The 288358-nt window shown below is 45.2% G+C and overlaps 1 protein-coding gene across 1 annotated transcript; it reads right to left on the reverse strand.

The window, feature by feature from the left end:
* Positions 1–22086: 22086 nt before the first annotated feature.
* On the reverse strand, positions 22087–182105 carry Tspan5 (tetraspanin 5). The gene is made up of 8 exons (XM_051185411.1): positions 181956–182105; positions 55027–55077; positions 35607–35753; positions 32697–32867; positions 29853–29978; positions 28064–28111; positions 27842–27958; positions 22087–24154 (listed from the first exon to the last, which is right to left on the reverse strand). Exons 1-8 carry the CDS (start codon positions 182034–182036, stop codon positions 24089–24091), a joined length of 807 nt encoding a protein of 268 aa, XP_051041368.1. The 5' UTR covers positions 182037–182105; the 3' UTR covers positions 22087–24088.
* Between the last annotated feature and the right edge of the window lie 106253 nt (positions 182106–288358).

Below are 288358 nucleotides of genomic sequence, written 5' to 3' on the forward strand. Positions count from 1 at the left end.
GTTGGTGGAAGAATGAAGACCAGATAAAATTCATCTCCAGCTCATGAAGCTCAGCTTCAGGGGCTAACATTAAATTACTTTGCTACCCCGGAGCGCCTTTTAAAGGAGACAGAAGAAGAAACAGCATCACAAAGCCAAGAGTGTCCCTTCTTCCCCTGGGCCCCACCAGAAGCTTGAAGTCATCTGACCACCTTTTTATAATGTAATCTTGCATTCAAAGCAAACCCGATAAACACTATTCCAGAATCTATTGTTTTCCTGGGTATACTATCATGTGAATAGAGATGTGCTACAAAAGTTTGAGACAACCTGAGTTTGATCCCTGAAGCCCACAGTAGGAAAGGACCAACTCCTAAAAGTTGTCCTCTGACTTTCACATGCATGCCAAGGCATGCAGAACCTCCGCTCTTGCCCACAAAATAGTAATACAAAAGTTAAAATGCAAAGTACTTGGTCCTTAGATTTTTTTTTTTTTTTAAATATACTGGCTGTATGACCATGGTCAACTTACAAAACTCACCTTATTTTCTCTTCAGCGTGGGCATGGAAAACTTAATAGTCCTCAGAGTTTTGAGACAACTTATAGAGATTCAAGATATGAGACAACTTTTAGAGATTCAAGATAAAGATGGATAAAATTGTGATGTACTATGGACTAAACTATTCCATGTTTCCCAGCTAAAATAATTTTAAAACAAAGCCAGGAGCTAAGCATGGTGATGGTGATACATATCTTTAATCCCAACACTAAGAAGGCAGAGGCACGTAGATCTCTGTGAATTTGAGGCCAGCCTGGTCTATACAATGAGTTCCAGACCATAGAGGGCTACATAGTAAGACTGTCCTAAAATAAGTAAATAAATAAAATTTTAAAAAGCTTTTAATAAAGCCAGAACATAGAGATTTTAATCCAACACTCCAAATATAGATTTTATATATATATCATACTCTTCACAATTCCAAATAAGAATATATGTTGATAATTTATTTTGTATTCCAGATCAAGCCTTCAGTAGACCAAGCGGTTCTGGTCCCTGCACTCTCTGCCATTTACTCCCTCAATCACTACCTTCCCTTCTGACTTGTGTTGGCACACTTGCCCAAGAGACATTTAGAGCCTCCCACTTTGTAACCAAAGCAGAAACTCAAGCTGGCACACCTATCAGATCTATCGTACACTCTAGGCTTGGCCTGGTACAAGCACCTGTCCATTTGATTTCATACCACCTAAGCCATTTCCAACCTGTAAGCCCAACATATCCTTTCTTCTGCTCCAACTTGCTGTGTCAATATTAGCGCTAACAACAACAAAAAAAAGTCCACATGTGCAGATCTCATTACAAACGATATGAAACCCAGTATCTCCTCTCTACAAACTACCTATCCTGTAGAACTGTTTGTCAGTGAGAATTACCTAGATGAACCCAGGAAACAATTTAAAGGAACAACCATAAATTGCAAAGAATTCAAGTAATTTTAAGAAAATAACTCAATGAAATTAAGGAGACTAAACACCTGAGTGATGCCCAAGAAAATATAAACATAGGCTGATGAAAATGACAAGGGACATTCTAGGACTTGAGAACAGAATTCAGTCAGGAGGTAGAACCATTTAAAAGGATTCAACTGAAATGAAGGTGAAATTGAATAGCCCAACTAGAAAACCCAAAGGAAAGCCTCATGAGTAGAATGAATCAAAAGAAAATACAATATCAGGATTTAAAGAGAGTAAATGATGTAAACCAAATAAACAAGGAATGATTTTTAAATCATAAGAACATACAGGAAGTGTGGGGCACCATGAAAAAAACAGCCTTCGAGTTATAGGCATAAAAGAGAGGAGAATCCCAGGTCAAATGGCATAGACCTGATCTTCAAGATCATAGAAGAAAAACTTTCCAAATTATGGAAAATCATACCCTGAGAGATAAAAACTCATACTGAACACTAAATAGACAAGACCAGAAAAGAAATCCCCACAGCATATCATAATTAACACTTTGAGTATACACAACAAAGACAGCACTGAAAACTGCAGCCACAAAAACCTCAAGTCACATATAAATGAACCCTTACCAGAACAGCAGTGGAAACTGAAAGCCAGAAGAGCCTTGAATAGTGCATTCCAAATTCTAAAAGATGAAGATTGCCAGCCTAGGATAATATACCCAGCACAACTTTCTGGTGTGTGTGTGTGTGTGTGTGTGTGTGTGTGTGTGTGTGTGTAGAAGAAAAACGTTTCACAGTATAAACAGGGTAAAAAATATTACATACAATTTTATATACAGTTTTATATACAACAAACTAAACCTAAAGAAAATACAGGAAGCAGTATTTTCTGTTGAAGAGAGAGGGATAAATCTAGCTATCAAGACTGTGGAAAGAAATATGAAACCATAATTATTAAAATACAAAATACTAATCATAGGAAAAATCACAACATGATGAACACAATCAATGTATACATTTTAATATTTGTAAATATCAGTGGCTCAATTCTCCAAAAATACAGGCTAGCTGAATGGATCAAGAAACAAAATCAATCTATTGTTTATAAGTAATGTCTTAATAATAACAATAATAATAAAAGATTGACAAAGCACTCTAATCAAATGGTACTAGGAAGGAAGCAGGCATGACTATCCTAATAGCTATCAAAATATACATCACACTCAAACTAATCAGAAGACATAAAGAGGGATACTTCATTCTAAATGAAGAAATAGTTAACCAAGAATATATTCCAAACATACATGTACCAAATTCTAGGGTGCCCAATTTCATTTTTAAAAAAAAATCTACTGGGTATAAAGACAGATTAACATAAACCTATTAAAGCAGGTGATTTCAGTGCCTCACTTGCTTCAATAGACAGATCATCTGGACCAAAAACTCAAAAACACCAGAATGAATTAGTATCATACATTAAGTGGACTTATCTACAGAATACTCCACTCAAATACCAAACAATACATACTCTATTCATCAGTGCTCAGAAGCTTATCTAAAAACAGCCCAGATCCTGGGACACAAAACAACTCTTTACAAATTCAAAAAGGTTTAAATACTTCCCTGTATCTTATCTGACCACAATGCAATAAAACTGAAAGTTGACAACAAGCAAATCGTAGTAAATACACAAACTCATGGAGTTTAAGCAACTCATTGCTAAGTGCTGAATGGGTCAAAGAAGAAGTCAAGGAAAACAAAGTCTCTGGGATACATCAAAAATAGTCCTATCAGGGAATTTTTAGCTGTAAATGCCTATATTAAAAAATGAGAAAGAGCATGAATAATGACTGAATGGTACAACTCAGAAATCTGCAAGAACAAACCAAATCCAAAGCCAGTTGACTGCAAAAATAATAAAAATCAGAGAAATTGCCTTCAGGTTTCTAGTTCTGCAATGAAATCTCACCACTGCAACTTGGGTATATTTGGCTTCCACATCATAGTTTATCATCAGAGGAAGTCAGGACAGGAAATTGAATAGAGTAGGAACCTGGAGGCAGGAGCTGACGCAGAAGCCACAGAGGGGTGCTGCTTTCTGGCTTGATCCCCATCCTGCTTTCTTATAGGACTCAAGATCACCAGCCTAGGGATGGCACCTCCCACAATGGACTGTGTCCTCCATCAGTCACTAAGAAAATGTCCTACCAACTTGCCTACCACAGGCAAGTCTGTGGAGGCATTTTCTCAATTTAACTTGTGTCAAGTTCACATAAATTAATGTGAACAGAAATTAAGTACAGAACAGAATTAAGTATAGAAATTAATGAACTAGAAACATTGAAAACATTATGAAGAACCATGTAAGAGTCAGTTCTGTGAGAAGATAAAGATTGACAGATCTTTATTTCAAGTAACCAAAGGAGGGAGAAGACCCAAATTAACAGAATTAAAAATAGAGAAACATTACATCTATTGCGGTTAAATAAGGATCAGGATAAACAAATAGGCTGAATAGATGTTTATTCAGGGAGAAATAACTTACAACCTAGACAGATGAACACCAGGAAATTCCACCCGATGCTCTCCTGTCCAAGTCCCGCCAGCAAGAGAGCTTTTCCCGGATCTTCTTCCGACCTCCTTCTACTGGTCAGTGCCACAGAAGGACTATCTCACTACATACATCAGTCAAAGAATTTCAGAATATACAAAGAATGTTTTTAAGAATATATGTTCCAATTAGTTGAGAAACCTAAAAGAAATAGATGAATATCTAGATGTAGTCAAACACCATAATTAAACCAAGAAGTCAAATCCTAAACAAACCTATAACAAATGAGATTGAAAAAGCAATTTTAAAAAAGATAAAATTAAATCCAGGGCCTGATGTGTTTGCAGTAGAATTCTTTCAGATGTTCAGACATCTACAGCTAACTTAAAACTATTGAAAAAAGTAGAAGCAGATGGACCACTCCCACACTCCTATCATGCCAGTATCACTCTTAATACCATAACAGTAAACAGGCCAATATTTCTAATAAACATAGGCTCAAAAATGCTTAATAAAATAAACAGAATAGAAACATATGTCAAAAAGAGTATCCACCATGACCAAGTAACTTTATCCCTGACATGCAGGAATAGTTCAACATACGCAAGTCAATAAATGTAAATAAACACTTAGATGGACTTAAAGACAAAAAAACCACATGATCATCTTAATAGATAAAAAGCATTAACAAAATCTATTTTGCCTTCGTAATGAAAGTCATATAGCATGTAGGACTAGAGGGAATATACCTCCACATATAAAACCTATACAGGAGAAACTCACAGCCAACATCATCCTAAATGGAGGGAAATTCTGAAGCAATCCACTGGTTAGTCATGAAAAAGGAATGCTTACTATCCCCTCTCCATTTCAATACTGTGTTCAAAGCACTAAACAGGGCAGTAAAGTTAGAGAAGCTAATTAAAAGAATACAAACAGAAAATTAAAAGGATAAAAACCAAGAAAGAAGCCAAACATGACATTATACATTAATGACCCAACAATTCTTATCAGAAAACTTTCAGAAACAACTTATTAAAATTTAGCAATGTGGCAGGACACAGAATCAACTTACACAAATCAATAGATTTTCCTATATATCAACAGCAAACATACAGAGAATGGAGACAGAGATCATGGAGACACTTCCATTCACAAGACCCTCAAAGAAAATATCTAGAAATAAGCCTAACCAAGAAAGGGAGGGACCTCTACAATGAAAAATTTATACCTCTGAAGAAAGAAATAAAGACAGTAGACAATGGAAAGCCATCTTGTGCTCATAGGTTGGTAGGATTAACATTGTGAAGATAGCCATTTTGCCACTTACCATATACATATATGACACAACCCAGTCAAAATCCCCATCTTAAGCTTCAGCCACTTAATATTTAACAAGGTGCCAAAAATGTAAGCTGGGGAAAAGAAAGCATCTTCAACAAACAATGCTAGGAAAACTGGATGTCCACATGTAGAAGAATAAAAATAGATCCATATCTATCACCTTGCACCAAAACTATCACCTTGCACAAAAACTATCACCTTGCACAAAAACTATCACCTTGCATCAAAACGGATCAAAGACCTAAACATGAAGCCTGGAACTGCTATAAGGAAATGTGGACAATAGTGCCCTTACATTATGTAGCTGTAGAAAAGGACTTCCCAAATAGGACTTCATTCACTGAAGAATTAAGGTCACCAATTGACAAGTGGAACTTCATGAAATGAAGAGCTTCAGTGCAGCTAACGAAACAGCTGGGTGAGGGGGAAGCACACAGAATGGGAGAGTGCCTTTGCTGCTCATTCATCAGGATTAATACCCAGAATATATAAAGAACTCAAAGCACAGAGTCAAAACAAAGCAAACAAAAGACTCATTTGGAAAATGAGTATGAGACCCAAATAGGGAGTTCTCAAAAGAAAGAAAAAGAAAAGCCAAAAGGTATCTCAAGGAGTTAGGAGAAAGAGGGGAGGAGAGGAGAGCATGTGGGACTAGGAAGATTGAGTCGGGGGAGGAATAGATATAAGAGGGGGGGGGATAATAGAGTGAGCCATTATAGGTTTGAAGAGAAAAATGAACCTAGAGAAATGTCCACAGATCTACAAGACTGACCCCAACTAACAATCTGAGAAACAGTGGAAAGGCTACCTGAAATGCCCTTCCCTGATACTGAAATTGATGACTACCTTATCTGCCATCATAGAACCCTCATCTAGTAGCTGATGGAAACAGAAGCAGACATCCACAGCTAGACACTGAGCAGAACTGGAATCCAAATGCAGAGAGGGAGCACAAGACCAGGCTACAGAAACACACAGAGACAGCTGACCTGAACAAGGAGGAGCTCATGGATCGCCAGACTGATAGCTGGGAAACCAGCATTGGACTCACTCAGACCCCCTGAACGTGGGTCTCAGTTAGAAGGCCTGGGCAGTCTAAGGGACCTCCAACAGTAGAATCAGGATGTATTTGGGAGCACATTCCCCATGGAGGGATACTCCCTTAGCCTAAAGGCAGGAGGGAGAGCTAAGTCCCTACTCCAAATGACAGATTTTGTTGATCCCTCCTGAAAGGCATCACCCTCTCTGTGGAGTCAGGGGTGGGTAGGTGGGAATGGGATGGGAGGGTGGTCGGGAGGCATTTGAGGGAAGGAGGGAGGTAGGGAGGGAAGGTGGGAAAGGGAACGAGGATCAATATGTAAAATAATTAAAAAAGCTATCTCAAACAATGTTCATCATTTCTAGAAATTAAGGAGATGCAAATCAAAGTAACTGAGAGTTCATGTTACCCCAGTCTGAATGGCAAGGATTAACAAAACAACTGGTAACAAATGCTACAACTGGTAACAAATGCTACAACTGGTAACAAATGCTGGAGAGGATTCAGGGAAAAGGGAACCCTCATTCACTGTTGCTAGGTTACAAACTGGCACAGCCACTCTGGAAATCACTGAAGAATTCTCCCAAAGCTACAATTCAATCTACCACGTGAGGCATCTCTACCACCCCTTAGCATATAGCCAAAGGGCTTGCCAGCCTTCTCCACAGACACTTCATTAGCCATGTGCTATGTTCACAATAGCTAAGAAATGGAAACAACTTAAATCTCCTTCAACTGATAAACGGATAATAAAAATATGTTGCAGACACACTGTGAAATACTGCTCACCTGTATATTAAAAGTGAAGTCATAAACTTTGCGGGATAGAACTAGAAAAGGTCATACTGGGTGAGGTAACCCAGGCCCAGAGAGACAAATGTCACATGTTCTGTATTATTGGAGGCTCCAAATCTTCAGGTGTGAGTACACATCATGGAGTAACTACAAAAAACAGGAAAGTAAAGATACCATTGCTAGGGTGACAGATGGAGGAAGCAAGAGAGGGGAATTCAGGGCGCTCATGGTCTGATTGAGGAAATGGGAAAATGAGGGGCTCTAGTTATGGGGAGACAGAAGGAGAGGAAATATAAGTAAGGATGCCTGGAAAAGTCATAAGAAATCATACTGTGTTCATATGTATGTGAACATATACATACGTGTGTGTGTGTGTGTGGTGTGTGTGTGTGTATATATATACATATATATATATATATATATATATATATATATATGAATGAAATTTTCTTGTGTGTACTGGCAATGCTGTCTCTGAGATTCAAAAATCATCTAACACAACCCTACACCAGGCATGAGAAACACCCTTTTGAGTTGTTTGTCAGGAGACTCCCAAAACATTACAAGCTATTGCTATTGCCCTTTATTTCAACCACACCCAACCCTGAGAGAGGTTTGTTGCTCTGCCTTCCTTTCCTCCCTCAGTCCCCAGAATGCATAGCACTTCACTCTCTAATGGTCTCATTTCTGTGCAAGTAAGGTAAGCAGGAGAAAGGGGCTGGGGTGTGGCTCCATAGTAAAACCCGTGTCTGGCAGCCATAAGACTGTGGGTTTGACCCCCCAACACTATGAAAAAAAAAGAATAAAAAAAAGAAACAAAAATAGAGTCATTGATCATACTCTAGCACTGAAGAGATAGATGCCTTGGTGACTAAAGTGCTTGCCGTGAAAACATGAGGACCTAAGTTTGGATCACCCCAGTTCATATAAAGGTAGGCACAGCAACCACCATCTGACCTGGCCAGGTATGGTAGCACATGCCTTTAATCCCACCACTTGGAAGGCAGGGACACACAGAGCTCTGTGAGTTTGAGGCCAGCCTGGTCTACATAGTGAATTCTAGGACAGCCAGAGCTATGTAGTGAGACCGTGTCTCAAAAAATAAAAAATCTGACTTGTCAATACCCTCTGCTTTTGGTCACTAGTCTCAACAGCCCCACTGTTCTGAACCCTCCTAGATTCAACAGCTTCCAGCTAGCCTACTCCCATTAGCCCAGCCCTCCAGGAACCCCCATATCAGCACCTCCCTCCCCACTTATCACCATCCATCCTATCAGTGGTGAGGGCCTTCACACATGCTTGTTTTGTTCGCATAGCATTTTTTAAAAAAAGAAAAAATAAGTGGATGTGTCCCTTGAAATTTGGAATGACTTAACAGTTGTAGATTTCTGACTTTAAAAATAAACCTAAGGGGTGAGAGGATTGCTCAGTTGGAACATGCTTGTACACGGATCTGAATTCAGATCCCTAGCACCCACATAGAAGCCAAACACTGTGGTAAAGTCTGTAGTCCCAGCACTGGACAGACACTCGGGAGGCTCCCTGAAGTTCATCGGCCAGCCAGCCTAGCAGAACTAATGAACTTTGTGTTGTGAAGGATCCAGTTTCAAAAATAAAGTGGATAGTAACTGAGAAAGACAACTCATGTTGGCATCTGGCCTACACATGCATGCACATATGTACACACACACACACACACTAGGGAGATCTAAGGCTGAGCATGAACTTCAGTGGTAAATCATTTAAAGTCCCAGCAACCAAAGCCTGCATTTCAGGGGCAGCATGCAGCTCCGGGACTGCTGTTGGCCGGGCATGCCTGTCCCACCTGTGAGACACATTGCCTTAACTGAGCCCTGAAGGCTCACGTGAGGGTGACCCGTGGAGATATCACATGCATGCTGGAAGGAAGTCAGCTTTAGAGATGAAAAGCAGTACTACTGTCAGGTCTCATGCACAGGAGGTTGAAGTAACCGACCCAAGGACACTTCTAGCCATGTATGGAGTCTCACTGGCTTTGTTCCTTTAGATGTAATGAAGGCTGAATGACAGGAACACAAAAGCCGAGCAACAAGCCATCCCAAGCTTGTGTGCCACGCACCTTGCCAACAGGAGGAAGCTGGTGCTGACACCACTGTCCCCCCACAACACTGGCAGCACCCTGTGGTGACTGCAGGGATTGACCATGTCCCCTCCGGATTAGGTTAAGAATGCTGCCCCTTCTAGCCTGATTTCTCTGTACTGTGATAGACATTGTGACCACAAGACACATGAAGGGAAAGGGCATAGATATGCTTTCAGGCCAGCTGACGGGGTAAATTCCATAAATTTCTGTCTTCTAAGTGACTCTATAGTTATGTCAAGTTGACAAAACTAGCAGGGTCACAGTCCTTACCCCTGCCAAATACTGTGATTTAGAGGTCCTGATGCAGGCAGGATTCCACAAACCCAAGCTCACTGCTCTCCACTCCTTGAGGCTTCTCTTGGGAGGCTTCATCCCACTGGGCCCCTTGCCACACCCCCAGGATGACCCAAGCATCTACAATCCCACTGTATAGGCAGCTCCAGGAAAATAAGCCTCCGCATGTTACATGACTAACCAAACCAGAAGTTTTGTTCCACATGCAGCCAAGGCCCCAGTGAGGAGGACACCCTGGTGATAAACTGTTGGGGGGCATCGGGACATAGGAGGAAGTGCACTTAAGGAAAAGAGGCCTAACAGGCTCAGGAAATGGCATCATGCTCCAAGCCTGAAGCTACCAAAGGGCTCACAGACTGGAAGGTGGTCATCACACAGGGGCAATTGTCAAAGCCAGTTTCCTCTGCTTGACCAACCCAGGTTGGGAAAAGTGTCCAAGCTCCTCGTCCACTGTTCACTCTATGTAGAAGACACCTGGCATCAGCGAGCAGTCTGAAAGGGCAGTGATGGTGCATGTTATTTACTCAACATCCATCTCTGAAATCATTGTTTACAGGACTCCAGTTTTGTTCAGGAGACAATATGACAAGCTTGGGAAACTCCTCTCTTCCCAGTTTGCCAAACCCATGCTTGATTCCCAGAACTAGAAATCCACAGGAAGGGAACTAGCGCCTTTTTTAAAAAATCAACATCTTAAAGGTGCTGACATGAGCCCCACAAGTACAACAGCCCTCTCTTCTTGCCACCATTGAGTACCATGGAGATGAAGGGGTAGAGAATAAGAACCAGGAAGAGGAAGTTACAGAGAATCTAGATGTTAGGAGCATTCATGATCCAGATAGGACCCTGCCCTTGGAGGAGGATGCCACAGGCTAGTCATTAGCATCAAGATCACTGTAGGTCATCTTATTCTGCTGACAGTCACAGCCGTAGAACCTAGAACTCCCAGATTTCACTCCCAAGGGCAGAAAATGACCAAAGCCTGCCTTCCTGACCTGACATTGCAGAGTCACTGGCTGTTTACCACAGAAGATGGGAACCATTAAGTCTAACTGTTAATAAAGCATAGACAGTAACATGTTGTGACTCGGGGTGACTCTGGGCTCTTAGCATCCACACAGGGGAGGAGGTTGCGGGGGGGGGGGCGGGGATGGATGGAAGCAAATGAGTGGGCTTAGAAAGCATAGGTGGGATCTTAGATATGTCCTAATACTTTCTATATACTGGTGGGGAAAACCCAAGGCTTTTGAATAGATGACTGGTATTTTTCTTTTGTGTTTTCTTCCAGAACCAGAATTATTGCTAATGGGGAGGAGGGAGGAAGGAAGGGAGGGAGAGAGGGAGGCAGGCAGGCAGGGAGGGAGGGGTATCCCTCATCCCGGGAGACAGTTCTTCTGGGTGTCTTGTGCTTCTGTATTTCTGTGAAAAGACAGAAAAGCTTTTGTTTGAAGATCTTTTCAAAGCCATTCAGATACCAAGCAGCCCTGTGTAAGAGATACAGCCTGTCCCAGGGACCAAGAGCAGTTTTTTTGTTCTTGTTTTGTTTTTTAATGTACAGACAAATAACAAAGTCTCTTGTGGGCAAAACTGGGCCAATATTGTTTGCAGACTCTTGCATAGGACCAGACTTCCTAGGCTCACAATGCTCAGTGGTACAGATACACACCCACCTGGGCAGCTGTTCCAGGGGGCCTGGAGCTGGGGAGGATTGCAGAAACACCAAACACATTTCCCGAGAAGTGATCCGTTCTAGCCCAGGGGATCTTGTGTTTTCTCTCACCATCTACGACAGTGAGGCTTGCTGACTTGTGAGCTGGCATCAAGGGTAGACTCTGACTGCTTGTCAGCCCTTAATGCTTATCACAGACAGCCTGGCAAGAGCACACTGACGAGGAGGCTAGTGTGGACTCCAGGCAGAAGATGGTAGAGTCATTCCCGAGAGGGACATGGTAATAGCCGGCTTTCTAGGCAGACAGGAGCAGAGCAGCAGATCTGTAGGGGTGTAATCTAGGGGGCAGGGCCTTGGTTCAACCTTGGTTAGGCAAGTCTATAAACACAGCAAACTCTTGGGTACCTTTTAGCTCTGTCCCCAGGCTGCATTAGCGTTCCCTCAAAATGCCAACTGCAGACTTTAGGGAATCAAATTCCTGAAACAAGCTAGGACGCTGGATTACTTACAGATCTAAAGGTGAGTCTATCCATTTTCCGTGTAAGTGGGAAAGCGCTTGTGAAGTTTGAAAGAAAATGGCCACATAGGGAGGGGCACTATTAGGAAGTGTGGCCTCCCTGGAGGAAGTGTGTCACTGTGGAAGCAGGCCTTGAGGTCTCATACATGCTCAAGCCACACCCAGTGACACAGTTAACTTCCTGTTGCCTGAGGACTGTCAGTCCCTTTTCCACCACATCTGCCTGCATGCTACCAACCGTGACAGTGAACCAAACCTCTGAACTGTAAGCCAGCCCCAAAGAAATGTTTTCCTTTACAAGAGATGCCATGGCCATGGTGTCTCTTCACAGCAATGAAAACACTAAGACAACACTGACTTAAAAACCAAGAGCATTCCTGTGTACAGTAGTTCCTGTTTGTAACACCAGCCCATGGTAAGCGGAGGCAGAAAAATTATAAGTTTTAGGTTATCCTGGGGTTATATAGTGAGACTTCATGTCTCCAAAAAAAAAAAAAAAAAAAAAAAAAAAAAAACAAAAACAAAACAACAACAAAAAGCCCTAAAGTGAGATGGTCAACAGTCAGGTGACTATTTACTACTACAGTGTGCATGGACCACTGTTCAACTTCCATCCTTTTTGGGGTCATTGAGTTCTGACTCAGGAACCCATTATTACCTGCCAAGAAAACTGTTGCATCTTTGTGTGGGGAGACCAGCAGCTCCGAGCGTTGGTCTAAGGTAGAAAATGTTCCACAGGATCTATCAGAGATCTGCTGACTCTGATAGAAACTGCCCCCCAGCAACATAAGCAGGATGCCTCATGCCAGTTTTCCTGGGAATGGCTCCAGATAGGGCCACTGCTTATCTTCTCCTACCCCATCACTGCTGATGCAAAGCCAAGTGTCTTATCACGGCAGATGCAAAGGCAAGTACCCCATTACTGCAGATGCTCAGACATCAGAACCTCTCAGGATTCCTGTGGAGCCTGGAACATGGTTGTACCCCTGATCAGTGCCTAGCCTTCCTCCAGCTTGCCATGTGTCAGTACGTGATCCATAGCCTCCCTATGTGTGGCTGCTGCTTCCCTGTCTTGAAAAGCCAGGTCCCCCGAATTGGAAGCCACTAGTCTTATGAGTATCCATCCTTACTACCTGACCCAAGGAGACAAGATTCATGTGAGTTTTAGTTCTGCCCCTGCTTCCTGCAACACAGTAGTTCTAGTAAGAAGTTGATCAAGAAATCCAGTAAGCCTGGAGAAAATTATTAGCGAACTCATCTTTCAAAGGTGGAATCCCCACCCAGTTACCTCCCCAGTGTGATTGGATTAGTGGCATGGAGGGAGACAGAGAGATTCCAATGCCTAGGAGACTCAGACAGTTTCTGTTCCAGGAATCAGGCTTGGGCTATTCTAGGGTCAACTGACAGATACTATAATTGTATTATCGTTCTAAAAACACATTTAGAAGCAAGAGGAGACAGTTCTGGTACAGAGTAAAAGCCCATGCTTTAGGAAAACACAGGCTCTCTACACAAACCAAATCACCCTGAAGACTGCCTTGACATTCAGTCAGCCCAGCTGCGCTCTCAGATCACCACAGATGTGACTGATTGAGTGACACACGCAGAGGCTGGGAAGTCCAGTTCATGGTGCCAGCAAGGATGAATTCTTTTTGAGGCCTCTATTCCTAGATAGACTCTTGAGGGGAAGGAGGAGGTTCTTGTCTGCCCCCCACCTCTTTTTTTATAAAGACACTCAAGCCATTGTGGGAGTCAGCACTCATGTCTCAAACCTATTACCTATCAATGGTCATTAAAATGCCACCACAATAGAGATTACAGCTTCCACACGTGAACTTGGTGGAGTCGGGAGGACGGAGTTTTGAGTCCACAGTGCTGCAGTGCTACTGACACAAAGGTCAGTGACACAGCCAGGCCTACAGAGCCTTCATTCTGACAGAAAAGATGCCATTCATGTCAGGTCAAAGCGATGGAGTCTGGAAAAACAACAACAGAAAGGAGGAGGTCACGGGAGCCCATGTCGGGGCTCAGAGCTCAGAGGACTACCCTGAGAGGGCTCTTCAGGGCGAGCTGAGGCTCCAACCCGATTTAGAGAGTAAGAACATTTGAACTCATCTTTGCAGAAACCATACCAAAATGGCATTAGTAATGCCATACCTTATGAGGGCAGGCACTGAGGACAGGAGAAGTGGCCCGGCCATGACAGACCATTGTGAAATTAGTATGTTGAAGGCTCCCTTTGCAGCACAGCCTGAGGAGGAAGCCCTGTTGGACCCATTCTTACTTGAGCACCTTCCTGACCTCCTCATTTCCTAGAAATTACCAGAGTGTTTGACATACATGAACTTCAAAAGATGTACGTTGAGAGCTGGTATTAGCAATTACTCAAGAAAATAGCAGAAACTTAATTGGGACTTGAAATTAGAGCCCCAGACACTTTCCTAAAAGAGACATAATATACTCTTAAAGGTCACTTTCTTGTATGAAGGAGTGAGGGTCTCGGGTAGCCCAAGCCTTGAAGTTGCTCTCTAGCCAAAGATGACCTTGAACTCCTGAACTTCCCACCTCCACCTCCTGGGGGCTAGGATGGTAGGCATGTGTCACCATGCCGAGCATTATGGTTTTTTATTTCCTCAGTAATTGGAGAGAGCACTAACAGGAAGGGAGGGGTATGTCTGTGTGTATGAGGTGGGGAGGGATGGAGGGGTAGAGAGGGGAGGGAGGAAGAGAGGAGAGGGGGAAGGAAGGAAGGAAGGAAGGAAGGAAGGAAGGAAGGAAGGAAGGAAGGAGTGAGTGATGAGCATGTCTGTGTGTGAGACCCAGGGGATCAGGAAGAGAGACTGTGTGTGTGTGTGTGTGTGTGTGAGAGAGAGAGAGAGAGGCCCCATCTCTGTTGAGACAACTGGAAGTGCACAACATTACACGTGTAATAAACAAGCAGGCCCTGTCTTTTATTATTCCCCCAAAGAATATAATCTAACCATGTGCGTGATATTTACACTGTATTGCCCGTTATAAGCAGTTGAGAGAACACTCATGAAAAGGTATATCTACACGTGGGAGGGCCTAGGCCCTCCCCCAAAATGATGTGACAGACCCCATGCAAGGCCTCACCCTACCTGGGGAATGGATGGGATGGGGATGGGGGTCAGGTCAGGAGGAGGCATGGGAGGATGGGAGGGAGAGGAAACTGGATTGTTATGTAAAATAAAAATTTTTTTAAAATGTATCTAGTTTAAATACCAACATTGTACTGCTTTATTAAAAACTTGAACATCAGTAGATCTGGTATAGGTTGAGGGGGTAAATAAACACCAGTCCCTTAGAGATTCTCAGGGACCACTGTGCCTATCACACATAGATTTGTGGCTTCTGGGCATCCTAATATTTTATTAGGTTGACAGCAATGCTGATATGGTTTAAGTAAAATACAGTAAAATAATTTTTTCCTTAAATTTTTTTCACAATGCTTTGAACTGAATTCAAGAGTCTTGCACATCCTATGTACACTCCCAATCACTGACCTACACTCACAGTTGTCCCCTTTTAAGTACAAAGCCTTAAGAATTATTTGGGGGGGGGGAATAAAAATCACTCAGTGGGTTAAGAGCTCTTCCAAGGTCCTTAGTTCAGTTTCTAGTACCCACAGCTACCTGTAAATACAGCTACAGAAGATTCACTGGCCTCTACTGGGCTCCACAGGTACTTCATTCACACACATACACAGCACAATTAAAATGAAAATTTTAAATTAATTTTTGAGATATCAAAATGTCTCAGTTGGTAAAGACATTTGCCACCCATCCTGACAAATTTGATCCCCAGGACCTGCCTGGTAAAAGATAAGAACAAATTCCCCACAAGATGTTGCCATCACACACACACACACACACACACACACACACACACACAAAAAGTAAAAAAGTTAATTTTAAAACTTTACATGTTATGTAGCTGTTTTGCACAGCTTTAAGACATATCAGTAGTTATCACAAAAATTATTTTACCATAAATCCATAGGTGCACATAAAAGTATACCTACCATAAATCATAAATTATTTTATCATAAGTCAGGGGGCATAATATAAAAGTAAGTACCTACTTTTAATAATTTGACTCAATTATTCCACTATCAGAATCTATCGTGAGCTGTGTGCAAAGTGTAGGAAATGTAACAAAGGTCCCAGCAGCTGCCTTCTGTTGGGAAGAGCCCACATCTGTAACAGCTGGTGGATAGGCTAAGTGATAGCTAATCCGTATTGCCTCTCAAACGTCTCAGACAGTGGGCTCCTTTGCTCCTTTAAAGGTTGAGGGCCCCAAAGAGCCCTTGTTTGTGTGGGATTCCTGGGAATATCATGTTATAAACCTGAAAATCCAAGCACATACCCCTTCACCCTGAGACTGGACATCACCAGGCTACACCCTCCCTGGAGACCTCCATGTTCACAGACTGAGCAATAGTAAAGAGGGGACATATGGTTTAGGATTAGAAGACAGATTAAACCCCAGGAACTCTTGCACATTAAGAACTAGAAAAAGTCCATCCATGGACTGAATTTTGAGAACACAATCTATTTGAACACCATGCAACCCAAAGTACTATTACTGTATAAACTACTCACTGACATCAAAAAGAAATCCTGATTTAATGAAAGACAAAACATCTAAGAACGTGATGTACCTCATCTTTTTTGACACAGAATCTCACAGGTAACCTCGATCTTGCATTGATCCTCCTGCCTGTGAAATGCTGAAATTACAGGCAAGCACAGCCTCTTACTGCACAATTTAAAAGAGAATGCCTAAAAAGTCAACTTTCTCGGGTACTCTAGATGCTAGACACTCACTGTTTTGGTTTTCCACATAGAGACTGTTTTACTTTTGCAATCCAATTTCAGCTGAGTAATTAGAAGACATCAGGAGAAATGGCCAACAATAAAGTGCTTACACCTGTGTTTCTTTGTTCAACGCTGTGGATTTGAGCCCAGGGCCCTGTGCCCGCTAGGTACTCATTCTACTACTCAACCACTCCCTCGATGCCAGTGACCTGCCAATCCTTCCGAGTGCCCAGTGCAGACAACCAGTTTGTCTACACTCCACAGCACCAGTTTCACTTGGAGCTTGCTAGAACTGTGATTCTCCAGCCCCAGTCGGGAGGCAGAGGTAGGCGGATCTCTGTGAGTTCGAGGCCAGCCTGGTCTACAGAGCGAGTTCCAGGACAGGCTCCGAAGCTATACAGAGAAACGCTCTCTCAAAAAACAAGAACTGCTGAGTCAGAGCCTGCTGATCTCCGTGCACAGCAGAGCATTGCCTACACCTGGGCGCGCAGAGAGACGATGCCTGGGCAGGCTGCTGAGACGTTAATGCTTCCAGCTGGCTCTACCACACGTCCAGAAAATGATACTTTAGGATTTTGGTTTCAACCCTGAAAAAAGATAAAATTGAAACCTCCGATAACCACCTCTTAGAAGCTTGTGTCCCCGGCACCCACAACATGTGCTAACCCAGTTCCTGGGTCGCAGAAATCTCAGCAGGCCAGAGGAAGTGAGTGGCGAACATTAGTTTGGTTCACTCACACTACAAAAATAAGTGCTATAGGCCAGGCATTTTACAGACAAGAAAAGAGAATTACTTACAGTTCTGGAGGCAGCTGTGTCCCAAGGTCAGAGCAACCAAGTTTTGAAGTTTCCGTGTATTTGGTATAGACCCAATTCTCACAGTGCATTCTAGGCCTCTGCACTCGAGGAAGGGAGGCACACACACACCCAGGCCTCCTTCATTAAGGTACTCAGCCCAGTTAAGACGTGGCGTCCTCGTGCACCAATCACCTGAAGCTCCGCCCCCTCCTACTGTTTCACTAGAGATACCTTTCTTTGCTCTGTTTTATGAATATTTTGCCTACGTGTGCATCGTGTATGGATGTGTCTTGTGTGCCTAGTGTGTCTGGTGTCTGCAGAGATCAGAAGGGGCCACATTCCCTGGAACTGGAGTTATAGCTACAGATGGTTGTGACCTACTATGCTCTGAATTGAACCCTGACCTACTATGCTCTGAATTGAACCCCGGCTTTCTGCAAGACCAGTAAGAGCTCTTAGCCACTGAGCCATGGATCAAGCCTGGAATCACTTTTAATACCGAAAAATGTCAAGGATATAGTCCTCCAACCATAGCAGCTGGCTTCCCTCATCTCCTCCAAGACTAGAGAGAGCTTGCCCCCTGCCCGGCAGAGCCAGGAGCCCAGTTAATTGCAGGTGTATTGAGTAGCTTGGTGATGACTTGAGTGGGATGATGTTGAGACTTACTCTTTTTGCCAATAATGCTGTGATGGATGCAGTTTTTTGGAACTGTTTTTTAAAACATTCCAGTGATACAGTGAGTTTGTTCCCTCACTGCCATGTTGTATGGAAAACTACTTTCCAGGCTATCTTTACTGCAAATCAAATCACCACCAGCAGTCCACTGGTTCCAAAGGAAAGTAACTTTCCTTTGCTAAGTGCCCCACAAATCCCCCATGGTCCACCCCAGAGCCTGGAAATCATAGGTCTGCAATGATTCAGCATCCCTGCAGCCCAGGACATATCACTTCTACCTCTACCCTCTTGAATCTTTAGTCTATTCTTCCCTGGAAAGATAGCAGGTTAGCTCTGAACAAGTCTAGACGCTAGTCTATGGAGATTCCACTCTGGTTTCTACCTCTAAAACTTACCTGAGAGTTGTGGCAGTGCCTGGAGTAGAATATATTTTCACGACTGCACAACTGAGTGCTGTTGGTTCAAGGGACAGATAGATGAGTGGTTCACCCCAGCAGCTGCTTGCAAGAGAGTCAGTGACAGCATGAGGGACTACAAAAGGCACAGATCATTTGATTTATATTTTATTTATGTGCTTTTAATCATGGTAGCCGGTGGCATTTAAGAGATTTTGCTTCAGATAAATAAGAAATGCACCACCATAACCTTAAATATAATAACGCAGTCTTTAAAGTACCCCATAAAAGGTGGCATAGCGGTGCATAGCAGGAATTCCAGTACTTGGGAGGCCGTAGCAGGAGGAATGAGTTCCAAGCAGACCAAATTAACACAGCAAGCCTAAGGCTAGCCCCAGGCACATACTGAGACCCTATCCTAACAAACCCAGAAAGCACAAGACTTTACAGGCGCATAGAGCAGACGGATATTGTGCAGGCACCACAGTGTCCACTCGACAGATGAGAATAACAGGGCACTCCCGCTGCATCTAGCTTGCAGCAGGCGCCTTCAAGCCCAAAAGCGACGGGCAATGAAAAAAAAAAATAATGCACCAATGGGATGTCTTCAACAGGCCATTTGTTCCCTCAAAGCTCCAGTGGCTAGAACCATATGGTCCCAATTTCTGGTAGCTGCTGTCAAGTTTGATGCTCCTCAGATCATGGACATACTACCTGAATCTGCCTTCCTTCCGGTATTCCCTCATGGGCCAGTGTCTGAGTTCCTGCTTAGGTATGAAATATTGAAAGATGCAGTTTAATCCGTGATAAACTCCTAGCATGTAAGCATGGTTTCCACATTCTCTAAAATTAAGCTTGTAGCCATATAAGCATGGTTTCCTCATTCTCTAAAATCAAGCTGCATCATACTTTCGGAAGGTTGATGCAGGGAGATCGCTGCAAGTCTGAAGGCAGACTGAGACACAGAACAGGACGTATCAGGCTGGTTGAGGGTACTATTAAGACCTTCTTAAACCAAGACACAAAGTGAAAAGCTAGAAGTTCTCGAAACAAAGCCAACTCCATTAGCCCCACGGTCATGCTCATAAAGTCCAGCAAAGGCTGCTTCTTTGTTCTGGGTAGTTTGTGTTGAAGAACTGAGGCGTAGATTAGGACCTAGGACACCAACCTCTTAAGTTGGGGGGGGGGAGTTCTGAGCCCGGGAGAGAGAATGCAGCTTTGTCACCTTCCACCAGGAAGACAAGTGCCTGGAAGGCATAGCATCAGATAAACACCAGTGAACACTGGCTTCTAGAAACTTCATCTGAGACTGCACAGAACGCTGGGCCAGCTTCCAACAGGCACAACCCTGCTGCAAGGTAATAAAAGATCATGTACAGATATTGATGAGAACAAAATTCTCTGCTCCCTAGGTTCCCAGAGTGAGCCCCGCCCCGGGTCCCAGGAGGATGAAGGAGTGCCCCTGCCTTCTCTAAACACCTGCCATCCGCCTCGTACCGCCCTCTCCAGCTCCAGCCAGCTGTGGTTCCCCTCGGCCGACACTAGAGGGCAGGCCACTAAAACTTTTCAGCGCGCAGGTTCAGGGAGGTGACAACCACCGGGGCGATACCACATGCGGCTTGTATTGCTGGGCACTGGTTCTTTCCCGAATGCGTACCCACCGCGTAAAGCCACGAGTTCACCTGCTCTTCTGTCCCCTTTAGCGCTCGTTCCTTGAAGTGGAGGTGTAAGACTGACCGGGGATCTAGCTCAGGCTAACAGGGAGAGGACAGATCGACTTTCCCAGCAAGTTTACAAGGGAGCCGCAAGCCTCCGGAGGGAAGCCGCAAGTAATTCCTCAAATCAAGAATCTCCTAAAAATTACAGCATAAAGACTCTGCCTTTATAGCAAATCTCTCAAACAAACAACTGTCGAGGGTAAACTTAAGGTGGCTTTGGTACCTCCAGAGTTTAGTTTCTTCCCTACCTCCTGTGCCCAAACCCAGGAACTGTGCCCCTCATCATGTCTACACTAAAAGCCATAACTCGGCTCTGTCTGTTCTTGCTGTACACATGGTTCCCACCTGTTGAGTGTGGCAGTGTCTCACGGTCACTGTCCCGCCCCGCCCCCATGCCCCGTGCTGGCCTCAGTGGCCAGTGTTTATGGACAGATTCCCAGGCCTGCCTTGGAGGTCTGCACACATTTCCCTAGGGAAGGAGAGCGCTGATGTATAAGCGGCACAGCGTTCTGGGGAAGGTCTGCCGGGTCACAGGGCTCTGGCCCTCATTGTTTAGCCCACCCACTTCCCAGGGCTCCTCTCCAAGAGAGCCGGAAACAGGCCCTGCATTGATCCCATTCCTGCCCACACAAACACCAGCCCCTGGGACCAAATGCTTTCCCAAAGAGGCAAAAAACTTGGACAGGGTCCCTTCTAAGAGTCTCCTGGAGGGGAGTAGCCTGGGACCTGGGGTAGGAAGGGAGCCCAAAGAAATGCCAAGGGGTTAGACTCTGGGAAAAGAAATGGGAGTTCCAGTAGTCTCCGATGCATTGTTTTTTTTTTTTTTTTTTTTTACTGTTCTTTTTATGAATAGGACATTTTTTATATTACAGAAGCAACCTTTGTGAGAACCAGTAAACAATAGAAATTTGGTGACCTTCCCCTGAAGTCTAGGATCTACTCAGAACAAGGAAGAAACTTCTGCTAGTTTCGGGCCTTGTCAACAAGGCATTTTTTGTAGCTCTAATCTTTCCCTGCTGGCAGAGCATGGAGAGAATGGCCAGACCCCACAACATCAGATGATTAGGGACATCGTAGGGCTTGCCCATCTTCAGTCATGGACAAATTTCCTCCAAACCAAAGTCCTTTTGTTTTCTATATCCAGGGGAATGAGGCACACTTCTCACGTCTTGGAACACATTGTTCTGTCCGCTCTTAGAGTGGTACTACACGAAATGGGAGGTTTTGTTTCCATTTGTTCTTAAAAGTGTTTTTCAGTAATAATTCACAATAGAAAGACATGTAAGCTGGTGCTTTCCCATGAGTTAAGATGACAATTTCAAGGGACTACTGGCAATTACTTTCTTATTAAAAAAAAAAAAAAAAAAACTATAAATTTTATCTAGGTCCACTGTCTATGAAATATTCATAAATCTTAAAAAAAAAAAAAAAAGATACACAGCCCAGAGTGGCAGGGTCAAGGTCAGGAATGTGTTTTCCAAGGTTCCCAAGGTGTCTGTAACAAGTAGAGGACAACTATGGGGCAGAGAACGCCTACTGACAGGGTGTTCTGTCTGTCTGTCTGTCTGTCTATATTTAGCAATCCAAATACACTCGGCCCCGTCAACCACACTTCCACTCTCTCCCAGGAGTGATGTGTTACCTGTGATTTCCTCAGCATCTTTGCAACTCAGTAGTTCCGTGAGCCCCATTCCGACCTGCCTCCCGAGGCATTCTGGGAATGGTGGTAGTTGTTGGGGCAGGGAACTGACCCCAAAGTTTCAGGCACACACTACAAATGAGCCATCTTCCTGACCCAGGCCTTTTGTGTTTCAACCAGCCACTCCAGGATGTTTTACAATAGCATCCGAGAAGCAATGAGCAAAGACGACATCATCCCAGGTATGGTAGAACCAAGTTTATTAACGACAGCTTTTATTACAATCACTCTCGAGTGTAAAAAATAAAGGGTGATTAAAATTGAAAACTCACTTGGGCTTGTGGTTGGCTTCCACTGGGTGTGCCACAGGGTGGGGGGCCTTGCCTGATTCTGAATCACTGCCTGAGGCAGCTCACTGGAGAATGAGGTAATAAAGAAGACAGAAGTGCCGATCCAGAGCACAAGTATCCGTGTTGCAGGACATCACAAACGACGGATGGACAGAGGCGAAGTCTCGTGACCTCATGTCCACATATGGGATGACTATCTCTACCTACAACAGACACAAATACATACATGCAGAGCCACACACACCCAAACTGCGGAGATGGAACTTTAAAAGAGCGCCTGCCCTCTGAGCCAACTGTCCGCCAGCAATGCACGGCGGTGCACGTTGTGGAAATAGAAAGCCGTGCTAACCCTGTGCTCAGAAAGCTAGCTGGCGAGCGCTGAACTGCTATCACGGAGGCCGTAGTCTTCCCAGAAACCCACGGTCTAAAACCTGTCCCCATGCTAGCAACACCCAGGGGACATCATTAGCTGGGTGAAAAGCTGGGGCCAAAATCCACCCTCCCAGTGGGCACGAGGCAGAAGAAGGACCTGAAGGCGGCTTCCCACCTAGCGTCACAGAACCCTGGCTGGGCCTCAGTGCAGACCCTCAGTATTTGTGCTTTGTTACTGCCCCGAGGCCACCTCGTGAGGAGCAGAACTCTGGCCATGCACTAAGCTAGGTTTGCTTTGTTTTTACTTTTTTTTTTTTTTTTTTTTTAAATATATGACAAAACTAGAATTGCAAGAAGAAAACATTGTTAAATGCCTGTTGGCTGCGTCAGCCCTGCTTTGGAACGGGGCTTTATATCATTCAGGGAGGAAGACAGGGAATTTAAAAAGCTGAGCTGGATGCTGGGAGAGACAGTGAGCCAGCCTGTGGGGCATCTGAAGACATGACCTGGACAACATGCCACAACCACCCGAGGCTGGGACCTAGGACATCATCAACCAAATGCTCTCGTGTCTCACGGAAAAAAACATAGCGGACTCGGGGTCACAGCGCATGCAAGCGAGGGTCCTACACAAACTCACTATTAAGCTGAATAAGAAAACATTACGCAGGACTGTATCATAGCCTTTGCCTTTGGGAGACAAAAAAAGAAACAAAATAACAACCAATTAAAAAAAGATAAAGAAAGAAAGAAAACACAGAAACGCAGCCCAGAGTATTCCAGGGTATCGGAAGAACCCAGGCACTGGTTTGGTGAGGTGGGGTGAGGGGGTGTGTAATCGGTGCCTCTCGTTAACCTCATTTCTCCTTGGATATCATTGGTAAAGCTCAGGCTGGCTGCTCAGAGGAAAGATTGGTCCTACAGAAACTCGGACCACAGTCTCTGCTGCCCTCCCCTGCTCCACCCAAACACCTGGCTTTTTTATGGGACTCGCCAGGGTGTGTATCCTGGACATGACCCCTTCCACCCATCTCAAAATCTGAACACGGGGCACAGCTGTTTTCTTCTCCAGGGGGCAGTCCCCACGGTTTCTGGAAATGTGCACTGAGAGATTTCAAAACACTTGGCCCCGGGTGGGGGGTGGGGGAGGGATGAGGGCCTAAGTTGTTTTTTAGCCAAAATGTGGACAGCGCTGTCTTCTCCACAAATTCAAGTGCATGCAATGCCCATCCCACCCCCTTTCCCTTGCTAGTAGCATCCGTCCATCATCGATTCATGGCTACAGTAGAGTCATGGCACAGCCACAGCGAGGGCTTTTATTCACACTCTTCTGTTTTTCTTTTTACAAGTTCCAACTGTGAGCAGCATTTCCCAGCTTTACCCCCACAGAAAGTAAGTTCTCGGCAGCTCTGTGAGGCGGGGCACCAGGCCTGTGACCGGGTCCCTGCAGTCCGCCATCAGCCAGCACAGGAGGGTCAGCAAGGGGGGTCAGTCCAGTGTCTTGCAGCAGTGGCCACCGGGTTCTACCAGCTAGCCCTGACAGCTTCAATGTCACTCACCAAATTCTGGGCCAGGCAAATACCAAAAATCTAAAGGGGGAAAGAAAGCCAAGTGAGACAGTAGAATTCAAAAGCTGTTGGCCGCTGGCCTGCCCCCTCCCTTTTTGGGAATCTCATTCTGAAATTGGTACCCAGGGGATGGATATGTAGCTCTGTCAGTAGAGGGCTTGCCTAGAGTACATAAAACTGCACTCTACCCCCAGCTCCACCCGAAACCAGGCACGGTTGTAGACATCTGTAACCCCAGCACCGGAGAAGGCAGAGGCGGGCACATCAGAAGCCACCCTCAGCGCCATAGCAGGTTTGAGGCCAGCCTGGGATACACAAGACTTGACTCAAAAGCAAATGCTGAAAAAGAGAGTGTGGAAGAGAGAAAATAAAACCTGTCGGGCAATTAATATTCTATAAAATCCGTAATTTTAGGATGACGTTAGCCCTTCAGCACTACATGCAGAAGATGTTCATCGCCCTCAAGCTAACCCTGTACCAAGAGGCGTCATTCCCAAGCCTCCCTGTCACCCTATAGCTCCCTCCCATCTGTCTTCTCTCTCTACGGCTCTGCCTGTTCTGGACTTTGCATGAAAATGGCATCAGATATTAAGGATGTGGTTGGTGCCCGTGGCTTTTTTTCATGCAGCAAAATGTTCTCTAGGTTCACCCACTGGTCCGGTTTGAATGTGAAGTCGGTACAATCTTACGGGTTTGAACAGTTAGTCCCCAGCTAGAGGCACTGTTCTGGGAGGTACTAGGGCATCGGAGACTACAGCTTAGCAAATGGAAGTGGGCTACTAGGGACAGTGGCAAAGGTGTTCTCTCCCTCTGAGCTGTTTGGCCTCTATGCCTTCCCGGACATGCTGGACTCTGGCCTCTCAACCATGAGACCATGACAACTTGTTTCCTGTTCTGTAAGGGATTGATCACGGTGTTGTAAAACTACACGATCCATTTTCTGAATTGACACAAATTAAAGACCTTAAGTGAACGTTTTGACACAATGTACAGAAAGCTGAGGTAACCTCGACATGCTCGCCCTGCCTTCGTGACCGGGGAGGTCACACGTGTGTGTGGGGAAAGTCCGTCTGAAGCTCAGCTGGGTCCCCAGGCCACCCAACCCCTCCGTGGATTTCACCTGCTCTTTCAGGCAATAAACCGACGTCACACACAAAGGGAACACTTTTGTTGATGATTAGCCCGTCTGACCCATGCACCTGCCCAGCTCTCCCTGCTGAGGTCAGGTTTGTGACGTTCCCAAGACTCCACCACTCTCCTGGATCTGCAAGTGTCATGGGCTCCTCAGCTTCCTCCTCTCTCCCCACCAATGAGGGCACGGTGGAGGCGGGAAACACAGGAGCCAGAGCTCTGGGCTGACTGGGTGGGTGACAGTTCTGAGGCAGGGGCAGAGGTGGGCTGAGGAGACCTAGAGATGGGGATGGTGAGACCCCGGGGTACTCCCAGGGCACCGAGAAGATGTGGGGGGTGGCTAACTGGGACGAGAGAGAGAGAGCGAGAGAGAGAGAGAGAGCGAGCGAGCGAGCGCGAGTAGGGGAATGACAAGTGCTGGCTTCTATACAAAAGCATCTGCACAAAGAAACTGGTGACTCTGGCAAGGAAATCGCCCAGCCAGCTGTTCTATTTGTTTTGTTTTGCTCTGCTCTTGAGACAGGGTTGTCCTGTACAGTCTAAGTTGCTGCCCTTCTGTCTCTCTGGAGCCAAGCTAGCAGGCGTGCTTCACCAATCCTATTCAGTCCATTCCCTTTTGATGGCTGAGTACTACCCCAGTGTAAGGACACACCGAATCTTTAAATCCCACTGATGAATTCCTCCGTTTCCCGTGCTTGCTGCTATGAACGTGCGTGTGCAAGTGTTTTTGTAACTTTCCATCCCTTCTGCTTGCACTTGGGGAAAATTGTAGGATCGCACAGTAACTCTATCTCTATTTTCCAAAGAGCTGAGCCACCTCTGTTCCGCCTCCAGAAATGTGTGAGGCGTGCTCCGTCTTACAGTCTCATGAACACTCACTATCCATCCCTTCTTTATAGGCACCCTAGTGGGTGTGCAACGGCTTTCTCACTATAGTTTAGATTCGAAGTTTTCTAATGGCAAATGCTGTTGACCTCTTTTCGTATGCAACAGGCCAGTTCTATCTGTGCTGCAGAAATGGCTCCTGAAATACTCCAATTTTAAACTGCTAGGTAGTTCAGGCTGGCCTTTTTCTCTTGATGGTTGGTATAAGCCCCCTTTATATATTTTAGATATTAAGATTCCTTTCAAGTAAGGACTTGCAAATATTTTCTGCTATTTTGTGAGTAACTGCAAATGGCATCATTTTCTGTAGAAGTGTCGTATTTTGATGAAGTCCCATTATCTGTGCTTTACTTGGTGGTTATACTTTTGCCGTCATTGTTCTTATAAGGTAACTGTCCAGGGGAAAAAATAACCAATTTACACCTTGTTTTCTTCTAGAGTTTCACAGCTTTGGCTCTATATGGAGAGTTTTGTTCATTTGTTTTTTTTACACCAGGGTCTGACTAAGAAGGCCAGGCTGGTGGTGTGGTCTTAAGGGAACATCCTGCTTCAATCTTTTTAAAAATAACTTACATTATAGACTTGAAGTAGACCATACTTATATTTGAGTCTTTGATCTATTTTAAGTGAATGTTTAAGTAGGATATGAGATAGCTATCTTAAAAAAAAAAAAAAAAATAAGTGTTTTCCAGATACAAGATCAGCCCTCCTGCCCCATTTAGTGAAAAAAAAAAATTGTTTTAACTTGTATAGGTGTCTTGCTTGCATGCATGCCTATATACCACATTTATACAGTGTGTATGGAGGCTAGAAAAGAGCATCAGATCCCTTAGAACTATAGTGAAACCACTGTTAGCTATCATGGTGGGGGCAGGGAATTGAACCCTGGTCCTCTGGAAGAGCATCCAGTACTCTTAACCACTGAGCCATTTCTCCATCCCCATTAGTTTCAATTCCCTTATCAAGGCAAAGCTCACAGATGTGTCTGGACTTTAACCCTATTTGCCTATAATGGCGAATCTACAAGAACAGACTATCTTAAATCTTGCTACTTTGTCATAAGTTTTCATTAGAAAACATGCAACCTTCATCTTCTGTTCTTTTGCAAAGTTGTTGGGCTATTCTGGTTTCTTGTCTCTTCATGTGATTTCTGGTCCAGCTTGTCCATGACTGTGAATGAGGAGGTTGGACCTGAGATATGGACTACACAGAATCTTGAGATCATCATTAGGTAATGATGCCACTTGAATAATACTGAGCTTTATAAGCCGTGAACGCAGGGTGCCTGCTTACTCAAGACTTTTTTAATTTCCTTCCACTCTGTGGCTCTCTGAGAAGCTGGTCCAGAGAGACAGAAGACACAGCCATACTTCTGCAACTCCACAGAGCCTTAACCTTGCTCCTAAGAGCCACTATGAGCAGGCACGTCTATCCCAGCTGTCACAACACAGTCCTCTAAGCCCACGGAAACAAGTGATGGATGCCAGCGACCCTTATCAACCTCCTGATGGTGAAAAGAAAGCCTCGTAGCATGTTTCCTGATCTTGACCCCGACCTCCTTCAATAAACCAAACCTAATAGCTCCAGTCTGTCCCCAGGACCTCCAGTGTGTCTCAGAGGACATGACACTAAGCAGAGACCCTGTCCGGGTGAGGTGTGTCTGAGCTATACCACCAAGGACCCCCATCTTACCTGCAGCAATGCAATGCCTATGAAAATACCAGCCACGATGGTTAAATTATCCTGTAGCCACTTCTCAAACTGGGGCACACAGCCTTTTGTGTAGATTACAATCTGTTGGTCAACTTCCTTTACAAGGGAAGAGAGCAGAGTGTCACAGATAGAACCCTGTGCACGCACAAACGTTCCTCCAAACACACCGCGTGTGAAGCCGCAAGGGCAGGTTCCACTTACTGGTTTTTGCCTGGCATCATAGCCGCACTGAGTGTTGATGACATCTTCCTGGGGAAGAAAGGAAGAGAAAAGGGGAACTCATTCTTGTTCAACAGAAAGCCCATCTGATAATGAACAGGAGCCCCTGCGGTGTCCAGTGGTGAAACCCGATGAGGGCATTGGGTTCAACACGCCATGCGCATTAAATGCCATGCGCTTAGGAGAGCAGTTTCAGAAGTATGTAGTAAAAAATTCTCCACCTTAGAAATGAGGAAAACTGAGACTCTAGCAGGTGCATTATGCTGGGGGTAGGAGAACGACCAAGATTCAAAGCACTGCCGACCTCAGAGAGCTCCTGGGGTTGGGGCAGTGGACACATAGGCAAGAATCAACCGTAAAGGACAAAATGGCCATCTTCATGCTCTTTGGCAATTTCTACTTTAAAAAATGTGCTAGACAGTAGATCTAGGGTCTTACGCATGCTTGTCCCTTTCAATCCATAAAATTCGGTCACTTAAAATTTTTCTATTTTAATGGAAAAGCATTATGTTACTAATTACAAAGCAAAACGCTGCCTGGCCACGTGTCAAACATCTCCAGGATCTGGCTGGAAATACGCAGGCTAGCTGCTTCGTCCTCCCCTCTGGGGGTCAGAGATGGATCTCATCAGCTCAGAGTTCATGGCAGAAGACAGACCTAATGAAGTTGCCTAGTGACTCCTGGAGACTTCTGATTTTTCTCTGGGACAGCTGATGTAGGACAGAGATAGAGCATGCTGGCAGTGTGTGTCCCGCTGCCTGAGTGGGTACCACAGACTCCAAGCTGCTCATCCTCCTGACACCTGACCCTGCCTCAGAGGAGGAAGACCAGATGGCTGGAGCAGGATCACAGGTGGGTGGCCTGGTTCTTAGTGATGCTCAGCCCAGGTTGATCTGCCTTCCGACTCTAAAAAACGCGAGCAAGGGGAAGCCTGTGGAGTGTCTGTACCTGCTGTGCTGCACTGTGGGCTAGGGCAGGCTGTCCAAGAAGGGCAGTAGCTGCTCCTCACAGGGGTCACACTACCCTCAGTTTTGGCTTTTCACTTACAATACAGAAAGTTCCAGAAGGTTCTCATTCATTCTCTCTCTCTCTCTCTCTCTCTCTCTCTCTCTCTCTCTCTCTCTCTTTCTCCATTCTACAAACCATGCACACAGTGTAACATGGAGTAAAAAGGAGTGGCTTGTGAGTGGGTTATATGTTTTCTTTTTAAAGTAAAACACATGTGGCAGCCACTATCACCAACCTTATGCCGCCCTCTGGGCCTCTGTGGCTCCTAAGCAGCATTCCTACTTTGTCATGTTCCAATCTCCCTTCCCAGAAATCATAGGAGGGTAAAAGGCTTGATAAGCCCAAGCTACTGCAGAGGGATCACTGTGAGCCCCACGTTCTCATAAAGGAGGGACAGACCGGCAGGCTGCCTGTGTCTGGCACCCAACTGTCACCTGTCAGTACTGTGCTTTGGGAAAAGTCACTTGCACTCCACATGCCATGGTTTCTTTTCACCCGAGTAAGGGCTGACCTGCCATGAGCCAACATACACCAAGGCTCAGAACAGGAACCATCACTCACGCACGCACGCACGCGCGCACACACATGCACGTGAAATCAATACCAGCCATCCTGTCTTGTCTGGGAAGACTGGGGCACAGCACCCCCATGTAGGAGCTATAATCAGGCATGAGCTTGTGGAGGGAGTTTTAAGACAAAATCACCCCGACACACCCACACTGAGCACAGGGCACAGCAGCCAGCAGTGACCTGTCGCTCTTACCGCAGGGTCTTTAGTGCAGCAGGAGAATGGCACACCGCATCGCTCTCGGCTTGCGTTGGAATCTGTGCAATTGAAGTAAATATTTAGGTTCCAATCATCAGCTCCAAAAGCCCCACAGCACTGCCACTAGAGCAAACAGGAGAGAGTTAGAAGATCGTCTGGGCTCGGAGGTGACCAGCCCCCTGGGCTCCACCCACACGACACCCATCCCCTGCCAGGCCCAGCACCTCAAATTTTAAGTTGAATTTAACCTAAATGGCCTGATAAAGCCTTGCAAAGTAGTTAAGGCTAAAGGGTCTACAGATGGGTTGGCACTGGTCATTTGATGGGGAGGGGTGGTGCATGGTAGAGCAGGGCTGGAGATCTATTTGGCTTGGTCACATTCTAGAAGAACATTCTAGAACATTCTAGAAGGGAAAACAAAACACAACAACAGCAACGTCTAATGAGGCAACTGTGGCTGTGCTTGAGGAACTGATCTTATTTTAATGGTTCTTAAATGGCTTCACTGACTGCAAGTGGCATCAGATGAACAACAGACACTCTGGTAAGTTCTGACATGTGGGTAACACTGTAGAGCTGTCACCACTTCACAAGACAGTGAGCATCAGGGCTGATGGTCAGGACTACAGTGGTCAAACATGATGAGGCCCTGGACCCAATCCCCACAACCACAAAAAACAAACAAAAAACAAGAGTGAACAAAACCTACTTCGGTACAATCTTGTCAGATTACTTTTTCATTATCTTTGTTTGTATGCTGACTTCATTTTATTTTTAATAATTTAATTTTTATTATTTTTATTCACTGGTGTTTTGCCCACATGTATGTCTGTGTGAGGTGCCAGAAGCCCCGGAACTGGAATTACAGTCAGGAGTGAGCTACCATGTGTGTGCTGGGAATTGAACCTAGGTCCTCTGGAAGAGCACCCAATACTCTAAACCTCTGAGCCAAATCTCCAGATTCTGATTTTTTTTAAGAACATATTTCTTATATTTTCAACTTTACAAAGTCATTCAGATAATTAAAAAGCAAAAGGACCAAGATGTTCAATTCAGTGGCTCTGAAAGGGGACTGATCATGGCTGTCATACAAACTATCTACCACTTCCCTGTCCTGGTTTATCCTGGCTTTTTAAGGTAAATAAAACCAACCCTTGGCCATGTGACTTTCAGGACCAACAGCCACATCAAAACATTTAACTCCAGAACAGAAGACCAGAATCACATGAAACATCAATGTCGCCGAGCAGAGCAGGCAGCATGTCAGGAACACGCATGAACACATGTCTGAAGGTTTGGGCACCACAGGTTTCCCTGCAAAGCCCACCCAGCTCTGTCTTGCACACTACTCAGGGAGACTAGCTGAGAAGCTGTGAGCTCACAGCCCTTAGGACCTAACTTAGCAACACCGGAAGGGCTTCAGTGAAAAAAACGGCTTCATTTCACACCTGGGGGCAGCTTGTAGCTGCTCTGCAGCCATTGAGGAGAAACCCAAGCCCCCCAGGCAGACAAGTGCTGAGCACCCTGAGAAGGGTGGCCTTCCAACACCCACACAATGCTGATGCAGCATGGCCTTCTAGGTAAATGTTCTCCAGATCAACCTTCCCAACTCAAAGCAAGACCTTGGTGCACTGAGCTTCTCCATGGTCCCGATCTTACTATAAACATTAATGCAATGGCCACCACTAACCAAGATTGCCTGGCTTACTCCTACTTTTCCGGTGCAGGAGTGTGAGGGCCTGCTAATCTGCAGGCCAAGAGCATCTCGGGCCTATTATGAGACCACGAGCATCATTAGAGTGTCCGGATCCACAGGAATTAGACAATAGCTCATCTTCACTCTCTTTTTACTATCAGGGAAAGAGTTCAAGTTTCTGTTAGTTCCGAGTCAATGACACTGTGTGTCTCTCAGCTCCCTGCTGTGCCACTTTGCATTTTGAGTGGCATGGCATCTGCCTGTTCTGCTGGCAGAAAAGGAGTGGTCACACAGTCACATGGGGGGGGGGCGGCTTAGTCCATGTTAGAAGCCAGCAGGCTCACACGCCTCTAACTTTTGTTTTGGACTGTACACATGTGGTAGCAGGATCGGCACATTTAAGCAGCTTTTTCTTTTTTCTAAAGATTTACAGCGCCCCTTATCAGCAGGAAGTAGTTTGGAAAGAACGACGCCCAAATTCCCAAATATTGTGTATAAATGTTTGTTTTCATTTAATTGGACTTTGTTATATAAAATTAAATAAAAAATACTCTATATGCATTAAAAAAAAAAAAAAGATTTATTTATTTACTCGTGTACAGTGTTCTGCCTGCAGGCCGGAAGAGGGCACCAGATCTCATTACAAATGGTTGTGAGCCACCATGTGGTTGCTGGGAATTGAACTCAACCTCTAGAAGAGGAGGAGTCTGGGCTCTTAACCTCTGAGCCATCTGTCCAGCCCCAAAGTTGAGCAGCTTTATGAACAAATGCCCTGTTAATTATTGTGAGCTGTAGGGGAACATGGAAAATTCATATTTAATCAAACAGAGCTTTAAAAATACAGAAAAGCCGTTTTCTCCAAGGGCTGGCACAGGTGCAGCCATGGTGATCACCTTTTTGCTTAAGTTATGTCTTCCTTCCTCTAATTTGACACAAGCTGAAACCAGTGGAAGCAGAAATTTTCTGTTTGGGATACAAATGTAAACCGTGGAGCTAGGGAAACAATCAAGCAAACAATCATACAAACAACTGGAAGCTAGGCACAGCTGGCTGGACGTCTCCAGCTGACAGACACACAAGGCATTATGGGAGTCCCCCTTGTGAGAAGCTGTTTCCACTGGAGAGGACAGGAAGTTTGAACTTACATATTCCTGGGTGAAGTCTATGAGGTTCTGCAAATCAATGTCATCTCTGTAAGCCCTGATATTGTTGTTAATAAAGAAATACAGCTGGTCTTTGATCCAGTCTTTGAAAACAAACGCCAACACCCCAGCAGTGAGCTCCAGGAAGAAAATAATCCCCAGGAACACAGAAAACTAAAACGAAAGAAACATACAACAGAGAATGGTCACAAGGGTTAGCTAGGTCATGTGGAGGCAGGGGCCCCGCTCTGAAAAGGGCTGGAACTACGTTCAGCTGGGACACAGCTCCAAACTGGAGCCTTCTGTTTCTTAAGGTCTGTTAATGGAATATTATACTTCAAAAAAAGGACTTCTAAAAATTAAAGATTACTTCATAATCACATTTTGGAGCCTCTGGGGTTCCATTTGATAATTAACCAACAAAGCCCAAATCAAACATGAGTAATAGGAATTTCTCATTAGACCCACATTAAGGCCTAATGAATTGCCTGTGATTAATGTACTGCCAGACACATGAGCAATGTTCAGCCTGACCTCTAGGAAGGGTCTTTCCTAACTTGAAAGGTAGATTACCCCATGTTTTACAATCGCCTGTCATCTGCCACTGTGGCTTGATTCCATATGCACACAATTATGCCCTTCTGGATTCGCTGTGTTAATTCCTGCTTGGGCATCCCATACAGGGAGAAATAGATCTATTCATCTTAAAGAGGTCAGAGAGGAAGGAGGAGGCGGTGTGATTGACATGAAAACCATTTCTGAGGGAAAATGAAACCGTGGCTCAAGGGCTTTCTTGGGAACACTAGCTGTTCTTACCTCCAGTCTGGCAAGCAGCAACCCCTGGAAACTCTTTAAATAACACCACAATGCAATCAAAAGGAGAATTCTGGCTAAGGCTGATAACAAGGTATAAGGTTAGAAAGCATGAGGCCCTGGGGTAACCGCTCAGAACCCTGGGGAAATTTTCCTTCCGCCTATACTTCAGAGTCACGTCTTAGTCACCCTGACTGCCACTCCGCCCACAAGCCCTTCCTTTCCACACGCCTCCCTCCTCCTGCATCTTTACCCTCTGATCTTGAGGTGAAATGGGGGGGGGACAGGACGGAGGCATGTTGGGTGGACAGTGGGGTGTGGCCATTCTCTTCATGCATGGAGGGACAAGTGTGTCTTTGTGGGGGAGTGAGGGGAGGGGGCCAGAAGGACAAAGCCACTGCCTTGACAAAGTCTAGCATGCCAAGACACAGGCTTCACTTCCAGACCGTTCACCTCAGCCTTCCAGGCTGTCACTGTGAATTCACTGGGGAAAAAAAAAAAAAAACAACGTTCTTAAAATCAGTGATACCAAAAACTTCAAATTAAGAATATTTGTGCTCCCTGCCTTCTTCATATGAAACAACCCCCTTCCCTGTACACTGTACCACCGCAAACATGGACATATATAGGACTCACACCACGGAAGCTGAGTAAAGCCAGGTCAGCACTCAGAGATGCCTATACCAAGAAGACTGGCAGGTCATGAACCCTTGGAGGGGCTCCACAGGACCTTGACTCGGTGAAAAGAGCTGCAGGGGTCGGGGAGTGGGGGGGGGGTCTCCCAAGCCTCTGTATGTGCCCATGTAGAACAGGGTCAATCTGGAAGATAAGGCAGCTAGAACCATGGGAAACAAGTGACTCGCGCCGGGCACACGGAAAAGGGAGCCAGCTCCTCATGAACTATGTCTGAGACTCTTGGAGTGAGCCACATGAAAAGATTCAGGGAAACACCTTCCAAGACTCTCAGGGCTCAGGAGCTACCCCAATTCAACCCTAGGACTGGAATGTAGAGTCTCCTCTAAGAGACACTCAAGAAGACATGCCAGAGATCAATCCAGCAGACATGCTATGTGGCTGTGTCCTTCCAGGGCAAGCTCTGGTTTTAAGTAAAATGACCCTAGAAGATGTGTCAGTAGGGGTGCGAATGGCTGTAACAACACAAAGCTGTTTTCTGGAAATTTCTGACTCCCCCCTCATCACAGGAAGATGGGTCATTCTGACCTTTCCTCTTTCTTTGGAGAGGAGAGTGGACACTTTTCCTACAGAAATCACTAGAAAGCCAACCCCCTCACACACAACGAAGCCAAACTCAATCCATGCCAAATATTCGGCAGAAGCAGACATGCGGTGCGGTGGACCCTGGGGGCTAACTCCTCATTTCCCAAAGTGCAGAAAGCAACCTGAAGTTACGTTTGAGGGCATCGCACATAAGGAAGCTGTGGTTCCGTTTCACAGAGGTAGCCACGTTTGCCATTCTTACTTAAGATACAAATATGCTTTATATGGGCCATTGCTCTGCTTGGAGAAATTCCAAAGAGAGGGAAGGTCTTCGTCGTTCATTCTCTCCTTTGCCCCAAATACTTACGTCCCTCCTGCGAAGGTCCTTCCTCTACAGGTACAGTCACACACTGGACAGCAGCGAAAAAGCGCTGCTCATACAAAGGATTTCCACCTTGACTGTATCGCCGTGTTCATCCAAGCTATACAAGCTGGATAGGCTACAGATGCTGGGCCTGAGCCTCACTCCCCGAGACCATTGCCTGCACCAGCCACATGTGTGTGCGCTCACATATATAGCACACCCCTCCCCCACGTCTCATTCCTTCCTAAGGCTACTTCAGGGATTGGAGACAAGTCTGTTGCATATATACACAAAGCCTCCATGCATGGCAAGGCTGGGCGGTTCTTAGCCAGCCAAAGAGGCTTGTCTAGGGCAGGGGCAGGGAGGAGGGATGACACACGATTGGAGCGCCCTCTTGAAATGGGTCATTTTTTTGTTTTGTTTGTGTTGTTTTCCTAGTCCTTTGGTATGCTTAACATCTCTCGCCTGGAGTTAAGAGTGTCATCTCTCAAACAGAGAGTGGAGTCGGCAATACTCACGAACTTGAGCAGGAAGGTGTTTTCCCGGAGTGCGCCAATGCACCCTGCGAACCCCAGGATGAACATCACTCCTCCCACCACGAGGAAGAGCCACACAGGGTCAAAGCCACCGAGGTCAGTGATGGAGGAGATGTTGGAGAGGACACCCTGGGAGAGGAAGAGAACGCACGAGGAGTCAGAACCCGAGGCCAAACTGCCATCAAGTAAGCGTTATTAGCACACTTGTCTTTCCCCTCCCAAAGAAAACCTTCCGCAATCATCTGATTGGGCTGGGAGAGGCAGCACAGGGGGCAAGGAAGGGGAATGCCAGGGGAGGAAGGAATGGGACAGGAAGGGAGAGAAAGAAAGGTAAGGAGGGGCAATCAAAGGAAAGGGAGGGACAGAAACCGATGCCTTTGCAAGATCAACTCTGTTTCTATTTCTGGTAAACAATAAAGGACTAAACAATCATTAAAGCACAGTCCCCAGACTATGGATGCTGAAAACGTAGGCAGCACCTTTGCTTCAGTGCCCCCGAACGCAGAGGGTTTTGGGTAAAGGGTGGGTGTAACAAACTGCCTGACTAGCGCAGAAAGTGCAACCATTTTAGTCCCTCAGGGCCACTTGGAAACCCACGTGGCACGTCTCCAGAAATATGGGGGTGGGAGAAGCTAGGAGCTTGAAAATGAACTTTGCAGGTGTGGCTATTAATGCCCCAGGCTAGCCAAGGAAAAGGGATCCTCAGAATCCACCCTTGAGCCTCATGGGCGGCCTCGTCAGGGTCAGGTCGCAAAGGTCCACTTATGTGCCCTGTTCTCGTGTGCTCAAGGTGGAGATTAAAACACAACGAAACTCACTCCCTTACTTTCAATTCCTTTATTCTTCTACCCCAAGACTACACAGGAATCCAAACTAATGGTACTTCTCCACAAACCATACCATTATAAAAGAACTCCTTCCTGAAGTGTGAGAACACCACAAATTACGATACTATTTCTCTAAAATGTAATGTACACGCTCAGGTTCAGTATATGGAGACCCGTTGACAGTGTTTTTGGAGCCCAGAGTCTGAAATACCCAGAATCGCCAATGTTTTATTTTCCTAAGACACCTTTTTTGAACTCTCAATCAAAATACTCATAGACAATTGCAGTATTGTCTGTTATACAACCCAAAACAGGTATTGATATCTGTCCACACAGCACAGCCACCACCCTGGAAAAGGGCTGATGCATCTGATTTTGGATGAGGAAAATGTGAGTTGGAGCAGTGTGGTGACGAGCTGAGGTCATGGGTTATTTAAAATGGGAGCAGATGTTTGGCTCAGCACTTTCTGATAGAGCGGGCCGTGCATTTGCCTGCCCGCGCTTCCCAGGCAGTGCCTGTCAATCCCGAGTGTAGGAGGTTTAACTTTCAATCCACTTGAAAATAGCTGAAACATTTTGGGAACAGCATTTCAGGGTTTGGGGGGCTGTTTCTTTTTAGGAGTGTCAACTTGAGGACAACAAAATGTATTTGCAGAGAAGCTACCCTACAAGACTGTAAACCTTTCGCTTAGTGGAAATGGTGGAGGGCTTAAATAAAGTCACAAAGGGAACTGGGCAGTTTCAAAGCTGGGGGATGTGGGTGTGTGCACCACAATGTGGCATGGCAGCTTCACCCCTCAGGCAAATGCACGGACGCGTGGCTAGGGCTAGTGTTGTACATAAGCACAGAATGTGGGCAATGCACCCCAGGAGGGAAAACCCGGAGAGAAAACACAGAAACGCCAAAACAGACCCGCACTTACACCAATGATGCTGACAAGAAACTGCCGCTAGAGACATCAGACAGAGTGCAGGCGGTGGAGCAGAGGACCCACTGCTGGAAGGGCGCCAGCCAGCCACTGCGCCTGCCGTCTTCATGCCCAGTCAGTGGCCAAGCAGGCTTTGAGAGCGCATGATGCACTTTGGAAAGCTCATTGTGGGAGAAGGAGACCCGATTTGCTTGGAATGAAAGACAGAGTAGCAGTCGTGCAAGGGAGACAGAAGCATGTTGTTTTTCCCTTACAGTTCTGTTTTTAATTTGTAAGTTGACACGTAGCAATTGCACGTGTTACTCTGGGGTCACAATCCAGCATTTCCATAGGTGGCTATAGTGCGTGATGATCAGATGGGAGTAACAGATGATTACCTGGGATTGTTACCATTCCTTTTCAGCGGCTTTACACTCATTAAGTGTTTATAGTGTGTGACAAACGCACGCACACACTGTGGAGTGCAGTGCCACCCTGGGCATTATTCTTCAGGCACCGCCCTCCTGGTTTACTTTTGAATTTTATTTATCTCTTCGAGCCAGACTTCCTCACTGGAGCTCAGGGCTCTCTAATAAGCCTAGCTTGCCTGGGCGCAAAGCCGCCGGGGTCTGTCTGTCTGACTCTTCAGTCCTGGATTACATGCATGAGCCATCCCAACCAGCTTTTTATATGGATGCTGAGAATGGGAGTCAGGTCCTCGTGCAGATACACCAAGCATTCTAAAGACTAAGACATCTTCTCAGCAAAACTCCTTTTGTTTTTTAAAGTTGGTTATACAAGGCAAGTATGTACCCGAAACTGTATAATGTACTTTGAACAGAACACTACCCCCCGCATCTCACCAACCTCCCCTTTCTGGCACTCGCTGCTCTCTGGAGTCCTCTGAATTTCCCTAGACATCTATCCATACATGACTTTATGTACCTATAATGCCTAGTACCCACAAGGGAGAGGAAACATTGGAATCTGCCATTCCAAGGATGACTTCATTTGCTTAACTGCAATGATCTCCATCATTCGTTTCCATCAAATGATGTCATTCTTCGTGGCTGAAGACAAGTCATTTTGTGTAGACATTGCATCTCCTTTATCCATGCCTATGCTGACAGATACTTAGGTACCACAGCTTAGCTATGGAGAACAGTGCTGTAACAAACACTGATGTGTCATCGTCTCTCTCCTGTGCTGACTGGAGTCTTTTAAGGGAACATCCGGGAGCAGTATAGAGTTGGGTCATTCGGTGGCTCTATTTTTTTTTTCTTTTTCTTTTTGTCTTTTGAGGAAGCTCCACACTGACTTCCACAGCGGCTTGACTAGCTCACATCCCTTCAGTAGCACACATGGCTTCTCTTTTGTTCACATCCACACCACTGTGGGTTGCTGCTTAATGACTGCTCTTCTGACTGGGGTGAGACAGGGTCTCAATGTAGTTTTCATTTGCATTTCTCTGATGGCCAGCTAAACAACTTTTTGTGTTTATTGGCCATTTGTATTTCCTCTTCTGGCAACTTTCTGTTCATTAGCCCATTTATTATTTGGTTCATTTTGTATTTACTACTTCTTTGTACATTCTAGCTATTAATTCTGTCAGATGGCAAAGATTTTCTTCCATCTTGCCGTGCTTTCACTCCGTTGTTTCCTTTGCTGTGCAGATGGATTTTTTTGTTTGTTTGTTTTTCATTTCATGAAATCACATTTGTTAACTGCTTTAGGATTCCTATTCAGAAAGTTCTTGCCAGTGTCAGTGTAATTTCCAAAGATTTCTTTTTAAATTTACATGTGTGTGCAGGCACACCTGTGTGCAGGTACCTGAGGGGGCCCAAGAGGTGTTAGACCCAGAGCTGGAACCATACAGGCAGCTGTGAGCAGCCAAACACCAAGCACCAATCCAGCTCCAATGCCAACACCTGGGAATGGTTTCCCTACTGGTTCAGAGTTTTGTTTGGGGGGCTTATGCTAGGGTCTCGGGTCCATTGGAGTTGGTCTTTGTGTACAGCAAGAAATAAGGCTCTAGCTTCATCCTTCTACACGTGGACATCAGGTTTTGCACCATCATTTGCTGAGAAGACTCTTTTCTCCGTTGTGTATACTTAAAATCTTGTGGAATCCCAGGCAGCGGTAACTGCGTGCGTTTCCATCCAGACCCTCTGCTCTGCGGGACTGACCGGGGTGGCTCTCTAGACCAGTCCCTTGCTGTTTTGCTGGCTGCTTCAGCTCTGCATCCCTGGGATACGCTGTGATTCAACTTGCCATTGTTCTTTTTCTTCAGGACTGCCTTGTCTACCTGGGGTCTTTTGTGCTTCCATATGAGTTGAGGATTTTTCTTCTACTTCCATGAAAAACATCGGAATTCTGACAGGGATTGAACTGAATTTGTAGCTTGCTTCTGGCAGCGTAGTCATATTCACAACATTAAACTTTCCAATCCATGAGCACGGGAGGTTTTCCCATCTTTCTTTAGTGTTTTAACGTTTTCATCGTAGAGCTCTTTCACTTCCTCGGTTAGGTTTGTTCCAAGGTATTTCTTGAGGTAATTGTGAACGTGGCTGTTTACTTTCTCGGGACATTTGTTACTGGTATATAGGAAGGCTACCTTTTGCATGTGAATTTTGCATCCTGTTATTTTGATGGAAGCGACTATCAACTCTTGAGTTTTCCTGTGGAGTTCTCAGAGTCTACAAGTAAGGAAACTGATTTCTCATCCTGTCTGTATCTCGTTTATTTTCCATTCTTATCTTATTGCTCTGGCTAAGACTTCAAGTACCATATTTCCTCAGAGTGAGAAAAGTGTTGGGGGTAGATAGAGTATGAGGAGATGGCTCAGTGAAGAAATGGCTTGCTGTGCAAACACAAGCTCTGCAGCATACACATAAAAGCCATGTGCAGTGAGTCTCTGGCAATGGGCACGGAATGCTTTCCTTAGAAGTATAATGTGAGGGGGCTGAAGAGATGGCTCAGTGGTTAAGAGCACTTGCTGTTCTTGCAGAGGACCTGAGTTCAATTCCCAGCTCACAATCATCCATAATTTCAGGAATTCCTGACCTCTGAGGGAACCAGGCATGCATGTGGAACACAGATATACATGCTCACAAAACGCACATACATATTGCATAAACCTTTAAAAACACACAAACACACAAATGTATATTGTGAACCTCTGTTACTGAATTCTAGGAAGGATCCCCAAATGGATGAGAAGTCAGTACTTAATGACCTACAGGCTCTTTCCAACTTAGGATTCTTCTAAGGTTTCATCAACGTTTTAAAAGATGGGCTTTTTATTTGTGACTCATGTTCAAGTGTGTGCAAAGCTCAAATTGTTCCCAAACATTTCCGTGATCCATGATTGAAGGAAAAGAGCTCAGCAGATAACAGGACAATTATCTAGGTGGTTCTGCCAAAGCCAACAAACTTGGTGTTACTGAAATATCAAGATAAAATTCTTCCCTGGATGGTGGGAGTGGGGGGGAAGGAAATCCCAACTAGTGTATAGCAGATTCTTCACTCATGTGTTCTCTCTGGCTTTACTTTGAGGATAACTTGGCTTCTCAGAGAAACTCATTTTAATACTCTTCCTAGCCTGCAGGGACACTTTTAATTGAGAGGCTTTCAACTGTTTCCATGGAAACGATGATAATTTGGGGGCCCAGTTTCCTTATCTAATTCTAAATTCCAGCGAAAGCCAGCGTTGGAGACAGGTACCATTCAGCATAGGTAGCCCCCTGAGGACTTTACTTTGGATAGCTTAAGAACAGACCCAGGCTGTTATAAGTTGTAAATTAATTCACATTTCTTTCTTTCTTTTTCTTTTCCAGAGAGGAAAGAAAAAACTTAAATTAATGTAATTAACAGATGATCTTACATTTATTGCCATTGTGGTGGCACATACCTATAATTCCAGCACTCAGGGCAACAGCAGGGGGACTCAAGTTGGAGACCAGCCTGAACTAGAGATTCTGAAGCTAGCATGGGCCCCACACACACACACACACACACACACACACACGCACACGGGGTGGTGGTACTGGTGGACAACAGCACGATGCTTCCAAAACAAACATCAAGTATGTACAAGTATATATTTACACCGTACTATTATATATTACCTAATAAGCTGAATGCTTCTGAACTCTCTCTCTCTCTCTCTCTCTCTCTCTCTCTCTCTCTCTCTCTCTCTGTGTGTGTGTGTGTGTGTGTGTTGGAATGACTAAATCCCGATAATATGTATTACCTCACCTGGCTATAATTTTTTGTGGTAAAAATACAGTACATCCACTCCCAGTACTTTTCAAGAATGCAGTATATCATCTCTGCTCACTAAATTGCCTGGAATGAGGTTAGATGCCTGGACGTGGAGGTAAAACGGGAGGGTGCTCCCATGTGTGCAGGGTGCACTTGCTTCAGAGAACCAGTCTATTTCTGACTACACAGAACTTCAAAGCAGACTGGGAATAATGGTTCTGGATCAGAAAAATGACAGGGGAGCCAAGGCATCCCTTTCCTGGGGTCATAACATGAGGTCTCTCCCTGAACTTTTAATTCCACGAAGCTCGCCATATGACAAACTGGGAAGAAATACAGCCAAAGCTGGAAGAGCAAAACTCTAGGGTCACAGTTAAGTCAGCCAACCTACATCGCTGACCAGCAATCGCTAACATGGTTTAAGTCCTAATGCTGCATGAAGAGTTGAATGTTTGGCTTCTGGGTTTAAACAGTAACTTTTAAGTTTTCAAACTTATTTTTAAAACCTAGCATAAAGTACCGTACCTCTGGCAACTGTCCTCCGTGGCCAGAGCTGATACCACAAGCACATGGCTGGCTTAGCACGGGCTGTCAGGAGTTTTTATTCTTCTGCCTGCATCAGGCATCTGCGGGGTCGCGATGCCAAAGGTGCTGATCTTGGCAGACCGTCCGAAAACACCACCCTGGGACGCCAAGTCTAAGCAGAGTGAGAATTGGGGCACCTGGCCACATGCACTGATTTCCAGTAAGCGTGTCTTTTAGCTTACATGGAAGGGAAGATTCTGAACACTTGCGGCAGAGACAGATCGAGAGAGAGAATAAGCGACCAAAATCGTGGTCACAAGAAGAAAATGTATGAGGAGAGTAAGACTACTGGGGGTATTCCCAGACATGTATTTTAGTAAGACATTATTAAGATTATATTAATATGAGCTGATAAAAATGAGCACACATTCATAAGTATATCTCATATTTGTGATGCATTCTGGCCTAGATTACTTTTAGCATGGCTGCTAGGGCATGTAGGAGGGAAAAAACAAATCATTTATAACTTTAAAGTAATACTATAAACAGAAGGTACACACTAGTCAATTAAAAAGGTTGAAAGCTGGGCTGGAGAGATGGCTCTGTGGATAAGAGTACCAGCTACTCTTCCAGAGGACCAAAGTTCCATTCCCAGCACCCACATGGCAGCTCACAACTGTCTGTAACTCCAATTCCAGGGGATCTGACATCCTTACACAGACATACATGCAGGCAAAACACCAATGCACATAAAAATAAGCCAATTGTAGAAAAATAAAATCAACAAATCGACATTCCACAAACTGGACACCAAGCTTTTGGTGTAATAATTTGAAGCTGCAAAGAAACAGTTCTTCTCCTGTCAAAACGGACTTCTGTTATCCACACGGTACTGGATGTGTGCTCAGCAGAGACCAGTATGTACTCGAAAGGAAGACATGTTAAGGGAAAGTGTCTGAAGCAGTATCTATAGTAATAGGACCAGTCCACAAACAGGTGTCCATCACGGTACCAAACTGATATTCCAGCAGCTCAGAAAGTTGATACCACAGTGGGACAGAGAACATTCCAGAGCCACCCTCTCAGGCACACAGGACTCAATTTGCAATTTCCCTGTGGTGCTCAACACAAGCAGGATAGCCCAGACAATGGCTGGGTTACAGACTTTTCTTTCAGGGCTGAGTTATAGCTCAGCAGATAGAGGCCTTGCCTAGCACGCATGAAGGCCTGGATTCATCTGCAGCCCTCATAAACTGGGCATGGTGGACACAATTGTAATTCTAGCATTTGCGAGATGGAGACAGGAGTCTCAGAAGTTCAAGGTCATTCCCAGCTGCATAGTGAATTCAAAGCCAGCCTGGGCTACATGAGACTTTGTCTCAAAAAATACTAGACACTTGCTTTTAAGCTAAGACATTAAAAACATAGAATGTATGCACAGTATGGGTTGCCCATGGGATGTGTCAACAAATCTATACACCGTAGTGTTAAATTCAAACATTTCTTCATGATCCAAACATCTGAATGTTTCAAGTAGCTCTCTGAACTACACAGGGCTTTCTTTGCCACGACTGCTGGCACACCAGAACTTCTTACACACACCTGGACCTCATGGGGCAATTGATCCTCATCATTGCCTTCCCTACTCCTCCAATTAGCAACTGCCACATTCCACTGTCAGCTCTACAAATCAACTCTTTGTATCTCAAATATGACTGAGGTCACAGAGTTTTTGTTTTTTTTTTTTGTTTGTTTGTTTTGTTTTTTTTCCGTGTCTGGATTATTTCACTAACAAAATAATTGCCCAGATCCATCCTTGCTATGACAAATCACAGGAGGACTCCGTCCTGTTTATGGCTGTATAGTATTCCACTGTGCATATAGACATTTTCTTTATCCAGGCACCCGCTGATGGATAATGTGGGGGTGAGGGTTTCTCTTTACACGCCAATTGCACTTCCTTAGGATTTATACCCAGAAGTGTCATTGCTGGATCAAATGATAGGTGTGTGTGTTCCGTGTGTGTTATACATGGATACGCATCTATGTGTGCATGCCTGCTATGTGGGAAGCCAGACGGCAACACTAGATGTTTTTTTTTTTTTCTTCAACTGCTTCTCCATAACTTTGTTTGTTTAGAGAGAGTCCTTCACTGAACCTCAAGTTTGGTTATACTGTCCAGCAGGACCCTTTAATCTTCTTGTTGCTGTATGCCATCCTACCCCAGTGCTGGAGTTACAAGTATGTGTCACCTTGTCCTGATTTTACACGGATGCTTGGGGTCTGAACTGAGGTCCGTGTGCACATGCGGGAAGCACTTTATCCGCCTAGCCCCCTCCCCAGCCATGAGGGTTCTACTGTTAATTTTTCCTCTGAGTCAGTCTCAGTATGTGGCTCCGGTTGGTGTCAAACTCACTGTGCACTCTAGGCTGGCCTTGAACTCAGTGTGAGCCTCCTGCCTTAGCCTCCCAAGAGGTGGCATTATATGCAGATACCATTCCACCTGGCTCCTACCTTTAATTTTTTTGAGAAACCCCTACGCCCTTCTCCATAATGGCTGTCCTAATTTACATTCCTACCAACACTGTGCAAGTCTTCCCTTTGCCACATCCTCGTTAGCACCTGTTATTATCTTCCGTCTGACAAAACTGTTTTGCATCTTAGTTTCCCTACTCACTACCTATGTGATCACAGGTAAGATACCTCACCTGCCTAAGCCTCAATTTATACATCTGTGAAATTATACCTTATGCCACAAGGTTATTATGAAAATGAAATAAATCAAGTAAATGCAAACACTATGCTAAGTACCTGGCACAAAAAGATAATTCAACAGAAGTTCATCTCCGTCACCTACATCTCTATGATGTTAAAGCCAAGAGGAAGCTGCTGCATCCATAGGGGCATCTGAGATGCTAACCCTGCTACACTAGAGAAGAATTCCTCGGTCCAAGTACCTGACCTGCCTGATGCCTGTCTAAGGAAATCTGTGGCCACATCTGTTGATCATGCTTCATGAGGTAGCAGTATCTGGAGCATGCTAATTAGATCTTCCAGATGTGTGTGAAAATAATCTAAGATAGGTGCAGAAAGGCAGAAGGGAAACCATGAGTAGACAAAATCTCCTATAGGTACATGGAAATGGTACAGAAGGACAGGGAGCACAGAGAAGTCACATGATGCTGTACACTCAGCAGCTGGATACTTCTGCAGCCAGGGAGCTGACTGATCAGAACTCTGCAATGACCCTCCCTGTTGGTTGTTCAACCACATTCTGTCCCCATGAGCTCTGCCTGTCCCACGGCTTGATGAACATAGTATGTCTCAGGAAGAATGTGGAAACATCCACCAACCATCCAGCCCAGCCATCTATGCGATTCAAGCAGCTTCTCCCGCATGGTTCCGCAATAAAGGAGTCTGGGGAACAATGTCTTCTTCAAAAGAAGTTGCTCTGCAAGCGCCAGAAACAAAAAGGCAAACAAAGCTTTGGAGTATTCCAAGCCAATACACTTCAGGAGTGTCTGTGGTGTTCTTCAGCGCCAGCACAGAACAGCCTCTGTGTGCCACCTGGCAGGCTGCAGTCTCTGTCAACCCACACAGAGAAGAAGAAATGCAAAAATAGCACGAAAGCACCCCAGGGTCTTGGGCTCTCCTGCCTTTGCATACGCAAGCATATTCCTTCCAACTGCTGGACCAGAATCAGAGGGCCAGGCATATGAAATGTGTATGCAAACCCAGACCACATGAACCTCTCTGCGATATTTATGACACTCTGTCCCGATTCACCTAGCTCTCCACACACACCAGGCCCTACTGTAGTGGGTGGGCCTGAAAACTTCCCCAGAACATGAGGGAAACAGACATTTCCATGCTGACAAATAGTGACAGGTGCAACATTTCAAAGAAAATGCAGCTACTCGTAGAGTGGGTGGGTGGTCTTGGATAACTGGAAATGGGGTTTTAAACCATGTCCACAGAAGGACCAGGCAGGGTCCTGTATTATCAAAGCCCCTCCAAGCATGTTCCATTGGTAAAGCCACTTTGTAAGAACCCAAGTTTCCATCAACAGATGCACTGCTGCAGAGGCCAGAGTGGGGGAGGGGAGGCAGGCGGGCATGTCACACCTGAACAGTCTCAGGAGAGAGCAGCTTAGTCCACACCTGCTAGAGAAGCTCACCTGCAGGAAGCCGAGCTGCTTCAAATGCTGTGACCCTTTCCAATTCCCTTGTCAAGAAAGGCCACCAGAGTGACTCTAGTCAGCCTTTCTTGCATATTAAAAAAAAAAAAATGTTCATGGGGCATCTTTGAAAAGCTCATCTTTTTACACCTATAAGTGTTGCAGCCAATGAGCTGCAGGGGGGAGCAGCTGGGCTGAGTTCTACTGGGCTGGTATTGCTCACAGCTAGAGAACACAAAATCCCCACCCACACTAGTGAGCGGCTGCCCTGCGGACACAGAAACAGCCCTACACAGACGTGCCCCACGTTCCAAGGCCCCCATGCTGCTTGCCACTTGTCAGATACTTTCACATGCCTCTTCAGAATTCAGAAAGCATGCTTAGAACATTGTCAGCATAAGTAGCATGCTTGAACTGAAATAATAATGAATACAGACCCTGGTTAGGACTGAATGTCTCTCCACCCACTAAGATGCTGAAACATAATCACCACCGATGTGACAGCAGTTGGAGGTGGAGCCCCATGACTTGAGGGGTGTCACTGTGAGAAGAGGAAGACACCAGAGCCTGTCCTTTCTCACCCCGCCACATGCATATGACAGTGAGGAGTCACCCTCTGCAGGTGACCAGGATGACAGTGACGTGAGGAGTCACCCTCTGCAGAAGACCAGGACGACAGTGATGTGAGGAGTCACCCTCTGCAGGTGACCAGGACGACAGTGACGTGAGGAGTCACCCTCTGCAGGTGACCAGGATGACGTGAGGAGTCACCCTCTGCAGAAGACCAGGACTACAGTCTTCTCTTGGAACGGAACAGTTGGCCAGCACCTTCATCTAGAGTTCCCACCTTCAGAACTATGGGGAATGAAGGACCATCACTTAAGTCCATCATTAAATAGTCCACAGTATATTATTCTGTCTTAGTGTGCAGCCCACAGGTGAGATGCCAAGTTCTGTGTCAGTTGTGGGCATTTTCAATAAGATGCGGTGGTACCCCATAGCATGTCTACAGGGAAAGGTTAATGGGCAGGGACCCACAGTGGCGCCACACGGACAGAGAGGAGGCATCGAAGGCCATGTCAGCATGTGTGAAGGCAAGGGAACAGAACTTGGTCAACAGAGTGAGTGTGTGTGTGTGTGTGTGTGTGAGAGAGAGGGGGGGTGATAGAAGTAGGAAAGGGTGTCTGGGTGAGACTGGATCAATCCTTCAGCACTCAGATGAGGAGAGCCCAGGCATTTATTTCTGTGCTGAGAAACCCTGTGCAAGCACTGGCTGGCGCTCCGGAAACAGCTGGCGGGACATGTTGTGGAGAGGTCAACAAAAGCCCTATCCCAAGAGCCACCATGCTAGCACCGTCTATGTTGGGCCCTGGGATGCTTCGTTACTTCATCCTCATGCCCAACCTACCAGCTGGGTACTCGGGCGGAGAGACACAGGAAGTGTGTCCCAAATCACTGAAGGGAGAGAGGGGCTGAGCAGGGCCCTACAGCTTGGTCACCTGGCCACTGGGCTGTATGCCCTATCCTCTTGCTGAATGGCACCTGCGGGCAGCAGCAACAAAGTGTCTTCTTATCTCTAATGCAGCACAGTTAAATCAAGAAACATACAGTGTGTTGGACCATTCTTGTCTCAGATTTCACCAGAACAGAAAAGCAAAGTGAGTAGGCGCTAAGCCCTTCCGGTCTTCCACCCACCGCAGGACAGACACCGCTCCAGCCAAGTCAGGCATGCAAAAGGTGGCGGGCAAGAGAGAGCCTGGTGGGGGGACTTAACCGGCCCTAGAGGGAAGATGGCGCAGTCAATGACAATCTGAGGTCGGATCCCCAAACCCAAACCAAAAGAGTGATTCATGAATGAAACTGCTCCCTGGGGCGTGTGTGGGTGGTGAGACTCCTCTTTTTACTCACTGCTTATGTAGTGTGTCAAGGAGGCCATCAGGGAGCTTGCAGGTGGTGCAGACACTGGGCCTGCTGGCCAGGGAAAAGAGGTGGCCCTGGGAACTCATTCCTGCCCTGGGAACCTGGAGAGAGGGGGGCCGCCGACTCCTCTGGTGTCGCAGGCAGGCAAGGGCTGTTCTGGTTGGACTAGTCTCTTCTGCAGATGGTTGTCACCAAGTGGAAATAGAACAGCATGGAAAAGGCAGCTTGGGCCACAATGACCCCATCAGACAGAGCCGTCTACAGTGGTGAGATGAGGTATCAGCAGAATTCAGAGGGACAGGCAGAAGACAGAGAGGAGCTGGCAGGGGATAAGGTGGCCACTCAGATACAGCCCGGCTCAAAGCAGACAAGTGACAGAGGGGCTCAGCAGGGAAGCTTCAGTAAGACCCCAAAGGGTTCCCCTCCTCAGTCAGCAGTCACTAGACAGGGAGCAAAGTCTCATCCCTACTGTGAGATGACAGGAAGTAGACTAAGGAACTAGCCAAGGCTGCTACCCCAGTCCTCCCCTCAGGGCCCAAGCCAAGGCCCTATCCCTGTCCTCTCCTCGGGGCCCAAGCCAAGGCCCTATCCCTGTCCTCTCCTCAGGACCCAAGCCAAGGCCCTATCCCTGTCCTCTCCTCAGGACCCAAGACAAGGCCCTATCCCTGTCCTCTCCTCGGGGCCCAAGCCAAGGCCCTATCCCTGTCCTCTCCTCAGGGCCCAAAGCAGCTTGGCATGGGTAAAAGATAAAATCTTAGTGTCAGGTACAAGCCTGTCTCAGGATGGGCCAGGAATTTAGTAGGCAAACCATTGACCCTTCAACCAGTCTGAATTCTTGTACCTACGAAACCTGTCTGAGTAACATTTCAAGGGTTATGTATGAAGAGATTTTATTTGAGTTTTCAGCATGTCCTGTACTTGCTTCAGGGCTAAGAGATCACAGGGCCATCTTCCCGGCTCTGCCCAAAAGCTGCCTGTGTGCAGTGCCCAAGACATAACAGAGTAGCTGAGGGAAGGAGGCATATAAACTCACTACACTTCAGTCATTCAGGGAAATCTCTGAAGACGCCTTGCAGCAACTCACAGCTGTCCCTTCAAAGTGACCCCACAGCTGGGGTAGCCAAGTCCTCCTACCCACCGCTTTTAGTGATGGGAACTTGACATCTGCCTTAAACTGCCTGGCTGGCCAAGTCACAGCATTCCTGACTCACCTTCCTGGGAACACAGGGGGAGTTCCTTCCAGGATGAGTGGACTACAAGTTGGGGATGAAGAGACTTGCAGATTCAGACAACACCAGAGATGGGGAAAGACTCTGAGAAGACAGACTTGCCCCCAAACACAGGGAAGGCAGGGAAAAACACAATACGGGATTCACTACCCACTGTCCCTGCTGTTATCAGGGCTGTGTACCTGCTTTTCTCCCCACCTAGGGAAGGGGGGGTGAGATTATGAGGGAGGCTGACGGGATGGGGTGGGGTATGGGGAGAGAGAGAGCAGGAAACCCGGCCGCATAGCTCAGGGCCTCCCTACTTCTGAAACAGAGCCCCACCTTCCTCCTCAGACTGGACCCGCAGTAATGCACAGATCACAGGAATGAAAAGGAAAGCTCCTTAAGAGGATCCTTCTATCCCAATCAGCACTGCAAGCATGGAGTTCTTTGTGCACCTCATTTTGTGGGTTGTGGACATCTGGGTGTCTACAGGAGGAGACTGCGAGGCAGAGGCCACCATCCACTGCCCTCAAGGAGTTCGGTTTGCCAAGTGGCAGGGGCTGTGTCAGACAGAGAAGGCAGGGGAACACTGGAACCCCAAATCACACGAAGGATCGGGAAGGGCTTTTCCTGTTCTAGGAAGGGGAACCCCCTCCTCCACTGTCAACAACTTTCTGTAAAACTCTCCCTTACAACTATCAGTGATGCAAGCCCCTCTCCTGGCTCCGCCCAGAACTAAGTAATGAGCAGGAATGATGGACAGAGCAGGAGAAGGAAAGCACCTCATTTCTCCCAGGAAACAAACAAAGTAATCATATAGATTCCCGGTCTTAACAATAGAAATGGAAAATTCGGCAAACCGATTTCCCAGAACTCACAAAGGAGCTATTTTGAAGGCCATGTCACCCATATCAGACACTAGAAAGGGACCAGATTGTAATTTTATCTCCTCTCATGTAGTAGGAGATGTGAATTCAGTCAGCTCACTAGAGATCTTAGGCAACGATGACTTCTGCAGCACAGTGACAGAAGTCACGGAATGGCCAGAATTAAAACAACATGGCCACTGTTCGTCACTGTTTTTAACACGTGGTCTTACCACATAGCCCAAGCTGAGCGCAAGTTTGCAATCGTCCTGCCTACACTGCCCCCAAGTGCTGGAATTACAGGCATGCATCATCATGCCCTGTGAGTTCAAGGCCAGCTTGGTCAACAGAGTGAGTTCTAGGACAGGTTCCAAAGCTACACAAAGAAACCGGTCTCAAAACAAAACAAAACAAAACAAACAAAAATTTTTATTAATATTTTATGTTTGTGCATATTTTTCTCTGCATGTATGTGTTGTACCGCGTGCATCAAGCGGCTGCATATGCCAGAAAGGGTACTGGGTCCCCTGGAACTGGAGTTGCAGACAGTTGCGAGCTGCCAGGTAGGTGTTGGGAACTGAACCCAGGTCCTCTGCAAGAACAGCTAGTGCTCTTTAACTGCTGAGCCATCTCTCCAGCCCCTAGGCATACTGTCCATGGCTCTTCCTCTCAATGACAGAAAGGGCATCCTGTAAGGAGGCCAGAGGAACATGACTGAGGGTGGTGGTGGTACCACAGCATGTGAGGACCACCCTGAGAAAAGATACTTCTTCCGGCAACCCCCAAAGAAAGCAGAGCTCCATCCCGTGAAACCTCAAGAGCAAGCATGTGGAAGGATTAACTCTGTGGAACCCAACAGGATCTTGCAAAAACAAGAGTGAAAATCTACAGTGCACCATCCTCATCTGGTGGGGGCAAAAAAGTTTTTAACGTGCATATTCACTCCCAACCAGCATTTACTGCAATGTTATCATATTGATGCTGTTTATGAATGTATGCATTCCCTTCCTGTACCTAGGGTCTGAGGTTGAGGCTGGGGACTGAAAGTCTTTGTGTCATCTTCCTAAATCTAGCATTAGAGCTACCACCTGCTATGTGTTCAGTAATGTTTATTGGGACAAATGAGTTCACTACAGCTACATGTTGCCGAAGGGGTTAGAGAGAAGCATGTTCTGTAACTGTAATCTGAGGAGCAGATCCCGAGATCATGGAAAACTAAGTGTAGACCAGCTTCCCCTGGAGACATGGCCATTCTCTGTACCTTCAAGGCCATCTTGGAATTTAGATAAAATTATTTGACAATTATTCCTAGTATTTGCCTTCAATATTAACTCGGACTGGTAGATACTAAGTTTGAAGGGTAGTAATTTTTACTTCCGAAGCTTCTGTATTCCATATAAGTATGTTTACTGTTGTGTGTATTAAGGAAATCTGATCCATGCAGTGGCTTTAACATCATTGCAGGTTTGACTCGGTTCCAAACTTTGTACTTACCTCCCCTTTTAGAGTGAATGCCACAGCTCTGTCTAGGAGTTTACTGAATCAAACTGGTGTTGTTAGCTCAGCAGGTTCAAACTACACCCACCCCAACCTGACTGGGGCTCACCTTGAACTAGAGACCCCCCTGGCCTAGTGAGGGCTCAAAGGTCTTGGACAAGGGGCCTCTGCCGTTACAAAGGTGGCATCAGCAAAGCCCTTGCCATCCCTCTTCCTGCAATGTCCTCAGCCTGTTCTGAGGACAGGCTGGTTCTGAGTTCTAAAAGGGACATCTCAGGGTTAGGGTTATGGCTTGGTAACACAGCATTTGCCTGGCACACACAAAGCCCTGGGTTCAATCCATCCTGCTGCCACAATCAAACTGCAGAGTGGTAGACACCAGTCTCCTGTTACTTTCTAAGCAGCCGTGTTTAGTTAATGCTCCTTGCTAGCATTTGAATGCAGTTCCTGGCCAGTGACCTCCTTCCAGCCGGCGTCTCTCCTGGGCTGTAACTGCATGAGGCAGGGACTGTGATTTACCCTTGCTACAGCCTTGTGTGTGCAGTCGGACTGGAGAGCAGTGTGCCATGGCTGGGCCACTGTGTGGCCGGATACCCTTAGTCCTCTCACCGGGACCTTGCTCATCAAGTTCTGCTAGGTAGTAGCTAAGTGACTTGGGCCATGTCACTTCAGTTCTCAAGAAAAAGTTTCCACTTACTGGCAGCGGCCCTGACAAAGGACTACTACATCATCCTTTCCTGAACATGGTGGTGCTCTGTGTATTTGGAAGATGCTACCAATTTTGGGGGGAAAAAAATATGTCATCAGAAAAGAGATGTGAGGCTACCAACAAAATAAAAACATAATTGTATTTTATAAAGAGAGGAAAAAACTTCATCGTGACCAACTGCCTGTCTCTTGCTGGGATAGACAACTGGCTCATTGACTGCCTTCCGGTGTCTTTCTCAAAGCAGTCAGAAGCAGGCTCTTGTTAAACGGGTGATAAGAAGCCATGTTATCTGGCACTTAACCAAACACAGGGTTCTAAAGGGAGAATTTCTGAGATTCCACCCAGACAAATCCCAAGGCTTAACTGGGATGAACAAGCAGCTAACCACAATCCAAGAGGAGATTGGTATTCAACAGAGAAGTTTCGAGGGATGAACTTATCTGTTCGGGGAACTTAATTTGTCTTTGTATAAGGAAGGCTTTGTCTCAAAAGGTTACTGTTTGCTGGGCAGTGGTGCATATCTGGAACGTATTTTATATATTACAGATGCAGTCCATAAATATAAAGGGGGCGCTGCCTTTTTCTCTTTATCCTTTCTTTAAATTTTGTCACACGTATGCACTTACTGTGTGTCTCTGTGTATGTGTGCATGTGAGTGTCTGTGTGTTTGCCTGGGTGTATGCACGAGGCACACATGTCATGGAGGCTAGAGAATACCTCTCAGGGGGCACCTGTCCTCTCCATCCACAGATGGGTACTGTAGATGAAACTCCGGTGGCCAGGCAGGGCAGTAAATGCCTTAACACTCAAGGCCCGGTGGTTTCCAACCTCTGCGTGAATTACGACCCCTTTGGGGCCTGCATATCTGAATATCAGATATTTACATTACAGTTAGCAGCAATGAAGTAATTTTAATGTTGGGGTCAGCACAGAGTGAGGAACTGTATTAAAGGTCACAGCATTAGAAAGGTTGAGAACCACTGGTCTAGGTCTTTTCACCAGGAAAAATTGCAATTGTGTGTGTGCAAGCATGCATTCACATGTGTACACACGCATGTGGAGGCCAGAGGTTGCCCCCAGGCGTTGCCATCCATCTTGGAGTTTTGACACAGGGTCTCTGGCTGGGACCTGAAGCTCACTCACTGATTCACAGCCTGGCTCTGGGGTTCCCACTATCTCCACTGCCCCAGCACAGGATTAAGAAGTATGTGTGATGTGTGATGACGTGACACCATCTGGCTTTTTGCATCAGTGCAGGCATGAACTGAGGCCCTCATGTTTGTGTGGCAAGCTTTTTACCAACAGAATTTAGGTCTCCTCTCCTTTTATGGGTTGTTGGGGACTGACTCCAGACAATGCTCTGCCACTGAGTAACACCCTGCAGGCAATGATAAACTTGGGTTTTACTCTGACTCTGACTGACTCTGTCTGCAAGATGCTCCACAAAAATCTCACTGACATCTGAAAGTCTCTTGTCTGATGGGAGTTTTAGTTTGGGTCTCCTTTCTATTTACTGATAACTATTCTTAACACATTTAACACTTCAAAAGAACCTTTGCCTTCAAGCACAGCCAGACTCTGAGGACAAACACCCAGGAGATACGAGAAGACTAAGCTAAGCTCTAAGTTTGCCAGAACATTGTATACACTCTCTGTGTCTGTGTCTCTCTGTGTCTGTGTCTCTGTGTCTCTGTCTCTCTCTCTCTCTCTCTCTCTCTCTCTCTCTCTCTCTCTCTCTCTCTCTCTCACACACACACACACACACACACACACACACACAGGGTAGAAGGAGGTTGCTGTGTAGCCAAACATGCTGTGAGTGATTTCACTTCCAAACAAGGAAGAAAGAGGGGCGATTCTCATTTTTGAATTTCAGTGGTGGCCGGGGAATGGCCGAGAAAAATCAAAAGATGCAGTGAGCTCAGGGGGAGACAAGGTGTCACCAGCTTAGGACAGAAACTGCCCAGAACCCTAATCTTTACTGCAATTTGAACCACGCCCTTTAGTATTTCTGGATTTTCCTTTTTCTGCACTATATGTGACCATCAACTTAGAGTATTTCTTAATATCTATGACCAGCTGTTGCCTGCTCACACTCTTTAGCATTGGTGATGAGTATATCTGATATTTAAGCAGAAATTTATATTTGCCTTCCATCCTACCACATGGCACACTGGAAAACCATTTTTATTTATTTAGTTAGTTAGTTACCGTTTGAATCATCACACAGACGTGACATTTATAAGCATAAGGAGATCATCCTAGCTGGTCAGACCCCAGTCTCATCCCCTCTGCACAATGCTACATTGTGACTGTATCCATTATTTTGACATAGCCGCCACCTCGGACACCCAAACAGGACACCCAAACACTCTTGTGAGAGTGTCCTCTCAGTAGACAACTCTTTTCTTTTTGCCCTGTGGTGGTCAAAGACAAAAGGGAAACATTCAAGCTGCAACCTTCAACCAAACCTGTTCGTCTTCATGGCGGGCAACTTACTTTTTCATTCCACGCCCACAGTCCAATTCCAAGAAATGTTATTCCCAAAAACTGAAAGAGAAAAGAGGGGACCAGGGTAAGTGTCTGTCAGGGAAACCCCGCCTTTTTCCTCATGAAAGTAAGCTTCCTTTTTTTATGTTTTCAAGACAGGGTTTCTGCCTGTAGCCTTGGCTGTCTTTGAATGAGCTCTGTAGACCAGGTTGGCCTCAACTTACACAGGTCCACCTGCCTCTGCCTCCCAAGTGCTGGGATTAAAGGCATTCGCCGCCACCACCCAGCAAAAGCAAGTTTTCAATTAATTGCTTTATTACATTACTTGCTCATTAGAAAAAAAAAAGGTTTATTTAAAACTAAGTTAATTAGGAAAATACCGTCATCTCCTTGCTTAAAATTACTATAACAGTTCAAATCATGAATTATAATCTTTAGGTAGAATCTTGAATGAAACAGAAATTTAGAGTAGAGGGGTGAGTGTGTTGGAAAATACGGGCCACTGTTCATTAGACATGGACATAAAGGGCATGCATTTAGAGATGCGCTGATCTCACCCACTGAACCATTATGAGTGGACCATAAGAGAGGGGACACAGGAGCCCCATGCCCTCCTACAAGCCGTTTATTACACCTTCAAAGGCAATAAGAATCCTATTAAGTTCAATGTGATCCAGAGAAACCCCCAGATCTTTAAGGTTTGTTTTGTTTTATTTTTTAGGAACTAAAACTGTAGTTCCAAGGGCCTCATTACTCTTTCTGGTCTAAACTGAACCCATAACTCCATGGATAACTTGGCACACACATAACATGCGCAATGAACTGAGGCAGCCCTGAGGGTTAGCCACACTGGGGACAGGAGGGCCGTGGTAGAGCAAATACAAATGCAGGAAAGGGATTTCCCACTTTAATTGGTTCTCGTTTGTCCTGTCTGCTCTGAGATACGCATTTCCCCTCTACATTTTAACAGCCCTGGAATTGAAATGTGGTTTAAAATCATAGTATCAGCCCACACCCTGATAGTACGTCTCGCAATAGGGGCACCAAAGATGCCCACCCACGAGGAAGCCATGACTAGGACTGCACGTGACTGGCTGCTCCACCCACTCCTGGTCCCTATTCTCAAGGGAGATGTGCACTTTCCTTTCCAGAAGTAAGTAGTGGGGGTGGGGTGACAAGCAGCGGTTTCAGTCTGACAGCGGTATAAGAACACTGTTTATTTTACTAACATCTTGATTAAGTTAAATGTCAGAAAAGCTCTCCACTGAGACAGTGGGCAAAGAGCTCAACAGCGGGGGTTGGTTAATTCTCCAGTTTCGGGGAAGTCTGAGAATTATCAGAGCACAGCAAGACCTTGCTGTTCACAGCAGGGAGTTGCAGACACTCTGGAGGTAGGGATAGTAAATCCAAGTGGAGGGGTCATGTTTAAAGGGCAGAACTTCCCAGAGCCCCTCCCCTCCAAAAAAAAAAAAAAAAAAGAAAAGAAAAGAAAAAGAAAACCCCAAAAAACCAATATGACATTAAGTAAGATAGAGTGCAATATATTCTAAACGCCCACAGAAAAAACTCCAGTGCGTCTTTGGCAAAATAAAACAAAGTAAAAATTAGGCCGTGCTCCAAAGGGAGCTACTACTTGAAAAGCACTGCCATGTTAGCTTCCCATTCCTGTGGTAAAACACCAAGACCAAAAAAACAACTGGGAGCAACAGACTAAGTTCTCTCCCACTCCCACACGGAAGCCTGTCATTGAAGAGAGGAGCGTGCTTAGCCTGCTTTTTATACAATCCAGGACCACCTGCCGGCCCCCCACCCCCCACAGTGACCTGGGTCCTCCCACATTAACCGCCATGGTCAAGACAATGCCCCCCACAGACTTGCCTACAGGCATTTTCTTAGTTGAAAATTCCCGGCCCCAAATGACTCTGGCTTGTGTGATGATGTCAAGCCAGCCAGCACCAAGTGCACAGACGGGTTTCTTGCTTCCAACACCCCATGAAAAGGCTAGGGTCAGCCCTTCTGCCACGCTGGTCAATACGCTATTTATTTCATTTTATGTTTCTGATCTAAAACATGAGTGAAGTACAGGAACACAACAACTCAGCATGTGAACGTCATATTTATAGGCGATAGACAAAATAGTCACCACTGCCAGGTGCATAGGAGCACACAGGATTCTGTCCGACCAGGAACGCTCCAGAGGGCAGAGTACAGGCTTCATTCTATGCAAATGCGGGGGGGGGGGGTTCTGACTTCCTAAAGCTAAAGCTCTCTGTAGACTGCAGTCATTGCCCCAGATGAAGTGCTCAGCCACAATGTCACCACAGGCAGTGGGTGGGATGGTTAACTGTCCGTCTCGATGCCGAGCAGGGTGGGTGCCCGCTACATGTGCCAGCCACTCACACTTCCCTGCTTCCCATATCTGGGAGGCCCCTTCTTAGGAAAAGGGAAGAAGACACGTTTGGATACGTTGTGTAGACCGCAGAGGTTTGGCAAAGGGCAGGTGTTCTCACCAGTCCTAATGAATTCCCGTTCCCACCTGGGATGGAAACGGGATTGCATTCAGGCCAGAATTTTGAGACAAGATCAGGACATCACATGATGAGGCCGGCAAGCAGAGGCAGAACTGAAGTAGGATGGGGACGGCGGGCCTACCTACAATCTCAACACACAGAGGCGGGGGCAGGAGGACCAGGGGTTCCAGCCCAGCCTTGGCTAAAGATTCCATCTCAAGCAAGAAGAGATACAATGTTGCCTTCATGTAAAGACTGACTGTGGCCTTGAGAACCCAGGAAAGTGACAAGTTCAGCTTGGGGTAGGGTACAGACTTCTTCCCTTTACATACTTCTTCCTCTTCTTGTCACTTTTGGGAAGATATTTCTTTTCTTTCAAGAATCAGAATAAAAGAAGGAAAAAAAAAAACTTGGAAAGAAATGGTTTTCCAGAGAAAGAGAGAGAGACATAACCCTTACAATTTTACTTCAGCGTTTCCTGTCTTTCCAAATGAGGGTTTAAGAATTTGGAAAGGGTTCCTAATTTGAAATTAATGGGACATGTTCCGTACCTAAGTGAGCAAATGGCACTGGGCAGGGCCTCAGCGGGCTGCATACCTTCAACACTACATCTTAGCAACTGCTCTCGGCCCATATGTTTTGTTTTAAAATCAAGTTGTTCCAGCTCCAAATAGTTAAGAGACAAGAGCCAAACCCTAGAGACAGGCACGCAGCACATGAAGCTGTTTCCCCTTCCCACTTCCTGAAGGAAAGGTGCCCAGAAACCCCACACTGACCTCGCTCTGAAACCCGCAGAGACTGCTGCAAAGGGATGCTGGGAACCCTTAGTGGCAAAACCAAAACTGACACTCGTCCCACGCGGCAGAGCATGCAAATGCGTGGCGGAAACGTCTGTCCGTCAAACTGCTCAAGTCGTAAAGTGAGTAATGATACTTTTGTCAAAATTCGCTGAATGCAAATATGAGCTAAGATACTATTTTCATTTCTGTTTGTGGTGCTGGAGCCAACTTTGGCCTCTTACACAGCCAAGCAGGTGTCCTTCACTAAGCTATACTCTCAGCCCCAAGGTAGTAGATGTTTTAATTTCCATGCATGTATCCAAAGAATCTGTACCGTATCCCCCTCCAACTACCCCCCTCTTTCTCTCCCAAGGCGGACCCCACATGTGTCTCTTCCATCCCCATGTTCTCTCTTTTGCTTTCATTAATAACTCACTGAGTCCCGTTACAGCTGTGTGAATGAATGTGGATCATACTCCCAAAGAAAAATGACTCCTAACTAGCAGGCTTCAATTGCCAATAGCTCCTAGAGGGGCATGAGCCCCTCCCTCATCCATGCAGAAATTACTGGACCGCCATGATCTTGTGCAAGTCTTATGCAGGTAAGCGCAGCTGCTCTGAGTTCCTGAGTTCCAATGGCCATGTGTAGAGTACAGCATTTCACGTTACTCCACCCATCTTCAAGCTCGTGTAATCTCTCTGTTGCCTCTTGCATGGTGGTCCCTGAGTCTTCGGCAGATTGACAGAGATGCCCTGTTTAAAGCTGAGCATTTATTCTCAAACAGTCACGTAGTCTCAGCATTTGACCAGTTATAATACTTTACACTGACTATTGCCTGCTACAAAAAACGTAGCTTCCCGATGACCAAGGCTTCAAGTAACACTAACCTATGGGTACAAACATATATACTTAGAAGGAAGTTTAGTAACACATATCTGTCTGCCAGAACTACAGTAGCATGTTGCCTCCAAAGACCTACGACTGACCACCTCATCCACAGGCTTTTGTTCAGCCATGAATTCTCTCCATGGAGCAGGCCTCAAATCTAATCAGTAAGCAGTTGGTTACTTCTATAATAGTCATGTCACTATTGCACCTGTGGGCACATTTTTTCTGCAAGGTTGGAATTGTAGCATGCAGGACTCACCACTAGGAAAGGCCATTCATGACTCTTCTGTCCCAACAGCCCGCATAATACCCTTTGTCACTGTGAAAGCTATGCAGTAAGAAAGAGATTCCAGGCCAGTTCCAGCTTTTGATCTCTCTGTCCTGCAACCAACGCCATCCTGTGTCATCAGTAATGGGGTCTTACCACTAAAAAAAAAATGGGTTTTGTTTTATTGAGTTTACTTTTGTTTTGTTGTTTGTTTGTTTTGTTTTTCAGACAGACCTTGCCGTGTATACCTGGCTGACCTGGAACTTGTCTTGTAGACTATGCTGGCCTTGAACTCACAAAGATCTGACTGCCTCTGCCTCCAAAGTACTGAAATTAAGGGTATTTGCTACCATTTCTGGCCCCGAGATTCTGTTTCTAATGTAAATTCAAGAAAGCAATACTAACAAAGTGGTTGGTACTAACCAGGGATCACCTGAAAAGCAACTAGTTCAAACTGAGGTATGGAGGCCAGTGCTAAATGTACACCAGGTTTGAAGATATGATAGGAATAAAAAAAATATAAAATCCCACTAATGGCTGTTTTGTTATTTACTCTATGTGGAAATGTTATTATTTTAGATCTACTTGGCAAATATAAACTTACGATTAATTTTATCTCTTCTTTCAAATGTAATTCCTAGAAAATTTGTTACATGTGTAGCTTGCATTAAATTACATTTGTGCAAATAATGTTGGCCTAAAGTATCCCACATCAGTTTGATGCAGGAGATAACTGAGATTACTCATATTTAACTAATAACTAAATAGGTTTAGAAACATTAAGTGTTTCCCCCAGCATTGCACACATGGCTGTTTGAGCCAGGTCACTCAGGGAATAAGTACTACTGAATATTTCTTTATATTTTTTAGTTTTAAAAGTATTTTTATTTATTTTTACGTGGGTGGGTGTTTTGCTTGCAGCTCCCACAGAAGGCAGAAACCAGCTATCAGATCCTCTGGAACCAGAGTTACAGGTAGTTATAAATTGCCACAAGGGTGCTGGGAACTGAACCCAAATTTCCAGATTAGGTATATGCTTTCCTAATATGTGTAAAACGTCGCCTACAGCCCCAGCTCAGGGGTAGATGTATTGGGAAATGTGTGCACTATTCCTCTAAGTTGTTCCTCTGAAGTCTAGGCATCAAAGGCACATTCTTTTGACAGAACTGAGAATGGCCCCCAGTGGAAACAGAGTGGAAGCCTGCTAGACTTGGCTTCCCGGGCCAGCACAACTGATCCCTTGGCAAAGCTGGGAAGGAAAACAGTCTAATGGGGTGATTCCAGAAGGATGCATCTGCCGCTTGTCAAGTGGAAAACCTCTCCCATACCCAGTTATTTTCATCCTGGCAGGCTCCCCATTACCTTGGAATGGAGCAGTGTTTCAGCCTAAATGGCACTAAATGGATACTTCAAAAAGCCACTAATCCATTCCTTTACAGTATTCACGTGCCTTTGCATTCCAACTTTGTACTTGACCTTACATGCCTCAAGATAAACAGAGGTAAGAAAACAGACACTGTTCTTGTTTGTAATAGGAGTTCAGTTAGAGGAAGAATAAACTTGGGAGTTACCAGTCTGTAGGAACACAGCAAGGGGAGGGGCATGGCATGCAATCAGAAAAGCAATGTGGTACAGCCCGTTTGCTCCTTGTAAGGTGCCCATTCATCACCCCAGTGACAGGAAGCTTCTCAGGGACCATCTGTGTGGTGGGTGGGTGCAGGCTGGTACTGAGGAAAAGAATCACCATGTGGGTTGCAGGCGTCTGGAGTGAATCCGCAGGGATCCAAAGGAGGAGGCTTGGAAATGCAGACGGGAACTAGTTGTGTCCAGCATATGGAGGAGAAGTTGGTACAATCAAGAGCTACTGGGAAGTTAAAGCGACATTTTCAGGAACAACAGGACAGAGTTGTGAAGGCCACATCTATGGCCCTCCAACATTCCAAAGTGGGTCCCCTCTTCAGGTTCCAGTACAGGGAAAATGAAATCCACTGCTCTGCAGGCAGAATTAACTTCTGGGTGCTGTTTTAAAAGCTGGCTGGACCTAGTGGCAATTCTAAAGGCTGTTTTTCTTGAATGAGTACCTGGCTGCTATCTGAATTCTCTGTGAAGGAAATCTCATAGTCTGTATTTTTGAAAACTAAATTATTTTAAAATCACCAAATATTTCTACCACCCCTGCTATTTTTACTTAAAAATGGGGGGGGGGACAACTCCGTACAAGGGTGCAGCTCTTCCAAGTTTTCAGGAGGGTTCTAAACTGATACTCTTTACTCCTGTTTGCTTAAAGAGTAGCAGTTTTCATCCCCCCCCCCCATCTGCCCAAACTGAAACTGTTCAAGATCAGCACCACAGGAAACTAAAAAGCAGCAGGGCCTCAGTACCTGCCTAGGAACAATGAAAGAAGAATTAACGTTCTGTGGAAAGTTTAAAAGAAAAAGTCAGCGTCTCTGCCTGAATTAGCAGGACAGGTGCGCCTAAGGCTGTCTCCAGACACTGTGGAATGAGACAGTGGGAGTTACTGAGAGCTGCAACGCACCTTTTGACACTCTTAGTCGAAGCCACCACCACACTTCCTGCACATGGGTATCCAGTTTACACAGGTTTGCCAAGTGCATACACTAATACCTGCCTTCAGGGAGTACGGACTTAGTTCAGGAGTAAGAAGTCCCCGTGAAGAACGCCTGCCATGGCAAAGAAGAAAGTAGGGGCTGGTGGAAAATTCAATACACAAAAAGTCAATCCTACCCTTGCCACTGGGTTCTGGCGTCCCAGTTTATACAAACTGCCCAGAACTGTCTTGATGAGATGGCATGATGGATAAAGCTCAAATCTGTAAACAGGACATTCCCCACCGAGGCCCGGGTCAGTGTCTCTCACTTCACATTGCCACAAGGCCATTCTCTGCGTGCCCTGAGGGCGTACAGCCTATGGAGCTCTAGCATCAATGCTGCACAGCTGCATCCCACGGGAAAGGATTGTTTGCTGGGCACCTACAATCAGCAGTGCAGCCAGCGGAGGGCTTCGGACCAGTCAGGGAACTGAACGGCCAAGGGCCTGCTTTGTAATACTGGCATGCTAGCTGGGGTGTGCAGGGAGAGGCGAGCAACAACAGTCATAAACGAGCAGGGCTGCACGGGGCGGCAGAGGGTGAGGGGAGTGTGAGGGGCTGGAAGCACAGTGGGAAGCGGGTGTAGACACCACAGTGTGAATGCAGGTCAGACAAGGGGGCTCACGAAGAAGCCCCTGTGAGGGGCAGGGATTCATATGTGAAGACTCAGAAACTGGGTTTGCTGCTGCTGCAGAAGATTGGCGCTGAGGTCCTAACACCAACGTAGGGTAGCTCACAACCACTGGTAACTTCAACCCCAGGGGATTAGACATCGATTTCTGGGTGCATGCACATACACACACACACATGCACACAAATACACACACACACACACACACACACACACACACAAATAAAAACACAACAAATCTTAAATAAAAACACCCATGAGCAATGCAGCACCAGGAAGAGATGAAGGGGTTGACTGGCGGATGTCAGAACAGCATCCTAGCTGAAGCCAGACATCTGGGCCGAGGCCCTGAACAGAGGGGGACAATGTGTGACACAAAGTACCAGGGGCTGGGAAGCACAGCACAGTAGCCAGGCTGTGTCAGGCTTCCGAGGCCACAGTGAGGACTGGAGTGTGTCCCCTGAGGGAGCAAGACTCTCTGAAGGGTCTTTGGCTTCCCAGAGCCCTGCAGCCCCTGCCTGTGGAATGAAGGCCTAATATAACTAACTGCTTAAAGCTGTGGGGTCTGTGAGACCAAGTGAGAGAGTCAACAGGCAGATCTCACTGCCCGGGACAGCAAGTATTCCACACAGATTTCTCCCTGCCCAGATCTCTCCTCAGACATTTCCCCGTCTGATCCCAGATTCCGACCATCCACAGGGGCCATCCTAACATGAGGCTCCCCTCTCAGCATCAGAAAGATGAACACAGGCTTCTTAAACTCAGAGCTCCCTACCACACCAGGGACCACCCTGTCATGCCTGCAGGCGCACACAGGACTGGAAAAGAACGACACTACCCTCATGTCAGACAATAGGCAAGTCAGGCTAACCGTGGAGCACAGGACAAATGATGAAGCACCTGAGCTCTGTGACCAGTGAGGGTCCTTCTGGAAGGATGCCCCGAGTATATTTAAAACACACAAACTCTACAGTGAGAAACCCTTTCTACTCCTTTCATGGCAAGATGACTGAATGGCTTCAAAATACTTAACCACACAAATTCTGGGGATCTACATTGAAAGACATTTCTCGGGCTGGGGATGTCTGCTCAGAATGCTTACCTATCATACACAGGTGTGCTCCCCAACAGGACAAAATGAGTAAGTATGCAGATAGACAGATGCATGAATGAATAAATGAAAGAAACCCCCTCACTTGTGTGTGTGTGTCTGTGTATTTATGCATGTTTTCAAATATGTAGACAAAGCTGTGTGTGCACCCACATGCGGAGGCCAGAAGCAGATGTCTTCCTTACCCGCTCTCCACCTTATATACTCAAAGTTTCTTACTTGAACCCAGAGCTTGCCGGTCAGACTGGCCTGGCTCTCACTAGCCAGCTTGCTCTGGGAGACCCTTCTTTGCCTCTGCCTCCTGAGTGCTGGCATTGCAGGCCGGCTGCCACAGCCACCCTGTATCTACATGGTGCTTGGGATCTGAACTCACCCCCATCGTCAGGTTTATGTGGCAAGCAGTTTGCACTCTAAGGCACCTCACCAGCCCATCTGTGGGGCTTTCCCACGTCCTCTGGCCCTTCCTGCCCACCACCCCTTGTTTTAGTGTGATGGCCTACACTCATGGGCTGAATTCCACTAACCTTCCTCTGGACATGTGACTCCACCAAGCTGGTCACATGCCTTAAGAAATCATTCTGTGCGTTCTGGATAGGTTTTTGTTTTGTTTTGTTAACTTGACACAAGCTAGAGTTATCTGAGAAGAGGGAAACTTAAGTGAAAAAATGCTCCTACCAGACTGGCCTTCTTAATATGTTGTGGGATGGCTCAGCACACTATGGGTGGCACCATTCCTGGGCAGGTGGTCCTGGATCTATAAGAAAGAAGGCTGAACAGGACAGTAAGCAAAAGGCATCTGCATCAGCTACTGCTCCAGGTTTCTGCCCTGACTTCTCTCGATGATGGAGTGCGACCTGAATTGTAAGGTGAAATATAAACCCTTTCCTCCCCAAGCTGCTTATGGTCATCAGTGCTTTATCATAGTAGGAGAAACCTAAGACACACAACACTACACAAAGCCACACCATCATCTTTCCGGGATTCTGGTACTAAATCCAATGACTTCCATAGCCCCGGTCTCCTTACATTACAAACAACTTAGAGAGGTAGTCTGTGCTGTGGAGAATGGAGAGCAGACATTACTGTTTCTGGTGACTCATGTGGGGAGGCTAGTTATACTTCCTGAGGCTGACTTTCATATAGCAATCCTAGGCTTCTAATACAACAACCCTCTCGGCTCAAGCTGCATCAGAGGACTTTTTCACATGCAGCCACAGAGCCCTAAGACACGTATAATTCTCATATTGTAAGCAAAACATTCAGAGTGGCCTAGAACCATAGCACTCAAAGGCTTCCTTGGCCCTGTAGGAGGGTGCTATTCTTTCCCAGATAACTGAGTAGAAACCCTAAGTGTTCTGACCTGCTGGGCCAGCTGTCCTGACCTGGCATGGAAGGGAATATATACTTTAGTCTACACATCTACCTGAAGGCTACCCTCGGCTTGTTAATGGAATTGTAGACACGAACTGCCAGGGCTTGGATCCAAGGACTGGATCTGGAATGAGTACATCACACATCCTGGGAAAGGAACAGGGGGCCAGGAAGGGGGCCTCATTGGAATTGCCCAGCACAATGAGCCAGAAGTCTCTCCCCAGGGACAATAAAAGTGTGTTTGCCTTTGAATGCACACTATTCCAGGAGAAGGCCTTAAAGACATGCCCACAGTCTGGGAAGTCTGGTTTAGAAAGTTCTTTGTGAAGAGTTTGGACCTTGACATTTTAGCAAGAGCTAGTAATATGAGATGTGGTGGGGGAGGGCTATGTAAGCAATAAAATCCATATTCTTGGAAATTACCCAGGCAATGCATGCCTGTAAAAAGGAACGTGAGGGATTAGCTATCCACTTTTGGATAGAAACATGGAAGTTGCAAGCTTACAGCTCACTAATCTTTGCTAACCCTGACAGGGCTGCTCCATTTGTTACCCCTTCCCCCGCCAGGAGATAAAGCCAAGGCTGAGAACAGCAGAGGGATGCTCTGAAGGCTGAAATGGACTGGGAGTATGGCCCACTACAGGCCTGAGAAGTAAGTCTGCAACTGAGCATGAGCCTCTGTGACCAAGCTCCCACTGCCTGAGTCAAGCAGCAAGAGGTCCAGCACTCAGACTTTGTCTGGAAGCTCAATGTTCCTAGGTGCACAGCTTTGGTGCCGAAATACCTTGTAAACTTAAAAGCAAAACCCCAAGAGAACACAGCTAAATTTAAAACAAGATTCCTCTTTTTAAGGGTGCAGGAAAGATCTTACTGTTCATGTATTCAGTACCGAGCAGGCATCATGCTAGGAGCCAGGGGTAGGAAAAGGTGAATGGCAAAGCTGTGGTGACAGACATACACCTTTAATCTCAGTATTGGGAGGGAGACAGGGAGTTCGAGGTCAGGCTGGTCTACAGAGCAAGAGCAAGTTCCAGGACAGCCAGAACTACGAACAGAAACCCTGGCTCGCAAAGGAAAGGGAAAGGAAAAAGAGAAAGAAGAAAGAAAGAAAGAAAGAAAGAAAGAAAGAAAGGTAGGAAAGGGTGAAAGAGACAACAGACATTGCCTCTTGTTACAGAAATAATGGGGGTACACGTAAAATCACAACTCAGATTCAGGGAATGGAGCCTTCCCAGAGGCATAGACAAGTTGCCATAGAAACAGAGGTACTAGGGTTGGGGGGGGGGGAAGAGGTTGCTGTCAGAAGCTTCCTAGGAAGCAACACTTGTGCTGTCTTTGAAAGGGAAGGCAAATAGAGCCCTCTCCTGTGGAGGCAACAGCTTAGGCAGGATGATCAAAGTCTGACACAGTGAGTCCCTTCAGGAGTAGGCAAGTAGTGGACTACAAGGCTCCAGGCCAGCATGGGTCCCCACAGGGTGCTTCAGCCCCAGCAACAGCACCAGGGCACTTATTAGAAATGCAAGGGCCTAGGAGTCTCTTGTCCTGCTGCAGGGAAACTGGCAAAAGCCAGCAAGCTCTCTGGGTGACATGCCCACAAGATCACGGTGAAGCACGGCTTTAACGCAAAGATTTGTTTTTATTTAATGCGCACGTGTGTTTTGCCTGCATGTATGGAAGTGTGCCATGTGTGTGTGTGCCTGGTGCCCACAGAGGCCAGAAGGAGGCATTGGGACCCCCGGGACTGAGTGGCAGCGAGTTGTAAAGTATCATGTAGACACTAGAAAGCAAGCCTGAGTCCTCTGCAAGAACAGGAGGTGCTGCTTACAGCTGAACCATCTCCCCAACCCCCAGAGGATGACCTTTTCAACTCAAGAACCTTGACGCTAAGCGGGCTAATCTAGGGCATGGTCGGCACATGCGGTCTCCAAATATCTCCTCTCCTCGTCTTTCTATCTGACATGAGGTCTGAATCCCAAAACTGTGACCTTGGCCAAGTCATCCAGCCTCCCAGCTCCTCAGTTTCCCAGTACACAAAATGGGGCTATTTATGGAAATGTAAGCTCCAGAGAAGGAGAGATTTTTGTCTGTTTAGTTCACTCTGTGACGCTCAAATGCAAAGCCATGTCTGTCTCGAACACATACACAATCACACAAACACAGACCATACTCAGACAAAGCTACCTGGAGAAAACCACGGCGAACACAGTAATTTCTTGCTGGAGTTAGAATACCTCAGAAGTGAACACATACAGGTACCAGCAGTAACAAAGGCACCCCAGAAGGCCTGGAAGTGCTTTGGGCCCCTCCAGACAGGAACTGAACCACCCCACAGCGGGCCTTCTGAAATGCTGAGTCCTAAAAGAAGCATACTGCTTGCTAGAAACACTGCGGGGGGGGGGGGGTCATCTTGCTAACAGCCATCACAAGTTATAATTGTGACCAAATCATTTGCAAGGAAAAGCGGTGGCAGGTGCCTTCACCTCCAGCTCTTACATTCCCATGCCTGTGTGTAAAATTCCCTTAATACTTTCACCGGGTTGGTGTCATCTCTTTCATCCTTTGCATTCAATCAAACCGGGGCGGGGTGGGGGGGCATAACTTGGGGAGATGAATATAAGATCCAGGGAACACACTGAGGAGATCCAAATTCATTGATTATCATGTGAAAGAAGGCCCAGAAGCAATTAGCTCTTTGTTGTGGGTGACAAACAACCTCCATATAAAATGCTCTATACACTGCGTGTCTTTGATCCGCCTCACTGGCTCAGTGACTCACAAAGGAGGAGGGAGGAGGGTGTCTGAAAACAAAAGGGCAGCCTGCCGGCAGCATTTAGTTATTTATTCTGTATGTTCAGCTCAGTTTTTCCTCTTTCCAACTTTCCATGCCACTATAAAAAGAAACAGGGTGGATGTCTTTCAGCCAAGAACCTGGGCTCTGCATACTAAGGACTGGGAGACTCATGGGAAGCCACAATAGCCAAGGATGCACCTGCCCTCTGCCGTTAGGTAGAGGGGGGTGGCTTTTCACACATTTATAAGTCCTTCTACTTCAGAGTGAGTTTCCCAGACTCTTGGAAATTCATTTGCATAAGGGACAAGCTGTAGCCACACCATGTGCAGCTTGGAGAAGATGGAAGGCTGAGCTCTCAACAGGCGCTCGCTGCCTTGGAAGCTATCCAAGGGAACACACTCTGGAATTTTCCTTTTCTATTAGAATTTTTGTTTGGGGGGAGCGTGGTGAAGAACAGCATGTGGGATATGAATAAGTTATGTTTATTTTCCTGGTTCAAAGATGCCCGTCACTTCTTGTGGAGAAGTGAACTAAAGGGGAAATAATGAACCCAGGATCAACACGCTTCCAAAATGACCGATTCAAATGAATATAAAGAGGCAATATAGAAACAGAAACTTTATTATTAAAGATGAAGGCCACCGAACCTTTCTAAAGTAAAAGAAGTATAATGGGACTACACGAATTATAAACTGTAATGTGGCCCAATAAGCAAGACCTTGGAAAACAAACTCTGGTCAAAACTGGCCCCAGCATTTACCAGGTGTGACCCTGGGCAGGCTGGCAGACTTGGTTTCACAACGGTATGTGCAGGCAGTAACTACACCACAAAGGCAGATGTAAGAACTGATACTTAAGACATTTTGTGTGCCATAGGCACTTAATAAACGCACTGCTGCTGCAATTAAAGTGTAATGGAGGAAGTTTCCTAAGCATAATATAGGTCACTTCTCAGATAATGGGAAGAAACTAACACACCATCTGTGTCTTAGACAATTAATCCAGCAGATTCCTATCAGAACTGCAAGAGTATATATTGGGAGTGGAGAAGATTACAAAGAGGAATTTTTAATCCCCCTTTCGTCGTTTGAAAGAAACTTCCTTTCATACTTAATATAAAATTTCATTTAAAGCTGCTTAACCAGAGAAGATTGCCATGGGAGAATAAACCACTGACAGAATATATTAGGCTTGCATTAATTCATAGCAGTCGCATAATGCCTATGAAAAATCAGCTGGCAGGAAGCCCACGGTTTGCCCTTGAGCCCCCGCCGGCAGGGAAGTTTCGTGCAATATGATTAGTGAATGGGAGACCCTGGGTGATTAATTAGTGCCCTGTGTCAATCCTATCAGACCAGCTTTCTGCCGGTAATGTAAATAAGCCACCAATTTTAACTTCCTGGTCTCAGAACCAGCGTCCACCTGAACATGACTTTGTCAATCCCTTTAAATATTGAAGGAAGATTTCCTCCAAATCGCCTTTAAAGGGGGCCCAGCTTCCTCCGATATACATTTTAGATGGGGTAAGGGGCAGGCGGGACGGGAATGGATCCAGATAAGGCAACTTGTGTGCAAATTCGCTGAGTGCGGAATTAAACTAAACCTGTCCCAAAGTCTCCATAAGTGTTTGAGGCTCAAAAGAGATATTTGCCTAGGGATGAGCAGACTTGCTAATATGACGAGAAGTCCATCAAGCCTGGAAAAGAAGTCATTACAGGAAGCTTGTGTGCCAGTTTATTCACAGCTAATGGTTGTCAGGGAAGAGGGAGACATGAAAGTTACTGCGGGTCGGTTGGGAAGAGTAAAGGGGCTTGCTGGGGCGGAAGACACAAGAGAGAAAAACTGGGTGAACATGGAGAACATAAATTGTAGTCATGTATGAAAATGTCGTAATGGAATCCATTGTGGATAATTCAAATAAAAAGTGCACCCCCCCCCCAATGCAGTAGTGACTAAGCCTTGCTTTCCCACGCTTGACAATGCAGTCCTTGCTGGTTCCTATCTATTTTACTTCTTCACCTGTTTGATTCCTTGGCGCTTTGGTAATCTTTGTAAGTTATGAGTTCCTAGATGTTTCTGGCAGGTTGTTTTTTTTTTTTTTTTTTAAAGAAATTTATAAACAGCACATGTTTATTTCTCGAACTATAAAGTCTGGGAAATACAAAGATGGCATGTATTCTAATCAAAAGGTATTGCCCCAAGATTGATGGGACCAGGGCGACATCTGTTAGTGGAGATGGCATGGGGCAGGTCCCATCCCATCAGTCAAGCCTCTGAAATTAGATCAAAGGGGACTGAAACAACCTTCCTAAATTGAATCACTTCCTTTAAATAAGGTCAACCTTTGGGTAGATAATTTGTGTAAACATAAAATGGGCACTGCTCTTTTCTGAATGTCATCATTAGAAGCACAAAATTGCACTCTGAATGTGAGAGCCAGTGTATAATTAAGGTGTCTGTATTCCTTCTCCTCCATGTGATGTTCTTACAGTGTTGGTAAAAGGTCCCAATATGAATAAGTAAAATGCTGCATTACATACCCTCCTGTGAAGATCTACAGATCAACGCAGAAACACATGAGAAGTCACTTCTGCAGTAAAATGCATTCCTCTAGGCGGAAGCAATTACCTGTGACAGGCTGCAAAGGTCCAAGGTTTAAAAATCCGCAACCCCAACTTAATGGCATTCTTTTTCAGATATATAAGAAATCAAGGTGGCCCAGTAAATAAGCATTGCCAATGGAGCGGCAGCAATGGCAGTCTAACTGGGTGGCTTTCAAATGTCAGCACAAAGGTAGGGAAACATCTAGGGCACAGTGCAGTTTCCAAGGGCTTCAGTGGCCAGGACACTTGGTGGCATGGGTAGGCTGATGGATGAGGTGGGTTAGCACAGAGCTTGTGCCCTGACCGAACTCACCATCAAGCCACAGAGGTAAGTTGTAAATCAGTAATCAGCATAAGAGCCGATTTGCAGTCAGTGCTTCAAATGAGATTGAGAAAAGTGATAAAGGTCATAGAAGGCACCAGATGCCAAGATGAGGGAGGGGTTCAAAGGGGCACAAGACTCTAGGGAGGGCTGAGGATGTCAAGAAATGAGGATGGAGAGCCTTCCAGGCCGCAGTTTCTCAAACAGCAGGACACAACCACCCCACCCTCCGTCTAACAGGCCAGGCGGGGCCAGCATGCTCTTCCTTAATGAAAAGGAAGACTCCGTCACTGAGGGTGGCAAGAGGAAGGACTGCCTCAAGAACTTTCTGCTTCACCGCTAAAATGACACAGAGGGTCTTGGTTTAAAAGGTGCGTCCTGTTTTATAGGAAAGGAAGAGCGAACTATCTGCCTGGCTAGAAGAGGACCCGGTTATGAGGTCACTACCCATCATTATCCATAACACGGCACCAGAGCATCGAGACTGGGTAAGGGGTGAACAACCAGGTCCTAAAAAGCTTTTAGCGTTTCATTTCACCTTTTCTGCCTTAAATGGTTTATTGACCCCTGCAGTACTTACTACTACTTCTCCCGCCGCCCTCTGCTTAATTGCAAGAGCCACACTTTGAGGTGGTACCAACTACGGCCATTACAGCGAGACTTGACAGCCAGCCCACAGAATGGGGCCATGGCTCTGAACCCAAGGCTTGGAATAGCCAAAAGAGATACAAAACTGTGGAATGGTCAGAGCTGGGGCTTCAGGAATGTTAATCCTGTACCTTCAAAGGACTTGTGTGAACAGACATCACATGGCTGTACTACTTGTGGAGTTTCTTTTGATCACTCAATTTCAGAATATGAGATCAATTTAATACTCTCCAAATCTCAGGCCAAAAAAAAAAAAAAAATTACATAAAAACTCAGGAGTTCAGCTGTTCTTAACAACTCCCCCAAAAGGGTTTGAGCAAAGGCTCTCATTTCTCACTGGCTACATTAAATCCCTTTTACTTCACTTGGCAGCAAAGAACTTAATGACTGTTATCACTTGAAGAAACGCTTTGAAGAAAATATAAAAATAGGTGTGAATGCAAAAGGCAGCCGAAAGCAGGAATCCTGACATGAAAGACGGAACCCACTGCCTTCCCTGGACTCACTGGGTTCAGCCTCTGTTCTCCCCCCCAGGCATCCTCTGTGATGCTGCCTGCATCAGGAACACCTGAGGACTCAACAGTGTGAGCAATGCATAGCCCGGAAGAGCCAGGGCTACAGACAAACCAGATGCCAGCTCTCAGCATGGCTGAGAGTACACCAACTGCCCCAACAGGAAAAAACAATGTAAAAGAAAAATCGATAGACAGAACAACGGTGTGTCTGAAGAGAAGAAAGGAAATGGAAGTCATTCGTTCCAATAAACAGACTACAGGAGGAGAGGCTCCTGAGCAATGGAAGGGAATCAGTCTTCCCCTTTCTACTAAAAACTCAACCAGAAAGCATTGAAGCCATACTTCCACATGCCCAGAAAACCCCAAACGGCCCAGCGGGCAGCAGAGCCAGGCCACGAGCTGGAGGCCAGTTCTGCTGCCCATCACAGCTGTCTCTGTTCTTTTCCCACACTCTCAGTGATCTAGTCCAGGGCACCCATTTAGGTAGAAGAAAGAGACCCATGATGTGGACAGTTCCATAAAATAGCCCTTAAATGTGCAGATGCAGAGAGTGCTATCAAATCCCAGACGAGCTCATCAGTCAACAACAAGGAACACTATCACACCAACAGAGCTCACACTCGCCCCAAGAATGAAAGTAACAGACGATGTTTTCTCACTGCCGCTAAAACACTGATGTGGCATCCAGTCTGCTTCTATATTTAATCTGTTTTGGTATTTTGACTTCCACAAATGTTTACATAGAGAACACCTGTTTCTATAAGTACTGAACAAAACAGCCAAACTCAGAGGCCAGACTGGAGTAATTAGCCCTTGTACTTAGTCCAAGCCAGCCAATTATGACAGGGAGCACAGGGAGAGGCTTGATTCATTTGAAGACTTAAGATGGCATCACTGGTGAGATTCAGGCTGATAGGGATGTAATCCAGTCTGCTGAATGAGAAAGAGGCATTCCTGTCATTTATGTACCAGCAATGTGGCGAGTAATCCTTGTGAGGTGCACCTACAAGGGTGCCTACTGTTCTGCTGGAGATGGAAGCATGCTACTGACTTTAAATAAGCATAGTGTGAATCAATTTTCACTCCTCTCATCCAGTCTTCAGTTATCTTGGGGCAGAAACATATGAGTACCACATTTAACAGATGAGGGGACAGGTTAAGGAACTCACAGGGGTCACACGGTAGTAAAGCCTACACGAAAGACCCAGAAGCCTGACTCTAGAACCCAAGCTCCAAAGCACAGAAGCCTCTTGGACACTTCAGTTCTTTAATGGTATGGCATGCTATGACGTAATGGGATAGAATGCTATGATACAATGGTATAGCATGCTATGATGACATAGAATAGCATCCTATGATGTAATGGTATAGAATGCTATGATGTTACAACAACCCCTACACACACACACACACACACACACACACACACACACACACACACACACACACACACCACAGCTATGGGGCTTCCCTCTACCCAAATATTGACTTACAATGTTCATAAGCATAGATCCTAGAGAGCCTGCAACATTCCATTAACACCAGTACCCTCAAAGGTCAAAGAAATTGGAGACTTTCTCTTTCAATGGAGAGGGTCTGGCTCAAATTTGAAACCAACCACAGACATTCTAAAGTGTAAAATAACTGCCAGAATAGGTCAGGTAGTTCAAAAACAACATACTCCCTAGAAATAAAAATAAGCCGCTAATGTTCTTGTCTTTACCATGGACCTGGTCTACTTAAGCACCTAGTTTGATCATTTCATTGAACTATCAAAAATTGATGTAGGGCTATAGCTCTGTGGTACTTGCCTAGAAAGCACAGGGCTCTGGAATCTCAGCCCTGGAAAAAAAGGATAAAAGTAAAAAGAACTGGAATATAGCTCAATGTCAGAGTGCTTGTGTACCAGACCTCTGTGCCACAAGAAGAAAAAGAACAATTTTTTGGCTAAAATAAAAAACACCAACAACAGTTTATGCAAGAGAGGATGTGGAGAAAGGGGAACACTCCTCCACTGCTGGTAGCAGTGCAAACTCATACAGCCACTTTGGAAATCAGTATGGCAGTTCCTCGGGAAAATGAGAATCAGTCTATCTCAAGATCCAGCAATTCCACTCTTAGGCATATACCCAAAGGATGCACAATCATACAACAAGAACATCTGTTCAACTATGCTCATAGCAATATTATTTGTAGTATCTAGAACCTGGAAGCAACTTAAATGTCCCTCAACTGAAGAATGGATGGAGAAAATGTGTAAATACACAATGGAGTACTACTCAGTGTGTGGGGGAGGAAGAGGGAGACAATGGAATCTTGAAATTCGCAGGCAAATGGATGGAACTAGAAGAAACCATCTTGAGTGAGGTTAACCCGGTCACAAAAAGACAAACATGGTGTGTACTCGCTCATATGTGGATTTTAGACATAGAGCAAAGAATCACCAGCCTACAATTCATACCACCAGAAAAGCTAGGAATCAAGGAGGACCCTAAGAGAGACACATGGTTCCCCAGGGTACAGGACAAGATGACCTGAGCAAATTGGGAGCATGGGGGAGGGGAGAGGGAATGAAAAAAAGAAAAGGGGAGAAGAAGAGGAGGGGAGAGGTGGGCATGAGGGAGCAGGAAGATTGAGTCGGGGGAAGAATATAAGGAGAGCAAGAAAGAGACACCATAATAGAGGCAGCCATTATAGGTTTTAAAGAGAAATTTGGCACCAGGGAAATGTCCAGAAATCTACAGGGATGACCCCAACTAAGAATCTAAGCAACTGTGGAGAAGCTACCTTAAATGCCCTTGCCTGATAATGAGATTAATGACTACTTTATACATCATACTAGAGCCCTCATCTAGTAGCTGATGGAAACAGAAGCAGACATCCACAGCTAGACACTGAGCTCCTGAAATCCAGTTGCAGACAGGGAAGAGTGATGAGCAAAGGAGTCAAGACCAAGCTGGAGAAACCCCAGAAACAGCTGACCTGAATAAGGGGGAGCTCATGGACCCCAGCCTGATAGCTGGGAAACCAGCAGAAGACTGGCCCAGACCCCCTGAAAGTAGGTGTTAGTTAGGAGGACTGAGCAGTCTATGGGGCCTCTGGTAGTGGATCAGTGGATCCCTAGTGCACAAATGGACTTTGGGAACCCATTCCACATAGAGAGATACTCTCTCAGCCTAGACACAAGGAGGGCCTGGGCCCTGCTCCAAATGATTGACAGTCTTTGAAGATCCCCAATGGAAGGCATCACCCTCCCTGGGGGGCAGACAGTGGTGAGATGGGGGTCAATGGGGGCAGGGGAAGAAGGGAGGAAAAGGGAACTGGGATTGACGAGTAAAACAAGGTCATTTGTAATATAAATTTTTAAAAAAGACAAATAATGTTTCTTGAAAGTGAGGTAAACCCCATCTACTGCCCGATAGATGGAGTGCTTAAGAGACATGAGATGTCCTGGACTAGAGCAGTTGTCTATCTAGTGAGTAGGGAAATGAGACTCAATTCAGGTCCAAATCATCTAACTCTTCAATCTCATCCCCTCTACAGGAGGCTTGGAGAAGATTCATGAGGATCTGAAGGGACTGGCTCAGTGGTTACGAGCACTTGCTGGTCTTTCAGAGGAGCAGAGTCTGTTTCCAAGTGCCTAGTATAGGCAAATCATGATTAGCTTGAAGTCCAGCTTAAGGAACCCCAACATACTGTTCTGGCCTCTACAGTCACCCACATGCTCTTGTACACACCCATTCAGACTCCTGTGCCCTGGGCTGGGTTGTTTAGATCCCTGTGAACAATGAGACAGAAGGCCTCATGTGGCATTGCCTGCTACCCTGAGATATGGGGACCAGCACCCAAGATGCTAGTTTTTGTCACACCCTGGCATCCTCTCTCCCATCCCTACAAGAGGATTCTCCAGTTGTCCACTCATGTACAAAGAAGCTTCTAGATCCAGCATGGGACACAGACTGTGGGGAGCCACAGGGACCCAGTCCTCAAAGATGAGGTTTTCAACTGGCGGTTATAAAGCGGTTACACTTTGAATACTATGCCAGGGGCAAGGACCAGAGACTCTGTGGTCACTGCCTGCTCTTTGCCCTTGGTCACCCTTGGTCATCGGTAGAACTTTCCAAAGATGGAGAAATCTTTGGGTCACCAGTTTGCTACACTGCCTTAGTTTTAAAGAGTTCATGATAAAGGCAGGAGCAGAGGGCAGGGTTGGGATGTCTAGACTTCACATCAATATGGTCCAATAGAGACAAGATCATCAATATTGGGAGAGTCATCTAGTAAAAATTGGTTTTATTTCCCCCCCCATTGCCTGATATGTATGTGCTATATAGTGAAATATTAGTCTTCGTTGAATACAAAGCACAAAAATTCCTTCAAAGTTAATATTTTATGATATGCTTTATATCAGTTCAGGCAGAAATATTTATCAACATGTTCTATGGCTGCCTGCTCAGGAATTTATTCAAATTTATTCTGCTTTGCTATTTGCTTCATACCGATTGTTACTGATAAATTTCCTGACTGTATGTACTAAGAACGTGTTCATTCAAATTTATTTCATATTGAAATTTGCTTTTTATTACCATTATTCACCAAAGTATACGTTTGTTTTTAAAAGCTGAGTATGAATGACAAGATGCCCCCTACTTGTAAATTACATCAGCCACTGTTTGCCCCCAAGTTTGCTCTACCGTCTGTTACTTAGGAGCTGAGGGAGGGGCTGTAGAATAGTCACCTACCCAGAGCCTATGACATGGGAGGGGGGATCTCACTTTCAGTACTTTCACGTGTAAAGTACTTAAATCTCTTCCTATTGCGGTAAATAAGGGTCAGGATAAACAAATAGGCCGAATAGATGTTTATTCAGGGAGAAATAACTTACAACCTAGACAGATGAACACCAGGAAATTCAACCCGATCCTCTCCTGTCCGAGTCACGCCAGAAAGAGAGCGCCTTCCTCGCCCCCTCCGACCTCCTTCCTCAGGTCACCTCCGCCCATCGCTCCACCCCCCAATGGGCGTGGTCAGTGCTACAGAAGGACTACCTCACTACATCTTCCCTCACACAATTACTTTAAAATGTGAGTTGGGGGTTCAGCAGTAAGCGTGCTTGCTGCTCATGCAGAGACCAGAGTTTGGTTCCCAGCACCCACACCAGCTGGCTCACAGCTGCCTTGAACTTCAGCCCCCAGGGGATCTGATGCCCTTTTCTGGCTTCCACGGACACTGCACATACAGATGATGTAATAAAAATACTGACATAAATAAAAATTTAGAATGCATTTCATAAATCTGCAGTGTGTGTGTGTGTGTGTGTGTGTGTGTGTGTGTGTGTGTGTGCAGGCAGCCAGGCACATAGGTATATAATCTGAAGTGTTAGGGAACCTAATAGGGCCGTGTGCATGCTAAGCAAACTATCAAAACCATGCATACTTTTTCTCTAATTTATTTTTCATTGTTTGAAATTAAAACTTTGAAATAACTGAAAAATAGTAATTCAATCAAATCTACTTTCATTCTCTCACATGCATTTTTCCCTGTCCCTCTACATCTCCCTCCCAACGTCACATGCTGTTTGTTGTATATACACCCAGTCCACTTAGTGCTGTTTGTGCACAGGTGTGGGGCCATCTACTGGTGCAGAGGGCCAGATCCCTGAAAAGAACTGACTCTCCTCCCCACCTGTAGTCAATAGCTCCTCACGAGCCCATCTCCTATCTATGCTGGGATTTTGGCCAGCTTCTTCTTGTGCACGTCTTGTGCATGCAGTCATAGCTGCTGTGTGGTCATATATGCAGAGACACTGTCATATCTAGCAAACACTATTACACGGCAGATGCCCACTACTTCCCATTCTTCCAAGATGAATCCTGGGTCTTGGGAGCACAAGGTATAATATAAATTTCTCACGTAAAGTTAAACACTCCACGCTCTCTCAGCCTCTGCACACTGACCAGTTGTAAATCTCCGTATTAATCCCTTTGTAGTGCAAAGAGAAGCTTCTGTGATAGAGGTTGAGAGATGCACTAAACTAAACTATGGTTACAAAGAACAAAGGTGGAAGTTTAAAACTGTCTATTTAGCAGAATAACAATCTCAGGTCTCTCGATGTAGCGCAAATTCTAATTTGCTGCAATAATAAAAACGCAGAGTCAGATATAGACGTTAATGTTGAAAAATCAGAGAAGCAGAGCAGCCAGAAACTACTTCTTACCTCTACAGAGTCCTCAGACCAAAGGGGCGATCCTATCTCTACGAATCCTCAGACTGAGTGCAATGTGCTCCCTTCTCCTCCTGCGTTATGATCCTCTCCCCACCCAGCCTATCACTCCTATCTCCACCTCCATAGTGCTGGGATTAAAGGTGTGAGCTCTGCTTCTCTTTAAGATCTGATAAATCTAGTGTAGCCCAGGGTGGCCTTGAACTCACAGAGATCCACCTGCCTCTGCTTCCTGAGTGCTGGGATTAAAGATGTGTGTGACCATTGCCTGGCCTCTATGGCTAACTAGTAGATAGAGATAGTTCCACACTCTTGATCTTCAGGCAAGCTTTATTTGTTAAAGCACAAACGAAATATTAACACATTTCCCATTTTTGTCTAAAATAAAAAAGGTTATAACTATAAGAAAAACTATATACAATAAGTATAATAACTATATACTATATATATGCAATAAACATATCACCAATGTCTAGTCCATTTGCATTTGATAAATTCATAGAAGATATTCCATTATCTATACTATCTTGGTGAGTCCAAAGTCTTGTACCTAATTCACTTTCTATTCTAATTTGCATTATCAAAATTATCTTTTAATGTCTTTCAACCATATACCTTTTATACCTCTTTAATGAGTTTCTTTCCTGAGTCTGGTAAAGAAGGAAAACTATAACTATCTAGTCTTCAACTCCCTCAGAGACCTGAGAATGAAATAATATTAACTGTGTAAGCAGGAAGTGCAAGCGACTTCCAAAAATGTGAGGAATGACAGAAACAGCAGGCTGTTGGACAGTTACCCAAAGTTCCTCCATAACATTGGGGAATCCATCTTCGGCCTAAAGGCCTAGAATATGACAGACTCTTCTATGAAGTAGGATTTTTGAAGGAATGTCCCACCTTGTCTTGGCAAGGTTTGCAGTCACTCTTCTTTTCTGTCTTGCTTGTCCAATTTGGACAGCACGCTGTCAGCAGTTGAGGCAAGGACACTTTCTTGCCCAGTGGTTACTTTTGCCACAAAGAAAGTAAACTCCATGTGGAGTTTCTTAGATATCCCCATCTTCTCTGAAGTAGATCGGTGCTGCCAGGAAAAGACATGTCTCATTGTCATAAAAAAAGAACCATATGTTATTAAAACATCTTAAATGCTGTATTTTATAAATAGTAAACTGTTTAAAAATATATCTGTTTGACCCTTAAAACATACCTAATATTACTACAAGTTTGATTGTAATAGGTAACTAACTACTAACCTGTATTTATTATCCTAAATAGTTTGTAATAATAATTTTCAAGGACTAGAAGTTTGCATTACATTGTTAAATGAGCTATATCGGTACAATAGGTATGTGGTGATAAATTATTTATGATTTATAGTTTGCCTGAGATGCAGAAAGCAAAGCTAGCCACAATCCATAAAGCCATGCAATGGTGATACACACCTTTAATCTTAGCTAGCCATTGAGCTAGTCAGTAATGGTGCACACCTTTAATCCCAGGACTCAAGAGACAAGCAGATGGATCTCTGTTAGTTCAAGGCCACACTAAGCTACATGAAATTGATCCAGTCCTAAAGAGAAACAACTCACTCAAAGGTGATCTCAGCACTTGGGACCACATGCCTTTCTTTAATTCCAGGATTTGAGAGGTACAGAAACAAACTTAAATTTGTATCAATATACAAAGATCCATATCAATGTAAAATATTTAAAACTAGTAGTTTCTTTTAAAAGTAGATTCAGCAATATGCTTTTTTATCTTACATCTACAACATCCCTTTTTTCTTTTTAGAGTAGATTCAATAATCTACCCTTTATCCTATCATTTTTATCTTTTCTTCTAGACTATGACCTAGCCAGCCACAGTTTTTTGGCCAAATTAATGGTACAAGTCATGGGCTCCATCTTGTGTAGCCTTGAATCACATCAGAAAGTGGTTGGTTACACCCATACACTGGCATCACTATTATGCAGTGATACTATCTTGCCAAGCCAGTCATTACTGTAGGTCACAGGGTTCACAGTTGGGTGCCACTGTTAATTATTTTCTGCCCGAGTCATATGCATAGAACCTGCCTGCAGTATAAAAGGTAACTGGTAGGCATGATGCTTCCAGATGGGCACCAGCTTGATTTCCATCCCATGCCTCACCTGAAATGGAGTCTAATCATCAAGTTCTGGAAGTAAGCAAGGGTAACAGCACTTTAATGTTTGGGTGTGTGAAGAAGTAACCCATACCCAGCACTGGGCTTTTCATTTGCTACCCTATGGTACTGCGGAGAAACACTTGCTCCTATTATAGGGTAACTCCATTAAATCCCTTATGTATCACCAGGTGGTGGTGGTGGTGGCTCACGCCTTTAATCTCAGCACGTGGGATACAGAGGCAGGTGGATCTCTGTGAGTTGGAGGCCAGCACAGGCTCCACACAGAGAAACACTGTCTCAAACAAAACAAAATAAAAAATCCTTATGCATATGTAAATATGGAAACTTCTACAGTAGCGGTTTCCGCGTGCCTTTCCAACGGTTTGTTGTACGCATTTATCCCTCCCCTCACTTCCTCCTCTAACAAGCCCTCCCATACACCAAACTTTTACAAACTTTTAACCCTTCCTGCTCCATTATTCCTCTTTCCCTGTTCATACCACCTGTGTTTTATCTCCGTCCCCCTGAAATCTTTCCTCTTATGGTCCCTTACTAGTTTTCTGATATCTGTATGTATTCCCATGCAAACACACATATCTAAGGATTCAGTTGCTATTCACCTATGAGGAAGCAGCTTGCTTACCTCACTCAGATTGATTACTTTCAGCCCCATCCATTTACCCGTGAATTTCCTTACTTCATTTTTCTTAACTACATAATACTCCACTGTGGATATGTACTACATTTTTATTAGTCATCAGTTGATGGACAGCTAAGCCATTTCCGTTTCCTGGCTATTGTGAATAGAGCAGCATGAATTGATGAATAGGTATCTCTAAAGAAGGATGTAGAGTTCTTGGGGGAATATTCCAGGAGTGTTACAGCTGGTTCATAAGATAGATCTATTTCTAATGTTTTTAGGAACCTCCACACTGATGTCCATATTAGCTGAACCAGTTTGCACTGCCATCAACAATGAATAAATGATTCCTGCCCTTCACATCCACTACAATATTTGTTACACACACACACACACACACACACACACACACACACACACACTTACTTCTGATTAGGATGCAGTGAAATCTCAACACAGTTTTAATCTGCATTTCTTTAAAGCCTAAGGATGCTTTCAAAAATATTTCCCAGCCATTTGTATTTCTTCTTTTGAGAACTCTCGGTTTAGTTTCATGCCCCAGTTTGGAATGGATTGTGTTCCCAGTCAAAAAATATAACTTGGAAAAACACAAGAGTCTTCACCAAATGGTCCTGAAAAAACTGGATGGTTAGTTACATGCAGAAGAATGAAATTAGTTACTAGTTTGGCATTAAGACCAACGACTGACACATGGGACATCATAAAACTAAAAGGCTAAACTACATAGCAAAGGACACCATCATTACGGTGAAGAGAGAGCTTGCTGGAAGGGGAAAAAGTCTTTCCTAGCTCTGTCTCTAACAGGGCTGGTGTCCACGACACAGAAAGAACTCAACAAACACACACTAAGAAAGGTTTACGCATCTTGAACTGCATCCAAGAAATGAAGAGGTGGAAGGGTCATGAGCCTCTGAGAAGTTTCAACGGGACTGAATCCTAAATATTCCATCCCATCTCAGAGGCAGCAGAGCTTCGGGTCCTCAAAGGACAGATGAGGGTGAAACTGTGATGCATCCAGATCTGTTCATCTGCTCCATTGCCACTACTCTCCTTTTCCCCAAGCCACACACTTGGTGCACTGCAGACCGGAAGGCAAGCAGAAGGTTACCAGAGCATGAGAGAGCAGTCAACAGCTTGTTGGGGGTACCTACCATTTATCATTGCATTCCCATCACAATGGTCTACTGGTGATCTTTCATAATTTGCAATATGTTTGGAGGAAGGGAAGGGCCATGGGTACAAACTCAAGTTGCAAGAACAAGATTATAATTTTTACACTGCAGTTGGCAACCATTGCGAGAGGCACTGATGGTCCCTGAACTGTGGTCGTAACACTGCTCCTAAGATGTCATATTCAGAGCGGGTCCGGCAACAGAAAGAACACTTCATGTGTGATGGGCCATGTATTTGAAACAAGCTTGTGAAGGATGCTGGCTTCTGTTTTGGTCACTCTCTGACATGTGGCACTATGGGAATCATGTTGTAAGAACCCAAGTATACAGCCAGTGTCCCTGAGATCAACTCTGAAAGAGATCCTCCACACCCTATAACTAGAGCCTCATGGGATCAGCATGTAGGCCATTCCGTGTGAGAATCTAAGTTCGCTTTATGGTGCAAGGTTTTGGGTAATTTGGAAAGTAGTGATAGGTAATTGATGAAACATCAAGTTCCATATTCTTCTAGCTTTCTCCAGTAATGACAACGTGAGTTACCTTTGCAAAGGAGAAAATAAACCTAGTGGTTTTCTAAGTTTCTCTAACTTTGTTGTGCTACATTTTTCAACACCATAACAAACATCAACAGGAACCGACAGGAGGGTGGGGGATTCACCTTGGCTCCTTGTTTGAGGGAATGCTCTCCATTATGACCTTCCCTGGTAGGGGGAGTGCTGTCTGAAGATAACACCCAGCAATGTACTTCCTCCTGCTAGGTAGGCCCCACGCCTCCAAAGCAACAACACCAGCAGAGGACCAATCAAAGCATCATGCCAGCCAAGGAAGGGCTGAACTGTGGAAAGTGGTAAACTCCCTTTAATGTTGCTTACTTCCTGAGCTGAAAGCATTGTCACTGGTCCTGAGATACTACAGATGTGGGCACAGACAATGGGAAGCTGAACATCACTTTCTGGGGAATCCTTGATCACTACTGATGTCCAACACAGGCAGCCCATGGCTCCTTTTCCTACTCAAATAGCTGATCACTTGTTGATTGCAAAGTGTCCCATGAAAATACGCTACTGTGGAGTCAGGTGTGAGAGGTGACCAGAAAAACCTAGAGGAAGGTGCTAGAGAGATGGCTCACTGGTTAAGAGCACTGGCTGCTCTTCCAAAGGACCGGAGTTCAATTCCCAGCACCCACATAGCTGCTCACAACCATCTGTAATGGGATCTGATGCTTTCTCCTGGTGTGCAGCCATACCTGCTGACAGAGCACTAGTACAAAAGAAACTATTTTTAAAAATCTAGAGGAAAATCTTCAACTTGTTACAAATGTCACTAAGGTCTAGATCCACTTTATAGACTTAGAAGTGCAAACTGTGGTTGATAACTTATAGCTAAAGTTTACACAGGAAACATCTCAAGGAAAATGCCTCAGCCCTACATCTAAACAGCCCTGGTACTTATAATTTTATACCAAGTGACAGACCACTGGGAGAAAGGATATCCAGGTCTCCATTTACAGAGCAGTAACGGGGAAAACAAAAATGTTAATCAACATGGCACTTTAAAAATAAACATTTATCATATGGTTGACTTTAAATGTGGCCTCATCACTTTAATTCACCAATTTCCTGTCTTAATTGTATTGTAACAATAGTATTTGAACTCCAGCAGTATAAAATTACTACTATTAGGTTCTCAAGCTCCTAAAAAGAAAAACAAAACAAACAAACAAAAACACTATGATTGATATATCACCTGGCGTTTTGTTTGTTATTTTGAGACAGGGTTTTTCTGTGTAGTCCTGGCTGCCCTGGAACTCACTCTGCAGACCACACTGGCCTTGAACTCAGAGATTAGCCTGCCTCTGCCTCCCTAATGCTGGGATTAAAGGCGTGCACCAATATTACCCAGCTCACCTGGAATTTCTTACATGATATATGTATTTACATACATGGCCATGAACACAGAATAGTTCCAGGACTTAAGAATTTTAATGTCTCCAGAGAATTTCCTATTTCTCCCTAAAATAATACACCCTTTATCATTATCTCATTTCACAGTTTTGTTTATATGTGACTTTGAAATATTTGACTCATCAATTCTGTACAGTTTTAAATGATGCAACATAATATTGTCTTAGAAATAAAGGCATACTTGCCTTATTCCTAATTTAATTAGATATTCAACACACAGCAGATAAAAGGCTCTGGGGTGTGATAGAACTTTTCTGGCTCTAGACCCATAATTCTCTTAATTTCCTGGCAGCCACATTGCACCATCTGTTGTCCCCACTAAACCCAAAGCACTCACTGCCCTGGGGTGTGTGTGTGTGTGTGTGTGTGTGTGTGTGTATGCGTGCGCGCGCACTCACTGCCCAGGGGTGTGTGTGTGTGTGTGTGTGTGTGTGTGTGTGTGTGTGTGTGCGCTCACTGCCCAGGGGTGTGTGTGTGTGTGTGTGCGCGCGCGTGCGCGCGCGCGCTGTGTGAGTGTGTCTAACAACTGAGGGACTAGGCTCAGGCTCAGCCAGTGGGTCAAAGGGATTCTATATAATGCAGGGCTGACCCTGCAGTTGCATGGACCACAAAATAAAAAGGCGCGACCACTGAGGAGGTGGGTATCCCACGTCTGAGTTTTGTGGTTTATAGCGAAGGCAACGAGTATGGGAAGCTTGGAAAAGTAGATGGGAGAGGGAGGCAGTCCATGGGATCAAAGGAAGGGTAACTTCTCAGTCACAGCACACAGATGGGCTAGCTGTAAATGACCCTTATGTGAACTGATCTGAAAAGAAGGGATGTCATGTCTTCAGGACTGCCGGAGCATGTACATTAGGGGCTGAAATGAGGGAGACTTGCAGGAAGAAGTTCTCTGATGTCCATTGCCCATCTGGGGTCATTCAAAGCAGATATCCTATGTAGAGAGTCCAGAATAAAGGAAAGGGACTCTATGTGCAGGGGGTGATGCTGGGATGTCCCAGTAGAGCGGTTTGAGGCTGGATGAGCCTGGGGCGGGGGGGGGGGGTGACGATCAGTGCTATATGGCATCCAACAACTACTGTCTCTTTTAGCCAACTATCTAAAGTGGTCAACAGGAACAGCCTGCATCTCGCTGATCCCTCTGTGTTGGGGGGTGGGGTACCCTCACTTTTCTGCTTGGAGAATGTAAAACTAATGCAGCTGGCAGCTTTTTCTAACACTGCCTGGGGACAAGCTTGCCCACACAGCCAACACAGAAAGGCAAAGAAAGAAGCAAGGAGAAAGATTTATAACATCACCGGGGCAGGTGGGTATGGCCAATTCCAAGTGAAATGCTCACCGACTCTTCCATTAGGGGACCCAACAAATTCCTGTTAGTGCATGAGCCAGCTGGTCTGTGGATGTGATGGAGAGAGTTTCAACCAATTCAAACTGTAAATGTCTTGCTGCAGTCTACTGTTTTCATTTAATCACATTTGTTAGAGTTGACGCTCTGAGACCCGGGCTTATCCCTATACTTAAGCCACCTACTCTTAATGGGCTTCAAAGGCCACGCAACTGGGAATGTGTATAAATGTAAGAGACTGTGTTAATAATCCTAACAGCAAGTTGGAATTTTCCGCTAACCTAGAAAAGGTACATGTGATGTGAAATAAATGTTTGCTATTAGCATTGTAAATGCTGTTAATATTTGTGCATTAATATAGGATTCATATATCAACCCTCACAACATTTTATAGTAAAAAGTTTTACTGCCTTCATTGTAAGTGAGGAAAAAGTGACTCAGGGGGGCCACAAAACTTACCCAACACTACAGCAGCTGGAGAGGTCACAGCCCGATGGAGCAAAACACCGTAGCCAGCACATTTGCTCTTAGACACTCTATCCCACTCCTCTAGAACATTCTGCTGCTAGTGGCATGTTCTGCTGTGCTCGAACACTTAGAAGGGTCCTAAGCCAACCCTTACCACAGTCACCTAAAAGGTCACAGTGCACAGAGCATCTCTGGGGGAGCAGTTTTCCCACTGTAGGTCACAAACCATGAGCCAGTCATGGCACCGGTTTAATAAGTAGAAACTTGAAGAGTATTTCCCAAAATAGAAAATATATTCTCAGAATATAGTATGTCTATTTCTTACAAGAGTGCTTTGTGAAGTATACATACATCTATGTTTATACTGGGTGTCATGATACAAGACATATTGCGTTGTATATTGTGGTCAGAAACCATTTGAAGGCAATGACGGCAGAAAGGGAATCCATGTGAATGTTGGCTGTAAAACTGCCTAAACCATGATTCACAGGCTCAGGCAGCAGAAGTGGACGACCTAACAGGGTAGAGGGTGAGGGGAACATCAGAACTGAGCCACACTGCAGTCCATTGGCCAGAATCAATCCCCTGAACTCATGCATCCAACAATTCCCTCAATTTTTCCCTAACTGAACATTAGTGGCAAAGAGTCCTTTCGGGTCCTCCGTGCCCAACGTTCATGCAGATACTGAACGATGCTGCTTCATTCAAAACTTAAAAGAGCCATGATGGTGACAGACAGAATGGACTGAACACTAGCTAATGAGGTTCACGTGTCAGACTGCACAAGGGTGGGGCTCTCAGTAGCCATACCCCCTCATGATGCTGAGTTCAGAGTGTTGAGGGGGTGTCAAACTGGATAAGCATAATAGGGGCTTTGACTGAGTTAGAAGGTAGGGCCCACCGCCATGTTCCCTCCATCTTTTCATGTGTAGCCACGAAGGGGGTTGGGAAGGCTGGGAGACAGAGGACCTTCACACCCAACCTTAAACTTAAAGTTCCCCACACGGCTCCCTGGCTCTCCTTGGAGGGAAAGGAAACTCCTGAAACTTTTATTAAATGGCGGTCATAAATTGCTTATGAGAATAAAGCCACATTTTGTCACTTTCCTTTTCTTTTCCAAATGGCAAGAGGTGGGCCTGAGTCTGCTTCAAAGCTCTGAGCCAAGATCAGCTGGCAGCGAATTTGCAGCCATTAACTGTGAAACTGGAAGGGCCAAGGAGGCCCATTTTATTACAGGTTCATCCATAATGCATCATGTTCTAATCCTGTGTGGACCAAATTCGTTAACACAGCCAACAGTGCGTCCCCAGGCTCACAGTCTTCTGTGTTCTTCCTAACTGGCTTCACACTGCCCCCCCTACCCCTGACTTATTTAACTTCCGGAAGCCAAGAACCACTTCCTCTCTGTCAACAAAAGGCATTTTCCAGCAATGGTTGGAAGCCGTTCGTGGGTTGGGCATCCTTCTTTGTGCATGTAATAACAGTTATGGGTCCCTCTCTCAAGAAAAGTACTCACAGGTGTGGATATGTGACACTTCTGGCTAGGATTTCTTGCTAGGGACACTTGGCTGAAACCCTTCATAGGCCTTCCAAAAGCATGTGAACCTTGGTTCTAATCCATATCACATTTCAGTCTTAGTTGTGTATGTTTGTTAGATGGTGCAAAGGATGCAATCCAAAGCCTCATGCATAAAGACAGATGCTTCCTTACTGAGCTGCCTGCTCTGCTCCCTGTCATGTATGATAACACACTTATGGAAAATAGTAATAATAATAATAACAATAATAATCTGCCCATAAAATAACTTACGGAGTTATTTTATCTCAATGATACTAAAACAAAACAAGCAAAAATAAAAACAGCTACCAGTTAACAAACAAAAAAAACAACCATCCAAACAAAAGATGTTAGAATTTCCTATTTAAGATGGTGGTGGTGCATACCTTTAATCCCAATACTTGGGAGGCAGAGGCAAGCAGATATCTGTGAGTTTGAGGCCAGCTTGGTTTACAAAGCAACTTCCAGGACAACTAAAGCTATCTAGAGAAACCCTGTCTTGAAAATAACCAAAATCAAAAAAGCAGCAATAAAACAAGAACAAAGACTTACTATTTAAGGCTATTTATTACCCTTCAGAAATGACCAGATTACTTAGACTTTTGCATAGGATGATGCCAAGATAAAGCCATAGTATCTCATAGCAAAGCTAATACAGCCCCTCACACTAACGTAAGCTAAATTAAATGGCCCTGCTAATAGTTTAATGAATCAGCCTTCATTCCTCACTGATCCTCTCACCGGGGCTTGGTGGAAGGTGCAAGTCCTTTTCCCTTCTTCCCGTCTCATTAGGCAGCAGGGTGCTGACAGCTGCAGCATGAGACAGCAGACCTACCACCCAGTTCTGGCGATCAATGCATTTTACCTGCCTTGCTATGGGAACTGGCTTGGGAATACCAAGTCAATGAGATGCAAGCCTAACATCCTGTGTGCACATAGTTAAGTAAGTGTGCATGTATGAATGCTGTGTTGGGGATGCACATGCATGTGGGAATCAGGGGACAGAAGACAATCTCTGGAGTTCTCAGGAGGCATCTACCACGGCGTTTATTTGAGGCAAAATCTCACTGGCCTGGGGCTCTCCAATTAAGCCACACTGTGCCAAGGCTGCCTGACTCCACCTCCACACTGCTGGGATGACTTCTAGGAATCAAATGTCTGCCCCCCATGTCAACTCAACCATCCCCTGACCCTACAAACCAAACATTCTTACTCAAGTATTAAACCTGCTTATTAGAGTTGCTGAATTATCAGGATGCCAGGGGATGCTAAGAAGGAAGCCAATCAGGAGAAAGCAAAGCCAAGGAGCAGACATTGGGGACACAGGCATCTGACATCATGACAGCGTATGAGCCTGGGACCTCAGTCTCTCAGAACACACTGAGAATAGCACCGTGTCCTGTAACTCCTTCACCTCTGCAAGAGCACTGGGAACACATAAAGTCCTCACATATGTGGCTGACTTAAAATATGAGTGGCCCATCTACCACCACCTTGATGCGCCGACATGACGGCTAAGGAGCAATGGTGTCCATTTAATTAACAGTACCCATTTTCAGCCTCTTATGTAATAGGCATTTAAGTTAAGGCTGTATTTTATGAACTAACACCTTAAATGGAGCAATAAGTAACATATACTGCTAGGTAACACTGTGCAGATTAAATTACCTAATTTTCTATCTAAACGTACTAGAGTAAATTAAATAAAAGCTGAAACGATAAAATAGCATTTTAGCACCAACCTTAATCTCCAAGAAGCAGGAAAATTAAAGTTGAGGCCAAAACACTAAAATGCTTTTTAAATGTTAGCTTTAAAAAATGTTATCCCTAGGTGGCAGTATTTCAGAAAATTAGGGAAAAAAGGAAAAGTTGGGGGGGGGGAAGAGTCATTTCCAAATGGTCCATCTAAATCACACTATCTAGATAATGGGTAAAAATGAGCATTGAGAAATAAAAAAGACAAGGTAATGATTGAGATTGAAAATAATGATATGCCTCTCCCTTGAGAATGTTATAAGAATGGACTCACACTCTGTTAAAAATTGCTCACACGCTTTCATGGGAATTGCCTCCCAACAGCACAGACCCATCTTCATATTTGCAGACACGCCTCCAAGTTGCTTCTGAGGGTGACCAGTTCAAAGGTCAAAATGAACAGCAACAGCTTGGGCGCGAACACATCAAACCTGCTTTGGCAAAGAAAATGCCCAAGGCATTCCTGGTGAGATGTTAAATTCTAACAGGGGTTTGGAATCACAAGGTTTTTGTATGTTTTTTTTTTTCTTGATATTTTCTAATATGAAAATTTCCTTATGAAAAGAAGCATCTTGCCTCAACTCCCTAAAAAGATTTAATGTCTCTGGTTCCAAGACCAGCTTTTAACTTTTCAGCAGGGTTTTTTTTTTTTTTTTTTTGAAACCTGAAACTCATTTGATTTAAAATGTGAGCCTACTGATTCCAAAGTCTCACCACGATTTAGTGAGGCTCCAGGATGCACTCGCTGTGTTGACAGTGTGAAATACCAAGAAGCAAGCTGATAGGAAGGTGAGCGTTGTGTGCCACACCCTACGTTCCAACACACCCCACGTTCCAACCACCAGTTACCTCCTCCAGTCGTTGCTCATGTCACTTAGACAATCATCACCATCAAGGTTCTCTGTAGGGCTGGGGGGGGGGGTCAGCTAAGCTGGTAGGGTGCATGAAACCAGCCCCTATCATCCTTAAAACCCTGTGTTTGGTCCCCAGCACTGCAGGTCAAACACGGTAGTGTGCACTGCTAATCTCCAGTACTCAAGAGGTAGAGCAGGGGGATCGGAAGTTCAAGGCCAGACTGTCAAGATGGTTCAGTGCCAAGCTTGACAAACTGAGCATCGTCTCTGGGACGAAGAGAACAGATTCCCAAAAGTTATCCTGTGATCACCACACATACACTGTGCAGGCAGACACAGACACAGACAGAGATACATACACACACATGAATATATATACATACATACATATATATGCATATATTATATGCTTATGGTCAACTTCAGCTACACAGTGAGTTTGAGGATGGCCTAAGTTACATGAGTCCCTGTCTAGAAAAAGGAGGGTAAAAAGGTTCATTATGGACAAACTCAATGGTTCTCAACCGTCCTAATGCTGTGACCCTTTAAGACAGCTCCTCATGTCATGATGACCCCCGACCATAAAATCTTTCTATTGCTACTTTGTAGCTATAATTCTGCTACTGTTATGAATCATAATGTAAGGATCAACATGCCGCATATCTAGTTATGCCACCCCTGTGGGGGTCACGACCCATAGACTGAGAACCACTGCACTAACTGACAAGTCTCATCTCGAATACAAAGCTATCTGAAATTACTGTGTTAGCTCTAGTTTATTTACAGTTTAGATCTGGCCGGGTGCCTACAGGCTTCTTACATAAAATTCTGGATTTAGTGAACAACACACCAGGAAGTATTCTGTTATCAAAGAGTAAATAAGAACTGTATCAAAATAAGCATTAAATATGCATTAAATGTAATGAAGCAGAAGTTTTGGCTTAGACCTGAAGAATGGATATACAGATCTGAGAAAGAGCCTCCAATAGGGCAAGTCCTGCTGTCTAAGGAAGAGAAAATATATGACAAACGCAGTAGCGAATAAACAAACACTTAACAAGTACTTGCAGGCACAGGTCTGCGGCAGACACTGGGGACAGGCCAGGGAAACAGCCTGCATGCTGCACTGAGTTTTAGATCCTGGAGGGTGTAAGAGCAGACTGCAAACAACACCAGAACTTTCTGTGAGGTAAAGGCCTGGAGCATTAAGTGAACCTCCCTAAGAGAGACTACGATGGGAGTGACCACAGCATCCAGCAAGGCCCCCACAGTACTAGAGATGATGCCTCCTGACCTAGGCAGTGTGCGAAAACATGTCCACATGTGCCCTGTTCTAAGGGACCACACATGGGAGGTACCCTCAGCCAGACTACAGTTTAACACCCTACTCTCTGTAGCGGTACGTGTCCTCATTCCTTTACCATGACAACCAATTCCTCCCGCTCCGCCTTCTCACCCAGCGAAGCCACCCTTCTCTTAGAGGAATGCATTGCTCTTTCTTATCAGGGTTCATCTCGGATGGTGCCCTCAAATAAGCCTTTGCTGGCCACCTGTGCCACCTTACACACCTCTATCATAGCTGCCACTTTACAAACTGATCCATTTTAACTGTGTTTGCAATTGTTTTTCAGTTGAGTCCCTTACTAGGATGTAGGCCTCAGGAGAGCTTCCATTTCCGTCTCCCACGTGTGGCTCCCCAAACAGTGCCCTGCACTTAGGTTTTTAAAAAGGGCTAAACAAATACAGGAAACCGGCTGCCCCCGCCCACCAATTCAGGTATTTTGCTAAAAGGCAAATATGAAAACAAAGAAGTAAACAAGAGTTTTAAAAATAGCCTGAACTGATGCAAAACGCCAGTCTTCAGAAGGCTATCACATATCCACTGCCCAAAGCATAATCGCTTACAGTGCTCAGGGCAAAAAAATACATTAAGCCATGCTCTGTGTCACACACATCTTGTCCTGACTATTTGGGAACTGAGGTTGGAAAGCAATGGAGTGAGACCCTTGTCAAAACAAACACAAAACAGAAACCTAACAAAGTAACTTGGATATCCAGTCCTGCATTTTAAATAGAAAGGACCTACCACAGTGCTGGGTAGCAGAAATGCTATTAATTCATGCTTTCCATACAATAAGACTAGTAAGAAACTCTGGGCACACGCACTTGCACGTACACTCACATGCAAGTCCTGTACACAGGATTCATGCACACAGACGTTGCTGGGAATGCCCTGGGACTCCCAATTCTTGCATAGTGTTGGCCTGAGATGCAGAGGAACTGCATGCCAATGCTGTGGGTGGGAAAGTGAACTCCATCCTTCCTGCAGAAGGATGGGAGGATGTGGAGATGACTATTACATAGCTGGTGGACGACTGCCTTCCTGTCTCAGGAAACTCAGGAGGCCCTAGCTGCCTCCCAAACAGGCACAGTGGCTTTCAACCTTGCTCAGAGCACAAACGACTTGGATAGGAAGCCAACACGGAGGAAGACAAAGATACATTGCAACATGGTGTTCTTCCTATTAAATAGGAGTTTTTCTAATATAAATGATAGTATATGAAAAACATATACAGAGGGGGAAAAAAGCTTAAATTTGTGTTCTCAAGAAATAATAGTTACTGAATTATCTGTCGCCCCTGAATTTTTCTATTAAACATTTTTTTTTGGTTACTTATTCATTCATTTTAGTAACATTCACCAATAAGCATGAAGGATCAAATGCCACAGGTTTAAGAAATACTGACTGGAGGAAATCAACACTGGGAAACTTGGTCTATTAACCTCTTTTTTTTCTTTAGGCTCAGAGCAACCACTATACACCTTTAGCAGTGGACCATGGAGAGGGAGGCCCGTCTGTGAAACATTGCAGAAGACATATCCCTGACCTCACGGCTAATTCTCTCCAGAAGCCCAGGGAGGAAAGTATGTAAGCTTTGAAAACTGTCTAATTCTCACAGAGTATATAATCAATAAAACAAAAAATTTTAATAAATTTGTTGAAAGCGATCTGGAATGTTTTCAAAGAAACAGTAAGTCCCTAGAACCACACTGTAGCATAATGTGCATGGTGCTAAATGTGAAGTCATTCAAATTTGAGTCTATGGGAAAATCTTTAATGATATACTCTTATTAGGAGTTAGTTAAAGTCAAGGGCAATTAATTAATGGACATGAGAAGACATTGCTGACAGTTATGCTCTTACAATACTTAAAGACATTAAAATGATAAATGTTTTTCTAAATATATATATCAGGGCTGCAGACTTCAGAAATGTCAGGGAACTAACTGAAGCAGAAGAAAATACACAGACAGCATTGGGTCTTGACCCAGAACAGGAGTGGGCAGCATCTGGCATGTTTGGCACACTAAGACAAACTGTGGCAGATGCTCTGCGCCCACGGTCTCTGGTCAGGGCTGGATGGCTGCAATTCGGAAGGCAGTTTCTTCCCTTCAGTTAGGATAAAATGGCCACCACAGCAACTACAATGAACAGACGAGCACTCTACCATCAAAGTTATTTTTAAAGTCACAACCCCTCTTCCCAAAGTCAGCTAGGGGACAGTTCCCACTCATTAACTGTTTAAGTGCAGTGACTTCCCTCTGAGAATCCAGTGTAGAAAGAAAGGTAAGATCAAAAAGGGACTTGAAGCAGAGAATGGCAGGTTCTACTGAACAGGTAGTCATGTGCTGGTAACCCATGCCAACTGGATGCCCTAGAAATGACAAAAAGAGGCATTTTATCCAGGATCTTCTCTCCCACACAGTGTGTGTGCGTGCGTGCATGTGTGTGTGTGTGCGCGCGCGCGTGCGCGCACACGCACGTTCATATATGTACAGTGAATGTAAGTATGTCATGACGCAGGTCAGGTGAAAGCCTCGGCGCTGGGCTTCACCTTACCCTCTGAGGTGCCTCTCCTGCTAGTCACTGATACACATGCCGTGCTACGTGGCCTAGATCTTCCAGCCAGGGATTCTCCCTGCTTGGCCTCCCATCTAACAGCAAGAGCAGGGATTACAGACGCTCACTACTGCATCCTGCTTTATATGGGTGTTAGGGATCCGAACTCAGATCTCATGACTGCACTGCAAGCACTTTAGCCACTGAGCCGTCTCACCATCGACAAGTCTTAACTGGGGACACGCTGCAAATACTACACAGCATTCCTCAGGCCTGTCAAATACAGTCTGAGAGACTGAAAACCAAGAGGAGCCTAGGAGACCACGGTGTGGGATACAGTACTTGGAACCGAAAAGGGATAAGTGATCCAGCCCTAAGGGACTCAGAACCTGGTGCAACCCAGAGGTAGAAGGGGAATGCTGGCTAGTTTTACATTAGCTTGACACAAGCTAGAGTCATCTGAGAGAAGGGAGCCTCCATTAAGACTGGGCTTCAGGCAGGACTATAGGGCACTTTCTTAATTAGCGATTGATGGAGGAGGGCCCAGACCACTGTGAATGGCTCCATCTCTGGGTTCTATTGCAGGTTGTGCAAGGCACAACAAGCAAGCCATGAAGCAGCACTCTTCCATGGCCTCTGCATCAGCTCCTGCCTCCAGGTTCCTGCCCACTTCAAGTTCCTGCCTTGGTTCCCCTCAAGGGACTATGATTCAGTATTGCAAACCCTCTCCAAGTTGCTTCTGGTCATACCGCTCCAGCACAGGGGTGATGAACCTAGCTAGCTAAGACAAAGGCACCTGCAATACCATATACATACAAAAAAAGCTACAAAGGTCAACTTAGGAAAGCATGTACAGTACCTTAATTCCTTGACGGGAAATGTCATTCTGTAAATATGTTTCTCATACTGGTTAATGAATAAAGCACTGTTGGCCAATAGGAAAGCAAGACAGGAGGGACTAGGAGACAAGGAGGAAAGAGGAAGTAGTAAGGAGGAGTCAACATGGAGTGACAGGGGAGACCAGATGCTGGCCCCATTCCCTGGTAAGATGAAACCACGTGGAGATCCTTTTATTAACAGAAATGGGTTAATAATTAAGACAGAGCTAGCCGACAAGAAACTAGTACTTGGCCAACAGCATAATATCAAATACAAAGTCTCTGTGTGTTAATTGGGGCTGGCGCGGTGGCGGGACAAGACCAGTGGCGGGAGGAAAAACCTTACTCCTTACAATTCCTAATAATCAATTCTAGCTCACAGACTGCGAATACACCATATTAACATGAGACCTTAATAATAGGAAGCTGGGCACCGAGTAAATGGGAATTCTGCATTATCTTTGAAAATGTTTTCATTAATTTACAACTTCTAAAAATTAAACTTTAAAAATATATAATTGGTTATGTTGGTTTGAATAAAAATGCCCCCCCCACAGGCTCAAATATTTGAATACTTGTTCATGAGGGTGTGGCATTATTTGAAAGGATCAGGAGGTGTGGCCTTGTGTTGTGTCACTGGGGGGTGGGCTCTGAGGTTGCAAAAAGCCCATTCCAAGGCCAGAGGCTTCCTCTTCCTGTTGCTTGTGGATTCAGTCATAGAACTCTCAGATCCTTCTCCAGCACCGTAATCTGCCTGCACGCTGCCATGTCCCACCATGATAACGGACTAAACCTATGAAACTGCAAGCCACCCCAACTACATGTTTTCCATTGTAAGAGCTTCCTTAATTAACTAAGATACTGAGTTTGATGCTTTTGGTTTCCCCATACAGACAAGAGAGAAATACATCACTGGTCCATCTGTCCACCTTTAAATTTTATTTTCGGCTTTTGAGACAGTGGTTATTTTCTGTTGATTAAAACAAAAGGGATCTTAACCAAATGAACTCAGAAATGAAGGCTGTAAGGCCATCCACCTCCTCTCCCTTAGGGAGAGCAGTGAGGGTGATAGGTGGCAGGGAGCAGGCCCCATGTTTGGTCTCAGGAAGCTCCGTGAAGACCTCACAGTCTTTGAGGATCATGTGAACCTTGCAGCATTCTCTAAAGAACTGATTTTGAAGGGGTCTGCGGAGCTGAGGTCTCACAGTATAGTTGAGCAAATGCAGCTACTTTTGCATCCTGCGCAGTCAGGATGCTGGCTTTCTGCTCTGAAGGCCTGAAGAAGCCTACCTCCTCTTCCATACCATGGCTGTGCAGGTCTGTGATTCATGGTCAGCACACCATGTCTAATTACTGATGCTGGAAGCAGGGGACTCATGCCAGAGTTATTCAAGGTTCTACATGGAAAGTGGGGGTTGAAACCTGGGCAGTCAGTGAGGTCAAAGACTCACAGATATGATAGTTTGTCACCGCTCAGCACCACTGTGTGCTGATGGCTGACTTCAATGTGTGAGGAAGAGCTACAGTTCACTGGGGATACTTCAGAAACTCAGAGGACCCACAACAGTCTTCAGACCACCCTTCTTCATAATTTCATTTGTTTATCCAATATATATGGTGTTTCTTCTACACACATGCCTATGAACCACATAGGTGCCTGACATCCATGAAGGCCAAAAGAGAGTGACGGATTCCTTGGAACTGGAGTTACTTCTGATAACTCAATCAGAGCAGGTAAAGGGATTCAACAAGTTCATGGTGAAAATAAATCATTTTCTACTCATATCTCTCCAGTTTGGGGCTGGAGAGAAAACTCAGTAGCTAAAATGCTTGTTACACAAGAAAGAGGACTGGAACCCAGGTCCCCAACACCACACAATGTTGGGCAGACATGGTGACTCACTTGTAATTCCAGTGCAGAGACAGGGGCCCTGGGAACAAGCTGGCTAGCAAGACTAGTTATACTTGGTGAGCTGTGTGTTCAACTGAGGGACCCTACCTCAACAGATAAGACAGAAAGGAACTAAAGCAGACACCAATGCCCACCTTAGGACCCTGTATGCACGTGCACATAGGGGCATACATACACACACCTGTGACCACATACATGCAAACATGCATACATACTTATATGCACACATGAGAAAAAAATTAAATGTGTTCTTTGCTTAAATTCTATCATTAGACACTCAAGCTCCCTTATTTAAGTGTAACATGCACACGGTGGCTCAAAATTTAACTAGATTTTATATAAATGATAGTGAAAGAGGTCTTCCTGTCCTACCCATTCCAGCAACAGTTACTTTTGTTACAGTATAATATGTCAATCATCTAATGTAGTCAAAGAGGTGAGGATTTGATTTAATCAAAGCTCAGTTGGCTGAGACCCAGAAGAGGGCACAGAACCTTCCCTCAGAATCTTTTGGGTTTGGGCCATCTTGTCACTCACTCAGATCCTTACTTTAAACCACAGCAGTTGAAAGCAAGCTGACCAAAAAAAAAAAGAAAAAAGTCAAAGGTATTCGTATGCGTGCTACAAGAACTGCCCATTCCAAATGCAGACGAGCAAATGGGCTGTAGCTCATTGGAAGACCACTTGCCTACAATAGTCAAGGCCCTAGGCTCAACTCTAGAGCTGTAAAGAATAAAATATTTCTCTATAATTCATAGTTAGGTAGTATTCTAACCTTCTAGCACTTCAGGTGTTACTGGAATGTAAGGCTAGACAATAACAAAACTGTTTTGAAAAGTGAACAATTTCCTATACCTGGAAAGGTAGTTTAAAGAAATTAGCAATTACGAACTAAATCTCATGTTTTCCCTGGCCCTCAGGTTAACTCAGGTCAGAACTGAGATGTAGCAGCAGGAAGTAGGGAAAGGCTCTGAGCAATGTGGAGTGGCCTGTGCTGACACCGACCCCCTTTACTGGGGAGTTCGGTCTGCTGGCCCTCCAGAGGTGGGCTGCTTCTGTGACCCCCGTTTCACATGCTCAGAGCCTCCCACCAGCTCCATACTCCAGCTGCTGCTTCCTCTGGGATCTGACAACCCTCCCTGCTCTTCTAGGCCCGCTGTTAGCCTCCCATATCCACAGACACCTGTATATGCCAGAGAATTCCAGCAAAGCACAGCCACTTCTGACAGTGTGGCAAGCCCATCTGACTGTGAAAAGACCAGCAAGACCCTTCTGACCGACACCTAGACAACAAAGGCAAAATGTTCATTTCTTCCCTGTGGCATTGGGCACAAGAAGATGAATAGGTCAGTTAGGACCCTGACAATGTAGGCTCTGCAAATACTCTCACTTTACGAAGAATGGAGAAGGAACCCACCTCCACATTAGGATCCTGACCTAAGGCTCTGCCCTCTTTCTGGCTGATATGATCTGTTCCCAGAGTACATCCATGCTTCACACGCGCGCGCGACACACACACACACACACACACACACACACACACACACACACACACACACACACACCACACATCACAGATGGTGCAGAATCTCAGGTGATAGGAAGAAAATGTCTCTCTGTCAGTTTCTGCAGTAAAATGGTAGGGATGAGGCAAAGCCACCAGCCTAAACTCTCCCTTTCCAAACTTGGAAATCTTGAAGAGTAACTGTAAATATCTAAGTGGCTACATTGTACTTTATAATCAAAGCTGCATGTTTCAGCTAACCCCTCAGGGCTGTTTCCACTGGTAGAGTGTTGTCTAGTATGTATCAGGCCTGGACTTCCAACCAGAGCACCAGAAAAACAAAAACAAACAAACAAAAAGCCCACACACAATAGTCTAATGAGGTAATTTCATTATGAGGAGGGAAAGCTGGCGTCCAGCTTTATTCATCCACCTTTTTACAAGAAGGAACATTTTATCAATGAGTAAGAACAGGATAATAAACGAGTGACTAGGAGGCCCCGGAAGGTTTATAATCCTTTATGTATGCAAAAATATTAAGTATGCACTCTGTTTTCTGGAACACTATTTTAAAGCTGCTTCTCTCTCTCTCTCTCTCTCTCACACACACACACACACACACACACACACACACTAGTGTTGGGCTCTAGTTTTCACCTGAAACACTTTCACAAGCAGTAGATGAAAATGAACATGGGGAGATTCTGATGCTCTTCCACATCTGCAAACGCTGCGAACACCAAGTCCACACAGCATCCTCAGACCTGTGTGTCTTCAGGTCCACGCTCTCCTCACATTATGTCTCTCTACACTTGGTGGAAAGCAGAATTTGAGTCAGCCAGCCATCCCAGCCCACAGACAACCAACAAGCACTTCATATTCCCTCAGTGTAGCATGGCCTCTCCAAACCTGTGTTGTTCTGTTTCCCCTCCAGAGAGGCCACCTTCCTGGGGAATCTCCAACAGCATGCAACTGAATTTTTTCCCACAAAACAATCTTTCACTTCAAGCTAGTTTTTGCTATTTCCATCCACAGTGCCCTAACAGGAATGCGATTTTACTAAATGGAAGCATCTCTCCCTTTTCCCCAAGCAGACTTCCAGATTGAGCCCTATTGCCCCTCAATGACTAGCGTTCCACCCAAACAAGACAAGCCATTAGCTTAGCATCTGATGACAAATGTCTCTTTCTTCTAGTTCCCTCAGTGCTGTTATTATTAGCGATGGAGAGACTGTCTTTCAAAGTTTTTCAAAGGCTACAGTTGAGATTTTATTTTTTCAAATTTTTCCTCCATGATCTGCAAAACATTTCACTTACATTACCATAATTCCCTATAACCAAGTAGTACACTTACTTACAAGGGGACCTTGAAGTATGCTGTTAACTAGTTCTTGTGAGCCACAAACAAGCAGTGCAGAGAAATATCATTGAATGAGCTACTACACGGATATGCATTTGGGGATCACAAGGGTCTACCCACCAAACCCAGCAGGTGTCTGTGACCTTCCTATGACAAGGGCTGGGTAACAAGGATTTACTGACACAGAGGAGACAAATCTCTACCGTTGAAAAGTTCAAGAATCCTTGAAGATAAGTGTCAAACATGATCCTAGGCTCAGCGTCAAACAAACAAATCTTGTCTGTTTGCATCAAGCTCTAGCTAGGTGGATAAAATAAAACCATGTGATAGAATAAAGGCCATAGCGGATTTAGGAAAAGACAGTGTAATGGGGTAGGGGGCTCAGAAAACTCTCAGACGAGACAGGGTTTAGACCACGTGACTCTGCAAACTCCACAATGCCATAGTGTGCCGGGAATGTTCTACAAACAGAGGTTGTGGCTAGTTCCATGGGGTGTGTGGCTAAGCTGACTACCGAAACTGCTTCTTCTTTTGGAGGTATCCAGTAAGTCTACACCTCAGCTCCTCTTGAAGCCTGAGGCATGGTGTGGGAAGCAACTGGATCTGCCCCATAGTCTCCCCTTGCCCCTTCTACAGAACACAGACACAGTACAGCTAACAGGACTGTAAGAGAAGAGCCTGGGTTCCTCAAGCACTGCATGGAAGGCAGCCCTCCCACTAACCAAGGGGGCAGTGGGTAGCAAGGCAGGGACAAAATGGACTCCCTTGAGACAATAGTCAGATCTTCTCAACAGTCACAGCGCTGCAGTCTGCTAAACGCGATTACACTTGTCATTTACTCCATCATGCTACCGCAGTAGTAACAAGCAGACAGACCTGTCGATGGGAAACTGAGGAAAGGGGCAGGGACTGCAAGAATGCAGGAGAAGAACTTTCTCTTTTTTGAAGTCAGCAGTCTTACTGAAGACAAATGGACTAGCACTCACAACTTGAATGAAGATAAGCTATGCTGGCAGCTTGCTCAGGTCCTCAGTCAGCCTGGTGGAGGTCATGGCTCAGTAGCTTATAAAAAGAAATGGAGTCCAAGATGCCCCCCTGGTAAAGGTTTCTTATTGGAAGCCATGTGACAGTAACAGCCCAACACAGTGCCACTGTCACACAGTGCAAATGACACTAGACCAACACACAAGGGCATGCTGCCAGAGTGTGCCGCTTGTCACCACAGACAGGGGACACAGAAGAACACCACACTTCAGTAGAGCTAGGCCTAACAGCTGATCGCCTGTTTCCATCTGCACGCTATCCTCACAGGACCAGAGGTAAATGCTTGCTTCCAGTACACCAGCAATGGCAGGTCACACGACCAAATGACACTAGAACCTGTCTGAATAGTTTGATTTTTCCCTTTTTCATATAAATGCCTGCCTGAGCAGAATTTTCCAAGTACATGTATGAAAAGCTTGGCCGGATGACACGGCTCTTGCTCGGAATGGAATAAGCCACTCAGAAGCAACAGTGCTGGGGTATATAATCCTGGCAGGAGAGGAAGAAAACAAGACACTTTGAGGAATGTCAATCTCAAGACTCTTGCCTTGAAGCATTTATGCATGACCATTCATTACGCACCTCTGGGACTACTCTGGGTACCAGGGATTAAAAGGCAGCCTGAAGGCCAGGCTCACACTGAGGGCAGACCTAGATGACAAGCTGCAAATTCAAACCATGGAGCATTAGTTCTGTAGGGCCGGGACACCATCACCCAGGCCTGACACTGCATGGGCAGGTCCCCAGGGAAAACGGAGAGGAGCATTTGAGTTCAGGGAAAGAAGACAGTGCAGTCCCTGAAGGTGGCTCCATGAAGGACAAGGACTCTTGTTCACTACTGACTCTCTCAGCCTAGGCCAGCCCAAGCAGATAGGAGAAAGAATGGATGAAGTCAGACTGGACAGACAGAAAGACCACAGGGCAACAAAGAGCATCACATCCTCCACCAGGGGAGGCTAGATGTGCCTTCTCCTTTCTATTAATCATTGGTATTGGTGTGTGTGTGTGTGTGTGTGTGTGTGTGTGTGTGTGTGTCTGCCCAAACACACATGCATGTGAGCATATCTGTAAATAAGTCACAGGAGCTTCTAATTTTAAGGGAACTCAGGTTTAGAATAAACAACACACTTCAAGTGTGTTACAGTTGAGGTACTTACAAGGAGACGTTCAAGAGGTAGCAGACAGCCATGATGCTCCAGAGAAGGTCTTAGATGTAAATGAAACTGCCCACAGATATCCTTACTGCTATGAGAGTTGTGCACTGCACAGCTCCCAGGGCTCCAGCCTGCTGGGGTTGCTGGAATTGTGTTCGGTTACTACAGTGTATTTCTGGCCAGCAATCATACTATAAATATCTTGAGAAGTCTTAAGAGTCTGTGGGTCAGAAATAGCCCGAGTTCAGTGGCAAAAGCTTCCTCCTCTCTACAGGGATCCATAGTTCCACGTCTCATCCACAGGTACCCAACCCCTTTCACATTATGACATGGCATTGTCAGCTACAAATGTGTTGGGCTGTAGCCGCCCCTATGTTGGAATGCATACAGCCTGTGAATGGCAGGTTAGATGCTTCTGTGAGATGATGAGGCCTCTGAAAACATGTAAGACCAGAAGAAAAGCCATGCGGGACATTTTCTAGTGGCTTCTGTAAAACGGTACTATGCAGTAATTGAGCGCCTGTAATGACAGGACACTGGCCTGTTGCTACGTCATGGCACACCACATCAAACCAGATGTTTAGAAATGAACAGTGCAATTGCTTTTCCCCCCACGGACATATAACATTTGGTTACTGGGTGATGGGGGATGTCCTTCTATAGATGTGTCTCTTATTGGCTGAAGAATAAAACACTGATTGGCTAGTTGCCAGGCAGGAAGTGTGGGTGGGGCTACCAGACAAGGAGAATTCTGGGGAGAAGATGCAGAGAGAAGCCGCCAGGGAGAAGCCATGTAGCCACCAAAGGAGTAACAGGTCTGGGCATTCTTTTGGTAAGCCAAGACCACGTAGAAACACTTAGATCAAAGAAACGGGTTAATAATTAAGAGAGAGCTAGCCAATAATAAGCCCGAGCCATTGGCCAGACAGTTAAGAATTAATATGAGCCTCTGTGTGTTTATTTGGGACTGAAGAGCAGCGGGATCGGGTGGGAAAGAAACTCTGTTTACAACTGGGGCTGGGATGCCCCTGTCATCAGTAAGTGGAGGCCGATGATGTCACTGGGTGATGCACAGTGTACGAGACAGTCCCCACAACAAAGGCTGATGTGACCCATGATGCCATCAGTGACAAGGCTGAGAAAATGTGTTACGCTGAGTCTAGATCCACTGGAGCTCTTGTTGCATAACAATGTTGGATGGCACAAAATCCAATGGGAGATGGCTGCCACCATTTCATGAAGAAGCGGGCAACAATTTCATCAGTTTATTTTCCGCACGAAGGCTGCCTTCCGTCTGAGAACGCTTCCAAATGATGTTAAGATCATCACAGGTCATCAGAAATCTAAGGGGTGCATTCAGTTCGTGCTTTTTGAAAATGCTCTATAAGCATATGCTATTTCTAAGTAATAATGGGTCTTACTACGGCATTTTTATAATGTGTTTTGAACGTACTCATACACACCAATCACTTGCCCCACTAATCCCCTTCCTCTTCCCAACTAGCCCCTTCTACTTTCATGCTGTGTGTGTGTGCATGTGTGTGAGCATATCAACATGTGTGAGCATGTGTTAGTGTGTGTGTGAGAGAGAGACAAGACAGACACAGAGACCCCAATGAATTTCACTAAGATTGTTTACTAGAGTGTAGGTACCTTACCATTTGGAAAATGTCCCCTCCCTCATCAACCATTAAGCACTTATAAATCCTCCTCAGGGAGGGGTGGGGCCCGAGGTCCCCACCCACATTCCATGACTGAGTGCTAGTACAGCTTACACGGGTAATCACCACTTGGAGCTCAAGAGGACAATTTAAGTGCTTTTCTATGAAGCACATTCTGTCATTTCCATCAAATTCTTGCCCTAAAGACAGTCTTGAGGAAGAAGCCTATTATTTCCAAGGATCACGTAAATAATAGCAATGCTCATCGACTACCATGGAAGATAAACAGAGCCACTTTGATCATTGTTCTTCAGCATATTAATATATGCAGGTTAATGCTCTGCCAGTTAACTAAGACTAATGAGGAACTTCCACAGAATGACGCGAGATCAGAGGGGAACAGACGGGAGTCGACCTCCCCGGGTCCTCGCATCTTAGAACCAGTTCCTGCTTCCCATTCCTGACCCCAACTGCCATTCACACCCATTCTCAAAATCTTAATGAGGGCAAATGACTCTCACACATTTATTAATGAGGCATCTAGTTTAACTTTGTCATTTGCTCAGATCCTGGCATTAAATTAACAGTGTTTTAAAACTGAAACGTCCTTTAATTTGTATTGTCACCACCACGCTACGTAGAACAAAAATGTTTCTCCCACAAGCCTTAGCTCACCATGCTCTGCCCTCACCTTCCCTGGAAAACAGAGGCAGGCTATGTCTGCCGCAGACCATCACCCTCAATCCTGAAGCCTTTCCGACCTCACACTGAATGCGGAGATATTTGGCTATATCTGCTCTAAGTGTCAGCTGCCCTAGAAGCGTGACAATGGCCGAATGGATTTTCATGGGACATAAATCACTCGCTTACTATATGCCACCTTACAAAGCTGCTTCTCATGAACTCCACACCCTGCACAACATGGCTCGTCACATCTGACAGTTGTGAGCAAGGGGACCGTTTGCATGAGGAGATAAACGGCCTTTCCCTTTTAGAGACAGATTTTTCCCTTCTCCCTGCATGATGAAATTTACTTTATTAAAATCACAGTCACATCCAATTCCCACATGTCGGCTAAAATTTCAAATATACTCTCATGCTCCGTGTAACTGTTGAGTGTTTCGCCGAGACTCTTAAAATCATACTTAGCTGATCACTGCTTAATGTGGCTCCAAGTGCTTCAGAAATCCGCTGTCAGGGTTTATACACAAACTTCTGAGCAGCTTTTCAGCCTCTTTTGGGGGAGGGTGCCTATGAAGACTTAAGGTCAGACACAGTGGGTGGACAGGCCTATAATCCCAGTGCTCAGGACACTGAGGTAGGAGGATCACGGGTTCAAGGTTAACCTGGACTATATGGTGAGAATATACCTATCTGCTCACAGGGAAACTCCACTCTAATTCTGCAGCTCCCTCCCTAAGTCTGTCGCTTTAAAGTGGAGACTCGCCACTTCTTCTCTAAAGGTCAATAGAGTGAAACTTTTATCACACTCAGTTGAGTTCCCCGGCAGCTATGTGAAAAAATGACACACGCTCCAGTCCCAGCCAAGAAAACCCCTGAGATTGGTCAGACTGGGCCCCTCCCAACTGGCCCAGGGCAAGTACTCACCTGTGTGCCCTGTGGAGACAAAAACCAGTGTTGCCATGCAGCAGCCCCATCCCAGGATGCTCCGCTGTCTGCCTGCGAGCTCCATGCCCTAGGCTCTCTGGAAACTCACTAAGTATTTAAGACAGGCCTGGAGAGGAAGTTAGTGAGCTTCAGCAGCCAAGCACAAAGAAAGCACTTTGGTTTCAGTGAGAAGAGAAAGACATGGCAGAGCCTAGGTCAGATGGAAAAGATGGCGGAGCAGGGGCTGGTCTGCTCTGAGGAAATGGTGAGAGACCCTTAGGTCCAGGAGCTGGCTCACTGGGTCAGGGCCCTCGCTGCCAAGCCTGACGGGCAAGTTCAATCCCCAGTACCCACAAATGGAAAAGGAGTGCACTCTGTCCTCTGACCTTGCCATGGCATGCCACTGTCCTTCAGGTCAATGTAAGAGATGTCTTACCCTCACTCTGGCTCCTGGAATCCATGCTTGGAATTCTTGAACTCTTTCTAGGGTCAGGAGAAGCAGGAGACTCGTGGAATTGGAGCAGAGTGGGAGTTACAGGTACTAACTGGGCTCCGTGCATGGGCCCTGCGTTTTTCTTAAGTGGTTGGACATGGTGGTGAAGAAGGAATGGGGATCCACCAAAACGAGCCTGGGGGGAGAACCTTAGCAGGGGAGGCAGCAGTAGGGACACATGCCACAAACCCAAGGACGGACCATGGCAGATCACAGCTGCATGAGCCCTGTGAAAGAAAGATGCCACAGAGGAGGAGCTGTAGGCCAGAGCCAGCGAAGAGGGTGGCAAATTGGTGCTCTGGTGCCACAAGCTGCAGGCTTGTTTTCTCCTGGAAGCCGAGGATGGTAGAGGCTCTTACAGGGGAAGTCCAGCCGCTGGGAGGCAGGAGGGCAGCGTGTGTGCACGGCACCATTACCACCAGTCCAGCAGGGATACGGTGACTCACACTGAGATGCTGGTCTCAGGGACCCGTGGGAGACACTGCCTTGGACAGGGACAGGGCACCCTGGATGGGAGAGTCACACCCAAGGACTGCATTCCCTGCAAACCCATAATGTTGGCTTGGCTCCCAGCAGGGGCAGCTAACCCTGCAGAGACTGTTGTGCAAACAGCTCTCTGCAGCCTACGCAGCCTACACCAAATGCGGGGCACCTTGGACTTGGACTCCTGGTTGGGGCAGAAACAAAGTTGCCCCCAGGCCCCCACCACCACCACCACAGACCCTTGTAAAAGAGTGACTGGCAAATGATTTGTGTATAGCCTAAATCTCTTCCTCCTGAGTCTCTCCACTCCCTACCAGAAAATTCAACAGCAAGGATCAGATGAACTTCCAGTCACTTGCTCGCGAAGGGGCAGGAAAATAAAGTGATGCCCCCACTGCCCAGATGTCCATCAATCAATGAATGGAAAATGAAAATATGGTACATATAAACAACAGAATTTTACACAGTTGTTAAAAAAAAGGAATTTATGAAGATGAAAGAAAATAGAACTGGAAATTATTATATTAAATGTTGCAATCCAGATTCAGAAAGACAAAAACATGTTCTCACACAGATTTGCGCGTGTGCGTGTGTGTTAATGAGCATAGACAGAGGCCAGGAAACTAGGAGCCAGAAGAAAGGACAAGAGGTGGAGGAGGGTTACAAGGAGATGGAGAAAAGGGGAACATAATTAATTACATATGAAAATTCCATAAAGAATCCTGTTACTTTGTATGCTAATTTAACTAATGGCGACAGGCATTCCTGATCTTCAAGGGGCTTAGTGCCAGTCAGGCCGCTGTGTGTGGCCTCTGACACTGGACAGTCAGCCATCAATTGAACATCACACACTGTTTACAGCAAATACATGAAGAACAGAAGAAAATGTTCTAGAGAAACCAGGCCTGCTCGCGGTCACCAAAATCACAATATTAAGAAAGAGTCATGTATTGCACAAAAATGTTGCTGTCAGCTGTACAAACATACAAGAGTGGTCCCGAGGAGTCTACTGTTTGTGATAAAATGCAGCCATCTTGGTTTAAGTTAGTGTAGTATGTTCAAACAATAGTGAAATCACCTAACTCTACATTTCTCAGAGCATAGCCACGCTGACCTGACTACGTACCTTGTTACCACTGGGCCTAGCAAGAGGACTAAATGAAAAGTAGATGCAAAGGGCTTGGGCTTCAAGATGAAGTTGTGGCCTAGGGAGCATCCTGCACAGATATGGAAAGGGAACTAATGGCCCTCCCTTTGGAGATGGTCCAGATGGGAGTCAGGACTTAAACTGAGACACAATGGTAGACTATGACTGGACCACGGCTCAGGACCCTTATTTACATGGAGAAAGGCAGAAAAGCAGGCTGGCTGGCTGGCTCGGAAAGGCCAAGGGTCTTGGAAAGAGGCAAAGGAAAATGCCCTCTCTGGGCGGCTGCCTTAAAAGGCTTTTAAAGAAAGGAGATGGGGGCAGGGCACAGTGGGACTTCGAAATGAGGAAACAGTGCTCTCAGAGTTAAGCTCTAAGAACCAGATGTGCAACAACACACACAGACGCACACACCCCAAGGCACATAAACTAAAAGTTTGAAGTCTAGAAGTGGGAACATCCATCAGAAGGGGCCTGTCCTGACTCGAAACTGGATATGCAAAGCAAATATTCAAAGAGAACAGCAATGGCCTTGAGCTCAGAGCAGCATCCACAGCGAAAGGGTCATGAGCAATGTTAGGACCCACAGTGGACCAAGACATGGCCGTTAAAGCCAACCTACTCAGTGCCACCCTGGAGACCCCTGGACATGACAGAGACTCCGGTGACTTAACCCGATGCCATTTGACAGCAGACATCTCTGTTTTTATCCCATTACACACGTGACTATGATTTGTGTCCCCCTGGGGCCTGGCTAACAGGAGGAGAATGTGTACTGACCATGCCCACACCAAGAATCCCAGGCCACCAAAGGGAACTAGAAACAGCTTGAGCCTGGTTTTATGCAGCCACTTTGCGGGCAAGTTATCAAGATGGAGAAGTCAGCCTTTTTTTTTATGTTCAGGGAGGAGTGTAGGGGGCAGAGGGGCACGAGGCACCAGGGCATTTGCCGAAACACACTGCCTGAAGGGATGCCATAACGGCACGGATGACAGAGGTACAGGGCTGCAGGGAAGCCAGCATCAGCAACAGAGCTGGGCAGTCACAGACGAAACGTGTACACCAGGGCAGTGACATCTCAGATAGAGGGAAAGGAAGACAGTACACGCGGAGCCTTAGGGAGGTGCATTTGTCTCATTTCTTGTTGCTGTGACAAAATCCCTGGCAAAAGCCACTAAAAACAAGGGTTTCCTTGGGTTCACAGAGGGCACCACCCATGGCGGTGTGGGGATGGCAGTGGGAGAGAGGCAGCCAGCCGTCACCTCCAGGAAGCAGAGCCAGACGGCCATCGGTGCTCCTTTGTCTTCGGTCCAGGTCCCCAGCCCGTAAATAACATAGTTCTGTCTACGCTGACGGCAATTCTCCCCACTTCAAATCTAACCCAGAAAAACCCTTGTAGACATGCCATGAGATCCCAGCAAGTTGATGATCAGTGTTAGCCATCCTGGGGGGAAGGAGATGCAAAGGTAACTTTAAGGTTTCCTACCCAGGGGACTCAGGACAAATCCCTGTCTATGCAACAGAGGAAGGTTTGCTGACCCTGCATTTGGTTTGCAGAGCTTGTATGGGAGGCCAGCATGAAGCTGCCTAACCCAGGGGCTTGTGCAAACCAATTTCTACATCGGGCTTCACTGGGACCCTATCTTCGTGAACTCACGGCATATCAGGGTTCACAGCGTAACTCACCATGTTAGTAATCATAGCAAGTGCCATGACAGGCATCCACACAAAGCACAGCAAATGAACACTATGGGGGGGGGGGGGACAGAACCAAGTTGTCCAACCAAAAGAGTTAGCTTAATTTTAGGGAGAAGAATCAATGCCATTTTTTTTCCTTCATTTTGAGGTGTGTGTGTGTGTGTGTGTATGTGTGTGTGTGTGTTAGGTATAATTTATATCTGTGCTTATGTGTTTACGTGCATGAATAGGAGTATGTACATACTACAGAGCGTGTGAGGGGGCCAGAGGACAACCTCAGTTTCAGTCCCCACCTTTGACCTCATTTGAGACAGGGTCCTTTGTCCACCACAGAGCATGCCACATTGGCTGACCTGAGCGCTTCTGGGGACTCTGTCTCCCATCTCCCTGTAGAAATGACGGGATTAAAGACGCACGATGCCATTTCATGCTTTATGTAGGTTCTTGAGGAATCCAACTCAGGTCCTCATTATTTATTTATTTGTTTGTTTATTGTGTGTGTGTGTACTGGAGTGTATGTGTACCACATGTATGCATGAGCACGTAGATGTCAGAAGAGGGTGTTGGACTCTCTAAAACTGGTGTTAAGTTGGTTATGAGCACCATGTAGGTGCTGGGAATCAAACTCTAGTCCTCTGCAAGAACACCGAGTCCTCTTATCCACTGAGCCATCTCTCCAGCCTCTCCGTTTGAAGTTTTAAATCCACAGAATTTTCTACTAGATATCAGTAGCATCTTAACTTTATTTCCTTTCACATCATAAGGGTGATGACAAAGAAATACCAAGAAGTCTAGAAAATCTGATCTAATCTGCTCAACTGCGGGAGCTTGTGGACAGACTTCCAATGACAAAACACAGGCACATGCCAGACCAGTGACAGCACAAGGGAAGCCCAACAACTAGAGCTTGGGGCCAAAGTGCAAGCCCCGGGAGACGGCCACGCAGAGACCACACATCATTCAGCATCTGACACTAAATTTCCAAACCGCAACTGAAAACTTAAAACAATTTGGACATGGTTATCTCATGTCCGAATGACCCTTCCAGGGGTAAGAGCAGAATCTCCCTCAATCACTGGCTAGGATAAACGGTAGGGGAAATACAGCCGAGAACACCACATGGTGGGTATTGCAAATGCAGACAAACAGCAAGAGGAAGAAACAGCCTTGACTGGAAAGCTATGTCTAGCCTACATCTTCCCCGGCTTGCTCATTTTCCACTTGTCTCTGTGTAACTCCCCTGCTGTCTGCAGAGGAGCAAATATCTCTACTGTGCCCCTCGTACTCTTGGCCTCTGGTAGAGCGTGCTCGTTGAGCACATTCTTCCATGGCCCCACTGGTCCACACTGAGGGCTATCACGGGTCTGCCTTAAACATTTTCTTATTGTATTTACTATGGGGATTTTGCTAAAGATGGCTCTCGCTTTGTTGTATTACGTATTACATTAGATATACACGGCAAAGTATTCAGTTTACGTGGCCCTCTGACTTCTCTTAGCAGGATTATTTATTTTGTATATGAAGCTGACATGTGTCCCTTTTTAAAGTGAATAAGAAATCATTCTGCAATCTTACCTTCCCTTTATGAATTTGTCTAATTTACTAAATACAATGAAACAACAAAAGACCCTTAATAACAAGTATCTGATCAGTTCTCACTGGGCAATGCACTCCACCTATACTCACATCCCTATATGAGTATTATCCATACTTGTATCTATATCATACTCTAGCTATCCTCATATCCCCTATAGACTTTTGTGTCAGCGACTGAGAGAAATGTTTTTTTCATTGAGAGATTATCTTCAGTCTTATGTATTCTTTTTTAGTTAGTTAGTTAGTTTGTTTTTGAGATAGGGTTTCTCTGTGTAGCCTTGGCTGTCTTAGACCAGACTGGTCTCAAACTCATAGAGATCTTCCTGCCTCCGCCTCCTGAGTGCTGGGATTAAAGGTGTATTTGTAAATCAAGGATATATGAGACATACATTTATATTCAGTCACTTTTCATTATCCATTGGTTAAGAATCCTACTGATATCAAAGTGTGCAGATGGTGAGTGAGTCCCTTATATAAATGGCATAGTATCTACAGAGAGCCTACACACACATCCTCCTGGACACTTTCGACCACCTGAACTACTCACACAGTGTATGTGTCACATAAGTAAGTCGTAACTGCACTGCGCTGTTTAGGGATAATGGCAAGAAACACGTCTGTTGACATTCTATTCAGGGCCCCTTTTTTTCTCCTAGTAATTTCAATCTTTGATTATTTCGCTCTGCAGATAGGGAACCTTTAGGTCCAGGCTACACAAATTTTGTCTGAAAACATAGGCCAATGCATGGACGGGAGGAGAAAAACTTCACTTCCTCTGGTGGCTTTCCCATGCAATCACAGGGGAAGGGCATCCGCAGTGGAAAATGGGTGAAGACGCACTAGTGAGGACCTTGGTACACCCTGGGATGTGGGCTATAGATTCCTGCATCAACAGCAGTTTGGGGTCTGTGTAGAGAACCAGCAGGGCTACAAAACAAAGCTAAACAATATAACACAAGCAAACACCAGAAAGGCTGAAGACTTCACTTCCCTGTCCTAGAAAAACTGCAGTGTCCACAGTGCAAGCCTGCCTTGCTTGTGGGACGGACGGACACGGACACACACACACACACACACACACACACACACACGGACTGCAGACCTCAGCTGTTAGCGGAATGAAGAGAAAATTGAGCTGCAGGCAGGAAAAGACACAATGCAGCGCTCAAGCCATCTGGACACCAGGGTGGCTCAGGCAGAGAGGGGACAAAATCAGAGATGACGACTGGAGGGAACATCACCAAGGAGCCAACCTTTCCATGAGCTCTTGGTGGTACCACCTGTGTCCTCAGTCAGGGTTAAGACCTCTCACCGGGCCACCTCTGCTCTTGTACACACGCCCACCTGTCACAGTCATACCCTACCTAACAGCTGGGCCCAGCTTCCCTGTGAGTGACGCATACTATTCCTCATCGGATGCAAGACCTTGAAAACCCAAGCACCTGGCCTTCCAGAGTCTAAAACCAAACAAACAAACCTGGATAGAATAAATCCCTGCAGATCAGTCAGAAAGTATCTGGCCATGTCCCTTGTTCTGATGGGTTCCACCAGGCCGGATGACTACTTTCAAACCAGGGGCCTTTTACAAAGCAAGGAATCTGGAGGAAGAGGAAGAGGCTACCAGGAGCAATCCCGACCAAAACACAGTTAGCCAGCTAGCCAGGGAAGAAATTAAACGTCACACATAGCGTGAAGAAGGAAGCTACTCAGGGTGTGAGGTGTACAGTGTCTAGAGGTGGCCGTGGGGGATCTGAGTCCTCACAGGGCTGGCAAACGCTACTCCAGAGAAAAAAGTCTACTACCCGATGCCCTGGGCTACTTCTCAAATGTTTAATATTAGTAAAACTGAGAAAAACTATTAAAAAGCTCTACTAAGCTAAATACTGTTACAGAAAGTTTCTCAATCAGATAAGTAAGACATACACGTACTGTGGTTTTTGTGAGGTTTAAGAAACAACAGGAGTCGTGTGTGTGGAGCAGTCAGCTGCTCCTAGTGCAGCCAAAGAGGAGGCTGGATGCCAAACAGACCTGGATTCAAACCGTGGTCACCTCCCTTGGTTAACTTGTGAGATGGGATAGATGGGAAAACACCCATCACTCAGGCTGCTGGCTAGGAACAAGCCTGACTAGTGACCCCCTCCTCGGCTGTATTAGTCGGCTCATGCAGTCCAAAAAATACATGCACACCAGACAGTTGGACTGGACATGGCAAACATTGCAACGAGCCCCATAATTTGTTCTCAAGGACGGCATGGGACCAACAACCAGAGCCCATGATCAATGCACACACCAGGCCTGGGTGGCACGTCTACAAACTAGGGAGGCCAAAGGTTGTGTTGTAGAGTGTTAATGACTCTCTCCCTTACTTCTGCAAACACTGGGCCCTGTAATATGCAGCTCTGTCACAGCGGAGAACACTGAGTCCCTACCCTTGTGAAGCTCCACTATGGAAGGACGCACTCATTAATAAAACATTAAAAAAATAAATAAAAAGGAACACACAGTACCTTAGTTAAGAAGTGTGAGTGTGATGAAGAAAATTTAAGTGAGGAAAAGGAGATGCCAAGGAAAAGAAGGAGGGCATGACAGCAATCCTGGACATGCAGACACAGGCATGGGCAGGGAGGAGCCAGGGCAGAACTCTGTGGGGAAGGTGACCTGACCACCTTGCTCATCCAAGGCCAGCTGCCGCTCCAGATAGCCTGCCTTCAGATGGCAGGGACATTCAACATGTTCCATTCCAGGTGATTATAAAAATGCTGACACCGATAAAAAAAAAAAAAATCCCCCGAGGAAACAGTCCTAGCATGAGAGGAGGGTTTGGCTTTGTTGAATGCAAGGCCTTACACACACTGGCCCTCCGGATTGCCACTGAGCTCCACCTTACCCTCAGCTGACTGTATTCTCTTTAAGTTCTTGACTTCCTTTGTTCCTTTGGCCAGGAAGATCAATATGCAAATGGAAAGACACTATAAATATGTTCCCTCGGGTAGCACCTTTCCTCATTCACCTGGCACATGTTTACGTGGTGTGACAATCAACAGTCCAGATTGTCTACCTCCTGAGTTAAGAGCCATGTCACAATCACAGTGATTTGTTTAAAGAATGTTGCCCACTGCATAATTAGCCTCTAGGTTGCCATCTGTCTCCAAGTACTCATAAAACTAACCATATGTTGTTTTCATCAGTGCTATCCAGTCTCACACACACACACACACACACACACACACACACACACACACACACACACACACACACACGAAGATGCACATTTCTCCTGTGAGGTAAAGGGTCTTGAGGGTGTACACCAATGCTTTTCTACCCTGTCTCCTTCCAATTCAGAGACGCCTCCCTTTTTTCTGTCCATGCTTTGGCCATGGCTATCAACTCAAGCAACATCAAAAGTTTCTACAAAGTTCTGAAGGGACCTTAGAGACACTGAGTGTGCAGGCATTAAATTCACAATCTCATTTGTCCTCTGTGGCTTGACCTGGAGAGATGAGGAAAAATATACTCAAGCAAATACATCTCAGGGACACTTTTCCTCACTATCATCTACTGCATTTTAAAACACTGCATGGGGAAATAGCACGTTTCAAAGCACAGAAGGACAACTAGAAACCAATTTAAATCATCGTTTGAAATAGTTGGACACAGCCATGAGACACTGCTTTGATTGACATGACCAAGAACTCCCAAACTGCTAAATAACTGATTTCATACCACCCATCAACGACCAATAAGTGGCACCAATACCAAGTGTTCTGGATCTGGGGCTAGTTTGTCTTCCCTTTTAAGCAAAATGTGAGTGGCGATTATCTCCAAAGTACGCCTGCAATTTAAAACAGTACTGCAGGGAACACAAAGGCAGATTGGTACCTTAAGAACATGGGCTCTCGGGGCAGTGGTGAGCCATTAACACACCTGCCAGACGCTGAGACACCAGCTCTTCAACAACTGGGTCCCTTAGGGCAGCACTGAATTAATCTGACCCACTTTCTACAGACTCAAGCATAAATCATAGTTAACACAACCGGCCGCAATGTCATCATTTTATAAGGCCAAGGTTTCCACCAAGGCAAATGGTTCGGTTGGCCTGGGAAAATCTGTGCTGGACTGAACTGGATGGTGCAGAAGGAGGCTTTCAGCCCTCCAGCCCTCCTAATTCATTAATCCCTAAGGTAATCCTTATCACTGAAAGCAGCCAGCCTCGGGCCTTTAAAGTTAGCACATGACTCACCTACTCCATGAAGCTGAACTATATATATTCCCACTACCCCAACACATCAACAGCTAATGATGGGCAGATTCCTCCCTGTGGATCTGAGTTCTGCTAAGGGGCAACTCCCCTCTCTGCACAAGTGGCAATGACCTCTCTGTGTAACAAACGCGCCAGGCTCATTCCCGGCCAGTACTGACCAGTGACCCCCTCAGAGATCTTGAACATTCCCCCAGGGCCTTCCTAACTCCAGGCATTTCAGACCAGATCTCACTGGGAGCACTTTTGTCTGGCATATGCTCAATGGCCGTTCAAGTGGACCATCAAGACCTCCCTCCCCCAAACAAGAAGAGACCTGAGCCCCAGCACACACTCCTGAGGACTGAGAAAACCTTTCTGTATAGTTAGGCCTAAATTTTAAAAGCTGGTTTATACGGCCTTTGGCTACCCTACATGCTGTTTTATGTATCTGAATGGGAAATGGTACCACCAACACGGAAAGCTTGGGATGGCAGGAGAGAGGGCTCAGTGGATGAAGTACTTGCCATTTAAGTGTGAGGACTGGTGGGTATGGGAGCTGGTCTGTAATCCCAGTCGGTTTCTGGTGGTGGAGACACGCAGGTCCTGGGTCAAGCGGAATAGGCTAGCTGAGCTGGTGAGGCATGGGTGTAGAGCGAGAGCCTGCCCCAGTAAATGAAGTGGAGCGCAGTGAAGGAAGACACTCAGCCATCATCAACCGCAGGCTTCCTTACACAGGTGCACACACCCACACATGTACACATGGAGGAAAACGAAAAGATTAAAAGCTAACCATTCTAATGGGAAGGAAAGGGGGGGGGGAACTGAGGTCGGGATGTAAGATAAATGAGTAAGTTTAACTACTATTACTAATAAAAGCTAGCCATGTAAACAGGTGGGAGCCAGAATGGTCTAGACCTGAAGAGTACAGGATGCACCAAAGCTGGGTAGGTGCAAGTGTGGGAGAGGATGGAGCAGAGATCAGACACAGAGCCGCCGCGGACACACACAGCTCGCAGGCTGACAGAGCCAGGCTTGGACTTCTCAGATCTTCTCAGATGTAGACTCACAGTGTAATTTAAGCATGGAAGTGTGTGGGCACAGATACAAATGTACAGATAACAAAAATCACAGAAAATTACTCATATAAATCGTCAGGATAATAAAATCCTTCTTGTACATATATGCAACTTTTCTAAAGTTTCAGGGAAGAGTTGAGTATGTAATATATCCACAGTGGGGCGGGGGCATTGTTTTTAGAGAAGAAACAGCCAGTCTTCCCAAGGAGGCGCCATCACAGTTAATCCTCCACCCTGAGCCTACACACACACACACACACACACACACACACACACACCCGCCTGGGGAAGCAGCTGCCCAGGCTCCCCCTGCTTGACTCTTCTTCTGTTAAGATCCATTCCAGCCAGAGCCACCTGGGTTAATTCCAGAGCTTTGTTTCCTTACACTAGACAGGGGGACAAGGGACACGATCTCAGCAATTCACGGCAATAACAATCTCCTTTTAAGACCATCTCCTAATAATAAAAATCTCCCTGAAGGGTCCACCCGCCCCTAAATAATCAACACATTACACATTTACATAATATTCTCAGAACTTTTTCTGTCTCATCAGAAACTAAACTATCCTTATATTACACTCGATGCTATTTCGTATGTCTGCCTGCATTTCCTTTCTCTGTCTCTGAAGGGCTAGAGTGTCTTATCATATCCTAGGTGTTCACATAATTTCCAAGAGGATAAAAAGACCAAACGGTATTATTTTTTCTCTGTCTCACAATTTATATGTACAGCCTACTTTTCCAATGTTATTAAGACTTCAGTATTGAATCTATTTCATACACATGCTTACCACCAAAAAGATAAAATCCAAAACAGAATCAGAACCAGAAAAGCAATTAACTTTCTATCTTCTTTCATAATGCAGGCCAATTACCTGCATTCGGTTGCTCTTCACTCCCTCCCACTTAGCCTTTCTTACTCTTTTCCTTCACATTAAGAAGAGCTTCAGACATTTCAGTTAAGTCCAAATTAATCAGCAATATTATGGAACTTAAGCCCAAATATTCAAAAATTATGCTTTTTAATAAAAAAAAGAATCAGCATTACTACGATGGAACTTGAGTTCATATTTCCACAAATTTTGCTTTTTAATGAAAACAAGTAAATAACCTAGGTGTACATTAATGGAATCAGGACATCCATGATCACCATTCAGTGTAGACTGCGCTCCAAAAATTATCATAATGATTTTTAAACCTGTATTCAATTACATTTTATTGAGTCTCCTCATTCAGTATTCATGGATATAAAAAAATAACTGTTTTAAAGTCTATTTAAAAACAAAAAAGTTCTTATGCTATGCTTTGTATTCTAGGCCATTTATCTGGGACCTTTCCTACACCGGCATGCTTAAGATGGCAGGCACATCTGACAAGTCTTCACAATGGACCAGAGATAGAATGGAGCAGACCAAGTTTGGGCGGGGGATGTGGAGGAGCACTAGTTTGAGAGTCTGACCTTGTGGCTCAGATCCAGAGCTGCTGTAAGCTCCAGTGTCATCTAGGGGCAACTCAGAAATGGCGATTATCACAATGCTAATTCTTAGATTTGCATAATCCAGACTGGCTGAGGATAACCTTGAACTTCTACTTCCAGTCTTCCTGCTTCTACTCCTAGGTAGTGGGTTTACAGGCAGGTGCCACCACATCACCCAGTTCATGCATTTCTGGGGACTGACCCCAGCGTCCTGGCTTGTTGTTGCAAAGGTCCTACCACCCAAGCTACTCAGATGGGTGTTGAGTTGATACCCAAAGGGAGTGGCTGGGATGCCCTCAGCACAGTGCTCAGTGCTGGGCACATGGGAAGCCAGTAGCACTAATTCCTTCTAGAGACAGTTCATCAGTCCAGGACTAAACATCTTCACCAATGCAAAATTGTTCACTGCACCTTTTTCCCGGGAGCATGCACCACGTCTGATCATAAGATCCAAGACGCACATCTTTTTTTTTTTTTTTTTTTTTTTTTTTTTTTGCACTTATTAATTCCGGGGAGTTAATTAAAAAGTGGAATTCATTTTAGGAAAGGGATGCAAACAGAGACGCCAAGTTCATCAATTATGCAAAGCTATACGGTCAGGAGGCAGGCCAAGGCTCACAACGCCTCCCCCTGAGACAGGAACTTGCAACATGAGGAAACCCTGTCACCTTAATCGCTGACAGCTGTGAAGGGGTTCACTCAGGGATCCACCCCCAAATACTTATACTTCAATAAGAGAAAATCACCTTGAAGTAACTCTCGGCCCATGTATTCCAAGGCAAATTCTCCTCTCAGCTCTGCTCCAAGGACATATTTATATGAACATTATATGAACATGTATATATACAGACACATACATATACATATGCATACACATACACGGTTTGCCAGTCCCTGTGCTGGACTTTGGAGATGAGATGTAAAAAGGCAGTTACAAGCTCTTTCCAGTCTTGGAACCTGAGACTGATTCCTCTTTGGAAGGGTCTGTGAACATAATGTGGAGCAGTCTGTGGTTATTTCCACCAGAGGAAGAACAGAGTACCCTCCTGCCCCTCGGATGAATGCTCTTCCCAGTTTTCACCCTTGACCACAGAAGGAAGAGTAAACTGATTCTACCACTACTTCAATGGGTAGAGAGTGTCCACCTGCCTTCCTGCCAGACCCACGTGCTCACCTCCCGCCCAGCATCCAGCTCTGGAATGTCTTCTGCTGAGCCAAGGGTGATTTTTTTCTGAAAAAGCACCCTGCCCATCCATAGTTCAGATAAAAGCTGCAGGAGGACAGCAGTGGCTGCGTCTCAACTGTGGGTACCCAAAACAAGGAATTATCCTGTGCTCTTTAACACCCCCACAGCACTGATGTCACTAATCATGCATGGAAGTAAGGACAGGAAAGGCTGGGGCGGAAGGGGAGGCTCTGGGCACTGGGCACTGAAGGAGAGGACCTGCCACCCACCACTCCCAGACAGCAGCATCTCAGCATCCACAGCCCTCCTCCTTCCCTGAGGCCCCAAGCTGGCTGTGCCTTCTCCTATAATGTGGATAAATAAGAATCTGGAAAGACGATAGGCTGAGGGATGTTTGTTTATTCAGGGAGAAATCACTTACAGCAGAAACAGATGACCGCTGCAGTTTCCCGTTCCAAGGATGCCTCTGGATGCTCTCTGTCTCCAACCAGAAAGCAAGAGAGAGCTGGGGTCCAGGACCCCAGACCTAGTCCCCACAGGTCACACCAGCACCTGTTCCCATGCCCATTCCCTCAATGGGTGTGGTCAGTGCAACAGGTGTGTGGGGGGGGATATCTCACTACAATTCCTCTTTCAGTCTAAAGAAAAGATTTATGCTTGAAACAAAACTATATCCAAAGACAGTAAATATCAAGTATGCTCTAGGAAAAGGAAAGTTAAGAACATACAAACTTAAGACCCCTACTTCACCCTGGCCTCCACCAGCATCCTCCCAACCCCTCTTTCTTCCCTTGTTCCCCTCCTCCCATCTTCTGAACCCCGGTTTCAGAGCCAACACAAAAGAAAACCAGTTCCCAGCCTCCATTTTCACACCCAGACTGCCACTCCTGGACGTGAGCTATCAGATGGACGGGGTTAGCACCAACCGATCAGCTGAACAAAAGGACCTCTGGTTCTGTTTTCAGAGGACTGACAGACAGTGAGCCCAATAGATGAACGCTCAACAAAGGCCGGGCTCCATTTTCAGCTAAGTTTGATTAGTTTTTAACCAACAGCTTTTGAAAAATAACATTGTTATTAGTTTCCCCGATAAAACCATCAAGATAAGAAGGCGGATGAGAAAATTGTATTACATACACAGAGTCAGCATTAAGGCTCTTCCTCACAGCAGTCTCTCCCTGTTATGCTCTTCACCAGCTTCTCTTGTGAGTTCAGGCCTATCTGGAAGGCAAAGGCTGCCCAGGTGTGCTCAGTCAACTCAGAGTTTCATCAAACGGTGTAAAGGGCAGGCGATGACAAATGGAAAATAATTATGACGCTCTCCGTAGGTTGGTGTTACCTGCCAAACCCCAATCAGAAGGAATGCAAGTTCCCATCGACCTCTATGAGAAGAATTGGCATCTCCATACGATGTGATGGTTGGCTAGGACAGTGCCGTGAGATTTTAACAGTGCACACTGTTCTTTCATTAGCAATCTGTCTACAGAATATATGTTCACATTTCTAGCCATGGTGGAAAATATACCTGTAACCTCAGCATTTGGGAAGCAGAGGCAGAACAGTGTGTTCCAGACCAGTCTGGGTTATGTGACAAAAACCTGTCATCACTTTTTTAAGGGCTAGGGACAAAGCTCAGCTGGTAGAGTGCTTACCCAGTAGCTGTCCAATACCATATAAACTGGGTGTGCATGCACACACACACACACACACACACACACACCATATATACATCTATACTGTACACCTGTAATCTCATCACTCAGAAGGTAGACTCGGGAGAGTTAATATTCCTTAGCCTTCTCTGGTTACCTACTGAGTTCTGAACTCAAAATAGAATCCTAATAAGAAATCAGACACATGAGTAGAAACCAAGATTTCAATTACCTCCTTTAAGAAAAATAATCATCATAATTATAAACATTCATGTTTCCATGTAGGTTCACATAGCCGAGTCTCTGAAAGGTTGTGGTCATCCACTATCACCAAACTAGTGCCGACGGGCCTGGTGGTTCAAGCGGCATAGTCAACCTGGCCCCGACAAAAACTTCACAGAAACATCCACTCAGCTAGGCTGCCGATTCCAGCTGACCTCCATTACTCTGGAAAGCCAGAGAGAGGCTCTGAGGGTCAAGTTACCCTAAGCTCAAACTTGCCAGCAGACTGAAAACCCCATCCACAGCTGTTCCAGTTTACCTTCCAGCAGGCCAAGGAGGGCAGAGTAACCCAATGTTCTAAAGATGACCTGTAAGTACAGCTGCCAGCTGAACTCCAATGCCAAGATGGAGTGTCCTTGCTAGCAAAAAACTAACAGCCAAAAGGTACATCTGATTTATTTACACAGTTACTTGCCTTTAAATCGAAAACACACATTTTAAAAAATTCTTATATATGTATATCTATAAAGTTCCAAAATGAAACCCAACACCTAAGAATATTCCCAATGCCAGCAGATGGTCAATGGTATAGGAAGAAGGCCCTTTAGATGAGGGCTGGGAAGGGCAAAGCCCCCCAAACTTCCCCCCCCCCCTCTTTTTTTTTTAAGGAAACAAGATTCTGGCTAGCCCTGGATTTTCTCCTCTGTCCTTTTATCCTTTGGCTTTGCAAATCCCCTCCTGTTTTGGTCAAAGTTAATGACTTCAAGCACAAGCTGCAAGCACAAGCTGACACCCCAGAGCCAATAAAAACCAGGGCAAGAAAACCGGAACAATTTGTTGATACTTTGAGACCCACCCTCCAAGCTGTGGTACACAAACAGGAACTCGTGGCAGAGGGTTCCTACTCATCTGGCTTCCATCTTCTAGGACGTGCGTTAGCACAAATGATGACCAAAAGATCTTTCAAGAAAACAAAGCCTGGTGCAGTGGCGAAGCGAGAAGGCCTTTTGGAACACACGGTGTAGCAGAGATCAGTCCGGGGCTGTGACTCTGCCAGCAACCATGCTGCTTCCAGAGCAAGAGCAGACCCATGTCGGTCCGGGATCACTTCCAATTTGGGTCACCTGTGTAGCCCAGGTGCTTAGCCCTCACAGATGAGAAATGCTCCGCCAGGAAAGCTAAAAATCACCTCAGGGAACTGCATGCCTCAGCACCTTATAAACTCCCTTGTCTCTAAGGCAGCTCCCCTGCTGCTTTTATCTCCTTTTTTTGACTGCTAATCCCTCCGTAAAATACTATTCTGTCACAATCACAGGACCCCACAAACAAGAACAACACAATAAAGTCCAAAGTGGATTAACTTTTCATTTACTCTATTAAAATGTTGATATTTTGTAACTGCATCATTAAGACAAATTCTGCTATACATTAGACTGTTCCTTTGTCTTCTGTTCAACGTTCTCCCTTAAAAAGGGGGGGGTATTTGTAAGTAATCTGTGGAACCAGTAATTTGCCTCTACGAGGTGGGGCTCCAACAGAACAAAGACCCAGGATCACTTCTTTATCTGTGATTTGAGAATCCCCAACTAGGTCAGGCTCACAGGGAGCCTGGGAGAACACTGGTGAAACTATGTTAAGTGACTCCTAGGGAAGCTTGGGTCAGTCATGCACCTCCTGGGTCACTGCCCACCCCAAACCCCTTTCCACTCTGCAGCCAGTACCAGCATTTGAGGTATGTGTTCACACACTCATACCATGGCTCTGTTCTACCTGTCCCAGCCTACCCCCGCCACTGTCCAGCCTCAAATGGCCCCCATGCCAAAGTCCACAGGTCCCTACTATACCTTCAGACACAGCAGACAGACACTGTGGGCTATTCTTACTATAAGAATAGTAGAAGAAACTCATTCAAGCATTCCTAAATAAAATGTTCCTCTCAGAGGCTAGGGAGATAGTGTGCATGAACTTGAATCCAAGTTCAATTCCGAGCACTCATGTCAAAAGCCCAGCTGTGTTAGTGCAGTGCGGCTGTAATCTCAGCACTGGGAGGTGGAGAAAAGGACTCTGGGAGCTCACTGGCTGGTGAGTCTAACCAAGCAGTGAGCTGCCCCTGCCGTGAGAGACACTATCTGGAAAAATAAGGTGGATGGTAGAGGAAGAACTGGACATAGACACGCACGGGCAATTGCATCCACACCTACATCCATACCCCGCCCCACAAACACACAACTCTTCCTATCTGAAAATGTCCTGTAACCAAATCGCCCAAGTATTTCTGAAGCCAGAGGTTCTGGACAGGACTCGGCTCTGCTTTCCAGGCACTCAGAGTGCCCGGCACTTAAGGTCAGCTCGGCAACACTGCCTAGGCTTGAGCCAGGAGGTAAGAAGACGTGTTTGCCAAGGCAGCATGAATACAACAGACTGGCTCTACATAGTCCCTGCTCTGACATGAAGCCTTCTTTAAAAATGACTGCCTTCCTAAAAGTCTCTTTGCAAAGTTTCCGTACATCCCTTGGGCTAGCATGTTCTATACAAGTTTTCAAGAGGAAAACATCCAAAAGTCACTTCATGTCCTCCTGCTGTGGGTATACCGCTGCTGCACAGCACAGTGAGCAGGGCACCCAAGGGGGAAAACAGCCACAAAGAGAAAGGAGCCTGCTGAAAGACACACTGCTCACAACTTGTGCGCAGAGCATCCCAAATTCCAGACTCACTCCAACTCCTTCTATGGCCTGACATGAGGGACTTAGAATTTGAGGCTATGTCGCCGTCGCCTTTTCCTCCCCCCCCCCCCACCGCACCCCCACCCCCGGGGCCAAGCAGGCTGACTGATGTTTGGCTCCGAGACAATAGCATTCCCACACACCCCCAAGGCACTCTGAGTAAGTGATTCACTAAGTCAGGATGGACGAGAGGGGAAAACCCCAACCCACTAAACTTGGAGCTGACTTCAGGAACAGTCTGCCCTGAAGCAGGCATGAGCGCTGGGGGATTTACCTCAGCTGCGTGCCAGGTTCTTCACCATGGAGCAGAGGACCTGGAGAGCTCAAGGCTTCCACCCCACCAGGGCACCGAGGCAAAGTGCTCAGCTGAGGATACTGTTGCTCACTGGCTGACAAACAAATCTAATTCTTCAATAGTTTCAACTGAGTATTCTGAAAATGTTACCAGAAGAACACACCTCTCTCCTTCTCATCCCCCACCCTGTTCTCCTAACCCTGATGATGATGATGATGAAGGAGAAGAAGAAGAAGAAGAAGAAGAAGAAGAAGAAGAAGAAGAAGAAGAAGAAGAAGAAGAAGAAGAAGAAGAAACAGTAACCTTTCCCCCATTCGACTGCTTTTCCTATTTATACACACACACACACACACACACACACACACACACACAGAGCTGGGGCATGGTTTCCAAGGTAACAAGTTTTTCAAGAAAGCACCAATAGGTCTAGGACACTGAATATGTACATGAACAGGGTCAGCTACCAGTCATTTCATCAACAGGCAAGAAGGCAGACACACTTCCTTCTCCATTTACCCCAGGAGCAATCTGTGTGATGCTCTTACTTCTGTGATGATTCCCTTTGGGCGATGTGGTTTCTAAAGTATAAAACTCCAACGACGAAGCCATGGCAGTGAATCAGAAGAAAAGCGGCTTCTTCAGAAAGTCTACACGAAAGGGGGTCCCAGGGGCATGAGGTCTGACTGCAGACACTGTTTCTACAGCCCTCTCACAGCCACAACGGCGCAGCACACAATGAGCAGGAGCAATTCCCTTTCCCATCTTCCCACTGAGCCACTGCATGCACAATAAACATGAAGTGCCTTTGGGAGCGACTTTGGCTCCCAAAGGGAGATGGGGAGCCAAGGAGGTGTCCTGCCCCACAGACAGAGGCAAAGAACCGAATCCCCTGGCAGCTGGATGGTGGTGGGGCCACCAGCCAAGGGTGGGGGGCAGAGGGAGAGTAGCTCTTCCTGGAGCGGATGTCCCGCCATGGCCGGCACCCAGAGAATGTCACTGTGCAAAGGGCTGTTCCCAAGCCTTCCTCTAAGAAATGTGAAGGCGCCAAAGAAGGGAAATGGTGGTGCATTCATGACATGGCAGAAACAAAACCAAAGAGATGCCAGGATGCTGGGGGAAGAGGGGATACACTGCTGGGGGCACCAGGAATCCAATCATAGAGCTTGTTTGGCACAGTCAGGTCAAACCCACGGCTAAGAAGAAGCTGGGAACACCCAGCCTCTGTGATTTCTAGAGTCTGGGGTGCAAACAAAGACCCATTTGTGTTCTCTTGGACATCCGCACTGCCAATTTGTCTCTCACCTTCTAAATAAGCCTAATTAACAGTCTCTTCTTAGGCTGTCTGCCCTCTCCTTGGCCCCATGAAAGTAAGCATATATTGCTCTACTAAGGGGTTGAGTCCTGGCCAGGAACTCTACTACACCAGGCAGGCCAGGTACAATGCCAACTCCGTAAGATCTCATTGCTCCAACCTGGTCCATAAACACTTCCAAACTTTCCAATGACTGGTCCTTCCAGGGTTCTCCTGAAGGATCCTATGCTTACCCTGAGGGCATCCAATCCAGGCCTCAAGCAACATCCCCAGCCTTCACTGTCAATCCCTGTCCCGTGGCTCAGGCTGGGCCTGTCTACTCTGAAGACCAGGTGTTCTGCCTCCTTCTGAGAGTCCTTTCCAATTTCTTGTTTTGTAAAGCCAGTGTGTCTCAGAAAGTTAAAAGGGAATTAACTTCCTTGTGGCCTGCAGGACGAAAAAGTAAAAAAGCATTCCATCTCTAAGACTTTGCTGAGCCTTTTAAAAAGGAGCCAAATGTGCCAATGTCACACGAATGCAGAGAATCACAGAATCTGTTCCCTGCCGCATGTCTCACTGAGTAAAGAAAGGGCAGCGTGGGGTGTTAACTTCAATTTTCCAAAAAATGTCACAGTCCCGTTTCTCATCCTCCAAGCCTGTCATTTCTGAAGACAAAACTTAGCACTGCCATTGTCAACTTATACAGGCTTTCTTTTCCGGGCTCTTTGACTATGTTGAATATAATTTCTCTCTCCCCACAGGCCTCCCATTTATTTCTGTTTACTGTTATCAAAATATTACAGGTTTCCCACCTTTCCCAGGATTCAAAACCACAGGACAGAGAGTACTAAACAACGGAAGGGCAAATAAGATCCAGTTATGTCACTCAAACAGGCTCACTTCTCTGAGGCATCCTGATGTGGCCTAGAAGGCTTCAAAAAGGGAAGTCACAACTCTACTGAGGCATGTGGGCTTCTGGGAGATGCAAATAACATCTCTCTAATGCAAAGGCTCAGATAATGCCACTGAGTGTATAATTAATCACAGCTTACGCTTGTGGAAAACTTTGTTTTTTAAAGCTGTCTTCGTATATGCCATATGTCATTTTATTCTTTGGATGAGAGGCTAGATTACAAACTGAAGACATCGCCTAGAGTACTATGACATTGTTCAGGTGAGAGAGCAGATCCTGGACATGTTCCATGGTGTTGACACTAGAATCATCACTCCCCCAGACTCCAACTGCTAGGCTCACAGAGAGACACTTCCCTCTCAATGCTTCCCATAAAGGATGAGAATTCCCCAGGATCGATGCAGGCTGCAACCCAGACCCAAGTCATCTTGAACACCAGACAGCTGTACACCAGAACACCAAGTTCCCACACAGCAAGCACAGTCAGCAAACTGGGGTAAATGCATGCTTGCCTTGTAGTATTTTAGGGCCAACTAACTGAGTCCCCAAAGGTGGATCCTTACCAGCTGGATCCCCGCCTCAGCTTAGAGGCTGAAAATACTCCCAGGCCTTCACTTCTGGCCTCTGACAAAGGCAGAGGAAGCGGATTCCTAGGGAATCTAATTCCCTATAAACACCAATTTTCTGTAATGACGAGGGAGTGATGGGCATCTTTCTTGCTCCTTGGCAGGATTTCTTTGCATTAGCTGGATAATTGCTTCCTTTCTCCCATTGCTTAAATCTACAATCAGGGACCAGGCTGCCAGCCACATACAGCATACCAGAAATAAGTCCAAAACAGGAACAACAATAATATAATTAAGCTTTTTAAAAATACTTACCATGACCCCCAAAATTTCATTACCTTGTGCTAAGTATGGGGATTTGTTTGTTTGTTTGTTTTGCTTTCTGACAAAACTATAAAGCAGAACGAAAGACTGAATTTTCCATGTGGCGCTGCAATCCTGCTAGCAGTGTGTGGAGTGGATGTCACTGTGGAAAGTACCCCACCCTTTTGTACCAACCTGCCGAGTTACTTCTATCGCGCATCAAGCTCCATTTCCACAACCGCATCTCCTCCCTGGGTCTGCAATCACAGGTAATGAGCCTCCAGTGAGCAGACTTACTCTGAGCCTGGCGGCCATGGTCTGTGATTCTAGTCACGTCACTGTGTATTAGGGAACCGAAGTGCACAGAAAACCAGGAAATGAAGGCAAAAAGGCCACCATGTTAACAGAACAGCACCTGGAGTCGCAAACTCTGCTGGCCTGGTTCTCTCCTCAATCCCTGGGTTTGCAAAATGAGCAGGGCGGCACCCGACGTTAGAGGCAGCACCAGGCATTCAGCTCTATAGCCGCTGGTCCAGAGCCAGGTTCCCAGCTGAGAAGGGTTTACAAAGGCCTGCCACACTCACTCATTTCACCTCATCTAATTTTCTAGAAATCCCTGTGTATTCATCCCTTGCCATCAGGCGGTGACAAAACAGCTTGGCAAAGGCGACTGAAGGGAGGGAGGTCTTATTTTGGCTCTCAGATCCAGGGCGCAGTCCTTTCCATCAGGAAGGCCCGGTTCTCGGCTCAGTCTCCATTGTATTTGCTGTTCGGTGGGTCTTCCCACCTTAGTAACCTAACCCAGAAAATCCCTCACAGACACACCTGGAGACTGGTCTCCCAGGTGGCTGTCAACCCCATCGACGGTGGCAGGGCTAACTATCACACCCTATGAAATGGCATTCTCATCTTAAAGCTGAGTTCACCAAGCTCACAAAATGAGTCATCGGGGTCACCATGAGTGGTGCTCCGAGCCTCCTGACCTACCCGAGGCCCCCAGGAGTGCCATGTCCGGAGAGGCTGAAGTCAATCTCCAAGAAACCGAGACATAAGTGCCAGGGTTCTGGTCTGGTTTTTCCAGGAAAGGACAGGTGCAGGCCACCAACAGCGGGCCATGTAATTAAACTAACCCCTAGACTCCAACACACTATCAGACATCAGACCCCTCCCCTCAAAAACCCGATAACCCACGCTAATACACACTTTGTCCTCAGAAACACAATTTCCTTTCATTTGGATTCTATCACACTTAGGTTTGTCAGGACAAGAGATCACCATGAAATTTTGAGGTTTTAGACAAGTTCCTCAAGTGTCTGACTCTCCAATAAGCGCTCCACAGGACCCCAGGAAGAAGGTAGTGGCACCACAGGGGACACAGATGGGAGGTGCCACTGATTTCTAATGCTCATGTGCATATCAAGTAGCAATTCCCTTCCCCACTCTTCTGCCCTGGCTGGGGGACTCTCGGAAGCCAGCGCTGTGTCCCGCCTAGCTTCTGCCAGTCACTTCCCTGGGCACAAGGCAAGGGAGCTCATGTTCTAATTTCAAAGGCAGAAGGGCTGGGAACTGCGGGGTGATTTCACATAAAAGAGGCAGGACAACAGGAAAGGACAAAAGAGTGTGCCAGAAAGAACACTCTTCTGCTGTTATTTATGCTTCTGAAACAATGTAAGTATGAAGCTTGCCAAAGAGGTACAGGAAAATCCTGGGAAAACATGCACTTGAAATGGTCTCTAAAGCCCTATGAAAATAATAGAATCCAGAAGGCTGTTCAGAAAGAATTAAAATGGAATAATAGTCTCAGCATATGAATAATTCCCAAGTTTACAGACTATAATCTAAAACGCCACTTTCACATTTTTAAAATTTTGAACTTGTTCCTACCTATAGGAAAAAAAAAACAGCATAATTGATAACAAAATTTATAAGGAATAACACAGATGTTTTACAATTAAACATGAATCTTAAAAAACAAGAACAACTTTGATGCTGCAAGTACAGCTAAGCTTTGACAAGTGTATACACCCATTCAATCATCTACAAACCCGAGGAGAGCGTGACCACAGCTCAGCGTCCCCTTGCTAACGCTCACCCCCTACATGCCGAACAACCCCAGATCCTTCAGCTCCCTGCTCCACATAGCCACAGACTAGTTTTGTCTACACTGGAATCTCACCTAAATGGACTTGCGCTCCCGAATCCCCACGCATGTTGTTGTATACATCTATAATTCTATCCCTTTCCGTTGCTGAGTAGTATTCCATTGTATGGATGACCCACCCTATGTTAACCATTCACCGAGTGATGGCTATTATGTCCAGGTTTTTTGCTGTTATACATAATATTTTTAATTATAATCACAGTGTGTTTTGGTGGATACGTGTTTTAAATGATGTGAGGTAAGTCCTAAATGAGTTTCACAAGCAAATGCGCTATTTTATCCTGCAGTGAATGCTACAGACTTAAGGCTGGCCTACAAGTGTGTCTGATGTTGTTGCCCCTGGCAGGATAAGGGACTAAGATAAGGTACAGGAGATAAAAAGACAAGTTCTTCCCCATTTTGGGAAAAAAACTAGAAACATTTTGGCCATGTCAAGTTTCTTTTTGACCAAGTTCTATTCATGTAACTCTCCTCTCCCTGACCTCCGAAGATGCCTGCTACACAGAATGGCTGCTCACCCCAGCCTAGTCTTCCCCAGATGAAGCCACAGAATACGGCCACTTGATTGCCCCATCCCCAAAGCCACCTTCCTCTTTCCTATTTCTCCCCTGCTAAAACCAAAGTACCCTCGCCTGCTAACCAACCTACCTTACAGATCAGCAAGGCCGCCTCCACAAATGCAGTCCTGTGCAAAGAACTGGTGGGCCCTTAAACAACAGTGGTCCTGAGGTTAAAAGGCCTGCTAGCGTTCCACCTGGCTGCTCTGCTTCCAAACGAACCAACAGGCGACACACGTCAATGTGCCAGGTGACTTGCTGGAGAATAATTTACCTTATCATTTCAGGGTAGGAAGTTCACTGTTTACACACTGGACCTTCCTCATCATATTCTCCCCACCACACACACACACACACACACACACACACACACACACACACACACACACTATTTCTCCTTTGATTTCTTTTCTCCTTCCGTACTCCAGTACTCACAGATTCTCACTGTCTGATGGCCTCTCGTTTGCATCATGGCAGGGACACTAGGATGCTGTGCATAAACACACTACTGGCTGTCTTCTACCCCAGAACAGTTGTATCACTCACACTACCGTCCAGTTCCTTTGGTCTGCACCCTGCCAGGCATTCTGCAGCACACAATTCTCAATCCCAGAAACGAATGTGCATGCTTTCAGAGGGTACTCCTCCTCGGTGCCGGATCATCAACATCACAGACGTCCATGGAGGAGACTTGCCCTGGACCTTTTACAAAACCATATTTGAGAAGCTCAAGTAAAGGAGCAATTCCGAGAGGCTGGAGAGATGGCTCAGCAGTTAAGAGCACTGGCTGTTTTTTCTAGAGGGCCCAGGCTTGATTCCCCACATGGCAGTTCATAACAGTCTGTAACTGTGGGAATCTGGTATGTGGTATGTCTATCAGCACAGACATAGACAGGTGTGAAAACACATTGAGCCAGGATAAAAGGGAAGGGGAAAGAGAAAATACCTTAGTCAGTTCATCATTCAGCCTTGCACTGAGGCCTTGTCCTTTTTGGGAACAGCCGTGATGGAATGTCACTCCAAGAAGCTGAGAGTGGGCTACTGGGAACTCTCCCAGCCCCAACTCCCCAAGCTTTGGCTATGGCTCATCCTGGTTCCAAACAACAGCACAGGGCAGTTTTCATGAGTTCTTGGGCTTCCTGGAGGCTGCTTTCTAGAAAACGAATGTTTTGTAATGCTGGGCACACTCACACACAGATGGTGTGCTAACCCTTATCGACGTATCAGGGCTACTTACTAATCTCTGTCCCTGTGTTGCTCTGAGCCCAGGAGCTGAGATGAATCGGTGCCAGCCCTTCTTCTTACCAAACAGCTAGCCCTGCATGGACCCATTCATGAGAATGAGCCCAAAGCACTCCACAATACAATTCAAAGTATACCTTTAATACTATAGGCAGTCCACCTATGAAAATACAAACTGGCATAGGCTGGGGTACTGCTTACTTAAGAGATTTAAACAGAGCATGATATATTTTAATAAGGTAAAAGTGGAAACAAAAGTATCCATTAAAAGGGTTTCCAAAATAATAAATGTACTGAACACATATTCTCTGCCTTCTTGGGTGCTGGTGTTCTTACTGTTTGTGAGACAGTATCTATGTCATGTAGCCAAGGCTGGCCTTGAACTCCTCTTGATCCTCTTGCCATCATCTCCCAGTGGCCAGGGCTGAAGGTGGGCACCGCCACACTGTGTTAAGAATGCTACACTGCGGTTAGAACTCATGGCTTCCCAATATGAGGCAAGCATACTACCAAGTGGGCTACATTCCCAGAGTCTTTTTAATCCCTTACATTTTGCGAGTATTTTTAAAGGAAGAAAAAGAGAACTCTTCAGCTCGCAAAGCAATCCAATTTGAAGCTCAAAAGCTTTACTGTGTTCTTGTTCCAGTGTTAAAAATACATTTTCATCTTTCCAAGGCATTTCTGAATAATCATCAGGCGACTGTGATTTGGAAGAAGATGGAGGACCCAGGACTTTATGCAGAGGTGAGAAAGGCTGCCGGAGCAAAGACCTCCACCTTCCGCTCAGCTCCCTAAGGAAGAGAGGCTGGGACCCTGCTCTACCGCAAGACCCATCGAGTACTTCCGAGTGGCCACACCAGCGTGGCAGTCCAGGGACATCTGTGGAGACCCTCCAGCTCCTCGGAGCCCTGCAACTAAGTCTGCAAACTAAGCTCACTGAGGGCCAGAGGCAAGACCCAGGCTAGGGATCCCTCAACACTCCCATGAAAAACCAACCACGCAGGTAGAAAGCTGTCATGAAATGTGATACCTCAGATGTTTGATAAAAGTAGCCAAGATGGGGATACATACAGTGACAGACTATAAAATCTCAGAGAGGAACAACAGTGTTTCTCGCCTAATGACATTTTTTTTTTTTAATAAGGAAGATTTGTAATCAGCTTAGTGGTACGGGCCTCTATTGCACATAATTGGAAGCTTGGGATGGATGGACAGACAAAATGTTCAAAAAGCCAGTCTGGACTACAGAATAAATCCAAGGCCAGCCTAAGGAATATAGCAAGGTTCTGTGTCATTTTTATTTCTTTTTTTTTTTGGTAAAAACAAGGCTAATGTAGATGACATGCCCAGTATGGGTGAGGAACTAGGATCAATTCTTCCACCCCAATACTTCAAAAAAAATAAATAAAATAAATATAAAAAGAGGAAGATGAGGAAGGGGGCTGGAGGAGGAGAAAGGGATAGAGGAGGGAAGGAAGAGGAAGGAGAGAGAAATCGATCACCTACAATGTTTTTCTTTTTGCTTTGGTTTCTGGGAAGCTTACATATGGGCGCTGTATTCATCTGCAATGGGTGTGATAGTCTAATGAAGTATTTCCCCTTTCCCATATGCAGAGTTTACCATTTATTTGCAATTGTCTGTCTCATGTCTGTGTGTGTGTATGTGTCTGTGTGTATTTGTGTGTGTGTCTGTGTGTGTGTCTCTGTGTGTCTGTGTGTGTGTCTGTCTCTGTGTGTGTTTGTGTGTGTGTCTGTCTCTGTGTCTCTGTGTGTGTTTGTGTGTCTGTCTCCGTGTGTCTGTGTGTGTGTCTGTCTGTCTCTGTGTGCGTTTGTGTGTGTGTGCCTGTGTGTGTGAGTGTGTGTCTATGTGTATGTGTCTGTGTGTCTGCATGTCCAACTTTCCTTAGATACTTTGTAATTAAAGGACATGGTTTTTAAAAAGGAAACCACTTGTGATGCTCTACATGAAATCTATATACACCACACCTATCCATAAATTGACACTTTTTCCCACAGGATTTCACGAAAAACACTTTTAACTTTGGAACCAGATTCATTATAGTGTATCATGCTAGACACACTGCTAGAGTGTGAATGAACCAAGTCTGTTTGGATTCACAGGATTCGAGACTGTGCTGAACACGCACACACGCCCTCACAGGAATAGCTGTGACATCAATCTGTGCACTCCCCAAGGCTACCTGTGACAGGAACCTATACACCCCCACAACCCCTGAATACCTGTGATGGGGATCCATACACCCTCTCCAAGGATTCCTGCGGCAGGGACCCATAAGAACCCTATGACAAGGACTCTTTTTTTCCATTAACTCCTTGGATCTAAGTTTTGAAAACCCACCGAACTTTCCCCCCTAAAAACTGCCATTCTTTCGGGGTCATTCAGGGACTCTGGTTCCATCCAGGTTGCCCCCTCTTGCTACAGCAACTGCAGGCAGACCAAGTTCACACTGAGATGGGTCACGTGGAGTCTCCTTGTGACCCCACAGTTCCAACAGGCCCATTTTGTGGAACACTTTCTCTCTCCCAGGACATTCACCAAAGGTCCGGTCACTGCTGTGGCAACAGTCATATGACACCCGGGTGTCCTGGCCCCAGTGGGGTCTCTAGTAAATCTTTTTAGCCTCTTTTAAAGTGTCTCTCCCCAAAAGGAGAGCATGCAACACTCCAAGGCTGGTACAGTAGAAGCTGGCCACGCGGGCCAGTGTCCATGTTCGGGATGCAAACTCCACAGCGGTGTTTTCTGGTTGGAGGGCTTTTCCCTCTAAGACCAAAACTTAAATAGCATCAAAGACACATTCCTTTCTTCTCTTTCTCCCACTGCTACATCTAAAGTGTTTTCTTTGCTCCTCCAGGGAGAAAGCTCCAGCATCAGTAAACGGTGTATACTTCTGTTTATAAGAAAGCTTTCCATCACTCTGAAATGATGGGGGGCTTTACAGCAAGTCAGGGTGAATTCAAGGTGGCCAAAAGGGTGGTAACAAGAATGGGAAAAGCCAAACACTACACAGCAAAAAGAATTTTCAAACCCTGGTGCCACATTAAATTCAATTTAAAAAAATCATTTAATAAGAAATACTGCTGTCCAAGCCCCACAGCGAACAACTCAGCAAAGTGGGATGTACCAAGGGAAGGGACAGGACTCTTAAAAAGTGTTCCTGCTACTCCACTTACAGCCACAGCAGAGAAGACCAAGCCAGAATAAAGCTGTGAGAGGCAGGGCAGGGGCCAGGACAGCAGGCAGGGCCTCTGCTCAGCAGTGGAGGCAAACTAAGATGTGGTCTCTGTGTGAGCCTTTCCACTGCTCCTTCTGGGTAGACCTCATCACCCAACATAGGTGTCTGTAGCATCCATTCTAAGTAACGGTGGTGGGTAGGGGTGGTGGCTTGTGCCTGGAGACAAGAGTGGAAACCAAGGAAAGAAGATCCATGCCTTTGTAATCTCAGGGACTGAGTCCAGTCTGCTCTACGGCCTGAGCTTGGTCGTGGGGTGTTAAAAGGATGCTTCTAGAAACTTCTTCACTTTCATCATCATCGCTCCTCAGGGGAGGGGACTACTGCCCTAAATCCCTCTCAATCCCCCTTCCACAGGCGATTAAGGAAGAATGTATTAGTCCCTTGCCCTCAGAAGGCCAAAGAACCAGCACCTCCCTCCCCAAACCCAGGCTTGGAGGGGAGAGGGGCAGCCAGTGATGAGCTTGGGAAGGACGGGACCATAGTGACTGAGGCCTGAAAGTAAAGGAAGCTCACAGTGAGCCAGGCGGTACTGCTGCCTTTCCTGTGGCTTCTTGGTGTGCAGAGCAGGAGGGCCTTCCTTTAGTGCGATCCACAATCCTCAGCCCAGCTGCAAAAAGGAAGGGCCTCAGGCTCACACAGCACTGTCCCCAGCTGAGCCCACTGCAGCCCTCCCAGTAGGAAAAGCATTAAGATTTGACAATAGCAGAACCAGCTTCCCTCTTAGCGGGTTCAAATTTAGTTATAAAGCAGGGCTTTCATCATGAGCCAGGTTGGCAGAGGCCATCGTGCAGACACCATCAATTACTGGGCCGCTCGGTGCTTAGCACATATTGGTGGAGGGAGTGAACTAAACCCAAGAACCCACGTGCGAGCTGGTGTACAAAGAGCAGCCTGGTTAATTTCCGATGATTGCCGACAAATGGTAGAATGTCAGCCCTTCCTTCACTGTGTGTTTAGCCCATCATCTAACACCTCACCCGGGGGGCCTTGCCACCCTGAGGCCAGACCAGGGAAGAGCAAAGACCAATGAGACAGGCAGGTGCTCCCAAAGCCTCCTTGGTCTTCTCAGCACCATCTCCCCCCAGGCTGCCGGTAGGGTGACACAGATATGGCTTCCCAGGCCGAGGCAGGGGACTCCTTTAGGCAAGGAAGGAGTTCAAGGTCAGCACAAATTAATTAGCTCTTAAAACACCCACAGGTGAATAAGCCTGGTGTGTGACCCCCAACCCCTGGGGAAGGGCATATTTGCCAAGCTCCCTGGATACCGCTGTGATCGCTAGGATGTAATTTGACATGAAGAAGCTATCTTTGAAGTCACCTATTCTCTGTTTTGCAGGGAGGGACAGGACTAGGTATCAAGCCTATGTCTCTGTATGTATGTATAGGTCCTGAATACGTACAGGGCCCCAAACCTGAAGTCAACCTCTTAAAGAAACAGTCACTTCTATTACTGGCTAGGAAATAGTGACAAATATAGTCACAGGGCAGCTAGGAGGTGGCACAGCTACCCCCTGGCCCTGGCCACTCACTGTACCATCCTCAAGGATGTCCTTGTCACAGGAGACAAGCTGTTTTCCAGCCCCAACTCCACCACATAAGAAGAGAGTCTTCTTGGGCAGAGGGGTCCCCAGAGCTTACTGGGTGGGGTTGTCTCCCACACAGGGCTACTGGAACTCTCCAGGCTAGGTGGCCGGAGTGTTTTCCTAATAGAAGACACCCCCATGCCTTGGCTTGGGCCTCTGGAGTGTGGTGAGTGGCTACACTGCAGTGGATTCTGCCCTTGCTTGGCCTCGGCTGAGAACATGGGGGCAGAGAACCTTGTCACCAGGTCACACAGGCCCCTGACCCAGATGGACTGTGGCCGGACCTAATGATTCCCTAGGACTCTGTTTCCAGACTGGGGAGTAACCACAACCTACCGGTAAATGCCCCAGAATCCCCTCCCTGGAAAATGAGTGTAGTTCATTCTGAGGAATTAACTGGGCGAGCTTTCTTTTCTGTCCCAGGAGGAAGAGAGGGAGGCGGGAGCCAGTGCCAAGCTTCACAAAGACAAGCTGGAGGTGAAGCTTTACAGCCCACTGCTGCAGGTAGCAGCACTGAGCAGAATGAAAAGGCTGCAAGACAGTGGCCAGGCATCAGAGGATTTACAAGAACAAGATGCGCCCTTCAATCAAGTTCTTTTGCTTAAACTAATCTTTCAGCACTTGTAATGCTTTTCAGGCGAAGTCCATTTACAACTCCTCAAACAAAGCCAACAGCCAGGTGTTTCCGCAGCAGGCCTAAGCAGGGACAGATAGGGCTAAAACCAGCAAGTCACTCTGTCAGCAGGAGACGCGGCATAGAACCACCACTGCCACCTCTCCCAGAGTCACAGTCCCTGCTCACACCACACTCACAGACCTAAATCTAGCTCTTCAAGCATCTTGGCCTCCACTGTCTTACAACAAGCTCACCCACACTGTTCCATGCGGAGGTACCCGGGCCACACCAGCCAGCTCCTCTCCGTCCTCCCATCTTCAAGGGCATCTTATCTTCTCTCCCATCTACACAACCTCCCTCTCTCTCACCATGCCCTGATGGGGGATGCCCTTCTGTATATACGTTTCTCCTATTGGCTGATGAAGAAAACACTGTTTGGCCGGTAGCCAGTAGAGGCAAGAAGATAGGCTGGGCTAGGAGACTAGGCGGGAGAGAGGCACCTAGAGGAGATGCCATGTAGAGGCAGGGAGGGTAGGATGCACCAGGTGATCTCTGGTAAGACAAGGCCATGGAGAAATACATAGACTAGTAATTATGGGTTAGTAATTAAGAGAGAGCTAGCCAATAGAAGCCCTAGCCACCGGCCAACAGTTTATAAATTAATATATGTCTCTGTGTGCTTATTTGGGACAAATCAGCTGCAGGACCAGGCTGGAGAGAAATTCAAACAGCATTACCCCTCCCCTGTCTTCTATTTCCCCTCACAGCAATAACTCCGATTTCCCCATGAAGTATTTACATATTTATTACCAAGTTCTAAGGCATACAGGCAGACAGACAGATGATTGATAGATAGACATCATCAAACAGCCATGAATGATTTGTTTTGTTTTGTTGTTTTTGTTTTCCACCATTTTAGACTGTGACAATCAACCAAGTTCTGAATGTGTTCACTTAAAGATCACGGGAAAGCAGGAGAGACCTAAGAATTAAGAGTTCAGTGCCTGGGGCTCAGGAAATGGTTAGGCCAGTCCCGTGTTTGCTGCTCAAGCATGAGGACCCGAGGCTGAAGGCCCAGCATCCGGGTGGAAGCTGATCGTGCCGGCACATCATGTCACCCTAGTACCGGGGAGGTGGTGGCAAGCGCACCTCTGGAGCTTGCTGGCCAGCTAGTCTTGCCAAATTGAGAGCTTCAGGTCCATCAAGAGACCCCATCTCGGCAAGTAAGTGGGGGATGACAGTGATGACACCCGACACTGCACTCTGGCCTCCAAGCACACACACACGAGCACATACACTGCAGTACAGTGCCCAGGCCCAGCGCTGTTGATTCAATCACAACTAATCAGGAGTAAATCCAAAATCCGCTTTGTTTCGAGCCGCACAGGTGGTTCGATGCCCTTTGCAGAGGAATATGAACTTGACATTTTCCTGGCAAACTAATACACTGAAATATATCAAGGTCCAGTAAATAGCTCGATAGGAAGGGTCTGGAGAAAAATTCACAGTAATGTTACAATTTCTGATAAGCACCCTCTCCCCTCGGAGAAGCAGGCTCTCAAACGGTGCCTGTCCTCCACTCTCCTGAGGCATCTCAAGGTATGTGTACTGGCCGTAAGTGATGGGGGTAAAACCCACCCGCTGAATTATGGTTTCAATAGGCCAAGAAAAGAGACTTTGTGAATGACCCAAGAATCCACATCACTAGGCTCCTTTAGCAACTGCCAACATTCTATCCATAATTCCGTGTTCTCTAATCATGCAAATGTAGCCTTTGTAGAAAGAACACTGAGGTCCAAAATCCCTTCCTTCATACCACAACAGGGTCCCGGACTGCTTACTTCATCGTCTGCTAACATGCCAATCTTTCCCTATAAAAGCCTCTGGTGGCTTCTGTAGACATCAAAGTTTTGGCCAAACAACAAAAAGGGTGACGGATGCAGCCCAACCCAGCCTAAGCTATCTTGTGAGGGCGGCTGTGCTATAAACTGTTACAAGTTCTAAAGGGGGGGGGCACTAGAGGGTGGTGTGTAAATTTAAAGTTGCGTGTTGGTAACTACCAAATATCAAGTGTTTACTTTGATCCCTCACCCACCAAGTGGCTTAAACTGTGTTTTCACATTGCTTTCAATTTTAACCCTCCCTAAGCATGGCCAATTATCACTTTCAGCCTTCATCTAGCTGACTAAATGGCCCCTTGCATCTCTTTATCCATTCCTGGTTTCTGGGAATGTTTCTCTCCTACAGCTGTTTATTGCGTAGCTTTCCGGAGACAACGACCAAGGGCCCGAGCAATCACTTCACCCTAAGGAATCAGTGTAGCAATGGCTTGATCTCTCAGAAATGAGATTTACAGGGTCCCCAGGCTTTGTGTGATCCACGTGCACTTTCTAAGGACCGAAGCCCAAAACTTGAGGGCCTCGGACTAAGTGAGATTTCTCCCTTAGTCTTCAGTCTTACTGGTCGGTCTCCCAGGTTCCTCATCTTCAACTCATCCACAGCCTTGTCAGCCCCACACAGAGGCTGAGTCACATGTCAGGGGCCTCCATCTCTGCTGACAGCACCAGAAGTGAGCTCATGACCCAGGCCAGCCAATGCAGAGGCAGTTCAGCAGGCCTCCCAGGAGTCAAGAGAGGTCAGGGCCATACCCATCTTCTCAGAGCCTTCGGTGATGTTAAAAATAAAGAATGACACAAGATTTCAATGCCTACACTGAACAAATTAACATTTCTAACACCCAAACACTTATGACTAATTATGCCCTCCATAAGACAGTTACAAGAGTTATAAAACATATTAATTCATGGTGCACTGCAGGCAGAGTGTCTGTTAATGAGAAACAAATTTAAATTGGGATGATGAACGCTATGGTCTTTGGATCCTGCCAGCTTGCCTCTGACTAACTGTGCAGGTTCAGGGGGATAATGGAAAAGTGTGTGGGAATGAGGCCTGAGCTCCGGCTTCCCCACAGCCTACCTCCACCTGTCCTTTCTGACACACAGATGACACCTTGATACTCAGAAGCCTACAGCCAATCCCTGAAGTTCTACTTACACAGAAATAATGGTTACTAGCCCATCACGGTCGCCCTGGCAGAAATTCTGATAAAGTATTAGATATAAACTATTGCTCAGTGCTGCTGTGGATCTAGAAACATCTGTCAGTCTAGTACCCATGAGGCCTAGCCAAGGACCACCCTTACTCTCAAGACTGCCATCTTTTGTCATTCGTAATCTGCTATAGCATCGCTGCTGGACAGTCTTATAGCTTGAACCCTCCAACCAGGCTAATGCCACAACTTTCTTGCCCAATTTTTGAGTAAGTTAAGCCATCATGAAAACCTCAGACTGAAGATAATAGTCCCTTGGTAGTCAGGAAGGCCTGGCTGCAGTACCCACCAGCAATAAACTCCAGGGATGTTCAAAGCCTTTGTATCAAAGACCATGGTTTGCACATAAGTGATACATATACTCTGGTATATTTTAAGTTGTCTCTGGGATACTTGTGGCACTCAATGAAGTGCTAATGCTACTATAATAGGAGAGGTTATTCCATACAGGTAGGGAAGCCTGTATGTACCCAGAAATGATGTGAATTAAAAATAAATACAAGAAAATCTGAAGTTACTGGAATACTAGGATGTGGAATACAGCAACACAGTAAGTTTCTCCTTCACTTAAACTGTCCCTCCTCTGTGGCTAGCAGTGGCCTCTCTCTGTCCCTCCTCTGTGGCTAGCAGTGGCCTCTCTCTGTCCCTCCTCTGTGGCTAGCAGTGGCCTCTCTCTCTGTCCCTCCTCTGTGGCTAGCAGTGGCTTCTCTCTGTCCCTCCTCTGTGGCTAGCAGTGGCCTCTCTCTGTCCCTCCTCTGTGGCTAGCAGTGGCCTCTCTCTGTCCCTCCTCTGTGGCTAGCAGTGGCCTCTCTCTCCCTTAATTTCACTCTCAATTCTTCACCTTCTTTCTCCTTCAGAACCTCAGGGTCAACTTACTGTTATTTCCGGATTCTTGGGACACTTCCTAACAGTGGTTTTCGAGTAAAGAAAATGACTACATTAAATATATATGCTGATTCCTAAATGTTTTAGTTTCCTTTCTGTTGCTGCGATACAACTGTTGGACCAAAAGCAACTTGAATACGCAGGGGTTTATTTCATCTTACACTTCCAGGTCACAGCCATCAGGATGGACATCAGGCCCATACTTCCCTAGCTTTCTCTGGCAGACCAGGACCACCTGCCTAGGGATGGTGCCGCCCATAGTGGGCGGGGCCCACGAAACAAACTGATAAAGCCATTTATTTCGTTACTCAAGTGAGACACTAGACTGAGTCAAGCTGACAATCAAGGTTAGCCAGGGCACACAGATCAGCTAGACTTTCAGCCAGAGTTAATAAATTAATGCTTAAAGAAAACGTCCAGTGAGGAGGAAGAGGCCGTAGGAGAAATAGTGGGGTGGGGGTGGGAACTCTTACATGTGTTGGGTGGCTACGGTGAGGTTAAAAAGTAGAAGGGAAATGAGATGCAAGCAGAACTCAGTTCCCAGGATGCACATCAACCTCTTCAAAGCTTTCCAACTCCACAGAACTTGGCTAGAAAACCATCTCCTGACACCAGTGGATGAGCAAAGCCTGGCTGGTGCAGACACTACCACAGATCCCCTACAGCCTCTGAACTCTGAGTGAACGTGAGCCCCCCAACTTCCTCACACTCCAGGGAATCCTCCTCTCTCCCATGCCATACCTCTGCCTCCCTGCCACAAGTTAAAACTTGTAGTTGAGGACACAAGAGGTTACAGCTTCTAAAAATATATATACCCAAGCCCAAGTCCTGCTTCTAGGAGGCAGCCATGCTCAAGAGGAGATCTGGAGTTCCTAAACTAGTTCTACCTTCAAATGATGCTGCTGAACCTAGGTGTGGACCACACAGCATCCCTCCCTGATGCTGCTGGACCTGGGTGAGGACCACACAGCATCCCTCCCTGATGCTGTGTCCCCAAATGACTTAACACCAGTTATTGAAAAGCTCTATCTAAAATTTTAAGAAAAATAAAATCAAGAAGAAAAGAAAGGTATGTGTCTTAAATAAAATTTGTGAGCTCACATTTAAAAGAAAATACTAAAACACATAAAAACATCTAAATTATTCCATAAGATTTGGACATAAAACATCATGTAGTCCGAGTTTTCATTTTATAGGCAAAATTAACCAGGCACAGAGAGATTAAATAATTTGCCCAAGGACATGCAGCTAATGAGAGGCAGGATAAGTACGAGAATCAAGCCAAGAATGATTTAACTATTCCAAATGGGTTTTAGAGGATGTTAGCAATGTCTGGGACAGGCTCCTAGTCTTTAGAGGCTAATGTTGAGAGGACAGCCAAGCCCTCCCATGAAGCTTCACTCTGTGCTCCACACAAGCCACATCTCCAGGCTCATGAGCACGGGATGCGTGTATCTTTGGTTCCTACAGTCACACCTTCCCATCCAAGGCAACGGTGGCGGAAGTCCTGCATGACACAGCAGCTGCCACCCCTTCCAAGTGTGTTGACAACCTCCACATGGCCATGACCCTCTCAGGTTCCAGGTGCAGCTTCCCACCTCATTGTTGTCATTGTACACACACACACACACACACACACACACACACACACACACACCATACACACACCATACACACACACACCATACACACACACCACACACACACCATACACACACACCATACACACACACCACACACACACCATACACACACACCATACACACACACCATACACACACACACCATACACACACACACACCACACACACACACCATACACACACACACCACACACACACCACACACACACACATCATATACACACACACCATACACACACACCATACACACACACCATACACACACACACCATACACACACCATACACACACACCACACACACACACCATACACACACACCACACACACACCATACACACACACACCACACACACACCATACACACACCACACATCACACCACACACCATACACACACACACACACACCATACACACACCACACATCACACCACACACCATACACACACACGCACCACACACACCATACACACACACACCATACACACACACCATACACACACACCACACACACACACACACACACACACACACACACACACACACACACCATACACACACACCACACACACACACCACACACACACCATACACACACACCATACACACACACCATACACACACACACACCACACACACACCACACACACACACCACACACACACACCACACACACACCACACACACACACACCACACACACACACCACACACACACCATACACACACACACCATACACACACCATACACACACACCACACACACACCACACATCACACACACACCACACACACACACACACACAACACCACATACACACCATACACACACACCATACACACACCACACACACACCACACACATACACAACACCACACATACACACACAACACCACGCACCACACACACACACCACACACACACCATACACACACCACATATCACACCACACACCATACACACACACACCACACACACACCATACACACACCACACACACACACAAAACACCACACACACCACACACACACACCACACACAAAACACCACACACACCACACACACACCACACACACACCATACACACACCATACACACACAGTCATCTCACTAAACCCCAGAAAGCCATTGCAAACTGTGCCAGCCCACCAGCTGAGCAGTGGCAGCTGCCCCAAAGACATCATGCTAGACCTCACTTCCTGTTCTGGCAACTCTGCCTGCGTCTGTGCCAGTCCGGGGTCTGGCCCATCATCTTCAAAGCTTAGAACTGGACAGGTCCCAGATATCCAAGAAACCATCTGTTATGAAACCCTGCCTCCTCCAACTTCACTTCTCCACAAGCCACAGCATCTGCCACCATCCCTGTTCCTCTGAGCAGAGGACATGGGGCTTTCATCCACCACCTGTGAAATGCCCAGGCTCATTCAGAGCTGTCACTGAAGGGGCAGAGCCACCAACTTCAAATCCAGGGTCATAAAACAAACAAGTCCACATTCTACTTGGCTGCATGAGCTATCACAGATGCTAGAAAAACGTAGAAAAGTACATTCGGTTTCTAAAAGCCCTCGTTTCAACTTATATTCTTATTTGGGTTTTTTGTTTGTTTTTTGGGTTTTTTTTTTTTTTTTGCATATGTATGTGTGAATGGGGTGTGTGTGTGTGTGTGTGTGAGAGAGAGAGAGAGAGAGAGAGAGAGAGAGAGAGAGATGAAATGGGCTGTCTCCCTCAATTGCTCTCCACTTTATTTATTTATTGAGGCAGGGCCCCTCAACTGAATTCAGAGCTCACTGATTTTAACATGTCTAACTAACTGCCCTGCCCCGGCATCCAGAGTGCTGGGAATATAGGCACTGGCCATGCCGATAGCTTTCCACACGGGTGCTAAGGGTTTGAACTCTAGTCCTTATGTTTAGGTGGTAAATGCTTTACCCACTGAGCCATCACCTCGCTGGCCCATGTTTATTCTTTAATAGAAGCTTTTCAAAGCAAAAGACAAGCTGAGAATGATCTCACTAACACTATACTAATATTCCAGACCTAAAACAGCATAAGCTTTCTTCCCAATGAGAAACAAAGCCGGAATAAGATCAATCTTTAAAAGCCATTCAAGCACTCCCCCACATAAATCCCAAATAGACTCCAAGCAATCGCGTCTATATAACTAATAACTAATATTGATTAAATGTTCTCCACCTGACAAACTGCAGTAGGATCTTTATAGGCATGACCGAACTGGCTTCTAACACCTCTATCAGCCCTTTTGTGAGGGGGTGAGGGAAGACATATGGAAGGTGACTAGCTTGCCTTAGGTTCCATCAATAAAAGGTGACAGAGTCAACGTGCACACTTGGGTCCATGCAATTCCACATTCAGTGGTTTTAGACACTGTGCTGCACTGCCTTGCGGGGGGGGGGGGGGTCTCCACTGTACAGGCGATTAAAAACTAAAACTGCACTTTTAATCACGGAGCCATTCCACCCTGCCTTTTAAAAGGTCCTGTGCAAACCTGCCTAGAAATTTTACAGGCAGAGAAAGGAAACTGGCACTCGTCTAACAAGTCCGAAACAGCTGTCGGGCAGCTGTGCAGAGCAGGGAGGTAAGTGAAACGGTGTCTGCCACGGCCACACGAGCCTCTGCCTCTGCCTCCAACTAGAATTTGTAAAAGAAATGAGGGGCCAGCCAGATGAATCTCCAGGCAAATTCCACAGGGAGTGATAAATAAACATGATCAGCCCCATAAAGCTGTGAGCAAGAGAAAGGCAGTCTGTTAAAAATAAAACAGTGCCCCACATCCTACCTTCTCTTCACCCAATAAACACAGAAATCCATAAGCACACACAGCCCTATTAGCGGTGGCCTAGTTAAACCTTAAATTTTTAATTCTGTTTATTCGCTTTTGTAGGAAGCATTCAGCAAACACTCGGCCTCACTTTTATTTATGTTTAATTGCAGGTGCCAACAGGACGTGGCAGCTCTCCCAAAGCGGCCTTAGATTGACTGCAGGATCAAGACCAGGGAGATGGTCCCACATCCTGTCAATCCTGGCTCAGTCTGCTGTACAGGTCAGCGATACCTAACAGCTTTCAGCTTCTCCTTTGATCAATCTCCATCAATTTACCAAACCCCTACTCTGTTCTAGCCACTGAGAGGCTCAGAATCCAACAGTCAGAAAAAGAAGCTTGCAGACTCACTGGAAAGGCAGAAATCAATTAATGAGGTTGCGAAGGGGTGCGTGGTTTACCGAGGGGCGCTGTGAAGGAGCACAGATTGATTAGCGGCTGTCTGTTCAGGTGACTGCTACACGAAATTACTGGGGAGGAGTAACTAGAAACCAACAGACATCCCTCCTAGCAGGATTGCAGGCAGCACCTTCAGGTTTAAGTCCGCTCAAGCTGTTCTCTGCTTCTCAGATGGTGCAAGAGGCTGCCTTGGGCTTCCTTTATAGGAGCAGACATCCTACCTCATCTAGGACCTACTCACTTCAGAAAGCCCCCAGGGCTTAATATTATAGGGCTGGGGAGTAGATTTCAACATGTGAATGGTTGGGAGGGGGCACTCAAACATTCCGACAATATAGAACTGAGTATCTGGCCAATTATTAAACATGGCTTCAAACTGTATTCTTTGTTCACTGAGAAGTCAGATATGAGGCCATTTCTTGTGCATCTGGGCAGGCCTATGGTGGAAATGATGGTTTGCAACTTCCAGGCTAGGATAGAAGAGGCCATGCGGTTTCTTATTTATTTTCATGTCTGGAACTACAGTTCTTAGAACTCTAAATGCCCTGGGGTAAGTGTGAACACCCTGAAGTCATCTGCTGTGAGGACATCTCAGCTGCGGACAGGGCGGCGCCAGAGCAGGGGTGCTGAGCCTGGCCTCCAGTCAAGGGTTGACAGAACTGGAACCAGCTGCCAGGTATTCACACCTTCCCAGGAGGCTTCACACCTAACTGCACTGTCTCAATCCCTGGCCCACAAAATCCCGGCCAGTAGGAAAATGGTGGCTATCAGCCAACGGTAGTTGGTGTGCTTTGCCACAAAGAGGTAGGCCACCAGAACACAGAGCTATGTGTGATGCGGGGAGATGACACAGGAGTTCTTCTGCAACTCAACGTAAGGGTGGAGAAACTCCTATCAGATGTAAAGGGGAGGCAGCAGGCTGTGGACAGAACCAGCCGCCAGGCAGAGGGGTGGGGCCATAAGCGGTTGAGCCTCTCAGACACTGGAAGTCCAGAGAGGGTTTGTCCTCATTGTTTTCTGTGTGTCTTCATGTCTTTCTTACTTGAGTTCTTTGACTTTTAAATCCTGTTGTTGTTCATCTGCATCTGGACAGGAGCTCTGCCTGTACGGGTGACTATGCCTGGTGCCCAGGAGGCCAGAGAGGGTGCTGGATCCCCTGGGACTGGAGTTATACATGCTGGGAATCAAACTCAGTTCCTCTGCGAGAGCAACAAGGGCTCGTTCGTACCTGCTGAGCCATGTCCCCAGCTGACCCCTCTTTCGTTCTTAACTGAAGTAAACCACACATGACAGTCACTGTTATAGAATAAATGGTATATCCCCTAAACCGTATGCTATAGAATAAATGGTATATCCCCTAAACCGTATGCTGTAGAATAAATGATATATCCCCTAAACCATATGTTATAGAATAAATGGTACATCCCCTAAACCGTATGTTATAGAATATATGGTATACCCCTAAACCGTATACTATAGAATATATGGTATATCCCCTAAACCGTATGCTATAGAATAAATGGTATATCCCCTAAACCGTATGCTATAGAATACATGGTATATCCCCTAAACCGTATACTATAGAATATATGGTATATCCCCTAAACCGTATACTATAGAATAAATGGTATATCCCTAAACCGTATGCTGTAGAATAAATGGTATATCCCCTAAACCATATGTTATAGAATAAATGGTATATCCCCTAAACCATATGCTATAGAATAAATGGTATATCCCCTAAACCGTATGTTAAAGGCATAGCCAGCATTTCACAATGTATTTGGAAAGAGACTCATTACAGCTATAATTTGCTAGAAGGAGGTCACCAAGGGTGGACACGACTCCAGTATGACTACATCCCAATGTGAAGGGGACTCTAAACAGGTACACATGGGGAGGACATCACATGAAGATGAAGGCAGAAACAGGGTGAAGGGTCTCCAAGCCACTGACTGCCAGACAGTTCTCAGCCAGGAGGAGGGGAGAGGCCTGGAGCAGACTGCCCCAAAGTCCTCAGGGCAACCCCGCCTGCCCGCTCACACCTCCATCTCGGTCTTCCTGCCTATCAAACTGTAAGACAACAGACTTCTGTTGTTGCTGCCACACAGCTGGTGGTACTTCATTATAGCAGCCCTAGGGGAAAAGAATAGTCACCGCTTACACTATTTTTAAGTGGCCAACTCCTAGATTTTAGTAGCTTCATAATATAGTACATCTTTCCACACTGTCCAACTATACATTTTCAAATCCCTCAAAAAAAAAACCCTCTCATTCCTCTCTCTCTCCCTGCACCCCAATATGTCCGTCTCTCCTGGTCTGGACACTTACGGAAATGGATCACACATGGGTTCCTTTGCACATGGCTGCTATAGTGTAGCGTAACTTTTCCCAAGTATGTTCGTGTTGTAGCATGCACCATCACTCTCCTTTTTATTGCATTGTATGAAAACGTCACAATGTGCTTACCCAAACTCGTCACTGATGACCATCTAGGGCTCCCCCCCCCCCTTCATTTTCCACCCTTCTGAATAATGCTGACACTCAACACAGATGTGTCCTGTCCGTTCCACTTAAACACTTGCTTTTCAGATCTCTTGGGAGTACACACATGGAGAGCTGGCTCTTCAAGAGCCCAGTGAAACAGGCCTTAGTGACTGCGCCTTCTGCATCCCCACCAGCGCGGCCATGCAGTGTGAGGCCCTTTGCATAGCATCCCACAATGCGGGACACTGGGAAAATAAAAGCTACAGGAGCCCACTTTCGTGAAGGAGCAGGCAGTGTGTCTATCTGGTTGGGTCTGGCAAGCCATGGGCCTGCTGGGTAAGAGAGTTGCTCTGGCTTAGAAATGAGGTCAGTCGGGACTCAGTAGCAAGGAAAGATTCCTCAAGAGAAAATATAAAAGGGGTTGGGGGTGAGCCTAAGCTTTCAGGAGCCCCAAAACTGTGAGGCAGGGTAGAAGGCAATGGAGAGCGTGACAAACGGACTTCACAAAACTATACGTCAGAGCTGAGGAAATAAGAGACAGAGTAGGTGGGATTCACCTAACTGCTAAAACCCAGAAGATCTGAGAAGTCTAAGTCCTGATGCCTCAAAGGTAAGCACCACGCTAGTTCTCTATTTCCCCTCTCCCTTTTCTGAAGGAGGTCAGTGGTGATGGAACGAGGAGCTGTTAGCGTCTTACTCTGCTGTGCAAGAGCTTAAACTACTTTGACCCGCTATCAGAACTGATGAATAAACGAGTCTCAGTCAGGATGCCAATCCTATCTAACTTCAAATTGTCCTTTCCTGGGGGACCTGCGTGCACAGAAGCCGGTCATGTCCTTAGCACATTCTATTGTCTCTGCAAAGCACTGATACCAGGAGAGGACAGCCAGACACCTGGAGAGGACAGCTGGACACCACTGCGAAGATCACTAAGAAACCAGCAGAGATTAGCATAGGTAAGGATTTCCATTCCTCTACATGCCCTCCTCTCCTGCCAGCCAGTTATTTAATTACAGAGCCCAATCAAAAGATGGGACTCCTAAGACCCAACCCATAATAATATCCTTTGTCCTATCGAAAAATTACAGTTTAGGGTTGCCCCCCCCACACACACACACAGAAGACACAGTTCCAAAGATTATAAAACGGTCTTTATGCATCAATCAAGAGTGTAAACTAATCTTTAGGTTTACAACACAAGGGGTTGAGTTGTAATTTAGTAATCATGGGAACAAAGAGTTTGGGGATTAAACAAATAGTGCTTTGTGAAGTCCAGGCAGGAGGTCTCAAGGGATCCAGCCCTGGGTCCTCTCAGGAAGCAGACCCATCCAGACAGACCCTGTACTCTGCTAGTATACAATGCCCATGCCAAAGCGGGGCGTGTAAAACAGTATCTTACAAAGCCCCTTATTTGGATATCACACATACATCCTCTAGCAGATCTCATCAATGGACAGAAAAGGTGCCCACTGAAATCAGTTATTTAAGATAACTCTACATCGGGCAAAATTCCATACAATACTAAGACCCAAAGAAATATCTTCTTTTGTTGCATATGAAAATGGTTTATATTACCAAACAGAGTCACACTGAAAAAAATCATTGTGCTAGCTACATTTAATAATAACTATTCCCAAATGGTATGTATTAACATGTCCATTTCATAGACAATCCTATCTTGCCTCTACAGCACAAATTTAATACAATAAGCACACCTATATACACACACAGAGAGAGAGAGAGAAAAAGAGAGAGAGAGAGAGCTACCATTTAAGATATTCATAAATCTGTAATGAGAAATTTCAGAAGGTTGCTGCCAGCTTCAGCCGCGAGAGCTATAAGAAGATGAAAGATTAAGATGAAAGAAAAATGAAAGATGGTGCCCCCCCCAAACCTAATTACTTACTATGAGGTAGCATTTTCTTACAGAGAGCCCTCTGAGAAGTTACTCAGCTAGAGTTCTTTTTTCTCTAGCAAGGGGAGTATAAAAATTTTAGATATGGAGAATGATGGCCACATAAAGTAACAGGACACGTCTTAAGAGACAATCTCCCCACACTGCATAAAGAAAAGTCCTTTTAATCAATGCCCCTGCTTCGGAGAGCAGCGTGATGCTAGTGTCAGGGTGGTAACTGATGCTCATTAGTACTTAATGGACTAGAGCCACAAACATTAAGTTATTCATTAATTTTCACCGCATGTCCCTGAAGCCAGTGGGAGCATCCCTCTTGGACAGGGAGAGAAGGGCAATGATGCGCATGGGCAGCAGGCTGCTCCCAGCCACAGCTGATGTAAACACAGGGCTAACAACACCAAACACTGAACGGCTTGTGAGTAGACGATGCGGCATGAGCAGTAGGTAAGAGTCTTCTGTATCTCAGAAGGCTAAGACTTGAAACCTCTGAAAAGTGATCACGGTGAACATTGTGCAGGAAGAGGAGGAGAAAAGCTAACTGTTGAGTGTTTACGTCAAAGTCGGTGCCTTGTGAGCATTGATTGCACTGAGGAAACCCAAGTAACGTGACTTGCCCATCAGGACAGGATTCAGAACCAGCTTGGTCCCAAAGGCTGTGGGCATGACTTCAGCATCACCCAGTTAAATCATGGCTTGTTTTTCTTCAACGACCCAATTCTATCCAGGCAAAATGGAAGTTCATTCACAAAAGAAGCCCTCAAAGCTTTGCCCCTAACAGCATTTGGTTCGAGAGCCAAACCCTCTCCTTCCTCGGAGCTCTGCTAGAATACCAGGGCAAGCCAGCTCTGGTCCTCTGGGCCCAAGATTATGTACTTGCTATTATCTGTCTTTCTTTAATGGCTTCATCCAACCTCCTCCCTGAGTCCAACTTCCTACTGAAACATTTAGTAGCTTCTTTGTGAATGAATCCTGTTAGGAGCGTTTATTCATTCTTTCTGAAAACCATGCATTTAGGGGACAGAAAAAGAGAATGTCAGAGTTTTGTGTTTAGTCCATAAAATATGTACCTTCTCTCAAATTAAAAAAAAAAAAAAAAGAATGCTGAGCCTAGCGGTATCTTTTGTACCAGATAAATATTGAGAACATGCACACTACCATATTTTTAAGCTGAGTAATGTGTTTGTAAAAAATAAAGCAGCGAGACTGAAAACACTTCACAGCTAAGTATCTCTAAAGGGTCTTCCATGACCCAATTATTCACTCATCCCAAAATCACTCACTCCTGTATTCATCGACATCGGCTTCAAGGACCACTCTTACACCGACAATCCAGGTGAGGCCCAAAGAACTCCAGACTGCTCGCAGAGTCACTTTCAAATAGCCCCTATGAGCCTTCTGATGTTTGAGGGCAGCAGGAAGCACTCCAAAGCAGCAAGCTTGCCTGACAGGCCCGAGGTTTCGGGTTCAATGCTCAGTCAAGCATAGTGGTGCACTCCGTTAGTCCGAGCTCTCCAAAGGCAGAAGCAGTTAGATTTCTGTGAGTTCAAGGCCAGCGTGGTCTTCATAGCAATTCCCGGCCAGCCAAGGCTACTTACTTAGTGGGACCCTGTCTCAAAAAGAACAGCAATAAGGATGATGCCGATGATGATGATGAAGAAGAGCCGCTGATATGCCAAGAGGACATGCCACTGTGCGGACTTCACCCCAGCCTGCTTTAATTCTTCTCGCTTCTACCTTAGCCTTGTCCCTCACTGTTCTGCTCTATAAAAGAAATGGAGTTCATCTCCCTTACAGCCAGTACTGGAACAACACCTTTCTGTTCCCACCTGTCTCTGAACAACAGAATGCCTTCTCAACCAGCCTTTGCTCCAATACCTTCCCCTGCCTGGGACTCCTCTCCTGCCCTGGCCTTTATCCTTGCTCCATAATCAAACTCCTGGGAGACCTTCCCTGCCCTCTTATCAAGAACTCTCTCTGTGTGCCTCACTCCCTCTCTCCCCCACTTCCTGACTTGATTCTTTCAGCATGTATCACTATCTAACACTTTTACTATCTTTTTCTTTTGTTGCCCCACTAAAATGTAAGCCTCATGAGAACAGGAGTTTATAATTCACCAGCTTTCCTCATAAATGTAGGCCATTTGGCACATAGGAGTCCCAAAGCATAGCTATGTGAGATTGGTTCCAAGGAAGTCCTTGGATGCTTAAGTCTCTTCCTTAAAATGATACCTTGTTTGTACATGACCTATACACATTCCTTTATATGCTTTAGATCATCTCTAGATTATGCATTATTCCTAGAAAATGTAAACTGTATGGAAATACCCATTATGCTATGTTGTTTAGGGAATGGTGAATGCAAGTTCTGTACATAGTGAATACAGATGTGTGTGTGTGTGTGTGTGTGTGTGTGTGTGTGTGTGTGTGTGTGTGTGTCTGTTCTCACTATGTAGCCTTGGATGGCCAGGAGCTTAATATTTAGCCCAGACTGGCCTCTGCCTCCCAGAGCTGGGATTAAAGGTATGAGCCACATGCCCTACAACAAACAATTTTTTAAATATTCTAATCCACTGTTGATTGAACATGTGTCTGTGTCTGTATTTCCAGGATGAAAGAATAAACATCATATAAATACTTATATAAAGGATATTTGGCTAAGGAATTGTTGTAGGAATCTAGAGGAGAGAAATCCCAGGTCTCCGTGCCTTCTCCCACAGAACAGAACACATGCCCGGCCAATACTGAAGAAAGAAAGAAGACAGAAAGCATCCTCTGAGAAAAGAAAGGGCATTCTGTGCATCAACTGACACTATAATCTTCAAAGAATGTCACCACCATGGCCAGGTATGGTGACTCACGCTCTACACCCAGCACTCAAGAAGCCGAGGAGGAGGCTAAAGTGGGTTGCAGGCCAGTCTGGGCTGAAGACTAAAACCACATCTCAGAGAACGGAAGAGTAAAAGAACTCATGCAGACCAAGGGAAGGCAGGAGACAGGGTGGGAGGTGCGGTCCTGCGTGCCCCACCTTTCCAAGCTAACGGCAAAGTTCTATGGAAGGAAGAACACAGTGTTCTCTTTCTCTTTGCAACTTCCCTCTCAGTTTGAAATTGTTTCCAAAAGAAAGAGGCTAGAAAACACAATGGAAACTAGACTGATATGAGCAAATGTCACACATCAAATAATCTAGGTGAAATGCAAAGAAAACGGGCAACAAACTTATTTCTTCCAAATGTTTCTATTCACCTTGCTCCCCACCACCACCACCACCCCACCCCATCCCTGCCTCCAAGAAAGATTTGGGGTCTATATCATGTTGGCTTAGAGTCAGCCCAAATATGGTCATCTTTCTTTTGGTATAAATGCAAACAAACCCCTGGATTATAGCGGAAACACAGCACGCAGCAGAACAGGCATCTGTATAAACTCTGCTGTAAATGACATCTCTCTCCTCCCCACAGAGTCCAGGCTTCATCTCCATGAATTGCTGTAACTCAAAACATACTTTTTACATAAAAATAACGATGGGGTTGGAAATAGAAAAAGTAAATCTTAGGACGGGACCAGCGCTGTGAGCCACAGAGAATGATTACGTACACAATAAGGGAGGGGGAAGCTATAGCCCCAGGGTTATAAAGGACCAGGTTGACAAAGACTTTTTCTTTTTGAGACTGGAAGTTGCAGGCAACACACCTAGAATTCAGATGCCAATATGAATGACTGAGCACTCGCCCAAGCATCTTCAGCTCCCCGGGCAGGTCAAATCTCATTACAACAAACACCACAGCTATAAGAATCTCTGTGTAATCTAGAGCAGGCCCAGATAATGACCTCTTAACTCAACCTGTATGTGATCCCTAACAGTGTTCACCATCCTGAACACAAAAGCACACACAGAGGAAATATACCGAGTGATCATTGGCTTATACAGAGACTCATCAAAAGCCCCCAATCTCCCATCCAGTGGGAGAGACTACTTAGAAATCTCAGGGAGAACAAAAAAAAAAAAAAAAAAGAGTTAACTTGCAAACAGCCTTGGAAAGGCAGATGCACTCAGCCTGAAAGCGGGCATGTGACGGCCATGCACAGTGGTCCAGACCTGAGACAGTACAGCTCCAACGTCTCCTACTTCTCTCTGCATGTACCCCACTAATACTGTCAATTGTCATTTGTTTTAATTTGAATTTTCCTTCTTCTTGAGTATTAAAACTGATAAATTCTCAACTGGAAAACATGTGGAGTTCCAGCTACTCCTGGAAAGAGATTAGGTTTGGCAAGGCATGCACACATTCCCAGGTCAACCATCAACTGGGGGAGAGTGTCACCCCTCTACAGGCATGAGACTGCCAACCTGGCCACCCTCCTCTCCAGAGTCGCACAATACGTCCCCAGAGCTCCACATTGCACCCCTGGGACTGCCCTCCTTCAGTGGCCTGCAGCCTAGATGCTAAAAACAGGGCCCCACCATAACAAGGCGCCAAAGAGCACGTGTTGGCTAACATCACCTACTTTAACATTTGTTTGGCCCAGTGGCCGAGTTCATCTTCCTTAACTGGCTTCACTTTGCTCTGGATATGACGGTGTCTTGACTGTCTCTTAGCAACGAAAATGTGACAACAGTGTTTTCAAATGGGTTCAAAACTAACCATCACGGCTATGTGTATTTTAGCACAGTTAAGTAAAAAGAAACAATGCTAAATAATCATAAGCACATACACCTTTTGAAAGTAACTGAGCATAAACTGGCAAAAGAATACTATAACCTGTTTCTGAACAATTTCAAAATCTTCCACTTGTAATCTATGTTGTATAACCAGAAACCTTCTGTGTGTAGAGGGGTTATTTGTGGGCACAAAACCATGGCCATGAACAATTTTTCCATGTTTCAGGCTCTCACCACACAGCATGAAGAAGTGCAGGCACCACATGGGGCATCTGGAAAATTATCCAAGCTGGTATATGCAAGCCTATGCCTACCACATCGTAAGTGCTATGTGAGAAAAATAAAAACCACTGCCACTCTTCCGTTATCGTGACACACTGGCCTAGATTAACAATAAGTTATGCCCTGCTGTACACACCCCCATCTCCACCTTGGTATGTCTGCCTGAAGAATTTCTACTCAAGGCACACTCCATCATCATCAACGTAAGTTTCTGCTAAGTCTCACAAGTCATTAATAAAATGTGATGATTCCTCAAAAGGTTTATACGCTAAAAGGTGCTTAGTAGAAAAGAATTAACTCTAAGCCACTATCTAAGTGATAAAGATTTATCAAAATAATTATCAAGTTGAAAGAAAATCCCCAGAGCATTAAAAATATCCAAAATTCAAAATATATATATATATCTCACAGAAGAAAAAGTCTAGTACTATAAGAAAGGAATGGCTTATGAGTGATTGAGTGAATGAAAGAATAAATGAATGGATACCAAATGAACGACGATGGGCTGCAAGGTTGTGAAGTGTGTGTGTGTGTGTGTGTGTGTGTGTGTGTACATACATGTGTGCATGTAGACACCGGTAGACGATGATTGTCTCACTCCTTTACCCTTCACCTATTTTCTGGGACAGGGTCTCTCACTGCACCTGGAGCTCATGATTTGGCTACAATGGCCACTGAACTCCAGGGATCCCCTGGCCTCCATCTCTTAGTGCGGGGACATGCTGGCATGCTGGGCCTTTTATGGGAGCAGTAGGAGCTTAACTCACATCCTCAGGCTTGCACAGCAAGTGCTTACTGACTGAGCCATCTCCCCAGCCCTACAAAAAGCACCATGTTTTAAAAAGCATATACACCGCTACACTAAAGAGTGGTGTTGGACATTTTGTATATAAACACACTCTAATCACCTGACCCTAAGTCTGCCCGGAAGCCTGTCATTTTACTAACTGCACTTGATGTGGCTGGAGCCGTTCCTGCCCTCGGTGAGTTACAATCGAGGCGGGCAAGAAAAATAACAGAAAGTGGTCACTCCAGATAATCGAGGGGGGGCGGGGACAGCGTGAGAGTTTTGGGTAGGGCACATCCAGGGCAGGCTGCAAAGGTTCTCAAAGGGACTGAAGGGGAAGAAGAGATGAGACCCTCAAGGGAAGCCCTGTAGCTATCACAGGTCACTGGACCACATCAAGATATACAGCCGATGTTCTGCTCGGCAAATCCCTAACGAATGGTTCTTCAACCCACACGACCCAGCCTTGAACTTGCCCATCTGTCCCACCCTCAGGCTCACACAGCACTTTCCTCTGTGTGTCTATTTATGTGTCTTCCCTCCCCTCAGCCAGGGCTCCCAAAGGAGAAGAGGCAACCCAACTCTCTTATAGCCCCAGACAAACTCATTCTATGAACCTCACTGAACTGAATGCTTAGGAGTGGTGGTCTCCGTCAGGGAAGGGTGTCTCACTGCCAGGTACTCAACGGGAGCACCTTTGCCCACGGGAACAAGGTCCACTTAGCTGACAGAGTTCTCTGAGAAAACACTTCAGGGGCTCTATTCAGCGGATCATTTACTATTGGGAAAAAGACATACTCCTCCCACTTGAGATTTGAGGCCTGGTGGCTCTTTGTTTGTTTGTTTTGGTGGGGACAAATATCTCCATGTTGCCTAGGATGGCCTCAAACGGGGAGTCCTCCTACCTCAGCTTCCCAAATACTGGAGTAACAGGTGTGCACTGCCGCTCCAGGCCTTGAGCAAGGTCTTTTAAAAGACACCAGGCCAGTTCTGGCACCCGGTACGGACAGAGACCATGAGTTCACTGGGCAACACTGAGGAGAGGAACTAAGGTACCCTGGGCTTCCAAAGCTCTCTTCTGCTCACTGGCTGAGAAGCTGCCATCTGGAAGGCTCCACAGAGGGGAGGCATTGCCATGGTTCTGCTGGAATATTTCTGGCTGGCAGAGAACACAAGATGACAGAACTTGAGAAAAAAAAAATCATGTAATTATGATTACCTTGATTCACCTCGCTCTCCAGCCAATCCAAACCCAGGCTGCCGTAGATCTTTAACCATTAGCAAGGCCTTGCAAAGACTCTGCTGAATCATCCAGCTGGCAAACCACCCTGAGGTCTGTGAATCCCCCACATTCTAACGCTGGGGTGGCCCTGTTCTCCACAGCAAGTGCAGCGCAGCCCTTGCACACAACTGAGACACCCAGAAAAACAAAACAGGCACACCCCACAGAGCCTCTTGCCCCAGCTTCATATGCACCCTGACCTCTCAAAGTATACGGTGTGCCAAGTGCAGATTCCACCCTGACCCTACACAGGAGAGCCACCCACACCTGCCCTAAGCAAGCACGGCCCGCCCTCTGGGGCTTTAGCAGCAGTTTATTTCATTTTCTGGTACCCCCTTCTGTCGGTGCAGGCTCTCAGGGGAGCATTCACGGGGCACCCAGACCTGCTGCAGGGCCAGCATAGAGGAATCGGCCACTTCAAGGGCTGGTCCAACGGCAGAGCAGAAGGACCTTTTGCTGTTATTGAGTCCTCGGGCTACAGAATCTGATAAAAATGATCTTCAGACTGGTGCCACAAAAAGCCCTTTCCCCTGAAGGGACCAAGCAATTTCAAAGTGCCAAGTCCTGCTTCCTTCCTTTCTTCAGAGCCTTCCCTGAGGCAGGCCCGTGTTGCGCCGACTCAAAGGGAGGAGACTGGGTCTCCAGGGCCGCACTGAGAGCAGTCCTTAGAAGCAGGGCCTAATGCCACCTTGGCTTTTCCTTCCTCTGATTCACCAAGCTCACCCTGGCACTGTCCACTCCATCTTCTTTGAATATATAAATGGGCACAGAAAAGAGAAGCTTGTGTTCCCTTATTGCTCCACTAATTACCTGGCTCCTACTCGTCACATGATCCACACTGATCACATGTCTCCCACTCATCAAACAGCCCCACTAATCACAGCCTATCCACTCATCACATGGCCTTCACTAATCAGAGCCTCTCCAATCACGTGGCCAGACTAGTAACATGCCCCCACCAATCACATGTCCTCCCTAATCAAGTGATCCCACTAATCACTTAGTCCTCCCCAATCAAATGGCCCACTAATCACTTAATGGCCACCTGGAGACCAGCTTTTGGAATGAGAGCATCTCCCCAAAGTGTATGCAACAGCAGCCTCCACCTCTCCTGGCCAAGTCCATCAGCCTTCGACAGGCGGAAGGGCCTCCCTTACTACCTCCTGTCTATTTTCCAGTTCTGGAACAGCCCAGTGCCCCTCACCATCACATCCCAAAACCCCAGGTGCACAGAGAATATTCTTCCTTCCTCGAAACGTTAAAAGTCTGGGCATCTATCTAAATATGGTGCCAGAATTTAGAGCGAAATGTATCTTCAGTAAGTAGCAAATTAAGCCGCATCCTCTGCAACCCAGCTCACTCTCTAGAAGCCTGAAAAGGGAATCCTTTATTTGAATGGATTCGGAGCTTAAAAAGGATCAGCATACATATTATCACCTCAAATCAGTAACTGTCAAAGTCAAATCGGGGACACTATTAGTAAGTTTACGGGAATTATAGGCATGAACTTTGTCATAGAAAAGCACATATTCCGGGACATTTTAAGGCCCTGCTGAGGTGTAGAGTACACCATCAATGGCTCCCCGCCCTTAAACTGAATGCTTGGTTCCACATAATAACCAGAATAGGCAACAGTGATCTGATCTAGTGATGACAGGTCAACCTCACCGGCAATTGCTAGAATGGGAAGAGAAGCACAGAAGGCCTCAAGGTGACTCTGCGGAATGGAAATGGTCACTTCTAGGGCAAGGACATTCTGGCCATAGGAAGGGATCAAGAGGCAGGTGACAGAACCCTTGGTACAATGAGGAAGATGGAGGCTGGACCAGGGTGATGTCAGTGCAGGATGGAGGCTGGACCAGGGTGATATCCATGTAGGATGGAGGCTGGACCAGGGTGATGTCAGTGCAGGATGGAGGCTGGATCAGGGTGATATTCATGTAGGATGGAGGCTGGACCAGGGTGATGTCAGTGCAGGATGGAGGCTGGACCAGGGTGATGTCAGTGCAGGATGGAGGCTGGACCAGGGTGATGTCAGTGCAGGATGGAGGCTGGACCAGGGTGATGTCAATGTAAGATGGTGGCTAGACCAGGGTGTTACCAATGAAGGAGGATTACAAGGCTCACTCCAAATCTGGAGATAGGTGAGGGGTTTGCCAAGATTCTGCGACAGCTAGAAAAACAGGACGAGATGTTAAGAGAGCAAAGAAGGTTCCTTATATAACTCTGAATTGCCTGAAGGTGGCCTTGTAATCTTGTTCACACAGTCTCAAAACTCCCTGGTGATTGTGGTAAAATGAAATGTAAATGCTAAAAATTACCCTGCCACAGTTTTCCACATCTATAAATCAACCAACTGCTCAGCAATCTAAACAAGACACATTCACCTAAACAACTCAGGAATCCTCCGTCTATGAGGTGACCTGCTCAGAGTGTCACCCAACAGCACTGCCAAAGACGAGGTTGAGAGTTCCCAGCTGTGCTGACGTCAGCCTTCTGCTGCAGACGAAGCCTGGCAACCCTCGGTGCTTTTCTGAATCGAAGATCTAAAAATCACATCTGGTGCCCACTTACTTTCATCACTCTGAGAAACAATTTTGCTTCTCAATGATTGACAGTCACCCTTCCAGAGAAAGCTAATAAATAAACAAGGAACCACAACGGTTCCAATGGTGGCACCACCCTAAAACAACCACTTCAAAGTCTGTGTTTCCTGAAATGCAGCATAAATAGGGAAAGAAACAGTCCCTAGACCTTCCTGCACACGAAACCACGGATTCCCGAGCACCTATGACATGAGCAGGCCTGGCTGCAGAAGACCGGCACTCTGACTTCAGTCCCTGGGACCCACAGCACAAGGAATGAACTGACTTTTGGAAGCTATACTCCGATCTTCCTGCCTGAGAGCTGACACGTACATGCACACACTAACACGCTCAGCTCCCGACTCGGTGCTGACAAGTACATGCACACACAAACACACTTGGAACAATTTGTTACTTTGAATAAAATGATCAGTCACAGTAAATACTAATGACAATTTCCATTTCAAATACTATCAAATTAGGTGCACAAAAAAATGCACTTTTCCTCTGTTATTTATAATAAATTCCATTCATTAAATGGGTGGTTTAATGTATACTATTTTTAAATGCTTGCTATAGAAATAAGTCCACACATGGAAGCTGCTCTGTCCCAAAGTGACCTCACCCCTATCTTACCAAATACACCCCAGTTCACGCAATAGAGAGCTCCAGGAAGCACCCAAGAATCATGAAAGGGGTCTACAGCTCTGGGAGAAAATTGGACACATGATAATGATGGCAGAAAAATTCCTACAGATAAAGACAGAAGCATGTTGGAGAGAATTAGGCTGACATGATAAAAGGGATTCAAGGGGTTGTAAGTCTGTGAGATGGGGGGATGGAAATAATGAAAGATATCGGTCCCTGAAAAGACCTTTGAGTTTGTTGTAAATGGAAACACGAACTGGATCCAGCCCAGCCTCAGAGTGCACCATACCCTAGCCTGCTTCCAGGCAAAGGAGCACAGAGCGAAGCGAGAGGCAGGTGTTGGGGGGGCATTTCCCAGCACCCAGACCGCCCCGCCCAGTCTCCTCTGCTGCACCTGAGCACCCATCTACTTTGCAGATGGGGATGATGGGGGAGGGCTGCGTAACTCACTTGTGACTAACACTTTACAGTTAACTAAGCACTTCCAGGTTTTCTTAGTCACTCGAGCATGCAAAACAATTTATGGAATGCCTTCTGGGAGCCAAGCCTCGCCAAAACCTAGGATGAAGCTCTCCCGTCTAGGTCTTCTCCCACATGGACCAGAAAGATCACTGGGACCTGGGCCTCTAAGTGAATCATCACTGGGGGAGGGGTTATGACAAGGGACCGTGATGGCATCCACCCTACGTGAGTCGGTGGGCTGCTGACTGACATATTCATCTTTGTACTGTTGTTTAAAGCCATTGCAACAGTGAACCTAGCCAGACAGAACTGAGTCCATCTGATCTGGAAGCATGCAAGGCTCAGTTTCATAGCCAGCTTGTAAATTAACCGTTTAAGGGCTACTCTGATATAGCCTGTAAAAAGCAAACTGTGACTCAAAGGTAAAGAAATGAGGTGCAGTGAGAGAGAGGACAGACTACAAAACAGAGCAAGGAAGGCACAGAACCAGCCACACCGGAAAGGGCACAGGGCCTTGAGTGGCACTTCTGGCTGACACAATTCCATATCCACACCTCTTGTGTTAAACTGACCAAAAGGAGAAAAATATATTAACTCTCCTTTTTCATTTTACCAAAAAAAAAAAAAAACAGATTTTTTTTATTTTGTTTTTGTGATGCTACACATGGCTAAGCACACACTCCACACTGACCCACATCCCTAGTATAAGGTGTGGAGAGAGAGAGAGAGAGAGAGAGAGAGAGAGAGAGAGAGAGAACACCATGTCCAGCATGTGGCGGTCAGAGGGTAACTTTCAGGACTCGGCTCTCCCTTCCACCATGCAGGATCCAGGGCTCAAACTCACATCACGCAAGCGTCCCTAACCCTGAGCCATCTCGCCAACCCCACAGGTGCTTTTTTTATGATTTTTAAATCTTCCTAGGGAAGAGCTACCAAGAGTATAGGCTGAAGGACCCAGCAGCTCAGTGGGGTCTCCCTAAGGGACAGACTAGCGTGAAGGATAGAGGCTCAGGGACAGCAAGTGCAGCTTGGAACTGTGGACCAGCTCACAGCACAGCAGCGACAGAGACGGCGGCGGCCACCTGGCTTCTGGGGTCAGTGCTTTGCTCTCGTGACCTTCTCACCCTTACAGTTTCATTTTGGTCCACAGCACACATGTGATAAAAGAGCGAGACGTGGAAATGTCAATGAAAGCAGAGACCAGCACAAAGTTTAGGATTGGAAAACACAAACAGAGACACGGTCCTCCAGCTCCATGCCCCAGGGGCGACCAGACCCGTGCATACTAGGCAATGCAACACCCCTAAAGCTGGAGGACAGAATGCAGAAATGAAAACAGGAGGAAGAAAAACCACAGAAAGGTGCTCCTTATGTGTTTGGCATTAATCCTGTCCCGAGATTATTAGCTCTATCACTAGAGAGGTGGAGGGTTGCAGTGTGAGGGAGGGAGAAAAGGAGGGAGGGGGAGGGAGATGGGGAGAAAGGGAGGGAGAGAGAGGAGAGGGAGGGAGGGAGGAGAGAGGAAAAAGTGAGGGAGGGAGAAGGAGGGAGAAAGGGAAGAAGGGAGAGGGGAGAGTGAGAGACAGACAAGGAGGGAGGGAGGAAGGGGGAGGGAGGGAGGGGGAGGGAGGGAGGGAGACATCACAATAGGGAGGAGAGAATTACAGCCTGAGGATGAGAACTAGTGAGAACAGAGCAACCCACTCTGACGTTAAGACCGAGTCCCACTGCTCACAGCACTGTACAAGTAGCAGCCTACATGGATGCTAACCAGCTACCCACACAATGTATGAGACTCTAGGGTCAGAGGCACAGAGCAGTTAGTCCACTACTGCAAAGAGGAAGCCACAGTGTCAGTCCCCAAGCCCACCTTTCAGGAGTGGATAGCACTCCACAGTTCCTTATGACCCCCAATGACGCCAATTCAATTAGAGGCCCATTTCCCAGTGACTGCTCTGGTCCTTGTGGGAGAAGACCTAGATGATGGGGGCTCTGGCAGGGCTTGGCTCCCAGAAGGAATGTGCTGGTTTCCCAAGCCCAGACTCCCACAGGACATTGCAGAGAGCTCAGAGTAACTGAGGACCCCTGAGCTAAAGGAACCCAAGTGTTGTGCAACAGTGTCTCCCGTAGAGAGGCAGAGGGGAAAGGAAAGACAAACCGGACAAGGGTGGGTCCTCTGTGTCCTTATGAAGGTGCCTGAGCCAGCTCCTCTGAACAGCAACCATGACAGGGGCCAAGGAACTGGGAGAAGTTGGCGTGGGTTGCTTCAAAAGTCAAACGTAGCACAGAATGGGTTCTTGCAGCAAGCAGGTACCCGGATGTGGGGATGGGAAGAGTTCCACATCCAAGGGTGTTTCAGTCCTCTCCAAACCCTGAAAAGTCTTCATCTTCTTAGAATTTATGCCCAGTGGTAATGAAAAGTGCGTTAATATTCAAGTCTCTTTCCTAAAATCATTTGCCACAAAATAACTGTATATAAAAAATTATCTTTCACTGGACATGGTGACATATGCCTTTGTTCTCAGCATTCAGGAGGCAGAAGCAGGTGGATCTCTGTGAGTTCAAAGCCAGCCTGGTCTACAAGTGAGTTCTAGGACAGCAAGTACTATATATATATATAGAGAGAGAGAGAGACTGTGTCTCAAAAACAACAGAAATTATCTTGCTGTTAGCCTATGCGTTTAAACATCTCATATGTATAATTAAAAAGGTCATAAACAGCCTCTTCACTTTGATAGCAAATATACTGTGTTCAAGAGTTGAAGTAATTACAGACTACTACACCACAAATAAGCAAAAATGTATGTGTAAAATGCTTTAAAAGAATGAAATTATTAACTAAAGTTGAAAAGCATCACAGTCAAGGGACACTTTTGTCCATGAATGACCACGCCCACATTGATTCTCACTGGGGAGCAACAGTTCCTTGGCTTCAAGGGCGGTTTCAGCCGCTGCTGTGTTTGGTGTTGCCTATGGTGATAGGCTGAGATGTGCACACAGTAGGAGGTTTCTTGGGCCATTCTGCAAAGTTCCCATGCTTCTGAACCATCTCTGCCAGATGGAGGACCTTCCTCTCCCTTGGCCGGGAGCCCCAAGCACAAGAAGTCCCTCACTCCTCTTCAAAACGGGAGAGATGAGATGCAATTTACACCACCAGATGTTCAACTTTAAAAAGACTGGCTACTTTCTATGCCACTTGCAGCTTAGAGAAGCAGCCATTACCCCTGCTTCCAATGCACAGCTCCAACGGAAGCCATGCATAGAGTGCATACCCTCTATGCAGCAGCCCTCAGACACAGGGGTCCTCCTCCCGCAGGCATATTCTTATTAAAATCCATTTCCTGATCCACAATTACTTTTAATCTGCTCCTGAATTCCTGGGTTCCAGCTTGATTCCTGCTGGATCTCAATTAGCACCCACAGCCAGTCAATAATTTTCTCCTATCATTAAGTGGGGAAAAAAAATGTTGTTTCAGCTGAGGGTCTCACTAGATGCCTGGAAGATCCACCCTGGAAATAACAGGAGGAAGGCTCAACATCCTATTTCCTACCTGGGCACCTCTTGCCATCTAGCGCCTTAATTTTAAGTCCGATTAAAGACATTTTTTTTCTTTACAAAGGAGGGGCATCACTACAAGATAACAAGCGCATATGTTTGTAGGGAAATCACAAAAGATGCACACAGACGTGCCTGAACCCACGCCTGCATTTGGTTCTGAACCGCTGCACAGACTGTTAATCATACATTCTTCCCTAGCTTCCTTCCCTAAGCCAGCCAGGAGGTGAGCTCGGAGACATTCTCCAGCATCGTGGCCAAGTGCCTGATAACAATGTGTAAGTACCAGACAGCAGATTTCAAGGTCTTTCTGACCCTGTTTCATCAGGGGCCAACTGCTGTCAAGACACGTTCTTGCTGCCTCATCTTAGAACCACCTCGCCAGGGCTCTCCCATCTCCATCTTAAGGGCCAGGCATCTGGCAAATTCTACATTTGTGCCTCAGCTGGAACTTAGTACACTCAGTGTCAATCTCACCCAACACAGGACACAATTCTTGAAGGTGCCATGGCCCGTCTCCCTCGCATCCCTGGAAGCACGAAGGTATAGGAAGAAGTATCTAAGGGGCCTTTCTTGGGTCTAAGAAACCCACAAGGCTATATGGCACTATCAACCCTCACTTCCTAATCATGCTCTTTGTGGAGGTACTTCCTATGCAGGATGTATGTGAGCACATCTCACCGGATATATACAGTTAAGCTGTACACAGAGATCCAGTCAGGTCTAGGTTTGACCTCACCATAAACAAGATGACAAATTAACTGGAGTCTGCTTTTTGAACCCCAGCTCGGCACTAAGGACTTATCCTACAGAGTACAGGTGGCAGCAGGAACATCACTCTGGCCTTAGTTCTCTTTGCTCTAAAGGTAGGAGAGGGAACCTGTGTGTGCAGTGTGTCGGCATCACAGCTGAGGACCAATGTTTGGGGATGCTGGGGCCTCACTGTCCACAGAGGGACTCTTTGCCTGGAGAAAGACATTACATCACCTCTGAAGGCTAAGGGCAGCTCCCCAGTGAACACACCCAGAGCAATGGCCCAGGTCATGCTCGCTCACAGTACAACCATCAGGAAAGCAGTGCAAGAGGATGTCCCAAGGCCTGTGTGGACTTCCAAGTGTAGATAACCATCCCTCTGCAGCTCACAATCCCAGCACTCCTGGCCAAGTGCCTCCAGGCACCTCCACATCACAGCTGACGAAGAAGGCAGCGCTGGAGTGGCCAGGCCCTCCCTGGAAGGCGCTCTGACACCTGCTGACTTATCATGAAGCCAGGGGCCCGTCCTCCGTGCTTCTCAGGCATGCAGCCCCCTCAGTGTGGTGACCCTGCCAGCTTTGGCTTCTCATCCCCTTTCCAGTTCACTTGTTCACCTTTAGAAGTTTATCTGTGTTTAGCGATGTGCCAAAAACACAAGAAGTGAACTACAGCACCATGAAGAGGCAGAAGCTGGTCCCAGTCTAGGTAAAAGCTGAGTTCCAGGAATCTCCTAGGTCAGGAAGGGAGAGAAATCACCTATGACAGTCAGCTCAGAAGGTGAAAATCCGTCCAAACTCTGCTTGGAGCTGCTCCCATCGGAGAGCAAGGCAGCTATCTTTTACCATAGCAGCAACCGCTTTCCTAGTTGACCTAGAATTTTACTTCGCAGACAACAGAGAAACAACTCAAAATGCCAGAGTGCCTAAGTTCAGCCGCTCATAGACACCGTTTGTTTTTAAATATTTTAAAAACTGCAAGCACACAAGTGTAAATTCAATTAAGAGAATATAGTATTCAGGATGAATTATATGTTAATAACCTAAGTAATTTCATAAACATACCTATTTGTGTGTAATAATTTTTTTGTGGTGGGGTCCAAATGGATGCTTATTTTGTTCCTAAATGAAAAAAAAAAAGTTACTTCAAATTTAATTATTTCAACAGATAATTCTTACTTAGTATGTTAAAGCAGTTTTTAGGCTTACTTATATATATTTAATTGTAATTATAATGCATATATAAATGGCCTCAAAAGGACCCCCTAGCTAGGAAGAGAATTTAGTTGGTAAAGTGCTTGCACAGCTTTGGGAACCTAAGTTTGATTCCCCAGAACCTATGTTTTGGAGTTTGCTTTGTCTTGTTTTTAAACCAAGCCCAGTGGTACACATTTGCAATCGCAGTACTGAGGAGAGGCAAGGGTAGGAGATATGCAAAAGTGTAACCCAATTAGCGAGAGACCCTGTCTGAGAAAAAAGTCAGATACATGGCACCTGAGCAATGACACCCAAAGTCGACTTCTGGCCTCTATATCCCCATGTGCACATGTGTACACACACTGCACACGTGCAAGGGTGTCCACGTAAGAAGAGGAAAGCCTCCAGACAGCACAGGAGCAGAGCGACCACAGCAACACGTGGACGTGGTGGGCAGCTACAGTGAAACACGCAGTGAGCCACCTAGAGCATGTGGCGGCTGTCCCCACTGGAAAACCTTAAGAGCCGCTAGCCAAAAAAGAAAGATGAACCCCCAAGTTCCATCTATGGGAGAAGGACAACAGAAAGCAAGCTTGGAAAACAACCGACTCTGTCCTTCAGGGGACACATCTCTAACACAGGCTCTGGAAATTTCTGGACACGGCAACACCCTTCTCGGGTGGCAGTGACCCAGGGCATGTGGTCATAGTGGCAGGGGGACTTTCCTGCTGTCCGTGTCCCTGAGCGATCCTCGGCATGCTGGTCTCTGCAATGGCCCTAAAGGTGTTGCCTACATACAATCACACAGGTAGGAAGTGTCAGGCCCACACCCGAGGCCAGGCTGTCCCCTACCCTCTAAAACATTCTCTGTCTCGCCTGAGAGGGTGAGGAAACGGAAATGAAGAGGAGGCATCTGTTTTTCACAGACTATGTCACTTCATACTCTCTGGAGCTCATCAGAGCAAAGCAAACAACAAAGATTGCATGGATATCTGCATTCAATACTCAAAATGCGAAATGGGACATACGCAAATCCATAGACTGGTTATCTCTGCCACGTCTTCAAACACCCAATAGCTGTCTTAAATATTAGAGACAACAATCTCAAACAACGCCTATGCTGTCTGGCTTAATCTCTTCAATATGCAGCTTATGTGCCAATTAATTGTGCCTCTGCTAACTTAACAGCTGCATATGGAGTCCATATGAGGCAGAAGTTTTTGGCCGCTCATTCCAAAGCATAAGAGTAATACATAATAAATAACCCGAACAGTTACTTAACATAAGCAAGGTTGATGTTAATCAAAATGACTGAGCCAAAACTGTCAAATGGAGCCAAATGGAGTGAGAGCACTGGGACTTGGCAGCCTGGCTGATTCAGCATGCAGGCATCCTACCAACAGTACCCACCAACTGCCACCTTCACCCCAGTTCAGTGTGGAAACGGCATCAGATACCCGCACCGCCAGCCTCTGATAAAACCTGCCATGTCAGCAAACGCACAGCGACTCCTGCTGCTGTCCCCTGCACACTGTCCCTACAAGGGAGGCCGAGGGCATCTTAGCCCCATAAACTGCTGTCCCTGGTTTATAACTTGTGGTTGGAGAGTCAAGATCCATCGTTTAGAGAGATCGGGTGAGGAAAGATGACCTATGAACAACAGAGACTAGGTGGTTTTTCATGTCCCTTTCAACATAGAAGTCCTGAGGTTACATAATCAGATCTGCGAACGGCCAATTAAAGCACGGCTCCTTCCAGTACTGTGCCCTAAATAGACCAACCAAAGAACAATGAATTAAATATTTGCACAGCCATTCCTGTTCAAAAGAATTCCAACCTTCTATTCTTCAGCAGCAGGCTAACCTTTTTTTTTTTTTTTTTTTTTTTAAGACTAAGAAAGATTTGGCTTCCCCTAAGAAAACTCTCTGTCTCTCTCGGTTTTGGAATGAAAGTCGCAGGAAGAAGACAGCAAGAGAGGGGGAATTCTATAGGACAGACCTTTAAAATTAAAACTTTGTTTTGAAAGGAGGTTAGCAATAATGAGCGAGCTGTTAGCTGTCCCCAGCTGTGATGCAATAATCTCACGTTCAGGGTTTACTTTACTTTCATCTACAAATCAAGAACACAACAGTGTTCCTTCTGCATGTACTGTAAATATTGAAGCTGATCTGTAGACTTCATTTTGAACTTCAAAAGGGCTCATTTCATCAGGTCTGGTGGCTCATGCCTATCATCCCAACACTATGGAGGCTGAGGCAGAAAGATCGCCAAGGGCTTGTTGATACTAACCCAGGCTAGTGTGTCTCAAATAAACGAACAAAAGGTCCCATAGAGTTTCTATGCTGTTGTTTGGATGCCTTCCATTCCTTTCTAAAATACTGATTCTTCATCTTAGGGAAAAATAAGCAAAACACTATCTCAAACTTATATACAGTGGTTTCAAACCCTCGCCAAATAGCAATTTAAAGCCCTAAGCATACAGCAAGAACACCAACAACTATTAAATATTGCAGACTCAGGGAAAAAATGAAAATGCCACATGCAGTTAGATCATCTAGACAGCTCTCCATTCAATTTATTCTCTCAAAACCAGCAGGCAACTCGAAGGGAGCCGGAACGAAAGAAACGCAATCTTCCTCAGGATTCCTGTTATGACATTCAAGGCCTAAGAGGGCTGCAGAGCTGCTCTCCTTGAGCTGCATGGGGTGGTAGCCGCCCTTCCTTGGCTACTTGGGGCATAATCAACAAAGTGGGTGATCAGGCCACCCCAGCTACAGTATTGTGCCCACGGGAAGTCATACTCAAAAACATAGAAAACGAAGAGATGGCAGCTCTCATCTTGCAGCTCCTCATCCCTGGCAATTCCTTCCTCAAAAAGCACACTGTTTTTCAAACACCTTCCAGAGGCTTATTCTCACTCACACACACACACACACACACACACACACACACACACACACACACACACCTCTTTCTGTTTGAGTGAAACCAGTGTTTATTCACAAGGTATTGCTCTGTGTGTTGAAAACACTTATTCTAAATGTTATCCTGAGGTGGGGAAGGCGCTGGTAAAGTCAAACACATGCTTAAAGGGTAGTGATGTAACAGTTTCCACTTCAAAGTTGAGGAACCTTGGTTCCTTATGGATGACTAGAGTGAAACCCTAGGATGTTTAGATGCGTGCCCGGTTGGTTGATTTTGTGCATTTGTTCACAGTTCTCGGCATCCAGGCAGGAGTTTCCAGTCTAATATAGCTCAATCAGAAGAAAGTGTTACTGAGAATGTAAGCATCCTTCCTTCAAAGTTCTAGCAGTGGTTTTGTGTGATCGAAAAGCACACAGAAATGCCCTGTTTAAAAATCATCAAATAACAAGACTCACTCCCAAGTTGAACCTCACAGTAAGATGGGGGTCCCAGGGTGGGTGGATGGGGGCACTCTAAGACAGACTTCTGGAGCATTGAAGGTTAACTTCCTGTTAGTCTGAGACACACACACACACACACACACACACACACACACACACACACCACATTATTTTTCCTGCTGTGCCTCAGTGACCACGGGGTTCACAATTCTTCAGAAGTGAAGATTTTTGCTTACTGTGCCCAGCACTCTACAAGAAACAGAACACAGAGATGACAAACACAGATGCATTCAACAACCACAGCACCTACAGAGATTGTGACTTAAAACAGATATGACATTCAAATTGATTAAACATTCGGTGTACCGATGTAAAATTCTTAGAGATTCAGGTTCCAGAGGAGACAACTTCAAACCACAGCAGTGAATAATCTTGAGTTAGGAAGTTCAACTCCCTTTTAATCCTTTGCTCTATTCATTGCCAAAATGCCCAACACCCTTACACCGGTTCACCCCCACTACAACAAAGGGAAGAAGCTGGCAGCTCAGCCCGCCAGCAGGTTCCACCAGCTCCTAGAAGTTACTAAGCCATAGAATTGTCACTGTGTGCCTTTGAGTAGACTTGTTTAATTTTTTCCCCTTTAAATAGTATATTTAAGGTTTAAGCACAGAATTTTTTTAAAAGAAAAGAATAAGCCTAAAATGGACTGATTGTGTGACCCAAAATGTCATCAACTGCCTGGAAGCAGCAGGTGGAAGACTGCTCAAGGCACATGCCACATCACTGGCCCCTTTCTGGACTACCGAATCCAACCACGGATTACAAGAGTCCCATATGACATGCATGCACCTGAAAGAGGCTGGGAAGACACCAGAGTTTGTCCAAGGCCATGCCACATGCTTGCAACGATTGTCCTGTGGAGCTTGCGCTTGTGATCATGGGGGCTGGAGGGGAACTGGATACACATTCTATATGGGAGCCAGTGGCAATGTCCAAACTTGCATGCCCTAGCCTTTTCTTCCAGACATAAGGGAGCCTAGCCAGGGGGAGGTCTGTGCTTAGATGTGACAGCTGGTGCCTTCCATGTCAGATGGCTATACTGTTGCAAGTACACAGCGCATCCCATTTATGTACCAGAGGAAAAGCTAGTCAGGCAGTCAGTCACTGGTTCACTAGATGAGTGGTTCATTCTATCAGTGGTCCAGGAGGTGTAGGCCAAAATCCTAGCTGGCCATCCCCAGAAAGGACATACAAAGGGAAGCTCACAAGTCATTGCCATCACAGATAGGGCTTTCGCTTTTACGACTTGAAGAATGTATCGGAAAAAAAAAAAAAAAAAAAAAAAAAAAAAACAGAATAAAAAGCAGAAACTATAGTTAGTCCACCTAGAGAGCTCTAGAATCCCCAACTTTAGCAAATGCCAATAGAGTACTCCCCATCCTTCACCCCAGTACTAGATGGTACCAACCAACTAGGGTTGGTACCAGAGCTATGCTTCTACAACCGAGCTTCTACAACCAAACTTCCTGTCACAAAAGTCTAATACAGGCTCTGTGGTTTTGCAAAGAAATTGAAGAGTCTCTATAACCAGGTACCATGGCTCCTCTTTATTGTCAGGCTGACTAGACTACCTAGGAAAGTAGCCAGAATTCTACTTTCTCTGCATCTTGGCCCATCAACATGTGAGGAGTCCCAGCCATGTGATCACCCAGCCATAAATACCGCCATGCCTTCCCCACCATGATGGGCTGTCTAAGTGAAATGTAAGCCAAAATTAACCCCTCCCCTTTGAATTGCCTCTCACAGGGATTTGGTCACAGCAATAAGAAATTAATCAATGCACTGGATACTGAAAGTGAGAAATCAACAATAAATAAACAATAGCTATGAATTCATGGCCTGGTCTTCGTAAGAATTTTGTGCTAGCCGAGACAGCAAAAAGAGCACTATGAACATTTGATGGATCTATTTCTCTTTAGTTATTCTCAAAATACATTTATGCAGACAGAACATTGCAGAGAACAGAAAAATACATGTTACACTGTACAATTATCTTAATGGTTCCAAAGAAGGGATGGGGAAGCCACCAAAAGGCATGATGGTGTTGAAAAAGCAGTGGTGACTGCTGATGCAAACAGAGTATTCCAGGCAATTTACACACATCTTCCCTCCAGTCCTCATGACTGAGACAGACCCTCCCTTTTAACCATCCCGTTAAGAGTACCAATTAAAACTGTCTCAAAAAAACAACAAAAGAATATTAATTAACCAATGGTGTACACACCTTTAATGCCAGCATTCAGGAGGCAGAGGCAGGCAGATCTCTGTGAATTGGAGCCCAATATGATCTATATACTAAAATCCACACCAGCCAGTGATACAAAGTTAGACCATGTCTCAAAAGAAGGGGTTAAGCTGGGTGGGGGGGGGAGTGAACCTTGATGGTAAGCTTCTTGCTTGCTTGCTTGCTCAGCATGTATGAGGTCCTGTATTCAAACACAGGTCCTAGAACTAAAAATAATATTAAAACTTCTACTAAACATGCCATTTTGCAAAGGGAGAAAATATTTGACCAGCAAGTAAGTAATTTGTCTTAAGTCCTAAGGCTGGGATGGAGTAGAGTTAAAAAAAAAAAAAAAAAACAACTGTGACATTCTTGAAGTCCAAACTCTTAACAGCAGACTCTACATAACACAAGAGCACCAGGTGACTAAACCAAAATGTACTATGGATTCCTATGTGCTGCTATGTCATATGAACAGCTCTCCTAAGCTGGGTATGGTGGTGCATGCAAGTAATCTCAGCACTTGGGATGCTGATGCAGAAAGATCATGAGTTCGAGGCCAGTCTGAACAGAGAACACTTCATAAAACAAAAGCCAAGAATTTTCCTGGAAAGAGGATGAATGGTCTGGGGTTATGTGTGGGCCATGAAGGTGCACACTTCAGGACTGAACGTCACCATAGCCGGGTAAAAGACCCATTGCGCACAGTGATGTTTTAAGGGTGCCTGGGAGAAATATTAACACTTCGAGAAATCTTTCGTTGAGGAAAATTTTTGTTAGAAACAAAACATTATACTTTGAGAAATGCTTAGGGCAAGTGCTCCTCTTTTATTAGGACAACTTAATTGAGTACACAGCATTAAAATAGCTGGCCTGAATATTTATTAGAGCACCAGCTGTTCCCTCCAGATTTTTAGAAATTCAAGCTTTGGTGCCAAGTGTAATTTGGAAAGAAGGCTGGACGAATAGAAAAGCCTACGTCACACAATCTACATCTAAATAGTAAACAGTCGCTGGAGGCCTACAGAATACCTCCATGCCTGTGGTGAAGATGGGCAGCAAACTGGGCTGCCACCCATTCTCAAACCCACTCTGTTAAGATTGGTAATTATATATTCTTAAATTATGCCTTACAATTCCTAATTAGCAATCATTTACACATATGGATAGTATCACAAGGATAACCACAGGGTTTGCATGCCACTCTGGTCTTACGTTTTGTTTTGTTTTTTTATTTGCTTTTTATTTTGTTTTCTATTTTAGGAGTAGGGCTAACCCCAATGAAATATCTCAAAGAATGGAGATTTTTTTATTCACAGTTTCAACTCTTTCAAAGTGTCTCCACTTTAGGTACCCAGCTATAATCAAAATATGTAATTTTAAGGGGGTAGGGAAGGATGAAACTATGGAATGGAGGGGGGGGAATGGAGAGGGAGGGAGGGAGGGTCCCTGTACTCTGCAGAACACTCTGGACACGGTACTGTAATTGTAATGAAATGATAAAGAAAACTGAGACATCCTCTTTGTCTTCCACGTCTGCTTTGCCGTCACCTGTCCTAGTGACTGCTAATGAACTGGTCCTGGAAGGAGAAATGTCCCTTCCATGCCCTGTAGCAGAGTCACCTGTGAAGTGGTCATATTGGCCTCCCTGCTGACTTCCCCCCTCTGAAGAGAGCCCCATCAAGGCCAGAGGTTCAGGCAGCCCAAGACATGGAAGCCGGCAGGAAGAGGTTCTGTGGACGGAAGGGTGGTACTTGAGAAGGAGGTCGGTATGTGGCAATCACCTCGCCGCCTGTGGTTACACAGGCAGACCCCACCCATGGGTGCAGAGTTTTCCAGCCTGCCTGCTCTAAGTAGCTTCCATCCTCTATGGCCCTGAAGGCTGGCATATGCACTGCTGTACACGCTCTTTAAAGATATGCTCTCGTTTTGTTTTTAGGGCCCTCGGGTTTAAAAATAAACCGGCACTTTTGGATTAATAAGAAATTCCTTGGGGGACTGAATAGGCTGCATCTTTTATACCAGTAAGAGAAGAGCAGCAGCTCCCTGTGCTGGTGCAGTCAAACACCCTGGGCTCATGTCTGTACCACCTAGCTGCCTCCCTCAAAGATGGAGGGGTGGGTCAAGACACATCTCTACCACCCCAAAAAATAAAGCGCAACCTGGCTGAGGGTATGACCTGTAAAACTTTTCTTTTTTTAAATACAATACTAATACCACCAATTATACCCTGTCTTGATGGTCCCACTGAATCAGATCTCCCCAGTGAGAAGATTGAAGTTTTCTAGCTTGCTAGTGTGGCCAAACGGGAGTAAAACCCCAAGTCATCATGTCCTACAGAAGTCACATCACCCATGATGAACACTGCTGTTGTTTAATTTATTTATGTACCTGTCTTCTAACCACCTACCACCTAACTGCCACCTTATTTTTGGCAATGAAGGGGACACAAGCCAGGGCCCTGTGCACACTGGGCAGGAACTCCACCAAGGGCGTGCTTCCTCAGTCCCACAATCACTGTCTTTAAACGTGTCTTAGCCATCTAGGTTTCCTTGACTAGAAAGATGGATCCTGTGGACTGCTAAAGACGGCCATGATTTCTCTTCTCCGTCCTCTTCCTCCTCCTCTTCCTCTAATTTCAGCAGGAACCCTTTGCTATAATCTGTACCACATAAAGCATGAAATCTCAGGTTCCTGCTTCTGGTACTACTGAGGGGAGGCAGGGCCTCTAAGTGCGGAGCTTCTCTGGAAGAAGTCAGGTCACTGGAGGCATAACCTTGAAAGGATGCTGGGACCATGTCCCTTTCTCTGCCTTCTCTCTACGTCTCAATCACCATTCCATGAGTAGCTGCTTCTACACACGCCTGCCAAGATGACGTGCATGTGCTCCGTACATCATGTGCTGCTTATAGGCTCCAAACAGGGCGATAGAACCATGGACCTCTGAGACGGTAAACCAGACTGTACCTCCCATCCTCCTAAGCCGTCACCTAAAGTATTCTGTCAGAGTGATAGGAGCCTAACTATTAAACTTCTCTCTCCTTCCCCCCCCCCCATGATAAGGTTCCAAATTAATGAAACTGACAGCCAAGCTTCTCTGGAGAAGAGAGACACATCAACACATCGGCTCCACCTTTCCCCTGCACAACACTCCTCCAGCTCTTGAGGATGCTTACAGATACTGCTGAGTTTGCAAAGCAATGGGCCAGAATAAACATTTAAGCGCATCTATGCAATTCCAGATCCAAGCTGAAACCACTAGCGTGAAGGGTAAGGCTTCGGAGACTAGTGCCCACCCTGGGTGCACAGGCTTAGCAGAAGCTCACTCGAAAAGAAGATGGAAGGTGTAACTTCACTAGAAACTCAACCTGAGCCAACTATGTTCTCTGGCTGTTGGGAGATGACTGGTTTAGCCTGAGTTAATAACCAATGTTTGCACTGAGAGATTTGCTTCTTACAAAGTGCTTTCACATGTATAATCTCATTTAATGCAGGATAATGACTCTGGAAGTATAGTCTCTCAGCCTTTGATGAGCCCTAAACACTGCTCTATAATGTAACAATAACTTCTTCCAAGCCAAATCAGCACAGTAGAGGCTTCCGGCTCTGTGTAGAACCTGGAACTCAAGGCTAACAGCCCTCTAGAGAGCTGGAACAATCTGTGAAAAATGTGATCCATTCTGGTTCCTACAGTAATCAAAGTGCATGCAAATGAGAACTTGGGCAGAGCATCATGCCCAGAGCCTGTGACCAGGCCGGAGCACAGCCTGTCCATGAGACACAAGGAGGCTGGATCCTCGAAAGGTGAAAAATGGGTTTAGAAATGGTATTGTGGCTATTTTAAAATAAGGAAGGAGGGATATAAGTCTTTGGATAGGCGCACGCAAGGCAAGCTTCTCGTAAAGGTTCAGGTAACAGAAGGACGCTGTGGGAGCCTAGAGCTCGTACCATCAGGAGGAGGATGTCCCACCAGGGAGGGTGAGGGGCTGTGGTCCAGGACACCTGGGCACTGGGCAGTAGGGACAAAGGGTTGGTTACCTTTCTTATCATTGTGACTGAAGAAGCAACTGAAGAGATGAGGATTTAATTTGGGTTCACTGTTGAAACCATACGAGGATGGAAAGGGGAAAAGACAAAAAAAAAAAAAAAAATACATCAGTTGAAAAGTCAAGGAGATATGGGCTAGTCTATAGCTTCAAAGTGACTTGGCAAACAGTAGTTCTAAGTCGCCAAAGCAACAAAAGTACCTACATGAGTGGAGAAGTTTGGCAGGCAACACCCTAGCTAAAGATCACTGCCACTTAATGAGATATATGGATGCACAACTTCTCTCCTGGACTCTGCCTCCCCAAAACACACAGCCGGAACCTAAGCACTGGGAGCCTGCAGGCAATCCACAGCGAAAGCAGTCAGGCTGCCGTCGGTTTATAATCTTCCAAAGCATCAAAGTTCTAAAAGCGGACGGCTCAAAGAGACTGAGATGTTAGCAGGTGTGATACATCGCTCTGGCCTGCACTCCTTAACCTTAAATGCCATGATTGAGATTGGGACAGTGAAGGGGACCCAAGGCCTGGGAGGTAGAAATGTGCATTCCCCAGTGGTACTGTGTCTACCAAGGAGAATACTGTTGGAGATAAACGTCACACTGAAAGTGTTGGCGAGAGCCATCAGGTAGACAAAAAATAAGCTGGAAAACTTAAAAACAAATGCCTCTTTTAAACACAACTTTGCCAGTTGTTATTTTCCTATAGGTTTGGGATATGCTTTAAAATTAAACTGAAAAATCAACACTGAGGGCCTGGAGAGATGGCTGTGTGTGGTTCAGGGTGCTGGCACCCACGTGGTGACTCACAACCATCTGGAACTCTGGTTCCAGGGGATCCAACACCCTCTTCTGGTTTCTGCATGAACCAGGCATGCACATGGTGCACAGACACACAACGCAGGCAAAACGCCCACGGACATAAATTCTTTAAAATGTTTAATTTAAAAAAGAAGAAACAAAAGTAAGTTGGGAGGCTGGAAACGTCAGAGACATTACATCGGGTTTGAAGACGGATGCGACTCTCTAACCAAATGTTCGCAAGACAGACGTCCCTTAGACAATGGCTGCCTGTTAGAGAATCGAAGGCTTCCTGACCAGAAGGGTGGATCCACGGGCTTTCTCAACATTCCGAACTTCATCCATCTGACAAACATATGTGTTTCAGATGACATGAGACACACTGGGCTTACGGAAATGATTGGGAGATGGTCCCCACACAGGACATACAGAAGGGCAGAGTGACAGTTCTCAAGATAGCCATTTTAAGGCAGTCGGCGTTATGTGTAGAAATAAACATATTGACTCAGCAATACCCTTGTTAGTACTCTAATTGTCATTTATGAGTTTTTCAACAGACCACATAACAATTTAGTATCCTAGCATACTCTTTAAAAACATTTTATCCTAAACTTTGTGTGTGCTTTGTGGGTGGTGTTAATTGTGGCATATGCAAAAACTTTATCACTTTTCAATTATGAACAGATGCAAATGACTTACTTGATGTTTAATTTTAGAATAACAAGTGCCTTCTAAAATAAGTTTCAGGCTGAGAAACTGGGGCTATGGCTGCAGAACAGACTTGACACTCCCAAAGCGAACCCCACAAGTGCTCCAACACCCACCCCAAAAGCCACTTCACACCTCTGTGCTCCGATTTCTGTATTGGTCACAAAAACACCATCATCTGTTTCTGCAAGATACTTTCACAGGTTTTTAAAAGGGCATCATAATTGTAAAGCTGTGGCTTCTGAAAACGCACACAGGTCTAGGCACAGCAGCTTGTGTCTATACCTGCAGCCACTCGGTCAGACTGGGGAAGGAGTTTATGGGGTAGGGTTGGCCACCAGGCTGGGCTAGGCTGGACGAAATAGCAAGACCCCCATGGAGAAATCAAAAGAGGACCTTGCTTTCACTTTCCTAAGGAACAACATGGCAGTGTGGACATCAGGACAGGGTGACCCCACTAACTGAGCTTCCAGTTGCAACTTTATGCATGCAGGGTGGCATATTAGTTACCTGGCTTCCCAACTTTTGCTTTTGGCTCTTCAACCTTCCAGAGCATCGTCCACTGAGAATGCACAGTCCCATAGTGAACCCAATGGTGGGTCCTGACTTTCCCCTCTGAGGCCCACACACCTTCCCCACCCTTCTCTCAAGAGCCAGTCACGTAGCCACATTTAGCTTTCTTCCCCCATCTCCCAGTCACTCGAAAGGCAATTGATACTTCCATACGGTTGCCACCAAAGCTAACAGATGTCTAGCAAATTAAAACAAAAATTATGACTTATAAACTGCTGATGTACCAACGTTCCAGAACATCTTGAAATTTATACTGAATCATAAGATAAGACATCCTGCTTGATGCCCCACCCACAGCCCAAGGTTCCCTGAGTCTCCCTCTTCTTGGAATGTAAGCCCCATGGAAATAAATTATATCCAGCATTCTGCCATCCGTCCTGGATGAACCTTGGCTTGCAACACACAGTAATATCTGAAAGCACACCAAAGAGACATCTGGCCTCAAACAGACCATAGCTGCTCTAGTCCTTGGACAGAACAGAGAACAAAATAACAAGTGGTCCTACCAACTAACTCAAAGCTTCTGCTGATCAGTGGGGTCATGTTTTTCTAATAAGTCACTTTCTAAAGATGGCTGGAATCACATGTCTTAGTCAGGATTATTACTGCTATGATAAAACACCATGACCAACAACAGCTTGGGAAGGAAAGAGTTTATTTCGCGCACAGTTCCATTTAACGGTTTGTCATCACAAGGGCAGGAATTCAAGCAGGGCAGGAACCTGGAGGCAGGAGCTGATGCAGAGGAGTGCTTCTTACTGGCTTTCTCAGCCTGATTTCTCTTACTGGCTTGCTCAGCCTGATTTCTTATAGAACCCAGGACCACCTGCCCAGGGATCGAACCACCCACAACAGACTGGGCCCTTCCCCACAGATCACTAATTAAGAAAATATACAACTGCTGGACTTATGGAGGGTTTCTCAGTTGAGGTTCTCTCCTTTCAGATAACTTTGGCTTGTGTCAAGGTGACAGAAACCTAGCCAGAACACCACATAACAAAGTGACCTTGACACTTCCCTATCAAGGACAGAACTGACAATTGACAAGACTCCATCAATATGCCAAATGGCAGTGCTGTTAAACTGCCCGGAAGCTGCCTCAAGTCTGAGACAGCAGAATCCCAGACAGTGCAATCCCTGTACTGTGCCAGAGCTGGCCATCAGTGTCTCCTGCCAGTCACAGGTGAGCACCAGCCTGGGCTCCCCACCCAAAGGAGGCATTAAAAAAAAAAAAAAAAAAGGCCAGGCACAGCTCACAGCAGGTGGGTGGGCAGAGATCCCAGATTAGAACCATCCCTGTGAGTAGTCCAGTGGCCAAACTGTGAACTGTCATAATGAGGTTTAGTTTTAAAGTACTGAAGTTGGGGGGGGGGTTGTTGTGTGCAGCAATAAATAACCAGGATGGATGCTGACATTCACTCATTTGCTGGGACACAGTTAGGTGTCAAGGGCCAGAACAAAACCTCTACAAATGGCCAGTGATGAGACTCAAACTCCCCAAAGGACTGACCTGGAAACAAAACACCTCTTGTCCCCTCCCCTCTGCCCCAAAGACAACTCAGTGTTTGTGAGTAATGTCTTCCTATGGTGACACCCTCAATAAAATCAATTCCTGCTGGCTAGAGTTCTTCCAATATAGAGCAAGAAAAGCAAGGCTTTCCCCCCACCCTGTGACAACTAACAAGAAAGGAATCTCTACAAGATGTTGGCTTCCTGACTCAGAATATCACAACTGTTACATAAAAGAATTAGGATTTTACACGTGAAGCTGTAATTCTAATAATAATGATGACTCAGGACTACATTCTTGAGATTCACAGAGCAGATAGGGAAACATACCTGCCATGACAATAACTCCACAAGCTAGGGAAATTTAGTGAAAGGGTTTTTCGGTTTTGTTTTGTTTTTCTAAGTGAGAGGATCATTCAGGAAGAAATGAAAAACAAATAATCCCTGAGTCTCAGTAAAGGACAGTCCATAACTAGGCAAGTCTCCATGCCTTTCCCATTACAGCCTATCACCCCTCTCTCACATTTCATCTTGCCCGGCATTATTAGAACTCAACAAATTCTTTGCCAAAAGCAGAAAGAAAGAAAAAAAACCCTCACAATTCAACCAAATCCTTCATTTTACTAGCTGAGAAGCGCGAAGGCCAGGGCAGTTAAGTGACTAACAGTCACCGTGCTGATTAGCAAGAGATCCGAACTGTCACAGCTGCCACTGTGTGTTCACTTTTATTTTACAAGAACTGCTACATTCAAATGTCTTCAATGAATTTCAAATCCAGTCACCTTGTCAATGTGAAAATGAGAGATTAGGCACCCGTGGTCTCTGCTAGCAATGTCTCCTTCATACCTGTGCAGCCGAAGCACCGGCTCTGCTGTTTGTGGCGATCACAGGCGGGCCGGAGGCTCCACAGAGGAGAGGCGTGCAAGTTTGTATAGCCGCTGCCAGATCGCCAGTCACTAACATTTTAGTGTGGATTGCTTTAATTATAACATGGGTATTTTCCCGCTGCTTTCTGCTAGAGCCACTGGTCCTGATAAAATGGGGCATTTAAATAGAAGGCAATTTGGAGACAGCAAGCAGGACAGAAAAAGGATTAGGGGTGGGCCTTGACACTGAAAAGGCAGGGAGTGTAAAGGACTAAGTAGGGGCCTCCTCAGCAACGCTGCCCAGGCTTCCCACAAAACTACCTACCGCCCGCAGGAATACCTTCAAAACCACCTAAGACGTGAGCCCTATTCTGGAACTCTCCACACCATTGATCTGCAATTTTGTCGAAGCCCTCCACAGTTCAGGGGCTTTGCTGCAGCCTAATCCAGAGACAGGGCTAAATTTGCCTTTGTGCTCGCCACAAAATTACACCCAACTGCCAGGGAAACATTCCCCAATCCTTTTCATTTCCTTTCCATTCCCTGCTATGAAACTGCGGAGAAAGCCCATGGGTGCTTTTTGTTGCCTGGTAGCTGAAATGTGCAACTTTTGGAACTGCTCGAGTGGAATGAAGAGGCCTGAACCAAACGCCCCTGCAGCCCCATTCCACGGCCCTTGCCTCTCATAGTTCAATGCTATCAGAAGAGCTCACTGGGAAATATGCCTACCCACCACTTTAAACATTTCCAGAAAGGGTCCAGGAGAGAAGCAAAAAAAGAAAATCATTTCCTCTTGCTCTAATTACAGCAGGGATTGTGGGGGGGGGATGCCCCCAGGAACCACATACCATCACACACACATGCACGTGCACGCACGCGCGCGCACACACACACACACACACGACTGTGAATGGTTGGGTATGGTGTCCATTCCCACGCTCCCTCATCAATCTAGTCCAGCCCTGAGAACAGATGACATGCTGACACAAAGTCCATTTCCTTCCACAACACACACATGGCCACTCTGATGAAAACTAAAATGAGCTTGTGAGTGAGGAAACAACTATTCTCACAGACGTATGTATTTACAGCAAACCGCCACAATTAAGGGAAGTCCAAAAATGAAAATGTACTGTATTCAGACCGCTGGGTCATTGTTATTTAACCTTGCAGAAACTTGGGGATACCCCCACGGAAAGCCACCATCTTAACCGCCCGTGGAGAGAAGGTGTCATCGAGGAAGACGACCCAATAGGAAGAGGTGGACTGAAAAATAATATAGTGTTCCAACCAACCATTTTCCCCCTCGTCCTACAGAACTCTTTGTCTGGTTGCTGAACATGGTTGTGAGGTCGCAGAAAAGAACCAAAACAAAAGAGTAGGGTCCCAGCCTGATTACAATAGGCGCCCGGCACACCGCACATGGCAGTGCCAAGCAGTGCACGGTTTGAACCCGGTGTGCAAGCAGCTCGCCTGCTAGTCAGTAAAACACACCACCTTCTCCTTAGCGTTTCTCCGAGGGTTACTAAAAACCCGGCCCCGCTGTGTGTCACCCCTTTAAAAAGGGAGGACGTGAGGCAAGCGCACACTGGAACATATGTTGACTGGCGACTAGTTATTCCACAAGGATACACACAGATATAAACCCCTCCACCCCACACGCCCACTTGACCAGTCCATTATGCGAAGAAAGCGCTTTACAGCCAGAGAGGAGCATGCAAGACGCGTTATTTACGTGCACATTACAGAACCACACACCACGCATCTGCATCCTACACAAAGCCCGAGATGGTGCAAGGAGATACACGCTGAGCACGGCACAGACCAGCCGCGGCAACACGGAGCCAAGCCCTCGGCCAATCAGAACGGCGCTGGAAGGTGGATCTCGGGGTCGGCTCTGCCCGATTAGCCTGCCCCATTATGACACCACGCTCTGCCCAACATCCAGATCCCACGGGAAGCAAACCTAATCCGTGTACTCGCTCGTTTCTCAAACTGCCGAGGCGTCCTCCCATCCGTGCCCAAGCTATGCAACCCCCCCCTTTTTTTTTTTTTCAAAAAAAGAGAAAGAAAAAAGCCACCCTGAGGCCTGGCTGCCCCCTGCCCGGCTCGGTTCCTCTTTTCATCTCCTCCGGGTCCTGGGAAGGATGAAGTGTTTGTCTCCCTCGCGCTCGAGCCGGGAAGGCGGAAGGTAGAAGCCTCTAGCCCCGGCAAGGGCAGGCTCCCCGGGGGCGGCGAAAAGTAAAGGCAGCGACCACAGCGGGGGACCGTCGCCCACCCATCCGCCACGGCACTTGGAAGCCCAAGAGCGCTCCAACTTACCCAAAATATGACATTGAAGCCAAAGATGAAGTATTTGATGCAACAACTGACTTCAGGACCCTTGTAGTGCTTCCCGGACATCCTCTGGGTTCATGAAGACACTTTCCCCGCCAGCCCGAGTTTGGAGCCCCGGAGCACCGCGGCTCGGAGCAGCCCGGCGAGCAGCAGGGCACGCGGGGCTCAGCCGCGCGGACCGAGCGGCTCCGGCACCTCCAGCCGCGGGCCTCCGAGGCCGCCGGGACGCGGTGGCCGCAACCGCCGGGAAGCCTCGTCGAACAGGCACGGAGCACAAAGCGGGAGCCTCGCGTCCGTGCGCCAGGCGGCGGGTCCGGCGCTCGGTCCCCGGGCTCCGGGCAGTGGCGGCCGCGCAGATGCCGGCGGAGACGCTGCCCGCCGCCCGCTCGCGCGCCTCCCACCGCTCGCTCCGCCCGCCGCTCGCTCCGCCCGCCCCGGCCCGCAGCTCCGCCCGGCGCCCGGGTCGGCGAGGCGCGCGCGCGCTCGACTCGTGCTCGGGAGCTCCCGAGAGGCGCTCGCACCACGCAGCCGCGCCACCTCTGTCGCGGTCCGCCAGTCCCTCTGCTTCGACTCCTCTCTCCCGGCCCCTTCTTCCCCAAGCCTCATGCTACCCGGGGATACGAAGGAACACCCCGAAGCGCTCTGATCCAGAGCAGCCTAGGCAGAAGGACCGACCGCGGTGGATGAGCTTGCTGGTCCTTCTTCTTGGCCACCAGCTGCTCTGGAGGGACCCCAGAAAAGAGAGTGGTTTCGGGGCGCCAGGGCTGGACGAGCCCCTCCCCAACACACACACCCACACATGCATCCTCCTCCAGCACCGCTATGTGGAAGAGCGGGTGCCTTGCTACCCAACAGCAGAGCAGAGTGTGACATGGAGCTCTGCTGAGGGGTGCAAGGGGAGTTAGGGAATTGAAGTGAAGAGCATGGAGGTGGGGGGTGAGGCTACTTTGAATCGCTCAGTGACTAACCCAACCTTCCCACTGGCCAGAGAAACGAATTTCATCCTGCAAATGGGGCCACGGAAGGGGGGGGGGGACACCCAGAGGAGTCTTGACCCAGGTCAACTTCCACCCTTGATGGAATAGCGCCCAAGGAACGCAACTGCTTCCGAAGTGAGGAAGCGATCCAGGAGTTACAGGACCGTTTTCCTCTGGGGGATCCCAGTTGGATTTATAGACTCAGACCACTCCTGACCTCTGACAAAGGCCAGAACTAGAGGGTGGAAACTGAGCATCGGTGGTATGCAGATACGCAGCAATTGCGTATCCACACTCTTCACAAATAGGTGCCCGTGTTTTGTGGGAAAAGAAGCAAGAACAGCTAAGAAATGTGTGGCAACATCTATGGGAATTCACTTACATCTTCAAACATCTATGATAGAGATTTTCAAAAAAAAAAAAAAAAAATCCAGAATCATCCAGTGAGACTGCCTTACCGGGCCCAGAAATGGTAACTTAGGGGTCTGGGAAGGCTTGAGGTCCAGAGCATTCTGAATAGGGTTTTGCTAAGTGACTGTCTCTGTTTTAGCTCAAAAATTGGCTTCAAGCGTTGATAAGGCAAGTTTACTTTTACCTATGGTAAACTCTTTCTAGAAGGGCCTGGCCTTCAGAAGGATTGGGACTATGTTTTGAGTCACGTTACCCAAAAGGCAGGAGGACCAGGAATCCTACTCATTCCATCCCATGATACTGACTAGCAGCAGATGAAAGAGCTGTCTGTCTCTCCACCCAGCCCAGACAGCAAGGTCCTCTTCCAGCAATGGATTTCTTTACTAACATCACACTGAGGAGCTTTACCGAAGCCTACTCACACTATTGTAATTCTGTCTGTATAAATAGATCTGCTGCTGCAGAATTCTGGGGAAATCGGAGGAGAGGTCTCCCCTAAGCTGTGTGACACATTTCAACAAAGGACTAGAATTAAATCCAACTGGTGGCTGCATTTTATCCTTAAGTGATACCTCAAGTGTCCTTGCCCTCACACATGCTTAGTTCCTGACTTTACCGCCATCTGGCACGAGAGTGGTCCATTTGGGCAACTGATGAACCTTTGCTGACACATAACTGTTGCTCAAATTCCATAGTCTGCTGAGGGTCCACCTCTGGTGCTGATATCTATGGTCTTGATGGATGTCTAGTGGCATGTATCTCTCATTAGAGTATCATACCATGTATTTTCTCTGTCCTATAAACCCTCTGTGTTCTGCCTATACATTCCCCACTTCCCCCAAAACCACAGATGTTTTAGATCTCCATAGTTTTGCCCTTGTTTGGAATTTCATATAGAAGAAACCTCATAGGTATTTTCCTTCATCGTGAACCTAAAAACATCTCTAAAAATAAAGTCTTAAACATCAATGGACTATGGCAGTGTGTGTCTGTATGGCCAACTCTTCGGGAGTGGGAACAGGAATATTGGGGTTCAAATTCATCCTTACCTACATATTAAATTCCAAACTAAATTCTGGGCTACATGAGGTGCTATCTACAAGAAGAAAAGACAAAAGATCAATGGCGAAGATACAGTTCAATCACTCATTCGCAATTTGGAGAGCCATTAAAAAAAAAAAAAAACTAGTTGAAAAGTCCTATAGTCCTATGTCACATCACATATCCAAAGTTCTGACAATTAATAAACATATTTTAAGCAATCCAGAAAACAAAATATCTGTTAAAGTTCATAATATTCATAATAGAAATATTCCTTGACTTGGAAACAATGGAAGGAAATAATCAATGGTTATGACTAGGAGTACCTTCATAAATTATCAGCATTTGTTGTATCTAACTAACCAGAAAAGGCTATGGGCAACAAACATGAACAGTAAGTCTGAATACCTGTGTTGTAAGAAGGGCTCATAAGGGCTAAAGTGCAGAATCCCTGTGTCTAAACAAAAAACAAGCCAGGCATTGTGGCACACGCCTTTAATCCCAGCACTCAGAAGGCAGTGTGGATCTCTCTGAGTTTGAGGCCAGACTGGTCTATAAAGCAGGTTCTGAGTTATCTGGGGCTACACAAAGAAACAGTGTCTCAAAACAATAAATAAATCAATAGCAAAAAGTATAAGAAGAAATCTAAATTAACATCTATGGGGAAATGTAATAAAAATATACATTAACTTAATGATAAAGGTTCAAATATAATGAACACTGGTTTACACACATGTCATTGCAATGTATCACAAGGCCTATGCAACTGCAACATATGAGAGATATGTGGCCTACTTGGAAAGGGGTCAAGCCATATGTCTGAGGTCAAAGTATTACAGTTTAACTCAGCAGCCTCACTTCTGGGAATGTAGCCAAAGAAATACTCCAAGATATGGAAAAAGATATATACTGCAAGGTGTTGTGGTAGCCTTATTTGTATTGCACACTTGACTGCAGGTTGACAGATCAAGCAGTTGGGGCTGTACCCAACTCCTTATTGTCATGTGACTGCAGCGATGCTCCCCACGCCTGTGTCTTTGCACACTGCACATGGTCCTCGTCTCTGACTAGGATCCTCTTGCCTTTTGTCCATGAGCCAGCTTGCCTTACTGATCCTTCAACACCTTTGTGTGACATCTTGGAGACTCCGTCCTCTGTTCTTCCAGCACCCCATATTGGTACTTAGCAACAGCTTGTAACTTGTTTACCAGGCTACCTTTTCCAGACTGTGACTCCTGTTAGGGTGTGGCTTGTCACTTCTTATCTGAGACTCGCCAGTGCTCCGCAGGTGTGTGGTAAATGTTTATTAGAGGGTTGCATGGATCATTAGCTCAGTTTTTATAGCTATTAAGGATGATGGTTATAAAGAGTATCCCAATGTATTGACATATTATAAAGTTCAAAGGCATAGTCTATGCCTTTATCTCTAAGTAATATTGTTAAATGACAAAATGGAGGGTGCATAGCAACATACACAGTAGGTTACCATGTTGTAGGATAACAACTATGTTGGCAAAAGAACATGTGTACACATATTTCCTTGGTGAGTAAGCCATCGTGTTTGTTTTCTATTGCTGTGATAAAACCCCATGGCCAAGTCAACCATGGGAGGAAACAGTTTATTTGGCTTACAGATTACAGTCTATCACTGAGGGAAGCCAATGTAGGCACCTGGAGACAAAATCTGAAGGCCACAGAGGAATGGTCTTTGCTGGGTTGCTGCCCATGGTATCCTTAGCCAGCTTCCTTCTGAACCCAAGGACCACCTGCCCAGGGGCAGGACTACCACAGTGATCGGGACCCTACCACATCCATCATTACCAGGAAAACTCTCCACAGATTTGCCTGCGGGCCAGGCTGATGCACACTACTCCTCAGTTTCAATTCTTTCTTCTCAAGTTGACAAAAACCAACCAGCACACTATGTATGATGGAAAATAAAAGAAGTATAGTCATGGATGCAAATTAGGAGACTCAAAAAAATATTGGTGAGAATGAGTCCTGCTTTATTTTTACCGATGCATTTGTTTTCTAAATCTTGTCATTGATATGTTTATCATATTCTCGTACCATGCATATGATATACTCTGCAGCACTGTTCACGTTTATATATAAATGTTGAGAGTCATTTCCTGAGAAATAATGGTTGTTAGGTATGTGACACAGTTGTAGGCCTGATGGCTAGGCTGAACTATTCTATCCTCAGGATAAGGCTACATTTGCTTCTAAGCAGGTCAGCTCAGACTAAAGCCATGACTGTCTCTGAGCAGAAACCCTCACCAGAGTAAGTTAACCATAACAAGCCCTAGCTGCAGTCTGGCTGAGGGAATCAAGACACAGGTACAGAGAATGCCACACTTTAATGAGCAGGCCCAGAGCATCCAGGCTAAAAACGTAGAGGTTCATGACATTTTACACAGATAGCTAGTCCCAAGAAGAAACAAACTCACAATTTAAATATATTCCTCGGCAAAATAATGAGGTGTCTGTCTAGTCATCCAGATACCTGCCCCGGTTGACAAGACATAATCGCTTCCCTTTCGACAACCACAAAGCTGGGCACTTACTCTCCCTTCCAGGCACAGCTCTGTGTCTAGAAGCCTCCAGACACAGCAATGCACACCAAGGCTGTGGAACTGTAGGTGGTTTTGTTTTCATGTTCCTGATCTTCAACTTTCAAGGAAATATAACTATATTGCTTGTATAATTAGAAAGCAAATTATAAATAAAGACAGAAATAAGTAAGCAATCATATCTCATATAACTCCATCACAATCCAATAAATGCCGGCTTACTTTGAGGAGAGAAGAGATCTGTGGGGATTTTGCTACAACCATCTCATTTAAGATTCTGAGGTTGGAAAACGGTTAATAAGTGTAATTACTGAAAAGCTGACGGGTTTTTTAAATGGCAGCGAAAACAGGTAAGTCATGTTCTAATAGTTGCCTTGACGTACAGCAAGATCTGGCAACCACATTTCGGCTGCCCTCACTGCGTTTAGCATGCTTGCCTGCCTGCCCGCCTCCATCTTCCTCCACTCTTTCTGGCTCTCTCCTCTCTGACTCCTTTGCTAATGCCTCTTTGCTTCCCTCAGCTCTGAATTTCCCATTGTCTGCTTTGTAATCCATACTGCTGGTTGCCCGCCATTGCCTTCTTTCACCCAGAACCCCAGTGGTTTGCCAATGTGGAGGCCTCGCTTTGTTTTCTCTCTGCCATGTGTGGTAAGGAGACTTTTCTAGGAGCCTTCTAGCATCTAAGAAATTACCTCACCTTGCCCCTGAACTCCATCCACTATGCAGCATGTGACACCTGGTCCCTGGTAATAACGACCCTAGTAATAATAATAAGGACAACAGAGAGGAAAGACGGAAGAACCTGGGCGGTCACACTACACTGCATGGCGGATGTACCCAGCCTTGAAAGAACTCTGTCGTGGGGCTTCCTGCCCGTGAAACCACTTTCTTGGTTATGGTGCTTTGACAGAAGGTACCATTTCTATACATCTGGGGGGAAAAATCTTGACTTGATTACTTTCCTTTTGAGGGCTCCCACTAGTTAGGTTTTTGTCAACTTGACATAAACTAGGATCACCTTGGAAGAGGAAACCCAAGTTGAAGAAATTGCCTATGTCATACTGGCCCATGGGAATGTTTGTGTAACATTTTCTTGACTCGTGATTGATGTGGGAAGGCTAGCCAACTGTTGAGGTGTGACCCCTGGGAAGGTGGCTCTGGATTTTATAAAAAGCAGACTGAGAGCCATCCAGTGAGCAGCACCCCTCCATGGCCCCTACTTTAGTTCCTGCCCACAGGTTCTCGCTCTGACCTCCTGCCTGACTTCCTTCAGGAATATACTATGACCTTGGAGTTATACAATGAAACAAACCCTTACCTCCCGGAAGCTGGTTTTGATCAGTGCATTATCACGGCAACAGAGAAACCTAACTAGGACAGTTTCTATCTTTCATCTTCTAGAATCACCACCAATGCCTCCAACATTTCTCCCACACCACCATCTGTACACTTCCCTCTGTCTTATCCAGTTTCTGTCTCTGTTCAGCATACACAGGGAACTTCTCAGGGGACATAACAGCTCTCACTCACTCCTTTCTCTCGGACTTTCACAGCCCCAAATGGACCCCACACAATCAAAAGGAATGAATGCAAACTAGGTCAACCTCCAACTCTCACCAGTTGGGATTCAGAAGCAAGGGTGTCCCTGACTGCAGTTCAGAAGGAGACAATGTTTCCAGGCTTTTCTGGGAGGGAGCGAGCACCCCTCTGCAAAAAGAAGGGAGGCTGAATGAGGAGAACACAGCATCCCCAGCTCAGACAGCAGGAGCAGCTGCCAAGGCTCACACATTTTGCACTCTGACAGCCTGCTCTAAGACTTCCCAACAGAGCTCCTTGCCTGGGGTTTACAAATTCTTCACACAGAATTATTCTGTCCTATCTTCTCACCCTGCCTTTAGCTACTTTGAAGTGAGTGCCTCAAATCTGCAAAGAACCCTGATAAAAACCATGGTCACCCCCAACTCAAGTGCTTTGCAAATTGAGTCAACCTAACACATTTCTCATAGCAAACCACGATATAAAAATCAAACAACACTGCTGTTACGTTCAATGAATATTGTGCCTTCTTTTCCATTGTAAACTAAGGAAAGTGAATGCTGTGTTTCTCTAAAACATAACTAACCACTCCCCTACCCCCAGATTATTCTACCACTATGACCTCTGGTCCCATGTCTCATGCATATTCACTAAAGAAGATGAGTTTGGGGCTAGGGTGGGTGCTAGCCACCCACAGGCTGGGCCTGGGCTGGTGCTTTGTGATGCTGGGCAGGTGGGTGACATTTGATGAGCAAAGGTGTGGTGAAGAAAAGGAAGATAAATGGAATGGTCCACGGGATGCGGAAAGAGGCGGGATGGAAGAGGTGAAGTTGGTGATGCCTGACTAACACCTGGGGCCATGGTGATGTCCAGGCCCAGGCTGCCATCAAGGACCATATCTAGGCCCATGGTCCTTCCACAGTCAGGGTCTGTGTTGACATCCGTGACCCATGTTGCCATCAAAGGCCACAAGGATGCCCAGTGACTAGAGTGCCACCTGTGACCATGTAGGTGTCTGAGGACCATGCCACCACAGAGGCCATACTGACCTGAGTGTCCTGTGTCCAGGATGTCTGGGACAGAGCAGCAGCAGCTGAGGCCCATGTCTGGGTCCACGGCTCTACTGCAGCCAGGTCTGAGTTGATGTCCTTGGTTTCTGTTACCATCAAAGTCTGTGGGTTGTCTGGGGCCTGACTTGCCACCTGAGGCCTTGTTGATGTCCAAGAGCCATGCTGCAATTGTGCCATACTGATCTGAGTGCCCTGCTCTGCCACCTGGAGCCATGATATCCTTTGGGCCTGGGGGGCTGCTGAAGGCCATGGCTCTACAGCAAGCAGAATTGAGTTGATGTCCATGGCTCCTGTTGCCATTGAGGGCCGTGTGAATGCCCAGGGTCTCGTTGGCTACCAGACACCAGGCATGTTGATGTCCAAGTGTCATGCCAATTTGCATGGCCTGAGCTGCCACCTGGGGCAATGGTGACATCCAGGCCCAACTGCTGCTGAGGACGATATCTGGGTCCATGGTCCCACTGCAGCTAGGGTCTGTGTTGAAGTCTGTGGTCCATGTTGCCACCAAAGGCTACCTGGAAGCCCGGGGACTGGACTACAACCTTTAGCCTTGTTGGTGTCCAAGGGCCCTGCTGCTCCCCCCCCCCAGAGCTATGCTGATCTGAGTGGCCTATGCCACCACCTGGAGCCATGGTGTCACCCAAGCCTGAGCTTCTGCCAAGGGCCATTTCTGGGGAGGTGGTCCTGCTGCAGCTGGGGCCTATGCTAATGTTTTTGACCCATGTTGTCTCAGGGGGTCATAGGAGGCCATATGTGATGGAATCAGAGGGCCATACTGAGCTCCCACCCCTTGCTGGTCCTGGGAAAGCTGGCCCTGACCCTCACTGAACACTGCAGCGAGAGAGTTGGCCCCGTCCTTCACAGGAGAGCTGCCTGTACTCAAGAGAGATGGCTCCACTCCCTACCCTGACTGCACGGATGTAGGAGAGCTGGTCCTCCTCACCTGAAGGGAGCACCCCAGTTGCCCGGACTGACCAGCCAGGCCCTGGGTTGGCTACTATACTCTACCTATGGCCTGATGGAGTGTGTGAAGGGACTGGTCCTATGGAATGATACCTGCAGAATGTCCGTGACTCAGGGCAGCCACGGGATATCCCAGAGGAGTTTCAGTGAGGGTTCGGTGATGATGTGTACCAGAAGCCAGAGGCCTTGAACAAGACCAACAGACTCATTGCAATGAGCATTTGCAAGTAAAGCTGATTGAACAAAAGGGTGTACCATGTAACACACCACATCTCCCAGTACCACTAGGAAAATGAAGAGGTTTTGGAGAGTCTGGAAAGATGGAGTTATAAAGAGGTTTGTCTGTTTTTATTTTGTTTTGGTTCTGTTTTAGTTTTTTTGAATTTTCTTTTGCAGGGGATGCTGCAAGGGTGATAAGTAGATCTGGCAGGGGGGGAGGGGACTTGGAAATGAGTGGAATTAAGGCTGTGATTCCCAAAGAATCAATAAAGAAATCGTTTTTTAAAAAAAAAAAACGATTACTTGTGGATTATAAAAAATCATGTCTTTTTCACGTTTTGTTTATTGTTCTTGTTTTTTATTTTGATTTTTTGTGTTTTGTTTTTCCAGACAGGGTTTCTCTGCAGCTTTGGAGCCTGTCCTGGAACTTGCTCTATAGACCAGGCTAGCCTGGAACTCACAGAGATCTGCCTGCCTCTGCCTCACGCCTGCCTAGGATTAAATGTGTGTGCCACCACGTTGGACTGAGTTCCTGGAGTACAATCAAAGTGAGAGGAGGAGAGATAAACACAGGACTCAGATCATGATGGGAAAACCCAGAATCAGCTGACCCGAGCTAGAGAGAGATCGCTGACTCGGGTCTGACAAATGGGGAACCTGCATAGGACCACACTAGACTCCCTGAATATAGGTGACAATGGTGTGCCTGGGACAATACATGAGGCCACTGGCAGTCGGTCCAAGATCTAACTCTAACACACAAACTGACTTAGTGGAGCCCATTCTATATGCAGAGATACCTTGCTCAGCCTAGACACAGGGGGGTGGGGGTGGGGAGGTGCCTTGGTCCTGCCTCAAGGAGATGATGGACAGACAGTAGACTTCCTAGGGGAGGCTTTACCCTCTCCAAGGAGCAGATGGGAGGAGGGGGGTAGTTGGGGAGTGGGAGGGGTAGGACGAGAGGAGGAAGGGGGAACTTGGATTGGAATATAAAAAATAAATTAATAAAAAAGTCTGAGAAATAAAAAGACTTATAAATAAGGAAAAAAATGAGTTTTCAGAGCCCCAAGAAGAAGATAAAAAGAGGGAAGGAGGATTGAGCAATCCCATACAGGACATAGATGTTACACTTTACAATTATTATAACTTGGGCTGGTGAGATGGCTCAATGGTCAGGGTACTTGAAAAGCCTGACTACCTAAGAACCACTTCATGGAAGGAAAGCGCCCACTCCCACTCTAGAGCCATGACGTATACATGCCTACATGGGCACACATGAAAATAAAGTGGAAAGCTTTCATAATTGGATAATAAAGTCAAAATGGGACAACGAGGTGATATACATACATTGACATACACTCATATGTAATATATATATACATGCATATATACACATGCATATATATGCATATATATACATGCATATATACATGTGTGTGTATATATATATATACACACACATGTATATATATCATTCCATTGCTTTTAGGTAATAGTCCCTCAATTTCTTCTGGCTTTGGAAACAACTGGACTTATGAGAATCTGGGAAGAAGCCCCACCCTCCCCATAGGAAGAATAGGGTGCAAGTCACCAGAAGCTCCCTTCCTGATGCTTAGCAGAGGGAGGGAAAGACCAGGCAGCACCTGAGGCGTCTGTACCAGCCTGAGGCTGCCCTCTGCTACCTTCCTGGACCCCTACCTCCCTCCCACTTCCCCCACAAGCTAGCCTAGTTCTTTCCAGTGGATTTTCTTTCTGACTGATTTAGTTAAAGGCTCTTTCTGCTTAGGCCAAAACATCCTAATCAATACAACGTGAACTTTAAATGCTTCACCTTATAGAGAAAAATAAGACGTCCTCATTATCTAATATTTAGAAGACACCTTTAAAGAACCCTTCATGGAAACTTTACAAAGAACACTATTGTGGCTGTTTTGGCATATTTTTCCATTAATAAATAATATGCTTGCTCTTACTGTACAGAGACAAAAATCTAGTTCATTAAACTGTCGGTTTGTCAGTGCCCAGAAACAGAGCAGAGAAACCCTTCAACAGAATGGGAATCTTCCAGATCCTTTCTCAGACTGCACCCTCATTGCCCAGGACATCCTGGAGTGGCTTCCTTCCCACTCTGCTTCATTCACAGAAGCCAGACTGCTGGCATATACCTTCTGTTTCCAACCTCATTCCCACTTCCACTTAGCTTTGTGTTGTTATTTCCCACGCCACAGACTTCTCCCCCTATCCATCACAAACATTTTCCCACATTTAATGTAATCTAACTCTTTATGACACCTGTCACATTTAACTCTGGGCACACTAATTGTACCCAGTAATTTCTTCTATGAACATCGATTTTTATTTACCTCCAAAACTTATGCTTCTGGAGCTAGAGAGATCGATCAGTGTTTAAGAGCACTTGCTGCTCTTGCAGAGGACCCAAGTTCAGTCCCCAGCATCCACATGACAACTGACAAGGATCTATATGGTGGTTTGAAAGAAAATGACCCCCAAAGGGAGTGGCACTATTAGGAGCTGTGGCCTTGTTGAGTGGGCGTGGTGTTGTTGGAGGAAGTGTGTCACTGTGGGGGTGGGCTTTGAGGTCTCCTTTGCTCAAGCATCACTTAGTGTGACAAGGAGACTATTTCCTGTTGCCTGCAAGATGCAGAACTCTCAGCTACTTCTCTAACACCATGTCCACCTGCACACCTCCATGCTCCCTGCCAAGTTCCCCAGTTCCAGATTTGATGCCCTTTTCTGGCCTCTCTGGACACTACATACATGTGGTACACTTGCATACATGCAAACAAAACACACACATAAAATAAGAATAAACAAAATCTTTAAAAAAAATAACAGATCTCTGCTTCTATGACACATGACTTTCCAATGCAACTGTTTTGTGGAATATTTGTCTAACTATGCAAAGAGGAGCTGCATTTGTTTAACTATGCAAAGATGTGTTGCATTTGTTTATGTTTGGAATATTTGTTTAACTATATAAAGAAATGTTGCATTTGCTTAATTATGTAAAGGTGTATTGCTGTTTTACCTTGCCTGCCTAAGGAACCTGATTGATCTAATAAAGAGCTGATCACCCAATAGTGAGGGAGAAGATATAGACAGGACTTCCAAACAGGGACAGTAAGTAGGAAGAATATAGGCTCAGGGGAAAAAGTAAAGGAAATGACAGGGAGACTCCAGGTGTCAGCCAGCCAGATATGGAGGAAGCAGAAACTAGGACATACAGAATGAAAGGTTAAAAAAAAAAAAAAACCCAAGGCAAAATGGAGACGAACATAAACAGGTTACATTAAGTTATAGGAGCTAGTTGGACAAGCCCAAGCTAATGCCAAGAATTCATAACTAATAATAAGTCTCTGTGTCTTAATTTGGGAGCTGGTAGGCAGCCCAAAGAAAATTGAACTTGGTGTCTAAAAACAGGGATGGGCATTAGCAGACACATCAGCTGTCTGATCAGCTTTTACTGTTCACCATCTGTTGACTTAATAACCAATATTTACAGAGCACATAGCCCATGAGGGCATGTGTGCCCAGCCTGGCCCGGTGATCCATGCCTGTAATCCCAGTACTCAGTGGAGGCAGGAGGGTTGTGAATTGAAGGTCAGCCTGAGCCATATAGTCAGGCTCTGTCTCTTCTACCATCACCAAACCCACACAGACAAGACATAGCCAGGGTTCCTGATTGAGCCAATAACTTGAAGAAATAAAAGTAAATGCATGGGTCACAATGAATGAAATGCAGCATGTGGTGAACGATCACGATGGAGTTGTATTAAAAATATCCCTTCTACTTCTGTTTTTCCTCCTTCCCCTTCCAGCCCTTTTCTTTTCTCTCATAGTAGCATTTACTGAATACAACTACCAGGAACAAAAACTGCATTAATCAAGACTGTCTTAGACGCGAGTTGTTGATTTGCATGCGGTCAAGACTGAAAAGAATGCGTTCTAATTTTTACACGTACCCACTAGGTTGTAGCTGCTGTGGAAAACCCTTCAGCGGCTCGCCAGGTTGTTGTAGAGAATGTCCATACACTGCAGAAATTCCAGTCTTTGGTTCATCTCAAAGAACCGAGAATAAGAAGCCAAACAAACAATGACATCATTGTTGATCACTGGCCACCAATCAAAGGGTAGAAATAACCCCCTGGCCATCAACGGGTACATAAAATATTATATAGTACCATACAATTACATATGTGCAACTGAAATGATTGGTTTTAATGTCCACTTGCCACAAAGTAGACATACCTGAGAAGAGGAACCATCATCTGACAGGTTGCCTCCATCGGATTGACCTGTGGGCATATCTGCAGGACACTTCCTTGATTGCCAGGACATTTCCTTGATTGCCAGTTGATGTAGGAGGGTCCAGTCATTGCAGATGTTACCATCCTTGGGCAGGTAGGTCTGAGCTATGAATAATGGTAGATGGATATAAGCCTGGAAGGAAGACAGTAAGCAGCTTCCATTGAAGATGGGCTGAAATTTGTAAGCTAAAATAAACCCTTTCTGCCCCCAAGTTACTTTTATCACAATGGTTAGCCTAGCAACACAAAGCAAACTAGGCCAGCAACTACATTTTATATTAAGTATACAATATTTCCACCTTAAAAGGAAAAGAAATTCTGATAGCTTTTTAAAAAATACTTAATGTGTATGTATGTGTGTATATATACATCTCTCTCTCTCTTTGTGTGTGTGTGTGTGTGTGTGTGTGTGTGTGTGTGTGTGTGTACAAGCAGGTGCATGCGGGAGTCAGAGGACAAACTTTGAGGAGCTGGATTTTTCTTTCCACCTTGTTAAAGATCTCGTAGTGTCTCTGTTATTCTACATTCTCTAGGCTAGCTGGCCAGCAAGTCCAGAAGCTTCTTCTCTGCTCATCTTGCCTCAGGAGTGCTGAGACTGCAAATGTCAGCCACCTCGTCTAGCTTTTAGTAGGTGCCAGGCCTTCGCAGAAAGCACTTTTCCCCACCGAGCCATCTCACTGGTGTGAAATTCTGACAGATGCTACAACATGGATGAACTTTGAAAGTATTAATACCCTAGTGAAACAATTCGGGCACAAAATAATGCATGCTGTGTGATGCATTGTGAGAGGAACTTTCTATAGTATCATACTATAGAATTATACTATGGAGGACATAGAATTGACGTGTTACCAGAGATCAAGGAAAGGAAAGGGGTCATTATTATTTACTGAGAAGTTTCCGTTTGGGATCGTGAAGAAGTTCAGGAAATAGAGGCGATGGCTGCAAGGTTCTGTGAATGCGTCTGACACTGTGGAATTGCCCATTTAAAATGGTTAAAAACATAATTATGATGTTGTACATAGTTTAACATAGAAGCAAAATCCATTAATTAGTGACAAACTGAGGTACAGTTCAAATGGAATAAAACTTTGATGTCCATGATATGTATTCTACAGCTGACTTGTGTGTGTCTTCACTTTGGGAAACCAAATAGAATCGAAAACTAATTAAGAGGCGGTTGCCTCTTCTTATGAAGATGCTTTACCCCCGGTTTATTTCAGCATCCTCTTATACAGGGAGCTGCCTCCCTACTAAACATAATCACTTGCCGATTACCCCTTAGGTCCCCAAGGAAGGTGTTGAGAATAGAAGCATTCTTTGGAAAGAGGAACTAGGAGGCCACAGAACAGGGGCACCAGACACTCAGTCCTTCTAGGCAGTGTCATCAGGCAGCTCTTTCTGTTCCCTCTGCTCTGTAGGAGGCACTGAGTACCCACAGGTGAGCAGGCACGGGATGGTGAGGGCAAGGCCACCCTGCTTATGCTGTTCTCCTGCAGTGATTCAGTGTCTTCTCCAGTAGACTGCAAGGGTCAGGCTAGGTCTGCACCCTACACATGTTTGTGCACACTATTGGTTTTATATATATAATACATTATTATAAAGAAACATAAATCACCAAATGAATTAAAAGCTTTAATAGAAATGTCAGTGGAGGGTCCATTGGCTGTCAGTCTACTCAGAAATTCTAATATATAGAAAATCTACTTAAGAATTCAATTGAGCTGGGCGGTGGTGGCGCATGCCTTTGATCCCAGCACTTGGGAGGCAGAGGCAAGTGAACCTCAGTGAGTTTGAGACCAGCCTGATCTACAGAGTGAGTTCCAGGACAGTCAAGGGTACACAGAGAAACCCTGTCTCAAAAAAAAAAAAAAAATCAAGTGATACAAACAATGTTATATTTATTTACATGTTTATTTTTTAGAAGAAGAGTCTCAGGTAACTGACCTTACTAGCCAAGGGTGATCTTGAACTCCTGACTCTCCTGCTTCTACTTCCAAGAAAAGGGATTACAAGTGCATACCACCACGCCACACCATCACACTCAGCTGACACATAATTTTAGAAGAATACTCCTTGAAGCATGAACTACAGAAATCTAGGCTTAGGTTTCTCTTACCCTTTACCCACAAAAGGGACATGTTTTCTACGGAGTTTGTGACTCGGTCCTGGACCCAAATTCACCACATTTGCTGGATTCACAGTAAGTACAGCTGACATCGTGAATGACAAGGCAAAAAATAGCTTGCGGTACTTTTCATTTTTTACAAGTGTGGGAAGCATATTAAACCAGCTGCTGATTAAGAATGTGCATGTTTTGACTTGCATATGAGTCAAATTAACATACATAAATCCAACATCTTCACACTACTAGCGTAATAGCAGTAGCTAATATTCAGTATTTTTTTCAAACCCATCAATTCCAAAGTGACATGCTTAAGTTACTAGATATAAAATACAAAGCAATTTATAATCACAAACTAACTTTTGTTTCATCTCAATTAGATTATTTATCTTCTATTAAAAAATTTAAAGGCGTAAGTTTGCTGAAAAAGGAAACTCGAGTTTCAGATTTACTCTAAAAAATACTTAATTACCCAGGGAAACTGTAGTTGGAGGTATAAAGCAAGAATTATCGTCCCTCAATTTGGTGAATTAATACTAAGGCAAATATTGTATGTTGAACCCAGTACCTTCCCCGGAAATGGGCGTGCTCTCGACTTCCAGCTTCTGTGAAGTCACCTTGCGCCTCCACCTCAGCTCTAACTGCTCCATCACCGCCTCCTCCTCTCTGGGTCAGGAAGAGACTCTGAACTGGAGAAACACTCTGTAGAATGTGACACTAATGGACCAGGCCACCATTTGGGAGGAGGAACACGTCCAAAGTGCATACCTGGAACAGAATATCACCAGGTTGGAGCCAAGACAATTAGAAGGGAGTCCAATTTCTGTTACTAAAAGACATCTTGTCCCCTTTCTTAACTTGTCCATCCCTCAGAACTTAGAAGGCCCCAGAATACCTCCCTGGGAACAAGAGTGTAGCTCATGTGGACCAGCCTCTCCCTGCACCCTGTATCAATATACCTCTGACACATTAAACCTGGCACTATATAAATACCAAGAACTTTGGTTCCTGGCTTTTTGCAGAGCTGCAGGCATGGAGCCTCGGAAATCTTTACACAGTAGTGTTTTCTAACTTTGTATCGTGGCAAGCATTTTCTAAGACAATTGATGTAAACACAGGTTTGCAGACCCTTTCTCTGGGTTCTTATATTTATGCATCTGTTTGGGATCCAGGAATCTGAATGTTTAACAAGTGCCAATATGCTGCTCTTCATTCGAGAACTCTGGGAAATCCCGAGCCTACGCAATCTTCAAAGGGCCCCCCAAGTCTCCTGGTGGCAGGAGTTGCTCTTCATGTATCCGAGCATGGAAGATTACTGAGATAAGGAAAGCTTTGTCTGCAGAAAAGAGGAAGCTTTTTACACAGGACAGTCTATGTACATCCAGGGCCTGTGGTCGTTATTGGGGTCATGTACCTTTAGCCACAAGCAGCAGGCAATGTGTACAACCAGGGTGCTTCTCAGTACACAGAACTTGAAGCAGCCAAGGTGTCTGGGGTCCACGAAGGTGGAGGGGGATGGTAAGTGACCAAAAGTGGAGGCAAGAGGTAGGGAAAGGGGCCAAGCTGGGGTCTAGAGACCAATGCATGTGTGTTTCAGCCCACAGCTGCTTGGGCTCTCGATATAAATCAGACAGAGAAGGTGGGAAAGGCAGAGAGAAAATGTAAACAGCTGGGAAAATTCAATCCTGCGTCAAATATGAATTTTCAGATATTCCAGACTGAATATGCTAGTTGAATTATTCATTTTCTCGACTTCCAGTTTTATTTTTAGTAGTACTATGTGAACAAATTTGAGTTTGGAGACACAATTAAATGCTAAGACGAGCACCTGCGTGAGGAGTTGCCACACTAAGTGGGTTGCCTGTGTGCTCACTCATTCATATGAGGACAGAGCTGGGGACCATTTCTGTCCTGGCAGGCTTGCTGTTGAGTTCCTATAAATTAAAGACGGATGCCTGTCTTAGTCAGGGTTTACATCGCTGAGATGACACACTCTGACCCAAGCAACTTGTGGAGGAAATAGTTTATTTAGCTTCCTCCACATCACTGTTTGCCATTGAAAGAAGTTGGAACAGGGACTCCAGTAGGGTAGAGACCTGGAGGCAGCAGTTGATGTGGAGGCCATGGAGGGATGCTGCTTACTGGCTTGCTCTCTGTGGCTTGCTCAGCCTGCTTTGTTAGAGAACCCAGGGCAACCAGCCCAGAGGTGGCCCCACCGGCACAATGGGCTGGACCCTCTCACAGCAAGCACTGTGAAGAAAATGCCCAACGGGTTTCCCTACAGCCTGGTCTTATAGAGGTATTATCTCAAGTGAGGCTCCCTCCTCTCCAATGACTCCTAACTTGTGTCAAGTTGACACAGAACTATCCAGCACAAGGACAGAACATAGTTTTCCCACAAACCAAAGATCCAGCCCCTTGCCTAAATATTGATGACGGAAATGTGCAGTGATCACAGAAATGAAAACAATGAGTATTGGGGCAGTGTGCTGGAAGACCGAGACACCAAACCCTCTGCTGTAGGAGCCGGCCGGATCACCTGGCTTTGCACAAGAGAAACCTTTGATCCAAGTCTCCTTAAAATGAAGATGGAGCAGCTGCAGAGACAGCTCAGTGGTTAAAAGCATATACTGCTCTAGCAGAGGCTGAGCTCATTCCCCGCCGCCAATATAAGATTGGAGAGGGTAGAGAGGGCAAAAGAGAGGGAAGGAGGGAGGGCTTGGGGGGAGGGAGGGAGGGAGGGAGAGGGAACTGGGATCGACATGTAAAATAAAAAAAAAAAAAAAAAAAAAAACGCTTTGACTCCAAAATTTAAGTTAAAGAACAAGTTACTGGGGAAAAGTATTTCTATTTTTGTTTCCACAGAAAATGAAAAGATGTGGATTCCTTCCAGACTAATGTGGTTTGATCACACCAGACCGCCTGAAACAGAGCACAAGCTGATCCTACATTCCAAACAGCTGGACAAAACAGCCCTACAGACTACAGCTAGGATATCTGAATCTTCTTCGAATCCCCCAAGACAGCGCCCCTTACCAGCAGGAAGTAGTTTGGAAAGAACGACGCCCAAATTCCCAAATATTGTGTATAAATGTTTGTTTTCATTTAATTGGACTTTGTTATATAAAATTAAATAAAAAATACTCTATATGCATAAAAAAAAAAAAAGATTACTCAAAACCACCTGTAATTCCAGCTCTAAGGAGATCCACAACCCTCCTTTGCTCTGAGGGCAACTGTATACATGGCCGCGCGTGCGCGCGCGCGCGCGCGAACACACACACACACACACACACACACACACACACACACACACACACACTTCCCATGGTCATCCTGACAATAAAATTTCAATCACTGAAACTTTCCCTTTAAAACTAACAAGGCTTTTTTATTTTTATCTCCCTCCCCCGCCCCCCCCCCGGGCCAGATAACGACTGCACAGTCCGCTTGGAATTACCAGAGAGACTGAAAAGTGGAGCAGCCTAGATAAATGAGATCACTGTGGAGCAGCGGCAGAATCCAGGGAGGTGGAGCCTCGCCGCCCTTCCCTCAACTTCGCCTTGGGGCGAAGCTGCTGGGGGGAATTTGGTTCTCTGTGCATCTTTCTGTGGGGATAGACAGAATGCCAACATGGACCCAGAGAGGAAGACATGAGGATTCAGTCTAACCGCGTATGCAGCCTTTAGAAGTCAGTTCCCGCTCAACGCCCCCCCCCACCATGTTTGAAAGGGAAGGCTGCACTGAACCTGCTGGGGAGAGATTTCGAAGGATCTTGTGGATAGCTTTGTGACGCAGTAGGAAAGGAAGTGGGTTCGGGGCGGTGGGCCTTTAGAGTAACGGTTCTGCTTTTATCTGTTCATACACTGAGGTTCTGTTCTCTGAAATGTGCCTGATGCTGAGGGAAATTTGCAAACCCCTGTGTAGCACGATTAACTAAAACAGAGAGACAGATATTGGGGTTCAAGCTGAAGATCAGAGAAGCAAAGCAGCCAAGCCACTAGAGAGTTCTTAACTCTAACACGGCTCAGACCAAAAGGGGAGATCCTATCCTCAGAGTGACTACAGACTCCAACACTGTCCGCCAACCTCAGACTCCCTGAGGCTGCACTGAGCTCCTGCCTTATAGTCCTCTCTAATGCTGGGATTAAACGCATGTCATCCCCAAGTGCTGGGATCAAAGGTGTGAGCTCTGTTTCTCTTTTGGACTGACTCACTCTCATGCAGCCCAGGGTGGCCTTGAGCTCACAGGAATCCATCTGCCTCTGCATCCTGTGTGCTGGGATTAAAGGTATGGCCAGCACTGCCTGTCCTCTATGGCTAAGTGGCGTAGGTGTGTGGCTGACTAGTATCTTTGTGTGTGTGTGTGTGTGTGTGTGTGTGTGTGTGTGTGTGTGTGTGTGTGCGAAAATGACCAAAAGCATCTCAGAGGAAAGGGTTTGTGCTTACACATTCGGATCATACTCATCACCGAGGGAAGCCAAGGCAGGAACTTGATCAAGTAGGGCAGAAACCAGAGGCAGGAACTGAAGCAGAGGCCATGGGAGAATGCTGCTGACTGGCCTGCTCTCTCCAGCTTGCACCGCCTGCTTTCTCTTACAACCCGGAACCCCCTGCCCAGGGATGCCCATGGCAGGCTTCCTTGGCCAATCGTGAACAGAGGCACAGTGCGGGACCCTCTGTTTCATTCTCTCTGGAATTTCAGGCACAGATGTAGTTTCAGGGGACACAGTCCAGCATGGCAGGGTGCAATGACCTCCAAGGAAGTAATGTTTGAATAGATGATTAAATAAAATATAGTATAGAGTCAATACCCTTGTCTAGAAGAATGTTTCTTTTCTTTTCTTTTTTCCAACACAGAGTTCTCTGTGTAGCAAGTCCTAGCTGTCCTGGAACTAGCTCTGTAGACCAGGCTAGCCTTGAACTCAGAGAGATCTGCCTGCCTCTGAGAGCTGGGATTAAAGGTGTGTGTCACCACCGCCCCACAAGAATAGTGCTTCTTGCAAAGGGGAACAGCAAAATGCAAAGATGCTGGCATAGGGCTAGGCTTACTGCCACCCAGAGCAATCATGGAATATTGCTATTGGTGCAGAGTGAAGGAATTAGGGAGTGTGTGCCAGATCTTGTAGGGGCCTATAGACAATAAGAGACTTGGAGTTTTGTCTTCAGTCTGACAACTACACTTGGCCAGCTTCAGGTGTGCTCTAATTTTATTCCTAAAATGATCTAACTGAAGCCAAGTGTGTAGGCTCACACTAATAATCTCAGTCCTGGGAGCTAAAGACAGGAGCATCAGGAGCTCAAGGTCATCTTGGCTACCTAAGGCCAGCCTGGCTACATGAAACCCTTTCTCAAAAAGGGGTGGTGGCTGGGGAGATGATCTGTGCTCACTGAGCAGATATGAAGACCTAAGTTTAAATCCTCAGAAGCTTGCTGTGGAATATTCCTTCTGTCCACAGTGAGGATGCATTGCTCTCACTGGTTTAATGAAGAGCAACCCGGCCAATAGCTAGGCAGAAGGAAGGTAGGGAAAAGAGCCAAACTGAGAGTATACTGGAAAGAAGTTGCCAGACAGACAGAGAGGGAGAAAGACATGCAAGAAGACAGGCAAATGCCACGACTTATGTGGCAACTTGTAGATGGATACAAATGGGTTAAGCTGCAAGAACTTGTTCGAAACGAGCTTAAGCTATCCACTGATCATTTATAGTTAGTATTAAGTCTCTGTGTGGTTACTTGGGGAGCAGCTTGCAGGACAGAAAAGTCCACCTACAGAACTGAATAAGAAGCTGAGCACACCTATAAACCCATGGCTAGGGGAAGCAGTGCACTCCAGCTTCAGGCTCAGCGAGAGACTTTGTCTCAAAGAAAGAGAATGACAGAGTGGGATACCGGATGTTCTGCTCTCCTCTAAGATGCATGAATGAGTGCTTGTGTGTGCAGGCACGCACGCGCACACACACACGCACACACACACCTGTCTTGAAAGATAGAGTGGAGATGATGAGAAAATAGTGAGAGCAGAAGGCTCATAGTAACATGGGGGTGGGCCAAAAATCAGATTACATATATATTTGGGGGTATATATAAAAGACTTGCCAAAGCTGGGCACCATAGCATGTACCGCAACCCTAATACTCAGGAAGCCAAGACGGGAAGATCTGAGGTCATGGCCTCTGGTCTACATTGTGAGACCCTGTTTCAAGCACAACACAACAAAATAAAATAGAAGTCTTACTGCTGGGCTACATATGAGGAAGAAAAAGGAAATCAACACTGTCTCCTGAATCTTTACTCTGAAGCCTGGTTGCTAATCCCAGTGAGGAAGACTCGGAAGGATCGAGAACAGGGGTCTGGGTCCTGCTGAGTATGGAGCGTGCATTAGACTTCAAGTGGAGGTGATGGGTAGGCAGGCGCTCTAGTTTGGCATCTTTGGTCATTGACAGAGAGACGGGGCGGAGCCAGAGCCTGTAAAGGTCATCCATAGAGAGATATGCATGGAGGTTCCAGGAGAGGCAGCGTCAAATCTGAGATAGGAAAACAAGATTCAGCAGAGGAGACCAAGGGAGGAAGCCTGACGAAATAGGAGACAACCCATGAGAGTCTGACATCCCGGAAGACAAGGAAGTGGATTAATATAAATCCCATTAAAGTATCCATGGTTTATCTTTATTAACTGACAAAATGATTGTAAACCATGCCAGAGAAATCTAATGTACGCCTGGGATAATGGACCATTCTACCACATCCTCTCCTTTTTAGCAACTGAATGGATATGGTGCTTTTATCATCTTGAAAAAGGAAAACTAAGTTGATCTAACTTTAAAAAAGAAAGGTCCCTTGCATATGTAAGCATTTTGTCTTCTACTGTATAACACCTCCATTTCATCATGGCACCTTCTCTCAGTCACCTTGCTGGCACTCTTTAAAACATTGGTAAAAATGCAGCATATTCTTGAACTAAATTTTGGGTTTCAGATGCACGGATTGAATCCATTTTTGTTTTTGAAACAGGGTATGTTATATAATGTGGAAAACGATCTGTGGTAGCCATAATTTTTGTTTTGAATGAGTGAATTTATTAAGGGTACAGCAAGCCCAAGAAAAAGATAAATAATAACTACCAAACAGACAGCAAAACATCATCAAATTGGATAGGCAAAATATCCATCAGCTCTCATAGTTCCAGAAGGTGCCATGAAGAATGCTGGAAAAGACATCATTGGTCTTACCCAGCATTGGGCCTGTGTACTACAATACCAACCTGCCAGGCAAGATATGCTCATTGGAGCTATAGGGGCATGACTTTTATGGGATAACTAATTGGATTTGAGGCCTGCTTCACAAGAAACAATTATACATCTAGTACTGTAATCATTGCCAAAAAGTCATAGACGAAGAAGTCATAGGCTCTAGGGTAGAAGATCTTCTTGTTATTTTGCTAAATGGTTGTGCTGGCAAATGTTTTCCAAATATTTATGCTTACACCAATAGACCTGATATACTCTCAGTCTTGATCGGGGAATTTTCTTTTTGCAGTGGGCAATAGTCAGTGGAGAGGCCTAAACGCCAGAAATAATAAGCTGAGTGCTCAAACCTAAATGCAACACCTAAATCACTTCCCCCCCCCCCCCCCCCGCTAAGGTTCAGGGAGCATCACAGAAAAGCAGAAGGGAGGAATGTAAGATGTGTGGAAGGAAAGGAGGGCGTCTCTTCTGGGCATGACAAGGCTACTGCACTCATGAACTAGAGCAGCTGCAGCTGCCTGCACAAGAACTGCATGAGATCAAGGCAGTCAGAGTTCTATCCTAGCTGGAATAGACGATCTCCAGCCCCTGCCCCCCAGATGCCTCTTACTGGGGAGCTACTGGCAGTTGATAGTTGTTGGTGATGGGAGAATCGTTGTTTTTGGAGGGTATGGTCACTGGTAGAAATCCCATGCTTCAGTGAATGACCTGACCCATGGGAGGCTCTAAGTCGAATTAGTAGGTTATCAGAAAATTAAAAGAGAAAGAAAGGAAGGAAGGAAGGAAGAAAAAAACCCACAAAGACATGAAATTGAGAGAGGAATGTGTTGGGGCATACAGGGGAACTGGGGGGGTGGGAATTAAATATGATCATATTCCATTGGTTATGTCAATGCAATTCTCAAGAATAAAGAAAAAAATGTATCCCAGAAGAAGTCAACTAGGGAGGCCCCTTTAAGGCTAGTACATGTTCTCATTAGAGTCCCAACCCCTCAGGTGAAGCTTCTAAGCAAAAGAACAAATAGCAACAAAAGATGACATCATGAAACTGGGGGACTTATAAACATCCAGCAGAAACCAACTGAGGTAGTGTCCTTAAGGAAGCCAGCTGGGTAGCCCAAGAGTCAGGAGCAGAGCAGGCCTCTTCTCCCTAAACAGCAATAGGTAGAGAGCACAACATCAGATCCAGGGCTCTAACACCCAGCAGAGCCCCACAGCTGGAATTGAGCTTTGTTCCCCTTCCATGCTGAATCCTTAGCCTTTTTCTTCTCATGCCGGTCCTTTTATATCATGAGATAAAAACAGTGAAGTTTGTTGGAAACAGTTCACCTTCTAGCTGTTCTCAAGGACACAAAGTTCTGTTTTGTTTTCTTGGGTTGCTCTGTTCTCTTCCTGTCACGGAGTCAGCTCACCCCCAGATAAGGGGCCTTGGAGGACACTTTGGACACACAGGCTTGTGTCTGAAATAGGGAGGTGGGCAGCCATATTCCCAGAGCTAGCTCCTCAGCAGGTTCAAGCAGCATTTGGCAATTTACCAACACAGGGTCTCCTTGGCTGGCCTTGAAATGGTGATTCCCCTACCTCATCCTCCAGGGGAGTTTCCATCACACCAAGTTGACTATAAAAATGAAAACTCCTATGTTAAAAAAAAAATACAAACTAAATATTAAAATGGGATGTTACCATTGAAATATTAAAGCCCATAAACTTTCTATGCAAACTGCTCATGCAAATAGATGTGAACATCAGAAATGCCTCAACTAATAATTCATCAACGGAACATTTGGGGAAAGATCATTAACCATAAGAGAAACTTCAACTGTCAACTCACATTCCTAAGAATATTGAGGTTTCTGTTTGTTTGTTTTGTCTGTTTTGGATATGTTTTTTGTTGTCCTTGTTTTGTTTTTCCTGACAGGGTTTCTCTGTGTAGCCTTGTAGACCATGCTAGCATCGAACTCATGGAGATCCACATGCCTCTTCCTCCCTAATGCTGGGACTAAAGGCATGCACCACCACTGCCCAGTTTAGAATATTGAGTTTTTATAGTAATCAAAGAAGTAACACAAAAATGTGTGACCATCCAAGGCTGATAGCACACTCATTTAATCCCAGCACTTGGGAGGCAGAGGCAAGTGGGTGTCTGTGAATCTGAGACTAGTTAGTCTATAGAGTCACTTCTAGGCCATCCAAGGCTACAGGTAAGACTCTGTCTCAAAACAAAACCAAAATCAAAACCACAAAAATCCCCAAATCCCAAACCAAAATACTTGTGACTGTATTTCATTAACACTGTTACCAATGATTAGCTTGTAAGAGGTTCAGTAAAGAAGATTCTTTTTGCCCCAATTACCTAAATTCAGATGATTAGATCTGTACTAAACCCTATCCTATAGGAACATCTAGACTCAACTGGCGCCCTGGCATTGAACACTTACAGGCTATCTTAAAGAAATACAGACCTTCCCACAGAATAAAAAGCTCACAACAGTGAACCAATATAGCATTATATACCAGCATCTCTAAACATTTTTGCAGAAACACTGGACATATAATGGTTAAATTTGAAAAGTTTTTTTGGCACAGCCAGAAGTGATTCTTAATAATGTTTCAAAGGCAGTAGTAGGTTGTTGTTTTCATATCTACAGAGTGGAATTTCTCTGTAACCCTGACCTTGGTCAGTACATTACTTTGTCCAACAAAAGAGAATTTAGCTTTCTAATCATAGAGTGTGGGCAGGACCTGGAGACCGATGGCCAGGGAGCGTGGAGAACTCAGATTAAAGAGCCACAGAACAGCAGGGCTGGGAGAACAAGCCAGTCCCTCCTGATGACAGATAAACAGGAGTGAACAGGTTTGGGGAGCTTATTGAAGGAGAAGAAAGCCTCCTTTGAAATAAAATAGATAATGATTATTATTTTAGACAAACGCAAACCAAAGGCTTTCCGCAGAGAAATTAGAGCTTTTTGAAAAATGGTATTTCTGCAAATACTGGCAGAGGATGAGGCCACTAATGAGAACGGTCAGCAAAACTCAGGCGAGGGGAAAATGGGACCAGACTAAACTGCAAGGCTTCCTCCCATGAGTTGAATCCCTTATTATATTTCTCATTCATTTCTATAATTCATAGGTTCAGCCAGTATATGCCAGACACTAAGCAAGTGGTGAGGGATCCCTCAGCAAAAAATAAATAAGCAAAGGAAAGTATGCTTTCGGAGACCACAGTGCAGTAATAATATACACTATTGTTTGAATTCAAATGGACTAAATACTAAGGGTAAGCTTTGAGACCTGTGAGAGTGAACACCAGAGGATGATGGAGACAGAAACCTTTGGGTTTCCAGAGAACTTGACATTCTTAGTGAAATTTTAAAGGTAACAAATTGTAGATCTGAGACTGTCATTGTTACCAGTTTCTTAGTTCAGAAGGAAGTGGGAACTGAATTATTTGGGACTCAGTGAATAAATAATAGAGATTTGTTCTACATAGTTAACTTAAATATAAATATAGTTGTGTTCCATTGTACATATTTTATCATGAATATAATTAACACATTCTACTAGTTTTATAAAGATATATTTATTATTTTTATAATGACTTAAGTTGTGGATGATATTCAGGCGGGGCAACTTCTCATCTACTTAATCCAGACTTTAGTGTTTAACAAGATTTACTCTTGTGTGGGTATTCTAACCATTGCTAAAACATTGGTATAGGCATTTCTACATCATGCAGTCTCTATTTAGCACATGCTACATGTGGTTTGGCAGCTGAGGAGAGGAAGCCAGACAAGTATATTTCTAAACATAGTATGAACTTAAATTCTGTTTCAGATGTACTAGTTGACAATCTCCACAGCAATATATAAGAATGATCATTTCAAAAGATGTGGACTCACTCTCTCTCTTCCTCCCTCCCCCTCCCCCTCCCCCTCCCTCCCTCTCTCTCTCTCTCTCTCTCTCTCTCTCTCTCTCTCTCTTTCTGTCTCTCTCTCTGGAGATACTGTTTGTGTAGCCCAGGCTGTGCTAGAACTCATTCTGCAGAACAGGCTGGCCTTGAACTCAGATTCCCTGCCTCAGCCTCTCCAGTGCTGGGATTAAAGGCAGCACCACCACCGCTGGGCATTATTATTTTTAAGTGTGTGTGTGTGTGTGTGTGTGTGTGTGTGTAGTATAGGTGTCCACAGAAGCCAGAGAGTTAAGGTGGTCATGAGTCTCCTGGTGTGGTCTCTGGAAACCAAATTGCAAAAGTGATATGTGCTCTGAACCCCTGAGCGGCCCCTCCAGCCCCAGAAATGATGGCTTACTGCATCGCATGCTCATTAACATTTAGTGTTGCCTTTGCTTGCTTTTATAATGAAGGGGAAACCTTAACAGGCCCTTGGACAATTCTAGGTTGAACTGTGTCTCCACAAAAAGATAGATTGAAGTCTTAATCTCACTACTATAGAATGAGAGCTTATCTGGAAACGGGGGTTTTGTGGATGTAGATAAAACAAGGAGCCATTGGAGTGGGCCTTACCCACCATGACTGTTATCTGTGAAAAAGCAGGGAACTAGTTAAACGTGGAGGTATGTGACTGTAATCTCAACACTCAGGAGGGTGAAGCAGGAGTCTGGAAGATCTGAAGCCAGCCTGGGCCATGAAGTGAGGCCCTGTCTCAAAAATAAAGAACAAAACAAAACAAAAATGGGAAATTTGGAGCTCAGTGGTCAAGCTTGTTTACCATGTACACTGCTACAGATGTGATCCCCCCCTCCGCACCCCTCCCTCCCTCCCCCTTAGCTGGGGAGGAAGGGAGAGAAGAGGGGAAGGAGGGAGGGCGGGAGAATGGGTCCAGGCACAGAGCCAAGCACACCAGGAGAATATCCTGTGAGGGTGAAGGCAGAGGGCAGAGGGCAGCTAGAAGCCAAGCAACACTGATTCCAACAACCAGCCAAAGGTAAGGGAGAGACACCTTCAGCTTATACTTCCGGCTTCCAGCACTGTGAGAAAGTGAATTCCCGTTGGTTAGGTCACACTGTTGGAGGTACTGTGTTATGTCAACCTTAATAAGCTAACTCTTCACTTGGGCTTCCCTGGAAACAGAGACAGAGAACAGACAGGATGTGGGTGCTAACTGATCTCTGTTTGACCCTTGTGCTCAGAACATCAATCTAGCTCCCAGAAAGTATCACACTGTGTTTTGGGGTTACTTCTCTGTATTGCCTTAGACACAATACAACTAAGTAAAATGAAGACTTCCCGTGGGCAATGAACCATGTATTGCCAAGTTTGGGTAATGAACTATTTTTAAAAAAGCATACAGACTGGGAATGTGTCTTAGTCCTACATATGCAAAGCTTTGGGTTCAACACTCATCCAGCACCCCCCCAAAATGCACCAAATTAAATGTGAACATAATATTTTCACTTAAAAATACATAAATCTTCAAAATTACAACAGTAATAAATACTATAAAGTCCCTACTATGGTTGGATATGGTTACCAAAGTCCATATGTTAGGAGTGAGTACTCCACGCCGCTTCCTAATGCTGCGACCTTTAATGCACTTCCCTCATGCTGTGGTGACACCCTCCCCCAACCTTAAATTATTTTCATTGCTACTTCATAACTGTGACTTTGCTACTGTTATGAATCATCACATAAATATTTGATGTGCAGGATACCTGCGAAAGGGTCTTTGAACCCCCCGCAAGGGGTTGTGACTCACAGGTTGAGAATTGCTGCTCTAGTGTGTGCTCTGCCTGTCTGGTTTTCACCATGAGATGATGCTGTGGGGAAACCCTCATCAGATGGAGTCTTCAACCTTGAACTCCCCAGCCTATGACTTGTGAGAACTAAATCTGGTCTCTGTAATTTACCCAGCCTCAGCGATTCTGTCATAGCAACATGAAACAGATTAGGAGTGTCCCTAAATCGAGACATACATATTATTATTATCACTATTGTGATTAATTCTCTGGGTCTCTTTTATAATACAGCATCTACATTTTTAACGAATATTATTTTATCAACTCTTTAAATTATATCAATTTGTAACAAGACTTTCTATAGAATGACAACAAAGTGAATTCTCAACAGATAGTTTGTATTTAGTTTAAAAGATGACTTCTCATCTCATCTAGAATTATTGATCAACATTTGTGTCTTATTATTGACCAAATGCATAAGGCATGTAACCTCACATAGATGTACTGTAAGAGAGTTGTGTCTAAATAAGAATCTATTCTTAGTGATATGCATAAAGTATGTTTGTGTTTATAATCGTGTATAACATATTGTCAAGCGTGTTCCTTACAGGACAGAATTTCTGTCTAGATGAGTTTAGATAGGATAGCTTCTGACTCTGCTGAGCTTTCTTCCAATCATGTCCCTCCATGCTAGGACATGGAGAACATATTCTCATCCTCTTTCTTCAGAATGATGCCAGTGGCTGGCCTCAGGAACAGGAAGTATCCAGGAGCCATTCTAGCCTGGGTCAGCCAGAAACCATCTAAGTAATAAGGAAGAGACTATGCCTCCTATAGCTATGTCCCATTAAGCTAAATCGCAGGGTCCCGGTAGACTGCAGCATGGCAGATGACCAAAGTGGAAAGAGGCAATGACCAGGGACAATCTGGGAATCCCATAAAACTCTGTAACCTAACCAATAACTTGCCACATGGGACCTTGGCAGGAGCCCAACAATAAGGGGACCCACGGTGGGAGAGGCATGAAGCCCAGATCTCATTAGTTTCCTATCAAACCAGCCCCTCACAAAGCTCAGTGAATTTGTCGCTAGTCTACTCTATATATGTTAATTAAATTAATACATTAATTTTTGGACATTTAGTCTTTGACATCAGGGAATAAAGTTTAGTTGAGTCCTATGGGACAAGCAAGGTTTGGTGCATAAGACAGAGAAGGGTTAATGAGAGAAGACAACCGAGCATCTCCCTGACTCATCATCTAATGGTTTTCTAAATCCAGTTAGGAAAGGTTCTATACTCTTCAGAAAGATGCAGTTAGGCTGGGCCCTCCTGGATAACCCAAAACATTGTCTACATACTACAGCCTTAATCACACCTCAAAATCCCCTTTGGCCACAGAAGGGAAAATCTTCACAGGTTATGGGGGTTAAGAAGTGAACATTCACCTTTGTGATCCCAACTGTATTCTCTACTGTAGAACATTTCCAGCTTCAACCAACTCTACCCAACCCCTCCTTACTCTACTGCACGGAGCATTTAATAAAAATAGCCCCATTCCTAAGCCCCAAATGCAAGAAATTTTTCAACATGATGGTGTAAGTGTGAGCAGCATGGGAAAGGCTTTTGTCATAATAATAATAATGATGATAAACAAATGTTCAACATTAGTGAGATCTCTCCTCAAAAGATCTCCTGTTGATATTCTGTCTGAGTGAATCACCTGGTCATATAGCCAAGAGATGAATAACCATACTATGACTGTTGTTTGTCTTGGCCGGAATTAAATGCTGATTGTACAATGAAACCACGGGCATCAAAGCCCATTTCCAGACTTCTAGGCGGTCCATTTCCCTTCATTGCTACTTTGCGATTTTTTTGTGATTTCCTGATTTTATCCAAATATTTATGATTTGGGTGGAGGCCACAGTTTACCAATGAACCCAAAATTCTTTTCACCTGCACGCTATTATTCAACTTTCAGTCTAACAGTCACTTTGAACTTTACATATCAAAGAAAAAAATCGCTCTTTTTTTGGATTAACTTCAAAAGCAAGCCAGCGTTCATGGAGGAAGATGTCACAGACGCAATTGAAATAGAGACCCAGGGGAGCTCTTTTGGCAGCTATCCCTACTGACTGGGGAGGCCGATTTTAGAAAATTATTGTTTTTCATATAGGTGTTGGCTTCTACTAACACCCTTTCATCCTCTGCCATCGAAATTATTTATATTCACAACACTAATCTCAAACATGTTTCTCCTTTTCTTCATTGTTCCAAACCCACCATCAGAACAGTTTTCTGTTTATTACGGTAATAATTCAATAGGTGAGTGAATGAATAAAGGAAACGATATGTATCTTGGTAAGGCAAATCTATGACGGCATGGCTTTATCGTTGCGGAGCAGGGTGCCTGTCTGTGTTCTTAGCACTTGGGAGGGGGAAGCAGGAGGAAACTGAGTTCGATGCCAGCCTGAGTTGTACAGTGAGATCCTTCCGCATGCCTTTCTTTCCTGCGTTCTGCTCTGAGATGGGGAGAGGGGCATGAGGCCTGGTCCTATCTGTAACATCTCCATGCCCTTGACGCATGGCTTAACGTTTCTATCCTTCAGTTTTCTCGCATAGAAAATACAAGTGATAATGCCTAGCTTGTAAGTTTACTGTAAGAATTTGAGATAACTTGTGTAAAGTCCATGGAAGGCTGGAGCAGGCAGTAAGTCTCCCTCCGCAGGGATAATTAACCAGTGTTTTGCTCTTTGGGGATTTCACGGCTAACCGTCCATAATCCACATGCGGCTTGTCTCTCTGCAAATCAGCTCCAGCACCATTTTTGAAAGTTAAGTAGATTTTCCCATGAATTCCTTGCTTTCTCCTGGCTGAGTTCCCACCTCCAGTCTTGTGTGTGTTTATAAAAATGCAAACAACTCAATATGAAGTCATGTATTGAGTTAGTAGGGAGGTGGATGTATAGCCACAAGTTAGATACATTAAAAAACTAAACAGAGGAGGCATTCGGATCCTGGAACTTGCAGCTACTTGCCAAGTTGCTGAACTTGGAAGATGCAAGCCTTTCAATTTATTGCACCGAGTGGAGAAACAGAATAACCTGTTGTATGGTTTTGTAATTTTTAATTTTTTGACATAACTCTTAAATCATGCCTGTGTGTGATTTAACACCAATATTAATTTTCACACAACAGCTTTTCCGACATCTAAAATATTTGCTGTCACCGGTTCAGCTGGGATTATCAGATCAGTCATGTCTCCCTGTCGGTTGCTTGCCTCAGCCCCAGGAGAAAAGCACTAATGGAATTGTGGCTGGCTGATGAGGTATCAGCCACTCCACGACTCTGAACCCTGGAGATTAATGGAGAAGAGGCAAGGTTAGAGGCACAGAAGAAGGCTGGGATGTAAATATGACGGTGCTTAAAGTGCAGTGGTGGAAATCGGAAAGAGAAGGACCTTGGGTTATCACTGAGAAAAGTACAGCATCATAAATCCAGACCAAATTAAAAGTACAGGATTTTTAAATTAAAGATAATGCATGTTATGAACTGCCAGTGCATACAAATTTTTAAAGAAAAAATAAGTATTAAGTGCTCCTGAGGTGGGGAGACAAAGAGCCTTGCTAAAAGGGCAGGGCTGGGTTTTGGCATCTTCCCACCATGTTAGGAAGGATGGATGAGGGCTGGTCATGTGGTTTTTTTCTTTGCTAATGGTATCATCACTGGGACAAAGTTCAGATACCATGGAAGCCACCATTTAAAATGTATAAATCAATGCATTTTATTATGTTCAGTCAACTTTTGTCACGATAATGAAATAGCTAAGGCCCTTGACTTATAAAGAGAAATATGAATTTTGGTTCATGGCTCTAGGTGATGAATCCCCACTCTCCTGAATTCTGAAGATCACATCATGGTGGGACTGTGTGTTGGAGAAAGCTACTTACACCATAAGCCAGAAAGCAAACGGAGAGATGAGCAGGGTGGCCATGATCCCCATTCAGGGTCACACCCACAATGATTCAGCATCTCCCACCAAGTCCCACCTCTCTTAGTCTCCCACATCTCAAAGTAGCTTTTAAAACTCTGGGAGGAAAGGCTGACTCAAACCCTGAGGTTCAAGGGTGCAACTATCACAGTTTAAAGACATTTTCATCAGCTTCAAGAGAAAACCTATACCTTTCAGCGATGACCGCCCCCCGACACACACACACACATCTTCCTATTCTTCCCATAGCCCTGCATAACCCCTATTCTACTTCCTGATTATAGACTTCTTGTTGTAGACATTTCATTAAAATGGAATCACGCAATCTATCATCTTCTGAGCTGGCCAGCTTTACTTCTCATAATGTTTTCAAGCATCACCCCTAGGTAGCAATCCCAGCACCTCACTTTTTATATTAGCTTTAAATGCTGCAAGAGTGGCATTAGAGGTAGCATTGAAATATGAAAAATCTTCATTTGTGTTACTTATAAAGTATGTTCACATGAACAAGATTACGATCCCTGTGCGTTAAAAACAATTCTAATAAAGACACATACGATTATGTGGAGAAAGGAAGCTTGCTCGCAAGCAATATTTTGGTTTTCAGATCGAATAAAGTGAAAGTCTAAAAGAGTGCATCTCCAGCATGGGTGCCTGTGGCTATTACACTAAGCACATGTGACAAGAGATACAGGGTTAGAGCAGCTGTCTTGTTGGCTACAAGCAATAAACAAGTAGAAGCCAACAAAGCAAGACAGCCAGCAGGTGGGTTAGGAGCCCTTACGGTGGCACTGAGAATCTGCCAGTCGACCCAAGCCCACCCACCGCCAATGACAAGGTGGCATCTATAATCCTTTCACTAAAAATGAGCATTTGTAACTAATAATAAACAACATTATATGTGAGTGTTCTAGATGCTGGATCCTAATGAATGGAAAAAGGATATCATCCAGAAGTTAGCTACAAAGTGAAAATAGAAAACAGAAATACAAAATGAACACAGAGCTTTGTTAATCAACACCAAAGAGGAAACTATGACTAAAAAGAATAGCATAGATGAAGCCGAAACAGGATGCAAGCAGGCGTGTCTGTGTTGGTAGAGGTCATCTGAATATGTTCTTGCATACTATCAAAGTAGTCGTTACCACGCCATTATGATCAGTCTGCTTTTCCTTGTGCAATCCTGCTTCTAATTACTAAAACGCCATTTCCTGATTCTTTAACATAGGTTAATATTTTCCCTTGTATGCAGTTTTTTTTTTTTGAAAATGTACTCATTAAATTAGATTTTCATTTCTCTGCATACAATCATTCACACTAAGCGCATTGAGTGAGTGGTTCCTCTTTTTGCTTCAAAGATTTTGTTCCAGTCTGATGTCTATGTCACATCTTGGTAATTTTTCTCAAATTCTTGATGAATTCAAAACTTCATCCTCATATCTATAAACTATGCTCAGAATCGCTCAATGTCTGTTGCATGAGTTGGTTTCGACACATGAATCACATCATCATCATCTGTTCTTGGTGAACACAAGCAATGACCTCGGGGGTTCCAAGCATCGTGACTCACAGCAACGCTGGCCGGGTTTCAAGGTCTTCCTTCACTGTGGCCCTCCACACCGTCTTGCCGGACACTGCCCCTGCCTTTGATCGGAATGATAAAATGCCCTTCGCCAGCATGCTAGCGATGTGCTTATGAAACTGAGTCTCCTTCTCAATGGGTCGTCTTCTCTGTACACACAGAGACATTTTAAATCTCGGTTCCACACATCAGAGAAAGCAGGAGGTATTGAATTGCCTTCCTTAGTCTGGCTTATTGCACTTACTGTAATGATTTCTAGTCGCATCCGTTTTTCTGCAGAAGTCTCAATTTCATTTTTCTTTATTGCTACATAAAATTCCATTCTATGCTGTTTAATGTTTTCTTTATCTGGTCATCTGTTGATGAACATTCAGGTTGGTTTCCTTTCCCTGATTCTTATGGATAATGCAACAATAAACAGGGATCTAATGCAAGCATCGTTGTGATATTCTGAATTATCATCCTTTAGGTGTACACCCAAGAATGTTATATAAGTTCTATTTTCAGATTTTTTTTTTTTGAGGAACTACCATATTTGTTTTCCATTATTTTATATGGATAAATAATATTCCATTGTGTTTATACATTAGTCAACAATAGTGTTTTAAGTTGTCCCCACTTTGTCACTATCACAAATATTATGGATAAATATGCGCATAGATGTTATGTGTGGGCGTATGTCCCCATTTTTCTTGTCTACATACCCAGCAGGGGAACTTCTGAGCCGTGGGGGACTCTGTGCTAAACCGCCAGGCTCTCCAGAGCAGCACAGCCCTTTGCTTCACCAGCTGTATGGGAGGCTCCCCACATCCCACAAAGGTGTTTGTCATGCGCCCATGTCTTCTGGATTTGCACAGCTTCTTCTGCATGACAACATAAGAGAGATAAAAACACAGGGTGTGCTTTAGGGGTGAAGGGACTCACTGCTATTGGTAGTCTAAGAAATGCTCCTACTTTATGGTTCTACTATAAAAGTGATTTTCTTTTCAAGAATGTACTAGAACAATATGGATGGTGAGAGAGGAACTCATTGTTGAATGTGAAGTGTATGTGTGTGTGTGTGTGTGTGTGTGTGTGTATCTGTGTCTGTGTGTATAACACATATACGTATGTGGGTATCTGTGTCTATGTGTGGATAATGCATATACATATTTGTGTATCTGTGTCTATGTGTGGATAACGTATATACGTATGTGTGTATCTGTGTCTATGTGTGGATAACGTATAGACATATGTGTGTATACACATACACACAGTTTCTACATGGCCACTTACATAATCTGAAGTCCACCTGTTCCTCATGGCTCTCTGAATGCATTCTCCGGTCCCTGACTTGTGATAGGTCACTTTCAATGATGTGGCCACAGCACCTCTGCTTGCTTCCACTAAACATACATCCAGGTTTTCTTATTCTTATTGGATGAGAACCTGTCTTGCCTGGTAGCCTTCCAGGCTCTGGGGCAGTGACCTTGGCCATCTCCCACTCTGACTCCAGCAGTAACACATGTATGTACCCAATGGATTTGCTGAATGAAGCAAGGCTCCACAAATGTATAGGAATTAGGCTTCAGTGAGGTGTGTGCTAGTAATGAGAGCCCATGCTGTCTCCCAGCTCTCCGACACACTTGAGAGCCAGCTTCTTTTCCCAGCATGTTCCTCTGAGCCAGCTAATGCTGGAGTGTTTGTCTGAAAACAGCTCCTAATCTTCTGTAATGTGGACCAGAGAGCAGCTCGGGCAGCTCTTCTGACACACGGGGAACCTCGCCCCTGCCCATCACTCTCTCTTCTGAGTCCCTTCAAAGCAAAGCACTGGTTTCCTGTTGTGTGAAGCAGTCCCTCCCAGCTAACAGGCTCAGTTGTTTTTCCACTCCTTCAGTGAGCAGGGAACCGCTTGTCCAGTTGGCATCAGAGCCATGGGTGCCAAGGTGTCTCATTGTATACAGATGTGCAGCTGTCAGCACAGGCACAAGGACTTACCTTTAATAAAAATAAGTCATTGTCATCGCTGTGACTGCAGAACTTATAGGAATACAGATACCTGGATGAAATGATTGGCATTTCTACTCCCGGGCCCCTGCTGTCCTAACAGTGACCTGCCCTGCCATTCCCATCAAGGCCTCTGCTCTCCTTGGCTTCTGGTCCTGCCCCTGCTCTTATGGCTCCTATGCCTGTAATCTTGTAGCAGGTTCTCATGACCCAAGCTTGGGATGTTCTATTCGACTAAAACCAAAACCATGTAACAGTTTTTTCATTTTTGTTTTTTAAATTAAGGGCCAGTATTTACAAAGCAGAAGATTTTGCATCACAATTTGGATGAGGCTTGGGCATGTATCTTGGTTGGTAGAGTAACTTGCTTAGCACTCAGGATGCTCTGGTCTTGATCCTCAGCCTTGCATAAACTGGGTGTGTGGTCCATACCTGTAATTCAAGCACTTGGAAAGCGGAGGCAGGAGGAGCAGAAATTAAAAGTCAGTCTTGGCTACATAATTAATTCAGGGCCAGCCTGGGCTACATGTCTCAAAACACAAAACAAAAGGAACAATTCCTAATTTTCTTTCATCAGCCATACTGAATAGTATCCCTAAAGGCAATCCCCATATCATAGCCACAGAGACGGTCCCCAATGATCCTTATCTTCTAGTACACACATCCTCCTTGAATGTCCTCCTCTTGAGCATAGACTCAACTTCGTGGCTCACTTTTCCCCCCAGAGACAAGGTTTTTCTGTGTAGCCCTAGCTGTCCTGGAACCTGCTCTATAAAGCAGGCTGGCCTCAAACTCAGAGAGTCACATGCCTCTGCCTTCTCAGTGCTGGGATTAAAGGCGTACGCCACCACTTTCCAGCCACTGTGGCTCACTTAAAAAAAATAAATTATTCTTTATGTCTTTCACATCAGGCGTCTAGATCCCATTCATCTCCCCATCCGATTCGTATCTACCCTCTGCCCTGGCAACCTCCCCCCCGAAATAAAATAAAATAAAATTTAAAAGAGAAGAAAGAAAGAGAACAAATCTCGGTGCGGAAACTGGAGTGTGACACAGTGAGTCCCACAGTAAGCCCTTTGGTCCTTACATCTTTACTTGCAAGTGTTCATTGCAAAGAGTCGTGGGTCTGGTTGAGGCCTCTGGTTTCTGCTGCAGTATTGATGCTGGGCCCTCACTGGAACTCCTCTTGGTTAGCCTATGTTTACCTGTGTCATGGAGATCCTACAGCTTTGTACCTAGAGGACTGGCCCCTTCAAGTGCCTGAGGAATTGCAGTTCGTACCCAGAAGCCATGGGGTTCCAAGGCCAGCAGGTATGTTGGGGTGGGGGTGGGGTTCTTCTTTGAACAGAAGGAATGGTCCAGTTTGAGATGAACACAAATTACAAGTCTTGTGGTGCTTAGTTGGCAACGGTGATCTAGCTGGTCTTGCTATTGCCGCCCCGCGTGCTCTGTGGGCTCGTCATATCAGTGCACACTCTCCCCTTCCTGAGGAACACATGTCTGCCATCTAGTTCCAGCTTGAATGTGATATGTTTGAATGCGGTATGTCTGAACACAGCCAGTGGTTCTGTTTTGAAAGGAGGTGGAACCCCACGACAGGAAGTGAACCACTGACAAGACTCCAGGTGGCTGCCACAAAGGCGTGATTGAATTTGCGAATGGCCCTACCCTGATAAGACCACGGACACTTGGTTTGTGACCTTCTCCCAGACTCTAGACAAGGGGACTTGTCTAGACTTGCCAGGATTGCTGACCCCACAGAAACCATAAGAAAATATGTGCGTGTTGTTTTAATCCAGTAAGTGTGAGGTAATTTTTTTTTTTTTTTTTTTTTTTTTTTTTTACACAGCAGTAGAAAACCTGTGCAGTCACCATTTGTCACCCTTTCTCTACACCGTGAAATGTTTTTCCATCCACTCAGTATCCCCATCAGGACCCTGCATCATCCCTCAAGCCAGATCTGGGCTGTAGAGAATGCCTCTGGATTCCGCTCTCCTCCTTCACTCTGTTTTGAGCACTCTTCTCCTCAAGATGTCACAACTAGACTTGAGCGACCGACTCCTGCTTCCTCTGTTTTTCCATCCTTCTCACCTCCAATTCATGGCTTCACACTGAAACCAGAAACACTTCCTCAACGCTGTCCAAGATAAATCCCCACTCTTGGCCTGCCTTCTAAAGCCCTCCGGGTCTACCGTGCTAGCCACACATTCCAGCTGTACCCCTTGGCCTGCTTGCTCTAGGAACCTTAAACTCCTCACTAATGCCGAAATGTGCCATGCCATCATTTTCTGTGCATCCTAGCCCTTGCCTACATTAACATGTCCTCCTCTCCCTGACTGCTTGGTAACAAGTACCTCATCTTTCTAGAGCGACCTGTTCTGTGAATCCACTAACCAGTCATGTCCTGGGTCATTGACCACTGCTTCCTGGTGGCTGGCAAGTGGCTCATCTGCTTGCTCACCCTCACTGACATTCTTGTCATCCAGCAGGGTCCTTCCAGGGGAAAAGCTATGCAGATCAGCTCCTCAGTGTTTCTGCCACTCAGCTGTGTGTGTGTGTGTGTGTGTGTGTGTGTGTGTGTGTGTGTGTGTGTGTGTGTGTGTGTGTGGTGGGTACAAACAACAACAAAAAGCCATGCCCGCATTTCCCATAAAGCCATTCTCTAATGGTTCTGTCACTTGGAGCAGAAGCATCTCCACTATCCCTTTTCTACTCATCCTTGAGATCACAGCTTAAATGGCACCCCCTTAAAAGGCTGTTCCCAGCCCTGAGACTGCCATGGTAACCCTTTCGGTAAGGCAGGATTATCATGGTCATTATGTATCAATCTAGTGACTAGATTATATTCTAGTTCATTTCATTCCTACAAGTATTCAGTCTTGATTATCTCTAGTTTATACATGGAGAAACCAAGGCATCTGAACCCAGGCAGTCTAATTTGGGATCTGTGATCCATTTCTTTAATACTTTCTGGTTACTCCCATCATCCACACACAAATAGGCTATTAATCAGAATTTTACTAAAGGTCCAAGTTGTGTTCCAGAGAGCAACCAGGCATGCGAACACTGGAACCCAACATATTACACTGGGGTCCTTGGTCACAAAATGCAACTCTGAGCATGTCATCTCAGATAGTCTGACAAGCTGGGCATCCTTTGTAACAAGACCAGATGTCTGCAGCTCAGTAGCACTGAAACTTCAGGGCTGCTTGCAATCTTTTCAGTCGTCAGTGCAGCTGAACCCCATATCTGGACCTGAGTGCCCTCACTTGCACCTGAGTGGGATCCAGCAATGACCTTGCAAATGCATCGAGTTTTCTTGACAGTTGTCTACTGAGCCTCCTAAAGGGTACCTCAAACTCCCCATCACCAGCCCAGACCTATAACTATCAGCCAAGCTTTGCTTGAAGGTTTGGGGCCAGAGAGGATGCATGATCTACAGGAACAGAACTCTGCATTCTGGTACCAAGAAGAGCTTGCCGTGACGCAGTAGGCTAAAGGTGTGTTTGTTGAGCGACCTTGACAAATGAACATGAGACTTGGGTAATCCATCACAAAGCTGTATGGTCACAATCCCGGTGGAAGGCTCCCTGAGTCACGCGAAGGCTTCCTTGAGTCTCCATGTCTACCCATGTGAGAGTTAACATTGTCAGTTTCACGGGGCCTAGAATCATCAAGGAGAGGTGGGCATGTCTGTGAGGAATTTTCTAGATTGCATTAATGAGGTGGAAAGACCCACTCTTAACTGTGGGAGGCGTTATTCCACTGCAGGCTAGAACCCTGGCATGCATTCGAAGGAGAAAGCTAGCCAAGCGCCTGCATCTGTCTCTCCACTCCACTTAACCCAGGCTGAAATGCAAGCAGCTGCCTTACCCTCCAGCCCCTGTACCTTCAAGCGGTGAGCTAAAAACAGCCCTTTCTTCCTTCCTTCCCTCCTCTAGTTGTTTTTGTCAGGGATTTTATCACAAAACCAAGAAAAGTTCCCAACAAGCAAGCCTACATAGCTTCCTATCCCTACACCTTCTCAATCCTGAAGGACCCTGAGGGTTCGGGCTTGACACCTTGTCACCCAGAGCCTGAGTGTAGCTCTTGAAAGCTAGATTTACGTGGCTTAGGCTGCTATGCTGTCAGAGAACATAGAACGCTTTAATCCTAAAGAAGAAGGTAGCTATGTAGACCATGTGGCTATACTTCCGTCTCGATTCCCAGGTCCCATTTTTCCCCTTCAGTGTCATTGGGGGGGGGATGGGCAATAACAAAGCCAGACTGTCTTTCTTTGCATGTCCTTTTTTTCCTGAATACTTGTGTCAGCACATCGCCTTCTTTTCCCGAACATTCCCAAACCTCTGATGGCCCCTGTCAAATGTGCTGCTTTCAGAGCTACCTCTCAGGCTGGATTAAAAGACACAGCCCTGAACCAGTGTTGGCCTGTGGCCGTGTGCTGCATTTTTAAAGACCAGGAGAGCCGCTGAGGTATGAAATGGCATATCGTTACAAACGACTGACCTCCTTTCGCTCTGTAAAAATGCTGGCCTCGTTATTTATGTGGATTATCTGTCCTCTCCTTATAAATCTTGAAGAGAAATTTTCCTCTTCGTTGTCTAACGTTACAGATTGCCGGCATTCAGTTTCCGCACTTTGCAAAAACATTCGCTTCTTCCAAAAGCGTAAGTTAACCCCATAAACAGATGAGCCAGCACTTACAAAATAGGAGTCTCCAGACACAGTTGTGACTCACGCTTGCTGTGGCTTCCTTGTTTGACACGTGCCCGTAGGAATCAAAACACAGTGGTGGTGGGAAAAGCCCAGAGTGGGCATGGAAGGAGGGTCTGCTGTCAGTCATCTGCTGATAGCCCTGCACAGACTAAAAGATAGATGCATTCAGAAAAGCTGTGCTAATGGAAAGATTATATAACTGGCGGTTTATGTCAGCAGTGAGGCCACTGCTTTCTAAATGGTTAATTCGAGGCTCTGACATTGTAATAGAGTTTTGCTGGTACTGTTCATCCTACAGTGCAGAGGTAGAGGAAAGGGGGGTGTAAAGCAGATCAGGGCCAAGGGTAGCATCCTGAAGTCCAGCTGGGGGCGCTGGGAATATTACTTGTGCCATTCTCAGCTCTGGCAGATCATTTGCTCTCCCTGAGCCTCACTTTCTCCATCTCTAAAATACTTGCAACTCTGTGGAGGTATGAGAGTCTCACATTCGAGAACACTGATGAAGACACTGGTGTTAAACTACAAGCTCTCCTCGCCTCAGCATGCCCGAGGCTAGCCCGCTGTTAGCTTTCTGCCAGCTTTCTCCCAGTGTGTGATGCTTGTAGTCTCATTCTTGCCCTTCTTAAACTCTCTTGTGTTTGCTCATCAGCGCACGTGAGCACAACTGAAAATGCAAGCATCGGCAGGGAGTGTGAAATGCTGGTCTAGGCAGCTTCTTCAGTCATCCTGAGGAGTGTTCTCATTAACGTCTTAATGCAGCTGTCCACTGCTATAGTTTGGGGAGCACTGGCACTTTATCCTCAGCTCCCGGTGACATGTTCTCCATGGAGGGCTTGAAACCCCTCCCCCATTCTAGAAACTGCAGGTCTAGAAATGAAGATTGGAACAGCGGCAAGGAAAAGGTCTATGGTCTGGGCAGAGGCTGACCACTTATAGTAGCCATGGGACCACGGGCCTGCACAGCATCCTGTGCTTAGCTGCCTCCAATATGACACAGAGAGATGAATAATGCATCCTTGGTATGTCAGTGTTGACTAATACCAGCATTTGGGTCGTTTTGGATTTTTGGTCATAGGATATGAATTAAGATGCAATTCCACTGGTGGCAAAGAGTAGAGAGCCCTACCACAGGGTCCTGTAGAAGTGGAGTGAGGAAAGCACAATGCCTCCTTCTGGAACTGGAACTCTCCAGTCTTACTCCCTATGCACACATGTGTACAGACACATACACACATATGTGCACGCAGGACTTTTCATTATTTTCCATTATCATTCTCTACTTGATCAACAATGGCCTCATGGGTTCTGTTTCCCCATACAACTTCAGTTTAAATGTCATGCTGTCCCACCATAGACAAGGCTAGGCTTGGCACTGCCCACCCTTAGACATACGACTTTCACAGGCACTCATCCGGCTGTGAGTACTGGCCGGTGTTCACATAGGCTCCACAGAGATGCTAACTTTGGGACAGATGATGGATTTCTAATTCTGGGCTCAGGTATGGTGACCACTAGCTGAGCTGCTGATTGGTGAGTGTAGGTCACATGATACTAAGTTCTGACCAAGGCATTTAAACAGGGCCAAGCAAGCCCTAAGCAGAAGATCCAATGCAAACAAAACCTAAAGAATTCAAATCTTACTTTTACCTTGAGAACTTGTATTTCCATTGTCTTTTTTTTTTATGATAATAGATAATTTATTCAGGTTATTACCGTGGGCAAGTCTGAGCTGATTGCACAAACACAAGTGTGGTACTCCTGACTCTGAGTGAGCCTGTGACAGTCAAGGGAGAGCACAGTGGCCTTGGGGTCAGACCTGGCCAGAAGCCCAGCACCACGGGCTGGTGGGGATGCAGCATCCACGTTGGTAGCTGCCTTCATATATCGGCGTGTCTTAGTTAAGGTTTCTATGGCTATAAAGAGACACCTTGACTACAGCAAGTCTTATAAAGAAAACATTTAATTGAGGTGGCAGCTTGCAGTTCAGAGGTTCAGTTCATTAGGATCAGGGTGGGGACCGCGACAGCGTGTAGGCAGACATGGTGCTGGGGAAGTTGCATCTTGCAGGCAACAGGAAGTCTACCTAGATGTGGGCAGTATCCCAAGCAATAGAAAGCTCAAAGCCTGCTCCCACACTGACGCACTTCCTCTTACAAGGCCACACCCACTCCAACAAAGCCACACCTCCCAATAGTGCCACCCCTTCTCAGATTATGGGTGTCGCTGACATTCAGACTACCACACTGGGTATACTGCACAGGGTGGCTCCCCTCTCAGATTATGGGTGTCGCTGACATTCAGACTACCACACTGGGTATACTGCACAGGGTGGCTCCCACATGAAATGATTTCAGCATGTGAGAGGACCTGATATCAAGAAAATGGAACTGTGTCCCGAGGCCCCGTGGCTGCTGCTGCTTTGCTTGAGAACAGTGACCTAGTGACATCACACCGCTGGGAGACAAAGCATGAGGGCACTGCTCCTTGGTACCGCCAGCCTTGTGTCCAGTCATCTGAGCTCCCACCTTTAACCCACACACGCTCATACCAAAAGCCTCCTGAACGGCTTCCGTTGCTTCCAAAGCACGGCCTACACGGAGAGTTTGCCACAGCGAGCGAGGCAAGGAAACCTGTCCTCTGAGAAAGGGCTCCTCCCTGCTCCAGTGCCTCCGTGTGAGTAGTTTGGAAGACTGGTTTAGGAAATGGAACATGAACAAAGATGGGAGATAAACTTCAGGAGGCTCTGACGTGTAAGGGCTGGGCCAGGCAGTAACAAGGTTCACAGGCAATCTTATTTGAGGGCTACAACCTTGTTGGGCATGTCACTTTGGGAAACACGCTGAAGTTCACAGCTGATGGTCTACAAACCGCTGGGAGAATTCTGCATACAGGTATGAGATGGTGAGAATCTAGCTTAACTAGTCTAACTCCTAGAAAAATGCCAAATCAGGAGTGTACAATGTAATTATAGCAATTTACAGATAGGGGAAGTCTGTCCAGAGTAGGAAGGTTTACATTTTCTGTTAAAGACCACCTTGACTTCCACATAGCTTTTACTTGAATTTTTAAAAAGAGTTATTCCTTACTTTATGTGTATGGGTGTTTGCCTGCATGCACGTATGCACACCCACCACATGCATGCCCATTGCTAGCTGAGGCCAGAGGAGGGCATTAGATTTCTTGAAACTAGAGTTGCAGAAGTTGTACGCTGCTGTGTGGGTACTGGGAATGAATGTAGGTCTTAAGCATTTAGCTGTCTTTCCAGCCCTGAGCTCTTAGCTGTCAGGGATAGATTTAAGGACATTTTATCCATATTCAATTTTTCTGGAAAAATAGAAACTTTGGTCATGGTCATCATTCTAATAACGCTTTTTAAAGGAGTTATTGTTGCTGTTAAATAGTATTTTAACCACTAATACACAATAGAAAGAAAGCATCTTCAAATCTAAGGGAAGAGCAGAAATCCTTTATCAGTATCTTAAATACAGCATGAGTGGGTCATGATTACAGGAAGGAGACCTCATATAGAGAAGCTAGGGCACAGCCTGCTGGTGTCACAGAATTCTCTCAGGGAGTACGTTCTTTTCAGGAGGTGCAAGTTGGAAATCTTATTTCCCAAAGGTTTAAAATGCAGTTCTGAGGATAATGCCAGACAGCTGGGATAGCTAACTCAGTACAAATTGCTCTTCCTGGAAGCGACAGCAATCACTCCCTGGCAACATCCTGTCTAGATTCCAGGGCTCAGGAGCTTAAGAAGCCCTCTTTATCAGTTCATTTATAATCTGCATCTGCAAAGGCGCTATGCAAACCTGGGCAGGGCTGGCCAAGCCTCACCTTTGGTGGGCATGTTAAAAACAAAGGCACATTTCCTACTAACTGAACTCCTGTGTGAAGTAATAAAATAATCACTTTAGAAATAATGGGAGGTGGCTGGGGCTAGGTACGTGACACACACCTTTAATCCAGCATTCATCGGGCAGATGTAGGCAGGTCTTCTTTCAACATGGGGACCAATGTAAAATTATTTTTGTATTCTTGTCTAAGGTAATTTGTATATTGATACAAATTCAAAATTATATGTCATATTGGGTATGTCCCTAATTCTGCTTACAATATTTTTGTACACAAATGTAAAATTATTTTTGTCATATTGTATGGATGTTTTTACTTCTGCTTAAGATATTTTGTTTATTGATACAAACTAAGGGAGTCTTTGTCATACTGAACTACACATTTCTACCTCTGATTAAGATATTATTATATATTGTTACAATTTTAAGATCATTGTCCTTATGCGGTACATATGTTTGAAGATTTTTCTTTTACAATGTGAAGCTTTAGTCTTTAAGCTATATAGGTTATTAAGAATTACAGGTTAATAGTCACCCATGTTTGTCACACTTATAGTTATGTTAGTTACGTTCTCTAGATGCACAAGAGATGAACTCCACATTGATAGATAATCTTCAAAGACAACAGAATATGCCATTTAAATGTGTTAATAATTTAGAATTCTGTTGATGTGACACACAACTGCTCCTGGCAGCACCAATTTACCCCAGAGAGAATGATGGACACCAAAGACACTCCAATATGGAGCTTTTTTTCCTTGTCAAAACCAACCTATTGGGCAAAGAACTGCTCTTGCCTCAATGGCTGACAGTAAGCACACTGTCCAATCTGGACAATCAGGATAAAAGGGAAAGTGACTGCTGAACTTTGCCAAGACAGGATAGGACAGTCTTTTGAATTTTCCTGCTTTTGGAAACGGTCTATCAGATATTCTAGTCCTATAGCCAAAGATGGATGCCCCAATGATACAGAAAGACTTTGGGTGACTGTCCAGATAGCCAGCTGTTTCTGTCATTTCTTGCATTTTTTTGGAAGTTGCTTGTTACACTTCCTGCTTACTCAGGTAAAATCATTTTTCTTCTCAGGTTTTGATGGGGTTGAAGACTAGTTAATCACAGCAACTATCCTCTCATATCTTAGCTAAGGCACATTAGGTACAAGAGTTAGACTTCTCAGAATAGGACAGCTATCAGAATAATTTCTGTTATTTGCCAATTACCTATGATCTAGACACTTAGTATGTGTTTCTTGTTTGATGTTGTTCTTGTTGATTGTAGTCCATTTTTATGTATGTTATTACCCCTTTTTCTCCTGGACAATACTTGATAATTGCTCTTATTGTATATAGTTTTGTATTAGGTTTAGAATCTTCTTAATTAGACAAAAAGGAGAGGTATCATGGGATTTCAACCCATTTAGCCAATGACTTGGGGCAGCAAGCTCTAGGGCGTGGCCCTGTCTGCTCTTAAGCTCTCTGGGATGGTAGGAGTGAAACAGGCAGCTTGCTGCCCTTGGGCAGAACAACTGTAGCAGCATCTAACCTGTCCTGTATTAGTGAGTGTTTACCCCTATCTTATACATAAATTCTTATAAATGTTGCTCAGACTCTCATGGATTCTTACTACAGACCAAGTCTTCAATGCCTGAGTTTTGGTGGACATCTCACATATAAATCATAATGTGACTAATCTCTCCCAACCTCACACTCCCTGAGCTCCTGATAACCACTGTTTTTCTCTGCTGCTATGAGATCAACTTAGTTAGATTCCAGATGAGTAAGACCATGCAGTATTTGCCCTTTGGGGCCTGACTTATTTTCACTTAGCATACCATCTTCCAGGCCCAGTCATCTTGCTGAAAATGACACTACGAAGAAATGAAAACTGTTTGAGGTGACAGATATGCTAATTATCTTGGTGTGATCATTACACAATCTATATGTGTCAAAATATCCCTTTGTGCCCCAGAAAACAATACAATTGTTATTTGTCAGCTAAAAATAAGATGAAAAATAAATAAAGTACACATATTTGAATCTTTCTATTGAAATTTGTTCTCGGAAAAGTTGGAACATGAAAAACTATATTGTGGGCCTAGAAACACAGCTCAGCTGGGAAGAGAACTAATCACTTCTACAGATGACCTGAGTTCAGTTCCCAGCACCCACATCTGGCCAGACAGATTTCAACCACCTTTAACTCCAACTCCAGGAGATTCAAACCCCTTTATGGTCTCTGTGGGTATTTACACACATGCGGCATAGTCTCAGAGACACACAGATATCAATAAAAGTAAAATTTAAAAGAAAAACTGTTACCAACTAATAATTGTGTATAACCAAACTATGGAATAATATAAAGGGGAAAATTATATAAAATTCTTAATCTAATCACTATGGGGGTGTTAACTTCATTGATGGATTTAATGCGCTAGTTCATAGCTGAAATGGGCTCTTAGGGTGTGAGGCAGATTGAGAAGGTGTTATCCACTAGGGCATGCCTATCTCTTCTCTCTGCTTCGTGTCTGCTGTGAAGTGAGCAGTTTTCCGCTAACATTCATCTCTGCCTTATCTCACAGGCTTAAGAGCAATGCAGTCAGATAACTAGGTGCTGAAACCATAGCCAACCCTTTCCTCTTAAATAGCTCCTCCTCACCTCACATATTTTCTTATAGCAATGAAGGCTGAGACACAGTGACTTTATTTACCCCCACTCACCCACCTATTTATCCATCAATCTGTCCATCCACTCATCTACTTACCATCCATTCACCCCTCCATCTATCTATTCATCCAATCACCCACTCATCCATCCATCCATTATCTATTCATCCATCCATCTATTCATCCATCTACCTACCCATCCACCCATCTATCCATTCATCTATCTATCTGCCTATCTACCCATTATCTATTCATTCAACCATCTGTCTATCCATCCATCTATCCATCCATCCATTGCAGTCTTATTTTTTTTTTTTGTTTTGTTTGTTTGTTTGTTTTGAGACAGGGTTTCTCTGTATAGCTTTGGACCCTGTCCTGAAACTCTCTCTGTAGACCAGTCGTGTCTTGAACTCACAGAGATCCACCTGTCTGTGCCTCCTCAGTGCTGGGATTAAACACATATGTCACTACCACCCGGCCCCAGTCTTGGAGTCTTAAAAAAGGGCCTTGCACATGTTAGATAAATATTCTACCACTGAAGTATCTTCCTCCATAATTTATTTTTAAGTTGATGCCAGAAAATATATGTAAGATATTGTGAAGACATACAGAGAGAGAAACTTTTACAGTCACTATTGCTATGTAAAATTACTTATTGGTGATATAAAAACCCAACATGTCTTACATAACATTTTCTTCAACAGGGAACCTAGCTTTGCGCTATTGCAGAGCTTCAGGCATCTGAAGGCTCTCCTGGGTTATCAGGCGGTCCTGAGGTTGACACATGAGCTGTGCAGCATAGGGATTTCTGTGCTGTCAGACCTCTTACCTGATGTGTGAGTGCCTCAAGACAGAGTACCCAGCAGTGCAAACAGAAACGGATGCTTTTGTGCAGTGTGGCCTTGAAGCCACACAAGGTCACTTCCGCCTTAGTCTTTTAGTTAAAGCAGTTATGTCCCTGAAGGAGAGGGGACATAGGTGCAACCGCTTCATGAGAAGAATGCTGAAAATTTTTACTTAAAAAAATCACAATAAGCAGAGCAGCTCTATGTAGTTAGCCTATTAGGTACTATGTTATAGTCATAACTGAGCTCTAATGGTGAAACCTTAGAAACCCGAGTGTGGAAAACATCTCACAGCTGTCCCTGTGGAAGATGAGAAGATGAGGTTGCTCACTGTCAGCTGCGGTTAGGGTTGGACAGGGCTGGCAGGAGGAGGGGTGAGCATTCATTCCCCTAGCATAGATTCCCAGCCCTCCTGACCAGAGGAGAGCCTTGGGCAGAGTGTCTGGTGCTCACAGCGGGCAGCCTCTCATGGACAGAGCTGTGTGTGGAGATGAATGCCAATGGATTCTGAGCAAAGAACTCAGTCTCAGAAAGAGCATTTTTCCTTGTCATTAAATATTCACTGTGACAACTTCTAATGGTTACGTAGATATTTGACTTTGTTTAATTAACATTTTTTTTCATAAAGCTAAGGAATAGAAAGAAAAAACCATACAGTTTTGCCAACCAATGCCAGGGCACAGCCTTTAGTTTCTGGACCAGCAATTATACATCTTTTTGCTTCTTCTTAGTGTGCTCCTTTTTTTATTTATCTAGTTTTATATGTATATAATTATACAAGATTAATGTAATTACTGTTTGCATGCATGAATATAATGTACTTTGATCTTACTATGTTAACATCAGTACCCTTCCTTTTCTCAAATAGTCCCCCTGCATGTCTTTTTTAAAATACCATGTATGAGAGAAAATACACAATCCCGAAGGGTTTCCTTTTATACATGCATATATGTTTTTTCTTATTTTACTTATTGAACCCAGTTCCCTCTCCCTCCCTGCCCCCCAACCCCCTCCTGTCCCATTCCCACACACATACACACTCCACAGGGAGGGTGATCCCTTCCAGGAGGGATCATCGAAATCTGTCAAGTCATTTGGAGTAGGATCTAGGCCCATTCCAATCCCCCCCCCCACACACACACACACACGCGTAGGGAGATGCCTTCCAGGAGGGATCAACAAAATCTGTCAAGTCTTTTGCAGTAGGGACTAGGCCCTCCCTCCTGCCTCTAGGCTAAGGCAGTATCCCTCCGTGGGGGATGTGTTCCCAAAGTCCTTTCGTGCACCAGGGATACATCCTGGTTCCACTGTCTGAGGTCCCTTAGACTGCCCAGGCCTTCTAGCTGAGACCCACACTCAGGGGGTCTGAGTCAGTCCAATACTAGTTTCCCAGCTATCAGTCTGGGGGGGGGGTCCATGAGGTCCCCGTTGTTCAGGTCAGGGTTTTCTTAAATTAATTACATAACAGAATTATGTCACTTCCCTCTTCCCCTCGCTCCCTTCAGCCTCTCCCTTATACCTTCCCTCCAACTCCTCCTATGCCCCATTCTTCTTCATTCACCAGCATTGTTAGATACATACGCATGTGTATATTCACATATACTTGTACGCGTGCAAACACAACCTGTTGTATTGTGTGTGTATATGGCTTCAGGACTGATAAGTTGGACAACCAGGATGGAAGCTCCTCATCGCTGCCTCTCTCAGCAACCATTAGTTCACTATCTAGGGGTGGGACTCTGATTTCCCCCTTCTACCTTAGCATGTCTATTGACATTGCCACTGTTCTGGTCACGTTAGTACAACCATTTCTAGGAGAGACTGTTTCACAGTAGGCTTCTCAGTGTTCTGATTCTTACCATCTTTCCACCCCTCTTCCAAGATGGTTGCCTGTGCCAAAGATGCAAGACCCGAGATGTAGATGTGTCCACTGCGGATGGGCTCCTCACAATAATCTGTGCATAACCAAATCTGGCTTATTTCAGGCCAGTGATGAAATCTGCTTGTGGCTTGAATGAGAAGTGTCTCCCACAGGCTCACCTATTTGAACACTGGGAAGGTTCTAGAACCTTCAGGAGGTACAACCTAACTGCAGGAAGTAGGTCATGGGGGTGGGCTTTGAGAACCTCAGCTTCACCCCACTTCCAGTGTGTGTTTTCTCCCTCGCCCTCTCTCTGTCCCCCTCCCTCTTTCTCTTCCCCATCCCCACCTTCTAGTTAGTTCTTTAAAATATTTACACAGTGTGTTTAGGTCATAGTCAGCCATCCCCCACTCCTCCCAGATCCAGCCCCCTCCCTAACCACCTAACTGTCTAGTCTCATTTTTCTTTTAACCCAGCGAGTCTAATCTGAGCTGCCCATCACTCCTGGATGTGTGGTCGTCCAGTGCAGTGCTGTCAACTTACCATGGCTATATATACTCTTAAAGAAAACCAACTCTCCCTCTCCCAGCAGCTGCCATCTGCCATAGCTCCTCAGATAGATAGAGGTGGGCCTGTGCAACTCGGCCTTGCTTTTCTGGGATTTTGTCTGGCTTGAATTTGCATAGGTCTTGTGCATGACTCCAAGCCCTGGAGATGCACGGGTAAACTGAGGCTCAGAAGTCAGCACTGAGTCCAAAGTTGAGAGTGTGCCTGTAGGCTGAATTCATTCCTCAGTGACTTCTTGCCAAGCAGTAAGTAAAACCCTGTGTGCTAGGCTCATACTTCCAGGGTGCAGTCCATCAGAGTGGGAAGTCTCTGTGGCTGGAGCTCGAGGCAGCCGATCACACCGAGTCTGTACTCAGGAAGCAGAGAGCAACGACCACTGCTACTTCCTCCTTAGTCGGCCTAGAACCCAGAGCATGAAACGGTGCTGCCCGTATCCACAACAAAATCCCTCATGGGCATGCTCAGAGGCTAATCTAGATAGCCCCTCACCAGCATCCCTGGATTCCTTTTCTAAACGATTCTAATTGGTAATCTATAGAAACCGTCACACTCCAGAGCTGCATGGCTGGCAAAGCCCCAAATAACAAGACCCTTGCCTTTGCCTCCATACTCCTTCCCTCCTGCTTTGCCATCCTAGTCACACTGATTCTCTATACAACTTGAACACCTTAATCCCCTTCCATGCTCCTGCCTGGCTCGCTCTTCTGTAGGCAGTCCCTTCTGCTTAGTTAGGGTATGCCTCGTGGTGCTCTGACTCCTAGGGACTGGCATTATTGGACATGTGGCCTTTTTGGAGAAGTGTAGGCTTTGAGGCTTCAGAAGCTCAAGGCAGGCCTCCTGGCTCACGGTCTTTTCCTACTGCCCCCCAGTCAGGGTGCAGAGCCCTCAGCTGCCTCACCCGCACCATGTCTGCCTGCATGCCGCCACGCTTCCGGCCCCTGCCTGCACGCCGCCACGCTTCCGGCCATGATGATAACGGACTAAACTATGAATTGTAAGCCCCAATTAAATGCTTTCCTTTATAAGAGTTCATGGTGTCTCTTCACAGAAACAGAAACCCTAACTAAGACAGGCTCGATTTGACTTCATCGTGAAAGTGTTTGGAAGTGGTTTCCATTAGTACCCACCTCACTCACCAGCTTCTCTTGAAGCATCTATCACGATCAGCAAGTGTTTTTGCTTTGCCTCTTCTAAAACTAGAAGCAATCCATTAAGACCTCGGGATGCTGAGTACAGAGCATTGTATGCAGAAGGGTCCGGGAGTGCCTTCATCACCCCAAACCTGAAGTTAGACAGTGAAGGCAGGCTCTGGAGAGATGGCTCACCAGTTAAGAGCACTTGCTGTTTTTCCAGAGGACCAGGGTTCAGCTCCCAGATCCCACCCTGCCTGTAAAGCTTCAGAGGACCCATTGTCTTCTTTTAGACTCTGCAGATAGGGTACACATGTGACACACATACATGCACGCATACTCATTAAACAAATAATGAACCTTAAAAAAAAAAAGTACACAGACCCAGTTATGGATTGCCGGTATATCTTAGGTGATAAGGCCTCCTTCCAATTACACAGTGGTGAGGATGGGGGAGTGTTAGTTTAAACTTGAAAACTGACAAAAAAGAATTTAACGTTTTATTTTCAAAAGAGAAAAACACACACGTCTTTCAGAGAATACCCTCCCTGTGCAAGCTTGATTTATTACAAGTTAGAGAGAAAATGATCCTAAGTTCATGATTTTTCATCTGCTTCTGTCCTGCTAATACCACATCCTACGGGACAGTGGAGGAAGCCAAAGAAGATATGAAATAATAGATGTTCAGTTAAATAAAACCAGACACCCAACTGAGAGATGTGGGAGAGTCACATTATGTCCTCAAACGAAGATTTTCCTCAAATGTCATTGACTTTGCCACTGTGCTAGAATCTCCTGCCTTTCAAGGTTGAACAAGATGCCATTGCATATCTGTCCCGCATTTTGCTACCCGTTCTGCGGTGGGCATGCTTTTGGGTGGCATCCTTACTTTAACTATTAAAAATAATTTGAGTTTATAAATATTTCTCTGTCCTTTGAGGGATAGTTAGGATTGCTGTATCTTTTTTAGTTTTTTTTAAAGGATGGCCACGCTTCTTTCCAGGCTGTAGGCCATTTTTTTTCACTCTCATCGTAGTGAATAAGGGTTCTCATGCCTCCGCGCTCCAACAGCATGCCTTCCCTCCCCTCCTCTTCTCGCCTTTCTCTTTTCTCTTTCCTATGTACTTATGTTTGATAGCTGCCTCCCACTTCTGCAGGTTTAATCTGCATTTCACCAATAATTCATGATGCTGACCACATTCTTATATATATGCATCAGGTGACTGTAGATCCTTGGAGGATTATTTTCTACCCTTCTGGCCACTTTTAAAAATTGAGCGATTCATGATTTGGGAGTTCTCTACTTACTGCAAATAAGAAACGCTTACGATGTCCTGATTAGTTTTATGTCAACTTCACATCAAGCGAGAATCATCTGAGAGGACGAAAACTCGACTAAGAAACTGCCTCCATAAGATTGTCAAACCTGTTGAGTGTTTCCTTAATTAGTGATTGATAGGGCAGGCCCAGCCTGTTGTGGGTGGTGCCATCCCTGGGCTGGTCATCCTGGGTTTGATAAGAAAGCAGGCTGAGCAAGCCAGGAGGAAAAAGCCAGTAAGCTCTAATTCCCCTTGGCCTCTGCATCAACTCCTGCCTCCAGGTTCCTGCCCTGCTTAAGTTCCTGTCCTGATTGCCTTCTATGATGGACTGTGATAATGAGGTATGTGGTGATAAATTATTTACTAAAGTTTCAAGCTGAAAATCAGAAAAGCAAAGCAGCTGGCCACTAGCTCTTACCTCTCTACCTCAGAATGAAAGGCGATCCTGGCTTCACCAAACCTCAAACTGCAATCCCAGACTGCTATGCTCTCCTCAACATGGCTGGAGAATCCCGAGACTGACGACTGAAGACCCTGCCTACTGAAGACCCTGCTCAGATATTTTATATCTCTCTAGTGTTGAGATTAAGGATGTGGTTTCCTTTTAGACTGATTCAATCTTGTATAGCCCTGGGTGGCCTTGAACTCAGAGAGATCCATCTGCCTCTGTCTCCTGAGCCCTGGGATTAAAGGTGTGTATCACCACTGCCTGATCTCTATAGGTTGATGCTGACTTTGACTTCTGAATCCTCAGGCAAGCTTTAATCAATAATAAATAATGTATCACTACAGAGGTATAAGCAAAATAAACTCCTCGTCACGTAGCTTTTGTTCATGGTGTTTTATCACCGCAATAGAACCCCTAACTAAGACACATTTTTTTGTAAATATTTTTTTCTCATTTTGTGGGGTGCCTATTTTTGTGTGTTTTGGTTTTTCAAGACAGAGCTTCTCTGTGTAACAGTTCTGGCTATCCTGGAACTCCCTTTGTAGACCAAACTGGCCTTGAACTCACAGAGATAAGCCTGCCTCTGCCTCCTGAGTACTGGGATTAAAGGTGCACACCACCACAGCCAGGCTGTTAATAGTGTTATTTCATATGATTATTACACATAGTATTCAGTAGGACTCCAATTTTATTCTTTGCTCGTTGATATAAGAGACTTTCCTCCTTCAGAGGATGTCCCTGCACACTTGCCAAGACCATTTGCTTACGCATGCAAGAATCTCAGCTCCATTCCGTAGGTCAATATGTATGTCCTTATGCCAGTGTCACATTGCTGGGTTACTGTGGTTTTCTGATAAATTTTTAAAGTCAAAACATGTGAACCTCACCCAACCCCTACAGATTTACTCTTTTTAATGACCATTGTGACTATTCACAGTGCCATGAGATGTCATATAAATGTTAGGATGGGTTTTTCTTCCACAAGACCATAGGAATTTGGACTAAGATTACATCGAACCTATAGATGCTCTGGGTCATGTTGTGGTTTGAATGTGAATATCCTCCATAGGCGCATGCGTCTGAACACTCAGACCCCAGATAGTGGTGCTGTTGGGAGGGTTGGGGGACCTTTAGGAGGTTGGGTCTCACTGGAGGAAGTGGGTTACTGGGGGTGGACTTTGAGATTGTATAGCCCCACTCCATCTCCAACTCCTTCCCTGTTTCCTGGATACTACCAATGCATTGTGACCAGCCAGCCTCCCACTCCAGACACTATGCTGTGTCTGTCATGATGGTAGGTATGCTTCAAACTGTGAGCAAAGAAGACCCACCCTTATTTAAACTGCCCCTTGTCAGGAATTTAGATGAGGAAAGTGACTAAGACACAAACAGTGTTGACATTTTAGCAAAGAAAAGTCTTCACTAACATGAAATGAATTTCCATTTATTTATGATTTTGTGATTTCTCCCACCAATGTATTATAATTTTAATTATATAACTCTCACCTTGGTTGATCCCTAAGTATTTTGTTATTTTTGATGCTCTAACACATTGGATTACTTTTGAAATTTCCTCTCCGGGTTGCTCATTGTTAGTATAGAAATGTAATTAACTTTTGTCTGCCAGTCTGGCAGATGTGTGTGATGTGTGTGATGTGTATGTGTGTGTGTGTGTGTGTGTGTGTGTGTGTGTGTGTGTGTGTGCACGCCCGCATCTGTGCATGTGTGTAATTATTAGGATTTTCTAGGTATAGCACCTTTCATCTTTGAAGAGGGGTAATTTTATTTCCTTTCTGATCTGCATTCTTTTCTTTTCTTTTGGCTATTATGCCTAGTATTGTATTGGTAAAAAGTTTTGAGCAAAGACAACCCTAATTGTTTATCCTTTTATAGGTAAAGTTTTGGCCTTTCAGCATATTGTTAACTGTTAGCTTCCCTATATGCCTGTCACAGTATGATACCGTCTATTTCTGGTTTGCTGAGTACTTTTATCATGAAGTATATTAAACTGTGCTAAATTCTTTCTTTCTGAATCCATTGGTATAATTGTTTTATTTATTCTGTTAATGTGTATTCATTGACCAATTGTAATGGGTTAAACTATTCTTGCATGTGATAATAAGTTCTTCTGGTGTTTGAATGAGAATGTTCACCCATACACAATAGGCTCTTATATTTGCATGCTTAGTCCCCTGTAGCTGGAAGTATTCTGTCCTCTCAGGTTAGCTCAGTCAGTACAACATGAGACTCTTAATCTCATAGGCCCCACGTTGGGCACCACATGTGGCTGGAGGCCTCTTGTCCCACCAGCCAGTTCCCACATAATTACTCCAAGGTTTAATATTAATTATAATTTTTAGATTATTTTTACTTATTAATTTATTTTTTTCCATTCCAATCCCAGTTGCCCCTCCCTCCTCACCTCCTGCTCACCCCTCTTGCCCCCAACTCCACCTCCCATCTGCTCCTTGGAGAAGGACTCCCCTAGGAAGTCTACAAAGTCTGTCCCCTCATCTTGCTGAGACAGGACCACTCTCCCCCTGTGCCTAGGCTGAGCAAGATCTCTCTCCACATAGAATGGGCTCCACAAAATCAGTTTGTGCATTATAATTGTTTGGCCAGTGGCTCGGCCATATTATTGACTGACTACTTCTCACAATTAAATTAACCCATTTCTATTATTCTATGTTTTACCATCAAGCTCGTGGCTTGTCACCTCACTTCTTGCTTCCCTGGTGGCTACATGGCATCTCCCCGACTCCTCCTTCTTTTTCTCCTCATCTTCATTTGGATTTACTGCCTGGTTATATTGTACTTGGCCATTGGCCAACACAGCTCTATTTATCAACCAATAAAAGCAACACATATTTGCAGCATACAGAAGGACATCCCACATCAGTCCCCAGTTAAACTATTTGGAAGGATTGGGACAGTGGTTCTCAACCTTCCTAATGCTGCAACCCTTTAATACAGTTCCTCACGTTGTTGTGATCCCCAACCATAAAATGATCTTTGTTTGTATTTCATAAATATAACTTTGCTACTGCTAATCAAATGTAAGTATCTTGTGTGTAGGATATATGATATATGACCGCTGTGAGAGGGTTTGTTTGCCCCCCAGGTTGAAAACCGCTGGATTAGGAGGTATGCTCTTGTTGGAGGAGGTGTGTCACTAAGGGTGGGTTTTGCCTGTCCGCTGCCATGACCTCTCTAAAACTGTAAGCAAGCACGGCCCCCAAATAAATGCTCCAAAGCTACACAGAGAAATCCCGTCTCAAATGAAAACAAACAAACAAACAAACAAAAGATGCTTTCTATTATCAGAGGTACCTTGGTCTCCTCACAGCAACAGAACAATAACTGAAACAGTTCTCCCCTGGTTATGGTGTAGAATCCTCCAAATACACTGTTAAATTTAGTTTGCTAGTATTTTGTGAATATCAGTCTGCAGTTTTCCTTTCCTTGTAGAGATTTATCAGGATTTTGATCAGGGTAACACCAGCGACATAGAGTGATCTAGTAAATGTTTCCTTCTCTTCAGTTTTTAAAAAAAAATTTTTCAGAAGAATCGGCACTAGTTCCTCATTAAGTATTTGGCAGAGCTCAGTAGTGAAGGCACTTGGCCCAGGACTTTTGTAGGAAAGCCTTTGATTACTGATTATGTAACTAATAACATCATCAAAATATATTGAAGCAAAGCCTCACACCGCTGAAAGGAGAAACAGAGCCCTCCAATAGCTAAAGACTTTCCTACCACGTTCCCAATCATTACTATAATAATCAGACACAATGTAAGTGTATTTGCAATAATACATCTGTTGCAGGTCTCTTCCTATGTCTTTGTGATTTCTCCTGAGTAGATTTGGTGCTCAAGACTTGGGCCCTTTCATATTGGCTACCCAGTGTGTTAGCACATAGAGCTGTTCACAGCACTAACTTACAGTGCCTTTGTTTCTATAGTAGTAGTATTTTTGTATTTTTATATTTCTGATTTTAGTAATGCCAATCTTTTCTCTCTTTTAGGCTATCTAGCTAAAGGCGTGCCAATCCTTAGTCTTTTTCGAGGAAACTTCCTTTGGTCTCACTGATTTATCCATTGTTTCTCAATCCTCCATTCCATTCACCTCTGCTCTTAGCTTCATTATTTCTCCTCTGTGGATAGTTTTGGACTGGGTTGCCCCTCTTTTCTCCAGTCCCTTAAATTGAAAAGTTGGGTTCTTGATTTGAGATTTCAGTTTGGGGTTTGTTTGTTTCATTTTTTAACATAAGCACTCATCACTGTAAATCCCCCCTCAGTTTGTTCTGCTTTTAATGCATGCTATCCACATCAGGTGTACTGTTTTTTCATTTGCATCCAGCTCTAAGTGCTTTTAAATTTCTCCCGAGATCCTTCTTTGACCCACTGGTTATTTAGGAATGTGGTATTTAATTTCCCTAAATCCAGGACTTTTCCAGTGTTACTGCGGCTACGGATCTCTAACTTCATCTTATCGCGGTAAATAAGGATCAGGATAAACAAATAGGCCGAATAGATGTTTATTCAGGGAGAAATAACTTACAACCTAGACAGATGAACACCAGGAAATTCAACCTGATCCTCTCGTCCAAGTCACACCAGAAAGAGCACCTTTCCTGGCCCCTCAGACCTCCTTCCACAGGTCACTTCCGTCCATGGCTCCACCCCCCAATGGGTGTGGTCAGTGCCAGAGAAGGACTATCTCTCTACAATTCCCCTTTTAGTCTAAAGAAAAGATTTAGGCTTAATACAAAACTATATACAAAACAGTGAATAACAAGTGTGCTCTAAGAAAAGGAAAATCGAGAACAAAATGACCTACATATCTAGTCCTAGGGTGAGGGCATAATGGAGTTTACAATAGAGTTGTCCTAAGCTGGAAAACGTAAGTCTAGTACCTAATATATCTAACTAGGAAGAGAGAATAATAGTTGTGATAGTTTAATCTTCAACCTCATCAAGACCTGAGAAGGAAATTAACAATACTAGAGTAGACAGGAAATGTGGATGGACAACTTCCAAAAGGTGCAGCAAGGACAGAAACAGCAAGCCACCTGAACAGTCACCCTAGGTCTCACAGCAACGTTGGTACACCCAGATTTGGCTAAGGCCAAGAGAACTTGACAGACCACAACAGCAGCAGGGAGGTAGAGTGGCTGTCTTACCCTGACTTGGCAAGGTCAAGCAGTCTTCTATATTTGTCTCCTGCAAGCACATAGGACTGCATGTCCAAATCAGTGGTCAAGGTGGGGGCAATTCTATGCCCAACAGGCCATTAGCTGAGGCGAGATTGAACTCCAGCAGGAGCAACAACAGTGTCCAACATATTTTCAGGAAAGTGCACAGTGCTGTCAGGAGCAACAGTGTCTCATGTCAATGGAGTACTAATATTAAAACATTTAAATGCCATGTTCTGCATGTCTATGAAGTGATTGAAGATTAAGCATCTATATCTGACTAATCTCATAGGTACAGGAAATGTGAGTGAAGATAATCTGTAATACTCGGGAACTTAGCTAAAAAGACTGATTAAAACTTTCCTGAGTAAAGCAGGAACAAATACTTAAACAATATAACTATTTACATATACATACATGTAAATCCCTAAAATAGAGGTAGAGTATAGGACAGATAGTTATGGTTATAGTTTTCCTTAGTTAAGCTTAAAGATAAATTACATATAGGACTTTAACTCACAAAGATAAAATAGATGATGGAATACTTTCTTCAAATCTTGCTAAATGTTAATGGACTAAATATTGTTAACTGTGATTCTTATTGGATAACTGTTATGTGATATATTTTGCTATGTTAAGGTTAAAACCCTTCTTTTTATTTAGACAGAAAAGAGATGATGGGAGATGCCATTATGTATATATGTTCCTCATACTCGTTAATAATAAAGCACTGTTGGCCAATAGGAAAGGAAGATAGGAGGGACTAGGAGACAAGGAGGAAATAGGAAGGAGGAAGGAGGAGCCAAGATGGAGAGTCTGGAGAGAGCTGGACGCCAGCCGCCTCCCCGGTAAGAGAAGGCCATGCGAAAATACATAGATCAGCAGAAATGGGTTAATAATTAAGGCAGAGCTAGCCCATAAGAAACAAGTAACCGGGCCAACAGTATTGTATCAAATACAGAGTCTCTGTGTATTATTTGGGGCTGGCGCGGCAGCAGGACAAGACAAGCAGGGGCAGGCGGAAAAACCGTACACCTTACATCATCTTTTGTTGCTATCGGAGCCTTCTAAATTCACTGAGACTTAATCTGAAGAATAGCATATGAACCAGAGGAGACTGTGGCCATTGTTGGGGGGTGTGTTCTCTGTAGGCGGCTGTCAGCTCCAGCTCACTGTAAGTCCTCTTCCTTTCCTTGTGTCTACTGTTCTATTCACTACTGAGAGTGAGGTTGTTATGTTTCAAACTGCAATCAGAAGTCCATGTTTCTGTTCTCTTGTTTATGGAATAATATCGTTGTACACTGTGAACAGTGTTGTACATTGTATCTTTGCCAAGGCACCTTCTGATTGGTTTAATAAAAGAGCTGACTGGCCAATAGCTAAACAGGAAGAGGTTAGGCAGGAGGGTCAAAATGAGAGGATGCTGGGAAGAAGGGCGGAGTCACAGAGTCAAGAGGAGATGCAGAGGAATGCAGGAGATGAACACTCCATCTACCAAGCCACGAGATAGAATATAAATAAAAATATGGGTGAATTTTAAGTTGTAAGAGCTAGTTAGTAGTAACAAGCCTAAGCTATCAACTGAGCATTTATAATAATGTCTGTGTGGCCATTTGGGGAGCCAGCCGGCGGGATAGAGCTAATCAGTGGTCCCAATGAAAAACTGTGCCTACATTCTATTGTGTTTTGTTTCATATATTTCTAATGGCCTGGTGTATAAATATTTAGTTTTCATCTCTTAATTTATGTTACCATTTACAAATATAAAATGCCAAATCTTTATCGTTTGTTTATTTTATGGATTAAAATCTTTGTATTGCCGTAGCTTACCCCTGCTTCCTTTTGTTTAGTATTAAATTTTTTTTTCCATTCTTTCATTTTCAATCCATATGTATCTGGGGCTCTAACATTATGCTCTAGTAGACAGAATATTTCCCTCTCATGTATTTTCTAGTCACGCTGACAATTTGTCTTTTAATTAAAAGAGTGTCATACATTTCAATCAATTATTGAAAAGGAAGGTCTTCCTATATTATCTTGTCATTTTTTTCTGCATGTTTTATATTTTACTTGGCTTTTGGGGAGGGAGGTTGTTTTTTTGTTTTTTGAGACAGGGTTTCTCTTTGTATCCCTTGCTATCATGGAACTCACTCTATAGATCAGGCTGGCCTCAAATTCAGAGATCTGCCTGCCTCTGCCCCCAAGTGCTGGGATTAAAGGTGTGCACCACCACCATTTGGCTTTTGTTTTTTATATTATTACTGTCTTTTGTATTTGGTTGATACTTTTGCAATAAGACATTTATATTCTTTCTCAAGTATGCCCAATAGCTACTCATTGTAGCTAACATATGCATTACACCTAATCCTACACTTTATCCTAAATCCACAACAATTTAGTGTAGATTAATAGCAGCTTAACTTCAGCAATCTACAGAGGCACTGCTCAGTTCCTACTAATTACTGCTGCTGATGTCACAGTCATATCCCTGAATACCCTTTACAAGATGACCCTATTATCCTTTTAAGTGCACTAGTCTTTTTAGTTACAAAGAAAAAGATGTGGGGCTGGAGAGATGCCACAGAGGTTAAGAGCACTGGCTGCTCTTCCAGAGGACCTGAGTTCAATTCTCAGCAACTATCTATAATGAGATCTGGTTCCCTCTTCTGGCATGCAGGCATATATGCAGGCAGAACACTGTATACAGAATAAATATATCTTTTTTTTTTAATGTGAGTAAAATACCAAGTACCTTTAGACTAAATATCATCATCATCTTTTTTTTTTTTTTTTTAAGTTGCCTTTCCCTGGAAATAGACAGTTTGACACTTTTTGTGTTTGTGTGCTTGTTTGCATTTTAAAAGCTCCATTTATTGTGATTGAGACTCACTTGTGGGAGTTAGTTCTCTTCATTCACCATGTGGGTCCTAGGGATCAAACTCAGGTTATTAGATTTGGTGGCAGATGGCTTTGTCCACTAAGCCATCTTGCTAGTCTTTTGTTTGGTTGGTTTTGGCTTGGTTTGGCTTGGTTTGGTTGGTTGGTTTGGTTTTTCAATACAGGGTTTCTCTGTGTAGTCTTGGCTGTCCTGGAACTCACCCTGTAGACCAGGTTGGCCTCTGTCTCCAGAGAACTGGGATCGAAGGCGTGTGCTACCACTGTCCAGCTTGTTTTTTGATTTTAATAAAAAAGAATCTCAGGTAGCCAAGTTAACCTCAAACTTACTATGTAGCCAAGGCTGGCCTCAAACTACTGATCTTCCTGCCTCCACACTCAGCCTTAGACAGGTTATTTTTAAAACACATTCAACTCTTAAATCATTGGCCTTACTTGATCAACCATTTTTTCATCTCTTCCTCAGACTCATTATTTCAGTTTTGGACTTTCGCAAATCTGTGTTCCAGTTTGCTAGTGATCTATTTAAATATTTCTTTGATTCCTCCCCCCTCCCCCCCAAAAAAAAATCTCAGTTCCTGACTTTTCAGCTCCAGAACTTCTTTATTTTTTTTTCTTTTGGATTTTTCTAGATTTTTCTTTCTGAATGTGACTCTTTACTGAACATGAGCTGTCAGTTTCTAACTTTCCCTGTCTGTGTGCTCTTTACCTCTGTGTTACCAGGACCACAGTATCCTACAGCAACAGCTTAAGGGAGGACAGATTTCTTCTCTCATGGCTTCAGTCCATCACAGAATGGAAGGTATACAGAGAAGGTCCACAAATGGCCGCAGGAGGATGTGACAGAGTCTCCACAGCAGAGCAAACAGGAGGCTAGGACAACAGCGCCACACCTTACAAAACCCACCCCTACCAGCATGCTAGGCTGGTCACTTCTACTGATGGTTCCATGGGCGGAACAAATGCTTGCAACACAAACCTTCAGACTCCAGCCATCACTGCTGCTCTTAGGTGGTCTGGGGCAAGGGTAGTCAACCTGTGGGCCGTTTTGGAGGGAGAATGGCCTTTTATAGGGGCCACCTAAGACCATCAGAAAACCCAAATACTTACATTAAAATTCACAGCAGTAGCAATGAAAACCATTTATGGTTGGGGGTCACAACATGAGAGACTTATTAAGGGTTGTAGCATTAGAAAAGCTGAGAACCACGGTCCCAGAGTTTAATGCCTGTCTTCTAAGAGAGGTGAAAGAAACGTGCAAGGTAGAGAAAAGGACTCCAGTTCCTCTAAGTCCCCTGGAAATCACCTCAGCTCAGGCAAAAGAAGGCAGACTCAACAATGGCTGCCACATCTGTCTGTACCTCAGTGACCAGGAGCAGCTATGACACAGGGTCCCCGACGTTTGGAGGATTGCTTTCCCATCATCCATTTTAGCATCACAAACTGTATAAACTATCCCAGAAAACCACTCAGAGTCACCTGCCGTGGGGCTGATTGTGGACTGTGTGAAGCTTCTACAAACGCTGAGCCAGAATTCACTCTGCTTTACCACCCTGGATCGTCTGGAGAGGCTGCCAGCCTTCAACAAACTCCAGGGTCCCAAGGTAGCTACAGCACAGATATGGCAATGGCACTCTGCAAATAGGCAGAGCCTCAGCCTTGATTCTACCTGAAAGTTATGTGATGAGCTCACCTCCCCACATCCATTAGCTAGGGATTCTGAAGGATGGGAATGAAATCAAAGAACTTGCAGCCTCAAAATGCTGGCATGTTACTAGGCTTGTAGATTTCCCTCTGATGCAGTGCGCCAGTACAGAAGACTTAGAAAACAAAACATAGCCAGCTATGTTACTCTTGCTAAAGAAGAAAATGTATTATTAATATAACTTATGGAGAGGACAGATGGGCAGGGCAGAGGAAACTGATGTATGGGCTCTAGAATTAGGAATCAAAGCCCTATGTGCCCACAATTGTAACCCGAATAATAAAATCCCAGAGGCAGATACTGGGGTCCAAGCTGATGATCAGAAAAGCAAAGTAGCCAAGCCAGTAGCTCTTATGTCTACCAAGCTGAAATGGCAGTCCTGTCTCCATGAATCCTCAGAGATAAGTGCCCCTCAAGCTGCCCGGCTCTCCTCCAAACCTCAGACTCCTCTACTGCTCCCGACTTCACTGCCCCTCAGATTCACTCAGACGCTGTGGCTGAAGACTGATTCCCTAAGACTGACATTGCTTTGCCTGTGTACCTCTCTAGTGCTGGGATTAAAGGTGTGAACTGTTTCTTTCAGACTGATTCCCTCTCACGTAACCCCAGGAGGCCTTGAACTCACAGAGGTCCATCTGCCTCTGTCTCCTGAGTCCTGGGAGTAAAGGTGTGTATCACCACTGCCCAGCTTCTATAGCTAACCGGTGTGGCTGGTGGAGTTAAAGGTGTGGTCACCACGGCCTGGCTCTATGGCTGTGTCTAGCTTTGCATTTTGATCTCTAGTGGCTTTATTAAAGCACAAACAATACATCACCACACACCATTATCCACATCTAAAAAGAACTCAGAGCTTTGTGACAAAAATGACTGGAAAATTTTTTAATATCTAATTCACAAAGCCATATGTCTTACTTAGGGTTTCTACTGCTGTGAGGAAAACACCATGACCATGGCTACTCTTATAAGGGAAACATTTAATAGCATTTAATAGGGGTGGGAGGGCTCGCTGACAGTTTCAGAGGTTCGGTTCGCATTACCATATTGGTGGCGTGCAGGCAGCCATGGTACTGAAGCAGTAGTTGACAGTCCTACATCTTGCAGGCAACAGGAAGTCAACTGAGACACTGGGTGGTGTCCTGAGCTGTGCCCACAGTGTCACACTTTCTCCAACAAAGCCTCGCCTGCTAATAGTGTCACTCCCTATGAGATTATGGGGGCCAATAATATTCAAGCTACCACACTGTATGAGGCCCTCTGTAGTGGGGATTTGTTCCCACCAACACTTTCAGAGTCTTAGGGCATGGCTTGGGTGTGGAGCCTTGGTGTACAGATGTCACTTATAAGGAAGAGGAGGGACTCACTCCATCTTTCTCTTGGGTGGTGGTCAAAGCATCCTGTACCTCCAGGCACAGAAGACCATGGCGGCCATTTACCTTTATTGTGTGAGCGTCCCCAGATAAACATCTGTTGTTCTCTTACTCCGGTGTTCATGGACTCCCTTAATCTGCCCACATTTGGTGCCCACGTGTCCTGTTTCCCAAGCCAGCCCTGGGCTACGGGGCCTAGGCAGCTTCTGCAAGGCCAGAGCTTGGGACCCAGAGTCTGCCTCCCCCACCCACCTGGCTGCATTAGCTGTGTGTTCCTTCGGTGAGAGGGTCTGCTCCCGCCTGCCTGTGAGCCGCAGCTGGACACATTTTCCCTGGGGAAGTAGAAGGAGGTCACCCATACGCCTTGATTCCCTTCACTTAAATAATCACACAAGGGCGGGTCCTGCTCTGGATCACTGTTCACTGTCCCCTGGTTCCTCTGATCTGCTTCCCCAAACTCTCTCCCTTCTTTTGCTCTGTGTCAGCGAACACAACTTGCCGCAAGTATTCGTTATAATTATGGAAGTGTGCTCTCTCCTCATAGGGTGTCATGAGTCTACGAGCATAGGCCTCATCTAGCCAGTGATAGTTACACAGAACCAGCCAGCATTCTCGTGGGGGAAGCCACGTATACAACAGTCTGAGGTCTGGTGTGTTCAAGGATACGTGATGGACTCCGCAGCATTCCAAGGCTCTGTCGACTTCATAGCTGCTACTCCTGTGGTGCTAGGAACTGAACTGAACATAGGGCCTCGAATAGGCTAGGCAAGTACTCTGTCACCAAGTGTCTAGCCTTACTTAAGTTTTTAAAAAATCTAGCAGCTTCTTAAAAACAGAAGACTCCATCAATTTTTTTTTTTATTTTTATTGTGTTTCTAAGTGTTTGCCTGTATCTATAATGTGTATAAGTATGTATGTATGTATATGGTGATATTGTAAGGATGGAAAAATTTAGCCTAATTTTCCCTAGGCTCTGCTCCCTAGCAGTGAGTAGGCAAAAGGTCATTCTTGACTGTTTACCACAAGGCGGTTTACCAACAGCACCTGAGTGAACGAACACAAGAAATGAGCCTTGTCACACTACCCAGAAGCCCTAGCAAAAGCAGACTTCCTAGGCTAAGTTCGGGCTTGGATAATTCAAATTGATTGGTCCTCACTGGATGCTATGAGATGATTGGTTTGTGATGCGCGGGCTTTGTTGTAACCCTATAAAAACTGTCTGAACCCTGTACCCAGGGTTCCCAGTCCTCTACCCCACGTGGAGTATGGCTGTGGACCCCAGTGCACTGGAATCTAAAAGACCTCATGCTTTTGCATCAAGACTGCTTCTCGTGAGTGATTTGGGGGGGGGGGCTGCCTTTCCTGAGTCAGGGCATGAGGGTCCACGCCCGCCGCGGGTCTTTCAATATGCGTTGTGTATGTGGCAATACATATTTTTATGATAATATACATGTGTGTGCCTGGTACCAGCAGAGGTCAGAAAAGGGCATCAGATCCCCTAAAATGGAGTTGCAGACGGTTTTAAGCTGCCATATGGACACTGGGAATCAAACCTAGATTGTCTGCAAGAGCTATCTCTCCAGACCTCTCTTGAATTCATTTTCTATAACACTACAGGAAATGAACACCTAGTGCTGGGTTCTGTATTGCTTTAAATAGTTCCCTAAGTCGTTGCAGCCACGAAACAACAGGCAAGCAGTTCGGACTGAGTTTACTGCTAATCCTGCAAATTGTGTTAAAGACCTAAATCGGGCACAGTGGTACACATCGATAATGCCAGCACTTGAGCTAAGAGGATTGCAAGTCTGAGACTAGCCACATAGTGAGACTTTGTGTCACAGCAAACAAACACATCCTGAGAAAATCAGAAGGTCACATCTCACCTTTTAGTCATTGAGGACAAGCTGGAGGAAACCATCATCATAACAAAGACTTTGTTTCCACGGAGTGGGGGGGGGATGAGAATGCATATTGATTGAATGCTTACTCTAGGACAGGACCCTCCCACTTGCTCTACATGGGCTGTCTTGTGTCATATTGTCAAAAGTGCTATGAGATGTTCATCACTGTGACCTGTTTATAAAAGAGGAATGGAGAGGATAAATAGCTTGTCCAAAGTCGTGTGGCCAGGAAGTCATGGGGCTGGGTGCTTAGCAGTCAAATCCCTAAGTTTATCTTTCTGCCACAAGATCATCACCCCATCTCCACCCCCACCCCACACACATACATAGTTTTTTCTTATATTACCACTTGCTTTATATTGAATAATAGCTCAATGTCAGCATCAACTGCCTTTATTACTTTGATGGAATACAGAGTCCATTTTAGGATCCTATTAGAGTGTGGGAAGCAGGGGAGAAAGCATGCTTTGTTTGTCCCTCACAGGTGAATCCTGGCCTGTGTTTTGCACGCAATGGGTAGTTCAGGAAAGGGTGGATTACATAGTGTATCTGCTCAGGTGACTCTGTAGGAGGAAACTAACAGCCAGTCCAGCATAGTAACATCCCTATGAGCCAACCAGAAGTCTACCAGAAGGTCTGGAGGCCGCTGACATGATGACCTGGGCCAATGAGAGAGAGAGAGAGAGAGAGAGAGAGAGAGAGAGAGAGAGAGAGAGAGAGAGAGAGAGAGAGAACTCAGCATTCCAGGTTGGCACCACCCCTGAGAGGGGTATAAAAGGTCTGCCCACACACACCCTCAATAAAGGAGTTGGCTTTTGGTTTGCACTCTGTGCCTTCTCGCCCCCTCCCCCAAGAGGCTACCAACTTGGACTCATCCCTTGCAACATGACTCCTTGAGCTGAGTGAAAATGAATATTGAAGTATCTCTAGTTGTTATTTATGAAAATCACTGCTGGGCAATGTGGTGTGTGCCTTTAAACCCAGCACTCAGGAGGCAGAGGCAAGTGAATCTCTTTGAGTTTGAGTTCGGCCTGGTCTACAGATTGAGTCCCAGGATGGCTAGGGCTCCGTAGAGAAACTCTGTCTCAAAAACTAAACAAGGAGAATCACTAATCACACAGGCTGTGACAGTCTTGCTATGATTCATAGGACACTCCTTTTTAGCAGAGGGCCACATTAAGGTGAGGCTTGGAGGTGCTGCATGCTCCCATAGAAGGCCTGTGGGAACCATGTGAGGGAAGGTCACTGAGAGCTGAGCCTGGTTCCTCTTAGTCATACAGGAGTAATTCTTTGGATCATTGGAGATAGTGAATAGGTCAGGGTTTTATTGTTAAAAAATGTTTGTGAATATTTTTTCATGAAAAGTCAACAGAGGTTCTGCCCTGCCATCAATGTGCCCATGAGGTCTAAGCCCTGGACCATTGCACAGATGAATGTCTCTACCATCTCTACCTGGTCAGAGTGCATAGCTGTGTTGCTCTTATTCACAGATTGCCCCCAGACCCAAATGACTAATCAATCTTGTGTGTCTGTGCATGTCACAGTGGGCACCACAGCAAGTGTCCTCATTCTGAACATGCCTTGAGATAGAATCATCAGGCCTTGACAAGCTACGTATAGAGTATGTTTAAAAGAAGAAAAAAATAACTTTATGGATGGGGGAAATATCTCAGCGGGCAAACTGCCTACAAAGCCAGGTGGCCTGAGTTTGATCCTTGGGACCCACACGGTGAAGTGAACCAACACCCTTAAGTTGTCCTCTAACTTCCATATGTCTGGTGTGGCGTGTGTGCCCACCACCACTGTGTGCATGTATGAGTGCATATGTACACATGTATACATTAAATAAACATTATAATTTCTTTGGGGAAGCTAACTTTAAGAGGTTGTGGATTTAGGCCGATGATAGGGTGTTTGCCTAGCAAGTGCAATGTTCCATCCATTCAGCGCAAGAAAGAAAGAAACAAGCCAAACAAAAAAGAATAATATTAAGAATTTTTACTACATTGCACAGGTTCCCCTTTCTCCTCTACAGTCTGGTCGGTTTAAAGGTACCCAGCATTCTCTTCACTAGCTACAGCTTTAAGAATACATATGTGACCCAGTAGCAACCAATTGGATGTGAGAGTTCACAGCTGGGAGCTTGTCTCTTATAGGCAGAGAGTCGCTCTTTCCTGTGGATACAATTGTGCCTGGAGGCAAAACTCTGCAACCATCTTGGTACCCATCGGGGAGATAAAGCAATATGGAGGTAGGCTGTGCTGAATGCTAGAAAGAACAGGTATACTGGGTGGCTTCAGTGAGGTACTGAGCCATAAAGTGCAGTTCTGAACCTATGATTTGGGGAAAATATATCTCTATATTAAGGTGCACTGCGTGTCTAAGATAGATGGAGAGATACAGACAGGGTTTCTGTTATTTGCAACTTGAAGTACCTAAAGTCAAAATCTTTTGTAGGGCTTTCTAACCCATCCTTTGAGTGAAGTAGCTAAGGATTTAGAGATGTCGCCAATAGACCCCAAACAACAGACCTGACAGTATAATACTCTTGACCTAAGGAAGAAGATTTGGTAGGCAGAAAAGGGCTGGATAGGAAATCAATTCCAGTGTGAGAGCAGGCAACAAATCACATGTACATTGATGTATGACACAGAAGGAAACAGACCTTCTAAGGAATTGTGTGTGCAAACCCACAATGCCCCAGAGCAGTGGCTCCCAACCATAGTCTGTAACCTGCTCACAGGTCACACAAACAATCTATCAGGTCTAGACTAGCATTTAAAAAAGTGGAAGAGAACAAATAGAACATGATAGGCAGCCCAGAACTGCCTGAGGCGTAGTGCCCCTGGGCTCTGTTCCTCAAATAATGAGGTTGGAGCTCAGAGACACACTACTCTGTCCCAGATTCTCCAGGGGACAGTCCAGGGGGACTTGGTATAAAACTGAGGTGGTGGTGTCTGGAGCTGGACCTTGGAAACATGTTGTGGTGATGTTTGCTCCCGTCCGCCTCTTTTCCTTGCCCCTCCTTCCTGTTCTTAGAGACAACCACCCAACCACAATGCAAGCAAGACCCTGTATAGGACTCTGCCATCAGGGAAGCTCAAAGTAAACCTAAATTCAACAGAATCAAATTTACCGGGGAGGGGTGGGGGTGGGGGGAGGCAGGGGAGCCATAACTAAAGGAAGCATTTAATGAACCCAAATGAAATCTTTGCAAAGGTGTGTATAATAGATGTTTTTAAATAACTAGGACATGATTTTTCAGTTTTTTAATTTATTATTGTTATTGTGGTTTTGGAGACAAGGTCGGTCGATGTAGTCTTGGATGTCCTGGAGCTTGCTGTGTAAATAAGGCTGGCCTTGAATTCACAGACATTCTCCTGCCTCTACTCCTGAATGTTGGGATTAAAGGTGTGTGCCCCCATGCCCAGCCTAGGAAACAATTTTATAAAAAGGAAGAAAGAAAGAAAAGAAAGAAAGAAAGAAAGAGAATGACGTAGGGGAACAAAGATAATCACGGGAGGGACAAAAGAAATTGAGGTCAAAACATAAAAAATTAGTGCAGACTTTGGAAAATATACAGAACAGAGGTCCATGGTCTCTGGTGGTTTGAATGAGAATGGCCCCGTAGGCTCATATACTTGAATTATGGGTTCCCAGTTAGTGCACTGTTTAGGAAGAATTAGCTTTGAGGTTTCAAAAGCCCACATCAGGCCCCCCAGAGTTTCAGTATCTATCTATCTATCTATCTATCTATCTATCTATCTATCTATCTATCTATCTATCTATCTCTATCTCCATATCCCTCTCTCCTTGCAGTGTCCCTGGCCTTGATGGTTATAGACTAACCCTCCAAAGCTGTAAGCAAGCACACAGGTGAATGCTTGAATGCCTTTGTCATGGTGTTTCATCATATATATATTATATATTAAGACATAATATATTATATATTAAGACATGGCCTCCAAACCCATTTCTTATTCACCAGGGAGCACAACCGTCCAAAGAGAAGCCGGTAGCTGACAACATGGAAAGCCTGCCTTCTCCTCAGGAAGGAGCTGGCGGGCTTGCTCTGCCTTTGTACTGCCATGAATTCTCAGGGAAAAATGGAGAACTGAGAATACTTCTTTTTAGTCCTAGAGAATAGACTTTAACAAATATCTAAGAGGAAGAGAAAAATAAGTCAATTGAAAAAATATGGTGACTTTCCAAAAGTAGTGTTCATCATGCTTAAAACGGAGACATTTTCACTAATTTTGTGGGAACTGGAAGACAACTGAATTAATAAAAACACTGATGAACAAAATGTATTCAAGTATCAAAATACAGCATCATGTTCAGACGCCCAAGACCATCTGCTTGGCTGAACCGCGGCTTAGAGTTTGGGCAGGTTGGTCCAGTAAAAGGGTACAGTTTATAATGTGAGGTAGTTCCTACCTAATGTCTAAAATGGCCTTATTGTAAGCATGCCAAATGCCTTGCTGTGTTTTCTTCCCCATATATTGTCTACGAAGATAATTTTAGCATGCATGTGGTGTGCATAAACTCATGTAGGCACACACATCTATACACTAGTATAATAAATCTTTTTAAAACCACAAAAAAAAAAGGCATTTTTGGCATTTTTAGAAGGGTGAGTCCTCATCCAACCTTGTTTTAGATGCTTTGGTCACATTAATGGCATTCTTCTGCCCTGAAATGCATTGACAGAATATGACACACACGGTCTGAGAACCTATAATTTTTTTTCTATATTTAACCTTGGTCAGGCCCTCATTAGTGTTGAGTCAAGCTTTGGTTTCTGAATTTCTAGAGAGCTGAAGAGGAATTGGAAAAGATCCAAAGGGAAGTGGCAAAAGCCATTAAGAGGATGGAGGCTAAAACCAGGGGAAAGGTGAGCAGAGTTCCCCTTGGAAACTGTGGGCTGAGGGCTAGGGCTGACTTAATAACTTTCATCAAGAATAGGGTGGTTTGTTTGACGAAAGATGCTAGTTGGCTTTTCTCCATCTCTATAGAGATGAAAAAATTGGATTAGGATGCAACAAGAGAGTTTTCTTTGACCCAAGGCAGAACTCAGCCACAAAGGTGATTAAATTCTGTCATTACCATCACTGGGGAGCTTTGAAAATATGCTCAATGACCATTAGTCTGGAGTAGCTTGGGCAATTCGCTGGAGGAAGAAATCCCTTCAACTCTATGTCTCCATAAATTCTCAAACGCCACATTAAAAAGGGAGTTAGACTGGAGAGGGATGGATCACCAGTTAGGAATACACCGTTCTTCCAGGGGACCCCAAGTTCGGTTGTAACTCCAACTATGGGGGTTCGTGGCATGCCTATTGAATACCTGCTGTGTTTCAAGAAGTATGTCAGTCCTAGGGTCCCATGTTAAGCAGAATGTCTCAGCCTCCAGTTAGGTGGGTAATCATGAAGAATAGCTTATCAGTCTGGAACTCTACTTGTCTTGGCGATGTGCATACAGAGCACTGGTAACTCTCATGTGTGTATGGTTGTGTGCACATGCCTCTTCTAATGGTGTATTTCACAACCTAGAACCTCACTTACTTTCATCGAGCTGTATGTACTCCCTGTTCTGAACAACAGAACAAGTTTATCCTCCCCTAAGAACTAACAAAGACTTCCTTTTGTGGATAGTTTCTACTCTAAGGCATACATGGGTATAGAAGATAAGGATCCAATCCAGTCTAGACTGGTTTATGATAACATGCACAGAAGACAAATGTGTCCTTTGAGAGAACATCTGGGGAAACCCCCTACTTACCATCTTGCACCTATCCCTGATGGGTGTGTATATGATTACAGTTAGGTGCAATATAGGAAGGCACATGCAATAGAAAATAGATTGTATTACTTAAATATATCAACCACTGAAATAGCAGCTACCCCTTCTTCCCCTTGATACCATAAAAAGGAACCCCAAGCAATAATCCAGCCCCCACCCCCCCAGTACTTTCTCACTCAGGTGATCCACTGCCTCTCCTGACCATATGATCAAAACAAACTTGCACTTAGTTCCCAATAAAACTTTCTGTAACTTTCCTTCCCAGGAGTGCGTCCTTTCCAACTCTTTGGATAAAACGCTGAGATCCTGGAAACGCCTGGTCCAGACAACAACCACTAGTGACACAAAGAGCTGACAATCTGGATATGTTACTGGATAGCACAGTCATCTAAGTATATGGTATGTTGGGGACAATACAATGAGGCCTCTAGTGCAGGATAGGTAGGTGTTCAGGGAACATCTCCCAAAACAGAACTCCAGAAAGGAACTATGGAGTCAGATCAGGTATAAATTTAGACAGGAGGTATCTCTTGGAGAGAATAAGGTTGCTGTTAAATCATACAAAGAAGCCAGGCCTGGTAGCACCTGCCTTTAATCCCAGCACTCGGGAGGCAGAGGCAGGCAGATCTCTGTGAATTGGAGGCCAACCTGATCTACAGAGTGAGTTCCAGAACAGCTGGTGCTAAACATAGAAACCCTGTCTTGAGGGGAAAAAAGGAAAAGAAAGAAATCATACACAGATTGACTTTCCATTCCTGACTATATCCCAGGAGATGTACTGCATCAAGTACCTAATTAGTGTGAAATCTTTCAATAAAAATGACCCATGTCTATGACACAAGTTCCAGAAACTATGCACACCATAGTAAGTCAAACACAGTCTGCCTTGGATCCCAGTGTGCCAACACAAGAAAACTGGACAATAACCATGAAATCAGTCTGGGTACTTTACCAGGGATTATAAATGACTTACTGAAATTGTGACATTTATTTAAAACAAAAGTATTCCCAAACTATATATTTCAAATTAGATGTACAAAAATCGATGCACTTAAGAAAACACTCACTATTCAGCCTTTAAAGTTAGCAATACACAAAATCAGCAACCTGGCTAGAGTTTAGAGATGGGGTGCCCACAGAACTATGTTCTGTGGAATTCCTTTGCTGTGCCCAATCTAATCCAGCACTAAAATGTCCTAATGCTAGTCTACATGACATTGCCCTTTTCCTTTGTTTTGTCAAAGTTCTCCAGAATGGCCACTACTTAGCTTAACTCTGCTCCTGCTGGGGGTATTTGTTCGTTTGTTGAGAAAGACTATTCCAGAATTGCCTCAGATTTGCAATGTAGCCAAGGATAACCTTCAACTCCTGATTCTCCTGCCTTTGCTTCCCATGTGTTTAGATTATAGGCATACACCACCATGTTGGTTTTACGCAATGCTGGGGATCTGTAGCACGAGTTCTAATAGGTCTTAATAATAAAAGCCCAAAGTCAGATGGGGGGGGGAAATGCTGAGAGACCAGAGAGACAAAGAAACAAAGAAGCAAAACCACAGCCACCTTACACACTCGGCTTCCCAGCTCTGTCTCCTCCCACATCATCACTTCCCCTCATCGCCCAGCCACATCACTTCCTATCTGTCTGTACAGACCTACAGACCTCTGTGGGTAACTAGTGGCCAGCTCTGCCCTCCGAAAATCAGGCAGGCTTTATTTGTACAAACAAGATATCACCACGGGGATCACACCCAGGGCCCACTAGACACTTTACCATCCGGGCGACACCTCCTGCCCTCATTTACTTTGAAAGGATGCCTCATCTTCCCGAAGCCCTTCTTTTATCAATAAAGCTTCATGTGGTCCAGAGAACATGCAGGAGGATTCCCAAAAAGCCTGTTATGCCTGATTGTAATAAGCATGTTTTTACAAACTGACAGGCTAATTTTTAAACAGTCACATCAAAATATTCTGCTTCAGTGATATTGCATGAAATATATACAAAACTTTAATTCCATGTTTACAGCCTCCATCTGAGCAGTCTTATTTGTCAAATCTGGATAGAAACAGGCATTTTGAAAGAGAATCAACTCTACTGTTAAATGGTGCTTTCCTTGTTGCTGTGTTATCAGGGCAAGGCAGCCTATATTGGCTCAGGAAAGAGGAGAGAGTACTTTGCAAGGCAAACAGAACTCCAAACACACACTTATATGACTTTATGGACACACACAACTTAAATATGTATATGTGTATGTGTGTGTGTGTGTGTGTTACACATATACTCATTTAAAATAACTTTAAATTATCATTTAAATCAGTCTGGGATAAACTACTGAATTATGCTTGGAAATACCATGCTTGTAATGACATCAGAATTACCCTGTGTCCACACACATGTGCATGTGATTATACATACATACATACATACATACATACATATATATACACACACACACATGGGCTAAATTTAAATGCAAATATTAAAAATGTAAGGAACCTGATTATAATAATGCCTATTTTGGGTTAACCAAGGAAAATGATTTCTCCTGTTTACAGAGATGGAAGTCTGAGATCAGGGCTGACAAGGGCTGGTTTCTCTGGCATCTCACGGTTCTTTCAACTTCAGTTCTTATGGGGACAGTGGCCTCATTCAGTTAGGGTCCAGCTACAGGACCCTCATTAATTATCTGACTAAAAGTCCTATTCATAAGTAATGCCTAACTTCTATTGAGCAAATATAGATAGGAAGTGCTGTGATGTGGCATATATTGGGCTGGAGAGACAGCTCAGTGGTTAAGAGCACTGGCTGCTTTTTCAGAAGTACTGAGTTCAATTCCCAGCACCCAGCTCACAACCTTCTATAACTGTAGTCCCATGGGATCCAGTGCCCTCTTCTGGTTTGCTAACGTACATGTGGACAAAACACCCATATACATAAAATACACAATTAAATCTTTAAAGAAAAGAAATGCATGCATATATTAACTAGCTTCTCCTCCATCAATTACAAAAGACAGGCTATGTTCTTATCATCAACATCCCACACCTCAGATCCACCCTATCACCTGCCTGTTCCACCACAAATCTTCCTCATAGTCTTACCTTTCTTAGTCTCACCCTGTAGCCCAGGCTGGCCTTAAGCCTGAGCTCCTCCTGCATCCACCTCCTGCAGGATTACAGGCATGTACCACCATGCCCAGCTTTTACCCTTCTCTATTTATGGAAGTTTCATCCTTCCCATTTTTTTTTTTTACATTAAAAAATCTCAAAGTCTTTTTAAGTCTTCCCTTCCCCTGTCTCAGGAACAACTGGAATGACAGTAGAGGTTATCCACCACACCAGGTAAAGGAAACGAGCTGTGGTTCCTACTTTCAGACACCACAGATTTGTTGTATACTAAGTCCAATCATTTCCTAGCAGCTGGCGGTTCTGAAAGATAAGCACACCATAACACTCTTCTAAGAGATGGAAGAAAAACATCTTGATTACAGGGCGTAAGAGTACATTCTCCCTCCTACACTGAATTATTCCAAGCTCTCCTGTCCTCCACCCCTCAGCCACTTGGCACAGCAGTGGGTCTCACTTTGTACTGCCGGTCCCTTCTCTGTTATGAATTCTCCAGCAAGCTTTCAGAGAAAAAGCCAATCCCTACAACTGCCTCTGGGTTCTGTCCCTGGTGCTGCTCTGGCCTCATCCTCTGCCTGCCAAATTCCCTTCCTACAGAGCCAAGCTTGGCTCTGCACATTCTCTGTCTTGTTCCGCTCTGCTGCCTGTCTGATTGAAGGTCCTCACGGACATGCTATCTGCTGGGCATTGCCTTTCCTAGGAACTGCATTGAACAATCACAGCTCTGACCTATGGCTTCCTTTGTGCGTTCTTGATCACAGCATATGCCATTACTGAACTGTGTGTGAGTAGAGTGTGTGAGGGTGTGTGTGTCTCTGCAGGTGTGCATGGGAGCTGGAAGGTGCTCTCAGTGGCTGATTCTTGGGATCCTCCACATTTTTTAGATAGGATGCCTTGTAATGAGTTTTTCTCTGCCCTACCAGCCAGCTCCCAAATAATGACACAGAGAGACTTATTAATTATGAAAGTTCAGCCTTAGTTTAGGATTATTTCTAAGTGGCTGTTATAGCTTAAATTAACCCATTTATATTAATCTATATTTGGTTTCAAGAATTTTTAACCTCTTCTCCTACATGTCCTGTTTCTTCTCTGTGTCCTCTTCCCAGAAGTCTCCTCCAACCCTTTTCTGCCTAGCTATTGGCCATTCAGCTCTTTATTAAACCAATCAGAAGGTGCTTTGGCAAAGGCACATCTTCACCATGCGCAAAACGATTATTCCACAATCTGGGAACTGGGGCTCACTGACTAGGATAGGTCAGCAAGTCAGTGATCTGCCTGTCTGCCTGCCTAGCACTGGGTTTACAGATGCTCCACACCAGGCCTGCCCCTGTGGGTGGAAACCCTGCTCTGACTCAGGACTCCATGCTTATGCAGCAACGGTTTACCCACTGAGCCTTCTCAGCCACAGTGATGCAGTTTGCTGAGTGTTGCATAATGACGACAGACCCCCCCCACCCCCAGAGAAGAGTATTTAGTTATTTGGCTTAGTGTAGGACGTTAGCGTTAGATCAGTCACTGACAAAGGAAATGCTCAATAAATACTTGTGAACAGTTTACACGGGCTAGAAAACAGAGACCAAGAATGGTTTGTTTGTTTGTTTGTTTGTTTGTTTGTTTTGTTGTTGTTTTGAAACAGGGTTTCTCTGTGTAGCTCTGGCTATCCTGGAACTCGATCTTTATAGAGCAGGCTGGCCTCAAACTCAAAGATCTGCCTTCCAAGTGCTGGGATCAAAGATGTGTGCCACCACGGGCTGGCTACAAACTTCACTTCTTGTGTGGAAGGCAGATGATTTAGTTAGGTTTCTATTACAGCGATAATTAGCATGACCAAAAGCAATTCAGGAAGGACCTGGCTTACACAGCCTGACCACAGTCCATCACCGAGGAAACACAAAGCAGGAACTCGAGCAGGGTAGGGACCTGGAGGCAAGAACTTAAGCAAAGGCTATAAAGGAATGCTGCTTACTGGCTTGCTCCCTGTAGCTTATTCAGCCTGCTTCCTTATAAAACCCTGCCCAGTGGTGGCACAGCCCATAGGGACCTGGCCCTTCCCACATCCATCACTAATCAAGAAAATGGCCCTGTCCCAGACTTGCCTGCAGGCCTTTGCAATGAGGGCATTTCCTCACTTGAAGTTCCTTCTTCCTGAATGACCCTGACTTGTGTCAAATTGACAAGAAACTCACAGTAGCAGAAAGCCAAAGCAACTAGGCATTTCACATGAATGAGCTGAGAAGTGTGTATCTTTGGGAAAAAAACAAAACAAAACAAAAACAAAAAACAAAAAAGCCATAGGATTACTGTCCTGATGTGCTTGACTTCTTCTGCCCAATTTATCGTTCATTTGTTTCCTCATGAATTTGTTCTTTCATTTGACATCTGTTGGACGATTGCCCTGGGATAACCACACCAAGTATAACTGCTATAAAATAAAGATGTGTCCTGCACTGAGGTGGAGAGAGGCAGGTGTAGCCTGCTGAGAGAGACAGATACATATGAGAATAATTCCACGAGGTGCCTTCCAAGACAGGGAATCCCTAACCGACTCCTTCTTGGCACACAGGAACCCTTCTGGGAGGAAACCAAGCAGGGTGATGGGAAGGAGGGCCTTCCAAGCAGAGGGAGTGGTTTTCAAACACAGGCAAGCAGGCAGGCTGAGGGGCAGGCAGGGAAGGCAGGAAGGCAGATGTGACTCATGGGCTAAGGGAGAACTGTCATCCTGGTATGACTGGACCGGAGGCTGTGAGGGGAGGAGCTAGAAGGACTCAGATGAGGTCCTTAGATGCAGCCTGCATCTCACAGAACTCTCAGAAAACCAGGTGGAGATCCAAGGGAATGAGACCACTGAGCACTGAGGCCTGGCACTTGCAAGCTGCTGCTGAGATACAGGTGTTTTGAATGGGGATATTTTGAGCTGACCTAAAGGTGATTAACTATTCAGCTTTCCCAAATTACCAAGTAATTATGCAAAACAGCTGTCTCGCCTCAACCTAGATTCTCAGTCCCTGCATCCAGGATGAAGCTCAGAGGAGGGGTGGATGTTGGAGCCAGGGCTGGGGTCATGAGGAAGGTGAGAATTAAGACACCTTACCAACAAAACCACACATACCCCAAAGAGTGTTCACTGCAGGCTCCATCCTCATCAACATGCAGCAAGCACACTGTTCTTTGAGCTCCCTTGTATTTTGAATAAGCTACACTTCCAAATCTCTGGTTCCTCCCTGGCTGTTATAATAGAGGTGCTAATTTAATGACAGATACTGTGTTCTAGTTGGTGTTTATCTCTTCCATTAAAACCATTTAGGAGCTGGGCGGTGGCAGCCCACGCCTCTAAACCCATGGATGTCAACCAGAACTACTGCATTTAGCAAAACTATCTGCTGTAGCTGAAGGAGAAATAAAATTTGTTCCATGATATAAACAGGCTAAAACAATTCATGTCCACCACAGAGAATACTGGAAGCACTACTGAGGACTGAACAGAAGAAAGGGTGTGGCTCAGAGACTGTAATCATTGAAACACGAAGTAAGTCTAAGGATGCAAACTGAAACAAAAAAGAAAAAAGAAAGAAAAGGAAAAAAGAAAACAAAATTATGGCGATCAACACAACCTTTTAATAAAATGGAAAAAATAATGTCCTCCGTTCCCCAACCGAAAGGCAGTTTAGTTGAATGAACCAATAAACAAAGTCCATCTTTCTGTTGTCTACTTGGAACTTTCTCGCCTTCAGAGACAGAAAAATGAAAGGATGGTGGGAAGTATGCCAGGCAAATAGGGCTAGGGAACAGCAGGTGTCCATATCCTAATATCCAACAAACAGACTTCACACTAAAACAAATCAGAAGAGGCAAAGATCAAAACTTCATTTTAACCAAGGGAGCAATTAGCCATGAAGACATTACAACCCTAAACGTATATGTACTTAACACTGAAGCATTCCATTTTATGAAAAACATACTATCGGAGAAAAATCTAATGATCATCTCAATAGATACAGGAAAGGCCTTTGACAGAGTTTAGTATGTCTTCGTGATAAAGGTTCCAGGGAGACAAGAAATGGAAGGAACATACCTCCACATAATATATGTCAAACTTATGACCAGAATTGTCCTAAATGGAGAATAACTCTAAGCAATCCCATTAAAATCAAGAACAAGATGAGGCTCTCCACTATCCTCCTCACACCTTTTCAATACAATTCTTGAAATACTAGCCAAAGCAATAAGACAAGAGAAGGAAATTAGGGGAATTTAAAAAATCAAATTATCCAGGTAATATTATACATAAAAGATCCCAAAACTTCCACCAGAAAACTAGGAATAGCAAGACTTTGAGCAATGTGGCAACATAAAATATCAACTTACAAAACCCAGTAGCCTTTCTATACACCAGTAACATGGAGAAAGAGATAATGACACACTCCCACTCACAATAGCTTCAAAGAAAATAAAATATCTAGGAATAAACCTAACCAAGTGAAGTTGGTGAAGTAGGAAGTGAGAGACCTTTAAGTAAAAACTTTAAATCTCTGAACAAAGAGATTGAGTAAGACACTAGAAAATGAAAAGACCTCTCATGATCATGAATTGATAGAATTAGTATCATGAAAAATGACCATTCTACAAGAATCAATTTATGGATTCAACAAAATCCCAATCAAAATCTCCACAGCATTAAGGGGGAAAGTTCTAAAATTCATATGGAACCACAAAAAACTCTGGATACCTAAAGCAATCCTGGAGGGGGGAACCAATGATGGAAGGATGGAAGGGTTAGCATACCAGATTGCATGCTGTATAACTGAACTATAGTAATAAAAATGACATGGCACTGCACAAAAATCCAGACACGCAGATTATGGTCGGGAGGTGGGAGATGGAGCTCTACAAAGGGAGGCAGTAGGGTAAAGGTGCTATGAATGAGAAAATGGGAATAATGACAGGAGTCGTTTAAGGAAGGGGGGGCAGTACTAAAGGAGAGGAAGGGAGATGGATAAAGGAAATTAAGGGTTATTGAAAAGTCACAAGGAAACATGATTTTATGTTTACTTGGTATATAGTGCCAACCTCTGCATGCCCTCCGGGATTAAAAAACCAGAGTGATGAGGATAGACACAGAAACACGTACAGAGAAGCTGGGATGTGGTAGGCTGTGCACGCTCTGAGAGATGACATCAACTACAGCCAGTAACCTCAGCATGTTGATGTTCTGTGTATGAACCCAGGAGGCCGGTTTGTTGTATACAGCTGAATGAGGAGGAGGGTTCATGGCACATCGCTGAACAAGGGGGCAGGTTTAGCTGTTCTTTGTAGGAGCTCAGGCTGCAGTCACTCTGGAAGCTGTGGTTGAGTTTCCATACACACTGTTGACACACACATTCAGGCCAGAGGGAGGTTCTGCATCCCCCTGAGCATCACCGAGGGAAGGCTATGCCCCTCCCATAGGTCTGAACCTCCCACATCCTTACATGTCTGTGATCATGTCAACACTTCATCTACTTCTACATCCACTCAAGGCTTTCTCTGCTCCCTACAACATTTATCATGTATGTATATGTGTATATACATAGTTTAAGTTATGGCCCTTGGTGTGATAATGCTCCCCCAGGACTACAGATGACTTAACAAAAACCCCAATGCAAGGCATGGAAAACCTCTCAAGTCATTGGTCAGTGGGTCCAAGAGACTCCCCAAGCAATCCAGGCTGTTGAAGTTGTTCTTAGTAAGCTCCTATTGCAAAAGACACCACATACTTTGGATATAGGACTTTGAGGAGTTGAACTAGAACTATCTGGAAGCTTCTTCCCTGAGGACTATTCTCATAGTATCCATAGTATGCAAGCTGCCGATGGGGGGAAGCAATTAAAAGTCCTACCTAGCTGATATGTAAAACAAGCTTGTTTCAAATTTACATTTAAAAGGTTACTTTAAAAAAGTCTTACCTGACTATAAAGCTTTTGAACCCACAACACTAACCATCACAGCAAAATATACCAAGTGTAATAGCGGCACATTTATCTCAGGGTTAACCAATAGCCTCTTAAGTGGACTTAAGGCCTTCTCAATAGGAGGGAATTCATTCTTGGTACTGTAAACCTATCCAACTATTGTACCCTAGAAGAGAACCTACTGTCATGTTCCTAAACTAATCAAATTCCCAAAGCATTCTAAACACCTACACTTATACCCACAGATAAGAGTATTTTTCAACACTGCTTTGTGGAGCAGACAGAGACCATTACAGAAATCCACAACTCAGGGCAGGAGAGACGGCAGTTAAGACCACTGGCTGCTCTTTCCAGAGGTCCTGAGTTTAATTCCCAGCATCTCCGGGTCACAACCACCTGTAATGAGATCTGGTGCCCTGTTCTGGCCTGCAGACATATATGCAACAGAACACTGTATAGATAAGACATAAATCCACAAGGCATGCAGGGTGGTGGGGTCAGGAGTCTGAAGGTGAAATAGTCTAACCTACAGGAAGACTATCAATACTTATGGGGAAAGGGACTCTTTTGCCTGAGAAGGAGGGGGACCTTGTAAGAAGTGTCCATTCCAGATATGGTGACCACATAGTTTGTTATTGAAACCAGCTAATCCACACTCGAGACAAAAGGCACAGGTCTCCGGGGGAAATCTCATCTTCCTACCTAATTGACCACACACACACACACACACACACACACACACACACGCACGCACACACACACACACACACACACACACACACACACACACGAAATCTCAATGTAATGCCTCTCCCCTTTCCTTCTCACGTAGCTCAAGCTGGTCTTGGACTTGTCTCCAATTCTTGACCTTCCTGCTTCTAACTCCTAAGCACTGAGATTATAGGAGTTCATCACCATAGCCAGCTACCTCAATTAAATTTCTAATAGTTCTAATAGCTGCAATTTTATAATATGTACACACCATATTCAATAACGTGAAGCTTATTCACACTTTGATGGCTTTGCTATCCTTTATAGGCTAACCTTGGTTTATTAGAATTTTAAGCACTTTTTCCTGATCATAAAGGTCAACTTTAAAAAGACCTCATTAAAAATAACACTGTGTGATATAGATATGACTAAAGAATAAAATGAAAGCCCATAATTGAAGCAGTAGGGGAAAAAAAACAGTAAGTGCCATCAGTAGTTTTCAGTAGTACAAAAACAGTGAGTTTATATTTTAACCAGGCTGACATTTGTTTTTTCTTTGTTTGAGACAACTTTTAGATGTGGCCCAGGTTAGCTCTGAACTTGCAATCCTCCTGCCTCCAGCATCTCCAGTGCTGACATTACAAGCAAGCAAGCAACAGGGGCCACCATGCCCTTCACCAGGCTATTTTTTTTTTTTTTCAAAGACTCAGAAAACTTTTAAGGAGTTAATACAAGAGTCCAGGGTTTGGCTGAAGCTGCAGCCTTGGCGTTGATATGGAGTGTGCTGCACCCAGGGTTTATCAGAGCCAGGACCAGGGCGTGGTGATAGGGCCTGAAGTGCAAAGCATCTCTAAGCTTCCAAGTCCGAGGTGTCGGGAGTAAGAACTATAGGAGGAAGGGGTAACCAGAAGGTGTGAGAAGAATGTGGCTGGGTCCCGGCTGGGTCTGGTTTAACTCATACCCTCATTCAGGGTGTGCTGGCAAGTTTCATGTCAACTTGGCATAAGCTAGAGTCATCTAAAGGTAGGGACCTCGACTGAGAAACACCTCCATAAGACTGATCTGGAGGCAAGCCTGCAGGGATTTTGATTTGATTTGGTTTTGGTTTTGTTTTTTTTTGAGACAAGGTTTCTCTGTAGCTTTGGAAGCTGTCCTGGAACTCACTCTGTAGACCAGGCTGACCTTGAACTCACAAAGATCGATCATGGTTTAATAAGGACCAGGAAAACAAATAGGCCGAATAGATGTTTATTCAGGAGAAATAACTCGCAACATAGACAGATGAACACCAGCAGGTTCCTGGTCCCAAGGATGACTCTGGATGCTCTTCTGTCCCTGTGCTGCAAGCAAGAGAAAGCTCCAGGGCACCCTCCTCAGACCTAGTTCCCCCAGGTAACTCTGCCCCTCTCCCCACCCCCAATGGGCGTGGTCAGTGTCATAGATGCAGGCAAAGTGAATATCTCACTACAGAGATCCACCTGTCTCTGCCTCCCAAGTGCTGGGATTAAAGGTGTTTGCCACTACTGTTCTTAATCAGTGATTGATGGGGGAGGGCCCATCCCCATTGTGGGCAGTGCCATCCCTGGGCTGGTGGTCCTGGGTTCTAGAAGACAGCAGACTGAGCAAACCATGAGGAGCAAGTCAGTAAGCAGCATCCTCCATGGCCTCTGCATCAGCTCCTGCCTCCAGGTTCCTGCCCTGCTCGAGTTCCTGTCCTGATTTCCTTCAGTGATGAACAATGATATGGAAGTATAAACCAAATAAACCCTTTCCTCCCCGTGTTGCTTCTGGTCATGGTGTTTCATTATAGCAATAAAGACCTTAACTAAGGCACCTGGTAAAATATGCCATTTAAAATTCTTTTAATTAAAAAAAATTAATTTAAACTTTTATGGAATCAAGATAGTTCTTCTGGAAACATTTTATCATTCCCTACCCACCCAGTTTACTATCAGCCAAGAATCTGATGATGGCTAACTAAGCCTCTTTGTTCTTGTCTTCCTGCAATGATGACAACATTCTATTTCTACCACATGTCTTACCAGAAGTTGTATTTTAAGTGATGCCAGGAGGCCTTTTCTTCTGTAGAAATGAAGACAGAAATTTGACACAGGCTTGCTTATAACTTGAGAACTGGACAAGAGGGTGTGGGTGAGAATTCATGGAGAGAAGCTATGTCTGCAAAGATTGACTGACAGAACTTAGTGATGTGGGAAGGTTGCAAATCCAGAGGCTGATACCATTATCCTGAGCTCGCTTCTGCCCCCTACGCAGCCATTCCTTGCCCATCTCTGTGTCAGAACTAACATCCTGTGACTAATAGGTAAAACCCTTTTTGGAAACTATTAACTGGGTAGAACACTAGATTCCACCAAGCCAGAAGCTGAGAATGTCATCAGATTGCACCCTAGGCCTACAGGAAACTTCCCCCATCTCACTGTACCCCACTCTCTACGTATTTTAAACTTGTCTTGATTTATGGCTTTCTTTGTTCTGTAAAACTATAAAACTTCATGAAACTGCTTCCATGTTGGAACATGGAATTTGGATCGACATAAATCTGTGTTCCTGGGCCACAGTCACTTAAGATGGCTCTAGAATAAACTATATTTTATTGCCTTTTAGATGAGGTTGTGTCAACAGGACACGTATGCTTCTTTTATAGACCCATTAAGTTCTAATTCTATAGAAAGAAGAGTCTAAAATGATTCTTAAGTGTGGCCACAGCACAGTTTGGAAAGAATCCAGAAAGGATAAAGGGATACACAGAGGTTTTCTGTTTATACCTTTGAGAGATGAAGGAAAAAGCCACACCCATAAGGCCAGGTGAATATGATCGGATACACCGTCACATCTGCAGAGAGTTGGAATGCTGACAATCCAGAGCCAAATTAGCTATTGTTAGTCCCTGGAGACCCCTATCTGATCTAACATTGTTTCAACAAATAGGTAAGGCATTTGGGATGTATTAACAGAACACCAGCCTCCACCCACTCAAGAGCTCAGAGTCAGGTAACATCTGAGTAGGAAAGCTCTAGTAAAGGTTGCCACAATGTAACATGGGTTGTAATCAGGTACACCCCTGTTTCAGGCTATGGTCATGTGTTTGGCTCAGAATAAAGTTTTTCTTATTCCCTTTGAAGTGAGCACTGTATGTTACATGAGCTCCATTCTTAGGCACTCCCTATTTTTTTCTCCACAGCTAGTATTGCTTTTCTGTGAATCTTGGTTGCTTTTCCTAAGTTCCATGGTTTAAAAAAAAAATTATAATGGAAAGATTTTAAGCCCCAGTCAACTGATTTTTTTCTGGTTTGGGAGCTTGTTTTGTGGCTTCCAGCTGGGATCTTCAGTAGTCCCTCGACTGCCTCCTGCCAATGCTGCCCAAGGCTAATTGCTCCTAGGAGGGGCACAGTGAGGGGCAGGCGCTGCATGTTCCATAGCATAAGAACTCAGCCGCATTTGTTCTGTAGGAAGGAGTCTAATGCACACATTGCTAATGGTTTGTTTATTCTGCATTAACCATCAATCTGGATGTTGTCCAGACAATCAGCTCGGTGGGAAAGCTAGACTCAGTGGCCTTGGTGTTTGTGAACCCTCCTGCTGCTACAGAGAGGAGACAGATAGGGAGAAAAGACTGGTCACCTGACCACAGGGACAATACTGGAGTTGGGGATGATTGATGGATTGCCTTTGTTTCCCCGCACTTTATAGTTGCTGCCTAAAGACGAGAGGCAGACAGATCTACAGATGCTGAACTACTATCTATCTTCTCAGATTGCTGGGTCTCTGAACAAAACAGCTTAAAGACTCAGGTCCTGGGTTTCACCTGTGACCTGTGGGCAGGGCCACTAAAATCAGCACTGGCTCTCTGGCACCCAGAGAAAAGCCAAGCCCCGTGGTCTACTGTGGTTCCCCAGGGGCAGCAATGTGGCCCACCGTGGGGAACAGTCACTGATGGACAATCATATCAGGAAGACATTTGGATGGTTTCTAGGGGTCACTGAGTTCATTGCACACGTGGTCATTTAAATTTGAACTGTAATGCTATGAGTACAAATATATTGACCCCCTCTTCCCAGATGAGAAAACTGAGCCTATGAAGAAACGTTAGAGCTCGCCCAAGATCCCACAGTTAGAGCTAATTTACAACCCAGTGTGTCTTATTTCAAAACCCAAGCTTTCACCCCAGCTCTCGAACATTCCATCCTGAAAGGGAATTTGAGCATTAAAGCACAGTTTAGTCTTACCGTGTTGTGACGGTAATGTCTCTCAGTGCTTTCCTGAAGCGTTTTATGGAAATGAGGACATTGCAGTTTATAACTAGAGACACCCCAGGTCACAAATCTCACATTTTCCGGGCTCCTAAATCATGGTATCAGGCAGAGATTTCGGGAAACTGATCCAATGGAGAGTAAAAAGATGCTACAGGTGATGAATCGAGTTAATGATGCGCACTAACTGACATCGTAACGCCACCCCGGGGAACACAGAATCGAAGCCTGTTTCACAAAATTCAGGCTGTCTTTGCCAGACTTCCACAGCATCTCCCGTTAAAAATCTCGTGTTCGGTTCACATGAGCAAACTGAGAACATTTCTGTGCTAGCGCCATTTTCTGACTGCTGCTGTGTAAACCCGGCTTCCAATAGGTAGATGGGAGCTCCCTAATGGATTCGGGCCAATTTAAATTGAACTCAATTCACATCTGCAAGCGAAGGGTGACCTTCAAAGTCACAGGGGAAGCAGCTGTCCTGCATAGCGGGCCCCCTCTCTTTCCTGCTTACCCCCAGGCCTGCTGCTGAACACAAGCAGAAAGATGTCCACTCAGGGATGTTTGCAGGTTTGGCTCCCTTCACCGAGTACCGCAAAGTGCAGTCCAAACAGACAGCTAAGAGTAGAACCCTGGCAAGCAATCGAACTTCAGAGATCTCTTTTAACTGCTTTTCTATCGCTGGTTGGTTACGAAAAGCCCGTGTGCTCTTGCGGCAAGGGCATGACATCACAAGTCAGAACATTGGTGTCTTTTCCTGTGTTGTTCAGGGCAAGGCGCTCCCAGCGCGCCCATGCCTGAGCCCGGTTCCTCACTTGCAGGCTACGGATAGCATCTTCCCTCTGGGACAAAACCAATGAGACGATGACATATCTGAAAATACATCACAAAACTATAAACACCGTGGCCATTTAGTCACAATTACTTCAGTTTTACAGCTGAGGAGACTCAAAACTCACACAGATTGAAGCCGTATGTCCAATAATACTAAAGGAAGGGAGAGAGCAAAGGCTTGGCATAAGTCTCCAGCACCTGTGGAGTAGCCCCAACAGCCTGTAACTTTAGCTCCAGGGGATCCGACACCGCCTTCTAGCCACAAGGGCATGTGCGAGTCTGCAAACATGTTCATCTACCCACACACAGATGTACACACACATACACAGTTAAGGAGAAACCATGTGCATGTGTGTTTGTTTGAACCGGGCTTAACTCCAGAATTTTCTTTTTACATATCTCCTTCAGGTTTACTGTGAATATAACTTTATTTTCACAATGTCTACCAGAAATTTAGACCCCATCGCAAAAGTCCAGCCAAGTATTCCAAATGACAGCAGCCTAGCTTCTCGAAAGGGAGAGCCAGCACTTGGGTCTCAGAGGCAGGTACAAGAATGTTTAAATGCCTGTCACTGTGGTGTCAACTGCTGTTACTCAATGGCTATTTTTAAACTAAATAACTCAGAGTTCAGAAAACATCCTGTGTGTGTTCTCTCTCTATTGACCCCCTACGCCCTGTGAAACATGGTCTCATAACATTATATTACTGCAAGTGGATTTCCACAGTGCTTTTACCAATATGATACTGTAGAAGGCAGCAATTTGCTGACCCTAACCAAGGACAGGATGCTAGTGGACTGCTGGACCAAGGAACTAATTAAAAAATAATAATTGCACACAAAAAAGTAAAAGTAGACCGAAAGGAAAAGAATAATGGACTATTTCCCTGCGTTCTTGGCTGAGGAATCTAATCTGAAAGTTTGGGTACATCTTGAATTTGGGCAATCAGTTTGCAAGAGGCAAACGTTTCTTTGCTGATTTACAGTTTCTTATTCAGTATTTTTTTCTAGTAACTGGCTGTATAAACTCTATTCATTAGGCAACTCTAACCCTGCTTTAGCTACTACAATATGGAAGGTTCTATTAGACTATACATAACAGAGGCAGCCAAGGAGACCAACTTCTGCCCATGCAGCTTCTGCTCTGTAAGCATCTACAGTAGTGCGAATTATCATTCCTGGGCAGGTATCTAAAGGTGGCTCCTGTAGCTCTCCACTGGGCAAAGGAAAGTAACCCACATCTCCTGGAAAGGGGTGAAGAGATTAAAAAACACAGCTAAAAGGGGAGAATGGGCCATTGTGATCTACTGTGTCTTTTTTCAATGCAGAAACAAAGCAAGAAGGATCAGGCCTCAGAGACATAGCAAGGCCTGATCTCTGGATGTGTCTGTGAGAATATTCCCATAAATGATTAACTGAGGTGGGAAGACCACCCCCAAACATGGGTGGAACCAATCTACAGAAGGGGGAAGAGGGAGAAAGCAGCAGAACCCCTCACTCCCAGCTTCCTGATCTGTGCAAGGGTCCAGGGCATGCCTTCCCAGCTGTGTCCCACTATACTTGGTTGAACCCTGAGCTCAGTCAAATCCTGCTTCCCCTAGGGGGTAAGGGGTGGGGGAGGAGCGATCATTTGATCCAGCAGATGGACTTCTGGGTACATACAAAAGAAATGAAATCAGTCTGTCAAGGATCATCTGCACCCCATGTTTACTCACTGTAGCATTAATCATAACCACCAAGATATGGGCTCAACCTAAATGTCCATCAGTGGATGGACTGGTTAATAAAACGGGCTATCATTCAACCTTGAAAAAGGAAACCATCCTGGAGAACATGGTGTTAAGTGAAATAAGCCAGGCACAGGAATCAGTATCATAGAACCTTGCTTCTCTAGTGAAAGCCAACTCATGGTTACCAGGGCTGAAGGGGAAAGAGGGAAGTGGGAATTTGTTAGCCAAAGGGACATAACTTTAGTCAGACAAGAATAGGTTCTAGAGGTGTTCTGTGCAACAAGATGACTATAGCAATATTATATGATTGACAGTTGCTAAAGCAGACCTTAAATGTTTCACCACACAAAAATGTACATAGGTGAGGTGATGGCATAGCACCTTGATTTAATAATTTCACAATGTACACCTAGACAAGGGTAACGCACTAAACACATAAATGCGTGCAATTTTGTCAATTAGAACTTGATAAATGTTAGGCAGACAGATCTCTGCAGAGTTTGAGGCCAGCCTAGCCTAAAGAGAGAGTTCCAGGATAGCAGGGCTACACAGAGAAATCCTGTCTCAAAAAACCAAACCAAAACAGCAGCAACAAAAGAACAAGATAAATGTGAGAAAACTTATTCTATAATTTTATGAATCATGCGGGTGATTCTTTTTTCATATTTCAATTTCCCTTTTGCCATTCTTTCTCTGACCACTGCTTGTATATGCTTTTTGTTCATTTCTAGTGGTGAGTCTCTTCCCCCCAAGATTAGAAAAAAAAACATTTTTATATTTTAACAAGGCTTTTCCCACACATTTTAAAGATTTTTCCTAGTATGTTATTTTTCCTTTATTTTGTGTATTTACACACACACACACACACACACACACACACACACACACAATTGTTACAGTATTTCTTGACCCAGGACTTGTCCATGCTGGACATATACTTCACTGTGGGATTGTACCTTCGTCAACCAAAGTTTTTAACATTTACCCTCCAAGTCTCATTAATCTTTTCTTCACTTTCTCCTGTCTCTAGCATTATGTGTGTAGTGGCCTTTCCCTGTCTAAACATTGACTACACACTAGTTATTAATCTTTTTTTGTGTGTTTTCATTTCCTATATTTGATATATTTGAAATCTCTTTTACTTTACATATTAAAGTAAGGATCTAACTTCATTCTTTTGCAAAATAGCCAGTCAATTTCCCAGGATTATTCATTGAGCAATCTACTATAAATACTTAGAAATGCGCTAATTACTTAGGAATCGGTGGCTCTCTTCCTGAAGGGTCTTTTTTATTTTTTTCCCCAATGCAGAGACAAAACAGGAAGGACAAAGGTGAGGCCTCAGAGATACGGCATGATCTGAAGTCATTGTCACACTGAACCTACAGAGCTTGACGATGCTCTCTAAATGAATGGATGGAACCTAAACACATAAATTATTTTCAGGTGTGTACAAGACTCTAAGGGATGGTTTCCTCTCAATTTTCCTTTGATGGAGCCGGTTTTAAAATTGGAGCTAAGAACGACGATTATACATAAATTATACATACACTTAAAAATTCCTTTTCTATACTAGTCCACACTAGTTTTCCTCATAAATAATGTATTGGGAAGAAATATTTTTCTAGTGCAATCATTTGTCCTTAGTTACAAAGGCACAGCAGAGTAAATGTTCAATTTAGACTGATAGAACCAGAACCAGGAATTTTTTTTCCCCTTGGGGTAAAAATAGAGGGGAGATGTCCCCTCCTCCTCCAGTTAGGACCAGGACAGAACTGGCTAGTCATGACAAGTTTTGTTTTAATGACCCTGAGAAAAGATTCTAGATCTTCTCTGTGTAACTTGTTCCAAACTGTAATGATCGCCATTAAAATAAAAACCCACCATGCAGCAATTGAAGTAGTTTTTCCCGTTAAACCAAACGGTCTCATACTTGGTGGTGACTGTCCTCTGGCTTTTGTTCTTCGGATTTGTCTGCAAACTAAATAATCCCAGCCCTCTAGATCAGTGGTTCTCAACCTTCCTGATGCTGTGACCCTTTATTACAGTTCCTCATGCTGTGCTGACCCCAACCATGAAACTTACATTGCTACTTCCTAACTGTAGTTTTGCTACTGTTATGAGTCGTAATGTAAATGCTTTTGGAGACAGAGGTTTGTCAAAGGGGTCACAGCCCGCAGGTTGAGAACCATTGCTTTATACTTATGGTCACAAACATGAGAGAAACTGCAGACACGAACTGAGGATCAAGGAAACACACATAAGAACATGTTTAAGGCTGAAACTCTGAAACTCTTGTCTCTTACTCCGCTTCTTAAAAGGCGAACTATAATGAACCAATTTGCTTTTTATTTGAGTAAAAACTCAGAGGAAAGCCCAATGTGGGCTCTTCCCCAGCAGAGGCAGAGAGTGTGAGACTAGCTATGGAGAGGCAGAGGTGTGTGGAGGCAGAGGTGAGGATGGCTGTGGGGAGGCAGAGGTGAGGCTGGCTGTGGGAGGCAGAGGTGTGATCTTCAGCATCAGGTGTTGCTCTCACAGACACTGAGAAGGGCACTCTGCATGAGCCTGAGCCTTGAGCAGAGGGTTTATCCTTTCCTGGGGAGAGGAGCTAATGCATGAAGTCCTTGTGAATATGTGAGATAAAAACATTCCAGGGAAGAAAAAGAGAAAGGAAAGCTCCAGTTGTAGAGCTAGGACCTCGAACAGCACAATGACAAACGGCACAGGACAGAGCGCACAGCTTCTGAACTAGTTTCTCCTAAAGACCTACAAAGACATAGTTTTCCAGCTGAATTCGGGGGTCAAGGGACCTCAACCAAATAACTGGTCTTAGCCTATTCAGGCTGCTGTGTCAAAAATATCTTGGACTATTTGTCTTACTCGGTGTTTTGTTGCTGTGAAGAGACACCACGGCCCGTAGCAACTCTTACAAAGGGAATGTTTAATTGGGACTGGCTTACAGTTTCAGGGGATCAGCGTGGTGGGAGCAGGGCGACATGCAAGCAGATGTGGTGCTGAAGGAACTGAGCGGTCCACATCTGGATCCTCACTCAGGCAGTGGGAAGAAAGGGCCTGGCTTGCCCTTTTCAAATGTCAAAACTCACCCCCCAGGGACACTTCCTCCAACAAGGCCACACCTTCTAATCCTTCCAAATGACGCCACTTCCTGGTGACCAAGCATTCAAATCTGTGAGCCTATGGGAGCCGTTCTCACTCAAGCCACCATAACTATTCATTTATAATTAAAAGTTATCCTTCACAGTTCTGAGGTCTGGAAGGTCTAAGGTCACGGTGCCCCCAGACTCTGTGACAAAGCTCGTTCACAAGGTTGGGGAGACAGAAAAGCCACGTTCCAATTCTTCTTTAAGGATGACTGATCAACTATATGGGTCCTGCCTTTGTGATCTAATCAAATCCAGAAAGGCCCCATTCCTAATACTGTTGCCAGGGCAACAGTATTTCAACATAGGAATTGGGAGGGTAAATGAATGACTTACAGGAACTGGATACATAGTGTCTCGCTCACAGGCCCAGATGCCTCTTCTCTTCCACACACCCCTGTCACCTACCACCATCAGTGGTCCTCATTCCTGCTGGTCAGAGCCTCAGTTGTGAAGCCCAGGGAGAGGATGTGGGGCCAACTCATCTCAGATGAGTCTTCATCACAGTGAGACAGATAAGGGTGCAGCAGGGCGAGGAAGTGTGGTACCTGTTGCCATGAGACTTGATTGACTGAATCCCTGCTTCCTCTAATGCTTACGCCACCTTTACCATCTTCGCCCACTCTCAGCAGGTGGCACGCTCAAATCACCTAGATTAAACCCTCCAGGCTGAGGTGTGGATACGAGAGTAAGATCTCCTAAACCCAGCAGTTAGGCAGAAGACTCACAATGAGTTCAAAACCTGTCTGGGCTGTAAATAATAGGGCCTTATCTCAAACAAAGCCCACCTTTAGAGAAGAGTAACCTTTCGACAATTTGAACCAGTCAAATCTCCACAAGGGCAAACCCCGGGTGATTGGGGCTTTGGCCAAGTGTGGGAGTTCCATGGCTAGCTAGCATGTTGGTGCCTTCAAACTTGTTCTGCAAAAGAAGAAATGCTCTCTGATTCAGCCCATTAGACAGGCTGATAGATGGAACACAGGAGGATGTGGGGAGCACAGGGAAGCTGGAGGATAAGGGAAGATGGAACATGCGGATGACAGGACTCGGTGTCTTCTCTGTGAAGCCATGGATTCTACTCTGAGGTCTCCAAAGAAAACAAAGGTCTAGTAACTGCATTTGCACTGTATTCGTGTGCTTTAGCCTCTCAAAGGCTCTCAGCTCCAGCCTAAGCAGCTGTACCTCTCCCGGACCTTATGCGGTGATGCATACTCAGAAGTGGTCCTGGAGAAGACTTTACTAAGTATAATCTTCACCTCCCGTGATATTTTAGAGGTTCATACAACTACACACACACTTGTGTACACGCAGGCGTGCGCGCGCGCGCACGCGCGCATCCTGGCCTGGGATCCGGACCCTCGCAAACGGTGCCACTGATCTGTCTGACCTGGTAGTTCACTCACTCACTACCTGACTCTTTCTGGAGTGTTAGCTCTGCAAACAACACAAGACTGAAGGCACTGGAGCAGGTTACAGAACATACCACAACAGGCTCTGCTCTCAGATTATACACACAGGCAGGAAGTCTTTTCCAGCAGGTGGCAGGGCTCTTGGGATTGTTTTGTTTAGGAAACAGACTCTCACATCAGCAAACTGGAGGCTCCAAAAAGCCTTTATTGTTTTAACTTGGGCACTTGGTGTTTGGCCAGCTGCTCTGACATTTCATGGTGTGAGTGACTCAGTGGGGAAGCAAAAGGCAGCTGAAGCCAAGCTAGAGAACTTTCTGGAAAAGCTATGCACCCTCCGGAGAGAACTAAATGACATAGGCAGCAGGCATTCTCCTCTGCCTAAGCTCTGAGTCCCCTTGAGATTAGTGCCAGTCAAAGAGAACCCAGTCAGGGGGAGTCTGCACACTCACGGGGAATGGGGAGCACTTCTTTAACGATTTTCTTTCTTTTCTTTTTCTTTTTCATGTCGGGCGTGGTCGCGCACACTTTAAACCCCTGCGCTTGGAAGGCAGAAGCAGGTGGATCTCAGTGAGTTTGAGGCCAGCCTGGTCTACAGAGTGAGTTACAGGACGGCCAGGGCTACACCGAGAAACCCTGTCTAGGAAACAAATAAATAAATAAAATAAAATAAAATAAATTTCTTTTCATTCCCTGCTCAAAGTAGCGGCACTCGGTAAAGGTTTCGGACCTGGGTTAGGGCCTGTGAACTGCCTCCGGAGGGTCTTGCTTGAGGAGGCTCTCTGATAGGCTGTTACTCCATGGCCATTCCTGCTGGGTTCCGTAACATTGAAATAAAACATACAGCCAGGGAAAGGTCCCACCTCCTGAGTAGGGGAGCCTCGCCCCTCCCGACTGTGGATGCCTCACAGCTCTAAGCAAGATTAGGAGAACCCAGTGTTGGCAACAGATAAAGGGATCCGCGGAAGCGAGGGCAGCAAAGGCCCCAGGAAATTTACATAAGCCTGGAGGGGCAGGGCAGTATCTCCGAGTGGCAGAAAGGGCCCTGAGAGAAAGCAGAGCAAAGGAAAACATCTGTAATGGGCTGTGAGGCCCAGTGAGCTGCAGAGGGTTATGACAGCCACCCCTCCACCTACAGGGCAATCACACAGCTGCCAAAGCAAACCCTTCCTCCGCAGCTGGCATGCCTTGTATTGTCATCCTTCCCTCCCAAGGCTGCGGAGCCTTTGAAGTTATCCTCGGTGTGAAAAGCTGGGAGGCTGTGCGCCGGAGATGCCCTTTGAAAAAAGCCTTCAAGGGAGCAGCTCGGGCTCCGAAGAAAGCAGTTCTGGGGGGAGAGGGGGCTGCCAGAGACCAGGCAGGCTGGCTTAACACTATCTAGAGCCAGCTTTCTTAAAGTGATGAGGCACAGCCCAGCCTCATGGGCCTCACCCAGATGGAAACACACACCCCATTTTCCTCCTGCAGCAGCCGAGAGGGCGGACTACACACTGGGGTCCCAAGGACAGTGCTCTGAGTCACAGTGAATTCCCTAGGAAAAAATCACTCTGGGGCTGTCAGGATGGCTCAGTGAAAACGGTATGTGCCGCCATGCCAGACATCGGGGGATAAACAGGCGTGCCATGGCATTGTACCACATACATGTGCAAATAAATATGATTTTAAACAATTTAAAGAAAAACAGCTCTTGCCAGGATGACACATGCCCACAATTCCAGGGAGGTGGGGGGTAGAAGGACCAGGGGCCCAAGGCTAGTGTCAACTGCTTAGTTGAGGGAAGCCTGAGCTACATGAGACCCTGTCCAAAAAAAACAAAAACAAAAACAAAAAAAAAAAAAAAAAAAAAACAGAAATAAAGAGTGCTTTGCTGATCTATGCTCATGAATGAGCAATGATTTAAAAGTTTAACATAATAACCTTTACCAAAATGGAAGACAAGGAAAATGGAGAGGAAAGCAAAATCTAGTGACTAAGTTGTGGGTGGTGGTAGCACCTGCTCCGAGGGAGACTTGCCAGAACCGGAATACAGCACAAAGAGGAAAGGCACCTAGAGCAGGCCCAGGGGTGGGGGTGGGGGGGGGTCGCCCGGCACAGGACTGGAAAGATGTGAGCCAGAGAGAGACTGCCAGAGACTGCACCCAGCTTTCTGATGACTTCCCAGTGGACCTAGAAGGGGCCACAGGGTATTTTACATGTACACAGAGAGAGGGAGAACTAGAGGGAGGGAGGCAGGGGAGGGAGGCGGGGGGGGGGGGAGGCAGGAAGGCAGGGGGGGAGATCCAGTCAATATGGAAGCTCATGCAACTCGTAGCTGTAGTTGGGGCTGAGCCAGAATGGGGAGCAGGTGGCCCCCCATCCAACAGGAGCAAGTATCTGGATTTTTGTGTTCCAGGAGTGAGGCTGATGTGGAGGACAGGGCTGTGAACCCACTGTCTTCCCCTCATGAGTCTACCAAGGCCTTTCCAATGTTTCCCACGGGCGCCAGAAAGGGGACGATTAAAAACTCTGAGGAAGAGGAGATGTCTCAACTGAAACTGCACTTCAGCTTACAGGGTACCAAAGGGTCCTGGCTTCAGCCCAGGCTACCCAGAATGCAACACTGAGAGTCATACAGTGCCAGACTAAGACTATTCAGGAGCCCGGGGCAAGTGGAGGAAGCGCTCAAACAGGAGAAAAAGACAAATACACTTGTCAGGGTCATCCCATTAGACAAGTCTAATAAAACAGATGCTCACATAGTGAAGACGCATTAAGAGGTGATGGCCACCGCCATGTTTGTGGTTTTCTTCAGACTAGCACAATGCACACGACGGTCTCGAGGGTCATGCTGGAATAGTCAACATATGATATACGGTACCTTTAGGTATGTAATATGTTGTTTTAAACCAGTGGTCCCAGGGACGAAAGACTCTTCCAGAGTCTTAATTCTCATGCGTTCACACTGGAGTTCTCCAAAAGGCTGCAAGATAACTTCGTGGCTCTGAGAGCTGATGAAAGCTATGCTTATGGTTATTGTTTTGTTTTGTTTTTTGTCTTGTTTTGTCTTTTGCTTTAAAAACATACCGGTGGGGACTGGAGAGACAGCTTAGCAGTTAAGAGCATACTGCTCTTGCAGAAGTCTCAGTTCAATTTCCAGCCCGTGTCAGGCAGGTCACAACAGGCTGCAACGCTAATTCCTAGGGATCTGCCTCCCTCTGCTGGCCTCTGTAGGCACTGCACTCACATGCACACACCTGTGTGCAGGCACCACCCATATGCACACAATTTTAAAAACCTTAAAAGCTGTTCCAGCATTAGTTTGTATTGAGAGATTTTATCCGCATGAGCAAAGTCCTCTGGAGTTCTCAATAACTTAATAACTTAAAGGAGTCTTAAAACCAAAACACTGTGAGAACTCAGGCCCAGGTGAAGTGGAGAAGATGTCATCTTCCTTGTTCTTAGCATTAGCAACTCAGTAATAGACTTAGCATTGAAGCAGCAAAGGATTTTATTTTTGTGAAAACATTTCATGTAATTGGTTAAGTTTATTTGAAACATCAAAAGTCAGTCATATTTAAATCTGATTTTGAAAGTTATCATGCATTGTAATTTATATTTGTAAGTATCTAAGAAGGAAATGTTTTTAATATAAAATAACTGAATTTTTAGATATTTTGTAGTGTACTGTTAAAATTAAAATTTGTGCAATTTGCATATGTTTCAGATAAAATATTTAAATTTAACCCACAAGTATTTACTAGCATAAATTGGGCAAAAAAATCCTCATAACAAGATGAGGAATCACTATCTATAGAAATAAGCATGAAATGACAGAAAATTTATGAAATAGATAAATATTTACTAATTATATATTTTTTTACTTCATTGTTCTTTTTCTCGTTGTTGTTTTATATGTATGAGTTGTTTGCTTGCACATATGTATATACAACATATGTGTTCCTGGTGCCCAAGGAGTCCTAAAGAGAGCATGGGATCCCCTAGACCGGGAACCTCAGATGGCTGTGAGCCACCATGCAGGCACTGGGAACCGAACCCAGGTCCTCTGCAAGAGCAGCCATTGCTCTCAGCTGCTGAGCCATCTCTCCAGTGCCATTTTGTTACTCTTATAAAAATGACCAACCCACCATCAGAATAGCTATAAATGTACAGTAATAAATCCAGTTGTTATCTGAACTTTTATATACATATAAAAACTGCAGCTCAACACCAAGTTTTGATCTCCTCAGCATAAGGACTTCACGTATGATGTAGCTGTGAAGAGTAACCATACATCCTATCAATGCGAGAGATGAGAGATTGGTAGCATGCACTTCCCTCAGCCCCGGAAGTTAGGGGCTCTCATACACATTCAGCTTCTCGCCTGATAACCTGAAGCAATTTTCATATGTCCACACTGCAGGGACATTAACTGATCCATAAGGAGGGGATCAGCTTTACCCAGACTCATCCATCCATCCCCTTAGGCTGGGCTTGGCTTCTGTCACAGGTTGAGCTGAACTGAAACTGGAAAAGTCTAGCAGACATGAAGTAAACAAAGGCAGGGGCTGAAATAGCACAAAGGGTGAGTGCATAGAGGATTGGGGTCATTTCACATTGTGTTTTCCTGAGTATAAACTAAATATATGTTAACATATGGGACTTTTAATTTTATCTTTTTATTTTCTATGTAGTGGGTTTTTTGGGGGTTTTTTTGTTGTTGTTGTTTTGTTTTGTTTTTTTGGTTTTTTGTTTGTTGTTTTTTGTTTGTTTGGTTGGTTTTTGTCTTCATGTACCAGGTACAAGCCTGGTGCCCACAGAGGCTAGAAAGGGCTATTAGATTCCCGGGAACTGGAATCGTAGACAGTTACTAAGTCACTGTGTGGGTGCTGGGAATTGAACTGGGGAAAGCAGCCAGTGCTCTTTACCTTGGGACCATCTCTCTAGCCCTTATCTCAAGCCCTTATAAATCAATATTTTAGAACGAAATAAGGAACTTACAAAGAAGTAAAATACCTTTGAATCACTGTAGCCCCTATACAGAATAAGCTACCTTAAAATACGCAGGACATTTCTTTCCAGTGTGTTTGTTTTGTTAGAAAAGCACACATACCCATGCCCAATCACACACACACTTCTAAAAATGCGATGGCAACGTAGGTCCTGTCGTGTCTGTCTCTTCACCACCCGGTGACCATCTTTCCACTTGAAGTAAATTGGAGATAATTGTCTGAAAATGATGTATTCCCGTTCTGCGCTTACTGAGCCTCTCCTCTGTGATGAACGTTAGACAATCGCTAATTTTCACGCTTACATTTTTCAAAATCTTGGTGTACTTATTTGGTTATTTTCTTAGGGGAAAACGGTGAAGCAAAGTTTTGGTGTCATTTAAAGACGTCTGATGTCCTTGCCAAACTAACTCCCTTAAACAGCGGCTGTCTAGCTTCGAGCGGCCCTGATTACACGCGCTTCCCAAGCCCTCTGCCTGTGCAGCAAGCGGTCACTCTTCCCTTCTGTCTTTGCCAGTTTCCCTGGTCACTGAGATAGCACATGATTATTTACTTTGTATTTCTCTGACTGCGGTGAAATGAAATGCATCTTATTATGCCTGCTGGCTGCTTTCACTTTTCTAATGAACTGCATTTTTCCATAGCCTGTCCTCAAGTCCAAATGAGTCGTATTTTCAAAGATGATTTTTGAAGAGTTTCTTTAATCTACTTTAAAGTCTCCTAGTTACTTTCAAAGGTGCATATTTTCTTCCATACTAAAAAACATATGTATGTATGGTGTGATAGGTGTGTGTGTGTGTGTGTGTGTGTGTGTGTGTGTGTGTGATATGGCGTGAGTGGTGTGTGTGTGTGTGTGTGATGTATGGTGTGATTGGGATGTGTGTGACATATGGTGTGATTGTGATTGGGGTGTGTGTGATGCATGGTATGTGTGTGTGTGTGTGTGTGTGTAATGTGTGTGTATGTTGTGAGTGAGGTATGTGTGTGTGATGTATGGTGTGAGTAGGAGGGGGTGTGATGTATGGTGTGATGTATGGTGTGAGGTGTGTGTGTGTGTGCATGCATGTGATGTATGGTGTGATTGGGGTGTGTGTGATGTATGGTGTGATTGGGGTGTGTGTGATGTATGGTGTGATTGGGGTGTGTGTGATGTATGGTGTGAGGTATGTGTGTATGGTATATGTTGTGAGTGATATGTGTGTGATATATGGTGTGACTGGGGTGTATGTGATGTATGGTGTGAGTGGTGTGTGTGTGTGTGTGAGATATGGTATGAGTGGTGTGTGCATGCGTGTGATGTATGGTGTGATTGGGGTGTGTGTGATGTATGGTATGATGTATGGTGTGAGGTGTGTGTGTGTGATATGGTGTGATTGGGGTGTGTGTGATGTATGGTGTGAGGTATGATGTATGGTGTGAGGTATGATGTATGGTGTGAGGTGTGATGTATGGTGTGAGGTGTGTGTGTGTGTGATATGATGTGATTGGGGTGTGTGTGATGTATGGTGTGAGGTGTGATGTATGGTGTGAGGTGTGTGTGTGTGATATGGTATGATTGGAGTGTGTGTGATGTATGGTGTGAGGTGTGTGTGTGATGTATGGTGTGAGGTGTGATGTATGGTGTGAGGTGTGTGTGTGTGATATGGTATGATTGGGGTGTGTGTGATGTATGGTATGAGGAGTGTGTGTGTGAGGTGTGTGTGAGAGAGGTGTGTGTGTGTGTGTGTGAGGTGTGTGAGTGTGAGGTGTGTGTGTGTGTGAGGTGTGTGTGTGAGAGGTGTGTGTGTGTGTGTGAGGTGTGTGTGTGCGAGGTGTGTGTGTGTGTGAGGTGTGTGTGTGTGTGTAGGTGTGCCTGCATGTGTGCTTGGAGGCCAGAGGAAGGTACTGTGTGTCCCTCTGTTACTGTCCACATTATTCCTTTGAGGCAGGGTCTCTCCTTGATCCTGGATCCCTCACTCTTTACTAGGCTGGCAGTCAGCCCCCGAGAGTCTCTTGTCACCCCAACAGTGCTGGGGCTGCAGGCGTGTGTGAGATGAGGCCTGGCTAGTTTTGTGGGTGCTTGGCTCTAAAGTCAAGCCCTCATCATTGCACAAGTGCCCTTAACCATTGAGCCTTCTCAAGTGGGAAGATATTAATGAATAGTCAACCGTGGAAACACTGTAGAGAGAAGGTAAAAACTGCCCATAATCTCACCATTATCTTTCTCTTTAAATTGTACAAACCACACTCAAACCTACTTCCTTCTTATCTCCACACTGTAGCTCCTTCAGCTCCGCAAAATGTCTCCTTTCAGGGAAAGGCTTTTCCATAGCAAAGATTAACATCAGGAACCTTGAAGAAACTATGTAAATTCTTAATTAATTTTTTATTAAAATTTCCATTTTTTTCTTGGAAGATAAGTAGATGTTCAATTTTATATTCTTCTGATAATTATATGCTTTCACTTTTGACAATTAGCTTCTCGATTCATCTGGAATCTATAATGGCATATGGTGTAAAGCAAAGATCTAATTCAGTTCAGGCTAAGTAATGATCCGTAACATATATTGAATTATCCAACTCTTTAAAATTGGCTTCCGGGTCTGGAGTGATAGCTCGTTGAATAAGAGGCCAAACTGCTCTAGCAGAGGGCCACACACATCACATGGCTTGCCTATAACTCCAGCTCTGGGGATGCAATGCCCTCTTCTGGCCTCTGCAGGCACCTGTAGTCACGTGAACACAGATGCACAAACATACATATAAGTAAAAATAATAAAAATCAATCTTTAAAACTGGCTCAGGAGTTACATTCATCCTTTTATCATTTGTGCTATGTGCTTTTTTAAAGATTTATTTATTATGTATACAGTGTTCTAGCTGCATACATGTGGGAATGCCAGAAGAGGGCACCAGATCTCATTACAGATGGTTGTGAGCCACCATGTGGTTGCTGGGAATTGAACTCAGGACCTCTGGAAGAGAATCCTGTGCTCTTAACCTCTGAGTCATTTCTCCAGCTCCATGTGCTGCATGCTTTTGGAGTTTATATTTCACACCAGATCATAAAGGACAGTTATAATGTATTAGAGTCTTAAATTTAGAAATTTTCTAGCTATTCAGTTTATTCTTCTGACAAAAATTTGAATTACTTTGCTGAGTTGTTTTAGGAGTTTAGATAACTATGCCACACATATATATTTGGGGGGAACAATTAATATTTTCTTTATGTTCTTGTTTTTAATTTCAGACAGTGTCTCTCTTAGTAGCCCAGGCTATCTGGAATTTGTTATGTAGTTCAGGTTAACCTCAAATTCAAGATCCTCCTGCCTCTGTTTACTCAGGGCTGGGATGACAGATATGTACTACCGTGCCTGAGTGCAACCAGTACTTTCAACAATGACTGTCTCCATCCAAGACTACCAGAGCTTTCCTCTATCTTCCTCAACAGAGCCCATCTGGATTCTTTTTTTATATTTTTATTATAGGAATATTTTATTTTTTCCATCCTTCAGGATGTCTGTAACTAGAAAAAGATGGAGTTTTTTGTTTTGTTTTGTTCTAAGGGCATTCAGGCCTGTTAGTCAAAGTAAGTCAGGCAGAGCCAAGCACCATCGGGGTTGGATGGAATGCTCAGCCCACGTTCAGGAAAGGTACATAGAAGTTCTCTAGGAAATGGGGTGTCTTTCTCCTCAATGTGACCCATTAGTTTCCAAAGAAACACTATTTTTAATGTTCCCTGGGGTCTAATATAGGTCACAAAGTGTCCATCCTTCTCCAGTGCTTGGCATTCTACTCTCTGGCCATGTCCTTTTCCTACTGGAGACAAAGAGCGTGAGTTCTTCCTTGCTCCAGGGACTTCTGGCCCCAGGCTGCTCTGTGTATGATTTTCCTGAAGGCCATCTACCCTAATGGGTCTTCTAAAACTTCAGTCATCATCAAGTGTGATGAAATGAAGAAAATTAATTTTAAAAAGGGGAATGGGTGTTGTTTGGTGACCTTATGCCAAGTATCAGCTTGATGACCTTTAAAAACTCCAAGAAAGCAATCCCATCACCAATCCTTTTCTAATCAGGTCACAGACAGATTTAAAACTCATCTGACCCTAAATTGGATTACCAGAAAAACACGGGTGACCCTCACACACAAATGGACAGGTATAAAAATATTATATAATTTACTCAGATATTTCACAGAAGGAAGACCATACCTGACAGCCAAGACATGCTTGAAAGACAAACCCCTTCATGGGCTGTGGTGCCAGGACAATGGCTACCATCTCAGACATTGCTTCTTCTTTAAACCATGTCCTGGCACCACACGTTAAAACGCTCTACTGGTCTGTGGGTGTTAGCGTGAGTTGGTTCAATCAATCCAGAGAGTAATTAGACATTACCTGATAAGACTATTCATCCTTCATAATCCAGGACTTCTATCTCTGATTATTTTCCCTAGAAAACTGTTTGCACACCTCTGAAGGAAATGCATGTTAGGGTATCCTGCGGTGCTGTTTATAGTAATGGGAAACTGGGAAGCAACTTACATGTTGCTTGGACATCCAGAATATACATCTATCATATTGTGTTGTGTTGTATTGCATTGCATTATATTGTACTGCATTAGTGAGCTTCCCATCACTGTGACAAAATACCTAAGACAAACTAATTTTCACAAGGGGCAGTGGAGGCTGGAGATGGGGCAGTGGCCAAGGGCACTGGCTGGTCTTCCAGGGACTCAAGGTCAGTTCCCAGCACGCACAATCACTCGGTCTCACTGCTTCTGGTCTTTGCAAAGTGGGAGGGACAGCCCCCATGGCAGCTGGGGACAAAGAGAGAAGGCAGTGAGCATGAGCTCCAAGGTCCCCTTCAAGGGCTCCAGAAGTGCCTAACTTGCTCTCCCGTCTATTACAGCTCCCACAACCTGCCAGGGGCACCACAGACTTGATCAGCACGTGGGCCTTTGGGAGGACACTTCTGATGTAAACTCCAGATGCAGGTTCAGAGAATGTTTTCTACCAAGTCAAAGAAATCATCAGACTCGGGGACTTGGAGAGCCACTATTGATAATGAGTCACCAGGAAGGACTGCATGGAGGTTGACTTTTCATTTCCTAAGAACTGGACATTAACAGAAAGTACATGTTATTTTTCCACTGCGCTCCAAGAAGAAAAAGCCAGCTTTGCCAAAAGACATTAGAATTGTTATAAGGTAATAAGAATTGCATGATTCACATTCCCTTTATGTCTGTGCTTCCAGAAGGCCAAGGGAATGCGCAATTAGTTGGATTCTGTATCTTATTCCAGGTCCTAATCCTGGAAGGCCACCTTCTGATGTGTTCTATGTGTTGCTACGTTTTCATGTATTATTTATGTGCTCCGTTTGTATGTGCTCACAGTCTTCTCTGGCCCGTGTGGAATGAAGTGTGGGTTAATGTATTAAGCACTTCATTGCTGGGTAGGTCGGTGGGTAAATGGATTTAAGAAGCACAAGGTTATATTATTAATTTCTCCTGAGAAATATAACCACCAAGTAGACTGAGAACTTTTTTCATCTGCTCAGCACATTTGCTCGCCATATGAAATCATACTTAGGAAAAAAGCATCCCAGGAACTAAAGAGATGGCTTGATGCCCTTGCAGTGCATTGCCCGAGTGCAATCCCCAGCTTCCATGTGGGCAGTTTACTACCCCTTGTAACTCCAGCCCCTGGGCATCCGCTGTCCTTTCTGGGCCTACAGAGGTACCCACACACTTGTGACACACAGACACACTCATACACATACATATAAAAATTAAAAATAATATTCTAATGTTATCACAGCCCCCAAGCCTTTAGAAGCTCCACATTCTCTTTGAACCTACAGAGTTCCAGTTGAACATTCTAGCTTGTATGTCTTTGGTGTCCAAGATTAGCACTTTGCCTTAGCCAAACTGAAAAGTCATCAGTCCTCTGAGCACACCCCACTTCCCAAATTTATCATTTAGAAATACTGTTTTCTTTGTGATTCCCCCACCATAGAATGATATTTATGCCTAGCCATCCATCCCAAAAGTAATTTAGGAGTAACAACAGATATTCATATCACCTTACTTAACCCTATACAACTCTATATAGATAAGTGTTAGCAATCCCATCTTACAGATGAGAAAAACAAGCACAAACAGGTAAATAACCTTTCCAAACACAAGCAGCTCATGAGAGATGGAGCTGAGATAAAACCCATCCAGCTTGGACCAAACATTGTGCTCTAGCCAGCGACTGTAAAGAATTTCCTGGCTCTCAGCCCTTATAATGGGATGTAAGCATCCCATCCTCACAATCCTCTGATACTGATGTCTGCATCTCTTATCTTGTTGAATAGGAGTTGATATGTCTCTGCTTTTATAGTAGGCAAGATCTCCAGCACTGAAGCCTGAGACGGGATGCCAGCTCAGCTGCTTATCACATACATGGCTTTAGATAAGTAACTTAACCTCTTAAAGCCCTAAGTCCCTCAACCAGGGAGTCTTAGTCAGTGCTCTATTGCTGTGAAGAGACTCCATGACCATGGCTACTCTTATAAAGGAAAACATTTAATGGGGGATGGTTTACACTTTTGGAGGGTCAGTCTATTGTCGTCCTGGCAGGAAGCATGGCAGCACTTAGGTAGACATGATGCTGGAGAAGGAGCTGATCCATCTGGATCCACAGGCAGCAGGAAGAGAGAGACAGGCACCGGGCCTGGCTTTAGCATTTAAAACCTCAAAGCCCACCGCCAGTGACACATTTCCTGGAACAAGCCCACTAATAGCCATGGTGGTTTGAATAGGGATGGCTCCCATAGGCTCATATATTTGGATGTTTGGTCACCAGGGAGTGTCACTACTTGAGAGGGATTAGGTGGCCTTGTTGGAGTAGGTATGGCCTTCACAGCATTGGAACACTAGGGCACAGAGATTGTATCTGTAATGAAGGCTACATAATTGCTTACTGGCGTTCTTTTTTGACATTCTAACAAGTATCCAAGCCATTCTTGCACTCAGTGGGGGAAGTGGGCTATGGTATATACCAGAAATTCTGTCACCCACTGCCAGACTTGACCTTCAAAACTCCCCACAATATACTCTGCGTGATTTCTCCTTTTATACATTCTTTCAGGGTACAAGAAAACATGCTACAGCTCTAGAAAATGGAAGAGCCGCTAGACAGAAGGAGTCAGGGTCCCTGAATGGCAAGAGATTCCCCACTCCATCTCTAATCCCACGAGACTGGAAAATGACTATGAACTAAGGATTATTGAAACTCAGCTGCTGAGACCTGGAGGTTACTGTAAGTTAGTCTTATCAGGCCTTTTTGATATCACTGAAGAAATCCCATAATCTCACCGTCATTAGGTTTTCTATAATCCCAGAATCCATATTGTGCTATTTAAGTTTTATTACATTTTTAGATATTTCTTGTGGTGAGTGAGGGTTGAAGGTAAAAGGCCACATAGCCTTTCACTTACTCTCAGGAGTCATGGGTCAGGCCACTCTCAACCTTCTACTGTCCAGGCATTGAGCTGGGAGCCACGCCCACTCTCCTCTTCCCCTCGCCTTCAAGACTGGACTTTAGAATGAGACCCTATCTCAAAAAAATCAAAACGGTGTGGCATCGGGGACAATGGGGAAGACCTTGGGCACGGAAGACTTTAAGATGATCATAAGCAGTATAAATGATAATGAAATCAATTCTTCCAACAGCCAGTCTACAAGATAAAACCAATGGCTGATGTTTCCAATGTGCATGTTCATGGTTAAATTAATTCCACTCCTTAAACAAACAAAGATTGTTAGCTTGCTATCCTAAAATTCATATTAACTCTTCCTGGCTTATCTTTACTTTCATCAGGTATGTATTTATTAATAATAATAAATATCTTTCTGTAAGGCTTGGATTTTCACACACACGTGGCTAGATATGCTCTTCCCATCAGAGTGTTTGTAAAGCAAATCCGTATCATTCTGTGGTCTTACTGTGGTATGTGCAACAGTCTGCCGTGTGAACAGGTTAAAAAAAAAAAATCTCTTCTTCATCCATTGGGCACTGTGGTGGTTTGCAGCATTTGAGTTTCACAAATAACACTGTCGTGGATGTTTTGTCTCCTGGTTCACATGCCTTTAACGTGTGCCGGTGCTGGGTGTATGTGGATGGCATAGCTAAGGGTAGACTCACTGTGCCAAATGACATGTCTATTAACTAGTCTCACTGATGCCAACATCT

The sequence above is a fragment of the Phodopus roborovskii genome, unplaced genomic scaffold (genome assembly GCF_943737965.1).
Source record: "Phodopus roborovskii unplaced genomic scaffold, PHOROB, whole genome shotgun sequence".
Lineage (NCBI taxonomy): Eukaryota > Metazoa > Chordata > Mammalia > Rodentia > Cricetidae > Phodopus > Phodopus roborovskii.

Bases quoted from the DNA above. Each gene is read 5' to 3' on its own strand.
- Tspan5 (XM_051185411.1), bottom strand. From the start codon at position 182,036: ATGTCCGGGAAGCACTACAAGGGTCCTGAAGTCAGTTGTTGCATCAAA. The intron at 35,754-55,026 runs GTAAGTTGCCCG...TTCCTCTCCCAG, and splicing joins TGTGGGCGTGGAATGAAAAA to GGTGTCCTCTCCAACATCTC. The intron at 27,959-28,063 runs GTAAGTGGAACC...TCCCTTGTAAAG, and splicing joins ATGATGCCAGGCAAAAACCA to GAAGTTGACCAACAGATTGT.